Genomic DNA, 269059 nt, shown 5'->3' with positions numbered 1-269059 from the left:
CCATCTATTTCTGTAATTTATTGTGATGTTGCAATCTGAAAAGATTTATCTAATTATTTATTTCTACTAAATTTTAAGTTTTTAAATGGTTATTCTTGTTTTACTTTTTTCTATTTGACTTGAATATGAACTCCAAGTTATGGGTTATGATCACCTCCAGGCTTTTTTTTTACCACTTGGGCTGATTCTAAGTCTAAGATCTAAATTCGAATTTGACTTGTTCATTTACATGATCCATTTCTGGATTGAGATAGCGTCGGATCCAATATTATGAATAGAACTGTAATTTTGGGCTCTTATTTGTAAGGTTTAAATGGATTAGAACTGATTTTGTGAGATCCAATTTTATGGACTATATGCTCACTTATGTTGAAAATTTAAGTCTTGATCTAGGGTTATACCCAATACATTGAGAAATTTTGGATACAGATAGTATCTAGATTGCATCAACAGATTGACCATCCAAGTCCACTTTCACCATTGGTCACCTGAAGTTCTCTGATCATCTATCTCAACACAGGAAAGAGTTACGACATTATTTTATGTTATGTTATCAAATATCAACTAAATTCATGGCATCTAAATATTTTTTTCTCCTAATATTTGATTCATGTCCAATCATTTTTAATATCAGCATGGAACCTTAGAAGCTTTTGTAGCAACTAGCAGACATGTTAATCATTGCTTTTGAGCAATACAAATATCACTAGTTTGAACAATATAGTTTGCAATCTCCAAAATATCTAGAGGTAGAAGCATGGCATTGTAAATTTTAAATCAAAAACAAGTGGTGATTGGAATCTAACCATGTCACCAAGTTTAAAAGCAATTTTATTTGATGTAATATTGCTTTATTTATTAAACAACCATAATGCCAGTTTATCAATATAAAGGTGCAAATTGCAAATGGTGAGTTAGTTGCTTAGAGGAGAATATTCTAAGAGCAATAAGTTGGGAGAAGTATCTAGAGCAACACACACAATTTTATTAAAGGATCGGTTAATCTATAGGCAATTGTCATTATTATCTAATATATAAGCCAACTAAATTCTTTATGATGCAAAGAATTTATTTTTCTGAATACTTTTTCTGATATTTCTAAACAAATTATTTATTTTCTATTGTCTATGAAAATCATTAAAGCAATATTATGGCACCAGGTTTGTGGACATAAAAAGTTTATCTTGCCACATTGTTAGTGTCAAGTTGCAAGACTAGCATTAGTGGGCTTGAGGTCGCAAAGCATTTTCCAATATCATGGAGCTTATTACTATTTTATAAGATATTCTTATATGAACATCCCTCTCGAACATCTACTTTTCAAGAGATTTTTTGCAGATGTCTTGCAAAAGAAAGATGCCTTGGATACGTATTAAGTGCCCACTAAAATTTACTTAGGGAGACTGATACATTTAGCATTCAACCCACCTTTGTGCACCGTTGCTTGCAAGTTATCCCAATCTCGTAATACAATGTGCATGGTAAGAAAACCACATTCCTTACCATTTAGCTCTTTATTCTTCTTAACAACTTATCATTCAATGATTTAGAAAAATATTAAGAACGTAAATATTTGTTGTTTATCTTTGCAATGATTTTTATTATTGCATTTAGCTTGAGTACGTTTTCTTCTCTTAACTGTTTATATTTTTGAAAAGAGCACCCTTGGCATACCTCTTAGTGTACTCGGAATGAGCATCAGACCAGGAATTTGTGCACCATACATAGGGTAGGTGTTTCATGAAGGTTTTTATCATCCATTTTTCCCCTAGTGATTCATAAATAACCAGGTTGGGGTATGCTAAGGGGTATACAATGCATTCTCTCTTCTGAAAAAATAACATGCAACCATCTTTATAGATTGAGAGATAACCTGTTAGACCTTAATTAATGGGTTGAAAATAGGAAGTATGTGTAAATTTATCCAAGTTCAAAAGTATATCTAATAAAAACAAAATCTTGCCTAAATCCAAATCAAATCAGCATGGTCTCTCTTCCGAACATGTAAAGCTGATGATGGGCCGAGCTCGAGCACAGAAAATCTAAAAAGCTCAACTAAAAATAAATATAGTTTAGACTTAAGGCTCGACCGATGATCGGCTCTACCAATATGCTGCCCTGGTACATGGTCTCTCTCCTATGGGCTTACGTCCCACACCAATGCTCTCTCTCGCCTATCCTCTCTCTCTTTAAGTCGTTCCTGCATAGGTAGCAAAGATAGGAGCCCTCTCCTTGCTCTCTTCCTCTGGACAAAATAAATAGTTGCCATAAATAAAACATGTACTAAATTAAAAATCTATTATTTTGTTTTGCAACCAGCAAATACTACTGTTGTGGGATGGAGTTCCCAGTTTAGTCCCACATCGGCTAATCAGCGAAAAGGTCTGTGCCTTATAATGAGGAGGTGCAAACCTTTCCTCCAGAGGGCCCTTTTGTGGGACAAAAGCGTGCGGGCACAGAGATACTCATCGGGCGAGCCTCCGGAGCGGGGATACTCATTGGGCGAGCCCCCGGCACGGGGATACTCATCGGGCGAGCCCCCGGGACCCAGAGCGGGCAATACCTCTGGAAGGGACGCGGATGCTTTCCCTGCTCGGCCGGTGTGTGGGCTGGTGCCGGGGTGCAAACCCCGCATCAGATGGCGCTAGAGGAAGGGCCCCGCCCGCGCACAGACCTTCCCACTGGGGGGCTGTATTGTGGGATGGGGTTCCCAGTTTAGTCCCACATCGGCTAATCAGCGGAAAGGTCTGTGCCTTATAATGAGGAGGTGCAAACCTTTCCTCCAGAGGGCCCTTTTGTGGGACAAAACTGTGCGGGCACGGAGATACTCATCGGGCGAGCCTCCGGAGCGGGGATACTCATTGGGCGAGCCCCCGGCACGGGGATACTCATCGGGCGAGCCCCCGGGACCCAGAGCGGACAATACCTCTGGAAGGGACGCGGATGCTTTTCCTGCTCGGCCGGTGTGTGGGCTGGTGCCGGGGTGCAAACCCCGCATCAACTACAAAAGAACATGGCTTCACTCTGTAATGGATCATTTGCCAACACTATACATGAACAGGGAGCAAGAGATATCCAATTTCTAATCACTTTCAGCTAAAAGTTTTGAAGGAATGACAAACTCCATCAATCTTGTTCAAGAATTAAACCCAATTTGGGTTTCAAACCTCTAAACCCAATGGCATATTCAGATAAATACACTGAGATTATTCTTGGCATAAGATCAAAATTACGATTAACACCAACTTAAACATATAATTTACTTAAATTCATTACAATTTCCAGCTTTAGTAGCTTTAAAGGTTAAATCAAAACTAACTTGAGCCTCAATCCATTGAGTCAAAGGGCCACTTAAGTTGGAATGGAAAAATTGAAGCCTTTCCTCATCTTGTGTGCCTAGTGCGAGAGAAGCTCCATGATTTTTTTCGTGTTTGTGTCCCCTACCATTTTTGGTAGGGGGAGCCACCTTATTTTTGATAAATCGAGCTTGTCAAAAGATTGTTGGCCAACTGAGAACAGTAACAAAATAAAAGTTAGGAACTAAGAAAGTAGAGAATATTTAAGATTTTGTGAATATTAAAGGTATTTGCTAATATGTGAGAGTAAAAGGAGGTGCCTATTAGTTAAGAAATGCAAGTAACAGGAACAAACAAAATGAACCACGATAAAAACTATTTTTAAGACAAAGTCCAAAGCGAGAAGACAAGATGGGCATGGCAACCTCCCATGCCCCAATCACTTTTGATGGACCTTCTAGCCAGATTTGCAATTCTACCATTTTTTTCCTTGCTAATAAAGGAAGTTTGCTACCTATAATTTTGTACAACGTTGCAACAAAGGCTTTCCGGGAAAGGAAAGAAAACAAGAAGTTCCCAAGCTGCAGTTCTTTGACGTATGTCCATGCATAAGCCCAAAACATTCCAAACCAATGAGCCAAGATATACTTGGAAGATCTAAAATGAAGTAATCCCAAAATCATTGCTCGTGACCATGTATGATCTGATTTATCCAAAATTAATCATTGATAAAGAACATAAGGCCAGTCAATTAGCATTTGAAGCACTAGGACTAACATTTTGTAGTATTTGTATTACATTTAGTTTCTCAGTCGCAAGTGCAATATTTTTAGGAATAAAATTTTTAGTTATATAGCCGTTATGGTAAGACTTGACATGCAGAAACAAGGTTTATTAATGCTAGACAAATAGATTGGACCAAGGTCTCACCAATGTCATAGCTCCCTCAAAACATTCACCTAAAAAATTATCATTGCTGAGTACCATAACAGAACAGACAGCATTTTCTGGAATAAAGTAATCATCATTAAAATGGTCATTATTAGTTTTACAACAAAAGCATAAGAGTTAATAAAAGAAATACAAAAGATTGTTTCATAAAATCACTATTGACATATTTAATTAAGACCATCTACTGTTTGAAAACATTAGTATACGAAACAAATATTATATACTCCCATACCACAAGAACTCTGTATCTAGAACAGAATTGGTTAAAAAGTCCTTCTGGAATACTCTAATAAGCCCCAAAAAACCGTTACAATCGCTGTTACAATGTTAGAATTACCATTATTTTAAAATTATGATTTTGATTAACATATCTTCACAAACATAAAATAAAATAATAGATTATTCCTACAATTAAACAAGGTAGAAAAACAAATTATACAATAATCGTTGCATCACATTATTATAAATGTGCAACAAGAATTTTGGCTATTATTATAATATAATGTATCATAATCACTAGACTTTATGGAATATTAATAAACAATTAATTAAAGGAGTGCCCCAATAATTCGCAAAATACTTTGTGGACCAATCGAGGCCGGTCACGCCAATGATACCATAAAGTTAATTTCAACAGAAAAATGAAGAAATACCTCATGCATTGTTGAAGTTTTCAAATTAAAAAAAAAAGAAAATAGCTTTTCTATAAAAATAAATTTTCTACTTAATGAGAAAGAAAAACCTATGGAAAAGCCAAATTTCCACTAACTAGGAATAAAAATATTTTTTTTCAGAAATGGCAATAAAATTTTAGATAGAATGAGCTAAAAAATTTCTCTTTAAAATATAACAAGTTTTTTAATACAAATTTTCCAGTAAATCAACCAAACACAAATCATTCTGGAATATATGAACAACTAAACATGCAAAAAAAAATTACTTTTTCAGGCATTATATACCTACATAAGCTTTTAAAAAAATATTTTAGTGATAAAAAATTCTTCATTTTAAAAGCAAATAAAAGACCAAGGAAAAGGCATAATTAGCTGAAACCGATCTCGACTGCATTAAGAGAGAACAAGAAGATGAACTCCAATTTATGTACAATTAATTGATCCCATCAGTGATAGCTTCCTTTCTTCTCGACGGCCAGGCCAAGATCAGACGGTGATCAGAGACCAACACGACCCTCAACCCCAAACCCACATCAAGAAACCCACGAACCCAAATCCAAGAAACCCCAAATTAGCGCAAAAAAGGGATAAAAAAAAATCAAGAACGTGAAGAAAAAAGTGGTGAGAGAGAGAGGTGGAAGGAGGACGAAAAGAATTCCGAATCCAAACCCTAATCACTCGATCTTGTTGGCAAGTGGGAAGCCGGATCCATTGGCCATCATGAGCTTGAACTCCTCGAAGGAGATGAGGCCGTCGCCGTCGCGGTCGACACCCTCGATCATCCGCTTGCACTGCGCGACGGAGGCCCCTTCCCCTATGCTGCGGAGGACGCGGGCGAGCTCGTCGGGGGAGATGGAGCCGTTGCGGTCGAGGTCGAAGACGGAGAAGGCGTGGCGGAGGTCCTCGAGGGCAGTGGAGTCATCGACGGTGCTCACGTTGAGCTCGACAAACTCGTCCAGACTGATGAAGCCGTCGCCGTCGGCGTCCGCCTCGCCCATCATCCGCTGCAGCTCCTCCTCCGTGGGGGGGTGGCCCAGGCTCTGGAAGATCGCCGCCAGCTCCGCCGACGAGATCTTCCCGTCGCCGTTCAAGTCGAACTTCTTGAACACCCGCTCCACCTCGTCCGTCGCGGCAGCGGGGCCGGCCGCGCTGCCCGCGGTGGGGGAGGTAGGCGATGCGGCGGACGCCGGGGAGGACTTGGAGCGGCCGCGGCGGCGGCGGAAGAGGGACCGGATGCTGGCCATCGAGGACCACGAAGGGGAGGAGGAGAGCCGGGGTTTGGGGGCGCAAGAAAAAGAAGAGAAGAAAGAGTTGCTTGGGGAGGGATCGGATTCTTTGTTGGGGGAAAAAGGAAGGAAAAACTGGGGGGATTCGGTTTGCTTTTCCGTTGGGGGAGATCTAAATTCGGCGCGGATTTATAGGAACGGGAGTGGAGGAAGAGGACGGTGGATTCCGTTATGACCTGGGAGGAGGGGGGGATTTGGCGGTGAGGTTACCGCTTTGGCTTCTTGCCTTCTCGTGGAGGCAGAGGGAGTTCGAGAGGCGCGAGGGAGTCGGAGTGTGGGGGTGAGTCAATTTATGCGCACCGCAATGCGGGTGGTGACAGCTATAAGTGACTCGACTTTGATTAAACGTCGGTGAATCGACCGCCATAACGCAATTGAGTTGAACCCGACCTGGAGATCAAGAGTTGATGGGAATCGCGTTGGAAAATGCATGGTAATTTTGATTTTAAAAAAAAACTTGGGTGGATTATTTATCAAAATTTCACTTAATAATTGATTTTATAAAATAATATTACTTTCTTTTGCAAAATGATGAAAAGTCTATCGATGATTAAGCCCTTACATTTTTAAGTAAGAGACACGTGTGTGTGTGTCTATATATATAATAGACATATAAAAATACATATATTAAATGTAGATCAAGCATGCTGTGTTTCTGTATCAAAAAGACAAATATTATGCAAAAACAGCTAAATACTTATATTTTCTAAAAAAATATGTTTTCTTGCAAACAATAATCAAATGATTTTTATTGTTTGCAAATATCAGTTTCATCAAATTTTCCAATTACTTTTAAAGCTGCAAATGGGTTGGATTGACTCGTAACCCAAACTGCTTAGATCCGATCCAACCCATTTGCATCCGTAGCTACTTTGCTAATAAAAAAGAAGAAAAATTGTTGAACTACTTATAGCTAAGTTCATTAAGACATATATTGGCCCACTAAAATTAGACTTTAACTATTATTTTATTTTTTGGATAAACAATTAAAAATAAAAAATTACACTAAAAGAAAGAACAAAAAACTAAAAACTCTATATCAAAATGAAAAATGCCAACAACATCCATCTCAAGACAAATTTTATGAAACAGAAGACTCGACCTATAGATCAAAACCTGCTGCATGTGCATTAAAATAATCCATATTCAGTAAAAAAAAAAGAATGGACATTGCATCCATATGTAACTAAGAGTATACCACCATGCAACCATGATCATCCTATCAAAAACATAAGTTAGGGATATGGTGAGACAGATTTGGGACTTGGTTTCACAAAATAATTTTTTTTTTTCCCGAGAGCTAAATGGGAGATAAACCCCTTAATCCATCAACTCCCGTATGTGGCGCACTGAAGGGTTTGGCGGCTCCCTCTTTGCACGCTACACTTCTGGAGCCACAAACGCGCCACGCTGGGATTTAATGGTCCAGAGTAGCTGAGCCCACTAAACTAGCTCATTATGGTGGGCCCCAGCCACCGTCGCAGGTTCAGAGCCACAAGCTTTGAGGGCGAGCCAAGGCCCCGGCCTGGGTTTTTTCTGTATAGGAAAATAATTAGGTGCAATAAATGGGATGATAATAGAGGGGCTTTCTTGGACATGATGGGTCTCGTGACCTGTCGCCTCGTGTCATGGGAGACGCGTGAAGGAAGGGAAAGATTGCGACTCGTTTGCCTTTTTTCTTGGAAAGTCTGCTTTAGATTTGGATCCGTGAGAGAAGATATTAGTTCGGTGGACGTTCGCATTGTTGGATCCGAGAGAGTGGCATCAAGGAATCGGAATGCCCTCCGGAAATGGTTGATGGAAGGAGCGCAAGATTCGTTGGATTTTTCTGAAATCTATGAGGACAGTCCGTTGTCTCATGGTCGGATTGACGGAAAAGGGATTCAGACCTGCATGTGTGCAGCCAGAGGAAGTCCTCCATGCTCCAAGAGCCACATGCTTTTGTTGGATGGCCTGGAGCCCATTCTTACATCTCTTGCATGCATTAATTAGAGAGGTGAATGATTTGCACCAGAGATGGCAATCAGGTCGGATCAAATTGGATATATGATAGATATCAATTGGTCGGTTCAAACTTGACCGACTTATTAAATAGGTTAAAAATCTACATCCCAATTTTATTATTTTATTAAATAGTTAATTTAGCTCAACCTATAATAGGTTGAAAAAAGTTAACAGGGTTAAACGGTTAAATATTGCTATCAAAATGAGCTCATGATTAAAACTTAGGGCATATGTGGTTGAAGAAAGTTAGGCTTTGAAATAGAAATGAAAATGAGTGATTGCCATTCTAAATGTTTGGTTGGAGAGAACCTTATTTTTATTCCGATTTTAAGAAGGAATGGGAGTATTCTAATCCTCCAAAATCCAATACCTTCCAGTACCTTGTTTTGCCATTGTAAGAGATCATCTTATGCCATCATTATTCATTTTGGCAGGCTTTGAAAATTAAAAAGACATGATTGGTAAACAATCACTACTATTCCTTCAAACATATACATTCCTCAGTTCATATGTACTTACTCTTGACATCCTCAAGTCCCAAGCTTAAATTTATCGGCACCTCTGCCACAATCTGTGAGTACTACCACAACATGGTGGCACTTAAACTTTGTTTGATAAATCATTCAATCATAGCTTCAGGTAATCACACAATAGTAGCCTTCTTACACAGTCCCAAGTAAACTTGCTAGCAAATTAGATTTCAAAGTCTGAAATCTTTACTAGTCAATAGACCGAATTATCATGTAAGATCCAGAAGTCCAGAAACCACAAACATTTCCATGGGAATCCTCATATCACCTGTTCCTGTCTTATGGTTATCATAAATCTTAATGCCTTCATGACTATAAAACTTCCTTGACTTAAAGTCGTTTTTGGCTGTCGTTATACAATGAGACTAGCCCATGGAGATTAAACTGGTCTTGAGGGTTAGAAATCGTTCTGTTTGGACCCATCCAGCATTTAAAAGTTGCTAATTTTTGTCCCATCTTGATAATTTTAGTGGAGGAATCCTAACATGAAATTACCTCACAATTGTTGGTGAAGCTGACAAGAGTAAATGTATCACCAAAATTAGGAGAAGTCATATATAGATGAACGGTTGTGATTGAAAAGTAGACTTGCTCGGCATTTGGTAGACCCAGTGGTCTCCATCTAGAAGGGATTTTCTGGAGGGGAATTCACATTATCAAGCCTGATTGGGCATCATGCTTACATTGCTGTCACCCAAGCACTACATGTATGTGTAAAGCAGGGTTGCAAAAAAGCTTGGTTATATGACAAAATAAGAAGGATGAAGAGAGGTTTTGCAAAAATGTTTATGGTTTGTTTGGATATTCGTATAGAATTAGACTAAAAAGCTAGTAGGATCGAGCTTGTCAGCCTATTTAGCTTATACTTTTTAAGAGTTTGTCCATATCTAACCCAGATCCTAGCTTTTGGATCTCTATAGATCTTTTTTTTCTCATAAAATTTAGGCTATGGAGTTTGGTTAATATAGGGTCATGCTTAAATGGATGGCCTAATTTTCGAATTCTATAAGATTTTCAGTCCAATCCTATAAGAATAGCCAAACAGGCCTATGAGATTTAATAAGATCATTACATATGCTATAAAACTTTTGTATTATTTCTTACACTTGTTCCCATGAGATAAACTGCGTCCATTTCTTAGTCATGCAAAAATTCACACTAATATAAGAAATTAATAGACATATAAACAATTGGTTGCTCTTTCTTTGGATCACCTCTATTTCCCTGCAATGGCAGATAGATGAGACCAATTCATTTTGCTTGCAACCCTCTTGGGACTCCACTCCACCACTTGAACTTTCTTTGTTTTTATCTTCCACTCTTTTGATACGGGGTTTTATTGCCAATCAGTCCATGATTAATTTCTAATACTAATTGTTTAAAGAGCTAATCTCCTTTTCTAACATTAGTTGTTTAATTCATATCACAAATGAGTCATTAGGTATTGTAACGCTCCTCGGTATTTTGAGACCCCAGGGTGGGCACTGGGCGGATGCCCTCGCAAGGCCTGTTGGGGGGTACCGCTACTGCAGTGGGCTTGTCGCACCACAGCAGGACACCTATCGGCTCACGGCAGACAAGCTATGCTCTTCGGCCCTGAAGAAGCCAACCAGCACCTCGTGCACCCTTGGCCCGTTGCATCAAGTGAGTCGGCCCGTCCGCACGAGATGCACGACCTAGCTGACTAGGATGCGAGTCCCAAACAGACCAGAATGCAATAACCTCAGAGTTTTGGAGGGCCAAGGGCCACATATTACCTAATAGTTAGAGTAGATTCCAATGTTGATTACGTAGGATTAAGTGCAGCATAGCCATGGAAGACTCAAAAAAAAAAAAAAAAAATGCTGCAACATGGAGCCAAATGCCACATTTATCAAATAATACCTGCACAAAGCTTTCGAAAGACTGTCGATAAACTAGAAATTAGAAAGACGATCTTAGGTCCCTTGGCTAGTCAACATTTATATATGGACAAAGTACTAAAAAATCATCAATAATTGGTTTTCCCTTGCAATCTTGTAAAAAACTTAAATGCCTCTACATCGTGAAATTTTCAAGAATCTGTGTTGTTTATAAAAGACTTACATATCTGCATCAGTAGGGTATTTTCACCATACTTGAAGTAGAAATCTATGAACAAGGATCAAAGTCCTACTGTATGAGAATCTCATATGAGATATTGGTAGAAGTATGTAAATATTAAGTTGATGAAAAGGGCTTAACAGTTAGTTAATAATGAACCATCACCTAACTACACCTAGTTTCCAGGTGGTCCTGAAGATGTGAAAGCTTAGGATTCCTGTAAATCTTTTGGCTTCAAAAGATTTATGGATGCCAAGGTCATTGATCCTGGATGATCATCATGGCAACACTTTTTTTTTTCAGTTAGTAGTGCCTGCAAAAATTTGTTCAATGTCCAGGCATATTTAGTAGGTTGCTGGTGAAGATCGAAGAAGAATGAATTCTACTGCATTTTTTTTCCTGAAGATCTTCATCTTTAAACTATATCTTGTACCGATGCCACACTAACACAGTATCAATATGGTACAATATTGATTTTTTTTTGATATACCAAATATCGATATGTTATCTATATGGAATATCCAGTACCGAATAGATATAGTATGATATAATTTGAATTGGGTAGGTACAGTGCATTGCCTTTCTTTTCGGTTGTAAAATTTTTGTTGTGCATCACAAAAGCAAGGCAGAGCTATGTTGTTTGCCAGTCCCATCTGCCAGTTCAAAAGTAAAAGGAAAAGTCAGTAGACACATAAAAAAGGTACGTCATAGTATTGCCTGAACTTGTTCCCTTATTGAATGCAAATAAAAGGTACATCTTTTACCTTTTTTAGATTGTTAAAAACATATTGCCTCATGCCCCCCTTCGAGCCTATTGCCTCAATGTTGATAAGATCGGTGCAAGTAACCTATGGTGGACACTGAAATTGAATGTTTCATCCTTGACAAAAGGGGAGTTAAATTAGCTGGTATCAGAAAAAGGGAAAATACTAGAGGATCATTCGACCATTTGTAGCGCCATTTACAAGTCACGAATCAAGATGCAAACAAGATATAGATTTTTGATAATCATGTGCATATGCCGTATGGACAACATAAAATTGTGATGTAACTTTTTTTAATGATTGAGATTAACTCAGATGATTCGATGAGCTTATCGACCCAATCAGATTCACCAAGGAGCCTGTTTTGAGCTTCATAATGAGTGCATGAGATTGCAGCATCTCTAATTCATCATCTTTCTGGCGCCCCAATCTTTACAAAGTTTGAAATGAAGTCTAAATTTTGGTAGATCTGCATTGCTGAAAAAAGGGACCGGTATCAAATAGTTGGTACCGTTCGGTTGGAATAGAATGAACCTTTTGGATTGAAAAATGCACATTGTACCAAAAAAAAGAAAAAAAATGTAGGACCAAAGTCATGATCTAAACTTTGCCAAAGCGCCGATGCATTCAACTTGGAGCACTGGGCTGATAGGGGCAAGAAATGCAAAAGCCGGACCAAAGTACTCACAAGTTCGGCATTTGAGAATAATTTGGTGGGATTTCAAAAGTTCGGGATTCAAAACAATTCCGTAAATTTGAAATAAATTCAGAAAAAATGGAGAAATAAAAAATAAAAAAATAAATACAAATATTAACAGATATAATTATTTAAAAATTTTAATTTTGTTAATTTCCATCCTTGTCAAGAAAAAAAAAAGAGTTGAAAAGAAAATTATAAAAATTTAGGATTTTTTCTGTATTAAAAATTTAGAAAATTAACGCTCGATAGTTGTCATTAACAGATGGATAGCTGCCAAACTAGATATTATTGTGTCATACAGAATGCATCATTGTTGATAGTCGTTCATCTTCTAAAAACAGCTATCGAGCGTTATACAGTATTCTGCGATGCAAATCGCACACCATATAAGATTCTATAAAAATAATAGAAATTCTAATTGATGAGCTTTAAATGGGAGCCGTGCAATAACCTGTAGTCAGGGAAGTCAATTCAAACACAAACTAGCGAAGAATGAACTCTCTTTAGCTGATTAGGTGCGGTTGCATTGTTTTGCATGAAAATTTGAACTAACGATTTGCTGCTCATTGGTGCGTGAGGATATATGTTTTAAATATGCTTGTTACCATAAAGATTTATTATGTACATGAATGTTAGCTTAGCGGTGAATCACGAAGAGGATCCCTCTGATGTATTTCATATAATACTGCATATATAATGCTGCATGAAATGTTTACTTCTGTTTATAATATGGAAGTGGTTTGGATCACCATCCCTCTAGCAAAGGGAGTATGGTTTTTAGGAAAGCGGTTCAATGTGAAAAAGGATTTGGTTGCTTGAATTTTGCACGAGAGCCGAAGGAAAGTCGCTTCCAGCCAAGGAAACTTTGAGCCAAAGCTGTGGTCACTGATGGTCTCCCATCGGTGGCATTTGAGGCATCAAATGACGTCCAGTTTTGGCATTTTATACTTATGGGAACTATACTACTTGCTGCCTGCCTGGCTACCTTTTAGCCATTGTTACAAGTAATCATCTTAAAAGAAACCCATTAATTGATCCCAGAGTGTTCAAGATTGTTTGCAACGCAGGGCGTGGCTGACTGACCATATTAATTGGCAATGGATGGTGGATAGAGACTTTGCTTGCATAGAGTCATGGAGAAGGTGGGGTAGTTGGCTAAACATTTAATTTGAGATTAGAGCCCCAATTCCATCACCATTTGCTATCTCAGAGAAAGGAGAAATTATTAACTATTGCCAATAACTTCCTCATCAGTCACACCTTGTTACTTTTTAGAGGTGGAAAGAAATTCATGTGATACCGGAGGTTGGGTTTGGTTGTTTGGGTCCCTTTTTTGAAAAAAGCTTTAAAGAAACGGTAAGTCCTTGTCCATGAGACCATGACCCTTCGGTTTTGACATGCAACTGCAAGCTTCCATAAAGTCTTATGTCACCGAGGATGAGGATGAGGCTGAGGCTGATAACGATAAGCCAACGCCGAGCGTATCCATGTGCAGACATGGATACGTGTATGCACAAAGAGAATTTAGCCCTTATTATTTTTATCTTTAAATATTTTTCATTATAAAATATCTTTTATTTCACAAAAATTGTAATATATATATATATATATGTATATATATATATATGTATATATATATATATATATATATATATATATATATATATATATGTATATATATATATATATATATATATATATATATATATATATATATATATATATATATATATATATGTACGTATATGTATATGTATATGTATATGTATGTATATGTATATGTATATGTATATGCGCGCACGCGTGTATGTATATGTATGTGTGTGTGTGTGTATGTATGTGTGTGTGTGTATATATATGCACGCGCGTATATGTATATATATGTGTGTATGTATGTACATATAGTATGTATGTATGTAACATCTGTAGTTAGTTAAAAAATAATAAATAAATAAGAGAGAGAAGGCCCACCACATTAAACATATACATAATTTAGATGTCGTTTTTTTTTTTCGCTAAAAACTTAGATGCATTTTTAAAAAAAAAAAATTTCCCATACATCGTCGAACTAGAATGAAAGGTCCCCACCTTCTAAAACAATAATCACAAGGGTACAAACAATGGGACTCCCAGGTCGCAACCCACAGTAAGGAATGGAGGATCCAAAGCAGAAGCTAAAAGCTAAACACTTGAACCCCATCACCTCCATCAAAAGTGGCTGTTGATACCAATCTCTTATGCAAGCCAAATTGAACTTTGGCTAGCTCTATCAGATCCACCTTGTGAAAAAATCAAAGAAAATCAACCTCTGAATTCTCTTTAGGACTGCTGAGCTTTTTCCTTTGAACACCTTCATTCCCTACAACAAGACTTCCTTGCTTGCAGTCCTCCTGTTCCAAGGAAACCCTCAGATCAATCCAAACCTTGTCATACTAACTCCCTAAATCCCATCTAGGTCTCCTATTCCTTCCACCATGGTTAAAAGAAAAGCATCCAAGAAGCTTGGCTCTCAAACCAAATCAAAAGAGGAGCCTGTTAGACATGAGAGGAATCCATCTTCTTGTCAACAACAAGATTCAGGAAGCAAGGGAGGAGGTGATAGCAAGAAGAAGGTGAAGAAGGTGATATGCACCAAGATCTCAGACTTAGAAAGTGAGCAGGTCCAATTCAAGCAGCCTACCATGCACAAGAGGTCATCAGCTATCAGGGTATCATCAGATCAGTTGCCAAATTATATGAAGCCCACACGCAGTTCAGATGTAAGGAAGGAGAAATTCAAGGTAACAAACCATTCACCAACCATCAGTGATAGGATTAGAAGCCCAAGAAATTTGAGTAATCTAAATTGCTCAAAGACCTCCACTTCTTCTCCTGATGGCTCTGGCCTTAAACATGTGAAAATTCTGAAAAGGAAACCTACTCTGAAACAAGTAAGGCCTTGGATGAAGAAGAACAGCTTAGGAGTTGCTCCTTGTCCCAAGCTATATGCGAACAGGGCCACCTGCTCATCAACTCTTAAGGATTCGAAGTCTCTGAAGGCTTTGGAACTCAATCCAGGAGGGACCGAAGCCGAAGGGACTTCAGTCATGAAGGTCTGCCCTTACACATATTGCTCTCTGAATGGTCATAGACATGAGACCTCGCCGCCTCTGAAGTGCTTCTTGTCATCGAGGAGGAACCTGCTCAAAACCCAAAAGAGCATGAAGGTAAAGGGGGTGTCTCCATTCAGAAAGGTCGGTCTAGGGAAGGATGAAAAGGTGGTAGAGACAGGACAAGCAGTTCTCAGCAGGGCCCCGTCTGCATTGGAGATTCTTATGGAAGAAGTAGCCAATGATTTCTTTGTTGACATCTATGTTAAACCACATAAACAGATTGTAGAATCAGACAATTGTGATGAAAGAAGCCTTCAAGAGAAGGATGATGGGGAGGGTGCCAAGTGCAAAGAAGATGATGGAAGGAATCTCATGGATGGGATTCATGAATATAGTAGCTTTGAAGAATATCCAGACCAGAATAGTGACCTTTCAATTGAAGAAATGGATGTTATGATGAGTGTTCGGGAGTATGCAAATTGTGATCAGCAAGATGAAGATGTGGTTCGAAAAGATGATGCAGAATTGAGTTTACAATGCCTGGTCATGGATGGATCGATCAAAGAGACTGAAGGTTTTGCAGGCAGTGCAATCAAGGTACCTTTTGAGGCCAGTGAGATGAATTTGGAGGAGGATGTAGACACATTTTCTGGCAATAAGACTGATTGCTCTGAGTCCACTTATGATGGTTTAGGTCCATTATTCGTGCATTTGTTCGAAAATGATGATCCTGGCAATGGACTCACACTTAATGCAAATTTTACTCCAGTTGCATGTGAGATAGTTGAATCCGATGGAGAGCCGTCTTATGAAGCATACAAAGAAGTAGCCGAGCATGGTCATATGACAGCTTCCGAAGGCATTAGTTCTGAGAGAAATGATGTTTACTCTGATGAGGAAAAAGAAAGTTCTGCAATTAATTCTGTGAGCTGTGATGACAATGTTCAAGATCAGAGTACTCATTTTCTAATGTCCAAACCACTTAAAGCCGAAACATTGAAGGAAAATGATCTGGGCGACCCTCCGTTTAGCAAAGAGAGCAGCTCCAGTGTGAGTTTTCTGGGTCATTTAAAGGCCTCCAAGGGAACAGCAGGCAGCGCAGCAAAACATGATCTCTGCAAACAGAACGGTGAAGGAGAAGCATCCGAAGCAGTTAATCTGGAAGTGAACCGTATCTTAGACAATGGAAATGCAAAGCAAACAATCTTCCATGTCGGCATCAAAGAAGAGGACGCTGGGAATGAAGAGATTGAAGATGCCAGCTCCACATCCAGCATCCACCTTTCTGGTTCTAATAAAGGATCCACCGAGAAAGAAAATGGTGCAACAGAGCCTGATCACATCCAAACAGAAATGGAGATCAAATTCTACAAACATGATGATACAACTGAAGAAGCAAGCATTCTTCTTAATAACCACCTCTCTTTTAATGATCTATCAGATGAGGTTGATAAAGAAGACGGCTGGGAGAAGTCACAAAAAAAACATCAGGCAGAAGTTGATGAAACAGAAGGAATATCGCAGTCCACAGAACAAGACTGGTACGTAACAGACCATGCAGTGCAGATTAAGGATGATTTGGAGATTTGCCTCACAGGTAGCACAGAAGGCCCAGAAGAAGATAGAATCATCACTATTGCAGCAGCACTCTTGAAAGCTCCTACTGAAGCCAGTGGTAAGCAAAAGGCAAAAATAAGCACAGCGAGAAAGAGAAGAACTGACGAAGAGGATCAAATGAAAGGATTCAACCCACGAGCACCAAACTTTCTCCCAATCGAACCTGATCCAGAAGCAGAAAAGGTTGATCTCAGGCATTGGGAGATGGATGAAAGAAAGAATGCAGAGGAATGGATGATCGATCATGCACTCCAACAGGCAGTAACAAAACTGGCTCCAGCTCGGAAAAGGAAAGTAGCACTGCTTGTGGAAGCTTTCGAGACTGTAATTCTGATGCCTATGTGTGAGAAAGCAGAGAAACATACCAGTCAAGGCTTCGATCATGCAAGGCCTATACAAGCATGCAGTTGATGACTTTGGAGGTAAATACTGTTCGTGGCTTCATTATCTTTTTCATGAATCTTAACAGGACCTTCATATTCTTATTTTCTTCACTTGTTTATTGCAGGTACTGCTTGAAGCTGAACTTCGTTCTTAAAATGTACCAAAGGATCACTGCAATCTTAGCCCAACAGAATGGATACAATGATGGAGAATATTCTGTAGCAACCGTAGTTATTTATCATGCAGGCAGGATGAAGATAACAGAAGCAAGTAACAACAGATCAAAAGAAATGTAAATAAGTATCCTGTAACTTAATCATCATGCTGTCTGATATTGTAATTAAGTAGAACAACCAGAGGATGCATTGTTCAGAAGAAAACAATGTATTTGATTTCTTCAAGTAGATTATATCCTCAGTTCTTGTAAATATCAAAATTAACGACTACATGGAGATATTTAGAATCATATATACAAATGCTTTCCAGTTATTTTAGACAAACTACTCTTTAATACAACTTCATTCAGTTCTATATGATTTACGAACTACATATTCACGAAGCTCCTTGTTGGGATTATATGCAAATGGAGGGGGCAAACCTGCCAGCCATTCCATCAACCAATAGACAAAAAACAGTCATCAAAATGCTCTGAGGACTCTGCAAGCTAATAGATTATCAGAACACTTGTTTACCCTTGTTGATATAGATACTGCTTGCAAATGATAAAAAATATATTTGGTTATAGAAATTTTAAACTGAAATTCTGAAAATGTACAGCAGATTTAACAGAAACATGACATTTTTTTTTTGATTGAACAGAAACATGACATGCTATGCACACATACAGTGATACATCCTCTGCTGAACAAAATATTACAAAGTTTTTGGCAGCATGTGATATTTCCTAGTGCATCAAGTATGTGTTTTTAGACTCCAATGTCAACATAAATCATAGTATTTAAGCTCATACGATTCTTATCTTCAGCTCATACTGTATATTATGAGCGAACAGACACATCTGTAACATGACTTCTATGAAAGAATAATTAATTGAACTCTTGTCAACAGAAAATCAGCAATTACAATCTGAATTATGTTGGATAAAATTTCATATGAATGTTCCTTATTATATCAATAGAAAGAAAATCACAAGTATGAACAAAAGATAGCGATGACTCTTCCATAATAAGAACATATGTACAGAACTCTTTCTAATATTTTTGGACTTCGCCGTGATTTTCTCGTCAGGTAAATGGTCTGATTCAGAGTCTAAAAACAAAGCGACTTGGTAGACATAGGAATCAGATGTTTATGTGATAAAGGCATACCAGCTATTACCCTCTTGAGTTGATAGACAAAGAAGTGATAACATAAAAAAAAAGGAATTGGACTATCCAAAGAATGAGCACTAGTTGACAAATCTATCCCAATAGGCATATTTGGAAGATTTCTAAAAGTTGTTTCTGTGTAGCAAGAGTTTTGTTGACAAATGGAAAGCTACATTCGTTTGCAAGAAAGTACTGTTTCTATAGATAAATCAAAACAATAGAGTATGTTAGGTAATATACGCAAAAGCATTGGAACAATCTATTATTGGGTTTGACAACATTTGGAAATTCTTGAGAGATTTGAACAATCTTAGTTTTTTCAGGTAAGGGAAATTCTTGGATCAAACATAAATTAAATAAATATACTACCCACTAGATGAGAAACGAAAAAACAGAGAGAGAGTTCTAAACAGAATAGATTACTATATTATATTCACAGGAAACTATATTCTCAGGTTTCCAATCATTCTGTAAAATCTCAGAAGACATCAGCAGATTTCAAATGACAACTTGGAGATAAATGTTACTATGGTAAGAGCACTCGAAGCATCTGAGAACCTATAAGATTTTCCCTATTATAAGATTTTAAGAGTAATGCAGCTACTTAACTGGAAAATCATAGGATTCAAACCTGGAATCACATTGGAAAACTAGAAATTAATTATTCAGATGCTCACATGCCAACTGGAACTTCGCATGATTCGCACTCAAATATCAAATTAAATGCTTTCTAAATTAACAATGAATTTACATGATTCTCGCCAAAAAACATGTAATCTGTCAACTTGTATGCATATAGGCATATAAGATATCCATTTATTTCTTACTCATGACAGCTAGTTATTTATGTGAAGTAAACATTTGATTCCATCAAGTATTTGAAGTTTTGAACAGTCTGGTACTCCTATGGAATGAGGCAACTCTTTTCCCTTTTTTTTGCTAAACTAGACATGTGATAAAGTTTAAGGAGGTCTTGATCTAAAATGATGGTGAACATTGGTCAGGCACATTTACCCCATATAATAGCAGCAACATTAACTTTAGCAAATAGACAAACTGCAGTAAAATGATGAAAAAGAAAAGTATCAATGCTTGAACCAATTAAATTAAAGTATGTAAATCAATTACTATAATCTGTAATATTTAAAGTACCTAGAGAAAATCACATATTTTGGAGGTCACCTATCTATCAAGGCTACACATGAAATGAATGGTACCCATGAGTTTGTGTGTTAGTTAAAATGCATGGTAGGAACTTAAGATGGAAAATTCACATCATCAAACATAATCTTCAGATTGTAAAATGCTTGGGAACACAAAACCCGATAGACTTGAATGCTTGTAAAATTGAATGTGTGTACAATTGAATGCTTGTAAAACATAAACCAAAACATTTGATGCAAAAGAGACCCAAAAACATTATTGTTGTTTATAGGTATTTTTGAACGTTGTAAATTATGATCAACAATGTGGATGTCTAATTTGATATGTCATACAGACATTTACCAACCAGCTGATGATTAGCATAACCCAAACAAAATATGATGCTGTAGTAAGACCAAACATGGGCCGGAGCTGGCTTCTTCAGATTATAGAAGCATTTGAGTTTTTAAAAAACGGATATGAATCTCTTCCAATTATCAATGACTTGAAGGCAACAGCCCAAGATAGCCTTTCCATGCTAAAAAAAGAAACATAAGCTGAAGAAGTAGACTTTATAATATTTGCACTTAAATGGTTTGATGTCATAATTTAGCAGAGTCAGAAGTAAAACCTGTCCATCTAGACATTTCCTCTAAAAATAAAAATATAATATCTTTAACCAAAATCAATAACTATATAAAATATGGATTGCATATAATATAATAACAGGTAAAATATTGAAATAAACTAGTCTGGAATTGTTTCATCATAACATTTATTGTAATGACTTACAAGGAAGAAGAAGCTACAATAAACCAACAAAAAGCATATCTCTACAGATTACACAACTCCAGTCTATAACGCGCTAACACAGAATGGTATGGTGACAATTTTGCAGTGAAATGTAACTGATAGGCCACCATATAAGGAATACAAGCTATTTGTTCATTCATATAATACCAGAACATTCCTTCAACAGGACAATCATTCAACCAACTCATGTCTTAATTGCATTCACGTTAATTTCTGGAGCATCATTGAGAAGAGAAATAAGGTCCTTATAAATATTCTCTAACTTATTGGAACTTGAATCTTCATCTGTCAAGGATGCTGCTTGCAGATCTCCTTCTGAATGATCATGAGAATGCACTGATCCATTCTGTAAGATGCTATTATACATTTTGAGAGCATCATTTGCGGATATTGCTTGCACAGATTTATCCAAATTCAGGAACCTATCCCTGATCTCAAATTTCTTCACCAACTTTTCTTTAGAGGAATCTGAGAGGCCAGCGAGCACACTGTGTTTGTAATTACCAAAAAAATTTTAAAAGAAAGAAGGGCAATCAGTACAAATCAATAGATTTCAAAAATGACTTGACATATTCATGCATATAGATCAGGACTCATAGCAGGAACCTCTTTTTACCTAGTAATGCCCCTGACAAGGCCCCATCTATAACCAACATGCACAGATTGCCTAAAGCCAACATTAAAACCCTCTTGTGCAGAAGCTTCCTTGCCTGCCGTTATACCGTCTCGATATCCCATCCAAAATTTTGTCAAGTTATCCAAAGGGTCATGGTTCAAAAAGTTTTGAGAAGATCTTGTACAATATAGACATGAAAATCAGTAATGAATTAGAAAAAAAATCTGCACACATAAGCTAGTAGACGACGATAAGTGAATGATTTGGTACAGTCTGAAAGGATACTGTATGATTTTTGTTGTGCCTGCACCTCCCTTCTCTGTTCAATACAGATGCATGACTCGAGCCATCATCTACAATTTCATTTGAAAGATCATCTTCAAACCAAAAATTATCACTTCCATCATCTGAAACAAAATTGTGCTAAGTCAACAAATCTAGTTATTTCCTTATAAATCAACTATAATAGATGCTTTTAAAGATTCAAACTCCATGGAAACTCTTTAAAACCTATAGATAGCAAATGCGCAGAGAGGATATAACATTGCAGGGTAAAACAAATTCGAAATTACCGACTGGATGACCATGGGAAACTAGAACATACGTCATATAACCCACACAATAAACTCTCGTTCTCCCAAAAACATAGAATAAGTACATATATGTGTATATATATATATATTCTTTTTTCAACCATAGATATCATATAGTATAACTAGTCCTTCCAATAATACATGAAAAAATTGAAATATCCAATATACAATATTATATGTATATGTGTGTATGTATGCATGTATATATTGTGTGTGTGTATGTACTATCTATGTATTTATAAGCAGCCATTGAGTATATATGCCATTGATTTAACAAATGAGCAATAGTGATTACAAAGGTTTTCAGGAACTTAAAAAGTGGTTGAGCACCTAAAAATCACACATTCCTTTACCTCCTAAAATTGCATCTGGTTACTTATAATTAGCAATAACAACCACATTTTTTTAAAAAAAAATGATATAATTCAGATAATGGAACTAAAAGTAAAAGTCAAAGTCTAGTATTTATTTTCAATGGTGGTAAAATTAACTAAGGATAACCCCAATTCATTTGCCTAAACCATAATATCTCTACAAAAAGGAAATTCTAAGGCACAAGGTTGGCTCCCATAAACTTTGCAGGACCTGACATAAGAGACACATAACAGCACACAAGCTTTCCAGTGTAGTTAGTAAGTTGACTTCAAAACTGTTCTCACAGATGGGCTTTTTTGAGTTTGGAGGCCCTTGATTTTCTGTTGCTGGATTTGCCAAGTGTCAATTGGAGATAGTAATATCATGGCATAACTCAAATGAAGTGGCAAATGAAGCCTATCTGTGCCATATTTAATTAAAAAAGGAAAAGAAAATGGCATTTGTATATTAACAGAGCATATCATTATTTGAGACATTGTACGTGCTGTATAACATAGGGGACCATCCCACTCCATGTATTGATTAAACCTATTTAGCATATATAATATATGACAAAATCACTAATTTCAAGCAATCTATTATGTGTTAGAGAACAATGCTATCCATCGTGCATGGAAGTATCTTTGTCATCTCGAACATGCTTGCTTAGTGTAAATGTCTCAATTAGACATTTCCATGAAATTAACTCAGTAAGTTTTTTGGGGCCCCTCATCTAGGGTATACTTCCATGAATGTTAGGCTAACTTAAAGAATGTGCATCTAAAATTATGCAATATAAATCACCTGGTATGTTACTTAAAAAAAGGCATAAGCAGAACATCTGACAATAGCAACTCAAGTAACCCTCGAAAAATAAAGATGATTTGAACATCCCTTGACATGTGCAGCTACCTAATTTTCAGGATGTTAGAATATTCTAAAGCTAATATAGAGTATGATTATATTTTCTTAAATTTGAACAACACCTCATATCAACGCTAATATAGCTGGTGAATCTGTTGTCCCAACAAGAGCAGGACACTCAACTTTCAATGGTTTTTCATTCATTACAATAAAAGATCAATACTTTAGCAAATATATATAAACTAAAAAGTCACCAAAGGATTTCTTATATAGTTAGAAAAAGAAAAACTTGAAGGCCAAAGGTTAAGAAAATTATATCAATAAAGTGCCAAACGATTTTGGGTAATATACGTTATAACAAGTGGAAATGATCACTTGATAATGTGCTAAATCTGCACCTAGATTCACAAAGAACCAACTCTTGATGATAACTGTCCTTTACATGACAAGAACAAAAGTTCAAAAGGATGTCATTTTCAGGTCCATAGAGTACAACAATTAAAATTTTGAAAACTATCATGAGCCATTATAACATTCTATGTGATAATTACAGACCAAGAACAAGATCTAAAGCCAAAATACTCGACAAGATAACATATCAAGAAGAAAGTCAGGTATTTGATTTCACAAAGCATTAGCAGGAGCATGAACTCAAACCTTGTAGATCATTTTGATCTCCCCTAGCCGATGGCAATGAAGAATTTTCAATGTTTAGTTTCCCTATTGATGTAGTTAGACCTCCAAGGTCCTCAAGTTCATTATGTGCACCATCTGCCATTCCAATTCCTGCACCACGAAACCCAAATCCAAATATAAGACCAATTACATAATACCATAATGATTGTAATAAAATGTATATCTTTCAAGAATACTAGCAGATCTTCACGTGCATATGTCATTTATATAACTCGAAACTAAGAAAAACTAGAAGACAACCCATAAAAAATAAACGAGAAAAGAAAGGAAATTGTGCACTACATAACCAAGCTTTCTATCAACATGTTCAGTAAAAAAAATAAAGTCAGCACAGATTGTGCAACCAATGTGAATCCAAAAAGGATGAAAATATGGCCCATAGATTTAAACAACATCTACCTAAATTAATTATTTGCAATACGCACTACTTTGACAACTCCTTATTCAAATTTTCTAAAGACTTTCTGTCGACTTAGAACAGCAAATTCTCAAAATTTGCCTAGCCTTTTAAAAATAAAATAAAATGAAATGAAATACCTAAACCTTGACATCCCTTGGAAAATAAAGATTATCCATGAGGCTCAAATAAACTTGGAGGACGCTTCGGCTTACGAAGCTCCACCAGAAATTAAGAGCTAGAATGGAAAGGAATGCCAATTAAATTGATTTTTATCAAAACAATCTTTATGTTCATAAAATAAAATTAGTTAGAGAGAGAGACTTACCCGGCGAGCGCCAGCCGGTCGATGAACGGGTAGAGAGAAACTGGGTTGCAAAGTGGATGGAATTCTCAGATCGGTGAAGAAGAAAGAGATCCAAACAGGGATGGTATCTGGGTCGGATTGGGTTTGAGCGTCAACTCTCAAGTGGATATTTCAGTTCTTTTCTGAATTAGAAGCAACTCTTAGTTTCCTCCCATCAAAATGGACCGTTGGATATGAATCCACCGGTTCCAATATAAATTAGTAAATACAACATTTGAATCATTCAACTAAGATCCAGCGGCTGTGCTACTTCCTATAGATCCACAAAATAGTTGATAATAATGAAAAATTATTTTTATCTATAAATAATATATATATATATATATATGAGAAAATAAATTATGTAATATATCAATATATCCATCAAGAAGATGAGGTAGACACACCTCAAAAGCTTGCATGTTAATCACAAGTTGATATTGTCACGACCCAGACCCGGAGCATGATTTGTCACGCCCTAGATTCGGAGCATGACACGGCTGTGCTACTGAGGCATACAGCCCACGATAACACGAAGCCAACATTACGTTTAACTTTCAGATCTATCTCAAATATAATAGAATCAATAGAAATTTAATTTCATTATTCATTAAATAAAAACTAATATTGGTTCAGAGCGCCTAAATCCAGACATAAATACCAAATCCATAATTAGAGAATCAATAGAAATTCAATTTTATTACTACTCAGAAAATCACTAACTACAATTTCATAATCAACTGAAGAACTAAGGTTCTGCTCTACTATATAGATTGCCAAGTTTGCTAGCGCGAACTCTAAGCCTGGACCATCCTTCGTTCCTATCGATCCTATTCCCCTAAAGAAAGAAAAATAAAAATAGAGATATATAAGCGACAGCTCAGTAAGTAAACCTTTCACTACCTTACCGGATCAAGCATAAGTTTTTCCGTATCAATGCATCATTTAAGAAAAATAACAGATATTTCAAAATAAACATTTCATAATACAGTATAATAAAACAAGTTATAGCAAATCATGCGTGCATAAATCATACATATTTCATAAACATAACTCCAAATTTATTTTGCTAATAAATACATAAATCGTCTTTCAACCATTTAGCCATATCATAGTTCAAGATATTGCTCATAGATATTCGTGCTATGGTCACTTTATACCCGTGACAGGGCAGTGTTCATAATCGCTATAGATTTATGTTCATATGTCAACTTTATACCCGTTGGCGGGGTTAGTGTTCATATGGATGCTAGCTCCGGATGTTGATTTTCTCAATTCAAGAGATCATACATAGCTATCTGAGAACCTTTAGAAAGCATACATATTTTTCGTAAAACATACGTATAAATAGATGAAAAACACTAAACAACATGATTAGATTCAGATTTCATAACAAAGCTATTTTCCATCAAATCATTCATGAAACTATTTTTCATAATAAAACACGATTTTCATAACACATATGCTAATCCATAATTTTAAGAAAAGCAGGATATTTCCACAAGCAGATTTTATGCACGGAAGATGTGATCATTTAAAAGATAATAAAGAGTGCAAGAATCTAGTTACAAGTTTGATATTTAGTAAGGAGTATAAGCCTTATTTACAAGTTCAAAAAATAGTAAGGAATATAAGATTTACTTACCTCTTTCGTTTTAAGTCATTAAACTTCACTAGGCAATTGAGTTAACCCTATTAAAAATATTGAAAGCGAGATTAATTTCTATTCGAATTAAAATAAATAAGAAAGGAGACAGTTGGTCGGGTGACAGTGCTCGGCGATTCTGGATGGGTTAGGCTTGAGCGATTCAATCATTAACTCATAGAGCATAGACTTGATCAGGGCCAAAGTTAATCAACATAGTTCATCAATAAAGATTTTAAGAACATTCAACAGGGTTGGGGTGCTCGGCTTAGTAGGCAGCCTGGTACAAGGACGGAACCAGGGCCCCATTACAGGGTCAACACAGGTTCGTAGATCAGGCCGACAGGATCTGATACTAGATTCCATAGATGTTCAAGAGAGAGAAAGTAGAGAGAGAAAAAAAAGAGGAGAGAGAGAGAGGAAGAGGGATGGTTCTCTCTCCTCTTCTTCTTTCTTCCTTTCTTCTTTCTTGGTAAACAGGGGGGAGGCGGAGGGTGGACTGGTGGTTGGCCATGGTGATCCGGCGAGGCGACGGTGGCGGGCAGCAGAGGGCAGCCGGCGGCGGCGGCCGTCCGGCCGAATCCAACCCAAAACAGGGTCGAACAGGGGGGTTTTGGGCTCGGTTGTCCTCGGATTCCCAGCCCGCATGCCGGCGGCTGGGGTCTGGCTCCGGCCCGGGGCCGATGCAAAGAAGGGCCAAGGCGCTCGGCGACGAACGCCGGCGCCTGCGGTTGTCGGAAAGAGGAAGAAAGACAGGGGAAAACAGGGTCTTCTTTTGCCGGTCGATTTCCGGCCGATTTCTCGGCCGGCGGCCCCGATTCCTAGTCGTGGGAAGAAGAGGAAGAAGAGGAGAGAAAGGAGAGGGCGTTACCTCGGCTCCAGCGGCGTCCGACAGCCCCGATTTCCGGCGAGCACAATAACGGGCAGCCGTGAAGTCTATGCGAAAAAGGAAGAACCACGAGTCGGACGGATCAGTTTTACTCTTTTCTTCTTCTTTTTTTCTGATGTGAGCTTGGGCTGGGCCAAGCTCGGGTGAGGCCGGTCAAGCGGACCGGGCCTTGAGCGGTCCATCACAGATATATCCAGAGATAGATGAGACAATGATTGAACCACAACATTTAAACCCCCTTAGACCACTGAGTCACTCACATTCTTAGGATGAAATTGAAATAACAAGATCATGCAACAAATCCAAGAAAAAAGATGCAATAAATTCTTCTTGCAACTCTTTTATTGTGCAACCTAAGAAAAAGAAAAGTTTTGATGCAATCTATTCAGTGGCTTAAAAGGCAATAACTGAGGGAGAATGTTGTTAAAAAAAAAAATTATAATCAGGAGAAAATTGATCATTTGCTGAGGGACATTGAAGAGGTGATCTGCACCTGATGAGATCCCATAGGGTCCATCATTCATTGTTTAAGCCAACTCAGACATACAACCTCAGTTCATTTCTAATGAACATTTAGGGAAATTTAGTGCATATCCATTAGCAAATAAGCAAAACCATGGATTACAATATAACTATCCCATGTGTTTAAAATTGGATAATTAAATATTTTAACAAACTTTCTGATTGCAAGAAGAAAACACCAAAAAACTTAAACTTTCATCTATTTGTATTATTGTTCAGATCCTTGTCAATTATAACCATGTATGTCAGTTCAAATCTTCTTCCCCTTTCTAAGATAAATCGAAACGAATCCAATCTCTCCCACGAAGTTTTTTTTTTTTTTTTTTAATTCCTTTGAGCACATGCACATCTGTGCAGAAATTCCAACCACCTCATCTGGTATTTTTGCCTAATAGGCTGATAATTTTATGTCCATTGTCTTTGATTACTCTGTTTTGCTTCAACATCCTTTGCCATTGCCATCCTATGCATGTAAAATAAGCCTTTGAAAATGTTTTTTCTCTTGTTCCTGTTTGACATGTACATCATCCCTCTTCCTCTTCTCACATCAAATCTACTTAGTATTTTACAGTCAAATGATTGGCTAGAAGCACATATAAGATGTTACTAAATTGTTAAAAAAAATCAACCTATTAATCTGGATACTACCAATTTAAGCAGGACAGTATCCCATCTTTAGGTTAAAATCATATCCACCTAAATCCCAGTGAGCATATGGACAAGTTCTCCTACAGCTCAGATACTTCAAAGAAACCAAAGTGATCACATGAAACAGCTTGAAGATACAAAGAAGTAATTGACGCTACTCTTATTAAGCTATACATAGAAACCAAAGTGATATATAGACATATATATACACACACATACATACATACATATACATCACACATACACACATACATAAATACATACATACATAGTATGTATATGTATATGTGTGAGTGTGTGTATGTTGAAATCGATAATAAGTTGACTTGTTTTTAATGTAAGAAGGTATCAATCAGTTATAAGGTCACGTAGTTCTTGAACGTCCTATACATAGATAAAACTCAATCTGATTATTTTTTATTTAAATGTCGAATAAAATATATTGCATACCTAAATAAGAGCAAAGCCCCTCCTCTACAACATTCTCTTTTATAAGTGCAATCAAATAATGGAAACCACTACTTCTATTTTCTGTTTACTCTGTTTTCCATTGAAAATGATTATTTTATCACTCTCTGAGAAACCAAAGAGGTGAAGCACCTCATTTTCCTCGCATTGTTTATCAGAATGCACACAAGGTTTTAGTTCTTCTTGAGGGAATAAATGAGTTTTATTTTGAAGTTAAAATGCATAAAAATCAACATTTATCATGAATCACTCCTCAGAAAACCGAAACAGAGCTTCAGGCTAAGCCAAGTTCAGGAGAGAAAGTATTACTGCATACTTTTTAACCCATTTTATTTTGATCTGAATGTCCTCGATCCACTTTGAAATTTAGTTACACCGCATCCAACTTGACAAAGCCTAGGGAACGGCCAAGAAGCAGAACAGTCAAAGATATATACAACAAGAGAGTACCCTTTCAACCATCAATACAGCATTGTGGAACCTGGCTACAGTCCCAACCTTGTCCAAATATTTAGCTAAGGTGCCTGATGATTGGAACATAACTACAACTTGGCTCAACAAAAAACGTAGATAGCTACATTGTACTCCAAAGACAGGGAAAGCCCATAAAGAAAGATCAGATCATCCATCATGGGCACTTGGGTCCCCCTCTCTTGGTCTTCCAATTGTTGTAGCAAGGGCAGAACTCCTTGTTCCCATACGTGCCGGGAGGCACACAGAGGCACTTGGAGCAGCACTTCTGGCAGAAGAACATGCATGGCTTCTTGTAGGCAGTCGCCGAGCATCGAGACGCGCAATGGCCCGGGCATTCTGCAAGAGGTTCATGATCACATAATTCTTAGCGAAGGAGGTGAGATGTAGGAAGGAGTGAAGTTAAAATGGGGAAGAAAATGTTTCTTGCCTTGGGGTTGGAGGCTTCCTTGAGTTGTTCCATACTGCAATTCAAGCATGATAGAGTTTTAGTTGGCTAGGAAAATTTCAAGTGAATTATAAAGATGGCAAGAGAAGGGCTTAGTTGAGCCTCCTTACCAAGGGAAATTTGATGGGTTGAGGAGTTGGGGCTGGAGTGTTTCCTGGCTGGGCAGCTGGACTTGGAGAATGGTGATTAGCCTGCATTCACCATGCAGCTACTGTTATGCTTCTATAGTCTGTACATATACTGCTATTATTAGGGAGGCAATGTGTTTGAATTGGGTCAGAATTTATGCATGCGTTATGCATTATTAAATACTTGCAAGAACAAGGTCCCAATTGTATGGATAACTAGGATTTTAATTCTAGTTTTGAATAAATTAACCTGGCCTGGGCAAACATACTCGTCCAATTCTATGGATCATATGAAATATCAGATGTTCAACTGAAAAATCATGGTACTCTGAAACAAAACAATGCAATGCATGTAATTGACATGGATCTCCACTGACACCCTATGGATGGTTCATGAGCACAGCTTTTAGAGAGAGAGAGAGAGAGAGAGAGAGGGAGAGACCTGGCCTTCAATGGATAGGAGTAGCATGAAGACAAAGCTTAGAACCACCATGCGCATTTTGCTTGCCATGGCCGAGCTAAAGAAGGAAGAATACTGGGATTAGAAAGCCTTGTGTTCTCCTGGCTGAGGATTTGGTGAGGGAGCTGGGGTTGATATAGGCCGTTGGGGTTGGCTCTATGCACAAAAAGACAGTACACATCATGCAATCACAAAAAAAGAATGCAATAATGCTACAGTTGGGGAAGTTGAACACACACACACACACACAGAGACACACACAGGGAGAGGGCAGTTGGTAGTTTTTGGCCCGTGTCCCTGGTAGCTTTGCAGGGACAGAAGAAAAGCCACTTGTTTCATGTGCAATGTCAGATATGGGCTCCATGTTAATAATAAATCGTAACATGCTATGATTTAGAACCACAATAATACTATATTCAAATTTGAGAAATATACCTACATATTGAATACGTTCTTCAATCATCTGGAATAATAGCGGCTGAATCTTCTCTTTCTTGTTCCTCACAAAAGATAGTGGTCAATGGAGCAAGCTATGGACCATATGGAGAGGAGAGAAGGATCTAGCTTTTATATAGGAAACATAAGGGAGCCTTTCCATTAAAGGCTCCAAATCCTAATTGAATTTTCTGGCCTATATACTAAAATTACCATAATAAATAGGACTCAATTCTATACATTCAAGGCGCACCAAAGCACATAAAACAAAATGATCACACATCATATTAGGCTTAACCATAGTACCATTATGAGCCATACGTCTAATCCATTTTATAAAACAAAAATACGTAATTAATGGAAGCCCATATTTTAGAATTATTCTAACGAGTTATACTAGATATCCCATGATTAATAGCTTAATATATTCTTACCAAACATAAGTACGTTTGATGATGTTGTAGTTTAGTGGTAAGAGCTATTCTAGGGAGTCACAAGTTTTGTTCTCCAGGTTTGTACTATACGTTATTCTTTGACAAATTTTAATTTTTTAGGGTCTTATCATATTCGATTAAATTGCCCATCCAGATGGAGATGTTGACACACTGCCCGATGTATATCCCGTGAACAAGGCATGCATGGATACCGCGATGCACCACCAGGAGGTGACCATATCAGGATCCAGGCTTCAGAGGCTAAAGATAACCCGTGAGCCTCCATAAGAGAGGACAAGCTGATTAGATGTTGAGTTACAGGAGAAGAGAGCAGTCTGCATTGCAGTACGTGACCAACCAATAGTTCGGTCAGCCAATTCAATAAGCTCCATGCAAATCCAATACACTAATTATTTTTTGGGCTGTAGATGTCTTCACACGAGTATGATTTTTGGCATACAATCAAATATGAGCTGACAGTTATGAAGATTTTTGGATGATAGATGGTGCAAGTCTTTTGACCGGAACTATGGTTCAATTGGTACAATTATATATGATAATTTTGGATAGTAGATGGTGCTAATTGATCGAATTAACATTTAGCACATGCAATGTAGCAATCCAAGATCTTACCAGAAATGACTAGCTGGAAGGTATTTTTGGTTTTTTAGTCCTGTATATATATCCAAGTTCTCCTCGATGAATAAATCTATATTGTAGTGTCCTCATAGTTCACATAGATCATGGACCGAGTTTACTCTGATACTATTTGCAGCAATCTAGAACCTCATCCAAAATGGCTAGACGAAAAATATTTTTTGGATTTCTTAGTTCTGTATAAGTACCCAAAATCTCTTCAGCGATTAACCGATGTGGGACTAAATACATGCCCACCGGGTCCTTACATACAAGAGCTTCCTGACTATAAGCATCATTTCTTTGTTCAATCGAATATGAGCTTATCGTTAGACTGCAGCAAGCAAGAGGAGCAATGCATGCTAATGTTGGGATGTCATCCATGTGCAATGAGAGAGACAGTGGGGGGGGGGGGGGGGGGGGGGGAGGAGAGCCCTCGCACGCATGTGCTCTCACATGTTCCCTTCTGGCTTCTGCACTCCAAATTCATTTTTTGGCTAACTTGTGACCACCATGGGTGGAACCTAACAAATGACGCCCCAAAATGTGGCCCCAAGAGGAGGAGGCTCATGGAGGGATATGGCTCCCGTCGCTCTCTACCTTTGTCTTTGCGTGCGAGGCCATCAGTCTCCCGTGAACTCCAGGAATCCTCCTCAATCCAACCCCCTGTTTTCTATATATATCAACTGCGTCTGCAAGGCTCCAGGTGGATCGTGGATGGACTTTGCGGGTTAATTAGTGTTCGCGCAAGGCTAGACTTCTCCTGTAAAGAAACACGTTTCGGCCATGCAGAAAGGATAGGGGTCGTATCAAGCCACCGCGGCCTTGTTGTTGCTCGGGGCGTTGGGTACGGGCTTGTTTGTAGCGTCTCGTGATGCCCTCTTTGGAGTTTCGTGGTTCTCTCTCCCGTCAATTCCTCGCCCACCGAAAACCATGTAGAGCCGAGAACGAATAGATAGAGATTTTGATATATTTATATTTATATTTTTTAAGTCGAATACAAATATAAATGCAAATATTAAATATGAATATTAAAATTAATATTTATATTTATTTTAAATGAATATGGATATGGATATTGTTGGGGGGAATAAGATTTTTTTTCCAAATGACATAAATGCCCCTAAGAAGCCGTACAACTTCCGACCCCGGACGGCCGAAGTCGGCGTCCGACTTCGGAACGCCCGACCTCGAGACCTCCGACCTAAGAAAAACCCCGATGTTCGAGGTCTACTCTTGTCAGCCACCTACTACGGCCGTGCGCCTCAGAGGTCTGGCCGAGGACCATACCCTGACATTTATTGCGCATGGTCGCTGTAACCCTCCGGCTTACTCCACAATAAATGCGGATCTCCGGCTTACTCCACAATAAATGCGGATCTCCGGCTTACTCCATAATAAATGCGGATCTCCGGCTTACTCCACCATAAATGCGCATGGCTCCTGTCATCTACGGACTCTCAGCTCTCCACGGCAAATCAGCCCAGCAGAGTCTAGTCAACTATGATAAGTCTCCGATCTCGGCCATACCTCCGACACCAATGCAATAATTCGTCTGACAGCGTGCTAGTTCGGGTTATACGACGCCCTCACCGCCGACATCAGAGCAATGATTCGCCTGACCATGCGCCGACCTGAACAACATGCCGAGCTGTACTACGGCCTCGCCCTGTTACATCGCAGGTAAACCGACCCCCGCCTATAAAAGGGAGCCTTGGCCTCTCAGGAGGGGGTTGGAAGATTGATACACTCTACAGACATTATTTATCTCCCTTTCTACACTATTTGCCCCCTCCCTGACTTGAGCATCGGAGGGCCGGCGCCGGAAAACCCGGCCACCGGTTCGTGTGCAGGCACCCGGACGGAGGACGCCGCCAACTGACGGATCGCCGCTTCGCCACGAGGACCTGCCGCCCCTTCTCTCCGACCGCCCCAGACGGAGGACGCCGCTCGCCGACGGACCGCCGCCCCGCCGTGAGAACTCATCGCCGCTCCCTCTCCTCGACCGAAGACTGCCCCCGGGTCCAATTTCCAGCAACAGTTGGCGCTAGAGGAAGGGCCCGAGTAGCAGTCATGAAGTTGAGGAGTAAGGGAGCCTCTAACATCTCCCGGCGTCCCCCGCAAAGCCCTGGACACTCTGTCCAGAATTCTCCAACTCCGGCTGACCCAGTTCCTCTGGTCCAGCCGGAACAGTTCGACGCCTTGGTACAGCAAGTCCAGGCCCTGGCCGCCGCCGTTCAGAGTTTGCGGCGCGAGGAAGCTTTGCCTACGCTCCCCCCACGGGCTCAGGCCCCGCCGGAGTGTCTCCCCAACGGCCCGGTTTTCCCAAGCCAAAACTTGCATGGCTCTTCTAGAGCCAACAACGGAGAACGAGCTTCTCCCCGGAGGGAATTACCGGGAGAAGGTTTCGATCGGAGGCCCCAACTTTCTGAGGCAGAGTCAGCCCCAGATCACCGTGAGCCGGCGCAAACCACAGTGACAATCCCACGGGTGGGGGAGCTCGACCGGAAAGTTGAGCATCTGGAGCGTCAGATTGCGGCGCTTCACAGCAAGAAGGCAAGACAAGAGGGAGACTTTGAGTTCACCACCAAGTCCCCCTTCTCCCGCCAGATCGAGGATGGGCCGGTTCCCGCGAGGTTCAAAATGCCTCAGGTGGAACCCTACAACGGGACGACCGACCCTCTCGACCACCTGGAGAGCTATCGGGCCCTCAAGGCCCTACAAGGGTCCTCGGAGGCCATGCTCTGCAAGGCCTTCCCAGCGACCCTCCGAGGGACCGCTCGGCTTTGGTTTTCTGGACGGAAGCCGAATACGGTGTCCTCTTTTGAGCAGCTCGGCAGGCAGTTCGCCACCAACTTCGCTGCCAGCCGGCGCCAGCGACGGACGTCAGACTCCCTCCTCGACATCAAATAGAAAGAGGGGGAGCCCCTCAAGGAGTAGGCGAGGTCCGCGGAGACCAGCTGGTCGCCAAGCAATGCTACATGGCGGCCCACACAGTAAAGCAACCAGCCGAGGCGCCGGACCACCCGATGGGCCCTTCGCTGTCCATAGAAACCCTCGATGCGAGGGACACCCTCTGGAAGAAGCAAGTAGAGCCCGGTGAGCTCCTTATTCAAATCCCACTACAAGAAAATTTTCCCGAGCTAACTGTGCAGGTCGGCTCCGGCCTCGGCGCCCGCGAGAGGGATTGCCTCGTCAGCTTCCTGCGGGACAACGCTGACGTCTTCGCCTGGTCGCCCACGGACGTGCCAGGAATTGACCCTGAGGTCATGGTCCACCGACTCCAGGTGAGACCGACCAGCAGGCCTGTAAAGCAGAAGAAAAGAGGCTCCGCCCCGGAACGACAACGAGCTGCGGCTGAGGAGGTGGAAACTCCTCGGGGCCGGCTTCATCCGGGAGGTCTCCTACCCGGACTGGCTCGCCAACGTAGTCCTCGTAAAGAAGGCCAACGGGAAGTGGCGTATGTGCGTGGACTATACCGACCTGAACAAGGCCTGCCCGAAAGACAGCTTCCCCCTCCCGAGCATCGACCAACTCGTCGAGTCCACTTCAGGACACCAACTGCTAACCTTTATGGACGCCTTTTCAGGGTACAATCAAATCCGAATGGCGCCAGAAGACGAGGAGAAGACGGCCTTCATCACCGACAAGGGCACCTACTGCTACAAGGTGATGCCCTTTGGCCTGAAAAACGCTGGGGCCACATATCAGAGACTGGTCAGCCAAATTTTTAAAGACCAGATCGGCCGGAACATGGAAGTCTATGTGGACGACATGCTGGTAAAGAGCCGAGCGGCGGAGCACCACATAGCCGATCTCAACGAGACATTCGCCAAACTCAGAAGGTACCAAATGAAACTCAATCCGGCGAAGTGCGCGTTCGGGGTCACCTCGGGCAAGTTCCTGGGTTTCATAGTGACCCAGCGCGGAATTGAAGCCAACCCGGAGAAAATCCGGGCACTGCAAGAGATGTCGCCTCCAAAGACAGTTAAGGAGGTGCAACGGCTCGCGGGGCGGGTTGCCGCCCTGAGAAGGTTCGTCTCTCGGTCAGCCGAGCGATGCCTCCCCTTCTTCAAGAGCCTTAAACGGCCGAAAGACTTCCGGTGGACAGAAGAATGCCAGCAGGCCTTTGAAGAGCTTCGGAGCCTTCTGGCCTCTCCCCCGCTGCTCACCAAGCCCCAGAAAGGCGAGGTCCTTTACTTATATCTGGCTGTCTCCCCAGCTGCAGTAAGCTCAGTCCTCGTCCGGGAAGAGGACAAGCTCCAAAAGCCGGTCTATTACACCAGCCGGGTTCTCAGGGATCCTGAGACCCGATATTCTAAACTTGAGAAGACCATCTTCGCTCTCATCATCTCGGCTCGGAGACTCAGGCCTTACTTCCAAGCCCACACGATAGCTATATTGACCGACCAGCTTATGAAGCAAATACTGCAGAGGTCGGATCGTGCGGGGAGGATCGCCAAATGGGCGGTCGAGCTCGGGGAATTCGACCTCGAATATCGGCCCAGGCCGGCTATCAAAGCTCAGATACTCGCCGACTTCATCGTGGAGTGCACCCTTCCGGACGACCCCGAGAGGCCACCCAAATCCTTAGAGGAGGCCCCGAGGCAGCCATGGGTCCTGCACTCGGACGGGTCTTCGACCTCGGAGGGTAGCGGGGCCGGACTCATCCTCACCAGTCCAGACGGAGTGGTGGCAGAGCAAGCTTTGCACCTCGAATTTCCGGCCTCGAACAATGAGGCCGAGTATGAAGCTCTCATCGCCGGGCTCAAGCTGGCAAAAGAACTAAAAGTGGAAGACCTGACGGCCTTCAGCGACTCCCAGCTGGTAGTGAACCAGGTCCAAGGAGACTTCGAAGCTAAAGAGCCATCCATGCAAAAGTATCTCCAAAAGGTGCGGAAACTCATATCTGCCCTGAATTCTTTCAATATTCAATACATCCCCAGAGTGGAAAACCTCAGGGCAGACCAGCTATCCAAATTGGCAACCTCCCGCATGAGCGAGCTTCCCAAGGGAACAGCGCTCGAGTATCTTCGGATCCCCAGCACGGAGGAACCCGAGCCCACCATGTGCATCGACTCCGAGCCAAGCTGGATCGATGGGCTCGTCTGTTACCTTCAGGACGGAACCCTACCTCACGACGAGACGGAAGCTCGCCGAATCAAGCGCCAGGCCCCCCGGTATGTCTTATACGAGAATAGACTCTACCGGTGATCATTTACTTCTCCCCTTCTCAGATGCCTCCGCCCCTCCGAGGCGGACTATGCCCTCCGAGAGGTCCATGAAGGGATCTGCGGAAATCACCTGGGGGGTCGGGCATTAGCCCATAAGGTCCTGCGACAAGGATATTATTGGCCCACACTCCAGAAGGATGCAACGGATTTCGTCCGGAAGTGCGATCGGTGCCAGCGAAACGCCAATGTCCAGCGCCGACCTTCAGCTCTGCTGACCTCCATCATCGCCCCCTGGCCGTTTGCCCAATGGGGGATCGACATCCTGGGGCCCTTTCCTCTGGCCACCGGACAGAGAAAGTTCCTGGTCGTCTCCATCGACTACTTCACCAAATGGGTCGAGGCCGAACCCGTCGCCCGGATCACCGAGCAAAAGATGCGAGACTTCGTATGGAAGTCCATAATCTGCAGATTCGGACTACCCCGTATTCTTATATCTGACAATGGTCGACAATTTGACAATGTTTATTTCAGGGAATTTTGCTCTGAGCTCGGCATTGATCACCGTTTCACCTCAGTCGCTCACCCCCAGACAAACGGGGAAACTGAGGTAACTAACCGCACTATTTTGCAGGGGCTCAAGGCTAGGCTTGATCGGTCCAAAGGACAGTGGGTCGAGGACTTGTACAATGTCCTTTGGGCGTACCGGACCACGTTCCGACTGCCCACGGGAGAGACCCCCTTCAACCTAGCATACGGCACTGAGGCCGTCATCCCGTTGGAGATCGGCCTGCCTTCTCCAAGGGTGGAGCATTACGACCCCGACACCAATTCTTCCCAGCTCAGGAGCAACTTGGACCTCGTCGAAGAGACAAGAGAGGTTGCCCGGGTCCGCATGGCGAGATACCAACAGCGAACGGCCCAATACTACAACTCTAGAGTCAAGCCCAAGCTCTTCAAAGTGGGGGACCTCGTCCTCAGGAGAGCCGAGGCTTCTCAACCAACTGAGCAAGAAAAGCTCGCCCCAAATTGGGAGGGGCCGTATCAGATCGCCCAGGTACAACGACCAGGGGCGTATAAATTAAAGTCCCTAGAGGGGACCCTGATCCCGCGAAGCTGGAACTCCAAGAATCTACGAATGTACTACCAGTAAAACCCCTAGGGGTTCAAGACAATCAGGACAATGGACTCAGCTTCCTTTTCGCAAACAATTCTCTTATCTTGATGGCTGTAATTCTCTTCTAATATTGGGTCGTCTGTGATCCTCAGATTCCCCGGCCAAAATCGGGATGCCTCGAGGCTCAACCGTAGAGTCCCAAACTCCCTCGACCTCGGAAAGAATCGCAGGACGACGAAATATCGACTTGGCGCGAAATTTCCTCGACTAAGGTCAGAATGCCCCGGTTCGTCGGGATGCCCCGGCTATAGGGATGCTCGAGACGTCAAGATATGAGTACGGTCCTCTCTGACCAGACGAGCTCGGCTCGTTCTCCATCAACTTCCATCTATGAGCACGGTCCTCTCTGACCAGACGAGCTCGGCTCGTTCTCCATCAACTTCCATCTATGAGCACGGTCCTCTCTGACCAGACGAGCTCGGCTCGTTCTCCTACCTCGACTAAGGTCGGGATGCCCCGAGGGTCGACCGTAGAGAACCAGACTCCCTCGACCTCGGGAAGGCGCCGTGAGGGGTGGAAAGGGTGGCTCCACCCGAGGCGCCACGAAGTGGACCCCCGGGAGCGGTCGACGATCCCCGATCCCCGAAGCGAGCGATCCCTCGACTAAGGTCGGGATGCCCCGAGGGTCGACCGTAGAGAACCAGACTCCCTCGACCTCGGAAAGCGTCGCAGGTCGGTAGAGCGTGCCCAGACCCGCCGACTTGACGAACGATCCCTCGACTAAGGTCGGGATGCCCCGAGGGTCGACCGTAGAGAGCCAGACTCCCTCGACCTCGGGAAGAAGCCGTAAGGGGTGGAAAGGGTGGCTCCACCCGGGGCGCCACGAAGTGGACCCCCGGGAGCGGTCGACGATCCCCGATCCCCGAAGCGAGCTATTCCCCGACTAAGGTTGGGATGCCCCGAGGGTCGACCGTAGAGAACCAGACTCCCTCGACCTCGGGAAGCGTCGCAGGTCGGTAGAGCGTGCCCAGACCTGCCGACTTGACGAACGATTCCTCGACTAAGGTCGGGATGCCCCGAGGGTCGACCGTAGAGAACCAGACTCCCTCGACCTGGGGAAGAAGCCGTAAGGGGTGGAAAGGGTGGCTCCACCCGGGGCGCCACGAAGTGGACCCCCGGGAGCGGTCGACGATCCCCGATCCCCGAAGCGAGCTATTCCCCGACTAAGGTCGGGATGCCCCGAGGGTCGACCGTAGAGAACCAGACTCTCTCGACCTCGGAAAGCGTTGCAGGTCGGTAGAGCGTGCCCAGACCCGCCGACCTGAAGAACGATCCCTCGACTAAGGTCGGGATGCCCTGAGGGTCGACCGTAGAGTCCCAAACTCCCTCGACCACGGGAGGCACCACAGGTCAGCAAAGCGTCCACGGACTCGCCGACCTGACGCAAGATCCCTCGACCAAGGTTGAGGCGCCCGAGGTCCTACCATGGGGTCTGAAACTCCCTCGACCTCGCAGAGAGCTACAATTCAAATAAGCCTCGCCAAATTCTCTCAACCTCGGTGGGCGCTGTTGGGTCCGTGAGAAACCCGAGCCCCCCTTTAAGTCAAAATGACTCCGGAGGTCAACGAGGAAAGGAGGCAACCTACTCCACCATACGAAGCGTGACTCGGAGAATGCAAGAGGTACATCCAGCTAGACGCCCTCCTTGTTAAATTTTATCTACATATTGCTGAGCGGAATCCCAACGTTGGAGTCTTATCTCGCCCCAAAGTCGGGCCTCTCCAATGGGTCGGCTTAAGATCGACCCCCTAACTACATTATGCAGGCTCCGTTCGTCAAGTCTCCGCAATCTGTACGAAGGCTTCATAAATTAGGGCCCAACTCGGCTCTTCTACGTAAACTCCGACATCTAGCTGAGAAAGTGGTCCCGATCACGAGTGTATCAGCCAAACATGGATACCAAGGTAATTTTTGGAAATCCCAGCCTTGCTCACCGAGATCTCGGCAGAATCCGAGAACGATAACTACGAAAACCTTCGACGATGACTTACTTATTAGCCCGCGCTCCCTACGAGGGGTTCGGAGTTAAGTTCGGAAACCCGACTGAAATCTCCGAATAGCAGCAGGCATAGACCTAGTCCGGTCTTACTTGAAGGGCTAAGGCCCGACCTCGATGCCTTGGGATTTCCCTAAAGGCTAAACGTGATGACTTCCACGATTCTTAGATCCGAGCTATGGGACTTAGAGGAATTTTCTAAAAAACCTAAGACTCGGAGCTCCTTTTGGTCGGAATGACTAGAACCCGAGAAGGCTAAGACATAGCCCGGGAAAAGGGGACAACTTCGTTAAGCAAACCGAAAACTAAGATGTGAAGTTAGAGGTCGTCGAGGCAGTTAGCTAAGGCTCTAGCCTCGTTCGCAACAAAAAAGAAAGGCAAACACATAATGATGAAAGTGTTTTTCATTAACAGAAGGCCGAAGGCCGCTTACAAAATTGGAGGTCGACCATTTAAGAGCCGACCTCGGATACAATGAAAAAGAAAAGAAAAATACGCTAAGTCCTAAGCGGCGGGAGCAACGTCCGGGGGGTCGTCGGGCACATTGATGATCTCGAGGTTTTCAGCCGGCACAGGCTCGGGGTCGGGGGCAGGGGCCTCGGGTACCGCCTCCGGGACGGCGTCCGTCTCGGCCGCCGGAGCCGCCTCTATGGTGCCAACCGCCTCGGCCGCCCCCGTCGAAGGCTCGGCGGGGTCTTCTTCGTATATCCTCGCCTCGGATGTCAAAATGGTGGGGAGGGCTTCCACGTCGGACCCCAGGCCCAGGTCCTCCCTCGGACGGACCGTCGAGAGGTCGTACTGAGGGCAGTACCGGCGCATCTGAGCCCGGAAGTTCTCGAAACCTCGGAGGAACCCGTCCACTGTCTCCTCCTCCAACATGTCGCGGAACTCTTGCGACTCCTTGAAGAGCTCCACGGCATGTTCGGCTCGCTCGAGTGCCCTCCTCTCCCGGGCCTCAAGTTGCTCGATTCGGAGGCGGGAGACCCCGTCCTCATGCCTGAGGGCCGCGACCTCGGCCTGGACCTCCCCTAAGCGCGCCTCCGTGCCGCGCAAGGCCGACCTGGTTAGGGCGTGGGCGGCCTTCTCCTCCCCGAGCCCCTCCGCCATAGCGAGGCGCTCAGCCTCGGTGGCCGCCCACCGAGCCTCGGCCGCGGCCAACGCCGCCTCCAGCTCGGCGACTCTTTTCTTGGCCGGCTCCAGCTGTCGGCCGAGCTGTCGGACTTCTTCCCGACACCCGTGGGCGATGAACGCCAAGGTGTCGAGCTCGAGAATATGCTGAAAAAAAAGAAACGAGGGTATTGTGAGTTGAAAAGCACACAAGTACGCTAGTAACTCAAGGAAATTAAGAAGGAAGCTTACCCGGGCGGTGTTGCAGTAAGCGCTGCCAACGACCTCCTCCAGCGAAACATTCCGGAACACGGCCCGGTCCGCTGGAAGTACCGCACGCCGCAACATGGAGCGCGCGACCTCGACATCCTGAAAGGCCGAGCTCCTCTCGGGAATAGGGGAGTCCGGCTCGACCGACTCTTCTCGGAAAGCCCGGAAAGAGCTCGGCACGACCGGGCCCCAGGTCCCGGAGCCGCTCACTTCGGGGCCTCGAGCAAGCCCGGGTTCTGGCTGCTGCGGGGCCATGGACGACTCCCCCCGCTGGGCAAGGGGGGCAGGGCAAGGAGGGGCCGACGGGCCCGCATCACTAACGACCCACTCCCGCCTCGGGTCGGCTGCAGGGGCCCCCGCCTCGGGGCCACTCGTGCCGGCTGAACTGGAGGTGCCGTCCGACCTCGCCCTCTTCCGGGGCTGGGGCCTAGCTCCCCCGGCCTCGGCCTCTCGCCTCCTCAGGCGAGAGAAAAGTGATGTGTTGCTGGTCGGCAGGCGGGGAATATCTGAAATCAAAATTTCGTTAAGTGTCAGACCAGTGACAGTAAAAGCAAAGAACGAAGAAAAAATAAAATAATGTAACCACCCTTACCCTCGGGGCGCGCCGAGCTCAGACCTACGCTTGCTAGGGCATCCTCCCGCAGGAGCTCGGTCAGGTCGTTGCCCCTCCCGAGGGCTCGCACGGAGTCCAGGGTCCTCAGCTCCCTCCTCGAGGGCTCGGAGAGCTTATTGAGGGTCTTCAACCGAGGGTTCCCCCACCTCGGGTCGAACCCCCAAGGCGCCTCGGACGCCAGGAAGAAAAACTTCCCCTTCCACTCATGAATCGAGGAAGGGGCACCCTGGAAGAGTGACATACCGCCCCGAAAGGCGAAGTATAGCCACCCTGCATCCGCCGGGTTCTTCTTTAACAGAAAACACCGGCGGAAGAGGCCTACCGAGATCGGGATCCCGTGCCCGAGGCACAGGGACAAGAACCCGATTATGGTCCTCCACGAGTTCGGAGCCAACTGCGCCGGGACGAGCTGGTACTCGGCCAGCAGCTGGCTCACGAACTCGTGGGCGGGAAAACGCAGGCCAGCCCAAAGTGTCTCGCGGTAGACCGCGATCCGACCTGGGGGCGGCTGCGTCACCCTGTCCTCCGGCCCCGCAATTTCAAGACGAAACCCGGGCTGGAAGAAGAACCGGGAGCGGATCAGCTCCAACTCCTCCCCCGACAGGCTCGATCCCACCTCCTCAGGACCCAAACCCATTCCCACAGAAGAACGAAATAAAAGTTAAAAAAAGCGGAAAATGGAAGCTGGGGAGGAGAAGAAAAGAGGAAACCCTAGTGAAAACAGGGTGAAAACCTACTGGACATCGCCGGAAATCGCTCCGGGCACCGACGGCAAGGTTCGGTTGAGAAAGGAAGCAAGGGAGAAAGGCAACGAAAATAAGAAGCAGCCAAACAAGACCTTTAGGGCAACCTCGAGGGGTTTATATAGACCCCCTGACGGCCCAGATCGATGGGGTCGGTTCCCATCCCCCGATCGGGTTGCGCCACGTGTCGACCTCGGAAGCCGAGGCACCGTATTCACTCCGGATTAATAAATCGGGTATGAAATCGAAGCGTTGTCCCGTCGGATCTCGGGGCCTCATCATGGGTCTGCAAAATCAAATCGTCTTGAGGAACGAGCGGACGCCGCCCCGCTCCCCTCATTTAATAAGATCTGGGACACGTGGAGCCTCGATGTGGCCTCCACCTCTCCGGAATTGTGATCCAGTAACACGAAATCGGAAGCGTCCGACCTTGGGTCACGCCGCGTGTCCGTTTTAAACCCCGTAACGGCACACTCATTAATGAGCGAGAAGCCTCGATTATGGGATTGAGGCACCGCCTCGACGAGCTCGAGGACCCCCATCATTAATCCGCCGTAAGGCGATCCTGGCGATTCAAGAGACGCCACCTCCGCTTCAAGAAGCGTAATGATACGAGCTTCATCATAAGCTCACTGAATAAAGCAGCCTCGAGACGCCAAAGGGCGCAGGTTTCACCATGAAAGCTCCGAGAAGCGCAAGGGGGCGGACGAGACTCGCCCCCCAACCTCAGTGACAGACTTTACTTCCCACGTCCGAGCCCACAAGTCGCTCGAACTCGGAAGTCGGGGGGTAGTGTTGGGGGGAATAAGATTTTTTCCCAAATGACATAAATGCCCCTAAGAAGCCGTACAACTTCCGACCCCGGACGGCCGAAGTCGGCGTCCGACTTCGGAACGCCCGACCTTGAGACCTCCGACCTAAGAAAAACCCCGATGTTCGAGGTCTACTCTTGTCAGCCACCTACTACGGCCGTGCGCCTCAGAGGTCTGGCCGAGGATCATACCCTGACATTTATTGCGCATGGTCGCTGTAACCCTCCGGCTTACTCACCAATAAATGCGGATCTCCGGCTTACTCCACAATAAATGCGGATCTCCGGCTTACTCCACAATAAATGCGGATCTCCGGCTTACTCCACCATAAATGCGCATGGCTCCTGTCATCTACGGACTCTCAGCTCTCCACGGCAAATCAGCCCAGCAGAGTCTAGTCAACTATGATAAGTCTCCGATCTTGGCCATACCTCCGACACCAATGCAATAATTCGTCTGACAGCGTGCTAGTTCGGGTTATACGACGCCCTCACCGCCGACATTAGAGCAATGATTCGCCTGACCATGCGCCGACCTGAACAACATGCCGAGCCGTACTACGGCCTCGCCCTGTTACATCGCAGGTAAACCGACCCCCGCCTATAAAAGGGAGCCTTGGCCTCTCAGGAGGGGGTTGGAAGATTGATACACTCTACAGACATTATTTATCTCCCTTTCTACACTATTTGCCCCCTCCCTGACTTGAGCGTCGGAGGGCCGGCGCCGGAAAACCCGGCCACCGGTTCGTGTGCAGGCACCCGGACGGAGGACGCCGCCAACTGACGGATCGCCGCTTCGCCACGAGGACCTGCCGCCCCTTCTCTCCGACCGCCCCAGACGGAGGACGCCGCTCGCCGACGGACCGCCGCCCCGCCGTGAGAACTCATCGCCGCTCCCTCTCCTCGACCGAAGACTGCCCCCGGGTCCAATTTCCAGCAACAGATATGAATATGAATGTGAATCGGATATTGAATATATCTATGTTTTCTTATCTGAATTAGAATATAAATTGAATATTTTTTGGATATCAATCAAATTGGGGTAAAATGAAAACTAGCAATAAAAACATGATCATAAAAACAAAATTTAAAAATATAATTTTAACAAGTATTTATCAATAATAAAAGTTAATGATTTTATAAAAGATATACCGCTCAAGGTTGCTTGTCACCAAAGTAGATGGAATTTATAGCGCCTCCAAAGTATCAACTGGTTGCAATTCTCGGATGGAAACCTGGAAATGGACAGAACCTTCGAAATCCTAGTTATTTGAAGACGACGAAGAGGAAAGAGGGATGAAATAGACGAACGAGAGGGTTGAGCATTTCAGGCATGCGGGGTGATTCGAAAGATTTTATTTGAATCGGGTATTCCGTATTTAGGTTACTATCTTAAGTAACGGTCATCCGATATCTGAATTTTTTTTAGTTTAGGTTTGGTTAATTACTTAATTGATTTTCTAATTTAATTTAATTTATGCATTTTCTTTTCACTTACTTTTTGTTATACGGATATCTCAATCTGAATCTAAGAAAATTATGTGTATCCGTATCCACATCCATATCTAGGGGTGCAAATGGATTGGGTCGGATCCTGGGTGACCTCGATCTGATCCGATTTTTTGTTCGGGTCCTAATTTTGGACTCAGACCCGACCCGGTTGAAGATCAGGTCGGGTTGAGTCGGGTCCAAATCGGGTCCGAATCTGAATCGGGTCGGGTTTGGGTCCGAATCGAATCGGTCTTTTTTTTTTTTTTGTGCTTTTGGAAAAGAATTTAGACAAATCTAATTTGGTCATATAATAATTATGAGGTACTGGGTGATCCCATGAGTTGAAAGACTTACAATTGACCTCCAGTCAGAACCGATGACCCATAAGTTACTAACTAAGTCGGTCTACAAGCCAAATTTCATATCACACTATTTTTTGTCTATATGACTGATTGGACGGAAATGGTGTCTCCCAGCTCCCCTCCCACGAGGGCAAAAAAAATCCCAGACCTTCTTCCAAAATTCAAATCCATTGCAGAAAACCGACATATGACCCATATTCAGTTCAGTGTTTCCTCGCTTCCTCCCTGCAAAAATTAAAAAAAAATAAGGAAAAAAAAAAAGCCAGCTACCGAGACACCAGAGGTATCAACAGTGTAATAGATCGAGAGAGAATTCTGACGGACCAATAGTGCCACGACCCACATAAAAAAAAAAAAATCTCTTTTGCTTCCCCCCCCCCCTCTCTCTCTCTTCGGGTCCATTCACATCGGGTCGGCTCCGTTCGGTAAACCTAAACCCGACCCAAAAAATGATTCGGGTTCAGTTTTAGAACCCGACTCGGACCCGCGAATCCTAAAATTCGGGTCGGGTCGGATCGGGTCTATGCGGGTCGGGCTCGGATCGACCCGACCCATTTACAGTCTTATTCATATCTGAAATTTTTTGAACTAACTATCCGAATTCGTATCTGGATCCAATAGGACCAAAAACAGTATCCAAATTCGATTCAAATCGAATATGAAAATGGATATGGTCGGATATAATCCAACATGCTTTCAGCCCTAAGCTATTGCCATCTTAGGAAAAAAAATTAGGATAAAAGAGGAGGCTTCTTTTTCATATAAATTGGATGCATTAAATTAAAATAAATAGATATTAAAAAATTGCTTAGGAAGACCTATCAAGAAAATTTATAACATAGATCCTATGTGGTTCACCATGTAAGATGTCATTCAATCAGCAGCACTATGAGCTTCTCTATAAATATATATATATATATATATATATATATATATATATATATATATATATATATATATATATATATGAAACCTCAATAAAGAACAATAAATGCATCAATCTCCAGCAATCTTTAATAATAGATGCACATTACCATCAACAAGAGATGGATCAAAGAGCCATCATAGAGACACCCTTACAATAAATTTGTGAAACCCTCAATGAATATATAGCACAAGCCAGCCCTTCCTAGGCTGCATGCAATTTTGCCACCAAAACTATAGTATCAAAAAACCCAACACCACTGCTACTGGAAAAAACACCACTATTATTTCTGATGACAAAGGCTACTCCACCCGAAGCAACAAGTATGTTCTTGTGAAGATGCAAAAAGTATCAAAAAAAAAGAGCCACAAATTGCCCTTGCTGTCAAAGATCTCTCCCTAGCAGCCGCATCAAAAATTTCATTAGCCTAAGTAGAAGCTTTTAGGAACGTGTAGTGCCAAAACAACATTATTGCACTAAGAAAATGAATAATTTCTTAAACATTACCTTCGTGCAGATATTTGGATGATGACACCCGGTTCCTTCTGAAACCTGGTGTGAAGCCTACCCCTTAACCCAAAAAAAAAAAGATCCTCTTCATTCTTCCAACAAATCCTTGATGTACTGACCCTGATGCGAGAGGTTCCTTTCTCTTTTTGGTAAATTAGATGGATTAAATTAAATGAGAATAGATGCATTCATGGGAGTCTGAAAATAAAATATTAAAAAATGGAATAAAAAGATACATCGAGGAATCCCATAGAGAAGACCCGTATGGTTTAACACATATGACGCCATCCAGGTAGCAGCACTATTAGCTTTTCTATAAATATGTGAAACCTTAATAGATAGTAGTTATCATATTACTCTGTAGCAATTCTGTAAAAATGAATGAATCCTACCTTCAACATAAGACGAATCAAAGAGTCATCTGATAATTGTCATAGAATTACCCTCTAAATAAATCGGAAGCCTATAGTATATAAACAACATAATTTAATTCCTCCCATATCGTCCACAACTCAGCCATCAGAACCATGGTGTCAAATACCTTAACACCACCTGTTACTAGAAAAGCACCACTAGAATATTAGATAACAAAGCCTGCTCTACCTAAATCATCTCTCCAATGCATTGCTATCAAAATTAATCTTGAGGAAGTAGGAGGGGGTGGCTCCTAAAAGAAATATGTTATCTGAGAAGACACAAAGAATGCTAAGAAAAGCCATAGATTGCTCCGGCTGTCAAAGATCTTTCTGCAATGGCCGCCTAAAGATGTTCATAAGTTTGGGCGGAAGCTTTCAGAAGAATTAATCTAGCACTCCGCCACATATTGTGGAAGATGCGATCATTTCTTACCAACCAAATATTGTAAGCAACATAACAAGCCAAAATTGCTTCCTCCTTTCGATAATTACCGAAAAAACTCTCTAATAATGCATAGAAACCCCTCCACTAACAGAGATGAAAAAGCGGCCGAATTCTCTAATATACGAGGTTTCTTTAATACCCCACTCATTCTAACTTAGACGAAGCTAGATGACTTAAACGACCTGAGTTCCTAATTGGAGGGGATGCTTGTGCTTGGTCTGCCGAAGAAATCTCTCTATTTTCAATTGTTTCGTGAGACATGAAGAAACTTTTAGACATAACCAAATGTTACATAGGTCCCTGATATTTTCTCCAATGCTTGGTCTCTCTTGTCTTTGCTCATTGTTTCCAATATCGTTTATGATGCTCCGAGGACATGGATCATTCATTTATTCTTGTAGATTTTCCACTGTGGTGGAACCTCTTACCGCTATGTCTCCGTCTCACCGCAGCCTATGATGCATATGGCTTGCAAAGCCTAGGCAACATGGGAAGAAATGGGCCTTGAGTTGTTGTTGGGTTTACTGGCTGCTCTAAAGGACCGAAGATTTCTTTTTTTCTAATTTTGTTGGCTGTACTCATATTCATTTAGTGTGAGAAGCCGGTGTATTTAAAAAAGAAAAGAAAAGAAAAGAAAAGAAAAGAAAAGAAAAGAAAAGGGGACTGAAAGATATCATTTGGGGTTCAAAGTTCCCTGTACATTCTTGAGTGAGCATGGGTACCAATTGCCGCTGCCTTCCGGGCCTAGCGTTCCGTCCTGTTTCGTAGGGAATTTGCTCTGCTCGTCTTGGGTTGAGTCCTTTCCAAGGGTGTCAATGTTAGTCCAAAGGCGTGTTTAGCGTTGCTCTCTATACAAAGATAGTGTTGGCCTCTAGAAAGAGAAAAAGAGAAATTTTTATTTTTTTTAAATATATATATATAGGCAAAACTAGATATTTTATATTGTCCTTAAGCAAATACATTTATAAGAATCAACATATAAAATATTCAAAAGCTAAGTAGAAGTCCATAAACTTGGCCAACTACACTGTTCACCTTCCAATAAACATATACTGCCTCAAAAGAATATAGATTCGCCATCACATGCCAGCAATCTTGCACCAGAAGATGAGACCCAACATCTGGATATGAAGAAGCCGAAAGCCATATAATAGCTGCCCTGAAATCCTCCCCCAGTAGGATATGCGAAGCACCCAAAACGTGCATGGCATAATTTAAACCTTCACATATTTCTTAGAGTTCTTGTGCAAGCATTTTTCGCATAATGCTAGCAAACATTTATGCTTTCTAGGAAGAGTTTTTCTCTATAGAAGTCGAAAACCATTTCTTTTTTTTTTTCAAGGTAATCCCAAACATTCCCCAACTGTCACATTGGACGAAGGCAGTCTTGGGAACCCTTTAGCCTAGGCCGAGGTGAGAGGGCGGATATGCTCCAAAGAGGTCTCCAAAGAGAGAATATAATTTCTAGTGCCACACCCTTCATGAGACAATTCTTTGGAAACGTAGGTTTATCAATCCTGATGTTCACGTCCAGTGTCTTTAACCAACTGACCATGTTGAACAGCCATTAGGGCTTATTAAGGGGAGCATCTTTATGTTGGAAGAATATTCACATCAAACATAAAGGGTTTTTTCCCTTTTTTATTAAAAAAAAAAGGGAATTCCAACAACATATTATATGTATCTAATGGAGGATCATTCAGATGCTTGGCATATATAGCACCAATGTCCAATAATATCATTAAGGAGTTAGATTTATCCAACTCATACAATTGTTTCCTGAGATGCTGGAAAAATCTATGTTACCTGCAAAAAACCCAAAACAGCTCGACATTGTGTCCATAATATCCTCAGCTTAAAATACCATAATGGATAGACTACTTTTAGTGCAAATGCACTAAAATGCTATGAATAGATCAAGAAAAGAGTCTAATTCCGAGCTCAAAGTGAATTTTTAGGACAAAACAGCATGTTGAGAGTTTTAAGAAAGCAGACAGAGACCGAAGCAACACAGACAATGTCTCATTTTGCCTGAGGATGTGAAGCAATAAAGTCAACGGCTACGTTGATGGAATCAATCTTGTCTGCTTCGTTGTCTGGGATCTCAAACCCAAATTCTTCCTCTAGGGCCATGACAATCTCTACAGAGTCCAAACTGTCCAGACCAAGGTCCTTCTGGAAATGAGCATTTGGTGTGACCTGCACAAAGATCACAATATTAGACCACTCTTTCATTAGTAGTATATCAATTTACAGTGTCAAGTTTGGCCAATGATGTTACAAATTTTTGGCATTCATGAATTTGGAACCAACAATTTTCAGATGCATTTTATTACATTTTTCTACAATAATTCTCCATAGGCTAGTAACTCATCATTGTTACTCGCAATTGTTGAATAACAATAGTAGCGATGCTGACAATAATGATGAACATCTACCAACATGCCATTGCAGCCAGTCTTGCAAAATACCACAGGGCAATACTTGAGCTGGTCAAAACAGCAAGTTATACTCTTTGGTGGGCAATGTAATATTCCAAACAAGCATATTCTAAAAATTTTAATTATTTTATGACAAAAAACATACCACCTCAATATTTTATTCTTATAAAAATTACAGCTTACGTAGCAACATCTCAAAGATGCCGCAGCATTTTAAAATTTTTACATAATCCCCATCATGCAGAATAAGTATAATTTCTTGAAGAATATTGGCCGAACATCACTCTGAAGTAAATGTTGTCCCTCTTCTGCTCTGTTACGCAACTCTGGTTTAATACTTTTTAGCCGCATCCTTCTTGACATCACTACAACTCATCATGTTATGCTGTTTTATGTTCTATATTCTTTTTATTTCCACATATTCATATGGCCCACAATGTGGGCCTCATGTGACTCATAATATTTGTCCTCAAAAGTCCCCCAAGTTTGCAGGAACACTTCCTCTAGCCTCATCTATTACTGTTTAAAACATCTTTCGATCATGATTGAGGCATAAATTTTAAGTAGGTAGTATGTATAAACATTCCACCCTATTCACAAGCTACATAGCTTGTTTTAGTTCTAAATCTTTGACCCATTAACCTTGATAAATTAAATTTAGCATTAGACATTAAATTTCTCCTGTCAAGCAGCAATACATCATTTGAGAGTTAAATACTATATGGTCCCTCCAGAATCAATAATCCATTTATAATACTCTAATATGATGATGGTTTAAAAGTTGATTTCTCGTGCAGGCTCAGGTAAAAATTTCATTGTGGTGTCACAGCTACATGTATTACTGCTCCATGCATGTTTGTGACAATATGAAGATCGTCCTTTGGTATATGCTATCGATCAGTTACCTTCAATATGCCAATAAGGCAGATAAATCTTGCTCTTGTCTAGATTTTTTTCATCAATTGCCTATGCATGTCACATATCTAGTTTTTTTTTTTTCAATTGCATGATCGTGCATTATTTTTTTAAATTTTCAATATAATGATCTTCTATAAGCAACATCCTTGCAAGAAAACCAAAATTGGAACTCAAGCATCAACTCTTCCAAGGAGAGATTTGAATGCAGCCTTAAGAATGTAAAGAATAGCATTTCAAAATCTGAGGAAAAAGCTACGAATGAATGTGAAGAAACATCAAACCTGCAGAAGAAGGAGAAAAATAGCAAAGTGCACATAGATACAACCTCTTGTCAAGGCATTAGAATGCTAATCTTTAGTATAAAAATTCAAATAAGAAACAAAAAACCATTTTCCTTTGATTAAGTCAAATGAATGTGATCTATAATTGTATTAATGCAGGAATCAGATGATTTCATGTGACATTTCATTGTCTATTCTCTTCTCTATTATATTTAATTCAGATAAGTTCATGTTGTTTCCCGAAATTCTTGAGGCTAAGTGATGCAATGTTTCACCAAACGCATATAGAACCTTAATCATGCTACAGAAGAATACATGCATCCAGGGTGCAATTGAAGGAGTCACAATGGTAACAACTCAGAAAATCCTTCTAATATGGCTTATGCACTATTAAGTAATGCTGATAGGCTCCAGCTTGAAGAATGAAAGGGGAAAAATACAGAGGAATCTATGAGTTCTTTTTTTTGGGGGGGGAGGGGGCGGGGGGACGGAGGAGCGTAGGGGAGAAAGGTGATATGATAAAGATGGCAAGACCTTGAAACATTCACAAAATTTGAGGTTGCAGGATTTATCCAGCTTTTAGAAAAAGATACGGAAGATAATAATTGAACCTTTTTCATCATTAAATTAAGCACAACATGGTACCAGTCTTGTAATGGATCATAACATCACATGTTTATTTGGAATGTGATTAATTTAGTGAATAACTATAAAATAGAAAACCAAAAAAATATAGCAAATAACACAAATGTGAAAACAAGGAAGAGGAAACTGAGAAATTTGAGGTACTGCATCTATTATTATCCATAGGCCAATAAAAAATTAGTAATATATCAAGGATGAGAACAGGTACAGATTGAGATAATGAATAAAGAACTGGGGCAAAGATCTAAGAAATTTGGTTAGAAAAACATCAAGGCAACAAGACCTACTTCTGCACATGCTGAGTTATTATCTATTCTAGAAGTCACAGACAAATAGTGTTCTAGGAATGCCCATGGGATACTATCAAACCATATTCATAATCAGCATCAGCAGGAATTGTGAACAAAGCCATTCAAACATATTTCAAGCTATTTCAGTTTTCTAACCACTTTCTTTCAATTAAATGTTACTTCACCCTCTGCTGTCTATGCTTGGGAATAAGACCATGGTGCATGAAATTAGAACAGCAAGAACTCATGTATATTACTACGGATAGATGCATATAGACTAAAGTTTAAATGTTAGCTACGATGCTGCATTTATATAATTTTAATAACACTTCTCAAAATTATTAGTTGAACAACACCAAGAAAACAATAAAAAACATTTCTTTTTTTAATCAAGCGCAAAGAGAAGGAAAGCACAATACGATCGGCAAACTAACTCAATGGAAAGACGCCAACAGGATCATATAGTTTGGATTTGTGGATTCAAACCAAATTTATGCAGTAAAACAAATATATAGATAAAAATTAATGGGACGTATCATTAAAACACACGACATAAAATGCTAATCGTGTGACGAATTATGATAATTCGGAAAATTCCAAACGCCGAAACACGTGGAATATGACAATAAAACGGTTCCTTAAGATTTAAGAAGAGTTTCAGCAATGAAATAAACCGTAAATGAACCCTAATTTCCAAGCTAACACTCGAATCAGAGAAACCCTAGACTTAGGAGGAATGGGAGGATTTGGGGATTGAGATTACCTTGGAGGGATCGACTTTCTGGAAGTTCTTGACAACGGTGACGATCCGATCGGCAACCTCAGACTTGTCGAGGAAGGTGCCCCTGGCCTCATCGGAGAAGGCGCGGCGGTGGAGGAGCTGGGAGAAGGAGAGGGGGGCTGCCGGCCGAAGAGGCGCCGGAGATGTCACCATCACCCTGAGGTGCTTCAGGAGAGCGCTTCTTGCCGCCGCCGCCGCCATTGGAGAGAAGAGCAAGAAAAAGCTCGGAGCTTTATGAGCGATCTCTTCCTCGTGTTTTATCGCGAAGGGAAGAAACTACCCTTCGAGAACCCTTTCGAGTTCTGTTCTGGTGCTCCCGCGGAGCAGTGGGTTGCCCTTCCTCGCTCCCTCCCCCCTCCTTTCGGGGGATGGGCCGGAGAAAGCCCATTGGATTATATTAAAATCCGTGCACACTTGCGTTGGGACGTTGCCCATACCAAAATAAGTTCTTCTAAATGGATCGAACTCAACCAAGCCAAGCCTAGCTCGAGTTCAACTTAAGCCAATCTTAGGTTAGCTTTACTCTCTCTTTTTTTGAGCCAAATTCAAATTATTCACAAACAAGTCATTTAAATGATTTAATGACATTTTGAAGACTTTCAATATATACATGCATTCATATGTATGTATGTGGAATGTATGTATGTTGGGGGGGGGGGGGGGAGAGAGAGAGTTGATTTCTACAATTATATATGGGTTTTATAATGGAAAGCATTCTTTTTTTGATAAATTATGTTCATCTTCTAAAGAAAATAAAAGGTTGTACTTATAAAAAATTAACATGATACTAAAATATTTTATTATTTATTTCTTTATATTTCAAGCGTATTACAGCTAAAGATAAGATGGTCATAGAGGTCATTTTGTTAAAATATTTTAAGCTTATTATCTACTTTTATGACTATAAATATCTATGACCAAAGGACATATTTTTATAAGAAAAATGGCAATTAAGCTTATTACCTATGCTAATTTGCAAGTTGCCACTAGCCATTGGCTTCCCAATGAGGTAACAAATATAAGGTGAAGAAGCCTCATTCAAAGAAGGGTCGTAGCATTGTCAACCACATCTCAATTGTCCGCTCACTCTTGAAGAAAAGAAAATAATTTCTTAAATAATTTTTCTATCATATTTACATGAATAATTCTCTTACCATGTGATATAAAAGGACTCATGCAATGCCCAATAATGCCATATAGAGGATTGATTGATTACAAACTTTTGGCATTATCAACTGCTCTTCGAGACACAGGGAGAAAATGAAATATTATCAAATACTTTAAATTTTAGTTACCGAAGAAATGCCATGATGGCCTAATTCTATGACAACTTTTTAATTAAAAGCTCTGTTATTGAAAGCTTTAACCCCAAAACTCTACTTTCTAAAGAAATGCCATGATGGCCTAATTGAGAGATGCTTAGGACATTCACCTACTTCTATGATTGAGCAAGCCCAAGTTTCTAGCAAATAGGAGTATCAGCACAAAGGGATCCTCTATGAAAATGTCTCCACATGAGCTTGCTTGTGGATATTGAACTTGAATCTAGAATATTGTTTTATCAATTCTCTAAAGTAAAAAAGAAAGCCTCTCCATCAATCATCCCATTAGTTCTATTATTGAAATGGATCTCGAGTGAGCAATCTAATCCAGTATCCATCATATTTCCACCGCTAACTCTCGAATATATGGTTTAAATTCTTGTCAAGAGGCATGTGCTTAAAATTAGAGGGTTACCACCCATCGAAATATCAAATAGGGCATCAATTATGGAGTCATCATCACCCAATATGGTCCATCATGATGTTAACAACTTTGCTAACAATTTTGTGAAGGAGTATTACTCCATCAATCTGAAGTGAATCTATACTTCGCATATATGATCATACACCATAGATTTGTGGTGCAAAAATAACAAGCTTGCTAATTGCTTTCACAAGAAAGGCATACTGGTGCATTATATAAGGTATTGCCTATATATTATACAATGGGTATAAGATATTAGAATCTCAAAACTTCTTTGAATTTTTCAAAATTTTAATTAAAGTATGACTTACAGATGGTCCTAAGGTCCAATAAAACAATAAGATTGTCGGTATGATCGAAGAGTTTGTGATTAGCTTGTGCCCAGTGCAAAATCTGGCTCGCTTATTCACTAAACGAGCTAAGAAGAACTTCAAAACTAAGTTCGAATCACCTCGAGTTTTAGTTGAGCTCGAGAATTGTTCATGCAGCTCCACCCTCAATCCAAGGGTTAGTTGAACCTAGATAGTTGAAAACTTGCCCAAAGGTTTCCAATTTGGGCCCCGGAGGTAGGACCCAAAAAGTCGTTCCAGGCCCAAATAACCTTAGCCCATTATCATCCCTATCTCCATCCTTCTGCACCACATCCTCTCTACTTATCCATAACCTAAAAACTTTCCTTCAACCATTGGAATGCTATGAAATTACCTCTAGAAAGCTAAGCAAGAGCCGGCATCAAAGATCAGTAACAAGTTCACATCACAGTTTAGTCCAAGCAATTCTAACAAGCTTCCATTTGATGAGAGGCCCACCTTGGAATAAGTGGTGGGCCACTGCTTAAACTTTAAGAAAGGAGAAGAATAGGAAAGATGAGCGAACTCGTCTGATAACATCACAGAGAGGAAGACTTGGAAGGGAACCATGAGAATGATATTGACCAGACTAAAGGCATATTTCATTAGAATAAATAGCTTCCATTCTAACTGATTTGGTTGGAGAAAAATTTCATTTCAATTCCAATTTTAGGGGGAACGGGAATGAGAATGTCCCAGTCCTCCAAAACCCAATCTCGATTCTCCCCTAAAATTCAAATTCCATTTCGACTCTAATTCCGATTCCAATCACAAACCAAACTCATTGGAGAATATGGTAATATCGATTTCCATTCCAATGCATTTCAATTCTGGAACCAAATGCACCTTAAGTTCATTGGATAGGGAAGTGGTGTTCAGATTTCAATAACATGGATCATTCATCAGGGGGCTGTCATCTGCCAATCTCTGGCTATATTTGGGAATAAAATATCAGCTGCTATGGTACCTATTCATGCAAAATAATTGTTTGTCACGTAAAAAAAAATGCTGTTACTTGTTCAAGCTACTGCTGATTAATTCAAAGATTATTTTTTTTCAGATAACATAAAGATTCAAATGCAGCCATTGTTCAATTTAAATGAATGCTAAATCCACTTGCAACCTGCATGAACATAATCACTAAACACATGTCCCCCTTTTTTTGTGATGCGTATGCCCTAACTACTAATCGAAAGTTTTTTTTTAAAAAAAAAAGCTGTTAAAAGGCCTAAACATTGATTACAAGAAGTCCAATGAAAGAGTGTACAAGATACACACACTATATTATCATATATATTTACAAAATGGTTCCATCAAATACATAATCGACGACGTACATCGCGAACATACATGATACCGCATCTCTTGATCCTAAGACCTCATTCTTGGATGTCCAAGGGTTTGAAATGCTTGCCATCTATAAGATAGGTACCAATTGCTAAGCGAACTGCCCATACATCTTTAGGCTTCCTTGCTACAATTCTGCATTGATTATAATATGCTAAGATAATTATGTATTGAGTTGGCCATCCATTTACAAGCAATAACTTGAAAAGATCCTGAATCATGATAAAACTTAAAATCAATCATGCAACAATAGGTGCATTTGCTTATGGGAGATTTGCGATTGGACATAATAGGAGGTTCAGATAATAACATGGTAAGAGGTGTCAAAAGTTAGGATAACAAAATTAAAAAAAAAGAGAGAGGAAGAATAGGCACATAAACTAATTGATGTTATTATTCATATAAGTTCATCTAAAAAAATCATAGAAGAAGCCAAAATAACAATTTATGGACAAATACCACCATCTATAAACATTACTTAGATATGCCATGGATAATTCATGAAAAAAATAATAAAACCTATAATAATTCAACAATGCTCAACTTCTTTAGCTATAAGATAATAGTTAGGAGAATCATCTCGGCAAATGACTCGACGAGAATAATAGAATTACTACTATTCAAAAATTTTCTAATAGTTCAAGAATGATGTTGCTTTAGTTATATATGATTGCAATAACATTGACAGAAAAATTTGTGAGAGATGAGTCATGCTACCTTCCCACATCACCTGCCTTGACTAATCCGGAGTTGGCTCTCAACGTAGGTATCGGGCTGGCGGTCTTCAACATCGGCGGAGCCTCCACGACGATGATCGGCGACCCTACTCTTAGATCGGTATCGCCGTTGCCGATTGCAGCTTCTTTGGAGTCTGATGTGCAACGATTGACCGGAACAACCCTTCTGAATCGGTAGCTTAATTGGTTGGGCTGCTGCAATGGAGGAATTGGTGGTAGGAGTGTCCATGATAGAATGGTGTGAGAAGTAGACATACTAAAGAGAGATGGATTTTGTTGGGCCTATGGTGTTCAAATTGGGAGTGGGTCTTGGTGCCTAAACTAGTCCAATTCAATAAGAAAACTTGGCATCCAACTTTGGTTCAATCACCACTCAATAAGCTTCTTCTCTCCTTCATTGGGTTTGCTCTCCTTCCACTCCCACCTTTGAAAAGAAAAAACACAAAAAAAAAACACAAAAAACACATATTAAACATAGACAAGGGAGACTCAATTTATATTGAATTGGGAGGACTGGAGGGATTCATGGAGAGCTCAAACTAGAACTTTGAGCTTGACAAAACTATATTAAATGCTGGAAATCAGACAAAAGCTTCTTTAATATGCATACGTTCGGTAATATAATTATTATAGTGAATAGAAAACTACTCTTATCGAATTATTTCATATGCTGCGGTCTTACCAGGATCAGTGGGATGGTGAGGTTTTTGGCGACGGTTGGAGAGGCCGAAGTGTGCTCTGCTCTGGTGTGCCGTGGGGAAGGAGATGATGATGAGAAGAGTTGTGTCAGGGAAAATGGATGGTTGAGATAATTTTGATGAGTATTGTGGACGTCAGATCTGGTGCCACTTGGAAGCCCTTTGGCTCCCCGGAAAAATATCATTCATCTTCGTTGAGCTTGAGCCCCACAAAGCCAATTCGGAACCTTCCACCTTATCCCATGGTGGGATGACAGCATGGTCCTGGGAGTCGCACAATTAATATCTCCCATCATCATCATCACAAATTATTAGACGGATCAGATTCATCAGGGACTAAGATATAATCATCCTATATGGGTTTTTTTTTTTTAGAAAATGACATTCATATAGTTCTTATATCAGGTACAGCCTGCCAAGTCAGAAAAAATAAAATGATACGAGAGAGAGAATCTTAGTGGCAGTAGTCCAAAAAAACTCTCCGAACCCCGTCTGCAACTCTATTCGTCTCCCAATATACATGTGCTACCTGAAAGGAAGCCAACCCTCTGACCAGTCTGCGAGTCTCAAAAATCAGTGGATGACCATCTTCATATCGATCACCTTCCCGCATCCAATCGATCACCGTGGAGGAATTCCCTTGAGGTATATTCTGTCTCCATCAAGTATTTTTCTCGCATAGAAGATACCCTCCCATGCTGCCCGAAGTTCCGCCTCAATGGTAGTCAAGCCAGGGGAGCGCCGACCTCCTGCCTCAACGAAACTGCCATGGTGGTCTCTGATGGATTCATTTTACTCTCCTGGGGGATAAAATTTTAGGTGAATTCATTTCATTCTAGGTCCATAGTAGATCCGATCTATTTAATAATTTCTTCGTCAACTATGCCTCGCCATGTGGTGGACGGTATCATGCAGAAGCTTTGCTAATGCCATTGTAATCATGGATAGAAGAGATAAGATAAAGAATTCATAGCTTACCTTTGGAATGTATTCTTACCTTACTTTAATTTGGCTTTCTTTTTCTTGGAAAAACTAGCCAACATCAAGAGAGGAGGGAAATATTACGAGGGTTCTTTCTTGATAGCTTTGTACGTCCACGCTCTCTCTGATAAAATATTAATTCGGCGCTGTTCCTCCAGAAACATAAAAGAAGTGCATCTACAAAATATGAAGTAATTGTATCCGTCTTCTAATTTGATGAAAGAGAAACACAATAGTAACACTAACATCAGACATTTTGTAGTTGTTACGTGATTTTCTAATTGCAATACTTTACATATTGTTAATAGAGCTACGGATTAGGTTGCGTTCTTTGTGGTAGTACTCCAATAATGTGTGTTGTGGGCTAACGGTGCACCAGTACTATACTTTCTATGGGATATTTTATTTCCGATCTCCATTAGATATTTTCATTATGAGTTGTGTTGCTGGAAATTGGACCCGGGGGCCGCCGTGAAGCCGGGGAAGGAGGAGCTCCGCTGCTGCAGGGGGCGGACGGCGGTGCGCCGGCTGGCTGCGTCCTCCGCTGCGGGGGGGTGTGCAAGTCCTGCAAGGAAAACCGGTGGCCGGGCTCTCCGGCGCCGGCCCTCCGATGCCTAAGTCAGAGGGGGCAAGTATGTGGAGAGAGCAGGGAAGAGAGTATATGGAGAAGACAGAGAATATTGTGTTCCATTGTGTCTGTGCTGTTTTCTTCCTTTTTCCCCCGGTCTAGGAGGGTTCTCTCCAGCTCCGGGTTTTTCCTCTTGTTTTTTGGTCCTCCCTCCCTTTTCCCCCCAGGTTTCCTTTTATAGGAGGATTTTTGTTACCTGGGAGGTGACAGGAGGTTTGTCCTGTTTTGTAATAATTGGGCACGATTTGGCCCATTAATGGCGTAATGGAGAACGGGACCGGATCAGACCGAAATCAGGGAGTTGTCACGGTCGATCGGACCTGTTAGAGTGGTTGAACCGCCGGCTGTGGTGGGCCTGGGGTCTGTGGATGGTAAGTGCATTTATTACCGAATGAACCGGCGGTCAGGGAGAGCCATACGTTCTGATGGTTCAGTGATCCGGAGATCGTCTTGGGCCGTGTTCATTAAATGACTGAGTGCATCGGAGACTTGAGAGAGTCTCGTGCATTAATGGCAGGTCGTGCCGAATACCTGCGAAGATCTTATGCCTTGATGGCTTGGAGATAGTGGCAGGTTATAGTGGAGTTGTCAGGACCCTTAAAGGGTTAGGTGGAAATTGGATATTTGGCTAAGGCATGGGCTCGGCCTGCTGTGCTCGGCCTTCTGGTCTCGGCTCTCTGGTCTCGGCTCTCTGGTCTCGGCCTTCTGGTCTCGGCTCTCTGGTCTCGGCTCTCTGGTCTATGAGCTCGAGAGCGGAAGAGCTCGATCACTTAGGATGAGCTCGAGAGCGGAAGAGCCTGATCACTTAGGATGAGCTCGAGAGCGGAAGAGCCCGATCACTTAGGATGAGCTCGAGAGCGGAAGAGCCCGATCACTTAGGATGAGCTCGAGAGCGGAAGAGCCCGATCACTTAGGATGAACTCGAGAGCGGAAGAGCCCGATCACTTAGGATGAGCTCGAGAGCGGAAGAGCTCGATCACTTAGGATGAGCTCGAGCTTGCTGATGGATTTAGGTGCTATAATTACATTTGTGGGGTGGTCCATTTTTCCACCAACACTACCCCCCGACTTCCGAGTCCGAGCTGCTTTTTGGCTCGGGCGAAGGAAGTAGTTCAGTCGTCGATCGTCCTGGCGCTGTGAGCGTTCTTACACCAAGGCGACTGAAGACGCTTTTTCTGCTCGGAGTCCGTTCTTTGGGGACGTCGGCAGAGAAGAATCCAAGTAAAGATAAATGAGAATGTAAAGACATTAAATGAATGGGTACCTTGTACCGTGTGCGTCCTTGCGCCGAGGCGACTGAAGACGCTTCTCTGCTCAGACTCCGTTCTTTGGGGACGTCGGCAGAGAAATCCAAAAATAGACAATATGGAGACATTAATGTAGAAACATCAAGTAAATGGGTACCTTCTACCGTGTGCGTCCTGGCGCCGAGGCGACTGAAGACGCTTCTCTGCTCGGACTCCATTCTTCGAGGGTGTCGACAGAGAAATCCAATGATAAGTAATGTAAAGACATTAAATAAATAGGTACCTTGTACCGTGTGCGTCCTTGCGCCGAGGCGACTGAAGACGCTTCTCTGCTCAGACTCCGTTCTTTGGGGACGTCGGCAGAGAAATCCAAAAATAGACAATATGGAGACATTAATGTAGAAACATCAAGTAAATGGGTACCTTGTACCGTGTGCGTCCTGGCGCCGAGGCGACTGAAGACGCTTCTCTGCTCGGACTCCATTCTTGTACCGTGTGCGTCCTTGCCCCCACTCAGATCGGGGCGTGTTGTCGTAGAAGACGTCGAATGTCGTCGGATGTCGTCGAAATGGCGTTGAATGTCGTCGAATGGCGTCGAATGGTGTTGGATGTCGTCGAATGGCGTCGAATGGCGTCGAATGTCGTCGAAGTGTCGTCGAATGGCGTCGAATGTCGTCGAAGTGTCGTCGAATGGCGTTGGATGTCGTCGAATGGCGTCGAATGGCGTCGAAGTGTCGTCGAATGGCGTCGAATGGCGTTGGATGTCGTCGAAGTGTCGTCGAATGGCGTTGGATGTCGTCGAATGTCGTCGAATGGCGTCGAAGTGTCGTCGAATGGTGTCGAAGTGTCGTCGAATGGCGTCGAATGGCGTCGAAGTGTCGTCGAATGGCGTCGAATGGCGTTGGATGTCGTCGAAGTGTCGTCGAATGGCGTTGGAAGCCCCTTTGCTTCTTAGCTTCATGGCAGCGAACTCGGGCCCTTCCTCTAGCGCCAACTGTTGCTGGAAATTGGACCCGGGGGCCGCCGTGAAGCCGGGGAAGGAGGAGCTCCGCTGCTGCAGGGGGCGGACGGCGGTGCGCCGGCTGGCTGCGTCCTCCGCTGCGGGGGGGTGTGCAAGTCCTGCAAGGAAAACCGGTGGCCGGGCTCTCCGGCGCCGGCCCTCCGATGCCTAAGTCAGAGGGGGCAAGTATGTGGAGAGAGCAGGGAAGAGAGTATATGGAGAAGACAGAGAATATTGTGTTCCATTGTGTCTGTGCTGTTTTCTTCCTTTTTCCCCCGGTCTAGGAGGGTTCTCTCCAGCTCCGGGTTTTTCCTCTTGTTTTTTGGTCCTCCCTCCCTTTTCCCCCCAGGTTTCCTTTTATAGGAGGATTTTTGTTACCTGGGAGGTGACAGGAGGTTTGTCCTGTTTTGTAATAATTGGGCACGATTTGGCCCATTAATGGCGTAATGGAGAACGGGACCGGATCAGACCGGAATCAGGGAGTTGTCACGGTCGATCGGACCTGTTAGAGTGGTTGAACCGCCGGCTGTGGTGGGCCTGGGGTCTGTGGATGGTAAGTGCATTTATTACCGAATGAACCGGCGGTCAGGGAGAGCCATACGTTCTGATGGTTCAGTGATCCGAAGATCGTCTTGGGCCGTGTTCATTAAATGACTGAGTGCATCGGAGACTTGAGAGAGTCTCGTGCATTAATAGCAGGTCGTGCCGAATACCTGCGAAGATCTTATGCCTTGATGGCTTGGAGATAGTGGCAGGTTATAGTGGAGTTGTCAGGACCCTTAAAGGGTTAGGTGGAAATTGGATATTTGGCTAAGGCATGGTCTCGGCCTGCTGTGCTCGGCCTTCTGGTCTCGGCCTTCTGGTCTCGGCTCTCTGGTCTCGGCTCTCTGGTCTCGGCCTTCTGGTCTCGGCTCTCTGGTCTCGGCTCTCTGGTCTCGGCCTTCTGGTCTCGGCTCTCTGGTCTCGGCTCTCTGGTCTATGAGCTCGAGAGCGGAAGAGCTCGATCACTTAGGATGAGCTCGAGAGCGGAAGAGCCCGATCACTTAGGATGAGCTCGAGAGCGGAAGAGCCCGATCACTTAGGATGAACTCGAGAGCGGAAGAGCCCGATCACTCAGGATGAACTCGAGAGCGGAAGAGCCCGATCACTCATCCACTTAGGATGAGCTCGAGAGCGGAAGAGCCCGATCACTTAGGATGAGCTCGAGAGCGGAAGAGCTCGATCACTTAGGATGAGCTCGAGCTTGCTGATGGATTTAGGTGCTATAATTACATTTGTGGGGTGGTCCATTTTTCCACCAACAAGTTGCATAGGTTGTCTGACTTTTAAAAAAATGATTTATATGTCACATCATATTGCACTACTTTATAATTTTTGACTAATTATCTTTACAAAGATATTTTAAAGCATTCATTTATTGAATATAGAATGTTTAAACAAGTGTTTGTGGGTTGCCATAAAATTGAAGAATAATCTACATGATAAACAAATGTGTTCTATTGTAGAAAAAGTTTTTCTTTCGACTATATTATGATCTACAGCATGCATGGGAGATCTAGAGTACAAGCAATAAGTTTGATGAAAGCATGAAATCATGTGAATCATTGTTAGGTTGAAGAACATATGGTCTCATTATTAGGAATTACGGATAGAATGGCCGTTATGAGCATTATAATGGCCTTAATGGCTTGTGACTGATAAAGACCCTTGTAATAGTTGAACTAAGGCAATGGAGACGTTTCAGAATGGATGCCCTACATGGCTTGCCATGTAACCACTGCATGAGTGATTTATTTAAGTAATAAATGTTGCCCAAGAATCACATTAATAGCTTCACCTTGCATTAGAACCAAGATCATATGTAGTGCTTGTTTTGCATTGTAAAAAGCTGTACATCCTACACATGCATGCAACATGATTCTCTATTTTTCAGAAACATGATGGCGGTCTGCTTCCAAGATGGATTACATGACAGCTATCAAATAATGCGCAGCCTTCGATACTGCAAAATGTATACTGTAGAGGATCTAGACTCGCTGCGCCCAACCAATCTATGAAAGTAGAGCAGAAGCCATTCTCTAACAATCATGTAAAAATGAATGAGAATTATCGGAAATAGATGGGTTTGATAACCACCAAATCACTGTTAATGAGTATTAGGGTTTCTATAACCCATATCATTTCTGAGGAAGCTGTTACTTAATTGCCAAATTCAGTTCTGATTGGCTATACTTGGGAATAAAACATCAGCTGCTATAATACTCATTAAGGCACAAAATAATTGATGATAATGTAAAAAAGAAAGAAAGAAAGAAAGAATGCTGTCACTTATTTGGTCAATTTATTGTTTATGAAATACATCATTATTTTTTCCAGCTTAATTAGCATGAAGATTTGATTGCAGATGTATTATTGTATTAGAAGGAATAGTAAACATTTAAATAATTTTGATTATTTACGCAGTATCACATATACTATATATATTATAAAAAACTTCTAGGTAATGGTAGCTGTGATCTTTATAATGGCTGTTTTTTTATACCTTGAGGATGCTGGAGTCCTCTTATCATCTTCTCATTATGGCTTCATATACATGCACATTAAAAAATAGAAGATTTTGGATACCTACGATATGCGTTCCAGGGTACTTATAGAAGGTAACTAAGGCCACTTTAGACCACTATAATAGTGTGATAACTGTTTTGATTTCCATTAAGGACACAGCATTGGACGTATTTTAGTATGTACTTTAATTTGAATCTTTTTTCCCTGAAGAAAAGGCATCCCAGAATGGAAGATCCGGTGGAATTTGTATGGAAGAATATTGTGAGATTTCTCTCCTGATAAATCAAAATTGTTGATTAAATGGACCAAATTCAAGAATAAATTTAATAAATATAAAATTATTCATATGATTGATATCTTTTATTTTGTACAAACTTGATTCAAATGTCAGAGAATATCAAAATATATAAATTTTGGTTTCTAGATACGTTATAGTATAGATCGAGTCCAACAATTTACATATTTAGTTTGACCGGTCCATCATTGATTCTAAAATTATTAATATATATAGAAAAATAGTTTTAAGTCGAGATGGGCAAAAAAAAAAAAAAAATCAACTCATGCCCTACCCAATTTTAATCAGGTCAGAAAAATGACCAGACTCGAGTCACTGAAATCAAAGCTCGAGGCTAATAAAAATCAGACTGAGTTAGGTCATGCAAAATTTGCATAGATCTACCACCTACTCCGGCACCAATCTGGAACTGGGAACAAAAAAGTGCTGAAACTAGGTGTCGAGTAGTTATTTTGACAACAAAGTAAAAAAATTTGCTCAAAGATCCATTGCGGTCATGATGTACTCTTGTTACTCTTTTTTTTTTTTTTTTGTTCAAAACGGTATTTCATTCATATACCTTTAACGTGAGTACAGCCAGACATATCAAAGAAAAGCAAACAAAATAAGGCGTGTGGAACGCCATCTAAACTAGACCAAAAGACCTCCCCAGTGTGCCGGGCAACATAAGAGGCGACCCAATCTGCTGCACTGTTCGCCTCTCGGTAAGCATGGGCAACCTGACAGGAGATCAGCTCCTGCACCAAACTCCGAGTGTCCCGTATAAGAGGGTGATCATCACCATATATGTCCACACCACGCATCCAGTCAATCACCGTAGAACAGTCACCCTCGAGAACGAGTCTCTCGGCCCCCAGGACTCGTCTCGCAAACCAAACACCCTCCCAAGCAGCCTGCAGCTCTGCTCCCACCGCCGAAACACCGAAGGTACTCCGTCCCCCAGCAGCAATAAAAGTGCCCCGGTGGTCCCTGATAACGAAACCCACGCCCCCAGAGGCACCATCCTCCGCCATACCACCATCAAAGTTCACCTTAAGATAACCAGGGGGTGGGGGTACCCAAGAAAAGAAACTGAACCTGGACGCTGAAACAGCAGTACAGGTACCCCAGGTGTCCCTAGTCCTCCCAGGTGGAGCCGACGAGGTCATCATAGATATCTCTGCTGCCTGTCTCAGAGCTCTCTCCATCACAACCCGTGGGGTCGACCGCCCACCCTCGAAAAGACGGTCATTCCTGGCTAGCCATATGTGGTAGGCTAGATACGCCACAATAGAACCAGTCTCAGCATCACTCGGCCTCCGAATAGACTCACTCAGGAACCAGAGCATGTCCTCCACCGACTCCCATATAGGCGGCAGTAGCGCCGAGGCCTCTCTCCAACACTGCACAGCTGTAGGGCATCGAAGAAGGACATGGCCAACCGTCTCCTCGGCATCCAGACATACCTCGCAGAGTGAGCCCATCCTCATCCCCCGCCGGGCCAACACGCTCCTGGTCGGAAGGCATCCCCAGGCTACCTTCCAAAGAAAAAGCGCCACCCGGGGGTGCACCCTCATCCTCCAAATTCATCCACCATCAATCCGTCTCTCCGGCTCCCTCCTAGTCCACGCATGAATATCCCTGGCACGTACGCGCGATCGGCCTGTCGGTAACCAGATCAGTCTGTCCGGCTCCGCCCGGGACGGAATCAGTAATGCCAGAATCCGCTCCACCAGCTGCTCCCCAAAGGTCTCCCGAATAAAAACCTCATCCCAGCTCCCCTCCCCCGGTACTAGCAGATCACCAACACGACGTCCCAACAGCCTGCTCGTATCCACCAGTGCCGGTAGCCTGCTGATCGGTAGCTCAGTCACCCAGCTATCCTCAAGAACATCCACCGACATACCATCCCCGATGGCCCACCGGATGGCCGGGAGCACAGAAGAAGCCCTGGCACTGATCTCCCTCCAAATAGGGGACTGGAGCCGCCCCGCCCTGATACCAACCGTCAATGGCCCGTACTTAGCCCTCATCAGTGAGGACCATAAACTATCAGGCTCCAACATGAGCCTAGCTGCCAGCCGCATCGCCGATGCCTCCCGTCGCGAAACCAGTGACGGCACTCCCAATCCACCACAACTGACCGGCTGACAGACCACCTCCCAAGCAACTAGATGTACTCTGCCTCTATCACCACGCCTCCCCCATATAAAGTCCCTGATAAGCCGCTCAACTGATCTCAGAGAGGCTACGGGAGGGACAGTGTGGGAAACAAGATATATCGGGATGGCACTAAGAACTGACCGTGCCAATGTGACTCTGCCCATCATGGATAGTGAATGCATCTGCCACCCCTCCAGTCTGTGTCTGATACTATGCTCAAGAGAGATGGTATCTCCACTACGCATACGCCGCCCAAGAATCAGCACACCCAGGTATGTCAAGGTACCCACCTGTTCGCCCACTCCCAGGGTCTCCATGATTCCGGCCTTTATCTGAGCCTTGGTCTTCGGACTGAAAAGAATAGAAGATTTGTCCAAGTTGATCCGTTGACCAGAAGCCGAGCAGTAGGCTAAGAGGATCCTCCGAATCACATGGGCATTCTGCCTGGTCGCCCTAGCCAACAGCAAGCAATCATCAGCAAAGAGTAGGTGGGAAATCGGCGCAGCCCCCTGCACTGGCCTGTAAACCTCCAGAGTCTGTGTACCCACTGCAGCTCGAAGAGCTCTGGATAGTGCATCTGCACAGATAATGAAGAGCAAGGGAGACAACGGACACCCCTGGCGGAGTCCAACAGATGTCTGAAAGAAAGGAGAGGGTGTGCCATTTACCAGAATGGAGAAGGAGGGCCCCATCACACAGCCCATGACCCACCTGATCCACATCTCATGGAAGCCAAAACTCTGTAAAGAATGTCACAGAAACTCCCAGCACATCCTATCATATGCCCTCTCCATATCAAGCTTGACCCCTATAAGACAGCGCCGCACCGGAGCCTTCACCAGATCAAACATGAACTCTTGGGCAATTAGGACATTATCTGAAATGTTCCTCCCCCCTATGAAAGCACCCTGCTCAGGACAGATAATACTGGGTAAAATCCCTCTCAGTCTCAATGCCAAGATCTTTGCCGTAATCTTATATAAGGTAGAACATAGACTGATAGGCCTAAAGTGTCCAGGCTCAGTAGCATCCTGGCGCTTGGGGATCAATGCAATAAAGGTCCTCTGCCACTCCGGACTCATCACCGCCGTACTAAAAAACTGCTGAATGGCCTCAATAACGTCGAGTCCTACAATCGACCAATACCTCCGAAAGAACACAGGTGGGAAGCCATCCGGCCCGGGTGCCTTGTCCCCCTCTAGGGACCACAACGCCTCCTGAATCTCCTGCCCCGATCCGGCCCGGGTGCCTTGTCCCCCTCAGTCTTGTTACTCTTTCATTGTACACAACCAAGGTATATGGCAGCATGGAAGTAATGGTCACATAGTTTATCTTATAATTATAGTAATGTTACATAATTAGAATGATTTTGTATGATTTTTGACATTGCACTATTTTAAAATTTTAATTAACAATTTACAACAATAATTTTTAGAGTTTTGATTTTCTATAAAGAGTTTAAACAAGTAGTGATACACTGCCATAAAATTAAACAACAGTTATTATGCTAATTTGACATAGAATAATTTATTATAACTTGTTATGATAATATGTGAGATCTTGAGCTTAAATAAAACTATTACAGAAAGTATGAAGATAAAATTATATAAGTGATTATTAGGTGGCACGATAATTAACAAACATATGAGCTTAATTAGTATCCATAGTTATGACTATACGGTTGCTATAAACATTATAATGGCATTAAAGACTCATAAACCAGGTGAGCGTCCTCTAATATGTGTACCTTTTGTGAGAAGGGCAGTCATATTACAGGGAAGTTAAAGGTAGCTTTAAATGTATTAACAACTATACCTTCTACCCAATGCCAAGAAGGCACTAGTCTGTATTTTCTGGATAAAGAAACTCATAACTTGTTGCCCAATGCTGTGGATGAAAACTTCTTGATGGCCAAAAAGCTTGGTCAAGAGTTATGGGCATTTTGTTCATTGTGTAACATCTTAAGTGTTACGGGGGAACTTAGCCACCATGCCCCACGTGACCGGCACGCGCGCCCAGGAAGACCACGGCTGCCCCTTGATCCAGCACTCCGACCCCGAGTCGGATATCTTCGGCTCCGCAGCCCGACCCCGAGTCGGCTGCCCTCTGATCCAGCACTCCGACCCCGAGTCGGATATCTTCGGCTCCGCAGCCCGACCCCGAGTCGGCTGCCCCCTGATCCAGCACTCCGACCCCGAGTCGGATATCTTTCGACAATGACAGGCTATTCCCCAGAGGCACGCCGCGGCCTCCTGCTCCACTACTCCCTGCAACGGCTGTATCCGATGCTGCTCCACGATCTCCTGTATCAGCCGTACAAAACGGAACTCCACTACGCCCTGTCATGGCCGTACCCGGCGCTGCTCCACGACGCCCTGTAACGGCCATGTCAGTGGCCACTCCATCGTGCCCCACGATGACAAACCCCCCTGAGAGACCCCCCAGCCAGGTATATATGCGGCTGGGGGGAGAAGGGGGGGGTAAGTAACATCTCCCAGAGCATTCTCTTATTTGCGATTATCATCTTTCCTCCTCCTCCAATCTCCTCTGACTTGATCGTCGGAGGGCCCCCACTACCCCAGTGGTGGTGCGAGGCTTGTTTGCAGGTCTCCCGGTGGAAGGTGGAGCGCAACCAACACCAACCAAGGCAACTCAGACGGAACCCCGTTCACACCGTCGTGTCAATCGTTCTCGGTTTGGACCACCAGCAACAGTTGGCGCTAGAAGGAGGGCACTGAATCTCAGAACGATCGTAATGGCACGGCGAGGTGGTCGTGGAGCTTCCAATGCTTCTGGTCGCAGAACCTCTCGCGCTTCCGGCCGGGAGGCTGCTGCGTCCCCAACACATTCTCAGCAGCACTCCACCGCCCCACCTCCCATTCAGACGGTCGAAGCTGCTCAGTTCGACCAGCTAGCCCAGCAGGTTCGCACCCTCACAGAGGCAGTGCAGAATCTGCAGGGTGTGATCTCTCGGGTGCCGCAGCGGACTCAGGAGCCGCTGCTCCCCGAACGCTCGCCTGTCCCTCACCACCCGCGCTCCTTCCTCTCCCATGGAGAGGAGCGCCGGCGTGAGGAGGATTCTCGAGTACGGTCCGTTCTGCCAGGACCTTCTCATCGGAGCTGCGCGGGGTACGAGAGGCGGACCCGGGTGCGTTCCCAGACACCCCAGTCCTCAAGGAGTCCGCACTCCAGCCGGTCCCCCTCGCGCCGCTCCTTATCTCCCACCCACCGGTCGCGCTCCCTGGACCGGCGGGTGGACGACCTCCACAGACAACTCCAGGTCCTGAAGGGCCACTCCAAAGATCCCTTCGCTGACTTGGAGATCTCCTCCCAGCCGGCGCTTGCCTCGAGGATCCTGCGGACCCCAAACCCGCCGGGGTTCAAAATGCCGGCGATCGAACCCTACGACGGGGCGGCGGACCCGCGGGACCACGTGGAGAGTTTCAGGACTCTTATGCTCCTCCATGGAGCATCGGATTCTCTCCTCTGCAAGGCCTTCCCGGCGACCCTCCGTGGCCCGGCAAGGGCATGGTTCGCCGGCCTGGAGGCTAACTCCATCCAGTCCTTCGACCAGTTCACCCGCCTCTTCATCAGCCATTTCGCCGTCAGTAGCCGGCGACGGCTGGTCTCCGACTCCCTCTTCGATGTCCGGCAGAACGAGGGAGAAAGCTTGCGGGATTATCTCACCCGCTTCAACAAGGCTACACTGGAGGTTCGGAACCTGAGCCAGGAGGTGGCTCTCTCAGCCCTGAAGCGTGGCTTCCGGAAGGGCAGACTCACCTTCTCCCTGGACAAACGCCTGCCACGGAGCTTCCCGGAGTTGCTGTCTCGGGCGAACCAGTATGCGGACGCCGAGGAGGCGGCCGCCCACCGGAGCAAGGAGGCCGCCGAGACCCCTCTAAAGCTCGGGAAGAAAAGGCGAAAAGAGGCATCCTGGAGGAGAAGCCCGACGCCTCAGCGTCGGCGCAGAAGCCCATCACCAGCGAGGAACAACGGCGCCCCACGCCCTCGTTCTCCGCACCGACGCTTCAACCGGTACACCCCACTCCTGGCTCTCCGGGCCCAGATCCTTATGGAGGTCAAGGGACGAGAGGACCTCCCGGTCCCGAGGCAGATGAAGAAGATCCCTGGGAGGAGGCCCTCTCGGGCGTACTGTGAGTACCACCGGGACCACGGCCACGACACCGAAGACTGCTTCCAGCTTCGGGACGAGATCGAGGCTCTCATCCGCCGAGGGCGTCTCGGCCGATATGTAAACGACCGACGTCCCCCTGCAGACCCGCGTCCGGCCGACCCGGCCCCTCAGGAGCCTCGGGAGCAGAATCGGCCCGTCGCGGGCGTGATCCACACCATCACTGGGGGCTGCTCTCGGCCCGTGAGGAACGCAGGGGGCTCGGCGGAAGCATCAGGGGTGGCCGTCGCGAAGAGGCAGCGGGTCGGAAATGTAATCACTTTTTGTGATGAAGATGTAAAGGGGGTTCAGACTCCCCATGATGACGCCATGGTGATCTCCCTCACTATGGCGAATTATGATGTAAGGCGTGTTCTTGTGGATAGTGGAAGCTCAGCTGACATTTTGTTTTACGAGGCCTTCCAAAAGATGAGCTTGTCCCGACAACTGTTGCACAAAACATCCACCCCCCTCATAGGATTCACTGGAGACGCTATCTCGGCCGAAGGTGTCGTTGAGTTGCCTGTGACTGCGGGCGTCGCACCCGCAGAAGCCACGGTGCGGCTCGGGTTCTTGGTCGTCCGTGTTCCCTCGGCCTACAACGCAATCCTCGGACGACCCGGACTGAACGCCCTTCGCGCGGTAGTCTCTACATACCATTTGCTCATGCGGTTCCCCACGGCGGCCGGGATTGGAGAGGTCCGAGGTGACCAACCGACCGCACGACAATGTTTCCTAGCAACTCTCAAAGGAAAGAAGCCCGCGGAGGCCCTAAGCGTCGAGTCCCTTGACGCCAGAGACGAGGTGGCTTTGCGGCACGGGGAGCCGGCCGAGGGTGTAATCGAAGTTCCCCTTGAAGAGGGTCGCCCAGATCGTACGGTCCGGGTCGGTGCCAATCTCGACTCGGAAGCTCGGCTCCGGCTAGTGGAATTCCTCCAAGCCAATGCTGATGTATTTGCCTGGTCGGCGGCCGATGTACCTGGGATCGACCCGGAGGTCATTTCTCACGCCCTCAACGTCGACCCGACCCACCGACCCGTAAAGCAGAAGAAGAGACACTGTGCCCCGGATCGGATCCGGGTGGTCGACCAGGAGGTAGACAAACTCTTGGAAGCAGGCTTCATAAGGGAGGTGAGCTACCCCGAGTGGCTGGCAAACGTTGTACTTGTCCGGAAGGCGAGCGGAAAGTGGAGGATGTGCGTCGACTACACCGACCTGAACAAGGCGTGCCCCAAGGATAGCTTCCCGCTTCCACGAATAGACCAACTGGTCGACGCGACTTCCGGATATCAGCTGCTATCTTTCATGGACGCCTTCTCCGGCTGCAACCAAATAATGATGGCTCCGCAGGACGAGGAGAAAACGGCCTTTATAACAGACCGGGGGCTGTACTGTTACAAGGTAATGCCCTTCGGTCTGAAGAATGCTGGCGCTACTTACCAGCGCCTCGTCAACAAAATCTTCAAGGAGCAGATCGGCCGGAACATGGAGGTATACGTGGACGATATGCTGGTAAAGAGCCGCCATGCGGATCAGCACATTACGGATCTGGAGGAGACTTTCGCCACCTTGCGGAAGTTTCGTATGAAGCTAAACCCAGCGAAGTGCGCCTTTGGTGCTTCGGCCGGGAGGTTCCTCGGCTTCATTGTCAACCAGCGGGGAATCGAGGCCAACCCGGACAAAATCCAGGCCATCCAAGATATGTCCCCTCCGACCAAAGTGAAGGAGGTTCAGGAGCTCGCTGGAAGGGTCGCCGCGCTCGGACGATTTGTGGCAAAATCGGCCGAACGCTGCCAACCGTTCTTCAAGGTGTTGAAGCGCCCGAAAGACTTCCTCTGGACGGCCGAATGTCAAGTGGCGTTCGACCAGCTCAAGGAGTACTTGGCATCTCCTCCCCTGCTGTCCAAGCCGCAAGAGGGGGAGATGCTCTACCTTTATCTGGCGGTCTCCCCAACCGCAGTCAGCGCAGTATTGGTTCGGAAAGAGGCAAAGCTTCAGAAGCCTGTGTACTACATCAGCCGAGTCCTCCGGGATGCCGAGACGTGGTACACGAAGGCTGAAAAGATCGCCTTCGCGCTGCTGACTGCGACCAGGAGGCTTCGCCCCTATTTCCAGGCTCATTCTGTCACCCTTTTGACCGATCAACCACTGCGGCAGATCCTCAGCAATCCTGAGAATGCTGGACGGCTGGTGAAGTGGGCAGTAGAACTTGGTGAGTTCGACATTCGCTACCAGCCCCGACCCGCCATCAAGGCCCAGGTGCTCGCGGACTTCCTCGCTGAGTGCACTGTGCAGGAGGCGGAACCTAGGCCGCCGGAAACACCCAGCCTCGACCTCCCGATCTGGACGCTCCACATTGATGGGTCGTCGAACCCTGAAGGTGGAGGGGCTGGGCTGGTCCTTACCAGTCCCGATGGAGTGATAGCTGAGTATGCCTTGAGGTTCGGATTTCCAGTGACTAACAATGAGGCGGAGTACGAGGCCCTAGTCACGGGACTCAAACTCACCAAGGAGCTCGGCATCCGGCGTCTGAAGGTCTTCACCGACTCCCAGCTGGTGGTCGGGCAGGTCCGAGGGGAGTTCGAGGCACGAAGCCCGACCATGCAGAGCTATGTCCGGAAGGTGCAAGCACTCATTCCAGACCTCGGCAATGTTGACATTCAGCAGGTCCCAAGAAGCGAAAATGCCAGGGCCGACAGGCTGTCCCGCTTGGTGGGCGCAGACGCACACAACTTGTCAAGGGCGATATACCTGGAGACCCTAGACGCCCCGAGCATCGGCGAGGCTGGAGCGGTGATGGCGATCGATCCAGAGCCATCTTGGATGGACCCGCTTGTAGCCTACCTCGCCGAAGGGATCCTCCCTGAAGACGAAGACCAAGCTCGGCGACTTGTTATGAAGTCCGCCCACTACGTACTTTATGAAGGGAGGCTGTATCGGACCTCGTTTACCGCCCCCCTCTTAAGGTGCCTCCGCCCCTCGGAAGCGGCCTACGCCCTCAGCGAAGTCCACGAAGGCATCTGCGGATCGCACTTGGGGGCTAGGTCCTTGGCGCATAAGATCATGAGGCAAGGCTACTATTGGCCGACCTTGTTGGAGGACTCGAAGGATCACGTACGGAAATGCGACGCCTGCCAGCGCCACGCCAACGTCCAGAGAGTCTCCTCTGTTCCCTTGGCGCCAATCACCGCGCCCTGGCCCTTCGCACAGTGGGGAATGGATATCCTCGGACCATTCCCCATCGCTTCGGCCCAGCAGAAATTTTTGGTTGTCGCCATCGACTACTTCACCAAGTGGGTGGAGGCAGAGCCACTGGCCACTATCACGGAGGCGCAAGTCCGGAAGTTCGTAAAGAAGAACATCATTGTCCGATTTGGGGTACCTCGGGTCCTCATCTCGGATAATGGTCGACAGTTCGATAACAAGCATTTCCGGGACTTCTGCGAGGAGTTTGGGATCGAGCATCGGTTCACGTCCGTGTCGCATCCCCAAACCAACGGCGAGGCCGAGGTCACAAATCGGACAATCCTCCAAGGTATCAAAGCGCGGATCGGGCGGACGGGGCAAGCTTGAGTCGAGGAACTCGAGAATGTCCTTTGGGCGTATCGGACCACGCATCGGACTCCTACCGGGGAAACGCCTTTCAGCCTAACCTATGGCACGGAAGCCGTTGTCCCTGTAGAGCTCGGACTCCCCTCACCTCGGGTGGCCGCACACCGACCCGAGGCCAACTCGGAGCAACTCCGAGGGAACCTGGATCTCTTGGAAGAAGCAAGGAAAATGGCGCAGGTTCGGATGGCAATGTATCAGCGGAGGGTGGCCCGATATTACAACTCCAAAGTCCGACCGAAGCTTTTCAGAATCGGAGATCTGGTGCTAAGGCGAGCTAGAGCATCTCAACCTACGGAAGGTGGGAAGCTAGCGCCGAATTGGGAAGGCCCGTATAGGGTTCGCTGGGTAAACCGACCTGGCTCCTACCAGCTAGAGGCCCTAGATGGTCGAGAAATTCCGAGGAGCTGGAATTCCGCTAACCTGCGGGTATATTACCAGTAGAAAGAAGAAGCCGGAAAGACAGATCAAGAAAATGTATAACACTTTTCATTTCAATAATTTCTGGTTACAATGGCGTGCTCGTGTGATTACAAGGAATTCCCAGAGGGGAATTAGGGAGTAAAGAAAGCAAAGAAGAGGTGGGGACTCCGTGGAGCTGAGGATCGAGGATCCCGAACCCTCAACCCAAAGCGGCTGCAATCCCACCGGAAGTGGGTGCTTCTAACCGGAGGCGCCATCCACGCCTCACGAAGAAGACAAAGAGCCGCCGCAGAAGAAGCTCCCGCTGCCCCCAGGGGAACGCCGCCTCCAAAGGATATTCCGATCCTCCCCAGTGGTAGGAAAGAGAAGGGATACAAGGGGGAAGAGCATATGGAGGCGCGGTCCCGGATTGAGCGTCTGGCGCAGAGCTCAATCGGGAGGCTGAACTTCAAGGAGGGGAGATGTGATCCCGGATGAAACGCCTAGAGCGGAGTTCCGCCGGGGAGACCCTCCTTGTTGATCCCAGATGAAACGGCTAGTTGGCTGAAGTCGCAAGGGGAGCGCCTCCCCTTTCCTTCGACAGGAGTCTCTCAGTCATATGCCAAGGAGGAGGTCCACGATCCATGGCAACCTGAACAGCTCCGGCTTGGCAAACTCCGTCGTACCTACACCTGTATTTATAGCCAAACTGCGGCCCCCTGGTCGTTCCGATGCGGGCGGCTCCAATAAATGCGGACGCATTGGATCCGGAGCCGTTCCGGCTCCCGAGGCGTATCTCTCCGCGATTTCCTAAGCGTCATTCTCCTTAATCCCATTCTTTGTGCAGGACACGCCGGGTGGCATGTACCCCTAGGTCAACCTATCTCCGCTCGCGTCCAGGCCGCATCCGCCTCGAAGAACGCGCGTATCGCGGCCGCTTAACTGACACTCCTCACAAGCAGCAACTGGCGATCTGATTCCCCAGGTAACGCACTAATTAGCGTTTAATGCTCTTCTGGTGTTCCCCAGGCAACGCTTGGAGAAGAGGAGAAACACGATCGCAGCTGGCCACAGAGAAATCCCGTCGGGCAGCAAGCGACAGGCGCACGACCAGCGAACGAAATTCCCTGAGGCTTGATAACCCTCAGATGCCTGGCTAGCCCGATGATCATCCCGGGAGCAGACTAGCCAGAAGCCCCGACCGGTCGCCTCGGCTTGCGCTAGCCTTGGCCGACCAACGAGCGGAATTTCCCGAGGCTCGGCCCTCGGATGCCTGGCTAGCCCGATGATCATCCCGGGAGCAGACTAGCCAGAAGCCCCGACCGGTCGCCTCGGCTTGCGCCAGCCCTGGCCGACCAACGAGCGGAATCCCCTGAGGCTTGACAACCCTCAGATGCCTGGCTAGCCCGATGAACATCCCGGGAGCAGACTAGCCGGAAGCCCCGACCGGTCGCCTCGGCTTGCGCCAGCCTTGGCCGACCAACGAGCGGAATTTCCCGAGGCTCGGCCCTCGGATGCCTGGCTAACCCGATGAACATCCCGGGAGCAGACTAGCCAGAAGCCCCGACCGGTCGCCTCGGCTTGCGCCAGCCTTGGCCGACCAACGAACGGAATTTCCCGAGGCTCGGCCCTCGGATGCCTGGCTAACCCGATGACCATCCCGGGAGCAGACTAGCCTGAAGCCCCGACCGGTCGCCTCGGCTTGCGCCAGCCTTGGCCGACCAACGAGTGGAATGTCCCGAGGCTCGGCCCTCGGATGCCAGGCTAACCCGATGACCATCCCGGGAGCAGACTAGCCTGAAGCCCCGACCGGTCGCCTTGGCTTGCGCCAGCCTTGGTCGACCAACGAGTGGAGTTTCCTGAGGCCTAACCCTCGGATGCCTGGCTTAGCGCCGGAAGAATTTTCTGAGGCCTAACCCTCGGATGCCTGGCTTAGCGCCGGAAGAATTTCCTGAGGCCTAACCCTCGGATGCCTGGCTTAGCGCCGGAAGAGTTTCCTGAGGCCTAACCCTCGGATGCCTGGCTTAGCGCCGGAAGAATTTCCTGAGGCCTAACCCTCGGATGCCTGGCTTAGCGCCGGAAGAACTTCGGGAATCAGAAGTCGGCAAGACGCAACCAAGAGCTAAAAAGAGGAAGGATGAAAGCGGGATGAAGCGCCGGAAGAATTTCCTGAGGCCTAACCCTCGGATGCCTGGCTTAGCGCCGGAAGAGTTTCCTGAGGCCTAACCCTCGGATGCCTGGCTTAGCGCCGGAAGAATTTCCTGAGGCCTAACCCTTGGATGCCTGGCTTAGCGCCGGAAGAGTTTCCTGAGGCCTAACCCTCGGATGCCTGGCTTAGCGCCGGAAGAATTTCCTGAGGCCTAACCCTCGGATGCCTGGCTTAGCGCCGGAAGAGTTTCCTGAGGCCTAACCCTCGGATGCCTGGCTTAGCGCCGGAAGAGTTTCCTGAGGCCTAACCCTCGGATGCCTGGCTTAGCGCCGGAAGAGTTTCCTGAGGCATAACCCTCGGATGCCTGGCTTAGCGCCGGAAGAGTTTCCTGAGGCCTAACCCTCGGATGCCTGGCTTAGCGCCGGAAGAATATCCTGAGGCCTAACCCTCGGATGCCTGGCTTAGCGCCGGAAGAATTTCCTGAGGCCTAACCCTCGGATGCCTGGCTTAGCGCCGGAAGAATTTCCTGAGGCCTAACCCTCGGATGCCTGGCTTAGTGCCGGAAGAATTTCCTGAGGCCTAACCCTCGGATGCCTGGCTTAGCGCCGGAAGAGTTTCCTGAGGCCTAACCCTCGGATGCCTGGCTTAGCGCCGGAAGAATTTCCTGAGGCCTAACCCTCGGATGCCTGGCTTAGCGCCGGAAGAACTTCGGGAATCAGAAGTCGGCAAGACGCAACCAAGAGCTAAAAAGAGGAAGGATGAAAGCGGGATGAAGAAACATTCAACTTGCATTAATTTTCATTGTCTCAGGGCCGAGGCCCATACAATTTGGCAAAATGCCGACATACAAAAAAAAAAACAACGAAAAGTATAGAAGGTCAGCTTGGAGGGACCCCCGGGTCGGGAGCGTCGGGCTCGTCCGCAGGGGGTAGGGAGGCGGTTGGAGAATCAGCAGGCAATGGCGCCGGAGAGGAGTCGAGAAGGGAGATCCCACTCAGGTCAACTTCGGGGTACTTAGCCGACACCCTTGCGAGGCCTTCCTCGAAGCCTAAGATGAAGGATTCGGACCCCGCGTCCGACGCGTCACGGATGAACTCGTCAGACTGACGATAGGCCCGTACCGCCTCCGACATGTCACGGGTGAACTCGGCGGACTGACGATAAGCCTGCACCGCCTGACGCCCGATCTCCGCACTCTTCTCGGCCAGCGCCGCCTCCGCTCGCTCCGTAATCTGAGCTTTAGCCTCCAAGACCTTCGCCACAATCCGGTCGTCAGCCTCGGAGGAGACCCTCAGCAGATTGGCCTGAGCCTCCTTGTGCTTCGCCTCGGCAGCAGTGCGAGCGGCCTCAGCTTCCTCCAGGCGCGAACGAAGCTCTTGGTCGTTCGCGCGGAACTTCTCCAAGGCCGACTCCAATTCACCCAGTTTCGCCTCAAAAGACCGGGTTCGGTTGCGGGCGTTATCGGCAGACCGCTGGGCTTTCTCCCACCTCTCTCGATAGTCCGCGACCTTCCGGGACAGCTTTTCGGCTTGTTCCTCCGCCTTTTTGATCCCGCTTTCGAGGCCCGAGGCAACCTTGAGTTGCTCCTGAGCCTCCAACAGTTGCTTCTCGAGGGCGGCGAAGCTGAGTGCCCGCTCTTCGGCCTCCCGGAGCCTCGCCTCGAGGTCCCCGGTCGTCCTGCCCGCCGCAGCCGGGCCTCCCTCTTCCACTGCTTTCAGCCGGTCCTCGGCCTTCGCCAGAAGCCCCGCCTGTTCCTTGTAGCACTCCTCCAGACGGACCATGTACTGGGCGAGCTAAGAAATAGGAAAAATGAGGGCGTCAGGCGGAGAACAACAGAGCCGATAAATGGTGAAAAGCGGCCAGAAGAACACTCACCGACATGAGACAGACGCAGCTGGCAGCCCCAACGTCAGAGACCTCCAACTCCCGGACCCGCCGACGGTCCTTCTCCAGCAGCACTGTTTCGATGAGATTTCGGGCGCCGTCGGTAGTGAAGGCCGACCCCGATTTCTCCCCGGAGCCGGATGGTGGTTCTGCAGCCTTACCCTTATCCGTCGCCTGGAGAAGAGTCCTGCTGATTGTGCTCGGGGCGGGGGACACCCCAGGAATTGATAGGGTCCCGCTCGGCCGGGGCCTCGGCGCGTCCCTCCTTGAGTCATCAGGAGCCGACTGAGTCGAAGGCCGGGCCGGGGACCGATCACGTCCGACCCATTCGTCTCGAGCAGGCTCGGATGATACCTCCGGAATAGCGGCAATCTTACCACCGGAAGGCTGATACAGCGTCAGCTGCCGGTCCGTGCCCACGGCGTCTCCCTGATCGGCGGGCCCGGACTCGCCGGTCGGCGTCGGAGGCACCTCCTTGCGGGACTTCTTCGCCGGTGGGGCCCCGCTCGGAGGAGCTCGTTTCCTCCTCTGGACTGCTTCCAGTAGGGACGTCCTACCAACAGCCTTTGCCTTCACCGACCGCATGACGTCGTCGATCTCTGCAAAAAGGACGGGATAGTCGGAGGCGGAGAAACCAAAGGAAAGAACGGGACGAAAGAAGGGAAAGAAGTCAAGAAAGAATCGGTGGCGGACTCACGGTCGGTGGGGACCGAGCTCAGACCGACATTCACCAAAGTATCCTCGGAAATAAGGCGGGCCACCGGTGGGAGCTGGCCCTCGGCAACCAACCCCTTCAAGGCGGCCAAGCCATCGGATTCCTCCCTTGACAGTCTCGATAGGCCGATCGGAGACTTCATCGGCGTCTCCCAGGTCGCCCTGATTTCCCAAGAGGGATCTGCATCAACAAAAAAGAAGCGCTCCTTCCAGCCGTGAATGGAGGTAGGAGCCTCCTTGACGAGGCCGCACCCTCGCCGCGCTGCAAAGCACCACCACCCTTTGTCCTGGGGGTGGCCGCTCAGGCTGTAAAACTCCCAAAAAACATTCAGGGTGGCGGGAATCTCATGCATACGGCAGAGAACCTGGAAGACCGTCAGGGCACGCCACGAGTTCGGCACCAGTTGCGTCGGCGCCACTTTTAAACCCCGGAGCACCTGCACGACTAAGTCCGAAGGGGGAAAGCGGAACCCGGCCTGGAGAATGCCCTCATTGATGGCGATCTTCCCTGGAGGAGGATGGGACATCCTCTCCTCAGGCCCCGGGAGCGTGACGTTGCAGGCCTCGGGAAGGTGGTACCGAGCCACGAGTTTGTTTAAGTCTTCGGCGACCAGCTCCGACTTAATGTGGTCTGCTCTCACTTCGCCCATTCCTAATGGCCAATAAACCTACGGTCAGGACGGGGACAAGAAAGGGGGAAAGACCGGAACGACTGGAGTGCACTGGTATAAAAGGAGAAAGTATGGAGAGCCCTAAGTAGAAGAATGGGGTAACTCACCGGAAGAGAAGGAAGAACGGTTCCGAGAGCGACAAAGGAGAAGCAAGCGAACAGTCCGACGGCAACAACGGCAGCGCAAAGGAGAAACTCGAAAATATCTGTAAAGAGGAAGACGGACGGGGGAGGGCCCCCGATTAAATATGCGGAAAGGCGAGTGACGCCTCGATGACGCCAGAGGACGCCTGGCTGCCGAAGGGTCGCTCGCGCCCCAAAGGCGAATCGACACCATTAAGGAAGGATGTCCGCCGAAATCCTCAGCCTGCCAGATCAGCGACAACCGCCATACGCCATAAAGAAGGCGGGAAACTCAAAGAGCGCGCGCCTTTCTGAGGGATGGTGGCAATCTCGAAGCATCACTCCCTTCACCCGTTCCCCTTCTGGTTCCAGGCTCGGGAGTGGGGGGCTACTGTTACGGGGGAACTTAGCCACCATGCCCCACGTGACCGGCACGCGCGCCCAGGAAGACCACGGCTGCCCCTTGATTCAGCACTCCGACCCCGAGTCGGATATCTTCGGCTCCGCAGCCCGACCCCGAGTCGGCTGCCCCCTGATCCAGCACTCCGACCCCGAGTCGGATATCTTCGGCTCCGCAGCCCGACCCCGAGTCGGCTGCCCCCTGATCCAGCACTCCGACCCCGAGTCGGATATCTTTCGACAATGACAGGCTATTCCCCAGAGGCACGCCGCGGCCTCCTGCTCCACTACTCCCTGCAACGGCTGTATCCGATGCTGCTCCACGATCTCCTGTATCAGCCGTACAAAACGGAACTCCACTACGCCCTGTCATGGCCGTACCCGGCGCTGCTCCACGACGCCCTGTAACGGCCATGTCAGTGGCCACTCCATCGTGCCCCACGATGACAAACCCCCCTGAGAGACCCCCCAGCCAGGTATATATGCGGCTGGGGGGAGAAGGGGGGGTAAGCAACATCTCCCAGAGCATTCTCTTATTTGCGATTATCATCTTTCCTCCTCCTCCAATCTCCTCTGACTTGATCGTCGGAGGGCCCCCACTACCCCAGTGGTGGTGCGAGGCTTGTTTGCAGGTCTCCCGGTGGAAGGTGGAGCGCAACCAACACCAACCAAGGCAACTCAGACGGAACCCCGTTCACACCGTCGTGTCAATCGTTCTCGGTTTGGACCACCAGCAACATTAAGAAATTCTAATTTTTCTTGCCATCTATATTTTGGAATTAATTTATGCAAGTATTTTGGGTGGAGCAAATTTATGTAATTTATCTTTAATTATTGCATCCTCTCCCAAAAGAAAACCTCAATTATTGGATTGACCTCTATTACACCAATGTGTAGGCATAGCATGATCAAGCATGCATTGATATGATGTGATCGGAGAGATATGTTTTTTTTTTTTTCCAATTTGCTCAACTCGAATCTCTCAAAAAAAAATTTAGAAAAAAGTAGAAGCATTTTAAAAGTAGAGTTTATATCCCTTCTTTTATTAATGACAATAAAATCGAGGTACATAACCTCTATTTATAATGTTGAGGTCCATCCATGCATAATTTGTATTGAATTCTTAGTTCAATTCTAATACAGTTTATTTTCGTAGACATGATTAGTAGATATAAACTCAAAAAACCTAAAATTCTATGGAAGATAGATTTCTACTTTTACATCAATTTTGCCTATGTCACTCTGTTATATTCTTCTCGGATTAAGAGATACATTCGACGAAAGTCTTTTTCAAAAATAAAATTTTCGGTTTAACCGGCCTATTTTAGAATCCAAATGATGGAATTTAGGCACGATCGCTAAGAACACGGCTCTCCTTGGAGGGACATCATGTCATTGATCTTAAAAGGTTATATAATTTCAAAAAAAATAATATTTTAATCGGACGTCATATGACTCAGTTAAGACCTCTAGAAGTTTAGCTCACAACTCGGCTTTTCAATATGCAGGATCTTACTCCTAAATTCGGTCCGATCCTACTTATAATGACCAAAGTGCTTCATATCAGATTTGGTAATCCTCCTCAATCATGATAATCCAACCAAAAATATAGGAAGAAAAAAAGAAAAAAAAAGGCGAAAGCCCATTTGGTACCACCTTTGTTTTCAAAAATATAATAAAAATTAGATTAAATTAAACAAATACACATGATAAAATTTTCTTCCATATTATTTGAAAAATTATAAGAGTTTTTGATAGTAAAATATTTGCTACTTTTGTAAAATAGTAAAACTAAAAGCATCACACTAGTGTGCTACCCCAACAATAATTTTTATACGGTGTCCCACTCATTTGCAAGGAACATAAATACAAAAACAATACCAATACCAAACAGGCTGCGTGCATTGGGGGAGGGGAGAGAGGGAGAGGAACAACGAAGCAAATTTCAATTTTTTGATAAAATTAAATTTATTATACTAATTTAATAAAATTATATCCATATAAAAAAGAAACTAAAATATATAAAGAATCAAAAAAAAAAATCCCATGCAGTAATCTATGAGGTAATTTTTTTATCATACAAATCTCAAGCCCTCACTTCAAAACCCTACTGTTGCATGAGTTATCCGGACCATACAACAGTGGGACCCGCCAAACTGGCCACACCTGCTTCATTCCAAGCCTCAGGTCCGGACTGAAGCACATGCCACGAAGAAGAGCTAAAACCAAACCAATAGTTTAAAGTTTAAACTTTAAAATAAACCTGGTTTGTGACGTATATTTGTCACATCAGATAAGGAATTATTATAATACGATACATGTAATGGAGTACAGGTGGAGGCAACATGGGCCCCACCAATCAGAGCCATCACATGAAGATCGTGGGTTCAGCGGACGGGGTCAAGATTGTCGTCTCCCTTCCCACCCAAGCTTTCCGGCCTTATTTTCCATCGTGCCATCTACCATCATTTGCCCATCCAACGGCTGAGATCTGTCCGGTCTAGGCCGATGGTGACTTAACCTAGAAAGGTCCAAAATTAACTCACCATTTTCTAAGCCTTGATCGAGACGTTGAAGTTGATGGAGCTGAATCAGTACAGGAACCATATCAGTCGGCGTTCGGCGTTCGGCGTTCGATTTGGTTCGATATCGTACTGGATCGGTAGGGCACGCCGGTTCACGGACCAACATGCCTTTTTCTTTTTGGAGTTTTCAAAAAAAATTAATTGATAATCACTTTTTTTAAATTTTTAGATTTTTTAAAATTATATATAATCTAAAAATTAAAAATTTTTATGTCAGGATGGGCATTGTCCATAGGTCTACAATATATAAAAAAATCAAGCCCAAATCAAAAATTTTGACATGATCTTTTCTTATTTTACAATTTTTGAGAAAGAAAAGCGCTGCAAATTACGTTAAAAGGCCTTCTCGGGCCTTTCCAATGCCACATGATGCCTTTAAAAGGCATAAGATGGCAACGACAATAATGCAATATCCAACTCGATTCGAAACTGGTTTGACTCGGTGCGAACCGACAACAAATCGGTCAGTTCCGGTCGGTCCAACAAAGTTTCAGGCGGAACCAAATAAAAATAGCTGAACCAATCCGGTTTCGCACCAGATCAACACGGTACTACCTAAATCAGGCAGTTTGGCCTGGTTCGGCAAATCTTAATGGTGATAAAAATTGGAGACAAAGATCATAGTTCAGCAGACCCCGGTGGTGATGGTAATTTAAGAAAAAGGTCACAGTGAACAGATTTTTGCTGCTATCTTAGCTTCCATCACTATCAGCATAGCCCTTTTTCTTCTCCTTTATCTTTTTATCTATTCATCAGATCATGTTGGTAATTCTGGCCCATCCCTCCAAGACAAATAGTGAAATAGTTGATGAGTTAGATTTGTCATGTCTCAAGAAATCTCAAAACTTAGATCTCATTTGGTTCATAACAAAAATCATTTCTCATCAAAATATTTCTTTAAAAAATAAAATATCAGAATATCCAATGCCAAAAAATATTTTTTATTAATTTGATTGCTATTGAGCTTCTACTTTTCTGAAAAAATAATATATATCTGTTACATTCTTAATACGGAAAAAAATCTTACTCCATTTAATCTAGAGAAAAATAAATATTCCTATTCCGATCCGGTAGAAATTAAATTTTTCCATATCTCACATAAATTTTTTTATATAAAAAAAGCTAGTTTCTATTTTTTTAAAAAACCCTAACAAATATTAAGTATCTATTATTTATTATTTATTATTAATTTTTTCTCTCATCCTGGTGAATCAAAGAGTCCTTAGAGATGATTAGATTAAGCTATATGGAGGAACATTCCATGGCACAAACTGTGCATATATTGTACTGTAATTTTGTGGCAGATACTAGAGTAATGTTATGATTATGAGCTATTTTACTGTTTCTTTTGTCTCATGGGAGAGATTGTCGACACTTGAAAATAATTTATTATTGTTGCAATGCCAAGGAATAAAGCACCCCAAGGTGACTCATAAGCTCGAGGACTTTTCGACCCTTCTAGATTTTTTTATCCCACCGTCGGCGCTACGACTCCCAACGTGTTCAAGCCTTGCTGGCCTAACCAAGTTACGAACCTTCTAGTCTCGCGCTCGTCTTCTTTCCGAGCCTCTAGCCTCGGAACTCCGAACCACAAGGCTCGGAACTCGGTCACCCTTTCTCCGCCTATAAATACTACCCATGGTCTCTTTCCGCCCCGCGGGTCTCATCCTTTTCAGGTCCCTAAAATCGCAGATATTTAGTGGAAATTCCGGAAAGGTAAAAGTTTTTGTCTGGTTAATATAATCTCAGCAAATTTACCAGATTTGTTGTTCGATGTCCGATCTGATCTCCAAAAGCTATTCTACTACTGCTAGATCTGAACAATTTGATCCAGATCTTTATACGGGGAGAGGGGTTGAACTCGTTAGATCTCGGAAAATCTTAAAAGGATCTGGTCGCATGATGCTTTAGGATTTATTCTTAGATTTTTATATGGTTTAAAAGATCTGGAAGACTGGTTCTGAGGTGAGACTGTGTGTTTTAGGTCAGATCCGAGATTATGGATTAAATCTATGGATTTGCGAGTTGTGTATATGCTTTGATCTGCAAGCAGAAAGCTTATGGTTGTCAGATCAAGAATCACAGTCTTAGTCATAGTCATGTTCTCGGTTGCAGTTCCTGTGCTTGTGTTTATCTCGAAATAACCAAAATTTCGTAGATCTGCAAATAATGATTATGTTCTGCTTAGCCTCTTTCTGTTTTCGAAATTATTTGTCTGATTCATGCTGTTATTTGGGTTTTTGGGGGCTGTTTTCACAGTCTCTTTGGTTATCTAGTTTGATTTGTGGATAAGGATTATGTTCTGCTTAGCCTGTTCCTATTTTGAGGGATTAATAGACCGATTTATGCTGTTATTGCGTTTTTGGAGGCTGTTTACTGTTTATAATCTGTTTGGTTATTTAGTCTCATTTGAGTGAATTTTTATTTGGTTATCTGGTTGTTGAATTTTAGTTTACAATAGTTTCTCTGTTTTAAGTAGGCTAAAATAACTAAAATAGTTTCTGTGTTGGTTGGCTGGTTCGGAATAAGTAATTTCTATCATTAGATCTTGTAACAGTCACAACTTTTTAGAGTTGTAGTTCGAGATGGAAAGGGCTGTCTCGGGATCTTATATATGCTTTTGGGATCACTTGATGAGGCAGATCTCTTGGAAGTGTTAGAAGCACGAATATGGTTTGTTTCGATCTGTTATCATGGTGATGGGATTGGGGGCATGAATTTATTCTTATTTTCTTCGGCTAATTTCTTGTTCAAGAATTTGAATAGCTATCTTTTGATCAATGGTTTAAATTATCTGCATGTATAGATTGGTTTTCTTTCTTCTTGGATGTGCATATTTGATCAAAAACATAATTCATTGTCTTAGATCTGTTCTACATTCAATTTGTTTGTTCCCCTCAGCACGACAGGGCAATTGGTTGGTTATAGGCATATCCGAACAATATTTGTTTATGATTTGGTCTGTCTGGCTTTTTGCATGCTGAATCTAAACCTTCCATCATCAATTATGTGTTCCCCGTTTGGTAAAAGCAGTCTGCAGTTTTATTGTTTATTGCTTGTTAGCTGCAGTTATGGGTAATCTAAAATTAAGGCATCTTATCAAATTTCTCTTTGGAGTTGTCTTACACATGATTGGTGCATGGATATATCTTTGATTTTTTTTTTGATTGAAATATTCTTATATCTTTGAAGGCGCCATAGTATGTTCCTTCACTTGATCAAATTAAACATTGTAATTTGCAAGCAGATTCATCATAAGTCAGTTCTTTACTTGTGCACTTTAAAAACTCCTCGAAGTTATTGCCGACATGGGTGTTTTACTTGCATTGCATATAGAATTGAAAAAGAGAAAAAAGAAACATGAAGTTTAGGTGCAAGTCATGTGTTATTCATGAAGCTTTGAGGAACTGTGTTATTTCACATGATTATACTTTGGGTGAGACATCAAGGTGTTGTGGAGCTTTTAACTGTTTCAAAATTATGCATCTAGAATAACTCTTCCAGCATTCCATTTTCTTTTGAGCTTTTGTTTGTATCACCTGCTAAATTATTCTCTCTCTCTCTCTCTCTCTCTCTCTCTCTCTTTTTCTTTGTTTCATTTTGTAGAAAAAGTTACTGCTGAAATGAGCACCATGGCAATGCCTTCTGGGGCAGCAGCAAAGTCTACACTCAACCCGAATGCCCCACTTTTTATCCCGGCAGCATTTCAGCAGGTAGAGGATTTCTCCCCCAAGTGGTGGGAGCTGGTGAAGACAACCACATGGTTCCGTGATCACTGGTTCCATCAGCACCAGGAGCAAGAAACTTTTGATGGCGATGATGATGAGGATGTCACAAATCTGCTTCCAGAATCTTTCGATCTTGGCATCGCAGATGAGTTGTCGATTCTCGAGGCGGAGTTTGAAGCTGCAGCTTACCACCAAGCTCTGGGTGCTGAAGAACTAGTTTCTGGTATGCAGAAGAAAGAGAACCCAAAGCCTGGTAGGCATTTCTGTTTCACAAAATGCACTGTAACATCTTCAAGTCTGTATGCAGCCAGCCATATGTAATTACCAGTCTTATCCATTTTTACAATTTTAATAGTTGTGATAATGTTCTGGATACAGGCTTCGAGAATGATGCAGAGGCAGTGATCAGGAGCCTGAACTTGAAATCTCCTAAGAATGGCTGGGTGAGACCTGCTGTGGAACCAGCCAGGATTCGAGCGAAGCCATCGCAATGCATGAGCCTGAAGCGCAGCCCTCACCGCATCATTCAGCAGCCCCGTTGAGAACCTGTGGTTGTTGCCGTTGCGGCGGTGGGAAGCAGTTCATGTCCATTGTTCCTATGCACAACTTAAATGTACTTCTGTATAGAACTAAAATGTAGCTCTAGTGTTCTCCAGTTCTTGTTCAGGCACTGTGTTCATCTGATCAGCTATGAGTAACAAAAAAAAGAGGAGAGTGACGTAACGAAGTTAAAAAAAAAAAAATGCTCTACTTCCAGTTCAGAAAAAAAGAAGCTCCATCAAATGCGGTGTTTGCTGAATGGCTTTCCATTGCTGGGAATGTTAATGAAACTTTCTGTGCCCCTTCTTCCATTCTTTGTGCGATAGGAAGGTAATAATATCTACATTAACCATTAGACATATCTAGATTTCCTCGAGGAAATGTACCGTTTGTTATCTATTTTTCTGAAAAATGCTTATGATAGATTTTTAAATGTTAAAATCAACTGAGATTATTTGTTTTTCCCCCTTTTCTTTTTGTAAGATCACATTATGTTATTAAGATGTTTTTGGATTGCTTTGCCTCAGAAAAGAACAGTAGGGCAGATAAATGGGGCTGGCCTTCCCTTCCCTTCATTGTACAAGGGAGAAAAAAAAAAAAAAAAAAAAGGAAACACGTCTCCAGTGAGGACTAGGGAGAAAAATTGTGGGGTTTCATACGAGCGTGTGTTTAGTTTCATATTGGTTATTTGCTGAGTAAATATGGGGTACATCAAAAAATTCAAATAATATCTTTCGGCTAGTCATTTTGGATGAGATTTTAAGTTGTTATAAATAGTATCGGAGCATACCTGATTTATAATCTATGTGGATTAGGAGGCACTGCAGCATGGATCTATTGGAACTGACCACGGACTGATCGTGGTGCTTGTGATTAGATTTATATAGATTTGAACCCTTAACCTGACAAGAACGTCGGGTTTAAACGAGAAGAGTATATGTGAATCCATGCAAACGTGTATTTAGTCCTATATCAGTTGTTCGTTAGGTAGATCTTGGGTGTTTATATAGGATCAAAGAATTCAAATAATACTTTTCGACTAGTTTTTTTGGATGAGGTTCTGAATTGTTACAAATGGTATCAGAGCGGATCCAGCCTATAACCTATGTGGACTAAAGAGCACTGCAATATTGTTATATTAAGGCTGACCACGGGCCGATCGTGATGCTTGTAATTAGATTTGAATAGATTTGAACTCTTAGTCTGACGAGAACGTCAACGCTTAAACAGAAAGAGTATGTGAAAATCCGTGCGGGTATGTGTTTAGTCTCATATCGGTTATTCGCTGGGTAGATTTGGGGCATTTATACAGGATCAAAAAATCCAAATAATACCTTCTAGCTAGCCAATCCTAAGTTGTTACAAAAATAGAGAACAACTATGTACCAATTCTTCTCTTCGTTTCATCCCTGTTTATTCCTCTTTTTAATCGAAATCAAGGTAGCCAAGACAAAGCCTAAATTACCACCAGGTATGAAGAGCAAGCAAAGCACTACTGCAGTATACTTCAGATGTGGAGCAATATCTCTCTATGTTAATTGCTCTATAAAGCACTACTAGCAAAAGAGCCTCATGCAACCTGTCCTTCCAAGAACCTTCTACTAAACTGGTTCTTAGATGACCATTTTGCATAGCATTGCTCTTCTTGCATGGAAAAGAAGCAACTCGTGCCCCACAGGCCAAAACTGGTTGAGATGTCATAGCTCGCAGGCATCGCTTTCCACCTACCACCAGTCATGATGTTGGTTTTCATAGCATTGTTGAAGCTTGCATTCTCAGGTCAGCTACCACAAGTTCTCAAGGAAATAATCCCCATAGATTTGATCAGAATCTGAAGCAAACAACCACCTTCTTCACAAACTGTGGATCATCCGACTTTAGGTATGGGACAGAGACCGACAGCCTTCGCAGATCACATCTAACTTCAGATACTCAGCTAAATATGAAAATGATGTGATGCACTTCAAAAGGAGACCATCCAATGATGTATGAACCCACATCTACTTTACCTCCAAAGGAACATGCTAAGAGCTTTTTTACAATATGTTTTGTGACATCTAAAGCAAATGAAAAAAGGGTAACCATAATGTATGCCTCAAAAGAATAAGCTTATCTGCCTGGATCATGAAGGGCCATCTGTGCCATCACTTTCTTCACAAGGCTTTTGACAATATATCTGTCATTGGCAAGAGAATGGCGTAGAAGGGGATCAAGTTGCATTCAACTTGCCATGAACTTGAGTCCTTAGGTTGCCACCCCTCTTTTATTATTCAACTCCAGCACTGGTACATTTTTTTTTTTTTGCAAACCCGTCTATGATATCTGGTGTTGGTGATCAATCCTCCAACAAAGGGGATGATCAATCTCCAACTTTAATTTAGCACAACTAACTTGCTGTGGACTATTGTGGCTACTTTGTGTTTTTGAATAGGGTTTGTAAGCAAGATTTGTGATATCCAGGACTCAATCACAATCGAAAAATTCTAGAAGTCATAACTTCCAATCTAGGGGAATTTAGCAACGTGATAAAAGACGAGTCGATGTAAAAGATGAGATTTAGCTTTTTTTTTCCAAATTTTAAAATTTTTATCTTATTTTTTATTTTAAAAAGATTATATTTCAACTAGGAGAGTAATCTGATCAATAATCTAAAAGGTGGACATTTCTAGTACAAACAGATGCTTTATACCATACTTTTATAAATATTAATTGAAAGAAAGTAAAAAAAATAACCCTGCTTTCTATCTAATTTCTCTTTCAAGTAAAAGAAGTATCCAACCTGAATTTGGGGACCCGAACCTCACTAGTATAACAAAAAACTTATCTATCTATCTTCAATGAAAGCAAAGGTCTTAGAACATTGCTTTACCAACTTAATATTCTCTATTAATTTTATTTTAATATTCAAGTCTAGCTAGTTGAAAAATTCTTTGTTCTCCCTAATCAAATCATTTTCTTCATCTCCTACTATAATTTTTTTCATTCTTGTGCCCTTATTTGTTCCTCGCTACGGGTCATTGAAATCCTTTGACAGTCAAAGATAGAATGCTATGCGTATTTGTCAAGCAAGTTTTGAGGCTGGTCCTCATTTATTCTTATAAACTCATGGTCATATTTGTTATAGAATTATGCTTATGGCAATCATGTAAGATGGTCAAAGAATCAGAGGTGGAAATTGGGCGAGTCAACCAAACCTAGCTCGAAATTGGATCAGGAGGGGGCAGCTTGGGCTTGGGCTGAGATATGAGGCAACCCAATCCAGCTCAAACCTAAACTATATATATATATATATATATATATATATAATATGCATATATTAGGTGCGTGCGCCTCTATTCTCTGAAATTTTAGTAGTATTCATTTAACTATTTGAAATTAGGATCTACAGAATATTCACAAGTTACCAACTCTAGTTCATTTTATTTTATTTCTAAATGTTATTCATATGGTATGACTTGGTTAAACTGATCCAATTAACCCAGTCCAACCTGACCTAACCTAACCTAACTTGAACCAACTCGATTTTGAACCCGAGCTCAAAAATTAAGGGTGATTGGATTTGGATCGAAGAGATTGGGTTAAAGATCGAATCTCTAGTTCGAAGAGCTTGGGTTGCTACCACAAAAAGATCGGATCTGGTTCGGTGCTGGGCAGGGTCTCAGGATCTCTAGTTGGGCTTGGTTTGACCTCTAACTTGATCTGACCTATCCGAATTTCTACCTAATTAGTCAGACTCGATCATGCTTCCAAAGAATAGAAAAGTTTTGTCCCGGAAAAAAATTTTCTACCATAATTTCCTTCCACTCACATATGCACACAAACAAAAGACCAAACTAGTAACAATAACAACAACATACAAAAGGAGAAAAAAAAAGGGGACAAAAATAGTAGAGCTCCCGCCCCCATTGTACTATTTACTTTCTTCTGACTTGGAAGGATGTACTCACGTTAGAGCTATATAAATTGCTGTTTTTCAAAAAAAAAAAAAACTTGATTTTGTCTAACCTGACCCTAACTTGAACCAACTCGATTTTGAACCCAAGCTCAAAAGATTAAGGTTGATTGGATTTGGATCAAAAAGATTGTGTTAAAGATTGGATCCGATTCGGTGTTGGGTAGGGTCTCGGAATCTCTAGTTGGCAGGTCTGGCCTCCAACCTGACCCAAGCTATCCAAATTTTCACTTAATTAGTTATACTCTTGATCATGCTTGCAAACAACAGGAAGGTTTCGTTGAGAGAAAAATTTATATCATAATTTCCTTCCACTCACATAAGCACACAAACAAAAGGCAAAATCGGTAGTAATTAATAACAGCAATATACAAAGGGAGGAAAAACAAGGGAACAACAACTCAATTTTGCCCAACTTGACCTAACCTAACCTAACTTAAACCAACTCGATTTTGAACCCGAGCTAAAAAATTAAGGCTGATCAGATTTGGATCAAAGATATTAGGTTAAGAATTGGATCTCCGGTTCAAAGAGCTTGGGTTACTACCACAAAAAAAATCGGATCTAGTTCGATGCTGGGCAAGGTCTCAAGATCTCTAGTTGGGCTTAGTCTGACCTCCAACCTGGCCCAACCTGCCCAAATTTCCACCTAATTAGTTAGGCTCTTGATAATGCTGCCAAAGAACATGAAGGTTTTGTTCATGGAAAGATTTGTATGATAATTTTCTACCACTTGCATAAGTACACAAACAAAAGGTAAAACTAGTAAAAGTAATAATAATATGCAAAGGGAGGAAAAAAGAGGAGAACAAAAACTCGATTTTGTCCAATCTAATCTAACCTAACCTAACTTGAACCAACTCGATTTTGAACCCAAGCTCAAAAAATTAAGGCTGATCGGATTTGGATTGAAGTGGGTTAAAGATCGGATCTCTGGTTCGAAGAGCTTGGTTACCCCAAAAAAGATCGGATTTGGTTTGGTGCTAAGCAGGCTCTCACGATCTCTAGTCGAGCTTGGTCTGACCTCCAACATGACCCAACCTATTTCCACCCAATTACTTAGACTCTTGATCGTGCTTCCAAAGAACAAGAAGGTTTTGCTCAAGAAAAGATTTGTACCATAATTTTCTTCCACTAACATAAGCACACAAAAAAGGCAAAACCAGTAACAATAACGACAATATGCAAAGAGGGAAAAAAGGAGGGGACAAAAACTAGCTTCTCAAACTACTAATGTTATACTTCGATCACCAACAGCTATTAGCTCAGCTGGTTAGGACCCTTTCTATCTGACAACAAGATCTGAGCAATAAAACAAGTCTTTTCCTTCTACATCTGTTACGAATTTCAGATGAAGCACAGAACAAGATGTGCAAGGTCGTTATTGGACAATATTGAGAGATCTTAGTCAATTCAATTGCTTTTTAGCAAAAGGTTTATTATGAGTGAGTCTAGTCAGACCCATGAGACAGACACTCCATGCCAGAAGGAATTCATACGATTCATTTTGACAAAATCCATATAGGCGATTCATGTCATAGGATTCATTTCAATTTACAACAATAACAAATGAAAAAAAAAATCAGCAATGGTTATTTAAGCTATAAATCTTAATATGAAGTTTACTAGTTTGAGCTTAAAAAAAAGCTCCATGGGAAAATGGGAAAAAAAGAAAGAAGATTAACAACAGAAAATTGAAGAACACAACAATGCGCATCTCTCCTTCCTTTATAGGTGATGATGTCTGTGATACCAATTCACAGAACCATTCGAGCTAGGCAGGCTTGTAAGTCTTCTCCACAATTTTCCTGAACTCTGCATGAAAGAAATAGGGAAGCATTAGAAATTTGTTTTTCAGACATTTTGCTTTCTAAGATCACATCATACACACCCTCTTGATTGTTCCAAAGTGCTGCAGCTTGAGGGTTGAGAGGAGACTCATTGTTTGGTTCTGAAATCATTGTCACCACATAAGCATCATAAAACCACATAGCTTTTAAGCCTATTAACAGATGCTTGAAGAGAAATTAATCGCTTAAGAAATCAATATTACCTCCCAAAAGACTCTGAATTGAGAGCAGTATGGTTCTCACATCATATGCAGATGACCATTTATCCTGAAAGGCCCATGAATATCAGAGCTCAAGTTAGTAACTTCTTGGCAGATATAAAAAAATGAGTAGTAGATCATGTTCCAAGTAAAGAATCATTGAAGATAAGAGTGATGAAATGCAAGAAGATTCTATATATACCTGAAGAATATCCAAACAGATGCCTCCATTGAGATCGACATTGGGGTGGAAGCAGACATTTTCAAACTTCACCTTTGGAGGCTTGAAAGGATAATCATTAGGGAAGGAGAGGGAGAGCTTGTAGACCATTCCCTCATAGACAGTGTCTTTGCCCCCAGTGATGGTTCCTTTCCAGCAGAAGATGTTATCTCCCTCTGGAAAAGCTGATATCCCAGGATCTCCACACATCTGAAGACCAAGGAGGCAATGGGATCATTATTATATAAGACATCAAATATACCAGGTTGAAGAGATCGACAAGTAACGCAAGAGAATTCTGAGCAGAGCACTAACTAAACTATAATCTGTTTGGATATTCTTACCATTAAAGCCATCAGTTCTGACTGCAGCCTGTTTGCACAAATTAAACAGCAGAAAAATGTAAGTGTAAAATAGATAGAAGATAACAGAACGGGAAGGAGTAGATGAAACATGAAAACTTATTTTCTCTCGAGAAAGATACATGAAAAAACTTATTTAAGTGCAGTGAAAAAATAACACATGATCATCTCAATTTAAAAGAGTGGAAACAAGTGTACCAGAGAGAGAGAGAGAGAGAGAGAGAGAGGAGACAAAATCATTAACAGACCCAAGACTAGAGTGTTTCAGAAAAGTTCGATAGAATTAACTATTTTAAACAGGATTAGATTAGTTGGGATAAAAAGTATAAAAGATCTAATCAAGAAGAACCATATCAGATTTCCAGCAAGAATTGGTCTAGAAACCCTTCCATCCACGACCTCAAGACTGAGAGGGGTCCTAGGATAAATTCTTCTTCAGGAACCATAAACAAGAAAGAATTACCGATGGATCTAATAAAATTCTTCTTGAGGGAATCAGTTCATGAAATTTTCTAAAAGATAAAGATACAAAACCAGATATCCATGCAAGATTAAGCAAAGAAAATGAAAAGAAAAAAAAAAACTAAAAGGGCCTGTAAAAATTCAGCAAGCATCCAAAATCCATACATACATATATATAAAAAAACTTCGTTTCCTTCAAATAAAGGGACAGAAAGCCCCTACATCCATTAAAACAAAAGAAAACCATAATGAAAAAAAAGAAAGAACGAAAGAAAAGTCCCTTCAAGAGTTCTGGACAGAAAAGAACTATATTATAAAAAAGAAACAAGAAGAAAGATCAAAAACATTTTAGACGGGACAAGGAGAAGAGATGAAGACCTCCTCAAGACAGACTGGCCATCAGGGCCCTTTGCAACGGGCAGAGGCTGTTTGGCAGCGGCAGCGGCTGTTGGAGGAGCCATTGCAGCAGGAGTGTTGGGGATGTTATCTTGGTTCTCCCTCGGCATCTTTGCTCGCCTCCGCCTGTTTCAGAGCTGAGATACCTCCTATCCACAAGAGGAAGAATTACCGCGAGAGAGAGAGAGGCTGGGTTTTGGTTGTCTTAAGGAAGAAGAAGAGACCAATTTGGGGCCTATCTCTTCTTCTTCTTCTACTTTCTCCAGAGGACCGCAAAAGAGAGAATGAGAGAGCCGATAGAAGAGAAGAAACGAGTCAGAATGGAGAAGGGGCTCCTCTAAGAGGCCTCTTAAAAGCGTCTCGGCCATAGGATGCAATGAACCTTCCGTCGTTTTTCCGGAGATTTGAAATTTTTCGACCGTTGGTGGGAGCCACGCTGCGTTCCCTAACGGCTAGTTTATGCATTGCAAGCCGGGGTCGTACAGATGCGAGGTTTCGACTGTTGATTTCAAAAAATAAAAATTAAAATTTTAGTGACTGGAAAATGCAGTACTTTGTTTGGTTGGAAAAAATTGGGATTACATGATATAGGTGATAAGTGGAGATATTTGAAAAATTAGTCTTTGAGATTTCATAAAAAGATTAATGTGCAAAATTTCTCTATTTCTACTCTATGCAACCCATGAATGGGACTCGTACAGGGCATTTGGGCTTCCTTTTGCTACCTTAAAAGCCCACGATTTATCTATTAATCTCATCAGAGCATATGCACTCTGACTTCTGAGTGATGTCTTGGATCAAAGAAATCAACGGAACAACATTGTAACACAAATTCGGACAGCTACATATTATATAAATCCAACGATAGAAGAAAATTATATAAGAAATTCAAAGAGGATGGCTTTTTTTTTTTAACTGAATTGGACTTTTCAGATGTCTGTTTCAGATCTGGGTTTCCATAGGATATCAATTATGCCTTTTGACAAAAAAAAAAAAAAAAAAAAAAAAAACTATGCAGCTTTTATGGGTCCGAAGCACACCTCCAATCCATCCAAAAACTCAGCTGAGAATTGGATCGATGAGATTTTTTCATGGATCATTCCCTCAAATTAAGTGATTTCAAAAGCAATCCAACTAGGAATTTTGTCAAATCGAATACTCTTTAAGTGATATTGCCTAGTTTCAAACAATGCTTGGGTTTCTCCATGAGCTTATCTCTCTTTCATGCTCTCTCTCTACTCTTGCTTAAGTTCAAATTTTTATAATTTATTATGTTTTACAGTTTACATGAACTGACCAAATGCCTATACAGGAGCGGAGACAGGATTACATGCAAATAGGAGGTGAAAAAGAATAGACCAACCATTAAACAAATGTTTCCATACATTTATAACAATTGTGTTTCAAAACCTATTATCTTTTAAAATAAATACTCAACAATAAAACTAAATAAATCTGGCCACCGAAACCTACACCCAAAATTTTCCTCTCAAATTAGGTTTGTTACAGTTGACTTGGAGCAACATTTTACTTGGCTTGATTGTGAGCATTGATTTCTCAATGAAAGGGTTATATTAAATTTGCTCGGCTTAATACGCCGGCAAAGAATATGGGTTAGGCTCTGATTGGCTCCAGTCTGCAAATAGACTTTCTCTGGCTGTCAATAATTTGGAGACAACGTCGAGCAAGCAAAGCAAAAAAGAAGCAACAAGTATAGAAATAGTGCAAGCAACGCTTAAAATCAAAGCATGAGACATCAGATTCGCTACAGTATTTTGGAGTAACAAGTTTCACAGTAATCATGGCTCACAGAGGCAACGATGGATTAAACTTCAATCAATGTTGACCGATGACTCTTGATATTCTTTCAAAGAAGATAGGAAACATGGTCATGCTGAAAATCATATCTTCCTTCATCCAATCTAGAGCTATTCCCTTTAGCGTCCCCAGTGAAGAAACATGGTACATCAGCTCACCTTCTCGATCTTCATGTCTTATCCATGTTAGGCTGAAAGCATAGCCTGCGAGTAAATCATTCCAATTAATAAGATGAACACAATACTGGCATAATTACCCATATTTAGACAGGCATAATTAAGTCAAATTTAAGAATGAAATCAAATAAACCAGCTAACCAACATGTTCTATAGCTATTCCATTTTTGTTTTTATTTTTTTTCTAATTATAAAAATTAATGTACATAAAGATCACTAAAACATTGAGACAAGGCAACTAGCATGGTCATCCAAGTCTGGTAGCACAAGTGGGTAAAACACTGGTTATAGCTACTCAATATGTCATGTAAGGGTAAGATAACATATTCAGTCCAGGCTCCTTCCTGATGGTATCAGGATACTCTGTTTACTTTCAGTTCATTTTGACAACTAATAAGACAAAGCACGGTAGATGAGCGTACCAATAAATGCAACAGAATTTGCTGAACTTATGCTCCACATTCTAGTAGCCATGATTGGCGAGCTTAAATATGTTGCATAGGCAACCTGTGAAAAGATAAAAACCTCAATGCATATAGAACTCTCTATTTAGCATCTCTGGCTTAACCTTTTCCCTGGACTAGAGCTTCTCTACCCCTCAATCTACCACAAAGAAAGGTTGGTAAAATAATAAATTGTCTGTGCAAGGTCTGGTTCAACATAAATTGAAGATTAAAATAGGTCAATAGGGAGAGAACTAGTTATACAATTCCTATAGGTCATCTTTACAGTCAGAAAACAATAATGAGCTCTTACACATGCCAAAACGAGTGCTAACCATAGTTCATGGTCCAATAGGATTTGAGGGTAACAAAGGTAAGCTCTCACACAGTACTGAAGCATGTCACATGAAGAAAATAGCGAATGGCAGTAAATTCAATTAGTTTTCCTCTGTTGAGAAAGTCCATGATTTCAGGCCATAGCAATAAAAAGAAGCTGAACAGCTCAGATGAAATCACAACTCGCAACATTTAGCCCCTTAATGAAGCTATAAGGGATAAAAGCTAGGATATGCCATCTCTGCCTACCTTAGTTATTATGAATGTGAATTTTGCAGCAAGATATGAAGTTATACAATTCCTATAAGTCATCTTTACAGTCAGAAAACAATAATGAGCTCTTACACAAGCCAAAACAAGTGCCAACCAGAGTTCATGGTCCAATAGCATTTGAGGATAACAAAGGTAAGCTCTCACACACTATAAATTCAATTAGTCTGCCTTACTTGAGAAAGTCCATGATTTTGTGCCATAACAATTAAAGGAAGCTGAACAGCTCAGATGAAATCACAACTTGAAAACATTTAGTCCCCTAATGAAGCTACAAGGGACAAAAGTTGGGACATGCCATCTCTGCCTGCTATAGTATTATGAAAGTGAATTTTGCAGCAAGATTTGAGAACATGGTTTCAATACAAGCCTGGACTGAGATGTTTCAGTAGTTTCTTCAGTTTTGGTTTCCACTTCTGAGTTTCGGTAGTTTCATCAGTTCTGGTTCCCAATTCTGTTGGTTCCTTTCTAGTCTTGGTGTCCACTTCTGTTGGTTCCTTTCTAAAGCTAACAAATGGATGCATCTTCAGTTTTGGTTTCCACTTCTGGGTAGTTTCTTCAGTTTTGGACACTTCTGTTGGTTCCTTTCTAGAACTAACAGATGGACATCCGCATTCTGATGACATATCAGACACATTCTAAAGTAAATGTGTTGTTCAGACACAGTTAATTGTTTTTATCTGAACTGTGAAATGCCAAAACAGACCATAGAAAATCAAAAGAAACATTTAAATGAAAAAAAGCAAGAAATTATATTAGAGTAATGCATATCTCTCAATTACAAATAAAATAGTCAAAAGATCCAGGTCATACACATGTATTATCTCAAGTGATAGTCATGAATATCAATCAAACAGAACGATAATACAATAAGGTCTTAAGTATCAAATATCAACTCACAAAATCACTAAGATATAGATAATTAACAGTGTTGCTGTAGAAATTGCTTCACTAGTAGGCAGAACTTGTTTCGTAGCAAAAACAAATAGTCATTTTCAAGAACTTGTTTGGTCTCAAAAACGAAAAGTCATCTTCAAACCTAACCCTAGTTTTCTTATCATCCTCAAAAACTAGAAATAGCTTTAAGACAAGTATTTTTTTTTTAAATATTTATTCAAAAAATTGGGGATTTCAAGCGACACATTAACATCATACTTTTGTACAATCTCGAAACATAAGAACTTCGTGTTTGAATTCTTTTTCATAATAAAAAAATAAAATAACAATAAACTTCGATTTTCTATTTTCTGAACAATAGCTTATTCTCCAGATTTGGTAACTCCAAGAAATTTAGGACAGCTTTACACACTTGACTGCTGAAGAAATGGAATGGTTGTAAACTTCTCTTTCTTAGACTAATGAATTTAATTATGCAAAAATGCTAATGAATTTAATTATGCAAAAATGCTTCAATATCCTCTCAGAACTCATAAGACTAATGAATTTAATTATGCAAAAATGCTTCCCAAATGCTCCTCTATCACCCAGAAGCAAATCTCTTCCTCTTGATATTAAAAGATAAAAGGCCTTGTGTACATCACTTTGGCCTAATTTGATTGAAATCAGCCAAAAATACGCAAAAGTCCCAAGATTGGATTTGGTTTCATTTTAGCGTTACTCAAAACTAACCAGTCATAAGTTTCTCTTGCATCTTCCAAAACACTGCAGGAAAGGCATTTGTAATTACAACCCTGTTCAAACTAAATGACTTATTTGGTCCTTTTGTATCACCAGCGCACCCTCTCAGGGTCATTCACCACAATTAGATGTTCAAACAGGTTGTTTCAGGTTAGCACAGCAAATGATACAAACCTAATCTACTTTAATGTTTAACTGTTGAATTCAACCTGTGAGATCAAATATACTAAGGTATAAAGACTGAGCTGAATTAAGGAAATTCACACGTCCATTCAATATAGGTTTTTTTTGGTTGGAAGAAGCTCAGAAGTGCAGGAGTCCACTTCCTTCAGCTGTCTCTAGGTAGGGGTACTTTGGCCCACCCCCAGCCAAAGTAAGTTCAGCAACTTTTTGGAATCGGCAATTCATGCTGAAACCAAGTTGAGAGCAATTTAAATCGAACCTTGTCATGTCTTAGTAGGGAGGAAAAATGAGGTCGGTGCTTCTGTCATATTAGAGATAAAGCAAATGATGAAAATAACCTCTCCGGTTGGAATGCAAGGTTTTGATTAGACATTTGTGATAAAAAATTTGAGAAATTTCAGGATGAATTCATACTATTACATAGAAAAGAGAGTGAATGGATGTTGAACTTTCATGAAAGAGGGGGTTCACACAGCACACTATATATATTCAACTTACATCCTCCTTATGGGGTATTCTTTTCATATTTACTCTTCTCAAGTTAAATATGGTCTCCTATGGGCGGGGGAAGGGAATAGACAGTTGTTATCTAAATTCTAACATGACAAAGTGTGGAACATGGGTTCAAGTGAGGAGAATTACTTCCTGATGGAGATATATTAAACAAGAAAAGATGTGTAATCATGTATGTTGAGAATGGTTTTGTGCAATGAAGATAGATGAATATGGGTCTCAATTAAAATGCAAAACATGCATCTTTGCAACAGAGGCTAGAAAAGAACTTTAATGGTGTAAAGCAAACACAACTATAACCAACAAGTATGAATGAGCAAAATCAAGCAGCATATAAAATTAGAACTTCAGTTATTTGTAGATACCAAAATAACTCGTTATTACAAAACACACACCTTTGCAATTGCAACAGAGGCTAGAACAGAGGTGATGGCATAAAGCAAATGCATCTGATTAGCAGATAATGAACAGGAAGAATGGATGAACTAATAACAACAACAACTAGCAAAATCAAGCAGTACATAGAATTAGCAGTTTAGTTATTTGCAGGTACCAAAAGAACTCATTATTATACCGTTACACAATTACCATACATTTGGTGAACAACTAAAAGACATAGCCTTTCAATTGACTATGCATGGAAAAGCTTATGCCAACTGAAAATCAAAAACAGTTTGGAACTGACAGCTAGTAGCCTAGTATGATATTTCCCTGTTGCCTTCCATTAAATCTACATACTTAACTACATAAAGAGATACACAGATATATAACAAATTGCCAGTGGGAACATGTAAATACAAGCATGCATACATAGAAACAGTGTGTGTCTGCGCACGAGCGTGTGTAGAACACACTCATGTGGGGCAATACCCCAATTATATTATATTTTGCATGTGTAGTTCTCAGGTTATAGTTATTGTACATTATAATCTGACTTAAGAAACTGGAAGTGGGGAATCAAATCAAGAAAATTACTTTTAATGGAGAAATAGTAATGCGAACGGATAGTTATTGAGGTGCTACTCTAGAACAGATATAGATGAGGTTCCACGCAAGTGCCTCACCCCATGATGCTTGTGTTGGGGAAAGGGTTCAGGTTCAACCCCAGTAGGTGGCACTTCCACTATTATTGTTCGAAAAATTTGGAGCACATGTCAAAACAAAATGTAAATCATTCATCTTTGAAGCATAAATTAGTAGAGATAAGCAAAACAATAAAGCAAGCATATCTTTTGAAGCATATAGAAACAATGATGGATGAATTGAAATCACAATGCAATGGCAAAAACCAATGTTATGTAAAATTAATAAATCTGTGATTTACAGGGAGCAAAAAAAATTGATTATACGACTCAGTATTGAACCATTACCAGTAATTTGGTGAACAACTGAACATGTTAGCCCTTTGGTTTGACTGTCTATGGAAAATTCCATGCCAACTAAGAACTCAACAAGAGTCTGAAACACACAATCGTTCTGACCTTTTTCCTGCTGCATCTCCTAGATATAATAGAATACAAAAGTTCAAATTTTGCAGAAGGCCATAGAGGACTACTACGAGTTTCAGTAAATCAGACATACCTGAGCAGGCCAAGTATCTTCTGCAGCACTCTGGCTGAAAACCTCCATGACCAGGGTCAAAATCAAAACCAAGATGCCAGCAATTTTGATGATTAATTTAAACGTGTCTGCAGTATATTTCAAAAACATTACCAGATAATATGCTGTTGCATGAACACTGCTCTCTTACCACAATCTGCTCCTCTTGACAACTACCATAAGGAACAATAGCTGCCTCTTCATCTTGGATTCTGCTTTCCTTGGTGCATGAGTTTTGTTTCTTTTTTGGTGGAGTTCTGAATTTCTCTCTTGATCGGACTCTATGATTTGTTTTAGGAGACCTCAGCAGTGCAATGTCATTAACATCATTCTTCTGCGACAAAAGATTCTGAAGCCTCCCAACTTCATTAGAGAGCTCTTTTGCTGTCAAGAAAAATAAATACTTAACTAGAGAAGCACGGAAATGAGATTCTATGAACAAGACATACGCACATCCTGGGCTATAACTATATTTCACTAGATATCTTGCCCATAAAGAAAGAAAATATCTGGATAAGTATTGAACATGGGTCCTGTTATAGATGAAGAATCTCTTTTTTGCATTTTGATTCACTAGAAACCTGCATCATTCCTAGGAACATGGTAAGAAAAAAAGATTCATTCACCTTATAAACACTAATTCAAGTACAATCTAAAATGCAAGCAAAAAATCACAAACACAGAAAAGGGCACTTGTTCCTCACCAAGGTTCGCCGTACCGGTACCGAACCCCGTACCGGTGCCGCATTAGTATAGACGTACCGAATGTCGGTACGATACCGTACGTTCGGTACCGACCGTACCGACATTGGTGTACCGATACCGGTACTCATCGGTACGGGTACGGTACGCTCGGTACCGACTGGTACCGACCGGTACAGCGAACCTTATTCCTCACTCTTCTGGCCCTCTTCAAGAAGCAGCTTTTCGCACTCAGCAAATTGCTCATGCATAGAAGATCTGCAACAGAGTACACATACTTTAGTATTTCAAGAATACATCCACAGTTAACATTCAGCTAAGCATATAGAAGCTGTCAATCCATCAAGTCATACATTTCTGCATGCAGTTGGTCATTTTGATTCTTCAATACTTCTATCAAATCCTCCGTAGCTGCAATAGATTTCAGTATCAGGCATTGAACTAGTATGTAACGTTTTGCTATTTAGAAATCGAGTGTATTTTTTTAATTAAAAAAAGGAGATAAAACGTTCTTACAAGCCACAAAATATCATAGGTAAAAACGAAATCTTTCAGCAAGGTCTATATCCGAATTAGTGGAATTGTGGGGTTAGGGAGGGAAAAATACCTGATTGATAGTTCCTTATATCGGAATCTCTTTTACGGCTGCACTCCTCATCAAATAACTTCCTCTTCTGAACACATCGAGATCAAATCATAAACACAACAACCAAATCACAATATTCTCCAGCAACTCAAGAATGGGATCAGTGATGAACAGCAAAATACCTTCAAATTCTTGTACTTTTCATATATATCGGAGTTGAGCCGCTCCATCTGCACCAGAAATCAAAGATTAACTCCAAACCAGTCCATTGCTAGCTAGATCATCCGCTGAAACGAAAACACGACTAGGATAAATAGAGCAAGAGGAAATCCAGTAAAAGTTATTAGATTAGAAATTCGGTGCCAAATTTGTTAGCAGATCTGAGCTACTGAGCCTCGTTTGGGGAAAACCCCTAGAGCTCACAAAGCATCGATGCGAGGAAACGATATTAGATTGCAGAAATAGAAGGGTGCAAAAGGGTACGAGAGAGAGAGAGAGAGAGAGAGAGAGAGAGAGAGAGAGAGAGGCCTGGGAGACATGAGAGGATACCGAGTGATGGGGGAAGGAGTGAGAGAGCGGCGGGACTAGAGATTTCGAAACGGACGGGAAAGAAATTTGAAAAGGCGAATGAGGAGTTGAGAAGTGATCGAGAAAAAAAAAAAAAAAAGCTCCTTTTTGGAATAATTTTGTTTTACTTCGGTTTGGAAAAAAGAAAATAAAAATAAGAAGCTCCAGTTAGGTGTTTCGCCCAAAAGACCATTTGATGGTCTTGTCGCATGCGAAACCGTCCGATTCACTGAGCCATGTGAAGATTCGCGCGTGGCCGAGGGATCCCGGTTGTATCCTTCGCACACGTTCCGTCGTACCGTCCGGCCCGTCCCCATTTCACTTTAAGATCTGTGCAGCAGTTCGGAATGCTTCGAGATCTGCGCAGTGATGATCCAACGTCGACGGGCGCGGCAGATTGGCGTTGCATTGGCAAATTAGTTTGGTCAGAACTTGGAAAAAACGTTGCCAAATATTCTTAGAGCCTTCCACCAGCAACGCAGTAAGAAAATTCCAAACAATTTTAATATGAATCCTGTCTCAAAGTTTTTAGCTGAATTGCTTCAAAAATTATTACAAGTCCTAAAGCAACTTCTTCTTCTTCTTCTTCTTCTTCTTCTTCTTCTTCTCTCTCTCTCTCTCTCTCTCTCTCTCTCTCTCTATATATATATATATATATATATATATGGGCATGGGATATGTCCCCATCTCTACACAATAGATAAGATAATCAATTCATCCTTAACAGGAAGGGAAGAAAGTAGAATATGTAAAAAAGACACTATGAAATGCTAGAAAACGATATGGAATACTAATAATTTTCATAAGAAACTAAAGAACATCAATCAAATACTTTAGTTACCTGTAACTAATGATAGGGATCCTGATTTATAACATGGCTTAAAAAACTTCTTGGAGTGCAAAGGCCAACTCAAGGGATACTTCCAGGATTAAAAATCAACAAGATTTTTAGCTTGTAATTGTGATTTTTCTTCAGAAACAGCATACAATTGTCATTAGTCTGATAGATGTTATCAGTATGATTACTATAGACATTATCAAAATTGGAGAACAAACTGCTGGCCGACGCATGCCCATGGATACAACAATAACATATCTACAACAATGAGAATTAAAAGGAAATTTTACAAAATCTATAATGAATAAAATGGACAATGGGCTTCTTGCTTACATGATACAAGCATTACGAAGCAAAATAGCTACTGACCCATCTACTTTCCCTGTCTGAGGCTAATATGAGCTCTTATCAGTGGTTCGATGTTACCATCCAATACAGAATTTATGTCAGGCAGTTGGATGCCAGTTCTCATATCTTGGACCAATTTCTGTGGATGAAATATGTACCTCCTGGTTTCAAGGTTCCACTCGTTCACAACTGCATCCCTCTTAATTCTGTTCGGTTCTAACACGCCCTGATCCATTGCAAGAACGAGAAGTTTGGCTTTCAAGCGGTTCATAGCTTTAATCCTATTTGCAAAGTAACTCCTTTCACCTGCACAGAAAGAGGGTACCTTACAGGAGTAGTAACTAAATTTTGCAGCCACTGAAAAGAATAATGGTCCAACAGTAGCAATTCAACTAATGGAAGTCAATATGAACCCACAGATACTGTCTTTGGGGGTGATCTGGAGTTTGCATGACTGCTAGCATTTAATTATGTCAATGGCTAAAAAATTTACAGAAGTAGAAATCATGGCGATTAAATTTTTTGGTACAGGACTTGACATTACTCCATGCTGAAAATAGCATTCTTCTTATTGGGAATGTCACATTTTTTAAATTCAATTAACTTTGATCTTCGGCCAAAATCAGCTACAAATTCCTCACTCCCAACTTGCCGCTATTCTTGAACCTTTTCGAGCTTCTCAACTTCAATGGTTAACCATAACTCTTGCATATATATAGATCATAACCTTTGCAATACAATTATATCATTTATGAGATGGTTTAAAATTCATTTAATGGCTGCATTCCTCTGCAAGATTAATCCCTTTATAAGCTCCTGAATTCAAGAAAAGGTCCAGCTATGCTACCACCTCCAAATAAATTCCTAATCACAGTTCCATCCAGGTTAAAATCTGTGCACAAACATCTGATCCATTAAACAGGTCTAAACCTGTTTTTCATTGTCACAATCTCGCAATTAACACTGGATTACATGAGCTGGAAGCTGTGCAGATACTTTCCATCTTATATTTTCACTACAAGCCTCATCACCAACTCAGTTTATACATATTTTGCCATCATCATCCTTTTTTAAGAAGCCAGACGTGCCCCATGGGTGAAGGCTTCCACCAATTTTTTGTCTTAGAAGCCTTCATCAATATAGTAGTATGCTGTTTGGCAGGCATGACGAGTAAAGAGAGTCGAAGAGCAGAGAGGTGAGGTGGCAGCCTGGTCATCATCATGAATGTCTTAGAATGATGGGATTCAAGCCATGGGATTCCATCGTAAACGCAAGCATGAGGCTGAGGCTTAGTTGCAGACTAGGGAGGAGCAAGTTAGAGTGCAAGTGCTTAGGAAGTGGGATCGGGTTCAAGATTCAGGGTGTTTCCAAAGCAGATTTGGTAGAAGGTTCCTGCTAGTAAGGGCGGAGGTTTTTGGTTTGCCTTTAGAAGACCTATCTCCTTGTCCTCACAAGCTTCCACCCCAATTTGAAATCCTCATATTTTTCATGGCAAAGTATATTAAATGTTTATATAAACAGAAGAGGACAAGAGAGGAAATAGCATTCCCTTCTTGGGAAAGAAAAGGAATTGGAGGATTTTAAGAGAAGGGATAGGGGTCAGAAAAGAACATGGTTAAATGGGAGAGAAGCATAGTCCAATAGCAAAGATGGGATATTGGGCATAAAGAGAGAAAATGAGAAAGGTAAGGAGCTTCTTCCCTTTGTTCCTAGATCAATACACTTTTTTTTCTATAATATGCTTTCTATCTACGTTATGGTCCATATTTTTATTGTGTGAAAGACTGGACTATCTACGAAAGAAGAGGGGGAAGAGGGTTGTTATAGGAAGAACAATTGTAAGGGACGAGTGATATTTACATAGCATCTAGGAACGTGCAGAGCGAGGCTTATAATTCCGATCCCACCAGTCGACCCAGAATGGTTAAAAATTGACTTTCAGATTCTGACAAAAGTCATCTCTAAATAAAGAGGATATTGAGATTTTCTATTTCCTTGAAGGATGAGAGTTATACCACTCAAATTCCATCCATGTGGGGAGATCAAACTATTGAAAGTGTGCGTACTACACATGGAGGCCAAAATCTCAAAACGAACTCTTTCTCAACTCATTTTGTCCGCATGGTGCATATGCAAACTAAATGAAAATGCACCAGAAGTCCAACTAAAAATTTAATTTTCCACCTTCAGGAATATAACTTTAATTTTGCTCAAAGCATTTAAAAGAGCTTTCATGACATTTCTATGAGAGAACAATTAGCATAAACTCTAGTTCTAATGAATAATGAAAACTTTTTAAGGTCACAAGCTTTTTTTTTCCAGTTAAATTCCCATGTTAGCACAAGGCATGGCATCTAGCAGCCAGTGCGGCACATGCCATATTGTGCATACCAAAACAAACAAAAAAAAGAAAAAGAAAGGATTTTTGGTCCCAACATTAAGTCATATTACAGGCACAAATCAACATAGGCTAGAATGTGCAATGCCCGGAACCGTTCCAATTTTAGGTGCCAATACTGGACTGCCATTGTGAGGACCCATGCGGGCGTGTGTTTAGTCCCACATCGGTTATTCGCTGAGTAGATCTTGAGTACTTGTACAGGATCAAGGAACCTAAATAATACTTTCCGGCTAGCCATTTTGGGTGAGGTCCTGGGTTGTTACAAATGGTATCAGAGCGGACCCGGCCCATAACCTATGCGGATTAGAGGACACTGCAGCACGGATCCATTGGGGCTAACCACGGGCCAATTGTGGTGTTTGTAATTAAATTTGAATAGATTTAAACCCTTAGCCTAACGAGGACGTCAGGGCTTGAACGGGGGGAGTATGTGAAGAGCCGTGTGGGCGTGTGTTTAGTCCCACATCGATTATTCGCTGAGTAGATCTTGGGTACTTGTACAGGATCAAGAAACCCAAATAATACCTTCCGGCTAGCCATTTTGGGTGAGGTTCTGGATTGTTACAGCCATAGATTGACACTTGAAACCATTTTAACGTCTACAAGATGCCATATATCTTACATCTATCAAGTCCATATTTTAGTTTCTTGAGATCTTCCATAATGGTGGTGACAGTGAGCTACTTTTTCTTACCAAGACATCTTAGTCTGAGCATATCTACAATATAACACAATCCTCGTGCACTAAATTTAGTAATAAAGGCCTCTTTCTAAATAGTTTTCATATATCTCAATTAGGTGAAAAGTTTGGCTTTTCACTTCCTGAAATATGTTAGAACTTAGAAAATTCTAATAATTGAGAAGCATTAAAAGCAAAACTAATCTAGAGAAGCTCAGCATTATTACGTAAGCAGTTAAGTTTGTTCTGGTAAGAGAAATGTAAACAAACAGATATTTTGTGCACCGGACTAATAATATGTACATGGTGTTTCATCTAGATGGCTAGTACCTGAGCTTTGGACAGTTATGCCACTTGGGAGATGATGAATGCAGACTGCATGCTCTGCTTGGTAACCAGACTTGATTTTTAAATCACGGTCATCAATATGCATATCAATAGCTCTTTCGAGGCAAAGAGGGATCACATCCACCACAGCTGAGCATGTCTGCAAACTTTTGGCTCAGAAGATCTGTTGTAACTTGAATGAAACAAATCTAATCTACACATCAGTTTTCATTTTCAAGTACTTGCAGTTTATTTAGACTCTTAGGCTATTCACTGGAAAAAAAGCTTCAGAACAATAGCAATAAAAAATTAAGAGGTAACCAAATGGTACAATCATGTTTACCAACAATGTGATATATGATTAAGAATACTAGTAAAGATGGAATACAAGGCTACTACGTGTGTAGCAGAGGATGCATAGGCTCTAGGCATAATATAACCTTACAAGAGCAGTATAACTAGGTTAAATAATTAAATCAGTGTCAGACAATGGTTGTATAACATGTATGGCATGCATGTACATTGTTTTCTCAAATATCAAATGTCAATTCATTGCATGCGAAGGGCATCTGTTGCTTCAATGAAAGTTCTCCCATTTAAGTTTCCCTTGAATGTAACTAATCTGATAACTTCAAGTGTGCATAATGGCATAGGTTCAAACAAAAACAAAAAACCAAAAATTCTTGGTACATCCCACAATCTATCCTTTAAGGCTTGCAACAATTCCTAGGAACTCCTCAATAGTTACAGCCCCAAACTAAGAGCAAATGGTGTTGCTATAACAAATTATTTAACCACATCGGGGATTCGCCCCCCCCCCCCCCCCTCTCTCTCCACGCCACCCCCCCCAAAAAAAAAATCTTGATGCTTAAATCTTTCTTACTCTATTTTATCTGTCTGTGCTTCTTCCTATGTTATTCTAAGTTGTTTGGCCTATTAAATATTCCTACAGTTGCCACCCAGTAATGATCACCTTCAGAGGCTGGGATCACAATCACATGCTTCATTTTGTTCCTTGCAAAACCTAATCTTCTCACTCCACAAAGTATGCTTTCTTGAGTACATGGTAAGCATAAGACTTTATTTGTCGCAGTCCCTTAAGTGTTTGTATATTTCTTGGTATCAGATAGGAGTCTACTGCTACTTCACCTCTGTCCTCACCAAAATCTTTTACTTCTTGCTCCCAAAAATCTTTTGCTTCATATTTGAGATCCAACCATGCCTTTATTTTCTACGTTACCAGAGTCAAAATATCCACAACTTCGATCATTAAGTATGATTCATCCCTTATTATTGCACAATTTCCTTCTAGAACATGGCTTAATTGGGTCTTCTAATCCAATAAACTTACTGAGGATGTATTCAACTTCCATGTTGCTAACAAATCACCAAGCTGATTGTCTTGTTCATTCTGATGGTCATGCTAAAACATTTGCTCTATCCTGCCTCACATACAAGTCATGCTCCTATCATTATGAATTCTTTCTTGACAAATTCTGGTCTCTTGAACCTTTTCTACTTTTCTTTTCAATCATTCTTACTGAGTAGTTACTGACTAGTCAGTCATCTCTTTTAAACAATGCTTCAAACTCTTCAGCAAAGCCCACTTATTTACAAGAAGACTTGGTTTCCTACTATAAATTGCAAGTGGATTTACAAGAAGACTTGCTTTGACAATTTGAGCATTACAAAGCCCACTTATTTAACAATTATGGACTCACTCAAGTGCACATCACCAGTTGTCTTAAGATTTCCACACTTGTGAGTGAGATAGAAACTGCGTACAGTATCATTGCAGTTGATGACTAAATACTGATTACAAGACTCTTTTGATGAATCCCAAGTTGAGTGTGCACCAAGGTTCCCTGTACTGGTAGCGGTAGGCGTACTGGTCGCCTACCGGAATGGTACAGTTCTGGTTCGTACTGAAATCGGCCGGTATGAACCATTTTTTCCCCGCATCCGCGCGCATCCCATGAAATACCACACGAGCGGAGGAACTGTGCGCAGGGCGATTCCCAGCACAGAGAACCGCACGCAGGCTCTCTTCCCCGCGCGCGGAACCGTGCGGGCGTTCTTCCCCATGCGCGGGGCTCTCTGCCCCTTGCGTGGGGCGCTCTTCCCCGAGGAAGCACGTGGCCTTTTCGCCACGCACTTTGACACCACAACGCCGCATTGTGGTTTAAAGATCCACAACGCGCGGCGCTGTAGATAAAAAAAATACCGTACCGGTGCGAACAGGCCGGTTGGCATCGGTACCAGTCGGTTCCGGCCCGAGATGCCTCTAGAATCGGTTTCCACGCTGATCCGGTATCGGTTCCAGGCCAGACCGGTCCGATACGGCCCGAACGGGCCGGTACGGACCGGTTCGGCGAACTTTGGTGTGCACTATCTGATTAGCATTGAGAATCTCTCTTCATTGCATGCCATCTTTGTCATACCATATTTAGAACTATCGTTGTTATTCATGTTTGTTCTTTTTAGTCTTTCTTGTGTGTATTTGTGAATCTTTTATCGGGTTTTTTAAGTTTGTGTTGGAGTAACTTAAGGGAGACAATTACCTCACGAACAATTGATCCATCAACAGATGTACAGATCATTCTATGCATACCTTTCTCTCCAGAAAGGTAGCCAAAAATATATTCTGATTCAAACTCAATTGTTGCCAATCTGACACCATCACTGCAGCAAGAACACTTCTCAACGATCCTTCCCTCACAACCATGCTTTTCAGCCCATCTAGTGTACATGCTCAAAAGCTTCTTTGCCCATACCTGGAATCAAAAGTTCATGAGACATTTCAGGTAACCAAGCATAACAAATTAACAATAACTTCATCACAAACAGAAAACTACTCAACCAGGCAAACAAAATGCTTCAATGGCTATCAAAGGAAAACAAAGAAAAATGCAAACTTGCATTACAAATACTTAGATATGAAAATAACTTTTAATAACCATAATAATTTACCTCTCTATGCAACAAATTTTATCTTTTGGTTCTAGGTGCTGCATGTCATTATATCACCTTTTTATATATGATTCAATATTTTGGAATTTTGTGGACTCCTTAAATTCCAAACCCAGGTTTGAATCTCTAGGATATCAAGCCTTAACCATGAGCACTACTTTCTCCATGGATCTGTCAAACTTACCTATTTCCATTCTAATTTTCTTAAGTAACATAGATATTAATAAACCTAAAGTCTAGACTTTTGTATTTTATCATCAAGTAGATTGAACACTTATAAATGCATAATAGAGCCTATTACCTCACTCAATCAGTTTAAAAGGTGAATTCGATATTTTAGTGTGCATTAGTTGTTGACCATCTAGGCTAGTCTCTCCTTTTAAGTTTGAGCTCTGAATTCTACATGGCATTCAGGCAACTTACAAGCATGCAAAATAAAGCATAGATTAGGAATTGGGAGGATTTGGGAATCACCCTACAAAACATTGTTGTCTTAGTTTTAATGGCATAAGGCAATCACCCTACACATTCCATCCATACACTCATTGAATATTTCATCATCAAACTCTTCATTTCCCATACAACAAATTCTGATAAGAAACATATGAATTTGTGTTTGTATTCCAGGAAATTTAACAAACAGTATGACAAGTAGACAAATAATTGCAAACGATGTAGAATGACTAATTCAGGTATCTGTCAGCATTTTTCTATTTCCCCCTGTACATGTTACTAACATGCCTTGGAGATTCCATTGTTATCCATAACGAATAATTTGGCTGATTGGCTGATCCTAAGATATAAAATCTCTAATCTTGAAAGCACCTATTTAAGTGATTAAAGACACAATACGATGCTCTGATGTCTAAGATCCAGCAACATCTTTATCAACTTGGATCTTGAACCCTATTATCACAACCCCACAGTCAATCAAAAAAAGCACCTCAAAAAACATATCTTGGCTTTTGAATAATCTCCCCATCAAATTCTGTATTCGTATCAATGCAAATTCATATTTGACAGGTCATAACCAGGTTTTGCCCTTCTATTTTTTACTTCAACAGCCCTCTCCATAATACCTATGTAACATTTGCACTTTGCATCACTTTCATGGCTCAGTCCGGAAAAAGATTGATATCCCAGAAAAAGATAGGCAGTGGTGATCAGATATATAGAGTTTAGAAGATATTAGGGAAAAAAACTAGGGTAGCACTACTGATTAGAATCTCAAATCCTCTAAATGCCTCTACCTTGCTTTTCAAAATGAACAATTACTGAGAAGGGAAAGAGAGATAACCCAGTGCAGAGTTCAACTAGTACAAAATTCTTGATGTATTATGTACAGGTAAAACTGAAGAATTAGGAAATTGTTATATTCAAGTTGGTCAATGGACCAACCTGCCTTTCATTATGCAATATAATTGAAACATTTTTTTAGAGTTGGCATGTAAAGACAAAAGAAAATTCTGCTCTTGCTTACAACTAAATGTTTCACTGTGTAAGAGGGAAAAATAAGGAAAATCTGGATTCTGTGAATCGGATAATGTTTTATATTGAAAGAGAAAAGGTCAAAGAAATCAAGACTTGGAAGACATTCATAGACTAAGACATTAAATCAATGTATTTTAACAAGATAAAGCTGAAACCTTATGAACAAAATCTAGCTTCTAAATTTACATTGAAGGAAAAAACAATATTTAAACCTCAGATGTAACGCCTTCTGGTCCAGCTTTGATGATCACACAAGCTCCCTCCTTGTCATACGGACCACTGAGAAGCTTTGAAATCTCATAATGATCCAGGAACTTGCTGACATCTACAGAGGCTTTGTAAGCCTGTTGAAAAAGCTGGTGGTTTATGGCATCCATTTCTGCCAGCTGGGTGATCAATTTTGCGTCTTCAATCTGTGCACAGTAGAATTATTCAATGGAGGAACTAATATGGCAACTGCTTTTACCACAGAAAAAAAATATACTAAAGAACTTGTAGAAGGAGAAAAAAGATGCCAATGAACAACAAATAGAATTCTCTAAATGAAATGAGCTGAAACATCATCAATTACAATACGAATATGAATAGCATGGTGTGTGATAGATAAACAACAGCTGGGTTTGTCCAAGTCTTTAGAAAGAAAACTGAGCATAATATAAACACATATATAAATGGCCTGAAACATAGTTTCGCTCATACTATTAAAAGTTTCCATGTTGACCAATTCTATGTTCATTTGTTCAATTAGAAGGTTGTAATTAACCAAGTTGTAAGCCCTGAAAAGCAAAGTCATAAGCTGAAAATTTTGCACACTTAATTACTAATCCAGCAGAGATAATGTCCCACAAATCCTGTATTTATGGACAAGCCAATAAATTCTTATGCATTTGCATTATTCTAGTCTTTCTAGCACAGGACCTTGTATCGTAGATCTTTGAGATCATTAACCACTTTGATGGCATCAGCTAAGGCTGCAAGAGATTCATTAGATCTAGCCAGGTCATCCCACAAATCATAATCCCGAAGCACTTGCTCCTGCTTGATTCGTCTTGCTTCTTCAAATTCTAAAGCAGTTGGTGCTATCATCTCAGCACGACTAACTACATCTTCAATTTTCTTTTTTAAAGAGTACAAACCTGCGCAAAATTTAAAAAGGGTAACATTTGTCATTTTAATAAGATATAACAATAATTAACTAATCAGGAAATTGGGTACAAATAATAATTTCATATACAAGGTAAACCAACTAATAAACATTGCTTTTCAAATTACTAAATATTTGTAAAAAATTTAATAAATTTTGTTGCCTTGATCACCTCTCAGAAGTTATCCAACCATTTTCTTTGCCATCTCTTTCACTTTTCCAACCCCTTAATTTGAATCCAAGATACATCCTCTTTAACCTGTCTATAGCACATTGTATGCAGAGCAGAACCATCTAAAACAATTGTCTTATCATACTACCCATTGGTGATGTTGTGCAAGTCTCGTTAATGTACCAACTTCTAAATATATTCTTCTTGGCTTTAACATACATAAACCAAAGCTCCCTCATCATTTTGCACTTACAATATAGTCATCTGCCTGTTAATTACCAAGCCTTCTAATTTCAACACATGTATCTCAAATTTTGTTATTTTGCCATGGTTATTAGTGACAATCATGGATTTTCTATGAAATGCATGGGGAAGCTATTACTCGTAATAAGTTTGAAATATAAGCAACTTTAAATTTATTGGTATAGAAAGAACATATGAACGACTAGGTTTGAAATGGTAATGTTGCTCCATTATGACCAGGATGTCACGGGTTCGAGACCTGAAAACAGCCTCTCCACACGCAGAAATAATGGTAAATTTTATCTTACATCGAGATACCGGAAGCCATACTTTCTTCCTTCTCTCTCTATTACTCCATTGTTTGTTCATCCACCAAAATAACTTGAACATAATGTGATCATGATGGATAACCAACTTGTGATCTACAAAAGATTCAATTTACTAGTTTTACTCTCATGGTGAATTTGTATACTCTACTCCACACATAATTTTAAATGTTTCTATGAAGTATATATGTGCAATTGATGATAAGCACCACATAAAGTAATTGCCACACAACACAAATCACATTTTGAGCAGGTGTGCTTCTGAAGACTAATAAAACCATATTATTATTGCTTTCTTTGGACCTTTGGACTTTTTCTGGTTTATCTGACTAGCACCAGGAGTGCATAAAAGTAATCTAACTAAATAAACTGTTCCATAGCATTGGCCAAAAGGGTCGACTATCCTTCAATGGCTGTGATGGATTAGTAGAGTTTGTTAGATTAAAGACATCAGCATTGTACTTTACATCATTATAAATTTATATGAGCGACAAACCATGTTACTCTTCAGTACATCCATGGAAATTTAGGTATACATCAGAGAAAACGCATTCTTCTTCTTGAGATAGATTCGACAAGCCAATTTATCAGCATTGTTTCATGATTCTCCATCATGTATCTCAGATTGTCCATCTTTAACAATTCAGCCCCCTATAATCGTTGCATAAGTCAGCCAACTTCCAGAAGGGCTCACATTATCCCAGATTCTTGCCTTGAGTTCAGCTGCTTTCTCTCCAATGCTTTTATTTGAAACAAAGAAATTGCACTGGCTCCCTGTCGAAATTCAGTTCCAGATGCAACAACACATTTCTTTCCCTGGTAGTGGGAAATGGACAGACAAACAGAAGGGGGACTCACAAAGACATCGGAATCACCAGAACCATTAGTTTCCCGTTAACTTTCAAAAATAACTACGATGTATATCTATTTTTTTTTTCATTTCATCGCATAGAATTGATTAAAAAAAAATCAAATTTTGCACCGAAAGAAGACATTTGCCGAGCGATAACAAAAGCGACAATTTAATGTTGCCGCAACCATTTCCACTCATTGCGCGCATGAATTCAAAAGCCCGTTAAAAACAACGATTTTTCGGCTTATAGACAAAATTTCAGGTCAGAAGCCACATAATTCACTTGGAATGAAACTTCGTATAGGAGTTATAAGCAGCAAGAAAGAAAAGATAATACAAAGAAAGGGAGACATGAAAGGGAAAGGATAAAGAACGGACGAACCGATCTCTTTGTAGACCTTGCCGTTCCTGCTCTCCATCGAATGGGAAGCCCTGATGGCCGAGAAGAAGAGATGGGAACGCCCCGAGACTAACCATCTCGGCCAAAAGGCGGCGGCTTCTCCGACCAAGACGGAGCCCACCGGCGTCATCGTCATGAGATGGTGGCGATTAGAGCGCCGGAGAGGTAAAAGAGCGAGCTTTGGTCCGTCGGAGGGAGAGATTTTAGTCCCATATCACAACGTGAGGTACCAATTTGGGAAGCTTGGCCACGCGCCCACACGGGTCTCGTCCGCGAACGTGCGGCTGGCAAGATGGAGCGCAGTAGTTTAAGCTCGCTACTCCCGTACCGGCCCCAACTTTTTAAATAATAATAAAATAATAAATAGAAGGAGAAATTCACTAGAGATCTAATTATTCAGGCCAAATATCCAAGCACGCTGCTTGAGTTGACACTCTGCACTCAGAGCCTCTCCCTTGCACACGAGTGCCACCACGAGACCACAATACCACACTCGCGGTGGTCGGGGTCAGCAGGTTTACATTTGTTATTGGAGTTAGAACTTAAAGCTGCGTAGGAGGACATCTTTTATGTAAAGACATATTCTGGATGCGGCCTATATTCATCTTGAAGAAACTTGACTATAGTGATCAAGCGGCTTCAAGGTCGGCATAGAGAAATAGATGGGCAGTCATTGCTTCATGATATACTGAGACTAGCGAGAGTGTGTGGCTCTTTTTGAAGCATCCATATATACCAGGAGGCAAACAATATGGCCGATTGGGTGACTTCCTTTACAGCTCATCATGCAGGAAGATTTTCGCGGAAGAACCAAATGTATCCATTATGGACAATCCGAAAGCTAAGAGATACGCGTCCATTATGGACACATCTCATTTAAATCATTTTATTTTAAAATATATATAATTGTGGGAATAGTGATATGATGGTACTATCCTAGTTTAACCTAAGCTTCACCTAATGCGAACTCATCACCCAACTTGATCATCAAAATATATCCATGTACATAATTGATAAGCAGTTAACCTAATGATAAGCTTATTCCCGAGGAGGTTATCAACAATTGGTAATTATATAATTTGGTGATGCAGCCTTTATAAATTTGAATACCCTTGCCCTTTCATTGCTTTGTTCCTTAGTGCATCATTGCAGTTATCACTCTACCATTTGAAATACACCCCCAAGCTATATTTAATAAAAATTAATTTTAAATGTTATTATATTAATAATGACAATCATACTCACTCACCATATGATAGCCACCATGGCTGGATGATGGCTAACAAATACGCGTTACTTTATTAATATTTTTTTTTGGTATATTGGTAGCTCATATTAATTTCATATAGGCACGAAAAGAAAATACACTCAAAGGTGATGGAATATATATATCTATATATATATATATATATATATATAATTTGTACAGAATTTTTTTTTGAAATGATGAGTTGCAAAAGGGGCAACTCAATCCATAGGTCTATTGGACTCCGCTACCGGCTATTTTTGAGGGTCAACGCAGCGGGGCATCTCTTGTTTTATTGCATCATCAGCAGTCCCAGGGTACGGGAACGCCTACCGCAACGCCCGCCAAGTCCAAGTCCAAGTCCGTCTCCCGTATATTCCCCGTTCTTTTAGCCTTAATTATAAGCCTATCAACTCCCTCTCCAGTCTTCATTTGCTGCCGCCCTAGATAACGTTAGTCATTTCCAGTGCCCGAATTCGTCGCAAATTCATTCCTGGTGCGTATCTATTTCAGGATTTTTTTCCCCTCCTTGTAATTACATACAAGATTTGCTGCGGGATCAGATTTAAATTTTTATTTATTTATTTGTTTGTTGTCTGGCTCATGATTTATCGCGAGGAATGTTAATATCTTCTTGTTCCTTTTCTTTTCTTGGGGAAAGAAACCCATCGAGGAATTGGGAAGTTTGGTTAATCCAGTAATAGCAAGGGATCAAAGAGATGTTGATGGGCGCGTTAGATGTTTGACCCTTGGAGCTGTTAGCTGTTTGTTATCGGCTTTTATAGAATGGGATTGGATTAGGTTATGATGCCGAGGCTTGCAATGGGAAACTTCATTCCATTATAATGGATTCATACTAGCAATATATATGCCTTCTGTGTATAGAGATGTCGGGAAGACACGATGTTGGTCTTATTGGTATCTAATTTGGGATTTGCATTCGATTCTAATGGATTCTTTTTTTCCCCTGTTTCTTTGGACAGAATAATTGATCATTTTTTTTATAAGAATGGCGAGCAATGGAGTTGTTCATGGGCACTCACAGGAATCGGCCCTTTGTTCTTCATATGAAACTGCGATGGAAGCTCTTTCCTCCCTCATTAGCCGTCGCAAAAGGGGTGATGGATCAAAGAGGGGTGAAAAGTTCGATTGGATGTTTAGGTATCTTAAGGTAACGTGATTTTGAATTTGTAGAATGATGTAACATATGTATTTGCTGATGATTTCATTTTTGGTAGTTCATTTAATTCCTCCATTTTTTTTTCATTTGAGTTACCAATTGGTGAACGTTCTAGGTGGCCCATCCCTTGACTTCAGAATTTTTGCTAAGTAGGTACCAAATAAGATGATTGTTCCCACATTAGTTAGATGTTATGAAGTTCTTAATGGACTTTGAAAATCAACTCCTCTAGTGCATGATAAAATTTTAACAAAAGAAGCACCTTTTGCAGAAATTGTCAATGGAATTAGATTTTACCAGTAAGCAAAAGGTCTTGATCTAATTTGTTTAGAAGATTAGCTTTGTTGGCAAGCTCCATCTCAGTTCTTTAATGGGTGCATCTTTGACATTATCATTATCAAGGGTTGAAGTTTTGGTACCGCTATGGTATAGTAGCATAATGACACATGGACACAATATGCCTATTTGTCGCAACTCAGGGCCTCACCCAAAATGGCTAGCTGGAAAGTATTTTTTTAAGTTTCTTAGTTCCGTATAAGTACCCAAGATCTTCTCGGCGAATAACTAATATGGGACCAAACACATGCACGCATTGTTCCTTACATACTTCCCCCATTTAAGTCTTGACGTTCTCGTTACGTTAAAGGTCCAAATCCATTCAAATCTAATCAGAAGCACCACGATCGGCCTGTGGTCAGCCTCAATGATCCCGTGCTATAGTGTCCTCTGGTCCACGTGGGCTATCGGCCGGGTCCGCTCTGATACCATTTGTCATAACTTATGACCTTATCCAAAAAGACTAATCGGAAAGTATTTTTTGGGTTCCTTAGTCCTGTATAAGTACTCAAGATCTTTTCGGCAAATAACCAACGTGGGACTAAACATACGCCCACACGGGTCCTCGCACCATTGGTGTTGGCACAGCACAAAAGAGGTGGGTACCATGTGTCAACACGATACCATACCAAGGGGTGTGGAGATACCAATATCTACGGGTTTAACAGTATGATATGGCCGATATGCACTGGTACACGATGATAGTTAGATTCTTCATTGTCATTACCGTTGCTGCTCTGTTTCATGCTTATGCTTGAATTCCATAAGTGTCATCTCTTACCTAAAAGTTCCCTTTGTACATCCCCGCTAAGAGGAACTTTTCTAAAAGCACCCATATTATCCCCTATTTATAATCATTCATATCAGCAAGGCCTTACACATAGTTCAAATTACTAGCGCGCAGCTATTAATACATACAGACAATGCGCTAAACTTCCCACACACACATATGCATGTATATGTACAAAATTCTTATTCAAAAAATTCCAGCTCAGAAAGGAAGCCTACTAATCATGATGTCAGTTATGTATTCCAATGGTGCTTCTAAAGTGACCTGCACCAGGCAGTAAATTTGACACATAAGCCTTTTTAGATGATATATGATTCATAGTCAAAACTAGTTGGAAAATACAGAAGATATCATTTCCCTCAAATTCTTATTCACAAGTCAATCGACATGCTTTGGTGTAGGTGCCATCAATTTCCTGTGTCATTCGTGTGAACTCTACCAATTCGTTATATCTGACAACACTGTGATAACAACCAGAATACTTGGTACATTTATGAACAATCATGCATATGTTTGTCTATAAGGATATATTTGCATAGTATGGACCATCTGCATATGCATGCATGAAGTTAGGATGACATTACCTAGACTCTTAGAAGATGTCGACATTAATCTATCAAAAATGTATCTGTTTCATCGAATTATATATCCACTGATAATCTAAACACTACTATAAGGAGAAAGCTATATGATTCACATCTGGGATGTTATTTGTAATGTAGATAATTACTATCAAATCTTGTTTGTTTTTTCGATTAGCTATTACTTTCACATATTGGTCATAAAGTTGCAACTTAGATCAGATGTCATTGTTACATTGCTTTCTTTTTGTATGAATTATTATCTTATTAAGCGCTGTTTTGATTGTTTGGGTGCCAACTGCCTTGTTCTGGTTTTTCCTAGACTAGAATCTAGCTGTCATAGTCTTATCTGATCTGAAAAATTTTGGTGTTAAAACTTCCTTTTTCTTTATATATCAATGTTCAAAAATATAATTTACCTATTTCTATACAGAAATTAGATTTGGAGAAACGCATAGCTGGACTTAAGATTATCCATGTTGCTGGAACTAAAGGAAAGGTAGTACCCTTGTTATGTTAAAATTTCATGTATCTGTATATAAAACATTTTTCATTGGCACCTATCCTTAATGCTGTCTAATAATTCAATTAAGTACATATTTATCTGGCTTAATCAACACAAGTAAAGGCTAGTCAATCTTTTTAGTCCATCAATCCTTGTTTGTTTATTCTTTTAATATGTTAACCTTTGCTTGTTTATATAATGTTGATCACTTGATCCTATATAAGTTGAATGACTTGTATTCTTTAAGGATCCATATGGTTACATGACAAACTTGGGTATCAATTTTTCAGAAAACTTCAGACATACAAGATTGATATCGGGGCACATTGATCTTGTAGAATCAAATATAGAGGTCTTGAATCAATAGGTTGTTAAGGTCTTCTGCTTTCATGCTTTCTGACTGCAAAAAAAAGAAGAAAAAAGAAAAAAACTGATGAAGATTATAGCTGATAAGACAGAGAATCATAAATTTGCAATTTCATTTTATTCTCTGTTTGCTTATCTGCTTCTTATTATCATAAATGGTTCTTGCATGGTGTTAGCACAATTAACTTTGAAGAGGTTATATTGTTTTGGGAACTTGCATCTTTTTAAGCATTGATTTATAATGCATTTTTTGTTTTGTTATTCTCTCCCTTTTTTGTCAATTTTTTTTTTAATATAAATATTCTAATTGGTTTCAATTTCTTACTTTTTTTGCTTTTCTTATTTGTTTATTCTCTCTTTTTTCTTTCTGACATCTATGTTAGGCTCACTTAAAAACATGATACCTGAAGCTTTATTTGATCAAATATATAAAGTTTCTTGATTCTAAAACGCTACCATTTTACCAATGGGCTTTCAACCAAAAAATGGAAAACAAAATAACAAAAGATACTACCATGTATAACTGTAAAATTGATCTGCTATTATTAACTCTACTTGGAAAAATTGGGTTGGAACAGAAACAAGTCAGATAAATAAACGCAACTCATCACAACTCATTTTGATCTTATATCAGCATCCAAATGAAGAGGTCACCAAGCTGAGTTTCTGTGAGGCTTTTCTTTATCACAATTTTAATACACCTGGAGAGATGTTGGCTTGTTAACTTTTAGCCCAAGGCCAGTTCCTAGCATGCACGGATCAGTTATCTTGTTTTTAATACCATCTCTATTTCATGTTAAATATATTTCAGATTGAACTTGCCATTGAGGATTTTACATGCATCAGTGCATCCCTTGTAATTTAGAGTAAAGTCAGTGCTCATTATTTCTATATCTGTTACTCATCTAGTATGTACATATTTTATAACATCAATAGCTATCTAAATTTAAACTATCTTTTACTAAAATTGATGCATGTGTGCTCAACTGGCTCTTTTCTCATAGAGTAATATTTCAGGGTTCAACATGCACATTTTCTGAGGCTATTTTAAGGGAGTGTGGTTTTCGAACAGGACTTTTCACTTCCCCTCACCTGATGGACGTCAGAGAACGTTATCGTATAAATGGGTAAGTATTAAAAAGCTATAACATGCATAATTGTAGGGAATTAGTTTGTTTTAAAGATGTGGCTCCGACATTTCCATCATCTAGATAGTATCTCTGCTGCTGATTCATGCAATACTATAATGTGATGCACAAGCTTGAATTTTTTTACCTAATGAATGCGTTGGAACAGTTTAGAGTCACTTTCAAATTTCTACAAGTGTGCAAGCTTTCATTGTGTTGCAATTATCACCTGCATGCCACAATTTTCAGAGGAGCCACTCCCATTCACATAATACTAAGTGCTCCTTTTGGAGACTGATATGCAATTCTAGCCACGTGATACCATAAAGTTTATGCTAGGGGATTGAAGTTATCTAGGATTTTCGCAATTTATTATAATACTTGCTAAAAGTAATACATGTATATGCTATTGTTATGTTAAAACCAAATGACATTAGATATGGCACACCATTGTTCTACTTTGGTTTCCAAAGAGAAGTATTTCTAAAACTTATTATGATTTGACTTTTTGATCATAAAATCTTAGGATTTGTGATAATGATGCAAATTCATATAAATCATATTGAGGTTTATGTGCACTATTAGGGGGTCACTTTTTTTTAGTTTGTCTTTGTCTGCCGGCAACATGAAATATATAGTACAAGAAATAAATGGAGTACTTTTAAAGTGTGCCCAACAAGGTTTTCAATACCACACCTCCCCGTACGCCGAGCATATGGTACCATACCTTTACCAAACATATATTCGATAAGGGGGACATATTGAGTGTCAAGATGCTGAACTGACCCTGTACTGAGCATACTGACATTGTACCACCATGATACCGGTACAGGGTCCAATGTGTCTGCATTGTAAATATGTTGTACAATGCTCTGTAAATGGGAAGCTGATCTTTGCCATTCAATGATTGATTATTGAAGAAACCAAACACACTTGCCTTTTAATATTCTGTTAACAGAACGAATAGTGCTTTCAGAGTTCTGATTAGGTTGGTTTAAAATTTTAGTGAATCAAGATATTTTTCAGAGATGCAGACTTAAAAATATTTCCCAGAATCACCATTAGTGGATAACATCATGAATAACTTATTCAGATGTTACAAACACATACTATGAATCCCATTGTAGGCACTTCCAAGGAGAAAGGCTCAGGTTTATGTTGGAGACTTATTAAGAGGACAAGAAGGATTAACAAATCCTCTGTGGGAAGTTGTTGGGTGAGCATTTTATTTGTTTGGAGCTTGCAGTGACAACAAATGTAACCATTGATGGAGCTGATCAATGAATATAGGTTTTAAACTGTATTCCGAATAGATGAGATAGTGCTTGTTAACATTGGTTGTGGCTTTGATGCAAGTTTATAATTAGTTAGGACATTTGTGGATATGATTAGAGTAGTACAGCAAGGCGTCCAGGTGGATATGTGGTAAAACTGCGAAAGATAGAACTAATAGTTAATTAAGTGTTCTGTGGTGTGGTGCAGGTCATAAAAGGCTCCATATTTAGGACAAAGGCAATTGGAGGAGAGGAAGGCTAAGGAAGAGCTAGATTATATCAGACAAATATATTTTAAACCATTATTATAGTAAGGATGTGAAGCTGACCATCTGCTACTGTGTTCCTATTTCTACTTTTCGATGAACAAGAAGGCCAATCATTTTTCTCTAACAAATGGTATTTCTTGGTAAATTAACAACCTCTATTTTTTTGTTGGATGGAAGGACACCAGTGCTTCCTTCGACAAATCATAACATAAAATACACTATAATCAAGTATATGTAACAGATCAGATTCATTTAGTTGAAATATTTTAATACTTTATTCATGAGTCATTGCAAACCTTCATGATATTGGTATGTGATGACCGAGACAAAGATGTGATTAGTAGTGGAAATGCCCCAAGACATAAATTTTGGTCGAGGCTTATGTTAATCATCTAAGTATGACCTAATCTATTAACTTTTAACTGTTCTCGTTTGACATTTTCTCCTTAGTATCTGCCACTTCTTTTTGCTTCATGATGATTAGTGAACTTATCTTGCAGGTCAGATATATCCAGAGAAAATTTTCTACATTACTTTTGGGATTGTTGGAACCAACTGAAGGTGACCTTTTTGTTATTGTTTTTTTTTGGCTCTGATGTGCCTAGAAACTTCAGTCTACCATAGGCTGAGAAAAACAAACTCTTTTCTTTTGTTTTCTTTCTTTCTTTTTTTTGGAACATTTGGCACTCAATACATGGCAATCAAAGGTAGAAAAGATAAATTTGATACTCTGAATTATTTGCTATACACGTTCCAGAATCGTTATAGAGAGGAATCATGCTTATTTTGTCATTTGTTCTTAGGAGTTGACTATTAATTATGTAGTGAAGATAGATTTGATATATGTTAAATTTTAAGTAATCTTTTGGCAGATCTTGTGGTTGTCTATGTGAAATTAATGTGGATTTGATATATTTTAGTAATAATCTTTTGATATATGTTAACTTTATATAGATTTGATATGTGCTAAATTTTACATGATCTTTTGGCAGATCTTGTGGTTGTCTATGTGAAATTAATATTACCATCTTTTGATTCATTACTGACCAGTATCATATATTATGTTTTTGCTAACTATTTTTTCTAATATTAGATCCTATGTTGACTGATAATTGTGCTTGTTCTTTAAGATCATTACCATATGAAGATGTAGGTACTTGATAACTTCACCTAAAATTTTTACAATAACAATGTAATTGTGCCCCAATTTTAATTATGAAGTCACCTGAAAAAATGCAAGATGCATCTTGATTTTGGTACAGCAATCCTTGCCTTTTGTGGTCCTTAGTTACTAGAAAAGAGAGTGGAGATTCAGCTGTGGGCATGAGAAAGCATTTCTCTCAAAGAAAAGGAAAAAAAAAAAGAATAAGGAAACACTAATAAGGTGGGTGCGGGGACAAGATCCAAAGTGGGTGCAGCACTCTGATTAGAGGTTTATCAAGTTTATTCAAACTGAATGGTGGCTATCAAGTTTATTCAAACTGGACGTTACCAAGGTATGGTCATAGTCTATCAAGTTTATTTGAACTGACATGTGGAAGATTGAGCAGACCAGATGGTCTAACCAGGTTTACATGAATGGTGGCTTTGGTTTGATTATCAAATTAATCAACCTATAACTGCTCAACCTGGACGGTTTGGTTCCAGGACCATTCGAACCATCCAGTTGAAATGAATGGCTGAGGTGAAGGCACATACTAATTTGAATTTGATTAAAAAATAAAGCAGAAACTGGTTACTCTTTGCTGACATAAACGGACATTGACTTCATGGATTCCATTTATGGTGAGAAGTCTATGTGGCTTATGGATGTTGTTGAGCCAAAAAGACATTCTGAATTTGTCTAAGAGTCAGAGATATTGCAGCAGTCTGGGATCATGGCTTTTTTCTCCAATGTGGTCATATGATCTATCAGAATCAATATCGCCATGTGATGCAGATTCCAAGATGTTAGGATCGTGTATGTCATAGGTGAGATTAAGGGCTTTCTGTCTGGAATGTAATAACAGCAGAGAACTGGACAAAATTTGGTTTTCCAAGAATTAAGGCGCCACTCTGGTTTAATTTATGGGGATATTGGAAAGAGGGTTATAAATCTTATAGGTCTAATGGAAATATTTCTATAAGTGAACTACATCTATGCAAAAGTTGATAATATATTTTTAGGTTTGATGATACTAATGGGTACAAGAGGTCTAAGACGAGGGTTTCCTAAGGTCGCTACTTGAATATAAGGCTTGTAGGCAAGATTCACAATCTCCATATCAAATCCTATACTGGTACCATCTTGGAACAATGTTGGTATTGCCGGGTATGGAGGGTTGGATTGGCATACCGATACTCGATAGTCCCTCCGTACCGCATACCAGTTTGGTATGCTTGGTGTACACTAGTATGGACCAATATGCCATGCCATGCTTTGAGGCAAGGTTCACTGCACTGGTATCGGAGGGCATATCGGCCGGCGATCAATTTGGCACAATATGGATTCCTGCCATGCCATTCCGGGACGTACTGACACATGCAGAGCTGGAGAGGGAGAGGGAGAGGGAGAAGGAGAGAGAGAGGAAGGGAGGGAGAGGGAGAGGGAGGAAGGGAGGGAGAGAGGGAGAGGGGGGAGAGGAAGAGAGCGAGGGCTTGAAAGCCCTCATTGGAACAGGAAATCCCTTGTTTTGCTTCGAAACAGGGGATCCCTATTTTTTTGCCGATTTTGAATCGAAATTGGCAAAAAAAAGAAAAAAAAATGAATCGAAGGACGGAACTGTTCTGCTTTGCCCTTGATATGGTTTGGTATGCCCTGAACTGGGTGATTTGAAGCGGTGTGGCGAATCTTGCTTCTAGGATTTCTTTTTTAGTCAAATGTGAGCAAAGAAATTGGTTTCTATGTCAGATATGACTTAATTATGCATAGATTTCACTTGCTTTGCAGTAAAAATGTGATTATAAGAGTTACAACAAAAATTATTAAATGAATGAGGAAGAATAGGCACCAATTTTACCTCAGAAATAAATCATATGCAAGATCTGATGTTCACATCAGATATGAAGGAAATAGATGCGGTAGCATAAATAAAACAGAGCAAGTAGGTAGGAAAGTAAAATGAAGAAGAAGAAATCAGAGAGGTAGAGGGAACAAGTATGGCCGTAGGTGCTGAAACTGGCCTGCCTCTTTTCTCTTTCCCATGTCAGAAACAATTCTATGAGTTTCTCTAGAGCTGCCCCCCTTTTTCCATTTCTTATTTTATCCCTACCTAAACTCTTTGTGAGGAGGAAATGAGGACACATTTCATCAACAGGTTTTACCCTTCTATAAACAAACCAGCTGGCTACCCCAATCACCTTCCAGTTTGACTCTAAGCTGTACTTCTGAATCAGAGAAAACTACAAATACATGGAACACCCTTATTTAAATTGAAAATGGAACTGCTTTCGATTTAAATGTAATTTGTTCTACTATTCTTCATTTGAAGATGGTTCGACTGTCTGCTGGATGACATGCAATGATCACAGCTTTGAATTTATATCTCTGTTTTCTGAAGTGTAAAACTTTTAAATTTAGATGAACAATTTAAGAAACATACAAGGAAATGAAACACTTATCTTGGATGTTTTTTTTTTTTTGCAGGAGAAAGCTGGGGATGACTTGCCGATGCCTCCACTATTTCACTTTCTCACTTTGTTAGCATTTAAGATATTCTTGTCTGAAAAGGTTAACTGTACAAAAATTTGTTTGGGGTAGAGAGGAATATGCATGATGAACTGCACTTACAAAATCTAAGTGAAAGTTTTAAGTGTAAATATTACTTATGATTTTTGGGCTGATTCACTAGTAGTTGCAAATTTGGACAAATGATAAGTTTGCCAAATGCTATAGTTTTTTTGAATCACTATAAAGTAGTGGAACTTTTTCTTTGCTTGGATCAAATTAATTATATTAGTGAATTTAAATTTATCCTGATAATAGTGGCTTTTTTTAATCTTTTGTTCCGTACCGGTCCATACCGGTGCGTACCGGGCAATACCGTACCATATAGGTACCGAACTGGTATGCAATATGGGGGATGTACCAAGTTTTGGTACACCAAACCGACCTCTGTACCGTGCGTACCGACACTATACCAAGATGATATGGGTTTGGGGTCTTGTACCAAGATTGTGAACCTTGATATCACTATTGTTTCTTTTAATACTTTGCATTTCTGACCATTATTTCCCTAGTGCAGTTTATAGAGATACTAAGCTTGTTCCTTTTTGCTTTGCCTAAATGGACAAATATAAGTCAACTCTTTATTTAGCCTGCAATGTGGAAATTGAACCTTCCTAAACCCTCCAGGGTCCTAGCCAATGTCATTATCGTCATCCATAATTGCAATGATTGGTGTATTTGGCACATTCAGTATTCAGAAGATAGCATCTTGAAATAGGTAAACCACAAACCAGAACAGTGTTTTGTTTAGAAAATTTTTTGGACAAATTGGTCAGAAGACACTTAAGCAAGAATCCTCCCGGTGGAAGTGTAAGGCCTCTAGAACTAGGATGCTAATTATTGTCATGTTAGGATCAGAATGGTTTTGATCTGAATCTAATCTGAAATCTAGAAAGCCCGAACTGGTTACTCGATGGATCGGCAAAAAATGATTGAAACCTGATGAGGTTACAAATTGGATTTCTGATCTGAAAATATGGCCTGATCTGACAGTCCACTATATACTTTGGGAGAGAGAACACGTGATCTCTTCTTCCTATCTTTTCAAATCTTGTAAGGTTTCACCATGGGACCTTAAACGGATGTATGAATATAATGCCAATATAGTGCTTATTAGATTATATGAAATATAAATAACTATCGGTCATTTCGAGCCCAGCCCAAGTCTGTTCCAATTATTGGATTGGTTATTAGATTGAGTTTCCATTGGCTTGTTTGATTAGAAATTTTGACCAGACCTTCCAAGGTGGGTGGAATTTGGAATGGATTGGGTCAGGATCCAGTCGATTGATAGTCCTGTTTAAGATTATTTGAAGCAGTTTTTCTAAGTATTTATTGAAAGATTTGACATTTATCATTTTAGTCTGCATTATCTTCTTGACTCCTGAAATATCTTTAGATTGTGAAGGATATTGAAGAACATGTGAAAGAAATCTGACTTGCGGATCATTCAAAGAAGTTTATGAAGTAAATTGTTTGATATGGCTGGAAGAGAAAAGATGAATGATATGTTACAGCACCATTGTTAGAAAGTAGCAAAGATTTCTTTTCTTCTTGAACCTATCTGCCTGAACTAGTGTTATGAACTTCTGTCTTTGGGGATTAACATTTTTCTGTTTCAAGCTAAAGTAAGTCAATGGTGCTCTTGAAGTATCAATATTACCATGGTAAGAAAAGTGCACAAAATAACAACTTGGAATTAATACTTTTTAAAATAAATTATTTTCTTTATAATGTTGTAATTGTTACTCATGGTTTAGAGTTTCTTACATGTGTTAGTACATGAATTTCCAGTGATGCATAAACAGAAAGAAGTAAAGAATGATGTATATTAGAAAAAGACTTCATGTTTGTAAAATTCTAGGATATGGTATACAGTACTGGAACATGCATATTTATCATTTTCACATCGGGAAAGATGGTTTAAAACTTTAAATTATATAACAAAGTTGTTTCTGTAGCATATCTTTAGGTTATTCACAGATGAGGTGATCTGTGTCTCTTCGTTGTTTGGTTGGTGCATGTGTCATGTAAATTCTAATATGCTACAGTTGTTTTTAAGCAAAGATGCGAGACTAATATCTGTTTATCTATTCATAGTCAAATTACTAGGTAATGTTGCTAGGTAGTGCAGACAACTGTATAACACTGCATTACATGCAGGAAGTGAAAAGTTGATTTGTTTCATTTGAGAACCATGTAGAATGAAGAATTCAGTTCAAAATTTTGGGACTTTGCATCAATGTAATGTTAGTTTGTAAAAGTAAAAAGGTAATCATGATCATTTTTGTAACAATTGATATAACTATTTTCAGGAAGTAAATGAGATCTAATTTGTTAAAAATATAATTTTCTGACTTCTCATTTTTTTCAAGAAAAGCTTCTCTCTCTCTATATATGTGTGTGTGTGTGTACACATATATCATAACATATTACAATAAGTGATGATTTCGTGAAATTAAGCTGAGTGACCATCTTGAGGTCTTTGCATAATTAACTGGGTCCCTTTTCTCATTCTACTGCTGGTTATCATTTTCTGTGAGATTTTACTAAAGCCTGCTTCTTATTATATTTGAGAGCTAGTATGACAGCTTTTAATAAATGATCTTGATCTGACCAAATTAAGTGTAATATTAGCTTTAAATTACCCATTGTGTTGTTCAGTTGTTAAGGTGAATTATTGTTGCTTGTAGGTTGATGTTGGAATTATTGAAGTTGGTCTTGGGGGAAGATTTGACTCAACAAATGTGGTATTTATTTGTCTTTCTTGTTTCTTTATTAATTGAAGACAAATTTCCTGCAACATTGCTTTATTATTTCTTTTCTAAACACTAGGATTACCAAGGCTTGTCCCAGTTAGGTAACAAGTCATTCATGTTGGGCTACAACCCAAATTAAATGGGAGAAGGAATAGGTTGAGGAAGTCAAATTTAGATTTTCTAGGGGTTGAGTGATGTTAATACTCAATAGCAAGGTTTGCCATTGCATACTGCTTCATACTGGGTGGACCGTACTATACTAGTATCGAACCGAGACTTGATATGGGTGGCATATGGAGTCTCGGTATACTGAACTGCCCCCCATACTGGGCTTCCTGATACTGTACTAGCATGCTACCAGTATGGAGTCCATTTATAAGATTGTGAACCTTGCTCAATAGGGTTCTACCTTTTCTATATTGTATAAAGATCATACTAGATTTCATTAAGTAGGGTTAGTCAATATCCAATTCTATGCAATCCAGACCTGTTTTGCTTAGATAAATAGTAAACAAATTCACTTTTACACCCAGGCTGAACTCTTCCGTCATGTTTTTGTCAGGCTTTCACTGGACTTGATTTGCTTGCAGCCTTATGCATAACTCTGTTATTTTCCTTCACCTACAGCATGAAGATCTTCTTTGAATTGTAATTTTCAGGTTAAGGAACCTGTTGTCTGTGGCATAACTTCGCTTGGGATGGATCATATGGAGATACTAGGTAAATCCTTCCTTCCAAGTGGAGCCCCTTTTTTTTGCAACAAATTTACCTTATTGCTTCATTTTTTCATGAACGAACTTTCTTCTGATGCCTCAGTATCGGTGTCATTGGGGCCTAAAAAATTAAGTTTTCTGCTGTACTGTGATCTTTTAGTTTATAATATTAAGGGCATTAATGCTTCAAGCCAGCCAAATCAGCGTTAAGGCCTCATCCAACAAAAAATTTAGGCTTATGCTTGAGTTTTAGATTAAAAACCATTTTAGGCCAAATCTGCACCTGAATTTTAAAATATTTCAAGCTCTTAAATGCACAACTTTGAAATATTTCAAGCTCTTAAAGGCACAACTTTGAAATATTTCAAGCTTTTAAATGCGCACATGCATCTATATGTGTGCGAGCATGAGGGTAGAGCTATAACACACATAGGTGGAAAAACAAGGAGTTTACACGCATTAGTAAATTCAAAGCTGAACAAACAAATATTGAGTTATCCTATTAAAACTATAGATTTGGGACAACTTGATGGAGAGGCAAGCTTCTCTCAAACAAAGGATTTTTCATTTATTGGCATATTAGACCTTGTAGATCATATCCAGTGACTTGGATTTCCACTTTGTAACCCCCCAGCTTTGAATTTGACATTTTTATAAGCTCTTATCTTTCAACCCTATGTGTGTTATTCTCAAACCTTACATACATACATGCATGCTCACATGCATATGCAACTTCATGCAGAATGAGTAGATGTCTACTCAGAATGCTCACAGCACTCCATACTTCTCACCCAAGCGATGCCAAATGGGTCTACGTCTTCATACAAACAGCCATCAATATCAGGATTAAGAGCTCTTTCATTGGAGCTGGCCTCCATCTAGGCTTATGGACTTCAGAATATGTGAAAACGTTTACTGTTGTCCATGTTATCCGAGTGATAAGAGCTCCTTCCTCCATTGAAGAAAGCTTCCATCTATGCCTGGAGACATTATGACACTTGTAAAAGTTCTAAATGATGCTCCGTCTTCTGTCAAAGTATATTTTTTTTCATTTGAGAAGGAACCATAAACCTAAATTCCTCTTAATACACAACCATAAGAACTGTTGAGATCAAGGTTCAAAAAATAGCACGCTTACCTTGTATCAACCAAGGTTGGGTACAATACGCATCATACCATGTGCTGCAACAAAAAGGATATTGATATGTACCCTTGAGATGACCAGTAAGCTCCTGGTATTGTCTATTTTGGCCTCCAAAATTCACTTTTTTTGCATTTTCTCTTGTCTTCTGTTTTTTTTTCTTATTGATATGTTTCTGTAAGCAATATGATAAGAGTATCACTTTAAGTGGCCTAGGCATGGTTTTGATGCATTGAAGTTTTTTGCTTTGTTAGTTTATTACATAAAGTCACATAACTCAACTTAAAATATGTTGAAAACATATATGTACTAAATTAACAATTGAAATGCAATTAGGTTACTGAAAATCATTTAAAACAATTGACAATTTGATGAACCATACTGCTTTATGTTTCCTAGAAGACATGGAATTAAAATTAACAAAGGGATTTTGCTTCTCACTATGCTTGTTCCCACTTTGAAATGGTGAACAACAAACATTAAAACCCTCAAATACCCCTCCCCAAGTGGGAGTATTCAGTGCATTGCTGGATTGGGTTAGCTACAAGTCAAGCTCAATGCACCTTGAGTCAGATTGCCCTGCTACTGGTTCACCTGCATTACTGGCTCCTGATTGTATCAGGATATGAACTCACTGATACAGGGCTGGTATGGGCAGTATTTTAAACTTTGGTTGGGGAACATATCCCCCAGTAGTCTCTTATCTTTATTCATATTTCTTTGACATGCTGGATCAACTTCATGTTTCTTTTTGCAAAGTTCTTGCAAAAGGTGAATTGCACTTTATTATGCAGGATGCTAATTAGGAGGCCAAGATGTCAAGTTATGAACGTGGTTCAGTGTCAAAATCTTCTCCATTACCTTTGTCCAACAAAAAAATTTGCCCTAATTGTATCCGTCCCATACCAAAACCAAGCACTAGTACACCAGTTAGTGCCATCACTAGGAATAACATCTTTGGGCGTAAATATTGCAGTGCCTCTGTTAAGATCTCATAGGAAAGATCAAAACAACAGAACCACAACACCCCCACCCCCCACCCTCACCCTCAAAAAAGTAAAAAGTGAAAAAAAGAAGAAGAAAATACCCTACCCGATGACTGGAGAATTGGTGGTAAGAGATTTGTTAAAGGTGCATCACTCCCTTATTCTTTAGTCATCACTTGAAGAGAATTTTGTATTATGATACTAACTGTGTTCCTTCTCTGTAGTGGTAAAAGTGGAATTTGATCCTAAATTTTGTTATCGCTCTAATGTGTTTCTTGATAGTTCCTTTCTCTTTTTTTTTTTCTTGTTTTTGTTTTTCTATTTGGCTAGATTTGGGCTTGATCATGATACCTGGTGCTAGTGGAAGCTTTTGATCAAGTCTTCTGCTGTAATTGTGTAATTAGACCTTTAGGATTTCTTGTGCTGATTCTTTGTTTGTCTTCAGCCATATCCATTCTATTTTCAGAAAGTTACTGTATTAAGACTTTAAGTTACTGTATTAAGACTTTAATGTGAATCAAAAGCATGGACAATTAATTTACATGCAGGAGATACCATTGAGAAAATTGCTTCAGAAAAGGCTGGGATTTTTAAGGTAAGCTCTTGTCAGCATAGTGCCTAACACTGGCAAGAAGCTGGTACCTCAAGATGGATTATCTACTACCTTTTTTCCTATTTTTACTATCCAATTATGTAGTCTTCATTTCAAGAATTTTCTGAAAAACATTGATGTCTTCCCTGCACATGAAGTCCAATGTTCCTGCATATACGGCCCCCCAACTTCCAGAGGCAATGTTTGCTCTTCAGGAGAGCGCATCCACATTAAAGGTAATTACATTTGCCTCTACATGGATTATATAGTTTGGTTCGTTGTACCATACCGAATTGAATGGTGTGGAACGTATCGTACCGAATCGAACAATATGGGACGTACTGTACTGTACTAATTTAGTACCGATATGCGGTACGGAAGGTGTACCGACACTTTGTACGCCGAAGGGGACCCCATACCAGGCGTACTGACATGGTGATAGGTTGTTACCGGTACGGGCCCGGTACCAAGATGACGTATCTTAGTTCGGTTACTAGACCATTTTTTCTTCTTTTGGAGATTATTAATTACTATAGAACTTTGGAATTAAGGTGCAATACTGATTTACTTCATAAAATATAGTACTTCCTAGGAGATCACATGCTCAAAGTATATTGTTACAAATACTTGGATCTTGTTATTCATGAAATTTATTTCCTCAAGTTTAATCTTGCCAAGTTTATTTTCAATTTGAAGCGAAAATAAGGCCATACATAATGCGTCCATTCTCACTAAGTGCAGATTCCTCTGAGAGTAGCATCGCCACTTGATTCCAAGATGCTGCATGGATTAAAGCTTGGCTCAGCTGGAGACCACCAGTTCATTAATGCTGGTCTTGCTGTTGCTCTTTGCAAATGTTGGCTTCAAAGAACTGGGCATCCAGAGCTTCTTTCAAATGTAACTGTAAGAAACCTGAGTCCTTATTGACCTTTTTGTGGACATTGTATTTATTTATGACTAACTTCCATAATATAGAAAACTTATAGCTCATTGATAATAAAATCTTGACGGAAATCTGTTGGAAAATAGGATAACTTGCTACTATGTGGTAATTGAAAATAAAGAACATAATACTGAAGTTTAGAAGATCAATACCTTCCAGGTTAAATATGATACCTAGAATAAAACAGAGTGCTTTCTTCTTAGTTTGAAATTTGGAGTGCAGAAGTTAAAAGCTAGCCTTATCATTTGCTGCATTAAAGGCCACTAGTTTAGTTATTTTTCATGCACCACAATAAAGAGGTCTCATCTAGATCATGGTTACCTGCAAAGTATGATTTATTAAGTAGTTAATGCAGAATGTTAACAACAAGCATCAACTTAGAATCACAATCCTATTGCATGATCTGCTGAGTGGATTAGAACGCTATTAAATGAAGAAAGTCACCCTCCAGATTATTCATAATGAGGTGGTAATTAGTTTTGGTTGCTTATTTCCACTTTAATGATACAGAAACTTGAGATTTTCTCTGTGCACTTGGCAGATGTGTCTGAGCTCCTTTTTCCTGACTCTTAATGACATTTACCTGATGGATGGGTCTCTTTTTTATGCAACTATATGTCGATATTATTTAACTTTCATTTTATGAATATCCAACAGAGGAAATTGTTTCTAATATATCAAACTGGCAGAGATTTGATAATTTCCAAAATAGTCTTAGGATGTTACAAATTATGATCCAGATATCATGTCAATAATTGCATCACCTAATGACAACATGGTAATGGTTGCCGCCAAAATCTGAGCTGAATTGCTGAGGTCGGGTGAAGACCGTGGTGAAGCAGTGAGGTCGGCTCCGAGCTAAAGAGTTCAGCTGGAGGAACTCTCTTGGTGTTCTGTGTCTAACCTGAAATTAAAAAAGAAAGTCCACTTGCCGAAGTATGTCTTGTGGGGGGACTCCCCGATGCTTAAGTCGGTCGATTTTGGTAGAATAGGGAGAAATTTGAGAGTCGTAGGGTGGAGAGAGTGTGAGAGCTTTGAAAAGACGTGCCTGGAGGTCCTCCTGTGGCCCCCGATATAGAAAGAGAGCTGACATTTGTTACCGAATAAGGTGGAAGTGAGCCTTAATTGCTCAGTAACAATCCTTACGTTGTGCACGTGGAGAATAATAACTACATTGATCATGGATTCATGATCAGTCTGCTTGGGACGAGCCGTAACCACCCCTCAATTGGCGGAGTCACAATTTCATGGCGGTTAAATACGCTTGAATTGGAGACATCGCATATTACCGCTGGTCGGCCAGCTCGCTCTAATTGGCTTGACGGTTCAAGTTGACACCTTGGTAAACATTGAGGTCAACCCTTTGGTTGACTACCGTGGCTGGTGACTCATTGGCTGCTAAGATTGGCTGGTTGACTACCGCAGGTGGAAGACAAAACCGGGGAAGGGTGAAGGACGCTTGCGTGAAGCCCTGGAACCGGACAATATCTGGCAGGAAAGTCCCGTGTTCCCTCCTCATGTGGCTCCCATGTGGGCACTGGGTGCCTCACGTGCCCCGCGCAAGCGGGGGCGTGACAGTTTATGCCAAGGTCATCACTTCGTCCTATTACCAAGGTCAGATTGACGAATATACGCCACATCAGTAATCATGGATCCCTTAGTAAGGTTCTGCAAATACCAAAAATTCTGCATCAGGTAAAACTGTAGATGTCTATTTTAATTATTAAATTTTAACTGGGTATCCAAGGTTTTGATATCATGATAGGAATACAAAATGAACGATTTTGGTCAATGTTGCTTAAGATGACAAAAAAAGTATGGTACGTGTGGGAAATTGCTTCAGAACATTCTGCCACTTTAGTATGATCAGTTATAAATATTAAGTACTTCTGTAATTTAACTTTTTTTATAGCTGATTTCTATCTAATGATCATATCAGGAAGACTTAGAGGCAGCGTTACCAGAAGCATTTCTAAGAGGCCTTTCTAGTGCCAGTCTTCCTGGTCGAGCTCAAATCATTACTGACAAGCCAGAGAAATCTGATCTAAAGTCAGAATGGGACAGAAATTCTGGTGATTTGATATTTTACTTGGATGGTGCTCATAGTCCTGAAAGCATGGAAGTCTGTGCAAGATGGTTCTCCAATGCCATAAGAGATGACCAGCATTCTATAAAAAATGACCTTGTCAAAGAATGTTATGGGCACTATAATTCTCAAAATGATAGTAGGCATTGTAATGGATCGGACAAAATATCACAGAAGGTGTCGTATTCGTCTATTCTACAGCACACTTCAAGATCCTTCTTCATATTATGTCAATAATTTATTTTATTTCATTCTGTTTCAAAGTATGAATTTCTAATCTGCATTGTTGAACTACTTTTGTAGATTCTTTTGTTTAATTGCATGGAAATGAGGGACCCTCAGCTTCTGCTTCCTAGGCTTATCAGTACTTGTGCTTCAAGTGGTATCAACTCTCAGAAAAGTGACCTGCAATATTTCAAATGTTTTTTTTAACTATGTCGAATACATATAGCATGTTTTGACCTTCTAAATTCGGGGCCAATATTTTTCTTTCTCAGACCATGTTTAGGATTGAGAAAACTTGTGTGCTGTTGGGACATGTAATTGAAATATTTTGAGTACATCAGCACAAACTGAGAACAAGATATTGGATATTTATGCTATATCACTAGAACTATTGTCAAAGTATGCTCTGAAGTTGGACGTCAACCCAAAAAAACTGAAGATTGTAAATGGGCTCTGTAGTGGCCTTTATCAACCCACATATATATTTGAATTTTTTTTTCATTAGTTGGAAACAGATAATAAAGGAACCCTGCATAGGACTATTCCATGAATCCAACAAAGGCACAAGTTTTTCATTGTAATATATGGCCATTTCCTAGACAAAGTAAAACAGAATTAGATATTTCTGGTTGTCTTAAATCTGTAGAACTTGAAAGTTGAAATTGAACTTTCTACCCTGCCTTTGATTAATTCAGAAAGAATGGAAGCAAACATGACATGGTTCCTTTTTTCAGATTGGAAACATGGCATGGTTCATTACCTCAACCAACTAATAGATTTGATCATTTTCTTCATAATGTTTAGCCCTCTTAATCTGGATTTTAAAACTCACAACTGTTCCTTTCAAGGAATCAAATGCCATCAGAATGGGACAATACAACCGGCGTACTGTCCCAATGGAAACTTGGTACTAGTACAACCCTCAGGATGCCGAAACTGATTGGACCATACTGGTCTATTCCGGCCAGTATTGACAGTCTGTACCGATACCCTACCAGTTGCTTTTCATTTTTATTGATTTTAAGAGTCTTGGTATGTACTGACTATATTGATACTGTACCAGTACTGTACCATTCCAAGACAAAACCGATATATGGGGTTCAGGACTGATATTTAAAACCTGGTTCCTTCCCTTTGCCTCTTCTCAATGCTTCAGAAAAAAAACAGTCATAAGGACCCCCCCCCCCCTCCTCTTTTTTGATGAAAACGTTATGAGCGGGAGATAAGGAGGGGAAGGTTCCTATAACCTACACATAAGAACCTTTGCAGAAACTTTTAGAAATATTCGAGTCAGTACTAGCATGATGGTATCACCATCACTGAATTTTGGAGAAAAGGATAGCAAGCTTGAAAAATCCCACACTTGTCCACTTATTCATTATCAAAGATTCAAAATTACTAAAATAAATTCATTTTGAACCAAATAGGACAATGTACCCCTTATCTCTTAAAAGTTTTACCCAGTCTCGTTTTTTTTTTTAGGACTTCATCTACCATTGTTATGTGGCAAAGGATGCAATTGGAAGAGAAAACATTACAGTTCAACTGGTCTAAGCAATCAATAACAATGTTAATGTATAGATTTACCAGCTTTCATCATCAATAATATTTATTTTTGTTGGCTATTATTTGAAGAATGGCATGTTATTATTTGTGTAACTCACAGAAGTTCAGAAGTTCCTATCATTGTTAAAATTGCCCAGTCTCCTGTTGACATGATGAAATAAGATGTTCCATAATATCCAAATTGCAGAAACAAGCATCTACTGCCAAATTCTGTATATGTAGATTTTGATACTTTTTTTTACAAGAAAATATCATATTTTGTATTTGAATAAAATATACTAGTGACTAGATACTTTAACTAATGTTTTTATTTTGAATGGCATATAAAAAGAAAAATTGCATATTGAAAGTTCCTCCAAACTCCAGAAATGTGCAACTCTGGTTTATGTTTGGTTGTTGTAATTTATACATGAACCTCAGGCTTTTTTTTCCTGCTGAAGCCATTGTATTATTGACATTTGTGTTATCTCCCGCAGGTGTCCGTTTCTCAAAAGCTCTCTTTGTGCCCAGCTTGTCGACATATCATAGGGTTGATTCTGGTGCATCAGTAGTGACACCTGATACTTCAACAGATGTGTCGTGGCAGTCAACCCTCCAAAGAACTTGGGACAAGCTAATGGATGGAATAGGTGTTATATTTTTCTGTGTTGATTTTATAGTCCGAGATGCAGGCTGTTTTACATTTTAATGCATGTTGGTGTGCAATATAAGTAGTCAAACTTATGGCTATTCATTTTTTAACCTCATATATGCTGGCACAAGTGCACAACCAATTATGTCAAATCCTGGAACTGTAGAATCCCTGCCTATATTCCCACATATCTGCTTTACTCTCAAACCATCCTATGAGCCACGATGCAATACTCAAAATGCTTACTTTTTGGTAACTTGAATCTTTTTTTTCATGATTAGTTGAAAATGAAGATAAAATCCATTTGCTATTTTTTCATTTCCAAATTAATTTGGAGAGTATTGTTTATGATAATAAGATGGGGGATCAACTCATTGCAATAGTTTGGGGCAGGGTCAGCGGAACCGTCTCGAAACGGACGGTTCAGGCCGTTCCGAGCCGTATCGAAGGCTCACCGGTACGGTTTCGGCAATGGAAACGAAAACTGTTGCCGGAGGCGGAGAAGGAGAAGGAAAGAGAGAAAAAGAGAGAGTGAGCGGGGGAGGGAGGGAGAAGGAGGAAAACCAGCGGAGGGCCGGTGGAGGCCGACGCCTAGGAGGGAGGGGAGGCCGCGTCCGGTTTTCTTGTTTCGAACGAAATAGGGGTTTGACCACCAAAAAACTTGTGATTTTTAAGTGAAGTCTGCAACCTTCCGCCCAGGCGTCGGCGTCCTTCTCACTCCCTCCCTCTCTCTCCCTTCTCTCTCTCTCTCTCTTTTTCTTTCTCCCACGGTCTGTGTCTCTCTCACTTTTGTCGGTACAGGTTCGGCACGGCACGATGCAGGCTCGTACCGACTCGTGCTGCCAGAGAACTGGTATGGTGCCTGATACCGGTTCTGTTGACCCTGGTTTGGGGCTTCTTGTACAGATTGTGGCATATTTAGTCTCTTTTTGTTCTTTTTTTTTTTCTTGTATAGTGATCTCCATATTGCTTGTTAGGACTCAAGACTGGCTATACGAGTGAAATTGATCTTATCAGAAATAAAGTGGTTATAAGTGATCAGAAAATAAACCTTCACAATCCATGATACTCAAGTCACTTGCAGAACTCTTGTAACTGTATCACTATTTTTCTGCTTTATGTCTTTTCAGATGTAACTAGTGGCAATGCCTGCAAGTTTCAGAACTTTGAGAATTCACCATCTTCTGAATTTCTTAATGGTGATCCTTTAGAAAAGTGGGATCCTCCTGGTAGACATTTTGCTCCCAGTGCAGTCATTCCGTCGTTGCCACTGGCGATAAAATGGTTAAGAGACTGTGCAAAAGAAAACCCTTCGCTCCGACTTCAGGTAAAGCTACTCAACCTATGGTCAATGACAGACACACTTAAGACGAGATCATGGCTATTATTTAATAGTCTATAGCAAGGGCAAGAATCTTTCCCCCTTCTTTAGGTCAGCAAAATTTTCACATAAAAATTGTGGGATAATGAAGAAAATAATGATGGCATGATCTCTTCCCCTTAAAATTTCAAAATAGTTGTTGATGCACATAAAACGGGACAAAATTAAAAAGGTGTAAAAAGAATGTGACTCAGCTAAAATATTTTTGTATGGTAAGAGGGCCAGCCGTAATTTGAGCTAGGAACCTGTATATCATGGTTTTGATTATATTTGTCTATAGGAGGAGGGGGGGGGGGGGGGGGGGGTGCGCTGGGCTGCACGCCGCAACAAATCTACACATCATGCTTTCTGAGATGCAGCTAAGATTTAGCTGAACAAATTGAATATCTCTAATTTGAAATTTAATCCGTATTCTGAAAGTGGTTTGTTATGTTGGACTGCCGCAGGTTCTTGTGACGGGATCCTTCCATCTGGTAGGCGACATCATGAAGCTTTTGAGGAGATGATTGTAACAATTGAAGTTCTGTTATTTTCATTCTTAATGTGCTCTCATGTTTGATGGAGGGGTATTTAGGATGATCCAGTAAACTGTCCCTTTAGCAGTATCTTTTCATTGCATGACTAATACAAAGTGGCAGTGCCATGCTATAATCTAAATGATTTTCCCCCACCTTTAATCATCATTTATTATAATTGTTCCTCCATTATTTCATATAAACGGAAGGCTCTCTTATTTGTCCAAGAATTTTCTGTGATGGTTTAGTACCAATTTTACGTAGAATTAATAGTATCTGAAAGGAGTCAATATTGGGTTGTGTGAACTCAAATCTATGTGATGTTTAGTTTTGGAAATCAGTTATTCTTCTGTTTTTTCCCTCCTTGTTTTCTGGTTGTTGGTTATTCTTCTGTTTTGTATTGTATTGTATTCATTAGCGACATTGGTAGAATGTTTTCAGGAAAGGCTGGGCTGGACTGACTTTGCCTATTTTGCCTTCTGCTTGAACTCTTGAACTCCTTCTATGGGTCTTCGGGCAATGCAAACATTGGGCTGTATGGTTTTTATTCGTGTTATGGTTGATTGCAGGGAACCTAAAGGCTACAGTTAGCCAACTAGTTGGTGAAATTCGAACAAGAAAAAGATCATTTGAAACAGGGAGCATGGAGAAGATTATTATGCTATCAGCACATATATGTTTTTTGTTCTGTTTTGTTTTGTTTTTGTTGTTGTGGAAGAGAGAGATCTTTATTACCTAGCAGTATTAATTAATTATGGTGTTGCATATGGTAAGGTTTTTTTCTTAGTTTTAGAGTACTACAGAAACCTGACCTCAATTCCCCTCGGATTGTTCAAATCTTGTACTGAGTTCTAGATCTTGCTGATTTTTAGCATTATCACATAAGAGGGTTGTACATGACGTTGTGTCTTTGGCCTTATTGTGCAAGTCCCCTCACCATCCTTAGAGCATTATAGTTAATTAAACAAGCTTCAATGTTCCATGTACTTGATTCGCTCGATATTTTCATTTATATTCCACTTGTAGTGTCATGAAAAAGCACCACATGTAGTAAAATAATAGATGGAGAGAAGGAAGAACTTATCAGTTGAGGCGTGATTTCACTGTCCTTAAGAATAGATCGCGCCCCTCGGAGAATGAATTTCGGTGTAGCAGGTAATGGCGGCCTATCCTCCAGGATACAACAACTGGATCACTCCAAGCGCACACTCGCAGATGCAGTGATCTTGTCGAATAGCCCAGAAGCGCTCAGAAAAACAAAACAGAGAAGAGTATCCTCTCGGGAACACAGAAAACAGAGGGAGAGAAGCTTTCGGGAATCAGAGAGAGGATTTTTTGATTTGATATCTCTATCGGATCTGATAAGATTTAAAAAGAAAGGAAGAGGCGTATTTAAAAGACACGTCGTTTTACCAAAGAGGTGTTTTTAAAAGACGCGACGTTTTATCTCAAAAATAAAACGGCAAAAAGAAACCTGACTCAAGCCCACACCCGCGCGTGATAATCGAGCGCGACGCGCCCGGTTAAACGTTTCCTGATCGGATTCGCCAATTTTGGCTTGGACCTCCATTGGGCTCATGCGCGCGTGGGCTACTTTCTTTTTTTTGCTTCACCAAGTTAAAAGATTGAATACTATATAAAGATCTTTTGAGTTTTATTCCTTTCCAATGTGGGACTAAAGAAAGTACACTAGACAAAAAGACAAAAGACAAAGAAGGGCAGACTCGAAATTTTGAAATATTTCAACACCGCACACACACTACTATGTTCTATGTCCCTTCCAAAATGCATGCACAAATATAGCCAACTATGACGGGTCTACGTGCTTGCAATTTCTGCATGTTTTCCAAAAAGGTTAGTGGTTTGCTCCAAATCACATTATTCATCACATATCTATAGCAAGCACCTCATGATTTTTTGATAAATTTAATGCAGTATAAATTATAAATGAAATATTTGCATTTAAGCCCCATGTATTTGCACATAATTTCCCTGCTAACATTGTACCTTTAACCTTATTTTCATGAATACATGTGTGGAGCACGTGCCAAAAGCTAACTTGATTAACTTGTGCCTTTATCCATATACAGAAATTATATCCTGCACGGTGGTGTGTACAACATAGTTATATATATATATATATATATATATATATATATATATATATATATATATATATATATATATATATATATATATATATATATATATATATATATATATATATATATATATATATATATATATATATATATATATAACTATCAATCACAACTACTTGTTTCTATTACAATGCACCGAAATGAGTGCTTTGAATGAGGCTCACAAGAATGAGCGGCTGTTATCAGCGGCATGCATGACCACATGGTGTATGCTGTGTAGGATATAATTTCTCTAATATATATGATACTAGTGAACAACAATCAGATATATATGTATACACACACACACACACACACATATATATATATATATATACACACACATATATATATACACACACATATATACATACATATACATACACACACATATACATACATATACATATACATACATACATACATGTATGTATTCAGATGAAACTATATGTAAACTGGGGTAGCCTTACTCCAATGCGAAATCTATAAACCAAAAGAATAGTGGTATCCCTCCCTTCCCTTTGATGCTTTTCCGAAAGGTTCTTGCCAACTTAATTTATTAGATTTTCGAGTTCTCTGTTATTATTTTTAAGTTAGCTTGTTCAATGACTTTATAAACACTTGTAATATATTATTATCCCTTGGTTCCCCTCGTTTAGGAAACTCATTCCTTAGTTGGCTTTCTTGAGCAGTCCACCAAACCAATGGGAAGATTTTTGTGCGAAAGCTTTGGCCATAATCATCTTAGAACCCTTCAAAGGTGGTGTGAAAGTGATTCTTTAGTGTCCATGCCTGACGCACGGCCTATAAAAAATGGTCTTGCTTAAAAACTTGAGATCAGCGTGCCCTAAATTGTGGAATCAATTAGTAGGACCAGTGGTCCTGTGACAAACCAAAGGGAAGCTGCAAAAAGCCTAGTCCAAGGACCCTTCGGTGCCCCAAAGTGCACTACTTCAAGCAATATACAGTTGTTGAGCTCCTTCCATATTATTCAAATGCATACTTTGGAGAAGTGAGAAACTTAAGAAGGGATTGGTGTTTGTCTCTTTATAGTTTGAATAAGGATCGGCGTTGTTCTCTTTATAATTTCGATGTGACTTTCGAAAATGTTTCAAGGCACCAGTTATACGCACATGAAAAGTTCATCAGGCCGACAACTGCTGATTTCAGTAAGATAAATGAACATCGAATAATCTTTTCTCTAGTAAGATTTTAGAACCAAAAAACACTTCTTAAATGGATTATTGTAACCTATACTTGGATGCATCTGAAACCTAAATTAGCAGTAATCTTGGCTGTTCTCCCTTCACCATTCTTTGAAGGTGCTCACGATTTATGCAAGTATTATTATATTCGTGTTCTCTCGTATATCATTAATGTAAGTTACTTTTAAAAGTTTAGCACAAAATTTCATATATATTAAATTCTTGAAAAGTTCACCAATTCATGGAAACTTCATCCCTCCTTGCGGGAGGGCATGAAACCTGCATCATGAGTACATTGGAGGATGGTCTAAAGGGCAGAAATGAATACAAAATATAAAGACAACTTACATCCCTTTTAAACATGATATTATATGAACAAAAGCATACCCTTGGAGGCAAGTTCTGTGTAGGTCAGGTGGCCTCCAATTGAATACAGAAGCTGGCATGCCTTTACTGCCATAAATAAAAGAAAAATTATTGGTTGGATCGGACCAGTCCAACCATGAACCAACACGTAGAAAGGTGGACAAAGAAGAAACAAAAGAAGAAAAAAAAAAGAGAGCAATATGCATGCGTGTTTGCACGTATTGGTTCGTAGTTGGATCGGTCCAACTAAAAATTCCACTAAATAGACAGGGATTGCAGATCCGACCAAAAAATAAACTAAAATGAAGGCTTTGTGGTCCTCCACCAAACCGAAAGACCTAACTCAGAGTTCCTTTGAGATTACTAAAGTAAGAACATAAAAGAGTCATTCAAGAGGGTGCTGCAGAAAGTGGTTCCTTAGCATGGTGGTCATTCTCGGGGCTTTTGTATGGCCTATACATCCTCTCCATTCTTTCTTCTTTTTAATAGAACTTTAGGTGAGGTCAGGGAGGGCCTTCCCCTCCTATTTCTCTGAAAAAGAATGAGATCGGTTAGGTTTTTATCACATCCTAAAGTTTCTCTTGATTTCTAGATTCAAGCACAATTTAATTGTCGCAAATTAGCCTTCTGTGCTGCCAAGTAAAGCCGCATTACAAAGCATGAGCTGGAGGGCACATGGCCACCAGGAAGACATGATTATGTGATCCTCCTCCTCCTCCTCCTCCTCCTCCTCCTTCTTCTTTTTTATTTTTATTTATTTATTTATTTATATTTTTTGCTAGCCAAAAAGAAAAGAAGGGGTGAGGCGAACCTCACCTACGTAGCAACCCCCACTGGCCCCCTCCCCACTGGAGAGTGTTCGATACAGGCAAACAAGTTTTACTCATACCCTTTCCGCCCGCGGGGAGCCCCACCAACGTGGCAGCCCCTTCTACGTGTGAGTACGTCACACTACCACCATCTAAGTACCGGTAGATCATATGGAGACTCTACCGGGCAAACCAGATGAAGGACATCCGGTCTCTGCATTTAATTGACGCCCGCACGTTTCGAACCTGCGCCACCCTGATGGAATTTTAGCCCCACTTTGGATGTCACCAGATTGCTTTGAAAGGTGGCAAGGACAAAGCAAATAAATCTTGCCCATTGGATTAGCAGGGTACAGCCATTTCATCAAACAATAGTACCATCTCTTTTAATAAATGTAGCTCTTTTTCTCAAAAAAAGTATTTTTTATATTCGACTCCACGGACTTAAAAGAGACTAACCACATGATTCAATCTACAATTTTTATCCTCCATACTTGTTGCTAGCTCTTCAAAACCTTTTTCCAACGTAAGGTTTTTTTTAAGAGGATTTTGTAAACAACAGTTGGATATTGTAAGAGGATTTTGTTAACAACACAAGCCTGTTAAACGATGGGATGTACGTCAGCATGAAAACACTAATATTTGTGAAATCCTCATAATTTGTTTGTTAGATTGTGTTAGACTTGCGACTCATTACCCTGGCTGCCATGGTTTTTCGTCCGCCCTCCCGTTGGCCATTTTAACGAACAAAAATTATATAGGGTGGGTGCTGGAGAAAAAAAATATATGATAAGCTTTCTATTTTACTATGTTTTTAATGCTCATCTTCAAGAAGAAATCCAAGGGTTAAAGTCTTTTTCTATTTATTTGTCAATTCCATAATTAAAAAAATCAAAAAAGAAAGGGAATCACGTGTGACATCCTCTTTCTTTTTTATTTTCAAAATATACGTTTTTTTCGGTATATACGACATAGCCAACTAATACATAACAAGCAAATTAGTTATCTAGGATATAGTTTCCAAAACATAATGTTCATTTAGCAAATTAGTCACCTAGTAATGCAATACACACATCAAAGCAAGTCGATAAGTGCGTATCACCTGGCCATGTAGTATATACTGGTGATCCAATATATACTTTCAAACAAATTGATACACAGTTTCCACAACATGCTTTTTACTGCCATACACTACATAGCCAAGTAATATACACTAAGCAAATTAGTTATTTAGCAAAGAAATATATATCTCTAGGTATACATATCATTCCTTAGATGCCATGACTCTTAAGTGCAAATATTCTAAAAAAAAGAGAAATTTGGAGGAGAAGAAAGAGACTGAAAAGAAGAAGAAAGGTCTCATGAATGAGAGAGACGGCTTGATGAGGAAGAGGATAAATGGAGAGGCTCAAAGAAAAAGAAAAATAATGGAGATGGTCTATTTTTATGGGCGAACTCTTTTGGCACATTATTTTTTTTTTTTTTTTTTTTTTTTTTAAGTTACAGGACTGACAGCCCGCTCATGTTTGCCTTTTAGATTTTCTATTGGCACTAGAGAAATAGTGTATAATAGAAATCCCGTCTTATATGATATCCTATAGGCTGCCTCCGTATGATTTTTGTTCCTTTCCAAGTAATCAGAATCTAAGGAAGATCTATCTGATCAGTACAGGTTCATGCCGTCCTAGCTGGTACATAGGCATCGTATCTTCTTCAGCTTTTTCCCTTTTAGCCAAACTCATAAGTCACTACACTTTGTGCAAACATGCAAGTGGAACACACTCTGATTGCAAATGGGAGCCAAACAAGTTATTACCAATGAAAGCATGGCATTTTCCTTTTAGCCTAACTCGTATGTCACTTCCTATAAATTATTGGGAACACACCTGACGTAACAAATCTTCAAGGCAAATATTTTTTTGTAGCCAATCCAAATATGACAGCAGAGAATTGCTCCTCAATATAATAGCACAAAATAGGAAGGCCCGAGCATCTTGGTGCGTCCACAGGTGACACGAGTCCAAGTCTCATTCACCCCAAAAGCAGGAGGAGGAGCGTGTGGGTCCCACCTCAAAAGGGTGCTTGCTTCCAAAGTAGCCGTTGAACCGCTTCCGACCGTTTTAAATATGGAAAACCATCACCCACCCAACAAGCTCACCTCTGAAACCTCTATACCTTGATGCCGAGAAGTCCAACACCACGCTCTCTCCTCAGTATACTCACTCCAACGGCTCTCTCCTTCCCCTCTATCTTCCATTCCCATTCCCCCTTCATCCCATCTCCATGCAATCCGTAGCTAAAAGAATTGCAAACAATTTTGCTCAAAAAGAACTACAAGCAATGGCCGATTCAGAGCCCACCATATCAACTCCACTGCTCGCAAAATCTGCGAGCGGTGGGGACTCCGAAGGCAGCCAGACATCAAACCAATCGCCACCAAAAGAGCTTCAATGCTGCGCTCCGGACGCGCTTACCAGCGGCTCGCGGCACAGGTCATTAGCTGTTCTTTCGGGCCATATTGGTTCCGTCTCCTGCCTGGCCCTCTGTGGCGAGTTTGTGCTCAGCGCCTCCCGCGGCAAGGACATCATCGCATGGCAGCAGCCCGACCTCCGCCGGTTCGCGAAGTTCGGCCATGGAGACGGCTCGGTCAAGGCCCTCGTAACGGTCGGGAACCGAGTCTTCTCCGCTCATCAGGACAGCAGGATCAGAGTGTGGAAGGTGTCTCGGAGCTCGGAGAACGTGTTTCGGCTCGCAGCCACCCTGCCGACGACGAAGGACTACTTCTGCAAGTTCATGAGGCAGAGCAACTATGTTCAAACCCGGCGGAACCATCGGAAGCTATGGATCGAGCATGCTGATAGCATCTCATGTCTCGCAGTCTACGGCGGTGTCATCTACTCAGGGTCATGGGATAAGACCTTGAAGGTGTGGAGGGTGGCGGACCTCAGGTGCATGGAGTCGATAAGAGCGCATGACGATGCCATCAATGGCCTTGTCGCGCACAAGGGTCTTGTTTATTCGGCGTCGGCCGACGGAAAGATCAAGGTTTGGGAGAAGGCGAGGAGCATGCATTGCTTGAAGGGAGTCATGGAGGGCCACAGGGACGTGTCGTGGAATGCGGTGATCGTCTGCGACGATGGGAGATTGGTATATGGCGGAGGGTCCGACGGGCGGGTGATGGGATGGGAAAGAGACGTTGGGAGGGAAGGTTGGAGGTTGGTTTGCGATGTGAGGGCGCATGAGATGGCTGTGCTGTGCTTGTGCTCCATGGGGGAGTTTGTGTGCAGTGGTTCAGCTGATAAGAGTATTGGGGTGTGGGGAAGGGAGGGTGGGGGTGGGCTTTGGAGGGTGGGGGTTATAAGAGGTCATGAAGGGCCAGTGAAGTGCTTGCAGGCCTCTTGCTATAGTGTGGGAGAGGGGTTCATGCTCTATAGTGGGGGGCTTGATAAGAGCTTGAGGGTTTGGTGGGTGCCAAGGATAAGGCAAGGCCTAGAGTAATAGAGAGGGTGTTTCATATGAACTTCATAGATTTAAGAGAGGGTGTTTTGGTGTGCTGCCTTGTTCTGGTTATTTGAGAGTATCAAGGCACTTTGTTGATTTGGAGATTGGTTTCTCAAAACTTATGGTTTGGTATAGCAGAGTTTAAGGGTTTAGTTATGTTTTGAGAAAAATGGTACTCTTTCTCAATTTTCAGGAAAGAAAGTGTTCCTCCCCCCTTTATTTTTTGGCCAATATTGTGATTTAATTGCTGAGAACTACAAAAGAGTGATTCAGGTTCCTAAAGAACACAGTTTGTATGATTGCTGAGTTTGTAATTTGTATGATTAATCTTGTCCTCCACATTATTTTGGAAGATGATTTGCAATCATGTTTCCCCTAAAATTTATGTAGGTCATTTTGTAGTCAATTTGCAATAAAAAAAATTCTCAACAAATCTAATGTAACATTTATTGTGCACTTCCTTCTCTCTCAATATGTATATATATATATATATATTCTGTACTGCTCCTGGATGGAAGATGGTCAAATTTTTGATCCTTCAGAAGTCTCTTGGAAATGGAATGGTGATGTAAGCATTTTTCTATCAATTTCAGAAAAGAAAATTTGCTTTCAAATGCTATGCACAATTTGAGGAAAAACCATTGTGTAAAAGTTGGAATATAGACCAACAAAGGAGCCTTAAGATGTAAAGGTAGCTTTTTATCTTCATGCAACCCTCCCTTAGCTTCCCTTTCTTCTGTCCTTGACACAGTTTATTCAGAAAGGAAAGAAAAAAATGTAGTAGCTTGTATGATTGAAGAGTTGATAATATGATTTAACTCACAACCTCCATGTTATTTTGAAAAATAAATGAAAAAGGAATTTTTTTCATGTGATTTTGGTGTTCAAATCATAGATCCATGCGTAAAGAAAGGACTCTCCAGCCAGTTTAATCAATTATGTGCTTCAATGGGGAAGGTGATGAAACTTTGATCCTTCAGGAATCTTTTGTAAGCTCTTTTTTTTTTGTCTTAAGCATTTTACTATCAATTTAGTATTTTCCTTGGATGCATAAGACATAGACTTAAGAAAAATCCACTGACTTAAAAGTAACAGGATTTGTGGGACTTACAAGAAATACTGTTCAAAAAGGGCCCTGGACACTTCATTCCAGTATAATTTGGCTTTGTCCTTGTCATCTTCATTGTCTCTCTGTCTCCCTTTATCTGTCCTCAGCAGAGTATACTCTCCAGATTGGTCCTTCCAAATGGGTTTCTCTTTTAAGGATAAAAGAGAAAATTTATTTGTATAACACATCTTTTTTTTTTTTTTTGTCATAAGCTTTTTTTCCCCATTTCTATTCTTTTCCCCTTTTTTTTCAGAAAAATGGTGATGGGTTAAGTGGAAAGACACTCAAAAGGACACAAGAGTGGGGTCACAAGCAAAATCACCATATCATGACTTCTTCCCCTACTATTATCTATATTCCATCAGCATCACATTCACAATACCTTGGATTGAATTTTCTCAACCACTGAAGAATTTTGAGCAAGGAAAATGTCCCCCCAGCTTCGGATTGATTGTATTTTCCTCTCGAAGGGATCGAATTGGTTGTACAGCTCCAAACTTGAAATTATTCATGATTTTTTTTTTTTATTTTTCTCCAATATACTAGTGGATCATCAATATGATGCTGCCTTACTTTCAGTACTTTCGAAACTTCGGTCTCTTTACCATCTCAAAACCTGTACATTTACCAATCTGGCCTATCTTTCATCCTGTAACTCCTTGGATGAACTTGGATGAGGAAACTATATTATGATTCCACTGAATAGGTGAAGGAAATGATGATTTCTACAACAAAGAAGAAAGGATGAAATTGCTACTCCGCAATAGGTGACACAATGTGCCATAAGCACCTTCTATACAAGTGTGACAGCCGTATTAAGAAATCCATCCAAACTATGTACACCAAATGGGAGTTAAGAAGATCAATTTCCACAGTTCCCCACAAACTCAGGGTAGCCTCAAAGGATATCAACTCAAAACAGAGCCATCCTTGCAGACTTATTCACAAATAAGAGCTGGCGTATCCACAACTCATGTAAAACGTCTTTCTTGAAGAGTAAGGAGGGTCTTAGGCTGCCAATTTGTTAGAAGGTAGAAAGAAGGTATATACAGTCTAAGTTCAAAAAAAAAAAATATCATTAACGTATTGCAATTAAGGGTGAAGAAAATCTTATCATGTGCTTATAACTCGGCGGTGCACCCTCTAACATTATAAGAGGAGAGAGGTGGGGTAATGTCATCCCTCAAGCATCTCGACCACCATTTATATGAAAAACGTCAAGAAAATCTCATATCATTCTTACCCAACTCCAGCCTCTTTTTTTTTCTTTTTTGGTACAACAGGGACTGTTGTTTAAAAACTAACTCAAATCATGCATAGAAGCTAAACAAATCATGCCATCATACTGAACCTAGAAATGCAACACGTAAGAATTAGAAGAAAGAATGAGAGAGAGAAAGAAAGGAAATCTGTAAGGGAAAAGCCATCCGTAAGGATTAAGAAATGAGAGAACATGAGGAGTAATAAAAGGGAAATGAGAAGGGAACAATTCTTAATGTTCCAGTGGCACCACTAATAACTTGATTGTGCTCCATCTGAGCATACAAACGTATGTCAACTAAGCAGTGGATAACCTGAATATATTAGTTGTCCAATCTGATATGATGAGTATTTCATCAACCGCGAGAGTAACATACTTTCCAGTTATGACCCATTAAAGGCAATATCATATCATAGGATGCCTCCAAAAGCGGAAAAAGTATATGCATCAGCTATACAACCAATTCTACAAGTCAAATTTGCATGAATCAAACTTTTTTTGTCTGGTAAACAAGACAGCAATGTCCCTGTTGAGCAGTCCTCTAGTCTAACCTTTTCCACTTTCAACAACCGCAAGGCAGCAGGTCTTATCCCTTCTCAAGCTATTCTTGATAGTTATGAAGTTACAGGGGGGGCATAAAATTAGCCCGCGACAGAACACAAAGTATAATTTCCCACAAGTCAGATGCATACTAAATTTCCAACATTTACATCAGTTAGTCCAGGAGGAAACAAGAACAGTGCTGATAGATCAAGGCAAGATCCACTTACAGGTCAATAGTTTCTATTGATTATAAATTTAGAAAATTTAAAACCAAACCAGCTTCTGACAAGCATGTGGATTATTTTTCTACATGTAAATTAGCAAATCATAATTAAACCAGATAACCTACATACTTTCTGGAAATATTAGATCATAAGCTTTCGATTAGAAAATGAGAGGTCTCATCCAGCTGTAGCTATTTCCAAGAAATGCATTATCCTCATGAATTTCAGGCGTATGGTTTGCCCAGATGGGTTCTTCGACACTCTCCTCAGGCCTAAATTTTCTCAACAATATCTTGGCCATGAAGCATGCAAGAAATCAACTTCTTCTACCAGTTCTTCCAGGATCATCACAAGACTATTGTTGTGGCGATGTCAGTTGCCTTAGGTTGTACTTGGAAAGCTCCTTATACCTTTCAACCACCCCAACCAAGCAAATAGTCTGCATACATTTTGCAACGTATAAGATTATTCATGATCCCAGGAAAAAAAAGATATATAAATGATAATATATGATTGTCAAGTATTAGAGAATTTCAATTTAATCTGTTCTAAATATGAAGGGAATAATCAAAACCAGCTTGCCATGCAGTTGATCAAGGCTTATCTGCTGATGTTTACACCTGACAATATGAAACGCCCCCATGGAGAAGCACCACAGGATAGTCTCATACACGATTTATGAACTATGAAACCCACTTTGCAGTATCACATTTCTTTATGGTATGCAAATGTTTATACTTAATATATAGGTTCCAAGATACATTTGGTGGCTTCCTTATAGACATTTTTTAGGTTACATTTTAACTCATCAGTGGAAGTGCAGCACATATTTAAGCTACCAATAACCAATTATTTGTGATTCAAGAAGTATAGAAATTTTCCTTCATCTAATGTTAATATTGTTAGCAACATTGGAATACGATATTCTTGCAAAAACATGTAAATTTCATTAATTGATATACTTAGAAGGGTGAATAAAATCATTGAAATCAATGACAAAATATTTCTACTTTATGGGACGGAATTAGCTGGGCAAAGAGGCATCTCGGAATTTTTAACTAATAAAGATTCTTTCAAGCTATAGTCAAGCTTCCATATTAATAATATGCACATTCCGCTGTATAATGCCACCTACATCCAACCACTTCCAAGCACAATGTGGTGACCTTGATTTCTTTATAAGAAAAGAATGGCAAATCAAATATTCCTTCATTAAAGTTTCATCTTCATAATTTCAGCCAAAACTTTGGTAAGACAAGCACAAGGAATTCATTGATAAAGATTTGGAGTGCAAATAGAAGACACCTTTATAGGTACCCTCTTCTCCAGTAATAATACACCCTCTTGATTCTCTCCCTACATAAAATGTTTTGCAGAAGGAAACAAGCACATCAACTGAAAGTGGAAGTATATTTGACAAATCACATCAACAAAAAAACTCATGGCCAAAAAACATCTAAATTTTTCCTGGGGTGCTTGTGTAGCTGTATTTTTTGATAGACACCTTACTCATTTAAGGCTCACATTTTGCCTATACCAAAACAATAGTACAGAACTGTCCCCAGATCCAAAAGCATATTAAGGAAACAACTCCTATCCAAGAATGCAGTTCTCTGATTAGTATAGAAAAAGGTTTTCTGAAACATAAATTTCTAGTGAGTTGGCCAACCAGAAATTCTGATTAGTATGCAACTCCAGTGAAAATTTTGAAAGTTCAAAGGGAAAGTTCCTTGAGGTAATAAAACATGCAGAACAAATTAAATATAGACAGTTGAGGAGGGTTATTCTGGACTGCAGACTCATTGGAAATTGCAGCTGCTTTCTGATTAAACAACAATATCTGCTTTTTTTCTTTTACAATTACAATGGAAAGAAATAAGATATTCACGCATAATCGAAGGCAATGTCCTATTTACCTTGACAATCTGGACAATGATGGTCTTATCTGGATTGCTGAGATCCACCTTATGTGGCTGGGGAACTGACTTTGCTACTGCATTTATGATGGCCATCCTCTCAATACCTGTATTAGCACGTGCTTCATACAATACTGCAAACTGCATGCATGAAAGGATTAGAGGAGTTTTCCCTAACAACTTGCATTCTATGATCTCTAGCAACAAAAATGGAGGAATGCATAAAATGTTCCCTAGAGATAAAGAGTTCAAAGATACCACAGTACTCATCATTTGCAACATAAGGAAAACTAAAAAAGAACTTGAAGCTAAAAATTAAGGTTGCAGCCTCTGCCCAACAACACTATGGTTGGACAAAGTATGACCGCTTAATGGCATCAGAAGTGGAGGAGAAACCAAGCACTTGTATTAGCATTTGAAATCGACATAAATCTGCACTTATGTATGGAGTGCTTTTACTATTTCAAATTTTTTTTGTTCACCTGATCATCCTTAACTAATTAGTGGTTGTGATCGAACAAATTAACCCCTGGGAGATCAAATGAGACAGAGACTATTTTAAAAGTTCATCTCTTGCTCATCTTCGTTCAACATTTATATGCCTGATTCAAGGAGTTTCCCTTGGGGACTAAGTTCATCACTAAGGCGGACTGTCACCAGTTCAGTTTATTATTTTCCATTCAACACTAAGGCCACCTGAACATTGTCACAATCAAGAAACAAATGGAGGCCAAGATACATTAAAACATCCATAATGGATAATTAAGCAACCCTACCTCCAGTCCCTCACCCCAAAACACATGATGGGGGTTTAAGTGACCAAGAGAACCTCAAGGCACTTTGAGAAATTAAACTAGTTATTGCCTAAGTTCCACAACAAACTTGAAGATAAAAACAAGTTTTACCAACACATCACTCATATAGCAATTTCTTTATGCTTTCAAGAAAGTACTGCATACATAAAGTTTAATTAGGTCTGAAGAAACATCTTGATGTTTTTTTCCTTTTCCTGCTAATCAGCAAGGCACAAGTCATAGTTCATTAAGTCAGAAACGAATGTAGAAATAGAAAATACTAATTCTATTAAAGACTAGAGAGCAAATGATATTATGATCCAAAAAATAAATCCCCTCTTAACCCCCTCTTTGCATCAACAGTCTGCAAATTATTGTTGTGAAACAGAGAGCCGACTATTATAAATGCAAGAAGCAATATCTCTGATTTTTGCCAACAAATTACACAGTTCCCAAGGGACATTACATCAACAGTCCAATCAATTATGCTCTTCAGATTTCCTTTTAGTGTGCATTCTCCTTATCAAACCAAGCCTGTAACTTTTCTAAGGCAGGTTTCTTGACTTTATCTGAAGCCAAGCTGCCAATAGTTCCAGAAAAGTCAAGCAAGCAATCCCAAAAGCTTCGCTAAACAATGAAAAATATGCTCCAATGAAGACACTGGTTAAGTAAGGATTTGACTTTCTTGGAGGAGCAGAGAAGACAAGATTAAATTTGTTTATTGTCCTTTTTATAATCCTCTCAGCTGCACAGATTGGTATCTATCTTTAATCAGCCAAGAAAGTAATTTGGGAACAAGATCCAAAATTCCAATCCCGCAGCATGCAATGCAATCCAACAACAACTTCCAAAACAGGAAATATTATAGCTCCAACAGATGAGTTTTCTAAAAGCATACAACTTTTGAAGGCACAGTCTGCTTCATGCCTTAGCAAAATGAGGGCCAAAAACACTTCATTTATGTGCTCAGAGGTAGAAAAAACATTTGGGAAAATTCCTCAGAGCATGAGGAACCCTAAATTGTCACCCTCCACCAAGGGTGATAAGAATCACAAAGAGTAGAATGGTCTCAAATAATGCTCCAGCTCATCGTCTATTAAACATTATAAGTTGTAATTTTTATACTATGTCCAAGGAATCTAGCATATGTGATTGGGCACTTTCGTCATTCTTCAAACCTAGAAAGAGTGTTCTTTATCTTACTTCATGTCAACCAATAAAATTTATCATAAATTCTCTCCAAGCTAAGAATCAACCTCCCTAAAATAACTGATTCTGACATCGATGCCACTCTAGATGCTATTATAAAAGGTATCTTCCAGATCTTAAAGTAGCATAACTACTCTTGTGACTCAAAATATCCGTTAGTATGTTCCTCAAGAGACCTTGGTTATCTGGCATAGGCTGCGAGGCCTAGCATGAAAGTGGAAGACTAAACTATTCTAAGCAAGAAATGAAACTAATCCTAGAAGTAAGAAAGCATATATGAATTTAAAATCTCAAATCGAACGATATTTAAGTAAACTAAAGGCTACACAGGGATGACTAGTAGCTTCTTTACTATTGAAGGCACTTGTCATCGCCCGGAATCCATGAAGGCTCCTTTGAAGAAGACCACCACCTGCCAGAATCCACCAATATGCCACTGCCAATCTCTGGAATCCACCAACGCTTGCGCAGAATGCCCAATGCAAAAAAAAAAGAAAAAAAACTTAAGAGCAACCATGAGTTCACGCGTACTCAAGAGGGAAGCTTTCTTCGATGCAAAAAAAACCGAGTACATGGGGGTATTTATGGGCTCTAGGATCCCTTACATTAACAAAGACAAGTACTCATAGAGTTCAATTAGGACTTGAATAGCTTGTAAATTTGGGAATCTAGAACAATTCCTCGTCCTTAGAAGCATTCTGGACGCCAAAAATAATTTGATGGCAGGGTTTCTGCCTCTCGATTCAGTCTGACAACGCATTAACCGCCATAGATCCTTCTAGTTTGACACAGACCCAAACTGTGATGACTTTAGGGATTTTGGGGCTAATTTTGGATCTGACAGCAAGGTTACTGCTGTCAAAAATAGGTTGGACAGCATGGATACTGCTGTCGGATATCTGACAGCGTAGACCTTGCCATCGGATTTCTAGTTCTAGATTGCACTGACACTGCTTCAGTATTTTGACCATATCTTCATCATTTGAGCTACAATCAAGTTGATTCAAGTGGTGCCGCAAAGAGTACTTGATGCTCGACATTATGGACATGGTTTGAGCTTCAAATTCAATCTGTGCTGATTAGGGCGACTTTCTGGACTGGTATGCACTGGACAGCACCTAACACTGGAACTTGACCTAATTTTATAAAATGTTAAAACCTTTGGACACTTTTGAGTTAAGTGTCTCATTGTATTCTCCCTTTAGCTGGGCTAAGGATGATCTGGAGGTCTCCCAAGGGTCTTATGACTGCAAGAGATGCGGTTTCAGCCTACATTATCCTTAGCATCATTAATTTCAACATCCTCTATGACCAAATGTATTATTGGAATTCTGATTTGAAGGTACTGACAATATTTTATAGTAGCATCTTGGAACTAGAATAAGTTGTAAATAGTTGAGCCACACAAGACAAATAAACCTTACTCTAATATCTTAGAAACAACTCATCTAGAACAGAAGGTCAGATTTTTAAAAAAGAATGGACTCCTTGCGGTTTTGGTGATCTTTTGGGAAAAAGTGTCATCTTACTCAAAAATATCCACACAAAATTGATAAGAGTTAGCTCTTCTCCTTGGGTCAAAGACTACAAGAATGAGAATTTCAGGATTTAAGTGTACCTTGCTTGGAGTGGAAGCTTCACTTGGAAAATATTGTTCGATAAGTGGTTTAATTGCATTTTTTATTTCCTCTTCTGATGCATAACATGTCACCTCAGCTGGTAAAACTCTTAATATAAACCTACATGACAAAATTGAACTCAGAGAAATCATGAGCTATGAATCTCTCTCGACTTTGGGAGCAAGTAAAATAAATGTATAAGATTTCTTCTTATTTGGATAGAGAAAAGAGTGGCACAGATTTGAACCTTGACATATGTTTCCTTGTTGAAGCAGCTGAACTCATCATGTGATGTACTATGTCCACAGGACCAGGGTCTCCACCTCGTTTATGCATTTGAATGAACACAACACCATTACAACCTGACTCAAGACTCACAAAATGCCTCTGTTTTGATGGAAAAGTCTTAGTTCAATGATGATTATTAAACCGTAAAATATTTAAGTAAATAAAAATAAAAAAAGAATGACTAAGCAAGAATCATGTAACTGATGCTAAATAAGAAGTTTAACTAATTTTTATGAGAAATTCAGAAGTGAAATAGGCATAGAAACCCATTAAATAGCTAGAACACTAGTAGCTTTAATGGTTGGAGATGAAGCAGGGTCTGATCAAGCAGGGTTCGTCTCAATTGTTATCTGATTATCAAACCACCCCTATCAAAAGCTTTTAAGACGCTACCAAGGAAAATTCCCCATGAGACAACACATGAAACAGTTTTATTTTTCAGCCCTTCATCAAGCATTTTCAGTGTATCACGAAGAGCCTATCCCATGAAAAATAGTTGCACTGCAATAGCGGATTCTGGAGCAAATCCTCCCTAATAAGATACTTGAGCAACAACGTGTATCTTTTTTTGGTTTAGCTTTTTTCCTCGAGGATTTAGAAGCTCAATTGATAGATTAATCATAGTAAAAATCAGTTCTACATGAAATAAAAGATAAGAAAATGGTAGCTCAAGTTCCCTGCAATCTAGGTGAATATAAGCTTCCCACAATATTAGCAAAGTGTACAGCACCTAACGTGTTAACATGTCAAGATGGATCCATGCCCCATGCAGATTATAACATTATTTTTCAGGTTATTTACGCTGTTAATTCTAAATACAGTAATGTAGCCTCAATTATGTAATATATGATTAGAAACTATGCAATCAACATGTTTAACAAAAATCAGCATAAATACGTAGGGTAATTTATCCCTCTAGGTTACTATATGCAAATTAAAATTTTATTTTATAAGGCAACACTAGCATTAAGTGGTTAAAATTCGCTCATGCTTTCACAATGAAAATGAGCTAAGTAGCAAATTGCAATGCTTTCACTGGACAGTCGCAAGTAGCTATCTACAGATGACCAAGAAAAAATGGCCTCTAGCATAATCATAACTATAAGCAAAAAGTGTTTGTTAATATTTCCAGTCAGAAATAAAAAAGAATTTTTTTTATTAATTGATCGTTCCAATGTATCAGTTTCTTAAAAAGTCATCCACTCGACAAATACATAATTTAGAGTTGGCACATAAGACATACCTTTTAATAAAGCTTATTCATATGTACATTAAAGAAAAAGCATAAAATAAAGTCCATTCTTTTTATAGGTCTGTTCAATTTGTAATCAGTAAACACATGAACTATAGTGTTTTTTTTGTGAAGAGATGAAACCGATCTTTTTATCAGTGGTTTTATAGGAGCAAAGCAGCAGCCACTCTGCATTATCCAAGCAAGTGTCAAGGCAACTGTTCACAGACAGTGAGTAGGAATCTAGGCTTGACTGACTGTTCTCAAACCAGCTAATAATTGGCCATATTGCACATGCTCCAGAATGTTTTCAAGAAGCTTCAGTTCAAATTTTAGAATCAGTTACAGATCAAGACATGGAGCTTGTTAATCTGATGCATATAAAATTTATACTAGTCCTAGAAATGAGACGGATGATGTCGTATGGTGATGGGAAACTGTTAGTAATTTCTCAGTCAATTCTTTTTACAGATTTCTTAATTTTGGCAGAACCATCATTGCTGTTTTTCCTTGCATATGGAGATCTGCTGCTCCTGAGAAAGTCAAAATCCTCTCTTGGCAGGCCACTTAAGCGAGCTTGTTGACTGCGGATAATCTAACTAAAAGAAATGGACCTCTCCAAAATATTTGTCCTCTAGCTAGAACAGGCCAAGAGAATGGTCTTTATTTATTCATTAACAGCAGATTTGCTAGTGTCAGTAACAATTTCTTTCAAAAAAAAAAGAAAGGATTGGACATAGGCCAGGAACACCTGCATCTTGCTGGAGTAAATGCAGAAAGCTGCAAGCCGTTGGAGACCCATACTCATTGCTATCTGGTGAAGAATCAAGAAAGAGAGAAATACGAAAGTTTTCCAGGAATCAGACGCAAATCTGACCGAAATCATCAAAATTTTGAATTTTTCTGGTTAAGCTGTGATCATTTTGCTTCACCTAAGTTGGAAAAATAAATTAGTTTCTTTAAATCACTTTGTTTCCAGTAATTCTGATGATTTTTTGTTTCGAGATCCTTTCATGTTCTGCTCGCTTGGACCTTGTTTATCATCTCATGAAACGAATCAATGGCCAAACCACCATCTTTCTTCTCAGAGAAAGAGAGAGAGAGAGAGAGAGAGAGAGAGAGAGAGAGAGAGAGAGAGAGAAAGAGAGAGAGCAGATATGACTGAAGAAGGGAAATATAAACCAAATAATGCAACCGGCACGTAGCAAACAATAAAAAGGGATGCTATTTAGCTAATTATGGAAGAGAAGAGGATAAATATCAAAAGACCACAAAAATTCTATCATCCAGCAACCACACAGAGCCTGTGCTTTTGCTTATGTCTGCAGCCATATGGCTAACTCTATAGACTAGCTGGGAAAGAAAACAACGTAATCTCAGCAATGTAATGATTAATGAGGATATTCAACAATTCAAGTAATGACCAAAATAATTGAATTATTCTGGCAACAAAGTCCAGAAAATGACAATTTGCAAAACTTGGGGGCATTGAACTTGGATGGGATTCAAAAGGCTGCAATGATATTTCTATTAAGGGGAAAACACCTTACAAATGTGATTACAGCAGAGACAAGCTTCTAGAAAGAGCATGTGATGACAACAAAAGCAAATACAGTATAATTCAATGCAGTATATGTACCACCAAGTATCTCTAATAAGGATAACATTTCTATAATAATGATGCATAAGCCTATAGTGCCGTTCGATAGCCATGCACGGCCTTGGACACCATCTGCAGAACAAGCACATGCACCACAAGTGCTAAGATCTAGTGAAGTATAATTAGACCAAAAAAGCCCTGAAACTTGGAAGACTGCAATTCCACTATGCAAGGTTGGTTAGTATAGCAAATATGAAAGCTGTTGCAGTTAGGGTCCAATGATTCCATTATGTCCATGTCTAAGAAATTAGTAAAACTGATATTCGACATCTTCAATTAAAAACATTCCAACAGTTATCTTTGTAATTAATACGGCAGAACTATGCAATGCACAAGTAGTTGGCTCTTCTGATTGGTGTCCCTAAGAATGAGAAGTGCAATGCATAATTAAAAAAAGACCAGTAGGCGGAGGAAAACACATTTGCCATCAAACTCAAGTCAGCTATCGTATATGTGAAGTGTACAATATCATAAGTCATGCAGCAACAAAACAAGTGCAGGAGGAAAGGCAAAGACTATACAGCATTATGGTAACAAAATGACAATAATTTAATATTTGCTTGAAATGATTATTACCCCATGATGCTATAAACGAAAATTGCATATGCTAATCAGCATACAACGGAGCATAATAAAAAAATCAAAAAGAAATCAACATAATTAATATGCATATTACTGGTGCAGTTATAACAATAATTCGCAAGCTAGAAAAAATTAAAAAAAAAACTAAATTAGGCCATCACGATTTCTGTTTGATCTTCCCAAGTAATATAGCAAATTAGTTCATAGCATTACAATTCTAAATTTTCCATAATTAAGCCAACCTTGTTTCTATCTCCCAACTCTTGGAGCTCATCTTCAATTAACTCGTCAATTGGTTTATCATTAGATTTGTCAGATTCTGTATGGGCACATTTTAATGTATCAGTTTCTAGGCGCTGTTTCTTTGATGGTAATTCCTCATTTTCTGCATGTTTCTCAGTATCCAATTCCTCCTTGCAAGGAGCCACATCTTCTTGCTGCTCCTTTGAAGGTGTGTCCTCACTTTCTACTGCATTTTTCACAGTATCAGACTCCTCCCCATGAGGAGAAGCCTCATCTTCATCACTGGAAGAATCAGAGTCCTTAAATTTAATTATTTTATTCAATGGTTTGCTGGAAACAGTCCTACATTTTGCACTTGAATCTTTCCCATTCACGAGCTCTTCATAAAACTGCACATCAAAAAAAAGGAGGGGCTTACACAAGAATGAAAATATTTGCTTGTCACAGCCATTTTGTATGTTTAATTAACACAATTTATAAAAAGTAAAGCAAAGACAAACAAATAAAAAAGAGTGAAGAAAAGGAGTAGAATCCACTCATAAATGAATTTTTTCATTACAAAGTTAGTATGAAGACAAAGAACATTCTCTAGAGACAGTAATGGCAGGGGCTGCTAGCAAAGCAAATCACCTCAGGCTTCAAATGATGGAACTGGGGGGTGATTTAAAATTACTTCTTCTCTTACAAAGCATGTAATGTAAGATATTACTAATAAAACCAAATATTTGTCTAAGCTTAGATTAAAAGGGACAGCGCTCACATTAGCGCCCAAAACTTATATTGATGTGGTGCCATAGCAGCTAATTCACAGCATAAATTAATCCCACTAGGGATTCCCAAACACAACTCTCAGAGTTTCAAATGTGCTGATGCAACCATCTTATCTTGACACATGGACAAAGATGCAGTTATCCTATATGAAATGATTGCCAAGATATGATAGGAAAGGTTAGATGAATATGCTCAGAGTATTTTAATAAACTTACAAATATTGATAATTACTGACTGAAGAACAGCCAAATTAGAACAAATGAAGATTCTGTTTACTATACACAAAGGATCTACCTGTATGCTGCTGACCATGTGTTTTACCTTCTCAAATAAGTGCCTAGCTGTGTCCCAAAAAAAAGTTGCTACAAATCCTATAAATTACAGAATATTTTTTGAACATTCTGTTTTATTAAAATTTTCCAATATTAATTTTTGAATAATCTTTTTTATTTAATTTTTCCAATACTATTAAAAGCACTCCAACTGCTTGACTACTTTTACAGATTAGTTCATGGATTTTCTATTAGTATACATGGACTTTATGAGAGTATGTAAATTCCTGTTTTTTTCAATGCACATGCTTCCACAAATTTTCCGATCGGTGCCTCTCATCTTGAATTTTCTAATGCCTGACATGTTTTTAAGAAACCTCCAACTTTTTAAGAAGCATGCTATTTTTGCCCACGTAAATTCATTCAAACTCCAACATGTGACTGTGAAGGAGCAGAACTGATTAAGTCAATAAGAACTCAAAAATGACCAGACTACCTGTGCAGCCTCTCATGTCTGTATTTAAGAAGCAATGAGTAGGATGAAGACGCCAAGTTTGTAGAACAATCCAGGTACCACAGGTCACAAGCCACAGGTGAATATAGATTGTAAATTAATTATAATCATGTATCTAGAAATATAAAGGCAGAGAATGACTCAACAACACCACATCAAATAAGTGGGACTAGGCTTGTTCTTTTGGTTATGGATACATGGAGAATGAGTGACTAGCTGCAATGAATGAATTGGCAAATATAATTCTCATTGTGGTAGATTGTACATGATCATATAGCCAAGATGCTATGACTTTCTCCATGCTAGATTTCCTTCCTGCCTCTACTAAGTAGTAGGTGAAGTTCCAAAATATAATTGTAAAGCTCAATTCAGGCCAGTCTTCCATCATCCCACTGTAGCCATCTTGCATCATATAGATGCAAATTCACAGGCTCCCAGCCCTTTTGCTTCAAAAGCATTATTACATAATGGATAAGTTAAAAATTTGTTAGCGAAGGAGCTCTTTAAAGCAGAAGATTAGTATGTTATCAATTAAGAGGAATGTCAAAGTCACTTAAAGAAGCTTTAAAAAGTGTGACAGAAAATTATTTTTGACAATTAAATGGGTTAAAAATTGACTCATTTTCCAGAATAAGAAAGAGATCAGAACTAGAAGAATTTATTCTTCAGGAATGAAAAAACCAGAATGTTATCTCTCAAAGGTAAACAAGAAAAAAAAAATCATGTATAAAAAGACAAAACCCATGGTGCAGGACAGCAGCAGCTTAAAAACAAAATCGAAAGATAAAACCCACAAGCAATGCATAAGAACAGAACAGCTGCAGCACAGTGGGATGTGAAGACAGAATCAAGACAGCATGAATAAAGCAAACCTTTCGGAATTCAAACCAAATCATGCAGTACGAAACATTCCAAAAAAAAAAAGTCCAAGAACAAATAGATAGACGATAAAGATTGGATTTTGAGCTTATAAATACAAACAAGAGAATCATTCCAAAAGGAGATCGCCTCATCAGGACCAGTAACTAACAAGGGTTCGAGCACACAAACCCAATCCAAAAGCATACAAATAAGAAAGAAAGATGGAGACTTGAAGCCTATCTTGAGCAACTTTAGAAAGAACGAAGGGAAAGAAAGTAAGTACAAAGGACATACGGTCTCGAGAAGATTGAGGGCTTCATTGGTGGCCTGGCGCTCCCTTCCCCCGTCGCAGGTAAGGAAGAAACCCAGCACTCCGGGACGCAATGGATACGACCCCTTCCTCACAGGTTTCTATCACACCATCCAACCAAACCAACAGAAGTAACACTGAATCAGCTTCAAATAGATAGATAAAAACATCTAATTTCTAACATTGCATGGAAAGACGGAGAAGAAGAGAGCTTTACGCCGTGGGGCAGATATTTCCTCTTCCTGCCCTTGCTGTTGTTGAAGATGGAGTTGGGTTTGTTCTCGGCGGCCATCGAGGGCTTGCCTTGGTTCTTTCGCTGGGAGCTTGGAGGACGATGGAAAGAAGCGAAGCGAGCCGCAAGGACGGAGGATGGAGAGGAGAGAGTGGGCGAGTCGGAGGGCTTTGGGGGGTTTCCGGTGTTCTGCGACCCAGGAGGCGTGGCTTGATGCCGCTAGGGCTGCAAGAGGTGCGAGTCAGATCCATTATTTGGGTCAAGTTTGGACTGGGCTCATGCTCAGATTTTGAGCTCATTAACATCAGGTTTAATTTAATAAATTAGGGTATGGTTTGGTCACAATTGTTTCTGTTCTTGGACTAACAACCAAATGGGTTAGATTTCCGTTCTGCAATTTAGGATTCATGCCCAGATTTTGAGCTCATTAACATCGGTTTTAATTTGATAGATTAGGATATGGTTTGGTCACAATTATTTCTGTTCTTGGGCTAACAACCAAATGGGTTAGATTTTCGGTTTGCGATTTAGGATTCATGCCCAGATTTTGAGCTCATTAACATCGGGTTTAATTTGATAGATAAGGGAAGGCCTAACCCTTATTGGACTTGCTCGTGGCAAGATATTGAAATCAGATCTCTTTTTGGTTTGACAGTAATTTACATAGCCCTAAAATAAATACAATCAGCAAATCTGAATGAAAAGGATCATGGAAGTGTAAAGGGATGGTTGCCAAGGAGTATCGGATCACATATCTTGCATGCTGAGCAATATATAAGACCATTTAGTCCGCAGCATTGTTAGCCTCTTAAAAGATGTATGTATCTCAAAGTTTTAATGCCAAAGATGAAACAATCCTCCAGACATCGAATAGAAGAAAATGGGCATCCTCAATCTGGATCATGTGCTATGATATCCAACTAACTACAGTCTTGAAGTCTCCTTCCAGCACAATTTTTTCTGTCCATCAACATAGAGCTTAGATAGACCGATCCTTCTTATGCCCCTCTCAACTCAGCCAACAACACAGAAATATTATATAGATGGGTGTCATCTATCGCAATGAAGGAAAAATTGTATCCTCAAATTACAAATCCGACATCATCACCGATATAGTCATCCATCACAATACTATCAAAGTTGATTTTAACGTGTTAAGGAGCTCCCATGTGAAATGAATCACATAAGACAGTGCAATTGTGGAGTAGGGGCCTTCAATTTTTCTTGCTATCCGATAAGGATCAAATTCAAAATCCTCCAAATTTGGATTCAATTAAGGCATCCTTGGTCAAGACACAATCTCCTCTATAAGGATCAAATTCAAAATTTAAAATCCTCCAGATTTGGATTCAATTAAGGCATCCTCAGTCAAGGCACGATCTCCTCCATGAGGATCAAATTCAAAATTCAAAAGTCTCTAGATTTAGATTCAATTAAGGCATCCTCGGACAAGGCATGATCTCCTCCATGATGATCAAATTCAAAATTCAAAATTCAAAATTCTTCAAATTTGGATTCAGTTAAAGCATCCTCGGTCAAGGCACAATCTTCTCCCTCTTACCCATGATTGTAGGATATCAAACCAAATCACATTCACCCATGATTATAGGAATTCTGGTATACATTCCTTATAAACAATAGTTTTTCCATTTTCAAATGTAATCAACAGATGTACATTCAGACTATATAAAATCGAATCTCTCTACTAAGTTAGTACGAGAATTTTACAATATCTTCTTTATCGCTTTGCTATCAAACATCCCTAAACAATGCAGCAATGAACAAATTTAGCTCCTTGGGTAGATGCCTTTATGAGAATCACCCAGGGAGCTTGAATTAATATTCTCAAATATTCAACCGTTCCTAGTCCTCCATTCATGAGAATCACCTAGGTAGCTTGAATTAATATTCTCAAAGCTTCAACCATTCCTGGTCCTCCATATGTAATACGCAATATAGCAAATAAGAATTGTGTGCTTAGAGTAATAAGCTCGTTGCATCCCTTGCTTGAGCCCATGCAAGGTGGTGTCCGGAAAGAGGTTACGAAAATATGCTGCATTGAAGATAGATAGATACAATCTGCCCCACCTTTGCTTCTTTTGGGCATTGAAGAAAGACATTGTCCACTTTCTCCAAGACTCCCAGGCAACTGTTGAAATAGGATGAAGTCTGAACATCTTAGCAGAGAAGAACACTAAACAGGGAAGTCGAAATAGGGTGAAGTCTGAACACTTTTGACGACGTAGAATACTGAACAGGGGAGGTGGCACCATGCCAACTTCCATTGGAAATTTGGAATAAAGCCACTCTCGAAGCATCCTCACTCTCCACACGCATGCCACATCCCTGCTCCAAGAAGGACCATGCCCATAAAGCTTGTACAGATCCTAAGACTCTGACCTTGGAAGATGGTATCAGAGCGGGAATCCAAATCCGGGAATCTGTGAGCGTCAAGCCTCTCTCTCTCTGCAACAGTTTATGACATCTGAATCCATTGATCTAGAAGTCGTTCTTCCACCTCTCCACAACGAAGACATGGCGTCTCCAAGATCTATAAACAGATCTAATGAAGCGGCTCAAAGCTTCTCCAACCCTGCCATCTCCCCAAATCTTAAATTTCTTATCACTCGGATTCAATCCTTGGTTCCAACTCAGCTTGCAGCTGATAACTACCTCACATGGCGCTCTCAAATTACTCGAGTCTTCAAGGCAAGTGGCTTCCTTGGTTTCCTTGATGGAACATCAACTCTTATCTTCTTCCTCCGGCTCGGCAGAATATGACGTCTGGTTATTCACAGACCAGTTCTTATCTACTGCCCTAAACTCCACCATTTCTTCATCATTATTACCTTTCGTGATCAACCTCGATCATTGTCATCAGATCTGGTCCACTCTTGACAACCGACTGAACTCAGCTACTAGAACACATATCATTTAACTAAAAAATGAGCTTCATAACATCAAGAAGAACAATCTGTCGATGCAGCAATTTCTTAATGAAGTCCGCTCTAAAGTTGATGCACTGGCAGCTGCTGGCTCAAATCTGCAAGAGGAAGACATTATCCTTCATATTCTTAAAGGCTTACCCACTTCATATGACTCATTTGCCACTAACATTCAAGTTCGCTCCTCAACCATATCTTTGGATGAGCTATATGCCCTCCTCTGCAGTGAAGAACTCATCTTGACATCAAAAGAGAAGCAATCTTCTGCTGCTGATTCCTCTTTTGCCTCAATGGCTGTCTGAGGAAGGGATCGTGGACGCTTCTCTCCTACATCTCGTGGGCGATCTCGCTAAGGCAGATGGCTCAATTCTGGTCTAGATCGAGACTACAAACCTCCAGTTGAATGTCAGATCTGTCATAAGAAGGGACATACAGCGGTTCGCTGCTGGTTTCGATTGGACACCAGTTAGCAAGGCTCCTCTCAGCCAAATCCTCGTCCTCAGGCTCATCTCGCCCAATCCTCCACCAGATCCTCTTCTGGTGACTGGATTATGGACAGTGGTGCCTCCATGCACATGACACCGGACTCCTCCCTAGTTCATCAATCAACCTCCTACTCCGGCTCGGAGACAGTTACTCTAGGTGATGGCTCCTCCACCTCTATCAGTCACACAGGTTCTGGTATACTACATTCTCCCTCTCACACCTTTTATCTCTCCACATTACTGCACACTTCCTATATTTCTCATAATCTTCTTTCTGTTCACAAACTAGCTTCTGATAACAATTGCATCCTTATCTTTGATTTCTTTGGTTGTGTTATTGAGGACAAGACAACCAACCAGACTCTGTTTCAAGGGCGTTGTTCTGAAGGCTTATACAAAATCTCCTTCACATTCATTCAGCTGTCTTCTACTTCTTCATCTCCACAAGTCTTCACAGCATCAACTACCTCCTCCTGCTCGCTATGGCATCATCGTTTGGGTCACCCAGCTGACGCCGCGCTGTCATACATGTCACAACATCTTCGTCTTTCCAAGATATCCACTTCTTCCTCTCTCTGTGCGTCTTGCTGTCTGGCCAAAAGCCATCATCTTCCTTTCAGCTCCTGCTCCGTATCTACTCAACAACCGCTCGAGCTCATTCATGCCGATGTCTGGGGACCCTCTCCTCATTGCACCGAAAACAGCCTTCGTTTTTTATGTTCTATTTGTAGATGATTTCACACGTTTTTCTTGGGTTTACCCTCTTATTCATAAGTCTGATGTATATCCCACTTTTCTTAACTTCAAATCTCTTGTTGAAAAGCAATTTCCTCATTCAATTAAGTGTTTTCGTTCTGATGGAGGGGGTGAATTTGCCAACAATAGATTTCGGTCCCTCTTCTCCTCCCTTGGAATTGTTCATCAATTTTCTGCTCCATACACTCCAGAGCAAAACGGGATTGCTGAAAGAAAACATAGGCATCTTCTTGAAGTTTTCGTTGCCTTCTTCTTCACTCATCTTTGCCCATCCGTTTCTAGGTAGACGCTTTACTTACTGCCACTTTTCTCATTAACAGGCTTCCCACACCCGTTCTTCGTAATAAATCTCCATTTGAGGCTCTCTACCATCGTCCTTCCGACTACAATTTTCTTCGAACCTTCGGATGCCGCTGTTTTTCTTGGCTTTGTCCTCAAGCTCCCAACAAATTCTCTCCTCGTTCCGCTTCCCGTGTATTTGTAGGCTATTCCTCTCAATATAAAGCCACAGGTGCTACAACCCAGCAACAGACACCATCATCATCTCTAGACATGTGCGCTTTAATGAATCCTATTTTTCCTATTCCTCGGCTCAATCTGTCACCTCCTCCCAACCTCCTTTACTGCCTATTCCCTGTCTAGTTCCTCCCTCCCTGCTTCCTAGCTCCTCCTCTCATAATTCTGTCTCTCCTTCTTCTGGCAATTCAGACAATCCAACACTCCCACCCTCTATTCTTTCTCCATAATTACCATCTCCTACATCCTCCTCTCATCATCCCACCACTTCACCAGTTATTCGTCACCCCATGGTAACCAGACGACAAACAGGTTCTTTAAAGCCAAAACAAATCTTCTCCCTCGTCAGCACCTCGTCTGACTTCTCTGAACCCACCTACTACACCAAAGCTGTTACTGATCTAGAGTGGAAGAAGGCCATGTCCACGGAGTTCGATGCATTGATACATCAACACACATGGGACCTTGTACCAAGACCATCATCTCAGCAGGTTCTGGGTTGTCGTTGGACATACCGAATCAAATGGAATTCTGATGGTTCCCTAGCTAGGTACAAAACCCGAATGTGGCTCAGGGATTCAAGCAACAGTATGGGATTGATTACACCGAGACATTCAGTCCCGTTGCCAAATTTCAAACTATTAGGCTTCTTCTTGCAATAGCCACTACAAAGCATTGGCCTATACAACAACTTGACGTTTCCAATGCTTTTCTACATGGGAGTTTGAAGGAATCTATTTACATGGAACAACCACAGGGGTTCATCGATCCCCTTCATCCCACACATGTTTGTCGTCTTCGCAAGGCCATCTATGGCCTCAAGCAGGCACCCAGGCAATGGTTTGCCACCTTCACCGGCTTCCTGCTGAATCAAGGCTTTAAATCAAGAGTCGCAGATCCATCTTTATTCCTATTGCATCAGAAAAATATCTCCCTCTACATCCTCATCTATGTTGATGACATTCTACTCACTGGAAATTGTCCTGAGACTATGTCACAACTCTTTCTACAACTGCAAGGCAACTTTCAAATGAAGAACCTGGGTACTCTGTTTCATTTCCTTGGCATTCAAGCTTCCTTCTCTGCCTCTGGAGTCACACTCAGTCAGCACTCATATGCTCTCAAGCTTCTTCACAAGGCAGGGATGAAGGACTGCAAACCGGTCGCCTCCCCTCTCTCTGAAAAGCTCGATCTCCTCGCATGATTCAGCTCCATATTCTGACCTTGAAAACTACCGGAGTCTTGCTGGATCTCTTCAATACTTAACTATTACTAGGCCGGACCTCTCTTTTGCAGTCAACTCCCTTTGTCAGTTCATGCACAATCCTCTTGAGCTCCATTTTCAATTACTCAAGAGGGTTCTTCGATACATCAAGGGGACAGCTGCTCAGTCTCTACTATTTCAGCCTGGTTCCCTTCAACTCTCAGCATTTTCAGATTCTGATTGGGCAGGGGATTCAACTGACCAACGATCAACCACAGGCTACTGCATCTACCTTGGTCCTAACCTCATCTCGTGGTATGCCAAGAAGCAACCAACGGTTGCACGGTCATCCACCGAGGCTGAATATAGAGCTTTAGCTGTGACAGCTTCGGAGGTCATTTAGCTACGCCGTTTGCTCTTTGAATTACAACTCCCTTCTTCTCTACCAACTCCACTTCATTGCGACAACATCTCTGCCCTCGCCCTTGCCTCGAATCCTATATTTCATGCCAAAACAAAGCACATCAAGGTCGATTATCATTTCATTTGGGAGAAGGTCCACTCCGGCGAGCTTCGAATGGCTCACATTGCCTCCGACGATCAGCCGGCCGACATCTTCACGAAGCCGCTCTCACTTCAGCGTCACCGGACACTTTGCTCCAAGCTGAAGCTGCTCACACATCCTTCAGCCTGCAGGGGGATGTTACAACCCTCTGAACCGTCTCCAGCTCAGCTTCAGTCATCTGGCACTCCAGCACCTTCAGCACATGGCCACTCAGCAAATCAGTATCTTCAACACCAGAATTCAGTTCCTCTACAACAACCTGTAACAAACCTTACTTCCAGAAGCATCCCTCAATGACCTAGATAAACATCACCACTGTAATCCTCTCGTGGTATTAAAAAAATAAGATTGAATTCCATCTTCCTCTCAATCCCTTTCTTTATCTCTTTTCAAATGATGTATCAGTAACTGGCACCGAGCCGTGCCAGTTACTGTTTATCAAATGTGCCTTAAGTGAAACGGGCACAGTTTACTATCTTTCAGATGTCGGGTCTTTCCAGTTAAGCTTATCATGCACTTCAATAATCGGTAAGGCAAGAGACAGGATTATATACGTCAACTCTTTCCCCAGCAGCCTGCTTAATAAATGCTACATCCCACCTCCTTTCGCCATCAACGAGGAGGTCTTTCGCCTTCAGGTCCTCGAAAACTTCAGTCCAAAGAGGCCAAGGAGTGAGAACATATGGCCTTCCATGTGAATGAATTATATTATGTGTAGGAATTGGAGTAGAGAGTACCTCTAAGTGCAATGTTTAGCCCACATCACAATGCACTTGTAACTCTCAAGTCCAGCAGCCGAAGAAGGAAAACCAAGGCGCTCTTTGCCTCTTAAGAGTTGTCTGTGGAACCCCGTGAGCAGTTCTCCATCACTTGCTCCAATCTGTGGATGAAAGTCCTTAGAACAACAGCACTTGCCATTAAGTAGATAGGCGAGTGCACATAACACTGACTTGATTAGAGCTAGACTGCCCATCATCGAGAGAGACCTCCACTTCCAACCCTTTTAACCTGTCCTACACCTTCTGAATTAGGAATGGCATGTACTAACACATTTAACAATGCCCATATAGCTCTTATTCCCTGCCTCTAAATTGTCTTGATTTTCCGGCTAAATTTCATCGTAAACTTCTACAAGTTAACCCTCTCAAAGTCATACAATATCTCTCAAAGTCATTGTATTGGTCATTGTGGTACAAGCAACCAACATAGAATCATCCATAAAAAGTAAATGAGGGATCGGAAGAGCTAATGGGCTAGGTTGATAGATCGTTAGGGTGTGATTGCAGATCTCCTCTATCAGCAAATGGAATAAAGCATCTGCACAAATAATGAAGAGACAGAGAGAAAGAGGACACCCTTGACATAATCCCATGATGGATTGGAAATATTCAGTTGGGGGGGGGGGGGGGGGGGAGTCATTGATCTGTATAGCAAAGAAAGATTGCTTGATATACCAGAATTTCTGCCACAATTTTATGTGTACATATACGCTAATCGGTCAAGTATGATGGCTCTGCCGCCGCATCCGCTCTTTGGGGCAATAAATAATGCAAGTCTCTTTCCAAATTTGTGGCGTAACTTTGGTGGAGAAGAATTACTTTACAATAAGTCAATTTTCTTTCTAAATAGTAAACTAAAACTCTTTGAAGAAGAATGGAGGAAAGCCATGGGGTCCCAATGCTTCATTCTCCAGCATAGCTTGAAAGGCCTCTTCTATCTCCATATCCGAGACAATCTCACAAGCTCCTCATTCTCCTGTGCTGATAATCTCCTGTACCAATTCCAACACCTGAGGAACTGAAAGATCTCCTGCCTCACGATGTCCAAGTTCTCTGTTAAGGACAAGCGGATGCCAATTAGGCCTCTGGAGATCCAAATAGTCGGCCATCATTTCTATCCACAAGGCAGCAGGAAAAAAAGTAGGATAATTCTGCAAGGTTTATGGGATTTTAGGTTTTTGTCTGCGGATGTACCTGAAGAGGCCAGGGCCCTGAAGATTGACCTGCTTGCGTAGCCAGAATCCACTCCTCTGGCAGAAACTGGGTTTCAAGCTCTTCTAAAAGCTAGTGCTGAATGGTTAATGTATTCCTTTATCGCCAATAGAATCACAAAAATAAACAAAAAAGGGGGATGATATAGGCCCCACCATGTTCCCAAGAACGAAAACGTACAGCCAAAACTGCAGCAAACGTGCCTTTCACCAACCTAGCAGTAATGTTCGATTCCCAATTCCCAGGGCTTGTTGAGCTTTTGACTTGGACGCCCACATTACATCAGGCTCTCGCTAACCTGACCTCAAAAGTAGGCCATCTCAGATGGGAGTGGGCCTTGACGTCACAAAGCAAAATGCACAAACGTAAAGTCAGCCCACAGCCATGCAGAAAGCTACAAGAGGCCAGGAGATACTGCACAATACTGCACAACACCAACTTTATATAATATGAAGCTTTTTTTTCTTTTTTTTTTTCTTTTTTTTTTCTTTTTTTTTACATTTGCACAGTAGGATACAATTCACATTTGTGAAAATCTTTATCGATTTGATGAATAAGCCGCTGCAAGGAGAGCAGCTCCTATTCCTGATCCATCCTCTGTAACCCTGAGAACGACATTTTGGGCAACCTCCTCACCCAAGATCTCAGCAACAGCTTCATTTAGATACTCCCTGAACATTGAGTAATTAGCATAAAGACCTCCCTCAATCGCAACGACTGTTCTCCTTGGTCTGCCTTTAGTTCTTCCACTTGCAACTCCACCACTCCCATCTCGTCCTATTTTCTTCAATATTCCAACAATACCTGCAGCAGCTAATCGTGCAGCCCTTCGAGTAACTACATCGCACACTCTTACTACAAGCCTTCGTGCCTTCAATGAGACATCAGGCATCTGAAATAACAACCATCAGTGAAAAAGATACGAACCACATAATTATTGGCATGCATGCAAGCGAATACAATTGACTATTTAACTGATAAAAATACCTGCAGATTTTCTGTCAGTATTCTTCCTACTTCTCTCAAGTCAGGAGAATCATCCTCATGCATGGCAGCCATCAAGGGTGTCCTAGATTGTTGAGATGGGAAATTGAGGAGGATTAAAAACTTTTTAATTTATTGAAATTGGATGAGAAATAAACTAAAAAAATCTTATTATCTTTATAACTTGCTTGCATCATGCTGACGATGCATTAATTATTAGTTTACATTATCAGTAAAATCCAGATTCTTGAAAAAAAAAAAACATGACTTCTAAAAAGCTTTTGTTGGATAGTCTAAACATAAGCATTAGCTTCATTTATGTCAACACTAATTGTTGTGAAGGGGTCTGACATTGCACTTGCAATGCACTGCAAGATGGGGTTGGACTAGAGAGAAATTGCTACAGGACCATGGTTGTTGCATTCACATTTTACACTTGCACAGCAGCTTCAAGACTGAAGAACATAATAGTAGCTGTCTGCTTATCTGCATAATTTTCAATCTGATACAAAGAACACCATACTGCCCACTGATCCAATGTAGTGAAAAAAAATTTCAAGGTTCAGTTATACTTTTTCTTTCTCAAGGTTTGAGAGTTCAGTTTCAGAACTCATATTTGCCTTGCCTTTAGCCAAAATATTTTTCATTTTCCAAGTTATCCATTTATGTTTCAAGCCAAAAACAATAGATGCTTGAAAATGATTTACAAAGTTTAGTCAAATAAATCATCAAAAGCATGAAAAATGAGGAGAACAAATTTTTGTTTCGAAAAGTAATTTTTCATTGCTATGCATTACAAATTGTCTATGTAATGCTTCTTTAATTTAGGCCAAAAACAGTTCCATAAAATAATGTTATAAATATGTCAAAGCACAAACATAATAATCAAACAAATAGAACTTCATTGTCAATAAGATAAAGACAGGAATTACAGTTTACAGATATAATTATACAAGTATAATTCTAACACTATTTTGTATATCTGATAATCCCCGACTGTTTTCACCCAAAATAGGCTGCAATACAACTTAAAGAAACTATATACCCATTTCTACAGAACTTCAAATCATCTCACTCTATGTTGTTTCTTCCTGAGGTAGTCTTCCATGTTAAGGACAAAATGTTATAATCCTTCTCAACAAAGACAATTTTTTAAAACCTTACATTCCCATTACATGTACAAATTCTCTCTCGCTGCACCTCTTCTGACCTTCATGAATCATTTTTTTTCATCATTACCATGCACATACCATGCCTTGGACCACAACTAGAAGAAAAAAGGGTTTTTTTTTCGCGGGGGGGGGGGGGGGGGGGGGGGGGGGGGGGGGGGTGGGGGTGGGGGTGGGGTTGCGGGTGCACATGTTTTTACCTCTTGTAAGGTATGGTTAGCATTGTCCTGACAGCATCATCATTGCACCATTACCATGCACATATCATGCATTTACCCTCATACTAGCAAATGATGCACATTGCATCTTCCAGATCATTGTACCTCAAGTTTCAAAGTTTCAAACTCATACCACGAATCATAAACAACAAACTCCAGAAATGACTGAAATAGAAATAGCACTTACAGCATGAATCATAAGAATTCATCTCCATTACTGCCACAACTTCAGAACTTCTCAAGTAACAATATGGCATTTCCTTAATTAGTGCTTATGGACCAATCATTAAGACAAAATTCTGCCTCCCATTGGAAGAAATATCAGCTATGAGGCAGGTCTCAAGCATCAAAAGAAGGTAGTCTTTGCAATCACCAGGGAAGGCATAAAGTGAAGATGAGAAACAAGGCCTAACTATTCGACCTAGACAAATAACTGCTCTATTAAATACTAATGACTGAAGGTCATGTACCAGATTGAGAGAATGTCTTGTATATGTAATAGAGACCGTACAGCTAGACATCATAACAGCTGCTTAGATTTGACATCCTTGCAAGTGACGAACATAACCTGATACCTATGTTACAGGCTTCAAAAGAAGATGGTGTAAGGGTCCTCAAAAAGAAAACTACAACACCACATAAAACAAAATATGCATTAAATGGAAGCATGTAAGCAAAGAGTAGTGCCAAAGAGATCACAGAGAAAGGGAGAATAATAATAGGGATGATTAGGTGGGGTTTCTTAATAACAGTGAGCTGAACTAGTTCAAGGAATTCTATGTTAAGTTTTTAAGGATGCAACCAAAAAATATGCAAGAATATAGTGGCAGGTAAACATAAAATGACTTTAGCAATGCTGACAAACAATTTTCTTCTTGGAATGACCAAATAAATATTTAGCACAGAAACCCAAAAAAAAAAACAAAAGAGCAATACAATTAGTCTGAAAGTGTAGTCATAGATGAGTAATAAGCTGCAAGCATGATCTTGTGCAGCACGAAGTCAATGATATGTAACATCACACCACCAGTTACATACCTTAAGATAAAGCGTATAGATAAATTATATGCGCCATTTCCAAATATATCCGACTCCTGTGCCATCCTATAAAGCACCCTTCTTGCAATGTCACCCAAATACATTCCAGAAATCATTTTTTCAAAACCCTGTAGCAAGGAAGGTGTGTCATAATATTTCTCAGCTGAAAAATGTGCAACTGCAAAATTATAAAACATTAGCAGGATCTTGCCTGATCATTACAGTTCGGGCTCTCATCATCTAGAGCAATATCATAAGAAGTTCTGGGTAAATGTGACGACCAGAAATTTCCCCATTCCATGTTCACAACCTAGTCAGCATAGCAATGTAATAGACACATATAAGCAGATATTCTGAACCATCACAGGGACAGGCATTCTGCCAATGCAGTAATTTTATATCAGGTTACAAACAAAAGATACCATGCCTCCAGAATTTGTAAGCAGGCCTTGACACTTGATAATTGCATCAGTACGTTCCACATAGCAGGCATTGGTGCCTGTTCCAAAAATCACTGCAGCCACAGTGTCCTCATCATAATAGTGAGCAAGAGCTAATGTGCCCACAGTATCATTCACCTGCTTACAGACATAAAGCTTATAAAACTAATTGCTTTAGCCACATATTGCATTACTATTCTTAATTTACTATGCACTACAATTCTTAATTTACTATGCACTACAATTCTTAATTTACTATGCATTACACTCAATCTTAACGGAGTCGGACAACATTAACAGCATAGGTAGAAGGATGGCCAGAAATGTCCATAAATATTCCACATGATATCCTAGTAATTGACAGACCACTATTGAAGAATATCCAAGTAATCTCCCACCAAAAGCGATAATTCTAATTTTCATTGATCCAAACTCCAAGGTTTGGCAGCATATCAAGACTTGGCATTCAGCTGCCCAATGGTCTAGTATGGTATGGTATGCAGTGGTGTTAGTCTACACCCCTCTCACCATTTTAGGAACAGTTGAGGACAGATAACAGATATCATCTCTATTTTTTCCTTACTATACATGAAACACCACATGACATTTGAATTCTTCCCATCTATTCTAAGATATTGAATTGTGCCTCCCCTGCACCCCCCCCCCCCCCCCCCCCCCCCCGCGCCCCCAAAAGAAAATCGATCTAACCTTTTTTCTCTCATATATAGGTCCCCTATTATTTATACCAGCCATCATAAAGTAGGCAACATTGCTGTGATCAGAACATTCACACAAACACAAGCCTCCATTGGACAGGTCAAAGTTACTATTATAGTAACATGCACAAGGAGATCACCAACATTTTGATATTCTTACAGTCAAAGCAATAGGTCAGCCATAGAGAGGGACTGATTGTTGCTCACATTAGTTCCAGGCGGCTCCATCCGACAGTTTTTAAAGTTCTATTGCCTATTATTTTCTAATTCAAGAAGCAAGACAACAATTATCCATGGCCTGCATAGATACAATCAAGAAGAACTGCCAATCAATAATTCTTTCCCAGAAAAATCACAAAAAATTCCCTGCCATAAGTTCTTAGTAGCAGAATAACAAGCCTATAAAATAAACTTCAGATCACCAATCTTATTGTCAGCAGATGCACTATTCTAGTATATAAGAGATTGTGCATTCCTATGGAAAAGATCCAGATATAAGTACACATCATCTCTTTGCCCCATATAACCTAAGACGCATGTCCACACCTTTGGAAAGCCAAGTACTACTTCACCATCACAAACAGATCCAATGTAAAGGATGAAGCCGACAAACTTTATTTTCAATAAAACAGGAAAACCAGATCTGCAGCTTTGAACCTGAAAGAAAGTTTCCAGTCATAACAGAGACTTCAATGTCAGAGAGTATTAGATGGAAGCATGCATGCAATGAGATCCTTGAAGAAACTGAAACTTCTTATGTGAAGAAAATGGGAAGAGCAGGTACCAAAACCCCTCCCCCTCTCTACTCTCCCCACAAGCCTCCTTTCACAAGCTCAAAACTTTTTTATGACACAGTAATATTGGAGTCCTGCCTCAATACCAACAATTTCAGAATCTTAGAACTTTCACCAACAATCATTATTAGTTGTACTGGATCTTAGTATCCTAATTACTTTGGTTGCTTGCTTTCTCCAGCAATGTCTTCAAATTCATTGTGAGAAGCAGCTTTAACGTCATCTATGTTTCAAGACAATGTCCATAGTTTCTTAAGGCCTCAGATTCTGTAAGTTCCACAAGAGATAAGGAGTAGATCCCTGAAGTTAAGGTGTGATTTCTGGTCAATGATGTCATGAGAAATCTGCGAGTCCTTACGTTTCACACCCTCGCTAGATACTGATGTCCAAAACTACCCCTACATCATCATCATTCTAGTTCCCATGAACTATAGCATTAGATAAAGGGTCTAATCCATGAATGAGGAAGAAAATGGTAAGGCTTTTCCTAACTACATACTATGAAAGCAAATCAATATAACAGCACTAATTTGCTAGGGTTACTACTCTAAGGCATGCAAGTGTCATGTCCCTCATTCACTTCTTATGACTATACAATAACATTTTTGCAGCATTCCATCCCCTTTTGAGAATATAAATGCTTTCTATAACCTCATGTAAATGTTCATTTCCCTCTTGCCATCATAGCACCGAAAAAACTAAAAAACCGCAATGACCCTGGTAAGATGAATGTTATTTTAAAATTTACTATTACAAAATAAAAGCTAAGGACTTGAAAGGACATTTTTAACTCCAAAACCTCAAAACATCTAGCCTGAGATGTTTCTTACACGTTGAACAAACTACCAGCCATAAAAATAGGATACTGATGTTTACACAAAAAACAAAAGAAAAAAAACATGGTAATATCAAATGCCACAAAAAACCCCACACTAATTGAAGAATAATTGCAGTTAAAGCATAATTGCAATTAAATTCCATGTTTTTGAGCAATTTAGTACAAAATTAACAGAGAAATAAGTTAGAAGCCCAACAACTAAGTCGATATCAGTAGTGATATGTTTCAAAAATAAAAGTAACCAAAACAACTAAGTTGATATCAGTAGCAATTGCTTTATATAAAATCTTTTAAACAGCTAACAGCTTAAAACAATATGTTCTTTGATATTTAAAAACTTGATGGCTCTTCTACAGGAAGCATATGATTGTATATTAGTTTATAAAGCTAGAAATACTTACATGGCTTTATACATGTATTTTCATTACATGTGAATATATGTAACTATTGTACATGTGTTTTTTGAGCAGGTACATGCATTTGTCATTTTTTGCAAAAGGAAGTGGAAGCAATTACTTTAGCAATGATGAAGATAATCCCCACAATTTAGCGTAACTTTTTAAGCTAGAACAACCAGAGGACTCTCAAATCATACCAATGCTGTCACCCGCACATTTAGTCCTGCTTTGGTCATCGCTTCTTCTAAACACCGGGCTACATCCTTTCCAACCTAGATTACAAAATTTGGCATTATTAATTTATACATATGTGAATTTTAACTCAAATCAATGAACCGGACCAATAGATGACATTTTAGAAATTGTACCTAAGCAAATATACAGAAGATGTACCTAAGCATGCACATAAGTTCCTGAAACTATATGTAAAACATAAATTACAATCCTACAACCAAGCAATTTTAAATAATATAACTGAATAAAAATCCTAATAAAGTTAAAAGACTCGCTATAATATAAAAGGTAATTACATAATAATCATCAAAACAACAGCTGCACACAGGTGATTGGTGAAATCTTTTTAAAACAAGCAATGGGAATAAATTAGCAACATCAGATGACAACTTATACAGAAAGATTGCAAGTTTCACTGAATAATCAAAATAGTCAGAACTAAGTAAAAAAAAAAGTTAACAAAAAAAATATATATAAGTTATTATTTCATGAACTCATATGTATTAACTCCAAGGACTGCAGTGATAATACTGGATTCCGGACCGGTTGCCTGGTGGCACGGGTCAATACGGCCCCATGTCGTGCCGTGCTGGGCCTATACCGACACAGTAGAAGAGGCGGGGGAGAGAAAGAACAGAAGAGAGAAAAAGAAAGAGAAAGAGAGGGGAGGCCGGCGGAGGGCTGAGGAGCCATCAAACAGATGAGGGGCTCCCTGGCCTCCACCTCCTTTGCGCGACGGCTCTCCAGCCTTCGCCTTCCTCTCTCTTCTTCCTTTCCCTCTCCCCCATTCTCTCTCTATTTTTCTCTTTTTTCCTTCTCCCCCTCCGTCGCCGATTCCCATTTTCGTTACCGGATCTATCCCGGTCCGCCGCTGGTACAGCTTAGGACGCCCCGAACCAGACAATTCGGGACGGTTCCACCGACCATGATTAACACCAGACAATTCGGGACGGTTCCACCGACCATGATTAACACCCAAAACTGTGTCATGTACATGAGATTCTAAAGAAGTGTAAGATGCAACAAAAATACCAAATGTAACACTAATGCAGACCTCAAATTAAGCTTATTATAATGAAATAGATTTGCAGTCATGGTGGAACTTCTTGTAGCTTGCTGTAAGTTCTCACTGAAGCAAATGGAGGAACTCTAAATATTCATAATAAAGTCGTACTTGCCCAAAACATGTACAATAAAATGGAATTAAGTGCATGTGGGACAGAAAAAAGTCTAAAATAAGGTTTCCTCTAATATATATCATAACTGATGCACACATATGGATTAACAAAATGCTGAAAAGGTTAGCATATTAACATATGTAAATTTTTACCCAAAATTAAAACATACATGTATATGTGTTTGTGATCATGGAAATAAACAGTCCATCACCCGTGTTAATTTATTTAGTAATTCATGCAAAAAATAATAGCACATCTTAATGATGCATATCTTTTTTTGCCAGAAGAACCTTCAGTTTGATAAATAATATATCAAAAAAGTTTGAAACTTTCAATTTACTATTAAAGATTAGTTTAATTTCTATTTTTAAAAATATTATATGACGAATTTACCCAACAAAAAATACCTCTATATTTGTATATTGCACTACAATTAATTAATAAAAAATAAAAGAACATATCTAATTTCACTCCATGAGCAAGATCATTCATGTTCATGAATATAGTACAACTGTCTGAAAAAGGAAAAGAAAAGAGCCATGAACACACTATACAAACTGTTACCAAAGAAATATGATCAACAAAATACAAGGTAGACCTATAACCTAAGCAACTATTACACCAGCAACAAGTTGCAATTTAAATAAATAAATGATTCAGAAAAAACAACTTACAGCATCTTCGACTGAAAATCCTTTAGTCCACTTGATAAGAATGCCTGAAGATACAGACATCTGTCTAATTGGAAAAGAAAACGTAAATCCAAGCACCTTTTCCTCATCAGGTTTTTTCTCAGAAGCATCATCTTCTTGTTCAACAAATTGTTTTAGCTTCATTGCAATAAAATCAAACAGATCCTGCATAAAAGACAGTGAAATTAACTAGGATATAACAAATATAATATAACAATAAAAAAATAAAACTGAGAAGGCCCAAAGTTTGAAAATCTAGTAAGTCCAAATTACCTCACTTGTACCGCTCATGAGTTCCCGAGGAATTGCTTGGCGTTCAACTTGGGGACTCGAGATCATGGACCCTTTTCCTCCAAGCCGAACCCGCAATACTCTAAAATTAGTTCCTCCAAGATCAAGAGCATAGTAAGTGCCAATCTCATTCCTGTTTACAAAAAGTCAAATGTAAGAACAAGGACTTTTTATTATCAATATAAGGTAATCTTATGAGAAAGAAAAGAAAAGACATTATTTTAAAAATAAAAAGGAAAAGCAGCATCTTGAATAACACCAGAAAGAACCCATATTGAACAGCATTGCATGGAACGTAGTTTGTTGATAAGTGATCCATCCAGTGAATCCAAACAATCAACTCCCCTCTCCCTCCCCTCCCACAAAAACTCTATGGCTAAATAAAGAATCAAAATAATCCACATTCAACATCGCATGAAAATTAGAGTCTTGGCAAGAGGCCCATCCTGTGACCGCAAACAACCAACTCCCCCCTCCCTCCCCTCCCACAATAACTCTATGACTAACTAGAGAATCAAGCATCCTTCCACAATTTGCTCCCTTTTCTTTCAGTGGAATATCACAAGATATCAAAAGATGCATGTCTGTAGAGTCATCCAGGAACAATCCACTTAAAATCATCGGCCATTAAAAGAGCTGAAACAGAAAGGTCGAAGTACACAAAAACTAACAGTTCTATTTTATTTTCTACAAAAATATATTCAGAGCACCAAGGTATCTTATATGAATATCCATGGTTGGGTCTTCTTTTTTATCGAATGTAAAAATTATCCACATCAAAAGAAGATTTGTGTTAATCTAATATGAATAATCCCCCATAAATTGCAACATTTTACTTTAGTTTTTATTAATTATAGAGAATAATACCTTCAACATATTAAGCATATAGAGTAGACTAATAGGTTTAGATTTCTTCCTGACCAAGTTAGCACAGTGGCATGATGTAACAAAAATGCAACACTGAACCAGCATACTGGTTTCTTTCCTTCTGAATGTAAAGTCATCTGTGACCTTATTACCTTCAACATTACATAAAAGTCAAATTTAGAAACCCAAACGTTGTACTAATGCTGGGTAGGAAACCTCAGCTTTAGCCTTAAAAATTACATAAACATTCAGTATTCATGGTTTTCACATTGTAGTGGCGCCAATTGATGGCGCAGATATTAGTCGAAGTTGTAATTTGAAAATTAAGAAAAATATATATTCCACATGTTGAACAAGATCTACAGAATACTAGATTATGTTATTCAAATGAAAACCATCACTATCCAGGCTGCCTTGTGCAACAATGTTGTTAACCTAATGATGCAAACAAGTGGCAATTCTTTGCCAGAAAAATTTTAGAAAAGAAATGGCCTTGAATGAAACCTAAAAGGTTAGTTGGTGAGTAAGGAAACATACAAAATTGATCACAGTTCAAGTAAAGGAAGATGACAAGATCCATAAGTAAGGATGCTCATTTAAGTCCTTAATGCACAAATTGTAAGTTAATGAGTCAAATTTAAATATAGACATTGGCATAAAAAATGATTTTTAAAAAACTTCCACTTCTTAGGAATAATAATGAATCAATAGCCTATCTATGAAGGCTCAAGTAAAAAAAAAAATGCAAGACAAGCTATCCTACAAAAAACACTCCTTTTCTTCCCCTTTGTTGACATCTCTATTCGCATCACCACGATTGCAACTTCCACCAATGATTTTCTAACTATCCATGTCAACTGAAAACTTTGTCAACTACAGGCTACAGCCCAAAATAAACATCTACCAAGTTGATTAATATGTTGTTCACAAACAGCTCAATATGATGAAGACCATGAACCACAATAAGACAAAATTACCTAGAATAGATGTGGTTAGCCAATGAGTGGCGTTTCAAAACCATTCATTTCTGTTATTTTACCCTCGAGCATATTTTTATAGTTGCTGGGCTTTATAGGGTAAACCTGTGGCTGACCATATTGCAAATGTAGAATGGTAAATCAGCAAGAAAAATAATAATTTTACTAATGAGCACACAGAATAAGCCAACATGAATCACTCCACGCCAAAACCCTGATGAGTCAAACAGCTCGTGCATCAAGTTCCAGCTTTCTTCTAAATCAAGACAACATTTAGGACAATCGAAACTAGTAAACTAATTTTGAAACTGCTAACCGCATATGCAGCAAAGCAAAAGCAAACCATCTGAAATATTTTAAAAAATAATGTCCGCAAGTGCAGTGCATCGAAAAGTAGAAAAATACTATTCATCACCATTATATTTGCCGTCCAACATGGCACAAACAGAGAGCCTGCTGATTCGCCCAACCCCCAGGAATCCCTCCAATCCCCTTCTACCATGTTGGATGGTGAACAGAGTAGCGCCGCATAGCATTACTCTTAAACTTTGTCTTTTCCAGAAATATGGTACATGACACAAACCGTCTATTGTTAATCGCTCCAAAGTTCAGCATAACAACATAAACCCTAAACGATACAAGCAGACAGAATATAATGTAACAGATCACGGAACCCATACACCTCGACCCCTCATCGAAAGCCATACAAATCAATTAGAACACCTTTTTCAACTTCAGAAATAAAATGAACCACGCCCAAATCAGTTCTGTTGACATCCCCAGACCAGCGCGATACAAAAGAGAAATAACAGAGAACTCCAAACCAGTTCCCAACCTCATAAATGAATACTTCAGGATCTTTCTTCATCCAGAAAGGAAAAGAAATATCAAGAAAATATTCAAAAAAGTATCAAGAAAAGGCAGGGATACCCATTGGGGAGGCTATCGATGAAGGAAAGGAGCATCTTGAGCTTGCTTCCCCCGTCGGACGCGAGCCCGGCGTGCATCTCAACCGCCATGGCATCTACCACCTGCTTTAGCCTCCCGATCGACGTCGCGCACCCGTCCTCAAACTCCCGCAACACCTCCACCGCCCGCCGCCACTTCCGCTGGCTACGAGCCCGCCGCCCCACCAGCACCGCCGCGATCGCGCACGTCACCACCGCGCAACCCAACGCCACCCCAAACACCACCCTCCCCATCCCCCACCGCCACCCTCTCCTCCCACCACTCGATCACACCATCAACCGGAACCCACCGCCACTCCCTCTCCCGCTCCCCCTTCCACCGGCAGGAAACCGGAAAAACCCGCGACCTCCGGAATCGGAGAAGACGCGCGGCGCTCGTCGGCGACGGCGAGGTATTCGACGAAGTGCCGAGGCGAATGGAACAGAGCAAGGAGAGAACAGAGAGGAGAGAAGGTAGAGAATAGGAGAGGGGAAGAAATAAAGGGTGTGGGAGGGGTGGCTTTATTTCTTTAAATTTTTTAATTATTCTTATTATTTTATTTTATTTTTTTTTTTTTTTTTTTTTGCTTTAGAGTAGCGTTGTCCAGCTGAGTGGTGTGCGTGCCTGGAGGCCTCGTTGCTGAAAAGAAATTGAATGACGGATTTGCCCCTGCGATGGAGAATTAATGGCGTATGGGGACTCGGCGTTTGACTTGTGTCGGTTGGGGCCGAAAGCGACGGCCGCGCTTTTTAACGGCGGACGTTTTGGCATCGGCGGTGAGGGTATTCGCCCCTGGAGATGGACCTTATTTACGTTTCTGCCACGTCATTCATTGCTTCCCTGACATGGCCGTCAGCGCTTTGACTGGATCTGGGATTGCATGAATTCTTTTTTGAAAAGCTTCCTTCATTCATCAAATGGGTTGGTATTAGATTAACAAAAGAAAAACTATACTACAGTAACTTAGAAAAATCACTGAAAAAATCCCAAATATCTTCTACCATTCACTTTGCCTTGCATGGCACAGTTGAGAATGCTAGTTCAATTAGACATTTTGAGTGACATATTTGAGTTACTAAAGTATTTTGAAATTTTAAATATTTGATAAATAGATGGGTCCGAGACCTGATGTTCGAATTGGCGTTATTGATGTGGTAAGTAGATGATGATATAATTTGCACTGCTTTTAAAAATTTATATTCATTAGTCGATAGCATGCAGATACTTGATTTCTAAATTTATTCCTTTCTATAATTTTTTTGCATTTTACTTTTGGCCTGTTGCACTATTTATTGTTCATGTTGCTGTCATTTGGTTATTACCTGCTCAATATAACAATAACTTATTACAATAGATGGCATGTATCAATAATGAAATAAAACATTAGAAAATATGATCAAAAATTATTGAACAATAATAATTTGGATAATTGTCATTATAATAGATTCAAATAATATCCACAACACCATATACTTAAAAAATATTAAATAATAATTGTTATAAGAACATTATTCTGTCATAACAATTGTGTTATAAGAGAGAGACAACGGTATTAGATTATCAAAATCCAGATTTTTTATATATGGCATCTAATAATCAAATTCAGAATCTAAGATTATTGAGGGGATAGGTGCGACGCTACGAAGTTAACCCTAATTTTATTTCTTTTAAAAAAAATACTTTCTTGCTCTATGTAACAAAATAATATTATAATATAAAAGTTTTATGTCAATCGGAAAAAGTAGCATCATGTATTTTGCATAAATGAGCCACTATTTTAAATGTAATAGCCCAAGATCTCACCTAAAAATACTAATCAAAACATGCTATTTGTGTTGTATAAATATCCAAGATTTTATTCTATTTAAGATCTAGCATCATCGCCAAGCCAAGGGTCTAAATTCATTTAAATTCATTCACAAACATTACGATCAACTTGTAGTTAGTCCAAATGAACTCGTGCTACAGTATCTCCTAGTCCACATATGCAGTATCTCACCTATAAAGATTAATCAAAAGATTTTATTTAAGTTTCGTGGCCTTATATAAATATCCAAAATTTATCCAATACATAGCAAATATGAGACTAAACACACATCCATATATATATATATATATATATATATATATATATATTATCCTCATATTAAAGATTGATTTTTTCTTTACCTACATCATTTTAAAGCAAAACAAGGCCAACAGATTAGGGACCGAGCCAGCAAGCAATGGCCTTTGCTTTCATTATGTTATTCTAAACAAGCATTCAAAAGTGGACCATCGCTTTACAAATTCAGCACCGAATCTAGTGGATGGTGGCATGTAATATATAATTTTGCAAGCCCGGTGAACATTCAATCACATACCCTTCTGTTAATTGGTTGGACAATGAATGACAAAACGACGGTAGTGGGAGTCGCAGGGCATTCTCAGGAATGATTGGGAGCACGAGGGCAACCAAGGTTCCCCTGGCCCATGGGAGGAAGAGAGAGAGAGAGAGAGCGAGCGAGCGAGATGGGGAATGGGGAGGGGGTTGTACCAAAAAAAAGAAAAGGGGGAGGGGGTTTATAGAATTAGAACTGAGAAATGAGAAAAGGTGGTGGGGGAGGGGGAGGGGGAGGGGGAGGACCAAGGGAGGGCGGGGACAGCGCGGCTACAGTTCTCGACAGACGAACGGCGACGGGAGCAGCGTATCGCCGGCCGTACGAGCCAGCTGTCCTCCGCTAATTCCAGCTAAGCTCCGCTCAGAACCGTACGATCTAAAGTCAGTTCCCCGAACAAAAAAACGTTTCAATATTTTTTAAAAAAAACGCACGTCAGAGAAATCCAAAAAAAAAAAAGAGAAAAGTTATTGGCATTTAATAACAATTCCTGGCATCGTGCCCTCGTGATTGCTGAGCGCGAGCACACTCATCACGCCCCGAGCTCATCAAATCCCGGGGCTCGAGTCCAGTTCATTCCAGCCTGGTCCAAAACATTGGCCACCTTGGTTAGAATAAACAAATACATACCTGCATCACGTTTTATATATTCGATGGATGTGATAAACTAGTGTTTTTTTTATTACTATTCATATGCATATGCAGGAGTGGCAATCGGGTTGGGTCGGATCATAAACGGGTCGGATCACATGCAGGTCGAGTCAAAAAATCATAAACCTGAACCCGACCTGTTTATTAAACAGGTCAGAAATTACAATCTGAATCTGACCTGTTTATTAAACAGGTAACCCGACCCGACCTGTTTAACTTGTTTGCCTAATCTGATCCGTTTAACCTGTTTAGACATGTCTAACCTGTCCAACCCAACCTGTTTAACCTGCCCAATCCGACCTGTTTAGACCTGTTTAGACCCGTTTAACCTGTTTAGACCTGTTTAACATGTTTAACTCGTTTAACCTGTTTAGACCTGTTTAACCTGCCCAACAGTTAAACGGCTTAAACGGTTTAAACGGGTCAGACATCTAAAACCCGTATCCGACCCAATTAATAAACAGGTTAAACGGGTCGACCTGTTTACGACCTGAACCTATTTAGGCTAAATCCAAACCTGTTTATGGCGGGTCGAACACAGGTCGGGTTGGCGGGTCGGGTCATATTTTGCCACCCCTAATGATTATGTGGAGGCATTGATACAATGCATAATTGTCTTGAATAATGTCATTAAAGAGACCGCGTCGCCAGACTGATGGCAGTAAGAGGACGACAGATTTTTGACATATTTGTTGTTTGCGCCAAACTCAAAGTTGCATGAGAGGGTGTTATTTATGCGAGACGGGTGCTGGGCGTAGACAGTATCCTCCTCGAAAGGAACTCGACCACAGTTATCGAGTAGGTCTGGAGTTGGAGAGGCGTTGCTGAGGAGAGGCCGCTACTCTATGACATCCGTAACCTACTAGGAGAGTGTGACTCCTACCAGGCCACGCATGTTTACGAGGAGGCAAACGATGCCGCTGACTGGGTTGTCTCCTTTGCTGCTCATCACTCTGGAGGTTTTATCTGGACGGATCACGTGTCTGTGTCGGAGCCCCTATGTAGCCTTCTGTTTTCTGACGTTCTAGGCCGCATTCACATCCGTAGGGTGTGAGCTGCCATTGTACAAATAATAATAATAATAATAATAATGTCATTACATTTTATTTCTATGGCTTCTTGCTTTGGCAACTTATGGTAGCGCTTGTGATAATGTTTGTTTCGGTTGCAAGAAGAATGGTGCAAGGGCCGATGATCATGCTAGCCCTAACCGAAAGCCTTTATGTTAAGCCAATCCGTATTATGTTACTTGCTCTATTGTTTGATGAGAGGCCTTGTGGTGTTTTGGATATGGCTTCTATGATGTTGTTGACTTCTTATCAATTTCACTTGAATAATGAAAGGGTGAATCGATAACAATGATTTTATCGTAGTAATGATAAAGAACAATAACATATGAGGAGTGTTATAATGGAATGGCAAGAACATCAAAATCAAGGTTTTAGTAATGTTGATATCACAATACAAGGTGCCTGCTTTTGAATTCCTTATCATCATTGACAAAAAATGACCATAACTTATTGATCAAACTATTTGTGGTGGGTTAAGACTTCTAACATTGATATCGCAATATAAGGTGCTTACTGTCGAATTCCTTATCATCATTGACAAAAAAATGACTATTACTGCAGGAGGGCGGCACATTTGTGGCACAACAGTCATAGGAGCGGAGTTCAGAGTGGCATGGGAGGGCATCACCTATGCGATGATTGTTCTAGGGACCGGTGAAATTAGTCTAAAAGGAGACTCTGTTATGGTGATCGGCTGAATTCGGAATGCTGTATGACAGGTTGACGATCATCCTCTCATTAGCGATACACAACGGATGGTGCGAGACTGTGACTCCTTTCAAGCTGTTTATGTATATCAGAAGGCGAACAGGGCGGCTGACTGGGACGGCCTCTTTTGCTGCTTATCACTTCGGAGAGGTCTCATGAACATGAATTAATGTTGTAACCCCTTTTTTAGGCCACATTTTATATCTTGACTTAGTTGATTGTACTCACGCCGGCTTACCAAAAGTAGCTATTTTACCAAAAAAAAAAACCCTCTAGCATCAAAATGGAAGGATGGTTTGTATTATTGAAAAAAAGGGAGCTTGCATAACTGTTATAATATTGTAAGAATTTTAGTTCCCTGGTAAAGTGATCATCCTAATGCGAGGCCATTGCAGAAACTTGGATGAAATTATACACATAAATAATGCCATTTTATTTTTAATCTAGCATTACATCTTGATTATTTGCATAGATGTTTCTATGAAGCAGCTCGTATAGAAGAATAGCAAGGTTATTTTTATAATATTAATTATAACCGGTAGGCGCGTTACATGTACGATGATTGGTGGGAGCAGGACAAGGACTCCTACGGAATTGGAGCAATCAGGGCTGTCCAATTTAAGGCCATGCACGGAGATCGTACGGCGGCGATCGCATGGAGAGGAGGGGGCACACGCTAAGGTGGGGGGCCCACACGCTATTTGTCTGTACTCATTTTAGCGATTTCGGGATGAAGTACAGGCTAGCAATTTGTCCCATGTGCAACAAAAGTCTTCTGTCTGTATTGGCGTCACACCGGATCAGAGGAGAGGAAGGAGATTGGAGGACTTATTTATGGCACTATTCTTTACATTATTGAAGGGGAGGGGACCAAATAAAAGAGTATTGAGTGGTATAAAGATGGTTAAGCCACCAATCAATTGACAACCATGGTGGTCACAAGGAATGTGGAGGCATCCTCTATGGATTATAAAAAAAATCATAAGAGGAAGCCCACACATAAAGGTAGGGCTGTTACATCTGACGACTCATTTGGTTAGTCGAAAAACAAGAAAAAAAGTGTGGTCAATAAAAAAATAAAAAAATTCTTCTTATTTGATTACAGTTTTCAAAAGAGAGAGATGAAAAAACAGCGTTCTTATATATGGAAAAGAAAGACCCATAGAGGACATGGAAAATAAGTTTCTCTTTATTAAGGATATAGTAGGTATTTCATATAACTTTTCTAATAAAATAGATGCTCAACCAAACATAAGCCACTTTGAAATGTGCTAGTTCTCAAGAATCGTCTACTAAAAAAAAAGGATTTTTTGCATGAATATCCTTCTAAATATCGAATTTTGCATGAATATCCTTCCAAAATTGATATTTGCATGTATACCCTCGTAAAACTCTGTTATTGTACAAATGCTTCTAATATAACGATTGTTCTAACTGTGTTAAGAAAAATCATATTTATATTAATAAAAAAATAAAATTTTGAAATTGTGCTATTGTCTCTGTCTTTTTTCTCTGCCATCGGGGTCGTGATCGCGATCCTTTATAAATGTTTCTGTTTGCACGTCTACCTATTTAGGATATTTTAGTTATTTTAATTTAAAACCGTTAATTTTTTAATTACGTTAGATAGCATGGGTACATATCCAAAAATAAGAATAAAAAAGGGTAGAATCAATTTTGGAAAGGTATTCATGCAAAATTCGATATTTAGGAGAGTATTCATGCACCCCCCCCCCCCCCCCCCCCCCCCAAAAAAAAAAATTCAGTGAGAAAAAGATTCTTCCCGCAAACCAAACAAGTTCTAAGTTAGAGGTAGTAAGGTGCAGCTTGATGGCTAATATTTAGTCTATCTGCATTTTAGCCATGGTTCATCTCCTGCAATTTTGGGTTCATAGCATTTAGGTTATGGGAATGAGTTAATTTTGCCAGCCAGAAACAATAATGGGTTTTCATTGGCTTTAAATACTGTTCAATTTGCTTCTTAAATTTTGTATCGGCCGCATTAAGATTGTTTAATAGCTACACATAAAGATTGATGTACATAGGTTTGGACTTTTCAACAACAAACTTGTCTATAGGGGTGGAAATTGGGGCTGATTGCTTGCTAAATTGACCTAAAGTTTATCAAATTATAGAGTTTGGATTTCTTAAGCAAGTCCAATCAATTATTGGATTGGGTATGGATTGCAAAATTATATTAGAAATCGTGATGGTTGAAGTTTCTGCATGAAACCAGACATCCACTTGATCGTATGGTATATTTATATCTTCACATGGAATCTGTTGAATATTCTCATGCCTTACCATATTCTCATGTCCTTTTTTTGAGTAGATCACCTTTTGGATACTTCTTCCTTCTTTAGTGCTATAATTAGTGATAGCTTTACTCGTGACAACAACCGACAATGAGCTCTTGCCTTCCTGTCCTTGCTTGCTGATCTACCCCTAGTCTGGTCCTTTCATCTCACCTCTTCTTAAATTAAAGCAAAATCCAAAATAATCCAATAAATAACTCATAATAATCCCCAAAACCAATATGTATAAATTTTTTTTAATTTTTTAAAATTTGTTAATTTTCTAAGAGAACAAAACAAAGAAAAAGTAATTTTTTTAAGAAAAAAAGTTCTCCAAGTGATTTTCCAAGCAACCAAATTACATACCTTTCTCTTACCACAAAATCTTTTATTTAATGCTTAGAACATTAGGCAATTGTTTAAAAATATAAATTGTAATACACTTAAAATGGTCATGTTATTTTATACCTTATATCTAGAGAATATGCAAACACAAAGATTTTCTCAAAATTTCTTCTCATCTTTGTACTTCTACACAGCTAGCTGGGGTAGCTTTCTTTAATCGTCTATAGCTGTGAACATAGACTGTAGAACAAACTATCTATTTACTTAATTTAAAATCACAATCTAGATTCTTGATGTAACAAATTTTATTAGAGAAATAATTATTTTTATCATGGTTTATTAACATGTTTCAACCATCCATTAAGCACATCGCATGATAAATTTGCATTACCATATGAACCAACTCAAATCTTGGTCTGATGTCACACAAGAAAAAGTGGGGAGAGAGAGAGAGAGAGAGGTGCCAATCTCACTTGGATGGGAGTTAATTATTGTTGCCTCAGTTTTATACTGTATAAGTACCATATTTGTGGTTGTCTTAATGGCAAGCAGCACTGTTGGAGAACTTAATTTACTTTTATGAGCCTGATCAGTAGGCAATTAATCCAAGTTACCTAACCATGAGGTTACATTGACTCATTAGCATTACCATATCAACCAACTCAAGATCGTTGTCTGATGTAACACAAGGGAAAGCAGACAGAAAATGAGATGCGAATCCTTCTTTGACAAAGACTAATTTATACAAACTCACAGGAAACTATTCCAGCTTCAGTTTCTTAATTGAGTACTAGATTTCTTCTTGTTATAATGTTCCCCGTGTCTCATTTATAACTAATGCAGTGGAAGTCCTCTCCTTTCCTCAGAAACAGGTAGTTCCTAATAGCAAATTTGTATTCTTGTTATAACGTATATGAAGAAAAAACCCAGCTCTAAAGCATTCATGGATGACCTTTTCTTGATCATCCAAGTAAGCAAAGGTGGGGACTGCTTCATTCCATGATACACTCAGTGATGATCAAGTGCAACCCCAAAAGGCAATTATATATATTTGCTAGTCTCTCTAGACTCTCAACAAATCTATCCTTAATCTTCACCAAATGTTCCTCATCATGTTGCTTAATTTGCAGAGTCAAAACTCTTCACATTGAAGGCATTTGCCACAAGCATGAGGGTGGTTCTGCAAGTAGCATCAGAATAGGCAGCAACAAGCAGGTGGATAACCCCAGCCATGGGATGGATGCATGGGTAGCTTGGTTTTTGCTACCATGACTCAGGAGGGAAGTAGGTCTAAGTTTCAGTTTTCATGGGGGCATTCCTAATATTTCCAACATGAATGTTAATTTCATCATGGATTTGTGTTCCTTCAAGTCTGTGCAACCTATTGGTTGGTATTACTTGGGTTTCTTGATCTTGTATATAAGTACCTAAGTACCCAAAATCTACCCAGCGAATAACCGATGTGGGACTAAACATACGCTCATACGGTCTTCACATGCTCTCTTGGTTTAAGCCTTGACGTCCTTATCAACCTAAACGTTCAAATCCATTCAAATCTAATCACAAGTACCACGATTGACCCGTGGTTAGCTTCAATGGATCCGTGCTGCGGTGTCTCCTATTCCACATAGGTTATGGGCCGGGTCCGCTCTGATATCATTTATAACAATATAGGGCCTCACTCAAAATGTCCAGCTGGAAAGTATTATTTTGATTTTTTTTTATTCTATATAAGTACCTAAGTACCCAAGATCTACCCAGTGAATAATCGATGTAGAACTAAATACACGTCCACACAAGTCCTCACACAGATGCTTGCTCAAATTGCCCCCTTGAACATATTTCACTCTTCAAATACCATTTTTTTTCTTGGTTTAGGTGTAAATGTTGTGCACATGTTAATAGGTTGGAATTAATAAAAGTCTCTATCTTCTAGATTTGCGAATAAGTTCCCCACCTGCCTTCCACTCAGTCCTCCAAACACATCCTTTTTTTTCTACGCATGGTTTCATGCAAATCGTCATTTCTGCAAGCATGACGTAGTAAGCAAAACGTATGCCATGGTTTTCCTGAGCTAAGATAGGGATAAATTTGGAGCCCACATAAAATTTCTGGCTTTAGCATCTTCAACAAGAGCCAATCACTTGATTACAACGCTAATTGGTATACAAGTCATCCAATTACAACGCTAATTACGAATTAGCATTACTCCATTAACCAACCGATTGGATACTACAAAGGGAGAGGTGAATCTTACTTTAATAAAGACTTATTGCATCATTCTATAAGTCAATCCATCTTTCCCTCATTGCAAGCGTTCACATGAATAATCCATTCTAGTTATGTTCTTTCTTTAAAAGAGAGAGAGAGAGAGAGAGAGAGAGAGAGAGAGAGAGAGAGAGAGAGAGAGTTTTAGCATTAAAAAAGGAAATCTTAAAAGATACGAGATGGGTTCACTTTTGTGGGTTTCAATCTTTTGGTGCATGCAAATAGTCGCTCTCAATGGGATTGGTGCTTGCAATCTCTAGGAAGATCTCAACAGATACACCCTAACTTAGGCATATCTGTCCTCTTTCGAGCTGATTTAAACTTCTCTCTTGTCTTTTCCATTACAATAACAGGAACATTTCAATTATGACACCTACTTATGTACACCCAAAATCACACTCATCTATTTTTTTTTTTTTTGTTGCTCCTTTTTTTAATTTTCATTGGTTCATACATGATTGGAGAACCACAGGAGCAGTGCATGATGAGAGACATGGGTTACGTATCTTTTCTTACATCAGAAAAGAACCCTTGCCCCCACCCCAAAACAAAAAAAAAGAAAAAAAAGAAGAGAGAGAGAGAGAGAGAGGAGCACAATCGTAGTGTTGGTTTGACTATGAAGGATTGCCATCACCTCACGGCAACTTCCTCTTCCTACTACCCCCTTCACAAAAATTCTCACATGATTTCTAATATTTCATTATTTTAAATGGGAAATTATATATAGCCATCAGATAAAACATTTTGAGCAAGTGTGCTTTGTACACACATGCTAGTTGGATAGATGCAGAGCATATAAAAGAAAATAGCTATAAAATATAGTTTATTATACCTTAGAGTAAATAAAGTTGCACCTTAGTGTGTGTATATATATATATATATATATATATATATATATATATATATATACATACTTCATAAGATACTAGTTATTATTAAAGTGTTATGCATGTGATAAATATAAGATAGAGAAATCTACATGGTTGCGCATCTGTTCTCATGAATATTATTAAGAAAGTTGAAAATAGTTTCATATCAAATCTATATGTGCACGCGTGAGTAATTATTTACATCGTGTGCACCACCATGCACACAGACAACGACGATCACTAATTTTTGTGGGCTTCATTCATCAAATTAACCTGTATCTCAATGCACCACCATGGGATCTGGTGGTCGTGATTGGCTACATGCATGATTATGCTGATGCATACGGTGTGGGCAATAATTTTTTACTTACATATCAAGAGCATGTGGGGCTCTCACACGAGATTCTGGCGTGTTCGCTCTATGTGGAGACAGGGTTCACCTTCACACACGTGTAATTTGGCACGGCCCAATCATTGAAGTCTTGAATAGGGATTGCTTGGATAGCCGCCAGCACCTTTACAAGGCACTATTGGATATTCCCCTCCCACTCCCTCTCTCTCTCTCTCTCTCTCTCTCTCTCTCTCTCTCTCGCTTACGACAATAGTGATTTGGATCCAATATCAACCAAAGAAGTAGCACTTTGTTTCTTTTGACAAGTCTTACGTGGCCTCTTGAAATGGTCTTCAGCACCAATCAAATATGTGGACCTACATACATTTTAGGGGCCATGATGTGTCTAACCTTTCCTCACCACCAATGCCGTCTTTCGCATGAACTTATGTATATATGCATGTATGTATGTTGTATCTAGGTACGTATGTATGCATGTATGTATGCATGCATGTATTTATGTAGGGAGAAAGATAGTTAGGCCATCACTATTGAAGTTCATCAGAGAGAACTTACCCGTATATATATATCATCACAAGTCATTGAGATTTTGATGGTAGGTGTCATCTCCAATCTAAATTGAGACCATATGATTATGACATATGCCTTAAGAGATTCTTGAATTTATATGTTAGCTTTAATCTAAAACATTAGACATATCAAATGTATCCCACTATGGGCCCCATTTTAGCTGAGTTCATGTGCGGCTCAAGAAGAAAGAAGTTCAGTTAGAGCAAAAGGCCTGGAAATATGTTCCAAGTTTTGGCTGTTGACTGCCTAAAAAAGAAAAAAAAAAATGCAGGTCTTGAAGCAATTGCAATTGGAAAGTATAAATACTTTGAAATCAAAAACAAAGAAAAAGCATCCATTATTTTGCTTCACTCAAAAGAACCAATTGGTGCATGATGCCAGTTTGTGGCAAAGTGCTGGCCATGATGGTTTAAATAATGGCCATCAAATTGGGGTGGAAATAAAGTATTCAAGTTTTCACCATCAGTTCATTGCTTAGCTCTTCCAAAACAGACTTATGAGGTAGGAAGCATCCGAGCAAGTGCACTGATAATATATTCTCCCACTTTTAACTTTCAATGAAAGATTTTATGTCCCCTTCCTTGTAGTGGCAATGACATGGGATAGGCATGAGTAGATCTCTCAAGTAATCTCACGAAACCTGTGACGAATGATGTCGATTCGTCTACATTTCTAAACTTATTAGTGCTAATGATTAGTCCATACTACCTAAATGCATGATTAAAAGGCCAACAAAGAACCTGAGTTCGACTACAACACCCGAAGGTAGCCGCACGAGATATCGTGGGGCTGGCTCCTTAATTATTTTAGCATAAGTTCCTGCAGCTCGAACCAGCTTTGCGCGTTATGATTGGCGTCAAATAGGGTAACTATTGGGTAACCCACTCCCACACAATAACAAACACACATCCAGTTTATATGCTGGAGATACCTATATTTAATTCGGCAAATTTAGTTTCACATACATTCAAGGAAAAGAGGTAGAGCAAGTAGGAATTACATAATATGTTCCGAGAAAATGGTAAATATGCGAAGCAATACATCATTTTTTTTTTTTTTAATTTTTTTGAGAAAGAGAGAGATCCACTTGCACTTTAATAATCCAAGATCAATATTTGGATATAGTTTATCCAAGATGTAAACAAGATCTTCTGATTGCTAAGCATGATCATAGAAACAGGCCTCAAGTCAGGTGCAAAGATGATGCCTTGGGTTGCTTACTGCCCCATTTTCTGGTCACCTAGGCATAACTTGAGAACCATAGCAAATAATTTTTATCAACTTTGCGACAGCCAAACAAGAAAAAAGAAATTAGGGTACAAGACCAAGAGGTGCAAATGAACTGAGTCGCAAGAGTATCAGGCTCTGCTCCAAGCTTGGCTCGATATAAACTGGTGTTTCTTGAGCTCGCTTCTGCACAAACCAGTGTTGCTCGAGCTTGAGTGAAGCTTGACTTCCATTGTTCAAAACTCAGCTCATATAGTTTTTATCAAGCTGAGCTTCTGCAAAATTTTGTAAACTGGCTTATTTACCAAGCAGAGCCCAAGCAGCTTAATTCATTTCGCAGCCATTGAGACCAAGAAAAACAAACATAGTCATCTAAATACTAAACAAATAATTCAGACATGGTTGATTACAGGCTTTGCAGGGACAAAAAGATGCACTCCCGTATATATCAGCACAATAAATAAGCAACTTAAAAATGTTACAAAAGGTCTACTTTTCCACCATGTTAGTAAGAAACAGGAAGGTATACCCGGAAAATCCAGCTTAGCTTTACATACATTCTCAGCATTTGTTTCTTTCAGCCCGCAAATTCAACAATTGTATTAACATGGAGATCAGCTAAACCAACAAGACCAAAAGAATACATCATCCACCTATACTTGTCTGTAAAAGAGAACATATGCCTGGTCGTGCAGAACTTTCTTTGTACCGACAGCTGCGACAGATGCATCATCAAACCGAAGCCAGTGACCATCGGAATACCGGGCATCAGCAGTATAATGACCTTTAGAGGGTTCTCTACCATGGTGAGTGATGGTGGCCACCAGCTCATACTTCCGGCTCTGCATAAAAAAAAATGGAACATGTGAAAATGTCAATGACTTGGCAATTCAGGCATTTGGAACAGTCATTAAGGAAAAAACAGTTCATATTTAATTTCCTGACATAGGACTTTTCTTGCTTTCCCTATTTTTTCTATTTCCTCCCATATGAAAGTGTCACATCGAAGGGATTCAAGTGATCTGTTGGTATTTAAAAATTGCAGGTATTTAAAAATTGTACAAAGGAAACAAGGAGAAGAAGATTTAAGAGGCATGGATTTAGCATGATAATCATGGAACATCAAGGAAAAAGAAGTTGACAATAGCACAAACAGAAATACATGGAAGAAAACCTCACCTCGGATGATGGAGAGACAAGTAACTCACGGCCAAGTACCAGCTCAAGGGGGAACCGGACAGGCTTGTGCAATTTTGTGCTTCCTGTGCTTCCATAGCTAAATCTCATCAAATGAAGTATCAATATCTTGGAAAGTGTCCGAATTTTTATAGACTTGCTAGCACTAACCACCCCTGCCTACATTCAAAATAGTGTTCTTATCCATCAGCACCAGACATTAATTTGATATTGGCAGGGATGCAATGATTAACGACTTTTTCAATCCTTTCTTTATATCAAGAGATCAATAACAAGATAAATAAAAGAGAATATAAGAAGAATTTGCAAATGGATAGACCATCATAAAAGATACTTCGATGATGAATTTCAATTCTTCAATGATGTTTATGCTGTAGTATGTAAAAATACATTTGATGGCATTATGACCAACAGCCATAATGTTATGGACTTTTAACTCAGCATGACATAAGGTACAGTACTTTGACATGGTTCAAGACAAAAGTTTATGTTATTGCATGGACTGGTATTCTGAAAGAAATGCATGAATAATAACTGATGTGATTCACATTACTTTTGCGGGAAAAGAGGTTTGTTTTGCTGTTTTCTGCACTGAATACTACTATCCTAAGCACAGTACTTTTCATTCCTGGTCTTCAAAAAAAGGCACAAGGTAATTCAACATTTGAAAATATTTCAACCATAAAGGAAACTCCAAAAAATGACTTTCATGACAAACAACTAATGCTCACCTGTGAATAAACATTAATCTCGTACAATGGGAAAAAAAACTGACGTCGAAATTAATTGTAATATCCTGTTGATGATTTTTTTAAAAAAAAATATCATTCCCCTCAAGCAATTCATAGAAAGATTTGCAGGGGATGAGCTTGGAGCATAAGAGGCTAAAACAAAAAGGTTGCAATAGTTTTACGGAAAACAACTTTTATGGGATTAACCAGATAGAAATCCTGATAATTAACCAGATGCAAATCTTGGTAACAAGCAATGAATGACAACAACCCATAAGTGAATACCTGAATACTTTTGTTACATTATTCTAACAAGGACATCAATTAAGATGTTTCTATTAGTATGAGAACAGAATGGTTGTCATGAGGAAGTGCTATTGTAATGGTGTTGTAAATGTATGCCAAAAAAGTGTCATGTACCTTAAAGCCCGTATATTATTGACAGAAATGTTAGGCAGAAAACAAAGTGCTCAGATAAGGGTTCAATGCAAGAGCAGTAAGGATGCTGAAGTGGATGTATGGAAAAAGCATGATGGAAAATGTATGAAAGAACGAAATTAAATTGAAGCTCTGAAGATGCACTCGTAGCAAGAATATTGAAATAAGTTGGTCAAATATAGAATGATGGAAAACGCTGAGGGGCACGCAGAATCTGATGGAAGAGAAGTTAACGAGGAAAGGTTTGCCTAAGAAGACTTGAATGAAGGTAAGATGGAAGAATATTAAGATCTTTGCCAATAGCAGTGCACTTATCTGTTCACTGAAATGCAAAAGCCGGAACTAGAGTGGCAATGTGAACTATAATGTGGGATCAAGAGACAGTAAGTTTCATGCCTTCTGCTTTTTTGAATTCTACTGGTCTATGCTCTAGAGATCCACTAGCATCCCGCACCTTTCAAACAATGTGTGAGCATGTGGAACTTCCTGTTGCAACAAAAGGTACATCTTCCTAATAACCAAGTTCAGCCAAGAACCAAGTACTTTGCATACTCTGAAGTAGCTGTGCATCTCCCACGAGCCTTGAGGCACAAGCCAGAAACATAAACTAATTTGTGGGAGATCTTAGTGGCATAAACCAAACAAGTTGGCACAATATGCGGAAGAGTTTGATCTACAGTGGCAATTGATTGTAAAGATCTGCTTGATCTTACTATGGAACCTTCTTGGCTAAAGACTGGTGCACCATGACAAAACCTGACTTGTTGGGAGGAAACTCAATATGAGGGATGCATCAGATTTTGATACTGTATATTAAAAAAACAATTTTGCAACGAAAAATTATGGCAATAATAGGAAAACCTGTCATCAGACTGTTGTCTGAATTGTCCATAATTCTCAACTATGCTGGCCAAACACAATAATTTTTAGAATTTCAGAATACGAACACTTTCGGACACTTAAGAGAGGTCCTGCCACTCTACATATAATGAATAAACCTTCCTACTTACATTAGCCTTAACTGTCAGCATTTGCCATACGTGTTTGACACTTCAATGCAAGTAACTACAAACATACTTCACACTCAACCATCTAAAATGTAAAACTATATTAATATAGCGTGTTTGAACACTTTTTATTATCATACCTCTTCTTCTTTTCTTGAAAGATACACATAGCATAAACAATATTTCAACAAGAAGAACCTTTAAGTCACCAACCCAATTAAAATTAACATAATTTTATACACTTTACATATTTGTATTCTACTAAAATGTCCTTGTTTCAGTTTCTTTTGAGATTTTAAAGCGCCGCATCACTTTGTGACAATTAACATGAGGCGACAACAACGGATGTTTAGGTAGCACTAACTACCAAAAATTTATTTTTGTCCTTCAAGCACACCAATCAATGTTTTTGAGGCTACTCAAATGCATATTGTTGCAAGAGAAAAGTCAGTTGTAAACCATAATGTTGTGATTATCAAAAATGTTCCTCAAACAACAAGATAAAGGACATCTCAGTGCACAAGGCTCTCACTACTGCAGGGTCTGGAGCTGTACAAAGCCTTACGCTAGCATGCAGAGAGGCAGTTTCCACATTTTGAAACTGTGATACCCAAGTTAAAATGGAGTAACCTTACCACTACACTAGGCCCACCCTCTCTCTCCTCAAGCATGAAGAACATTATACCAGTAGTAACTTCATGAGATAACTGACATTTAAAATATAAAAGCTCGGGTGATCCTTTATTTCATAAAGAAAGAAATAAGGAAGTGTAGTTTAATTGGTTCACATATTGAATGCTTACATGCAATATTGTTAAGATCAGGACCGAGTTACTAATCATAGAGGAGGTTATATCCCATTGATTAGATAGCAGATTCTAATATTTTTTTTGATTTCTTTCAAAATTTTTAAAATATAAAACAAATGTACAGATTAAAAGATGAGCCATGAATGAAATAGATGAATGGAGAATAAAGTCCATACATATAAATTAGTTTCCACCAATAAGTCCATATTGAGCGTATTCAATGAATCAAAAATCGTCTGGTTATTTATGATATTTATATACAACCTATCAATTTGATTATCCTCTTATGTAGAATGGTTTAGGAGGAAAAAGGGACAAGATTTTATCCTGCAGTTGTAAAAATATAAAAAATTGCACCACATGTTTAACTTAACGAACTCCAATGACAGGCTTGCTGATTTTAAACTTGAGACTTATTAGTGATAAGCAAGTTTAACGCTAATATAGTCGAGTAAATCATAGAAAATAGAGTCACATTATTTAATAAGTAAATATTATAGTCAAATTGGATCTTATGATTCAAGGGACTGCATAATTCATAATACAGATCTATATCCTATGTTCCTGACCAATCCTCATCCAAGTATGAAATTCAGATTGTCAAGGACCTTTTTGATCCACATTATAAGATCCGAATTGTGAATCATCATATTTTTTAACAATTACGCTTAGATGATCCTCGCTAAAAAGTTCATATTTAGATAGACATTCTAAAACATACACCATTCATAGGCTTCCCCAAAGGATTGAACTACCAGCGCCATTCATGAGCTGGCAAGGTACAATATCCCACACTACCAGCCATGTGCCTTTGTGCCATTCCTGGACCTGTTTGGTATAGGACATATCATACGGTATACCAAGTGTGGTACATAAATCCTTGGTTTCCCCAACTCTACTCAAAGGTAACAGAATATGAATTTGAAAAAAAAACGTATGCAAAATCGTTCTTCATGATGAATCATACCAGACAATAAAGCAACGGGTGGATACCTTGCCAGCTGAAGTTCTGTATCCTTCGACAGTTTCTGGAGCAGAAAACAAATGAAGTGCATCTTCAATAGTATGAACAGCTTCAGAAAAAATATCAAGATGGAGCAGAAGGAAGGGCTGAACTGTAGCTGAAGCCTTGTTGCCTGCATCACAAAACATGATAATAAATCCAACTACATAAGTTGCAATGGAGATGCAAGCATCATCTGGAATTATTCATCGCATGACTGTTGCATTGAATTAGAGTCTGTGTCAGTTTTTAAGGTTTGAATAAACTATGTCATCCATTGCTGGACAAAACAAAGTATCAACTTGCAGTATCTCAATAAATGGAGGAATTCAAGGCACAGCTACACACAAGCGCGCCAATAAAAGGTATCAAGTCCCTGATTCTCAAACTGAAGCATTTGAAGACATGGCTGCAAAGCCACTAAACTACATAACCAATTGTACTGAAGGAATGAAATTTCAAATAGCAGATATAAAGCAAATGTAACAGAATACAAAAGCCGTGTGAAGAAATTAATACAACCAGGACCTGACATTTCAAACAGAGACAACTCATAGTATTTTGAATTTAACAAAAAGTGGCTGCAGTTAGTGTTCGTGGACATGCAGACACTTCAGTGACAAAACGAACCTGTGAGCTGATAGCAGAATAAAAGAAACATGGTAAAGAAAAATTGTCACACAAGTGGTTCCAAATAACTGGGATAAGGTTTGTTTGCTAAGCCACATTTCACAAGGTGGCATATATGGGATATATAATATAGATGGGCATTTGTTAGTTTCAACTTAAGGTTATAAAATTAGCATTTCAGTGTCAACATCGAGATTAAATATATAAAATTAGCCAATATTAATTATCTGTTTACATAACAAACAATGTAAGATGCTCTGATGCTTTATTTTGAAGGCAAACCTGGCCATGGAAGATAAGATGAATGCTTAGCATGTTCTCGATAGGGAAAGGGGTAAAGGTTTAGTCAAAAATCAATCCAAATAATGAGGTGTGACTTCTTATCATAGCTATCAGTACTAACCACCATCTTACTCAGAGATACTGATACAAATCCTTACAGTATTATTCACGGGAGAAGGGCATCAACAGTACAAGATATCCAGCTAATACATAAATTTGATCATAAGGGATAGAAGACCTGATTTTAAATTATTACATCACTTGTACATATACAAGGTTCACCATCTCGGTATCGGACCCTACATCGGTACTATCCTGTTACTATGTCTGTATGTAGGGTACGGAGCAAGGTCCGCCGTACCGGTACGCGTACCGGTGGCCGGCCGGACCGGTACGGTACCGGTCCGGTACGTACCGGCTGGTACCGGTCCCGTACCGGCCGGTACGCGGTGGTTTCAAAAACCACAGCGCGCGGCGCTGTGGTTCTTAAAAAAAAAAAAAATTGTACCGGTGCGAACCGGCCCGAACCGGCCGGTTCGCACCGGTACGAGGCCGGTACCGGCCGGTACGGGCTCCGAACCGGCCGGTACGGGCCCGAACCGGCCGGTACGCACCCGTACCGGCCGGTTCGGATAAAAAACCGAGAAATACCGGTTTTTTATCCGTTCCGATACCGGTCCTCAGCCGAACCGGTACGTACCGGCCCGTACGGGCCGGTACGGCATTCCATGGTATGGAGACTGGTTCAATGTACTGACACTTGGTACATCCTCCGTACCGCATACCTATACGGTATGATCTGTATGATATCGACCAGTACAACAAACCATGTTTACACTAACTTCAATGTTAAATTCCAAAATTTTCTATAGGCATCTAAATAGGGTAACAGGAATGATTATTCACATTTCCAAGTCAGATATAAACTTAACATGACTCAGGCTCTTCCAAATAATGCTTTTTAACTAGCATCATTCAACTAGAGAGAAGTAATATTGTGAAAAACCAATTTTCATGTTTTTGGTGAATCCGCCATGGACCCAATCGATGTTATTCTATCAGTCACTGAAAATTCCCGCAATCCATATGAGCCCCATGTGCACTTCCTTTAGCTGACAAAGATCAAGCAGAAGAAAAGCACAATAAGCTCATTAGCATGCTTCATCAAGGACCCTGAATGCTAATAGTCATTTTAAAGGACCAACAAATATTGCCGCCATATCACAGATTTTGTTATTATAACTAAAGCAATGAGGCACTATAAGTATAGCAAGCAATAGCAACATTAAGACGATTCAAATTAGCTTGTCAAGGTGTTAAAGAAAACCATCACAAGGCTTGTAGGAAAGCTAGCCAAGATTGAGTTCATTGCGCTAACAGGTGTCTATGGTCAGAACAAATAATACTCTCCACCAAATAGAAAGCCATGTCATTTGGGATCATCTTAATGGATACACATGCAAGAACCTACAATAGCACCACTATGGAAATTGTAAAAACAGCTGGCAAAGTAGGAAAAAGGAGTTCAATATCCATGCTCACAATCAGAGGAACCTATAATAAAGAAAATTGTTAGATTCAAGATGTTATTGTACAGGTCAAGAAGAATATATACAAAGACTTAGCACTATTTGCACTCTAATATCTATAATGCAACAAAATCAAGCTACCTGTGGCCTTCACAACACTTCTTAATTGACCCCCAAAAATTGCACTTAACTCAGATGGCACAAAGCTCTGAGTTCTGGTCACTGCAGACTTGTTTTTTGGTCCAACAGTTTCCCAACCATCATCTTCAGCATAGGAAACCAGAGGCAATTTTCCTCCATCTGAACTAGAAAAATGGTCATCAAGCTTCAGCAGTTCATTGTGCATTTGATCCATGACAAAACTCAAAAACTCCTGGGCATCTTCTTGTCTGTAAAAAAATTGATGTTTAGGTAATAGATAGCAGCCTAAGAAAATACTCCATCTTAATCACTAAAACAAAGCATTGAAGGCATTTGTCAATTGTTTGTCTTTCGATAGAGAGAAAAATGTTACTACAATCTGAAGATAAAATACCCCTAAAAGCTTAAGTTGGTGGTAGGGATAAGGAAAACAATGTATATCAGGCTCAACACACCCTCTCATGTGCGGGCCAACCATGCACGTGGAGGGACCATATCAAAAGAAATAAGTCAAGATATTAAATGCCATGACTGAAATGAGTCCAGATAATAACCGGGGCAATTAAATAACTAATTATCATGGAGGGGATCCAAACTCATGGCATCGAACCAACCTGAGCTATGATAAATGTTAACTAACCATTTGACCCCAGAAGCCTAACAGGGAAAGGGTCAATAATGTATATCAAGATGAACAATACTTAAGAAATATTCTATCAAATGAGATAAATTGCTCTTTAAATTTGCATGCATTGGATTACTATTTAGAATTCACCAAGAGTTACGATATAGCATCATCTGCCTAGATAGTTTCGAACAAATTCATATTTTTTTGGGATACACAAAGAATATATCAAAAACCTTGAGGAAGAATTAACTGGCTTTGAACAAAAATTTTACCCTTCACCATTATCTTAAGATTTTTTTTAAAAAAAAAAAATTAAAGTTCTGTATTATAAAGAAGGCACAATGCAGATAAAAATCTAATTGCAGGCTCTCATAATTGCAAAAGTTTTTTAAGCTTAATGGTGTTTTACAGAAAAAAGAGAGGTAAAGTTCACTTTCCACAGCATCCACATGATATGTTAGAAGATTGAACTTTTAGTTGGTTCAGCATAAATCAGTGGTCTTCAGATACACCATACAATTCCACATGCATGTTTAAGAACACAGTAGATTGACAAATAACTGGGCTCATTATGATGACATGTGAGATCGAAGCAACATAAAATCTATTAGTGATAATAGCACAATGTTACTTTACCGTTGAAACAGTGCATGTGTTAGCAATTGCATGAAGCTATATACTGCACGACAAAGAAATCTTAACTATTAAATTGTAGTGTTGAAACATATCTCTCTCCAATTAATAGCAAGTGACAACTAAAGAAAACCATGTTTTCTACCAACCTAAATTGTAAATTATGAACATATCATAAGACCGTTTGGAACTAACTACTTCAGATTTTCTGTAGTGCTACACATTGCAGCACAACAACCATGTAGTGTAAAAAATGACTTCAACACCACAGACACCTAAGTAGGTACACTTGCACTTGGTATTCACAAATGAACCTTTAGAACCTGAAAAAACCATTACATTTCTAGATAACCGATATAAATGAGTCACCTAGCTTTAACATAATGTACAGCTATGTCATTTAACACCCCTTGCCCATGCACACATAGATGTCATAATAGCAAATTCCACATGGCAAATATAGCTAGAAGACTAGAATAAAGTTCCTATTAATCAGGCTTGACTTCCTCATCTGTCACTTATTTATTTGACTAAAAGAATCATAAGATCCAATGTTTCTTTCTACCTATTATGAGAACTATTAATTCTAGACCTTTAAGTGACAAAACCAAAAATAAGAAAGAACAAAGATAGAGGATCAAGAAGTTAAATTCATAAAGTATCAAGATTTATTATACTTCATCAATTTTCAGGAAGCCTCTAAAATTTTATGGACTCCACCAGGCTATATAATCCATAAACACAATTCAAGTAAATTACTATACTATGGAAGGAAACCACGACAAGAGCACTGTACAAGCACACACCTTGGCCTGCCTAATGTTCCAGTTGGCAAGTCTGGTGTAAACTTTTTCAGAACAGGATCAAACATAATGGGACTGAAAGGCTTCCCAGTTTCAAGAACTCCTCTCTCATTATTCTTTGGGCTTGAATCATTAGGCACGTCGAAGTCAGAGATAAACTCCACAAATGCATTTAATGTTGGACAGCCAATCTAAAATAGAAACAAGTAATCTAAACGAGGATCAAAGAGAAAACACAAAAAAAATAAAATGTAAGTAGCATTATGAATTATCAAAACCTTAGGAATATTTCGATTTCTTAGGTCCTGCAAAAGCTGGACAAATGGTGAACAGGAGAGAAGCGCCTGCAGTGTTGCATTAAGGAAGCATAGATTTCCTGAATTTATTAAGCCTCGTGGAAGTATTCTTTCAGATGATGGTGCTTTCTCACTTGATATTTTTGGAACATCCACCACAGAATTCACAACTGCTGAGGAACCAACTAACATGCTCTTGTATTTAGGTGTTTGAATTCCATTCTGATGCACCTTTGGGCTTGATAACAACTCTGTATTGGCAGCTTCACTATCCGATATTTGCAAAGAAGCTAAATCTAAAGTGTCGCTCCCATTTTCAGTAATCCCATCATCATGGGAAATACAAGAGTTAGGGCTTCCATTTGCTTGGGCCCCTGTATCCTGTTTGAAATTATTACTTATTTTGGCCTTTTCATTCTTGGTCCTTTTGTCCTTTGAAACCAGCTTTGAACCTTGGATATCATTTGAGCTTACAGATGAATCAGTTTGTTTGGGTTCAGCATTCGAACCATTAGATGGATTTAGAGAAGCAGAGTCTAAAGATCCGAACTGCGATCCTGCCTTTTCCAAAGGACACACATTGTTTTCAACTAACTGTCTTTGAAAGAACCTAGTCTCATCCTCAGTGAATGACCCAAATATTAGGACCTGCTAAAGCAAATGCAGCCAAGATTAAAGTGGAAAAAAGACATACTAAAATGTAGAAGTCAAGATTTTTGAAGATTTGAAATTTCCAGTGAGATAGAAGTATGGTCTCTAGCAGACAGGCAAGAGCTGTAATCAGTTGAAAAATAAAGGGTGGAAACAATAATGTAACATCACATATTAAAATAAACATATTAAAAGTTGCCAGCATGCAGTACCATGATCTACACTAATTACATGAAAGAACAATATCTAGAGAGTTTAAAAATTTTGCTGCAATTAATTTAATGGAGATCTGATCTACTAGAAGCTTTAATTTACACAGCACATCTCCCGAGTCTGCAAACATTGGCAAATATTTCCTAAATTTGATCCCCAGCATACCAAATATATTTAGGCCCAAACAATGCATGAAATAGCACTGAAAATTGTCTAGTGTACAATTGGACCTCATAAATCAGCCTAACCAAATCCCATCACACCTACCCCAACTTCTCCATACCAATGTCATAATCTGCACCTAGCTTATACCTGACCTCTTCATGCCTATAGTTGAAGAAAGTGCATCAGTTACCATCAATATGGGTATATGCAAATACAGATATCATCAATGTGGAACACATGGGACTGGTACCTAGCCAATTAACAAGAAGAATAGGTTGGTAATGTGATCAGTAACAGAGTGAACCAACCTATGATAACGAATAACCACATTTAATCTATATATCCATACCAACTGTCAACATGATTATGCTATGCCGTAGTCACTAAAATTAGTGAAAGAAGACACCGCAACACCCCATCTGAACTTAAGAAAAATAGCCTAGATCTGTTCAATATCCCATAGGCAAATTCCAATCATAATAGTGCTCAATATGGAAAAAATGATTGTTGTATTACATTCTGCTGTCATAAACAAGACTTGATGCACTGCATTCGTTAACAAATATTGCATTTCCATACACAGAAGAGAAATAACTAACTTTATTAGGAATCTAGTCGATTCCTACGCATCCACCAAAATAGGCACGACAAATCACTGGAGCAGTTCCGAAAGTGACAAGTTTACCTCTTGCATATAAAATAAAGCACAATACATAGCCGCATCGCTATCAGGCAACATAAAGCCAAATTTTTGCATGCGTAATTTTTCAAAATGCAATGAAACCTCCATAAATCAATACATCAAGCCCCAATATTCACGATAACGTAATCAAAATCCTTGCTTTATCAACCAACCAATGGATACCCAAATCTTAAGATCAAACACCAAAACCGTAGACGGTTCAAAGATGGAAACTTTATCATTCCCAGCAATCCATAGACATTATAAAGCAAGATTACAAAAACTAGGGTTTCGCAAAAAATACCTTGTGATCACTCATTCTGACCGCAGAGCCAAAGAACCACCTCTAAATAACGAAAAAATATCAAAAATAGCTTCTTTCTTCGGTCGATCAGAGCAGGAAGCGAGCCGTATAGGGGAAGAAGGGTAAGTAGCGGAAATCAGTGCTTGGAACCCGGTCCAGAGGAGGCCAGCAGAGAAGGGGAAGCCGAGGGGAGACATGAAAGGAGGCGAGGCGAGGAGAGGGCGAGATGGGAGGAGGGCGAATAGCGTTTAAGAGGGAGCTCTTCCTCTCTCCGGCCCGCCTGGATCAGGTCACCGCCGCCCGAGCGGAGCATCGACCGCCAAAGAGCTGAGGCGGAGCGCACCAATGTTAGGTATTGAGGCTTCCGTAAATAGGAGAGGGTGGGGAGAGATAAAATAAGTAGGGTTTGCGAGGCGTGTGCAAGCTGAGCCCGAGCCCGGTTCGCCCCTGGTCCGGCCTTCGACCAGTTCGGTCCGTCCCAGCCCAAAAGGGGTCAACTCACAAACGTCCAAAACAAGTTAGATTTTTAAGCAAATATCCGAAGAATTTTGGTTTCCAGATGACATCCAGAGGTGTCCGACCATTCGCTTCCAAATAACATTCAGAGGCCGCTGAAAGAGTGCTTCCAAATAACATTCAGAGGCCGCTGAAAGAGTGTGATGTCTTTCACTTATGCATGTGTTCCAGAAGGTAAATAGAATTGCTGATTCGATCGCCATATTTGCTGCTCACCATTTTGGAGAGATTTTCTAAACCAGTTTTGTATCTGTTTCTCCACCTCTATAGAGCTCGTTTGGTTCGAAGGAGAGAGACGGAAAAGTTGTATTCCCATTGAAATATGATTCCCACATTTCATGGAAAAGTCTTTCCTATGAGAAACATGGGAAAGTTACTTTCCCATGAGACGAAAATCACTCCATTTTTACTTTTTCTCAAAAAGACCCTTCAACATTAAAGAAACATTAAAGAGGTATTAAAGACCTAATTTTTATTAAGGGCATAATAGGAATTATACATAACTTTCTCAGAAAAGTGGATGACCAACCAAACATAAGCACTTTGAAAATTTGTCACTTTTCCATGATCAACCAAATATGCGAAAAATACTTTCTTAGGCATCCTCTTCCTAGAAATTTGTTTTTCAGGAATCATATTTTTAGGAGGAAAAATGCTTCCCGCAAACCAAACGAGCCTATAAAGTATTCTGTCGCTTGACTCCGATGGCAGTGCTCATGCGAAACTTGTATGAGAAAAAAAAAAGAAAAGAATTTTGATTTCCAATTCGGCCTATCAAGACCAAATCACAATTTGGTTGGACAGAGGGTTGCACCTCCACGGAGCATTGGGTTCAGACTCGAGCCCAATCCGACCGAGAAAAATATCCCACGGCGATCCCTCGTAACCTTTAAAAAAAGCACTGCGACGACGAGGCCTCTCAGATTCGCTCCCTCCCCCACGACTGTATCCGGCGACACCTCCAAATGGCTCGAAGCATTCTCGCTCTCAGTCCCCCGTCGCATTTCAACAAATACCCTGCTGCTGCTGCGACCTTCTTCCCCTCGCGCCCCTCTTCCTCCCGTACTCGTGCTCTTGCTCTCGCTGGAAGCCTTCGCGGCGGTAGTAGAAGGCGGGAGAGAGAGCTGGTGGTGAGGGCTGGGCCTCCGAGCACCAACAGCCTCATCCTCGCCTTCGTCCTCCCTTTCTCCCTCATCGCCGGCACCATCTTCACCTCCATCAGGATCGCCGATAGGCTTGATGAGAAGTACCTTGAGGAGGTACCTAAAACACGCACTGCTATGCTGTATGGCACATTATATGTTCGCTATATATCCTCAGAGAACCCATTTCTAACAAACACCTTGAAAAAAAAAAAGCATTGGAAATAACTGTTTCTGTTACTTGTCTTTTTGCGTGTTTTTGTTTCTTCATTAGCTTGCAAAGAACCAAGCAATAGTGGAAGAGAACGAAGCAGCAGCTGCAGCTGCTGCAGAAGATGATGGAAAGGAAGCACAAGTAGTGGAAAGGGCAATACCAGCAGCAGCAGGGGTTGATGGCGATGGCAAAATCTTGCTACAAAAAGAGGAGGAAGTGGCTGCTGTTCCACGAGCTCGCAACCGTCCCAGACGGGGAGCGTAAACAGAGGCTAAATCTTTCCGCGTCTCCGTGCTTGCTGTAATATGTTTGGAAATAGTACCATATACCTTTATGCTGTTTCAGAAGAATCATGTTTGCTGTATGGGTAAAATTTGTCAAACTTGATTCTGTATAAATAACATGACACATCTGAAGAGAAAAATCGATACTATATCATTTAAAACAATCAAAGCCAGCATTTATAATGATAAATGCCATCTTTTGAATAAACAATGCTTACATTAGTTAGTAGTTACAATGGATCCATTATCATATGAGCAATAGCTCAGGCTATGCATCAGTTGCTAGGATTTGTATAAAGAATGTCAGTCTCCAGAGATAATCTTAGTCAACAATGTAAGATGAAATGGGCAGCTGAGGCAGTTCATGGCCTAATGACTTGCACCATGATAGTCCCATTTCAGCCAATCCGAACCAGGCCTCCACATACCTCCAATCTTCCTGTTCTCGATGAGATGCTACTGAAGACTGAGCGCCCGAAGCATTTGAAAAATTGAGTGATTAACTTATTCTACAAGCAAAAGGATACAGCTTAGTGTCTAAAAGCATACACAGATTCCTTTAAGCAAGATCAAACTCGCACTCGACGCTTCTCATGTAAGAAATGATGCAGCAACATGCACAGCTTTGGCGATTCTTCTGTTGCTGTAATCAGAAGAATGCAAATTCAGGCAAGTCAGGCAGAACACAGATCATGGATAACATAACAAAGAATTTTTACAACAAAGCAACCTTGACAAACTTTTTGGCACTGCTTGACATACAATTTAGGCAGATCTTGATTATGAAGGTCGCATAACCTACAGGGAAATGATGAACTGTTGTGTCAAGCTTCTGTAATATAAATTGACGAAAATTCTGATTTGCAAAGTAGAAAGATCACCATGCTCTCTTCTTGAAGTACACAGATTTACCTCAAAAACTAGTTGCATTGCAGCAACTCTGGCTATGTATAGAAGATAATTCTGATTACAAAGAAGAGTGACTTGCGCTCATTATTTTCCCCCTCATTTAGCAATTACTCTGAGGTGTGCAAACTCCTCCGGAGTTATGGGTTCCCATCACGACTTGAAAAACATTCATCGAGCTTGTAGAACATTCAAGCTGCAACTAGCAAAATGGAAACTCAAGATGAACTTCAACGGGAGAAAAGCATTCCTAAGTGATGGAAGGATGTAAAAAAAACGAGAAGCAAAACAACCCTAGAAATGTTAAATGAAAGGGTACTTCATATTCACTTCCTGCATCAGCAACACAAACAAGATTATATTCTAGTTTATTTGATAAATATATTTATTCTCTCACACTAAAGCTTCACCATGTTTACAAGGATTGAAGTAGTATCAGTACAAACCGTACCAGCCCCATTCCAGTCCAAAATAATACAGCGTATAAAGCACTGTTGAACTGTAATTCAGGCCCCATACCAGCCAGCGGTTGGTAGTAGCCACAGTCTATTCACAAACTTCCTGTATTTTATTCCTTATTTTTGTGACCTCCAGACTCCTGCATGCTCACCATATATTTCACTCTTGGTTAATTCTTGGTTCTCAAGACTGAATTGATCTAATCAAAGTTAGGTTAAGCATTCCTATTGATATTAGACTGATGTGAAACTGATACGCACATCTACAATTAACTAATCGAACAACATAAGATATATTTAACCAATCATTCACCAGAAAAAGAAAGACGATATTTGGTGTAATATGATTATCAAAAGCTCAGCATGATGAATATTTAATACTCAAAGATACTGCATTAACATGTAGTGCATTAGTGGATTTCATGCATTCTCAGAAGCTATATGAAGCCTGTCTTAAGAATGTTCTTTCAGCCATTTTTAGAACATTTTGGAAATGTACTGCTATATTTCTACACCAGAAAAAAAACTTGAACGTATCGTGAATAGCATGTCAAGTTACATTATGAATCAAATAGATTTTGGTATGACACAGGGAATCATTTTTTTCTCAAACATTTCAAATGTTGACACTAAGTTCTCATTCATTCCAGCATCCATCTTCAGTCTTCACCGCACTCCTCCTCCCTCTCTCCCTCCCCCTTCATGATGTTTCTCTAATGTTTCTGATGTTGATGTCCATGCTCATTGTTACTCGATTCATGTACAGTCTAATTGTAAATCTAGCAAAGCTTTCAAAAACGAAATAACAATACTCAAATTTTAAAGGTGGAAGTTCTGAACCAAGGTAAAGAAGGGGGAGGAATTACCACAGAAATGACATTTAAATGTACAAGATCAGCTCATAATGATTGCATGTATAAAAGTCAAAGATACGGCACAAGAGAAAATTTTGCACAATTAGTTAAGCTCCTCAAGGTTTATGCATGTCCCTTAAGAAGATATGGCACCTTTTGCTTTGAATTGTTCCCTTAAGTTGACACTTGATTGTATAAACCCAAAAAGATCCAACAGTATGTTTTCCACTTCACAACTTAGTCCACTTCTACATGCTATTTAGAACATGTGCAACCATCTTTGCATCCACTATTATTTTTTAACCAGCACAAGAATCATACAAGGAATTAGGTATAGGGTGTAAGTAGGCTAGATAGAATCATAACAGGAATTAAATATAGGGCGTAAGTAGGCTACATAGATCTTGGGCCCACCGAATTCACTCAAATTTGCTTTTATCCAAACCATAAAGCAAGACACATGGATTGAGACTGAGATAGGATCTCAAATCTAAACATGACTCTCCAAACCAGCTGGGAGTATGTCTTGCATAACTGGGCCAGCATGATGAGATAAAAGACCAAAAAGTTTAATACGTTGAATCCAAATGAAAATGGGACATATTACATCATGAATCATTGAGTATAAGGGTTGCCTTTGGGGTCTGGAACTAAGACCCAACACCACACAACACACTCACACACCCAATTGGTATTGAAATATCAAAAAGAAAAGAAGCAGTATGTTTGTTTACGAACCAAAGATGCTACAAAAAGAAGATAATTATTTGGATAATTATGAGGGGGGATGTTGCAGGGAAACAAACTTGCATGTGGTCAAAGCAATAACAAGATCATTAATGAAATTCAGCTAGCCGGATGCTAGCAATGTCCGACAAGATTTGCTGATATACTTGAGCCAATGCCCATAAATGCTTCTTCCATTTTCCTTTATTTAAACCTTAAGTCGCCCTTAATTTATTCTTATAATAGATAGGGACATTCAACTCAATTATAGGTAATATGTTATAAATGGTGCGAGATTAGATGTAGCAAGATCATAAAACTGTAGTTTTAACTTGTCCCTATTGGAAAAATATCGAGTATCAAATCAACGACGGCTAAAGTTGCATGATTTCAATGGTTTCTTCTCTAAGCTACACTAATTTGTTGAGACATGTTGTATAGTTTCATGTCATTAATATAGTCTCTAGACTTATCACAATAACATTCCCAGCATTTTCAGATTTTTTAAAAAAACATTTTCTTGATTAGTTGTTGGATTACTTTTGAAGTAATGATATCATATGGATAAACATGACAATCAACAAAGATCATAGGGAAAGAGAAGTACATAGAGTAAGAACAATTTGAGTCAAGTATGCATTATGTAAAACCTTGACCTGGCATATACATTTACACCAGGAGTTCAGTTAGAAATAGAGAGCACAGAAATAAAAGTATCATAGGAGAAGATAAAATATTCCTTTAAAAAAAATATGGTGACTCTTGAAAAAATAAATTCAAGTCTTGACAGAGTAGTAAGAAGATCTAACACCCTCAACTATCATTTGGATCATAGCGAACCTTAACATGGTTCATTCTGATGATGATTACATGTGATTTCTCATAAAAAAGTACATGCCCATGCAGATTTCGAGTCAAAAAAGATATAAATGGTTTGGAATGTAACACTTATATATCACACCATGGCAAAAGGGTGATGATGCCTACAAGTGGTAAGGGTTATATTCATATAGCTACGTTTGATAATGTGTTGCAACTTACAAAATGTAGAAGTGCAGGAAGTACCTGGCATTTTCTTCAACATAGTCAATCCTCATTGCTTGTTAGCTTCAATTTTGACTCAAGACCGAAAAACTTCAAACCAGAGACCACCAAGCCAGCAGTGATCTTCTTCAAATGCTCATTAAGTAATTCCTCATAAACAATAAAATTAACCTCCGAAAGAATCTTGCGATCTCTCATAACTGCAAACACCTTTCTTGCTTCTCCTGAACTTGCGTACTTGCAGAAACCATGGATGATAGCACAATATACAATATCCTCCAGAGGATAACCTTGTTCCATCATCTCGTCCAAGATTTCTACAACTTTCTCTGGATTCTTTGATCTGCAGGCGTTAAGAACAGTCAAAGCATACTTGAATTCCATAGGCCCGCTTGTCACATTTCCCAGACAATCCTTAACAAGTGAAAGAGCCGCATTGATTTCCCCAATCCTACAGAGCCCTTCCACAAGCGAGCAATAAGCTGCCACATTAGGTGTCCAGGACATTTCCTTCATCAAATTAAAACAGGAGCATGCCTCTCTAACATTTCCTTCCTCTACTAAACAAGGAATTATATGACTATAAGAACAAGAATCTGGACTAAAGTCTTTTGAATTCTTCATTTCCTCAAACAACAATAATGCCCTCTTTCTCTCCTTAATCTTGTGAAGGCATGCAATAAGAATATTGTAAATTTCAATACTGCAAAACCCTTTTCCTTTCAAAGCCTCGAACATCTCCAAAGCCTTGAATTCCGTTCCTCCCTTCTCTATAAAGAATGTGAAAAAGTTAGAGAGATGATCCATAACCGGCAAACCTAATTTGCCCAGCATATCAACCAGGTGAAAATACTTATCCATGTCATTAGCGTCAGCATAAGAAGCCAGTAATGGAGTAACACTCTCAAAGCCTGGGACGAGCCCCTCCTGAACTGCAATTCTGAAGAGCTTATAAGCCTTATCCACCCTCCCAATGCCACAAAAACCCTCAATCAATGAATTGTATATCCCCAAATCAGCCCGGTACCCATCCGCCACCATCTCCTTCAACAGCTGACAACCATCCCCAACCTTCCCCTCTGCCACACACCCATCGACCAACGACCCATACACTGCCTGGTCAATCAAGAACCCCTTCATCTTCATCTCCTGAAATAATTCACGAGCTTTCTCCACCTTCCCTGCCTTGCACAGCCCTGAAACAAGCGTCTTATACGCCATCACATCGGCCTCCACCCTATCCTTTTTCATCTCCTCCCATACCCTCAAGCATCCAGCCAGATTCCCCTCCAAAGCCAGCGCCTTTACCATCGCCGTGTATACAAAAACATCTGGCCGGCACAGCTCCTGCCGCATTCGGTCCAAAATCTCAAGAAGCTGATCAATTCTCCCTGCCCTGCACAGTCCCTTGGCAAGAATGGTGAAGGTGATAGCCTCCTCCTTGAGACCGTCAGCCCGGAGGTCGTCATAGACCAAGAGGGCAAGGTCGAGGTGGCCGGTGCGGATAAGTGCGTCCAAAATTCGATTGTACAAGAAAATTCGGGGCTTGACGCCGAATTTACTTCTCATTTTTTGATAGATGTGGAAGATCCGGAGGCCGCGGCCGGCATCGGCGTGCAACCGGACGAGGATCTCGAGCTGCTTCTCGGAGGGGGGCTGCCCCTGGGAGTCCATGAGCTCCGGGATCTGGTCGGCGACGCGGAAGAGGCGGGCGGCATTGAGGGCGTAGGCAAGGGCGTTGTAGGAGGCGAAGGTATGGCGGAAGCCCTTCTGGCTGCCGGCCCAGTGGAAGAATCGGGTGGAAATGGCGGGGTCGAGCAGGGGGCGTGCGCGGAGGACCTCGGCTACGAGGTCGGGGGGGACGCGGCGGAGCTTGCGGAGATCGGAGAGTATTGGGGGGCACCAGCGGCGGTGTCGGCGGAGGGAGTCGAGGATGTAGCGGGCCAGCGGGCAGAGGCGGCGGTCGGTGGCGGCGAGGGAGGGGGGAGTCGCCACCGCGGGGGAGGAGGGGCGGTCGGGATCCCAGTCGCGGAAGTCGACGGCGGCGGGTGGCGGGGCGGGGACAGGGGCGGTGGCGGTGGCGGAGGAGGGGGGGAGGGTTTTGCGGTTGGAGAAGAAGCCGCCGCGGACAACGGGGCGGTTCTGGGAGGGCTTGCGGTGGCCGTAGAAAAAGTAGTACTTCCGTGGGGCGGCCGCGGGGGGGCCAGGGGTTGCGGGCGGCATCTCGGGGTTTTGGTCGCTGCCGCCGCCTGTTCTCTGGTCTTCCCCGGTTTCGGCTTTGGGCGTTTTAAAAGTTTAATTTTGATGCGGCTTCAGAAGAAAGCAATCCATTAAGGAGAGTTCTTTAGCCGGGACCTAGTTTTGCGGTGGGGGACTTGGTGGGGGGACTTTCTACGGCATGTGAGATTGTTATACGATCGCTGAGTACCGTATAATAAGGCATTGTTGTTGTCTATCTGGCTGGATAGAAACCTCAGAGTCTTTAAGAATAAGAGAGCTTTCTTGAGATTTGTTATTAAGCGGGCTCTCCATTAGGCAGTAGAGGTCATTGATTCTGTGAAGTCTGATTCATCTGTGATGGCTAGGAATATCTGGAACCTTCTCTTTGCTACCATAGCGCCCAGGTTTGTTCTTGTTTCTTGCAAGCCCCCACCCGAGACCATCTAAAGGTGAATTTCGATGGGAGCTTGCCCGCCGGTGGCGGTTGGGCGGAAGCGACTTTTGTGATCAAAAATCGTGAAGCCAGGCTGATTGCTGTGGGAGGGTGTTAGTCCTTCGAAGCCTCGGCTTTTGTGGAGAGCTCGGGGCAGGATGTGATGGGCTTTTCTATACGAAATATATTCAGCAGGCTGGTTGCATCATTCTGCAGAGGGACTCAGCCTCGTTGATTGTGCACATTCGGAAGAAGGGGCGGGAGGAAGTAGAGCAGTCGCTTCTGAGTGACATTCGACGGATGTTACGAAAGTGCCGGGCTTTTCAGGTCAGGCATGTCCTCCAGAAGGCGAACCAGGCTGCTGACTGGGTCACCTCATTTGTTGCTCACCATTTGGGAGAGTTCCTCTGGACCCAGCAGTCTTTATTTTCTTCTGTTTTATGTAGTCTTCTTGCTTATGATGTAGCCAGTTGTGCTTATGCTAGAGCAGTATGAGCAGCCGATGCGAAAAAAAAAGAAGAGAAAAAGAACAAGAGAGGAGAGTCCATTCCATTTGAAATTCATGACATGGCATGCTATACTTCTTATAATTTTTATTTGAGCAACATAAGTACTATTATAACTTGGAATTTTTCCAATACATGTAGTATAAAATAGGGGGACAAAATGTCCATTCCTTCTAATGGTTTATTTCAGATGACAATCTTCAATATATAGATAATATGTCTGTTGCCCCTCTATTATCTTTTTAACTGAAATTGATTGGATAGACAGGTTGCTTATTTGGGTAGAATAGACCCCAGTTCTGCTCTATCCCTGGTGGTTGCTTTTGGTCCTCATTGAACATGGCAAATATATAAGTCTCTATAGCCTTTCCAGATCTCTTAGGTGTTCCTTGACCAACATGATTAATCAAATTCTGGTTATATGTCCGTGCATTATCCACCGATGTTGCAGCACCGCCACCATCCGAAGGCCAACCACTCTCTGATACCACAACTTCCACATTAGAACCTCCTGCCTTCTCTAATGCCGAGTAGACCGCATCGACTATTGCATCGAAGAGGTTCTGATAGCCGAATTGGCCATCCGGCACAACGATTCCTGAAGAAGTAAACAAGGCATATTCGATCGTGATATCTTGCATGTCGCCGACGTAGCTGAGGTAGGGATACACATTTACTAGGAGTGGTGATCCATTGCTAGCCAAAAAGTTGATAATTGGTCCTAAGTACTGTGATGCATCAGAAGAGAATGCACCAGCAGATGGAGGATATGGTGTCACAAGGACACTTTGAGCAACTGAAGTTGAGACTTTAATTTTGTCTTGCAGACCGCTGGCCGATAGAGCAGACTGGATGTTGTTCATGGCTTGGAGCACATATCCAGCTGAATCTTCAGCAGGTATCACTTCATTGCCGACTGCGATGTATCGAAATGAAACATCTGGATAGGCCTTTATGTTATTCTGGACCCAATCGCTTGCTGCTGAAGGATTAGAGGCCAGATTTTGGAGATCTTCATTAGCGACATCGACGATGAGTTGAATGTTGGATCCTCCAAGTGCTTCAAGAGTAGGTTGATATGGATCATAGATTCTCATCCCTCCAATGTTGTTAGATTTGTACAGATCCACTACCTCGCTAGGTTGGGGCAGGTTGTCTCCACGTCTTCCATAACAAACACCAATGGAATGCACACCTGAAAACAAAGCAAGCAACTGCTTTGAGTAATAGATGCTTTCAACTATTAAGTTGCATAAGTTAATCCAACGTAACAAAGATTGGCTGCAAGAGGCTTGGATTAGGTCAAAGGCATGATCCAAGTCCTGTTCATGCTGGAATCAAGTCAGGCAGTGAAATTGGAGATAATCAAATTCAAGTTCCTGACCCAACCACACATGTGATCACAGGGGAGATGGCTGCACCAGCTTTTACTAATATGATCTACTACCCAATGTAAATTTCAAGATTTCTAACATCCAGTAATTTCAGTTGAGATCAGAAAGGTGGATCGAATCCAAGTCGTCGGTGATCGAACATCCAGTGATTTTTACCAACTCGACCGGCTATAATTGCTAAGGTTGCAAGCAAGGATAGTTATCATATTTATGTGAATCTATCAAGAAATTAAAAAGAATGGCAGGGTCACTAAAGAAAAATAAGGACCATGCATGCATAAATTCTTATATCATTTTTAATAAGGCATCGTTTATAAGATAAAATTTATACTGCAAGACGTGAAAAGCCGGAACCATACCGGTTGAGGAGTGGATCATAAACCGTGAACTTGAACAGTTGAAGCCAAACAAAGTAAACACTGATAAATTAGGTAAAACTAATAATCCCCAGCTGAACCTAAACTTGTTGCTAATTTTTTAACCCATCTGGATTAAGTACGGCTACTAAATGGGTGGGCTCGAGTAGTATTTAACTTGCGAGAATAATTACAAACTCCAGCACAGCAATAGTTCTCAAATCAAGTCAAAAACATAGGAATAGCCAAGATCAAGCTAAACTAGAACACCTCTCTTGGCTTGAGAAGATGAAGCCAAACTGAAACAGTCTAGGCTTGGCTAGTGCTAAACTCATGCCATGCGCTTGCATGCACATATACATATACATATACGTACAAATCTATATATACATATATATATACATATCTATATGTACATATATATATATATATATACATACACATATACATACGTACATATATCCACACACACATGCATACATACATACATACATATACATACATGCATGCATGCATCCACACACACATACACACACACACATACACACACACACACACACACACACACACACATATATATATATATATTGCACGTGCATGTATTGTGTGTATGAATGAATATATGGATGTGGATGTTTGTATATTGAAAAACACGTATAAACACACATACACACACAAATACGCATGCGCGCATGCACATATATACAGGATGAATATATATATATATATATATAATTGAAAAACACATAAACACATGATAAGCAGACTGATAGATGTGCGTGGGCATATATATATATATATATATATATATATATATATATATATATATATATATATATATATATATATATATATATATATATATAGAGAGAGAGAGAGAGAGAGAGAGAGAGAGAGAGAGAGAGAGAGAGAGAGAGAGAGAGAGAGAGAACTTGTTGGGATTGCTATTAGGACACCAAGGAATAATGCTGTCACAGCCATGGAAACAATACTTTGGTTTGCCATGAATATAGCTCTAGCAGACAATGTTTCACTAGAACTATAACTCCTTAGATCCGTCATGGATGTACAGATACCTCCTTATATAGAGGCTTCGGGACTATTAATTGCTCCGTTCTTTTGGTACATTTTCCGTGGAAATTTCAGCTCCACCATTGTAATGGCAAACTGGACCAAGTCTAAGTCGTCCGACGACCAATCAATCAGTCCGTCTATCATGGTTGGTCCCATGTTAGCTTTAAATTTTTCCATGGAATAGTAGACCTTTTTCTTTGTATTTGTCCATATCTTCTTGTCTTGAAGGTTTCTACGGATGATGGCTAGATCATCTTCTCCTACAAAATTAAATATATGCATTACTAGATCCAAAACTAAAAGTATGTTCTATATAGGAGGGTTGGTTATAAAGAGACGGCAATGTGGACTCTCCATGAAATGCTCACTCAGTATAACTCTTTAGAAAATCATTCCACACTAAATATTCTTCAACAATTTTTTGAGTGAGAGAAAAAAAATTTATACATTTTCGATATGGACATAAAATCTTTCCGTTCATCTTAGCTTTCTTAAAATGAAAATTAATAAAAGTTATGAACTCCACTCAAATATTCTTTGTTGGATCTAGACTTATTTATCCAACTTTTGTCCATTCTATTATAATACTGATTGAATTGCAACTTATCTAAAAAAAAGCTAAACAAAAATAAATATTTAATATTATATTCTAATGAATACATTCTATTAGAATACAAAGATTTGATAAAATCACAAGTTTCATAACAGTCTACAAAATTTAAAAGGTCCCATGTTGTTACATTGTGATGCAATTTCTCAACAATTAGCAGTACTAACATGCTTTATAATCCTAGAATTTGGGATATACAATTGATATACGGAACAGAACAACAAAATAATATCCAAGAAAACAAGAATAATCAAGAACATTAATAATGCTTGAGGGAAAAGTTGAAAAAGGTTATATAGCTTTGACTAATGACGGCACATGTTCACAAGCACCTATATAGAGAGATAAAAATAGTATATGAATGTGCCCCAAGAATTAAATGCACATTTTTCCTTTTTCCTTTTTTTTTTTTGGCCAATTTGAACTAGTCCTCTGCCCACCCCATGCTTTATCTGACTCCAAAATCCTTGTGTTTGCTCCCTTTTTTTCAACCATGGATCTTGAAACCTATGCTACCCTTTAGCTTGAATCAGTTTTGCACCAAAAAATCCTGGCTTGACATTTTCTATTTGCTTCCTGCTGGGTTGTCACTGTGGTATGTAATTGTCATCAAAAATTCTCAATAATCTGTTTCCGAATTTAGCTTCTTTTGTGAATAAATTAAATATGACCTGTGGTATGGTATGGACTTTGAATCATGAAAGAAGCATGTCTCTCGAGTTTGATTCTTTCTCTATTCACAGAATCCTGGTCCTGAACTATTATAATGTCAAAGGAAAACTTCTTGATCTTTTGTTCCATACCGGATTGTTATTTTGTTATCTCACCTCATTGGTTCTCCATGCACTAGACGTTAGAAGGCATTTTTTTTTTTTAATAATCTTTGAGAATACGGTTATAGAAGGAATTGACCAAATGATACCTGGCATCACCCATCTAGGTTCATTCCACCTTTGCTTTCACCAAAAAACCAACTTATATGAATGATGAATCCACACTATGGCATTAGGAAGTAAAAAAAACCAGCACATCCTCAAGATTATTAATTAATTTCTTTTGAGAAGGAATATTATCATTTAGTTATAAATAGATACCAAAGTAAATATTTGGACAAGAATTTCTAATATCAAAATAAAGTTCAAAAAAAAAAAAAAAACATTCAGGGCCACTAGAATTATATGCATATGTACACAGTGTAAACCACGAACAACCCTTAATGTAAACATGGAGGAAGAAGGACTTGGTGTTATAATTCTTAAAAAGTTAAACTTAGCTTTTTATTTATTTTTTGGTAAATCGAAAATTAAACTATTAAACCATTCAAGAATAAATACATGTGCAGGAATCAAATAATAATATAGTCAAAAATTAAGCTGAAAGATCTAAGTTGGAATTTAATAGTATAGTCCTAGTGCGGTTGGCCATAAGGCACATTTAAACTTAGCATCACTTTCAAAATAGCAAAATGGCCTTGGAAATTTTTCACTAAAGAGGAAGCCATGATGAGGAGACCGGTGAATTCAACATATTATTCCATAAGGGAACTTGCTATTAGAAGCTCTAGAACAACTAACCCCAGTACTCTCTCTCATCTCTAAGGATAAACAAAAACCTCAAAAAACTTTCAGGCCATGTTTAGGCTTCAAATTGAGAAATGGCAAGAAGATGGACATTTGTCAAGCGAAATGCATAGGATTGGAAAGGAGGACAGGCCAGCCATGGCCATTTTACGACTCAAAGTAGCCTACGCAGTGGATCGACCATCCCTGGTAAGAGTCGAGAGACACGAATTGGTCTATTTTGAGGCCTTCAATTTTCAGCTAAATCTACTGACCGAGACAAACTTAGGAGATCAGAGTTATGATATTGAGAACAGATTTCTACACAAAAGAGGCCTTTCCAAAAGGGCTTAAATAAATGCCCTTCCGTCAGAGTTCCACACAAGGCACTGCAAATTTCCTTGGCAATTCATGAACAGTTCGACCTGGCTCGCTGAGTGGCTCATTTAACGTGTTCACATGAGGAACAAGTCACCAAATCAAATTCAGCTAATGCATTCAAACTTCTACTTTGTTTTGGTGGTCCACAATCAAAACCTAACATGAATAGCCAAGCCAACCCCTAGATTAAGCCAAACTGGATCCCCTTCTTGAAATAACTGGGCAAAACCTAATTAAGACCTTGTTCACTAATCAAAATAATATCCTATAACTTCAATATTAAAATTTGAGAGGAAGAATTAAATTACATAAACTTAGCTGGTAGTGATGTGCTTTAGGTGTGCAAGTGCATTGGGATACAGCTGGGGAAGAATAACCATGCAGCGTTGAGAAATTTACGTGCATGCGTTTATGCATGCGCACGCGTGTCCCCATGCACGCGAGTTGAATCCTTGAATGCCCTGGGATTGGCTGTGGAGCATCAGGGAATATGGTGCAAATTCAACTACACCAGAAAACGAATACTACCTAACACCAATAAAGAAGCCCCAGAAGACTCGCTAGAACGTGGAAGTTGGAATTCCTTGGGGCCGTGCTCGAGCTGACCGTAACGTATACGAAAAGGACGACCTTTGGCTCCAAAGGGGCCACTAGATAGATATTTATGTTGGATAGCCAATTCCACCAACAAGAGTTATCCTTCCAGTGGAGCATCATGTAAATAAAAATGATAGAAACCAAACTTTAACCATTCTTGCTATGAACTAATAGGGCTGGTGTTTTTATAGGAAATCTCTAGCCAACCTTCCCAGAAGTTTTATTTTCTGACTCCTAATTCACTGGTGACTGATGGAAATGATAAGAAATTCTTTTTGCCCCGAATGCCACCTACTTCTGGGAATTGCTCGGTTTAACAAGTGTTCGTGGTTATATGGGTTTTCGAAGTACAAATTATGACAGATAAAACTACTGCTAACTGCAAAAATAAACCTTGTTATTTAACAACAAGGTTCTGTGAGCTGACATATGAGAAAAGAAAAAGATTTTAAGGAACTTAAACGATGCCATTCACATTCGGGCAGAATAGGATGCCTGCCTGAAAAGAAAAAATGGCGAACCCAATTCAAAAATCTTGGGGAAGTTCCAGACATAACCTTGTAACCAGTTGTTTCAGAAGACTCAGACAAGCGGATAAATAAAAGGTGTATACGTACAATGTTCAGCAGCATTGTTACAAGTTGGAGCAACAGATTTTCAAATACTTGAATACTCCAAGCAAGTCAGCTTAAATGTACTCAAGTTTTAGATACAGGAAATACATAGAAAAAGGTATTAGCATAACGAACTCTAAAGGTAGTGTGCATACAAAACTCAGCAGCATTGTTATAAGCTGGAAACAGAAGATCGTCAAGTAACTGAATACTCCGAGCATGTCAGCATTAATACACTCAATTTATAGGTAGATAAAATACATGCATGAAAGCATCAGCATAAATAAAACATGAAGGTCAGATGTCAGAAGGAAATCCTACAGTATATCCACGCACGACCTCACTAATCAATTTCTGGCCATATGACAGAACCTAAAACATGGCAGGCATCTTAATTTCTCACGTCTTTGGATCTTAGGGTGAATCAACCCTTAACAGATTCTGAAACTTTGTGAATGTCTGCTTGTAGCAACTGCCACTTTCTATGGGCGCCTGGGATGGATTCAGGCTAGCTTCTGGTTGAAACTTGTGACCATTTGCCAGTTTTACCCTCAAATTTTTCCTCGTGACATTGAATAGTCATTTTGTTCAAGATTGAGGGTACATTGTTTCTTTTGTATAGAACTTTAAAATCATCTCCTGATCCCAGCTTTTGTGCATCAGGCAATTCATGCAGCTATCCGAAACAATCGGCTTCTCAATGTATGAACAAACTCATCTACTACAGCATTATTTTTCTCTAGAAATAGTTCAGCTTCTTGCCGGTCCTTGAGAAACTCTCCTTCTATCCAGTATCCATTTCCTTCTCTCAAAACAAGTCCATGCTTAGAAGCCATCTCCAAGACCTCGGCTTCATAACAAATGCCTCTGCCAAATCCTAAATCCAGACTAGCTTGCTTCATTGCAGGTGCTAGTTTATTTTTCATGACTTGCACTAATATGCCAATGCCGGTGATCTAAAACAGAGAAAGTTGTTTTAAGATAAAAAGAGAACTTGTAAGCTAGATAAGCATGAACTACATTTATTAATTTAGTGAAACACACTAAAAGAAGGAAACAATTACACTGCCGCTGCTATATGTCACGGATTCTAAAGGGATGTTATAAACTCAAGTCCTTTTGATTGAATGGAAACATACAATGTGTAATAGCATGCTTTACTAGGCCGTCTTGTTTTAATAATTGTACTTAATCTGACTACACACAAATTAAGCTGCTTTATAAAATCATACAATTCTCTTAAAATGGATGAATTGCAATGTCTTAATTTTGACTAGTCAAACAACTGGTAGTCGTTGTTCATGATTTATAACAACATTAAATGATTACGATAGGAGATCATAGTGGGGCTTTAGAAAACAAAGCTAGAGAAAACTATTTTTCCCCTTTCAATACATAACCTCATTTATCCTATTTTTTTTCCACTTCACAGTGAAAATATCTTAGATCTACCATAAAATTAAATCCGATCTGACACTTATGGTTCCAAAAATATTCTACTATTAAATTATAGAAGGTTGAAGTTTTTTCAGCAGAGGTAGGAAGATAAATTGAGTTTGAGACATGCAAGTTTGTAGAGGATACCTTATCTTCAGTGTGGAGTAAGCCATGTCTTGCAATTCTCAAACGTACTGCTGCATAGAATTTTAAGGCATTTCCACCACAAGTTACCTCGTTCCTCTCTCCAAAGCTATGATTTGATCTTAAATTTGTTCTAACCTGGACATATATACATGTCATCTGAGCTTATGAGAACAAAAAAGGACCGGGAGGGGGGGGGGGGGGGGGGGGGGGGGGGGGAATAAATTACCCATAATACAGTTTACATATCTGGAGAAAGAATAGTAATCCAAATAATACAGTAAAAGGAATCAGGTGCCACAATAACCAACAAAAATTAATTTTAGTTTCATTTTTGTTATCTCATAAATCATGTTATAGGAAATTGAAAGTCCTAAAATACTTTCATGAGTAAATTATCCAGAGATGTTATATGGTCCTGATTGAAGTTGATTCACAATTGCATGCTCGACCAAGAAACTACGAACTATAGATATGATCCTTTCCTGGATACATTTTGCTCATAAAGTAGTACTATATTATATCGTGTCGCTCGCTAAGAAATACAAGATTGGATCAATTTCTTATAACATGAAAACCATCATCATGAAATAAACTAAGGTAAGTTCTAAGGACCAACAATAAAGCTTGAATTCGAAGGACAGTCTTGCATGGAGTGATGTGGAGACACCATAGGCAAACCAGCAGCTCAGGGTACACCACCCACGTAGTCCCATAAACCAATCAGAATTAGCAATTCTAATAAATGGACTGGATTTCATGTACTGTCTAAAGGTGGCATTGAGAAGTACGGTTATGTTGGGCTAGGTTCGGATCAAGATTTAAACAACTTTAAGGAATAAGAGCTATAGATAATACCCAGAATAACCAGAAAGCAGTAAATTAGAATTTCAATCTTGCCACAATTGGGTAAATCCGGGCAAAAGTATCAAATCAATTCTCATCAACATAAGAAAGAAGTGAATAGTCATTTTGTAAAGTACAAATAAATATCACACTAGAGAAAGTTTAAAAGCTCCAATATGTTATGATGCATCAGATACCTGAAAATGTGAATTTGGAGATCTGAGAAAGCGTAAAGGAGTTTGAGAAAGGATTAAAGGAAAAACACATTAAGTAAATATCAACCTTGTTAGGAATAAAATACTTATTAGTCTCCACGTAGATAGAAGTTCCATCAGTTATAGCAATGTTATATGCAAAACTGCTGCGTAAGCAATAACAAGGCTCATCTCAAATTGCTCATATTGTAACTTTTTGACAATTGGACTTGACCAACATGCAACACCATGCAAACTCTTGAGTAAGATATGCATGCAGTCCAAATGATAATCACTTTAAGGGATGCCTTTGGGTTTCTGTTCCTTTGTTATGCACCTTGTCTGTGCAAACAACTCTTTGTTTCAGAGTATTCACCAAACTGCTCAAATCTATTAAATAGCAGTTGACTGCTCAAGACTAAATGACAATGTGCTTGTACCATTTTCGGCAGAAGGATATCATTGTATTTCTGTTTTACACAAATTGACATTGTTTTTAACAACTCAAATTGACATGTAGAACCATATGAAATAATGAGTAAAGGTTGTCATATTTGATTGATGCTATGAAGTAGTAACCTTTGCGTTATAACAGATTGGAGCACCTTACGTTTTCTTGGAGAGCATGGTTAGACCATATATGAACTAATATTGTAATTAAACACCTAGGTTTCTAGTCAATATATGCTCTCTCTCTCTGTGTAGTATAATTGTCATTTGGTAAATATTTTTTTCTGAGAATATTGTGGTTATTCACCATCAGTCAGGATTGCACCTGAGGGCTACCAACCAACTGAGCTAACAGCCATTCAAAGATCAGACTATCAATTTTCAAAAAATAGTCCCAAGTCTTATAGATGTAGATGTTAAAATAGGCCAAGCTCTTTCCAAAGATAGTGAAGACTCTAATTGATATAAATATCAAAGTAGACCAAGGTGCTTTAAACTGTCTACCATCATCACAGCTAGTAGATTTGCCAATCTTTTCAAAAGGAGAGTCTCCATCGTATCAATGAATTTAAAAAAAAACTGTCAAAAGAATAGAATCTACCTGATTAATAAAAACAACAAGAGTTTGGGACCGGCTTAGTGAGTACTGAATTTTTCTAAGTGCTTGGGTCATGAATCGTGCTTGGGTCATGAATCGTGATTGTACTTCTTGAGAATTGATATCCATCAAGCCATCAAGTTCACATTTGGGAACAAGGGCTGCCACCTATCATAATACAAGGCAATTTGAGTAAGAAGTATATGAATTTGAATACAAAATAAAGAAACCGATCATTCTACACTGCTAAACAAGGATAAATAATGTATATCATATCCATATCTTTTAGCCACAAAGTCTGTAGTAGTGTTTCGATGACATGATATTTCAAATTTACACACCCGTCGACAAATGATTAGTATTGTAATATGGAGCAGAATACGGCATCTAGTTACATGCTCGCACATGCGAACATGCAAAAATAAGGATATATACAAGTAACTATGGAACTCCCAAACCAAACCATCTTTTGCTCAGGTTTTAAAACCGCAAACTCAAACAAATCAGATAGCAACTGATATGAAAACAGGATGAAGCTAACACAGATGCAATTTAAGATGCAGAGGGACTATGGCTCAATATCAGATACTGAAATCTTGAATATCCATTCACAACTTGCAAAAAATCATAGGCATGCGGAGATTGCAGGAAGGCATCCTTTTAGCTTCAATTAAGTGGATTATTTCAAGGTTCTGCAAACAGTTTCTTTGTAGCAAATAAATCTTATTCTATTAAAATAGGTTCCACAAATTAAGTGTATCATTTCAGTCCAGAATTAGTTGATGTCTGAGTTCGGACTTTGTGAATTTGAATGGTAAAGGAACTTCCAAAAGAGAGGAAAGAGAGAAACAGAACATCAAGGAAAAATCAAAACTTGATCAACTGATGCAAATAAATCTTATTCTATTAAATAAGTTAAACGAATATTAAATAGCCATCCAGAGGGGCCATTTTGAGCAAGATGAAATATCCCCGTACTCCCCTTTTTCTTGTTTGATGAACCCCAAGATGCTAATTTTTCACATCAGAATAATACTGAAGAGATAAAATCAAAGAAAAACACTTATACTTATACCTTCATGCAAGGATATTAAAAATGCTCATAGCTCTTTACATTCGCAAAATTTTATGATCTTTATGAACTTTTTTGATCAATTTGTTTCCTGGTTACCTAAGCTATATCAAAATCATAGTCACAATTAATACAGCAATACAATTTTGTATCTTAAAAAGTTTGCCACATAATCAAGCTGTCAAGTCTGATAAGAAAATATATATTTAATTATTCCATGATAGAAATTCAGGCAAAGATTATTTTCAATAAATATCAAAAATTTTACTGCTCACAAACATAACCAGATAACGTGGTGCAACAGATATAAGGAAAAAGAACTGTAAGATAAATGGATCTCACTATCTGTAGAAAAGCAGAATGTTATGCTTACGTACACTATCCACAACCACCACATCAACTGATCCACTATTAACTAAAGTATTCACTATGCTCAAGGAATCTTCAGCACAACTAGGATGTGAAATAAGAAGATTTTCTGTGTTTACACCCATTGCTTCTGCAAGAGACGGATCCAAAGCATTCTCTACATCAAGATAAGCACAATATCCTGCAAATGAGACAATTTTATAATTACGCATAGAATAAAAGCAACCATCGTTATAAGTGATGTCATGGCAGAATGCAGTGCACAACACAGTTTCAAGAGGAAAGCAATGCAGGTGCAAAGCCCAAAAGAAGTCACAGAAAAATAATATGGATAAGGAAACTATAGAAATGAGGAATCAAAATATTGTATCAATGCAAGTGTAAGAGTTAAATGTGATGAACAATTTTGAGGATTTAGTCACATTGACAGATGATACTGAAAATACAGTTCTAGCTAAACAATTCTAAGCATTTTAAATATTTGGCCCAGGGCAGAAGTTTTCATACATGTTCCAACAGAATCCTCAGCATAAAAATTGTAATTAACTATTATTAATTAAAGCATTCCTATTGGAACCATTTATGAAATTTAAATATATAGATAAAGCTAAAACACGTCATGACACTTGAATATAGCATGTTACACAAAACAAGTTCATCAACACATGCGAGGATGTAAAATATTTGGATTTAACAATTAGACACTTTATAAGCCAATTTACAGCCAAGGAAGACCATGATGGAATACAACAATTACTTGTGGACAAGTCTATTCCTCAAGGGATTGGCCTTGGCATCATTGGCAAATTAGGATGCGTAATGCTGAAGCTGCTGGACATTAGACCAATGGAAAAGGCCTACTGCTTATGATTATTTGTATGTTTGGTGAAAATTTCAGCTACAATGATGTTGCAAGATTATCAGAATCAGCTTCTTTCCTTTGAGTATGACTTATAAGAAAGACGGCTTGTGCATGACATAACATATACCAATTGACCATGCAAATTAAGAGATTTTTCTTTTGTATGGCATTCTCTTGCCACAGCTAATACTGTCAATTTTAGGAAAAGGAAAAACAAATACAAGCATGAAGTTCACATTAAATGGTAGAAGGTAGAACATTCAATGGATCTAAATCAGCAAAACATGAGATTTTGAGCTTCCTGAACAATACCATTCCCATTAAAGGCCTTAAATACAACCCATAAATCAACAATCTCAATTATTCATGGGATGATCCACAAGGACACTGACAATTCACAGCAGAGTAGCCTTAACTCATTAATTCAATAATAAGAAAATTAGCATAGAGAAAGAAGAACCTCCAAGCTTTTGAGCTTCCTTCACAATATGAAGTGCAAGTGTTGTTTTCCCAGATGCCTCTCTTCCATAAATTTCAATCATTCTCCCCTGCACAACAAATTTAAATTCATAAATTTAGAATCTATGGAGTTTGTTATACAAGATTAACGCAAATTCAAGAGTGACAGCTCCATAAATTTAAGAACTGATTCCATATATTACAAGGACATAAAGTAAGAAGCAGCAGATGAAATTAATAACATCTAATCATCAGATACAATAAAAAATCAACCTGATATCGTAATCAAAATATTTGACACTTGATGCAAGCAGTAAAAAAGAAAAATTACAAGTACTGAAAAACAAAGGAAGCTAATTGACAGAACTTCTCTTTAAGTTTAAAATATTTGGAGCACCTAAAATATTTACTTGGATCAATTTCAGCATTCTTTAAATCTTTGAAAACTCCAAAATACCATCAACAGCCTACCTCAAATTGGCATTGTATATGCTACTAGTTACTCATACCCAAATACCCAATGTATGATTCACAATGATGAGAAATAAACCAATTTCATACATGATTAAAGATTATATGCATATTCAACTGAATTCAACTCATCTAAGCCTTAATCCCAGACTAGTTGGGGTTGCCTCCACTCGGTTAAGAACCATTCTTTCTGAAAGATGTTGAGATATCTAGTCCTTCCTTACTAGTTCATCCCTTGTGATTTTCGTTCTATCTCTACACAAATCACTCCTTCCTACTAGTACATCTCTCGACCTACATTGCTTATGTCCCAACAATCTATGCCGTCCTCTCACTTTGTTCTCCATTGATGCTACCTCCACCTTTCTTCAAATGACTTCATTTTTATTCTATATTTTCTTGTATTACAAATGACTAAATTTTATAGACATAATAAATCAAAATCATACTCTGAACTTTCACAAAAAGAAGGATAGCCAACATTGTCTAAATTTGAATTTTTTCAACTTTCAAGAACATCATATAGAAGCCATATCTGCCATACAGTATTAGTACCTTTTTAAGGATACAACATGTGAACAATGCAAAGTCTGGAATGATATTTAATTAGTATAAAAAGCAGAGCTGCAATTTCAATAATCTTGTTTCTTTGTTTCTTTCAAATGATAATTGATTGAATGACTTGCACAAGTAGAGTAAAAGAGCCTTGTCTTATTGATTCTATAAAAACTATCATTTAAAAATATGCATATCAGCTGTAATCATTTAATAGATTGACAGAAAAACATGTTAAGTTAAGCTTATAAAAAAAATCAGGAAGGACATGGATAAGAAATGTCCACACAACATCCCAAGTGTATAATAAACACATACAAAATAAAGCTATGGAAGACCATTCAATATAGAATGGCTGTTCCCAATCTGTTTCATCCGGTAACATGGTATGTACCTAGATTATAAAAAAAATCTAGGTAGACATTAGAGAAGGAGATGAGTAAATTATCATTAAAATCACACAGACTTCTAAATCCAAAAGAAATCAATAAGATTCTGCGGCATGTCTACTGACAGAAACAAAATAGGATATATTAAATAAAAAGATGCTTAATCAAGAATAAGTTTTCTTTTGGAACAAGACATATACAAGTAGACAGAAAATGTCTACTTCTTGCTTAAAATGAAATAATAACTCTTTATATTATTTCACATGATGAGAAAGTTCTCACAACTCATTCAAAATATATGCGCCATGAATCGACAAAAGAAAGATACTATTTTCATGCACATACTGTCAAACATTTTCACCTTTGGCAGCCCTCCAATCCCAAGAGCCAGATCAAGCTTCAGAGAGCCTGTAGAGATCACATGTGTGTACCTTGTACGAAAGAACCGACTCAAAGATAAATTGGATTCTACATCAAAATCCGCTGCAAGCTGAGAGAGAGCAAGATTAAGTGTTGAGTCTTTCTCAATCACTTTTCGATCATCAAAAGGTTGATCTCTTTCATACTCCAACAGTGTCTCAACTGAAAATTAGAATATTTTATTTCATCAAAAAAGTGCTAAAGAAATTATGCATTAGAACTGCACCTTGTATTATATTTATGATAAATAGACACATGTATAATAAAAAGACACATATATTGAAGGTAACTTACATGAAAAATAGCCTCTTGTACAATTAAAATGAACAGTTGTGATGAAGAATGGAAATAAGTGTTAAGTTTTCATTGCAACAATAGCTACAATGTTATTACCTAACCGGTCACACACCTACAGTTAGTATCATCACGATAAAAAGTGAGAGAAACTAGCATTATATGTTCTAGTCAATAGAAAGAAATAAAGTAATTTTTTCCATCAACCCCAATCATGTTGTAAAATATAGGTAATACTTTAAAAAAAAATTTAATTGAAAACATGCTCTTGCAACCAGGACACACCTTTTAAGTGATTACCATGCATTAGTGCAGCAAGATCAACAATGATAATATCTCAATTCATAGCGTCTCATTACACTTTTTACATTTGGTGTTCATTTTGCGTCATGATAACTTCTTCCATTACAAATGTGGTGTCTAACAATCTTCTCACAAACAACATTCAGTTCATAGATGCAAGCAACCAAGTCATGTGGTGTGTCGCCATTTGCAGACACCTAAAGAGATGATAAAGGTATTTCAACAGTTCTTTCCAGTTCTGTTATGTCTCCTTTGCTTCCTAACCATCACTTTGAATCGATCCAATGATACAGACAGAGCACTCATACAACAACTTTTTTAAAACAAAATAATTTTTGCAGGAGAATTGCAGCCAAGATGGAATCAATAATATTCCTTCCACCTATAGCATCAGGACTAGCATACATTTGAACCACTAATAATCAAATTAGCAAGTGAAAATAAGGATTCTAACATCTCCAAATGACAGACTAGTTTAAACCAATCTATATAGTTTGCTACATGTAAGAATCCCAAACAAGTTTCAAACAAAGAAGTGTTTAGAACAACAGCCTAATTAATCAAATACTACAATGGACTAAAGGAAAAAGAGATGTAAGCTGTGCGGAGCATAAAACAGGCAAAGAACAAAGGTTTCAAGCTCACTAAAACACTAGAACTAGAAGTAGAAGGAGATGGAACAAGGTATAAACATAACTACATAACAGTGGAAGATGAGGTGGATATGAGGATAATTAAGAAAAATCAAGAATAAATTAAAATGGAATGGAGGATATTATCATTCCAGGGAAAGAATGCACATCTACCAATGTACAATTGCACCCTGTGAAGAAAAGAAAACTGTAAGGAAGGTGATGAACAACAAATCAAGGATTTTAATGATCAAATATTTAGCTTGCTATCTAGTTCAGAAACAAAACAAAAGAGGAATTTTTAACTTTCAAAATGAAACAGGAAATTAAATAAAGCTGCCCTAGTGTTCACATAATGGGGAGTGAAACTAAGATATACATCCTATGGGTTCTAGAGGTTAAAGAGTCTTAGCAGAAGATAAAGAAAGAAAAATCAGATAGCCATAATATGAAATCAAAATTTAACCACTACAGAATATCAAAAAGATCAAATAAGGCCGATTTTCAGAAAGAACTGAAAGTGAGATATGAGATATGATTGCAGCAATATGTTTTGCACTACACCAGAAACAGTGAAAAATGATTGTAGGTTGAGTAGGAAAAGATAAAAAAGAAGAGAACAGAAGTTCGAGAGAGAGTAAAAGGAGTAAGAAGGGCTGGACCTGGTCTAAACTTCTTTGATCTTATTCTCAAAAGTAAACTGCAAATGTTGATCTTCAACCAGCTACTTAGGTTCTTTAGAGACTTCACTTCCTAATTTGGGTCACACAAGGTCTTTTCATGGCTAAGCAATAGATTTCCTACAAGAGGTGCATTAAATCTCCTTCCTGAACCCTACAATCAGAATTCAGAAGGCCCATATCACAGTCCTTTTTAACATAATAAGAAGGCCCATATCAATCAGCAAGTTTAGGTTTTATTTTAAAAGAATTATTGTGTAACTCTTAGGTATCTGAAATATCATGCATTGAGAATAGGCTGTATTACACATATTTAACATACATGTGAGACCATACTGTCCATACGAACTGTAAGAAAAATTCTAGAAGTCAGTTCCGTGACACAAAACCTAAGTCCTACTTCCAAGTCATTAGAAAGAAAAAAGTATCCTTCTTCTAGAAGTGTAGTAAATAATGTCGACGTAGTCATGGACCAAACATGGAAAGAAAAAGCATGAACATGGTTGCTTCAAACTTTCCAAAAATAACTTTGCAGTTCTTTTGACGATTGTCACTTCCCAAAAGTAGGAGGAAAACATGTAACTGAGATAGTGCACACTCAAGCTACACAATACTCAGTTGTCTAGAAGTGAACCACTAACATGACCTCAGTTTCATATCCATGTTCCAAGTGCATAATTAGCTTACATGATGTTCAGCTATTTATAAACGTAACAAACAAGTGATGGAAGCAAGTCTAGCTCAAGTTAAATCGCAGTCCATGTATAAGTTCCTTATCCCTGGTTTTTGACTTATGGGGTCTTTTCAGGGCCTAAGAAAACCCTTAGAAAGATCTCTCCAAGCATCTAAGCTAAACAGGCTTCAACTTTGCATTCATGATGGCTAATTGTTCAGCACTTACTCCATCTGCCAAAACGACCTATATATAACTTGGAATTTGATACTTCTTGAAATAGCCATGTTTTTCTTTTTGTTTTGTCCTAGTGGCTTATTTTTTTGAACGATCAGAATAAGGCGAGGAAACATTGGCCTAAATGGACCAGCATATACAATTTACAGTCTACACCTTACATCAAGTAAATAATACTGTATAATTACACATTACACAACATGATAATGTAATACAAGCATCGACTAAAGAATGGAAACAAGTATTACCATCATTTGCTACCATATCTAATTTAAAATTTCCAAAAAAGAAGCAGCCACATTTCATAAAACAAGGAATGGCATGAGGCAGGTACTAGATCACAGAATTGTTAGAAAAAAGGTACAGTCCATAATACAGGTGTCCAGTAAAAGAGTTCTACATGTAATTATTAACAGTGTTTTACAAAACAAAAGATGATATAGAGATCTAGAGAGAAAGAGAGGCTAACAATAATACCTGTTGATGATAGGAAACGACCCTTTATCCTCGAAAAAGATAAAACCTGGCCTCCTCCATTCTAGCAGGAAAAAGAAAATTCAATAAAATTCAAAGTTTAAAAGCATTTGGAAGTGATTTTTTTTTTTTTTTTACATTCCAGTCCACGTATGCATATAAATGTACCAAGCCTTCACAAGGCAATCGATAAAAATGCCTCGCATAGGCCAAGACGTCTACAATCGCATCCAGCTATGCAAATATAACCGACCTCCAAATCATGACAAGAATCAATCTAAAGGCGAAAAATAAATTTATGTGGCATAAATGATGAGCAAAATCACAGCGTGGGACCTTTTGTTATAACCCAAAATAACGAACCAAAAAAAGGGGAAACAACTCGAGCACAAATGTCCCAATCTCCGTCAAGACGAAACCTTTTCTATCGAATCTGAAAGTACCATTCAAAATGGAGAAAAAAAGAAGGTACCTTTTCAGCTAAATATGGAAGATTGTTACTACGCCATAATATAAAACTCGAAGTGGAGAAGATTAATGCTCGAGTTCAAAAATCCGATCAAGAAGCAAAGTAAATCACCTGGAAAAGAGCGCGGAGAGAAGAGGGACCACCCGAAGGCCGTCCTCCGGCGCCGGCAGAGCAAACCGCTCGCAGAAGCGAGGAGGAGAGCGAGAGAGGCCTCAGGGCTCTCATGGCCAAGGGTTTTTGATTTCCCTCCTTCTGGGGCTGCGAGGTAGCGTTTCGGGCATTTATTCACGCAATGGCCCGGGCCTGGGCCGAGCAATACGAACATCCAGGGTTCGACAATGTACAAATTGGCTCCCTGCTCAAGCCAGGCTTCAAATTCCAAAAGCAACCTCCATCTGGGAGGTTGAAAGACCAATGACAAAATTTGATAAGTGAGAAATTTGTCATTTAATCATGATGTATCTATGATTAGAATTAACATTGAACTTAATTAACATTTATACTTGTATAGATGCAATGTTGTTCTTTTATGTGCTGCTATCCATTAAATTCTAGAACATTGAACTTAATTCACATCTTTTGGCCATTGTGATTCTCATGTTAAATTCTATTTCGCTAAACTTGAGCATTATATCTCTTTGGATGGCTGATTGCCTTATTCCGAGTGGCAAATGTTGCAAGGTGAGTTGGTGAATAGAGAAATTGGAATAGGATGAATTGCCTGCCACAAAGAATTTATAAGCAATAGTAATTAGGAATAGTAGAAAGGGCTCATGGTCAGATTTGGTTTTTAGGAATGAATTAATAGGATAACAATTCTTACTTGATTTATTTCTTGTAATATGTGCTTCTTGTTAATTTCAACTTCATTTCTTCTTCATTTTTTGTTAAAAAATCTAGACCTGATAAATAACATGCACACCTTCTTTTTATGTCTCTTATTTGTTGGAATGAACTCTTTCTTAAAGAGAGAGAGAGAAACAAGTATGACAACAAAAGAAAAATGAAAAAAAAGCTAGTGATCCATGAGAACCATGAATTACTTCTTCCTCTTGGATTAGTTCTATACCTCAAACATGAGGAATGCAACTAAAAGATAACACTACCACCCTCGTAATCCATGGACAAGCCAAGCTAGGTAGGGATTAAATTTTAATAATAAAGGTATGCAAATGTGACATGTTTAGAGTATCGAGCAGACCGTGGATTTTTAATTTGCGATGGCATCATAAAGCTTGATGTAAGCTTCTCCAAGAACAATGGCAACATTTTTAAGACCTTTATGCTTTTGCATGCATCATATACTCATGTACGAAACATCAAACTTTATAATCAATGGTTGATGATCTGAGCAGTCTCTGAAGCATCAAGGCAACAATCCAATATGCAAATAAAAATGCAACATATATCATGAAGGCAAGAGGCCAAGTACGTGGCTCACGCGGATATTAAAATAAACCAAAGCAGTCTGCTTTGGAGGCAGGGCATACTTAAGCCAACAATAAATAATGGCATGATTAGGAATGGCAAAAGATTATTAGAAAAGTTCCTTTCTACGACCAAGAAGCTGAAATTCCAAGAAGCCTAGATCAAAGAATTTTACCAACTGCAACAAACTGACCGTAGTCCACTAGTTTGTACAGTTTTAATCAATATTAATTGTGCTAAAAACGGAACGTTAATTTGTTTCTGCGCGCCATCTAGAAAGACGACCATTTTACACGAATACTACCATGTGAGAACTTATCACTATGCTTATAATGCTTATTTACACAGCAGCCTCACCATGCCATTTTCTATAATCTGAAGATATTGATGGCCTTGGGTGCAAGAAAACCAAAACTGTGAATTTAACACCAAATAAATATTAAGATATAACCAACAATACGCTAGATATCTTCTCGTCTGAGCGTCCACTAATTCTGAAGATTCCACTCTGCGCATAACCATTTGCTGTGCCAATGCCAACCACATACTGATTGTTTCTTGAATCTAGATGACCACAGGCAACCTCATACAGCTCCAAAGCTCGTGATGCTTATTCCCCGGGATGGAGGGCATGCACTCCTCGCCTATAGAGCCTCGGGCCCAGACATACAAATAGGAACGCATGATAACTTCTAGGTCTCCATCTCAATCCTTAGGGCTAGCCAAAGACTGATTCATGCTTTGAATCTTCCATCAAAAACTTCTGTGCAGTTGGAGAAAGAGCATGAGATGCCATTCCTTCCTGTACACCCCTAACGTCACCACGGCAAGTCATATAATGACGGCTGATGCTTTGGTAGAGCTTGTGGTCAACATGTTGGTGGTGGAGTTGAATGCAGGTTCAAGGTTCTCGTTGACGCTCTTCGTTGGCCTCTTCAGTCTTTTTGGCCTCTGTTGCGTGGTCTGATCTTCCTCATATCCACCTGGGCTAGGTTCGTCCAACTCCACAGGCAGATCTGCATTCTTGGCAGTTTTCTGAGGATTCTGTGGGTTTGGAGGATTTTTCTTTTGAGAATCTGATTTCCTCTGAGCAAAAGTCACATAAAGTGTCACTAAATCAAACATATGCAGTTACATCAATAACTTACTATATTTTTATATTGGGTGTGTGCAAGCATTTTGTTTGTGCTGTGATAGCATTAATGGTAACAACTGAGCGTGGTTAGTGCATATCAAAATTCACGCTTCAATTCTTAATCAGCATCTTGATGAAGGATCAACAGAAAAAGAGCATAATCACTATCAGATACTGGAATGCCCACCTAGATGTGGTGGACCCGTACATAAATGACAAAAACATCATTAAGAATACTCATCAGTTTTCCATGCAATGGGTTTGGAGTTCAAATCCTTCAAGAGGCATAATTACCCAATTAACCATTGCTGATCCCAGTTGAAGATCGGGAAACATGGGAAAACTTCAGAAGTAAATATTAAATTAAAAATACCTTTTTGTTAGTTGCATTCTCTGGTTCATATTCTGCATCCTGCATCACGTCTTCCATAGACACATTTCCTTCTGCATCTACATGTATACCCTTTGTTACTCGTTTTTTCTTCTGCCGATCCTTGGCCTGATAGAGGATAATTAGGATCAGTCATATGCAGTGCTCAAACTCTACAGTGTGCAGTAACAGGTATCTCGATGCATGGAATCTTTAATATGAAACCCAACAGAGAGGAACTGCATGAACTTTTCAACCATGCTACCAAACCCAATTTTAAGATCATTATGTAAAATGTAGAGAGATTGATCTATTTCAGAAAATGAGGGACCGCCTCTGATCAAGAAAAAAAAAAACATTATTTGTAGCACTTTTCAGCAGATTTTCTCTGATACATGAGGGTGATCAAAACCATATCTAAATATTATGAATTATAGCCTCAAAAGGAAAGATTGAAAACAAAGAAAATCAACAGAAGAACAAATAATCACCTGCAGGGGTATTTCTCTCAGTTTCTGATCTAACTGTGCATCATCAAGAAGTAGAGAAACAACATCCTCAGCCATCAAATCACCCCGCACATGGCCACCTGTCATCACCAGCTGTTGAACGGTATTCTTCTGGCTTGCTCTTTGCAAGATCTTTTCCTCAATTGTCTCCTTGCATATTAGCCTATATACAGTAACCTAAACAAAAAAAAAAAAAGAGAAAACACGTCAAATGCAGGTATTTAATTACATGGTTAACATTGCAAAAGATTAAGAAACAAAGTCCCGTATAGCAGAGTCGAGCTTTAAAGATGTTGTATGCACTATATGCCTGATGAATGACAAGCTAATGAAACCATAAAGCAATGATTTTCATATTTTGAGTTGCCTTTCATATCTAGCCAAATTACTATGAGGTAAATTCAAAAGAGATGCAACATAAGCTCGTATATGCAACATATGCAAGTGTAAGAGATGCCTAGACATTACAATAACAGAATCTCCCACACAAATTTATACTAAATGAACGCATTAAACTTCTGATCTGTATGTCATATCCATCCAATTCAAAGGAAGAAAACAATTGACACAGCACTACAAACACATGAAGGAAAATCTAGACACGCTTATAAATGTAAGATTCTGACTTTTTCTGTACATAACATTCCGTTCTTGAAGACAATTAAGCTACAAAGATTTTGAGCTTGTTTGGATGCCAGGAAACTTATCCTGTGCATGACCACCCGAGAGGAGTTGCTGAATTTAAGGAAGAGTGATAGGAAGGCAGGGAGTCTTCAAATAAATTAATCTAAAAACTTCTGGATAAAATAAGCCAATTAAAAGTGATTCATGTTATGCCCAAATTTTCAGGATTCAGGAATTCATAGATTCTGCCCCTACCATAAATCTCTCCATCTTACTGCTTTATTTCTTCAGCCCTCTGAAGCTCTGCAGGCAATGTCTGACAGATAAGATGTCGTGTTACATCCCAGTAAACCAAAGTTATAAGCACCTGATATTTGCACTCTCTATCTTATTGTCCAACATAGAAAAATCAGGCATTGCTCAAACAACCTCTTTATGAGGCAAAAGGCTGGGGATGATGAATATGAATACATAAAAGGCATCATCTATAAGGGAGATCAAAATTAGAAATTAACCATGTAGAAAAAGGTCATGCTGGCCCATGAGCCAGCAGAGTCGAAATGCTTTCTTTCATATGATAGAAAACTTTATTATTTAGTTGATTTCTACACAGTTCAAGCCCCAAACCCACTTGTGACATATAGAAACCATAGCATAGTGGGCTTCAATTCTTTTATCATTTGTATCAAACAAATTCTGACTGGAACATCTTCTTGCATTTACATAAAAGCTGTATACATAAGTATGATTTACTCAACATGTGAACTGAAAACAGTAAAGGGACATGGAGAACACCTCTCTCTCACTCATGCTTCTATCTCCATTCACTTTGTAATTTAGTAATATTTGCATGATATATTTAAATTATACACATATTTACATATTTTATGTGAATCTCAGAAATGGTGTAGGGAAATATCATGGGTTCTGGGTTTTATATCACAAAATAACCATCTGAAATCCAAAAATATCTACAAGACATTGTCTTGCACTTCCCTCTAGTTTCTCTAAATTAGAAATAAATGTGAAGGATGGAACTCATGTTTGCTTCCAAGGTAAGTACATGAGGTCATAAACATAGTTGAGTTTTAAGTGGAAAATAAAAAATATGGACATGCCAACCAGCCAGTATTATGGGCAAGCAGCAATTTTATATTAATATACTTAGGCATGCCAATGGGCCAGAACAGGCCTGGTCTGGCCCAAGCCTGAGACGGCCTGGCCCATAGCTAGCCCAAGGATGACAGGCCAAGACCTGACTGGAGTCCGGGTTTCTTGTCAAGCTGAGCCTGGATTATGCCCTATTCATATTTTACAAAAACTTATAAGCCCAGATCCAGCTAGCTGGGCGTCAAGGTTTCTGGCCCAGGTCAGGATAAAGGGCATGAGATCTGAATCAGCACTTGATTTTTATTGGCTGGGCCTTCACCGATTATAAGGAACATTGACAGCCCTAAACATACCAAGCATAAAAGAGAAAAGGCCTCATGCATATAGTGGAAGGTAGAAATTGCTGTATAAGTTATAACAAATCATAATATTTAAGATTTTGATAGATAGCCCATTTGAATAAAACCCTTGATCGCACAAAAATCAAGAGTTCCAGTATGGATCAAAATCTAAATAGGAGGATATCGGTTTCACTGACCTCCCTTGTCTGACCCAGCCGATGTGCCCTATCCATTGCCTGTAGATCTAATGTAGGATTCCAGTCACTTTCATAGAAGATTACAGTGTCAGCAGCTGTCAGATTGATTCCAAGTCCTCCAGCTCTAGTGCTCAGCAAGAAAACAAAAATGTCATTCCTGCAAAAAGAAAGAGAATCTTAAGTCAGTCTGATCCACAGTGTTCAATGGCTCTCTGCTCATCAACAAAAATACATAAACATAAATTGTGACAGTGAAAAAAACTAAATGCTTACCGACGCTGGAAGTCCCTAACCATGTCACGACGATCCATCAGATTGGATGATCCATCAAATCTTAAATATCTGTATTTTCTGTAATTCATGTAGTCCTGCAAAATAATTACATTTAAGTGTTTTTTTGGGGGGATGGGGAGAAGTTAATTATTAGCATCAGCTTGTAATTCATTTAATTAGTTGACAGTTAAGATATACAAGTTATAAGTGTTGTAATAGAAAGGGCAGTCGGAGGCTTTAGTTTTTTGAAAGCAAGCCAAACACCACAAAGAAGCCAAAATCAAAATCGGGAACGAGTGCAAGGTGCAAAGAAGCAGATATTCTAGAAATACTTCAACTAAGAAAGCAGTCAGGAGGCAGGTGCAGTTCAAGATTCCAGGAAGATTCAGAAGTGGTTGCATTATTCTAGGTAGTATATTCCAGATACTAAGCAATCGACTCCCAGATAGCTGGCTCGAGAATCTGCTGATACTTTATTGTATAAAAGTAAATGACTCTCAACTGATGGTCTACAACTGTTAAATCCTTTTCTTTAATACCAACACCATGATATATTAAGTTCCTCCTTTCAATTTCCACCCTCATACAAGAAAACATTTGAGCCTTTAACAGCCAAGTTGCCGAACCACAATAAATATGCAGTCTTTTCTCATCCAAACATTGGAATTTCATTTTAAAAATAAAGAAGTCCATGACAAAGGTACTTGCACAGGATAGATAACTAATTGCCATGAAGATAAGGGACAAGAAATACCTCAAGAATATTCAACATTTTTGTCATTTGTGCAAACAAAAGCACACGATGGTTTTCAGCTCGTAGACGTTTCAATAGTATATCCAGTGTCTGAAGCTTTCCAGAATCCTATGAATGAGAGAATTTACTTTAGTAGCGAATAATAATCCTCAGAGTATATGCATGATGCTAGATGACTACCACAATAATGGCTAGATATAACAACTCAGTAGGGAAATAAAAAAGGTGAGGCCTTTACCAACATGAATACATACATTTTGAACATAATTTGGAGAGAATATATCATTTCAATTTCTAACGAAAAAAAGGGGAGCTCTTATATACCGTGAGCATTTTTGCAGGATCAAAGCTTTGCATCGGTGGACAGGAACCAAATATGCTGTATGGGAGCTCAAGCAAGGGATGAACATGTGATTCTGAGGGCATCTCTTGTATCAAATGATGAGGATCAATAGGCTTTCTGGGACCATTAAACTCAGACGTACGAGCAAACCCAACAAACAGTTTTTTTGTCCAAGGATGTTGCAATTCCTCAACCATTTGGTAAGCAAAGCTCCTGTCAGGGCACCAAGCGTTAATCTGTGGAGAAGAAAGCAACTGTCAATAGAGAAAATAGGAACATGCCATATACATAAATATAAGAAAAACTTGAGACAGCAGAGATTAAGTTTCAAGACCTGAAGAAACAGAACAGGGCAACAAAGTAGATTTCACTATAATGTCAATTTATTATATAGTGAAAAGAAAATTTATGAGATGTGGGATGTTTAAGAAACTGAAAGAAACAAATGAAACTTACAGGTGGGGCTCTGGCTTGTGGAATGAAAACATATATTGCATGCAGAAGTCTGGTATTGGATATGAACCGATCCTGATGAGAGGAGATTAATGCCTCATACGGGTCATCACCTGGGCCAGTCGCAAGCCTTCTTCTAAGTAAACTTGCCTCAGATTTTGTTGGCAGCAGCAACATCCGTGCGACAGCCCTAACCGCCCCTTTATTAAGGTGATTGTATTGAAGATCACCACCTTCTGAATCCATGAACAGGTCTACAGTTTCATCAATAAACTGTCTATCCCACCTCATTACAGAAAATACCAACCTTTCAAGTACAGAACAATTAGCTAAAAAAGAAACTTCTGCCGGGGATAAATCTATCAAACGAGTAAATCCAAATGCTCCATCACTCATGCAATAATCATTTGAGCATCTGTATTGTGACACTGTGGACTGATAAATATTGTCTGTTGAAAATATATTAAAAAGTCTCTTGAAAGATTCGCACTGAATGTGACATCCAGAAACTGAAGAAGGCATTTCAGCATTTTGGATGATCTCTTTATGGACCAGCTTTGGCACCTGAAATAAGAAAGTAAATCCAGTAATGGATATGAATGAGAAAAGGGAGGGAAAAGAAAAGAAGTGTATAGCCAGAAAGCTCATAAGATGATAGAGTAAGAAAATGATATAGAAAAGAACCTTGTATGTTATAGGATTCCAGTCTCCAGCATAGTGTATGTCTTCCAGTTCCCCGAATGGAGGAGGAAGAAGAGAATTTGGGATATCCGCAAAGTAAAAATATGAACTTCCCTCATTACGCTCAAATAACTCTGGATGGTTGCAGACCTGTCATTAGATAACAAATGAAACATGACTACTTGAAACTAACAATATTTTTTTCCATCAAAAATGACTACTAGAGACTAACAAAACAACATATAGAAAGCCTTTTCTAATTATTGTCTTACAATGACAATTACCTACATCCTGCCTAACTTTAGATGCACTACAGGAAATCAAAATCTAAACAGACAACAAATAGCATACGAAATGCAGGAGTTCAAAAAAATGTGGATGAAATCAGAAGAATACCTTTCGTAATTGAATAACTATGTTCATCAAATTAACTATTTTCTTCTCATTTAGATGGCCGCGACTACCATCGGACAGCTCAGCAAGGGATATCTTGTTCTTTATAGCACGATAAAAAGCCTGCTGCCGGGAGCTCAATTTACAGTGAACTGTGACTTCTGTCTTCCCAGACAACTCTGTTATGACATCTTTCTTAACCCGACGCAACATAAAAGGCTTTAAAACTGCATGCTGTTAAAAGAAGAAGTCAGGTTGATATCCCATGAAGCTTTAGCAACTAAAAATAAACAAAATTGGTCATAAGCTTAAACATGCCTAATTAATGAGAACGAAACAAAACAAATTACAAGATATTTTTCTAACTATTCCAAGAGCTCTAGCAATTGTGCTTAAAAATTCCTTGTATTTTTAATAATATAAGGTAACAGGATCAATTTGAATTGTGTTTAGATTCCCAAAGTTTCTCAAGTAACATCATAGCTCACTAGCTAATAATTCATTTTTTTTCAATCTAAATGATTATTCAATTTGACTCCCAATAAAGAAAACTAGGCACTTACGTGCAAGCCCATCAGTCTCATCATCTATAATTAGTTTCAAATTGAGGACAATTATTAAGGTCTGCAAAGTTCCATTTTTCAATTAATTATGTTTGCAGACTGATTTTAATTCACACACAAGGTTTTCAGTTTAAATTACAAAACTTATTATGTTAGCAACATTGCTTACCAGTCTATTAAGCTGATGCTCATTCAGAGTGCCTCCATGTTCTGCATGGTTCTCAATGCTAACATAAACAACAGGATATATAAGCAAGAGAGATAATGAAATTAAAATGCTCAAAGACTGAAAAGGAACATCTGGTGAAGAAATACCCTTTTGAAAACCATTCATTGAACTGCTCATGGCTGTCAAATAAAGTCGGCATAATGAAATGAAGAAGGGCCCACAGTTCAGCCATGTTATTCTGTACGGGTGTTCCAGTCAGAAGCAAGCGATTTCTACAGTTAAAGCTGAGTAATGTCTTCCATCGAATGCTACAAGAAAAAATAAAACAGGAGAAAATGTGTAAGTATATAAGTTAAGGCAAGATTGCAAGTCAAGTTGAAAAGAGATGGCAAATTACCTGTTTGAACTCTTTATTGCCTGGGCTTCATCTAATACCATATACTGCCATTTCACACGCCGTAAGTACTTCTCGTCAGTCACAAGTAACTGGTAGCTAGTGATTAGTATGTGGAATCGAGCCTCCCTAGAAAACAACAAAACAAGTCCTTAATGATCAATACAATGAGAATATGAGGGAAAAATAAACTTAGAAAAATGTTAGGATGTGATGAAAATGAATCACAGTTATACACAGCTTACCTTCGATATAGTCGCTTAGGGTTGATATTTTTTCTAAGTACCATTCTTTCTTGGAGCCCACCCCAATAAGGAAGTATTTTCAGATCAGAACAGAATCTATGAACTTCATCAGCCCAATTGTTCAAGACAGATGATGGTGCAACCACCAGAAAAGGGCCCCATATATTCTTCTCCTGCTCAAAACAATTATTTGCAGCAATTTGAAAAGCATGTAAGAGAAGCACCTTTAGACAACTGTAAAAAAATCTTTGACAACTTTGCATTCTAATCAAAATTCATAAAATACTGAAGCTGAATATTCATCCTAGTGACAATATTGGAATGACAAATTAAATGTGAACCTACTTTCATAACAGCAGAAACAATTATGACTCATCCAAGTAAAACATAGAACTCTAGCGACTAACTTCAATGTTAAGAATTATTAATCTAACAATCACTTCCACAAACAAGAGGTGGATTGACCAACCTCAGCTAAATGAGCCAAGAATGCTATTGCTTGGATGGTCTTTCCAAGGCCCATTTCATCAGCAAGGATACCGTTCAAACCCTGTAAGGAAAGACGATAAAATTAAAGAATGAATAATGGGGGAAAATCCCTACAGTGGCGTGTATAAACATCTGATAAAACCCATTATCATTGAAGAAGTTTCACATGGTGATTCCTCCAATAATTACCTGCTCATAACAACTAACTAGCCACTGCAATCCCCTCAACTGATATTCTTTAAGACTGCCTTTGAACAAATCTGGTGTCCGCACAGTCGATTTTACAGGCATTGTCGAGCTGAAGATAAAATAAAATAAAAACAGGAGTTCAATCAATTAAAATATGTAATCAAGCATCACCAGTTAATTCAACTAATAAATAAGAGACACTATGGTTGCTACAAAAGCATCCAGAATTCTATTTCCTCTTTCCCCCTTTTCTTCCCTTCTGACGGTAGGGTGGAGGGCTCTTACATATGCCTGCTGATGTGGCATTAATGAGTAGGATTTAACTTACGGGTTCAGTAGGTCTATGTTACTAGACCCTGCAATAGATGAATCATCTGCTGGAACATTCACTTCAGCAGCTTGGCGCAGCTTCAAACATTCATTGTCAAATGCATTTGTTATCTTCTTTTGCTGGGAGACAGCTTGTTGAGCTGCCCTCAAAGCTTCCCTTTTTAATTCAGCTTCCTCAGGATCTTCTTCCTCTCCTGGTTCGACATCCCCAAGGATTAATTCCTCTTCTGGAGCTTTAGATTCACCTTCTGCCAGGGATAAGGTTTCAGCCGGTTGTGTAGTAGACTTATTCTGCATAAAATGACTGTACAGCTCTGTTTGTGACAAGAGAAAGTTGAGCCTCTGCTGCTGTCTCTTTGCTTCACGGAGCTCTTCTTCACGCTTCAAAGCTTCAGCTGCATCCCTTTCTTCTTTCTTCCTCAGTTCCGCCTGCCAAGTGAGAGAACAGAGCTTTGTGTTACAAAAGTTCTCAAGTAGATCTCAACAGCCAATACAAAAAAATATAAGCCTCAAAATCCTTGCATGACATGTAGACCCCATTTTGACGCTTCAGAAGAAAATAACAGTGAAAACAAAATTGTAGCAACTTCAAGTTATTCAAGAAGTGCACAGCATACCTCACATTTATTCCTAATAGAGATATATCCAAGCTCTCACAAAAGTCAATCTATATGATTGAACAGTTTTACAATTAGTACCAAATTGGAAAAATTCCAAATCATTTATGAGTAGACATAGTAAACCTCATTTTCATGCCACATGGTCTAATCCAGGAAGCTTGTTCACTGATATAGCTTCTCACATGAAAGGGAAGAAGTCTAAAATCAGCATCAATATCTGCTAATTGCTTGTCTAAATGATTTTCCTGTTTTTTTCCCTACTACCTAATTCCATTTTAATAGTTTAGCCAAGAGAAAATCTGATAATGATGATATTTTGGGTTCATAGAATACACTCCTTTGGGTAACAAACTTCATCCACAGAATTTTAATGCCCAGCAAAATGACTTCAAAATAGTCAGTTGAAGGTGTATAGTCTAATAAGAGGGGAGAAAGTGTCTGCATGTTGCAAGGGTGGAGAAAATAATTTCACCAAGCTAGTTGGAAAGTTACTAATGATGATAAATTGAAATTAATAGATGATATTGTCATCAAACAAAAACAGTAACAAAAAAATATGAAATTGAAATAATGGCAAGACATCCAACCTTAGATTTACTAACTTGATGACTTTTAGTTCATACAAAACATTAGTCATTTTGTTTATTGAACAGTCTGGATTATCTTAAAGTTGGAGTGATGACCTCACACACTAATGATGAGGTCACAACATCCTTCTTTACATTACATGACTTCATACATCCACTAGATTAGATGGATATTGAACTAAATCTTTCAAACAAAATTCTAAAAAAACAAAAATTACTACTTTTTTTAATCATCCATAGACCTAAACCCTTTAAAACCAAATCCTACTCCCTAAATCATATCATAGTCATCCAAAAATATATATTTTACTTAGAAACATCACCTAGATAGTTCATTTTTGTTCAAGGTTAAGGTCCGAACCAGAAATTGAAGCAAGCTATAGGTTGACTCATACCATCCTAAACCCCATGGACTCTAACTTTTCAACATTCCTCTAAGTTGTCTTGCAAATTAATTGTCAAGGTGCATGTCACATAAAATTCCCATTTTAGTTGTTTGCCTTAACAATCTAAAGATTCTAAACCTAGTCCTGGTTATCCAAAGATCACCTTTTGGGCATTTCTAAATATAAAACCTTACAAACTAGGGGTGCATAGCATGGTTTCCATCTCTATATGTATACACAAAGAAAAATACATGGAATCATGATAGCACTATAAATAGGAACTTGCAAATAGTTAGGGCAGTGGTGCAACAGATGTCGAGGGATCTGAGCTTACCTACAAATGCAATCAATGAGATAGTGAACTAAATAATGCATTATATTTCATATCTAACATTGATGTGAAGTGTACACTATCTGATCAGGGAAAAATATTCCATGACAGGTGTGAAGGTTTTGGAAAATGGGAGCTCAACAATCAATTTCAAGGATGTCTCTAGGTATCATGAGGAAATTGTTCCAGTGAGTCATTCTTTTAGTGATTGTAGGGATTTAATGTATCCAAGTCTTATGCGACCCTAAATTATCTAGATGTATGGGAGTAGTGGTCCAGTAGGTCATCGATGCACTCAATTTGAGGAAGATTGCCATCTTAGTCCTCTCACAAACTATGTCATCCAGCGAATGTGAGAAGAAATAAAGTACTTTTGCACCTCGATTCACAACAAAATATGAAACTGCTTAACGACCAAGAGGCTGCACAACTTGGACTTGACACCCAACAATATGAAGCCATGATCGAAATACTTGAATCAAGGCAAGAGGAATAGACAGGAAGACCTGTTGGGCGATGACTTTGTTCGTGATGATAATGGAGGTTGAATAGGTTGCAGATCAGTGAGCTCAAGATGATTCCATGCTAGATGAGCCTGAGGATCCTCCACAACTAGACAGAACCATCATGAAGGGGGCAGATGTGTGTGATGGGGATGGATGGATAGAGGAGAATATATTGCCCACGACGAGTGAGACCAACAAGAGACCCTTGGGCACCAAAGACTCTGGTTAGCGATTCGATCAAAAGATGTTCAGGTCAAGGCGTGGTGAACAAATCTCCCGAGCCATTTAGGGCAATTCGCAAGGCAAGTCCAAGGGGAAGTGTAAGTCATCAATCCGATTGAGGTAGATTGTGATAGACTAGCTCAAAAGATGACAGCAAGCTACAAGAGCCATTAGATCCTAACTTGCCCAGATGGATAGATCCTCTCACTAGAGTTGATGATAATGACAATCATAATGATGGGTTTGGATGTCAAGGTGGACAATCTAGAGGTGGCGGTGGTTATTCTCAGGGGCTCAGTCTGATCATCGATAAGGTATAGTATAGCATGACGTGCAGGATCAGAACCATGGGAGCTAAACAAAATCTAAACATGATAGGGAGATTTCCTACAAAAGAAGAGGATTCAAAGATGGTGCAGCTCACAACTCACATGATCAAGGTTTTAGGGATAAGTACATAGAGAACTTGAAAGTCAGTTGAGAGAAGCTATTTTCAGAGGTAGGAGATTTATATGCACACATAGCACATTAGAAGCCAAGTTGATGGCAAAAATTAGATGGGAGGTGAAAGGAGATGAGAAGTATTAGAGTAGGCGAAAGCTGTTACATTGAATGAAATGGAGATTAGTAATAGATTTGACAGTGTATCAAATAGCTATAAAGCGTAGATCTCATCTTATGCTGGAGGTGAATCTTCTACTGCATCAGAAAGTTAGAATGAATGGTATGCGCCATCCAATGTACAATCTTTATGCATTCTTCCACTCATCTTATCTGGAATCAAACTATGCATATTATCCCTCATATGGATATAGGTACAGCCAAAGGCGAAGTATGGTGCTACCTCCCACTATCTTGTGCAGGGACGGCTAGTCTCCTACGACCACACACACGATCACAATATTAGGAGCCACAACTAAGTAATTATCAAACATCATATGACCAGCAAGGATGGGGCAATATCCAGGCCAGTATAATATCTAAGGTCCTGACTACAAATAAGGCCCAGATGTCTCCATGAAGTATAAACGCTCTACTTGGGATTAAATTTATAAATTGATTTATTATACATTTTCTTTTACAAGGCCCGCTTTATTTATCATTTTAATTATAAATGTTGCTAATTTATTGATCCATGTTGACTCAATTAGTGCCGGCACTGTTATCGAACTCTGATGTCACATAGCTATTGAAAATGCATCTAAAACACAAATCACCGCAACATACAACAAGCTTTGGAAACAAAAAAAGAAAAAATAATAATAAAAGTGGGATTTTTGGTGTCCTAATATGATATCTAGATAGAGCCCCATATCATGTGTCAGTACAGGATGGATTGGTACCATATCGATCCGGCCAAAAACTGGTACCAACATTGACACCAATTTTTTAAACCTTGGGATCAAACTTCTTGAAGGTTGGCCATCTTAAGACATGATCTATGCGCAAGTTCTCCCACCTAATCAAGTTTGAGGACAAATAGATAAATACCATTTCGCAAAAATTGGCATTTATTATATTGAACTTGTGCACTACAATGGTTCTTTCGACCATCCCAAAGACATGAACAGGACAGAGTCTACACATCAATTATAGCCATGATCATTGCATAGAAACAAAAACTTCAACTAAAAGTATATATAGATATCCGACTATCAATATGTGACCCCGGAAAAAATAAATAGAATATTAGATTGGTAGTCTTATATTACTGGCTTAGATGACTAAACTATGAAGTTATACACATATAAAATATATTTACATATCTAAACTAAAGAATCTCCATTAACACCACTATGGGATTACAACCAAAATTTAAAATGATAATATTGTTTATTACTTGGATAAAAATGTATACCTGCTCCTTATCTATTCTTTTCTGGAATATCAACATGTCTCTAGCAAGCTTTCTAGTACGAATTGCAGCACCTCTCATCAATTTGAGTGACCTGCTCACCTTGAATTTTACCTGGATGTTGTTATGTGGAACTTGTTAAAGCAAAAAATGATTAAAGATTCCAGAAAATGAAAGATTTAATAAGAGAGCAGAGAAAATCAGAAAAGATCTCAGTAAAATGTAAAGCTGCAAAACTTAAAACAAAAAATAACCTCTCTTTGGCAAGCCTCTGAGAGGCGCTTGGCATCCGCAAGCTGTTTCTTATGAAAATTAGTAAAAATCCTGTGATGCTTTGGAATATCTCTTCTCGCGATATTCACCCACAATTTCCCAATCTTCTCTGCCTGCTCTTTCTCAATTACTGAAGGCTCTTTCTTCACTATTTGCTTCTTAGGCAAGCTGCGCTCAATAATCTGTAATTAAAATATCAAAGATTTTTTTTAAAAAAAAGGTTTGTTATAATACTAAAAAGGAACATCCTCCCAATAAAAGTTCTAATGATCAGAACTGACCTCATATGTATCCCCTTTTTCCAAGACTTTAACATAGCAGACCTGTAAGGTACCAGTTTCAGACATAATTGACCGCCGTATCCTCCCAGCTGCTCCTTCCGGAATTGAAAAGGGATCCAGACCAACATCACACACTTGGAGAGTGAACTTCTGATTTGAATTTCCAGATGGAAATGCCTTCAATCTGGCCTGAAGTGATTCATACTGTGGCTGAGGCTCACCCAACCCACTTTGATTCCAAGCCTCGAATCTTCGATCTGTAGCCACCATAGCTGCCAGAGACGGTAAGTTCAATGTGCCCTTTAGGAAATACTCCTCTACCCGAATGTCTGAAAAACTTGGCAACTTCAGGGTAGTCACGAGCTTATCATAAGTTGGAGGTATCCTATATGTGATACCCTCCCCGATATCCAGATGAACGGAATCAGTAGAGGAAGAAAGCCTGCTGCTCCCACCATATTCGAAATCAAAATCAGCCTCGTAATACTCTGGTGATCTTTCAATCTCCCGTAATGCTACCTCTTCCTTAGCAGAAAGTATAGGCTCACTACTGAACTTCCCCACCTTTGTACCGTTACTGCGTTTCAGACCTGGCATTGCCATCCTAGCAGAAGCCAACCCCGATGAGGAATCTCTAGACCTCACCCTCCTATACTTTTGTACATGCTCTCCGAGCATTGCACGGTACTGCTCCTCAGTGATTTGTGATTCATAGTCTTCATCATCCTGACTGTTACTATCAGCATCTTTCCATAACGAAGAGTTCAATGCAGCCTCGGACTCAACTAAACGCTTCTTCCGCCTCCTACTCAAGTCTGAAGACCTAACAGTGATAGCTCCAGTACTACGGTCCAGCATGGCTCCGTGGTCTGATCATCAATCAACCAAACAAGAATATATACGCATCATATACTGGCACCTAAGGGAAACTAGCAAAATTCTAATATCTACCATCATAGTAAGGCAGCATTACTTTATGAGAAAATATATAATTAAATCATAATTGAAACTAGAACTTGAAATGCAGGCATAGGTTCCACTAAATCATGAATAACAGAACGGTGAATGAAAACAAACTGATAACAAAAATAAAAACAATAGCCTACCTTGGCTGCTACTGCTCTCATCCTGACTATCATTGCCATAGTTATCAAAATCATCTTCCAGCCGGGGGACTTGAAAAGTCATCAAAGACTACACAAAACCCAAGAAGAACACCAACATGCATAATAAATAACCAATAAAGTTAACAAATATATCCAAACTTAAGACCATATATCAGCTCCTGCAGAACAACCAAAAAAAAGACAAAAGAAAAGAAAAGAAAATCCACAAGTGCAAACGAAAAATCGTCAAGCAACACAATCTGTGCGAAAAGCGTATTATCCTCCTAATCCATCAATAAACACAGCAATAGAGAAAGACAGCAGGAAAAACGAATAACTGAATTTCTGACCAAAAATACAACGACCGGCACCCCGAAATTTATACTCATGAAATCGCAAGAACCCTAAATTCCCCACGAAACCTTACATTACGTACAACAAGCAAGCAGATATCAAGACCAGAACACGAACACAAACGCAGGCCCCGAGCAATGTTCAAGCAAAAGGCTCCAATTCTTATTTTCTCCAGAAAGACCGGATCATTGAGCCCGAAAACGCAGCAAGATCCCAGAAGCAACACAGAATTGGGGGCGAAAAGCAAGAACAATCACCTCGAGATCGAAGAGATTGGAGTACGAAAGGCCGTTGCCGGCGTTCTTGTGGCGGCGCCGCGGGTCCATGGGGTGGGAGGCTCGCTAGGTTTTTCAGACCGTCGTCGCCCGCACGCGAAGGAGACCCTGGAGAGAAGCCCAAGGGGGGCGGTGTATAAAGGGGGGGGGAGAGAAGCCGAGGCGGGGACGACTTCGCACGTGCGGGCGACACGTGAGACGAGGAAGAGAAGGGGGCAGGGGAGGAGGAGGGGGAGTCCGAGAGCGAGAGGGATTGGGAGAGGTGGCAAAAGGCATGGCGAGCGCGTGACGGTAAAGAAGAGACCGCGAGGCGATTGGAGAGAGAGAAAGGAGGGGGGGGGGAGAGGCGGTAAGCAGGAAAGCGAAGGGTGGGCACTAACGTGCGCCGGGGGAGGGTGAGTAGTTCGGGAGTTGTGCGGTCGTAGCTAGGGCTTGGAATTTTTGGGCGGGGGGTCGGCTTTCCCAGTCGGGAGAGGATTCTTCGTCGCCCATCGCAACGCGGCGAGGAGAAGAGCATGAAATTACATAAATGCCCTTAGCTCATTCTGCATATAAATTTGGGTTTTTTTTAATGAATACTTTTCTTTAAAAATATAAATTTACGTGAATACCCCCTTCGAATTTATATTTATTTCTGTACCCCGTAAAACATTGTTTTCGCACATATACCCCTAATGTGACGGCTCTTCTACCCCCGTTAATAAAAATCATATTTATTATTAATTAAAAATAAAATAAAATTTTAAAATTATTTTTTCGTTCTCCATCGCGATCGTCTTATAAATATATTTTTTTGCACATATATCCATTAAGTGTACGTTGGTCGTTTTAATTTAAAATCGTTATTTTTTTAATGGCATTAATATTGTAGGTGTTACGGGGGAACTAAGCCGCCATGCCCCACGTGACCGGCACGCGCGCCCAGGAAGACTACGGCTGCCCTTTTGATCCAGCAATCCGACCCCGAGTCGGACATCCTCGGCTCCGCAGCCCGACCCCGAGTCGGCTGCCCTTTTGATCCAGCAATCCGACCCCGAGTCGGACATCCTCGGCTCCGCAGCCCGACCCCGAGTCGGCTGCCCCTTGATCCAGCAATCCGACCCCGAGTCGGACATCCTCGGCTCCGCAGCCCGACCCCGAGTCGGCTGCCCCTTGATCCAGCGCTCCGACCCCGAGTCGGAGATCTCTTGATAACGACAGGCTATTCCCCAGAGGCACGCCGCGGCCTCCTGCTCCACTACTCCCTGCAACGGCTGTATCCGATGCTGCTCCACGATCTCCTGCATCAGCCGTACAAAGCGGAGCCCCACTATGCCCTGACGTGGCCGTACCCGGTGCTGCTCCACGACGCCCTGTAACGGCCATGTCAGTGGCCACACTATCGTGCCCCACGATAACGAACCCCCCTGAGAGACCCCCCAGCCAGGTATATATGCGGCTGGGGGGAAAAAGGGGGGGTGAGCAATATCTCCCAGAGCACTCTCTTACTTGCGATTATCACCTCTCCTCCTCCTCCAATCTCCTCTGACTTGACCGTCGGAGGGCCATCACCACCCTGGTGGTGGTGCAAGGCTTGTTTGCAGGTTTCTTGGCGGAAGGTGGAGCGCAACCAACACCAACCAAGACAACTCAGACGGAACCCCGTTCACACCGCAGTGCCAATCGTTCTCGGTTTGGACCACCAGCAATAGTTGGCGCTAGAGGAAGGGCCCGAATCTTAGAACGATCGTAATGGCACGGCGAGGTGGTCGTGGAGCTTCCAATGCTTCCGGTCGCGGAGCCTCTCGCGCCTCCGGCCGGGAGGCTGCTGCGTCCCCAACGCACTCTCAGCAGCACTCCACCGCCCCTTCTCCCATTCAGACGGTCGAAGCTGCTCAGTTCGACCAGCTAGCCCAGCAGGTTCGCACCCTCGCGGAGGCAGTGCAGAATCTGCAGGGTGTGATCTCTCGGGTGCCGCAACGGGCTCAGGAGCCGCTGCCCCCCGAGCACTCGCCTCTTCCTCACAACCCGCGCTCCTTCCTCTCCCATGGAGAGGAGCGCCGGCGCGAGGAGGATTCTCGAGTGCGGTCCATTCTGCCAGGACCTTCTCATCGGAGCTGTGCGGGGTACGAGAGGCGGACCCGGGCGCGTTCTCAGACACCCCAGTCCTCGAGGGGCCCGCACTCCAGTCGGTCCCCCTCGCGCCGCTCCTTGTCCCCCACCCACCGGTCGCGCTCCCTGGACCGGCGGGTGGACGATCTCCACAGACAGCTCCAGGTCCTGAAGGGCCACTCCAAAGATCCCTTCGCTGACTTGGAGATCTCCTCCCAGCCGGCGCTTGCCTCGAGGATCCTGCGGACCCCGAACCCGCCGGGGTTCAAAATGCCGGCGATCGAACCCTACGACGGGGCGGCGGACCCGCGGGACCACGTGGAGAGTTTCAGGACTCTTATGCTCCTCCATGGAGCATCGGATCCGCTCCTCTGCAAGGCCTTCCCGGCGACCCTCCGTGGCCCGGCAAGGGCATGGTTCGCCGGCCTGGAGGCTAACTCCATCCAGTCCTTCGACCAGTTCACCCGCTTCTTCATCAGCCATTTCGCCGTCAGTAGCAGGCGGCGACTGGTCTCCGACTCCCTCTTTGATGTCCGGCAAAACGAGGGAGAAAGCCTGCGGGATTATCTCACTCGCTTCAACAAGGCTACACTGGAGGTCCGGAACCTGAGCCAGGAAGTGGCTCTCTCAGCCCTGAAGCGTGGCTTCCGGAAGGGCAGACTCACCTTCTCCCTGGACAAACGCCTGCCGCGGAGCTTCCCGGAGCTGTTATCTCGGGCAAACCAGTATGCAGACGCCGAGGAGGCAGCCTCCCACCGGAACAAGGAGGCCGCCGAGGCCCCTCTAAAGCCCGGGAAGAAAAGGCGAAAAGAGGCACCCCAGAGGAGGAGCCCGACGCCTCAACGCCGGCGCAGAAGCCCGTCACCAGCAAGGAACCACGGCGCCACACGCCCTCGTTCTCCGCACCGACGCTTCAACCGGTACACCCCACTCCTGGCCCCCCGGGCCCAGATCCTCATGGAGGTCAAGGGGCGGGAGGACCTCCCGGTCCCGAGGCAGATGAAGAAGATCCCTGGGAGGAGGCCTTCTCGGGCATACTGTGAGTACCACCGAGACCACGGCCACGATACCGAAGACTGCTTCCAGCTTCGGGACGAGATCGAGGCTCTCATTCGCCGAGGGCGTCTCGGTCGATATGTAAACGACCGACGTCCTCCGGCAGACCCGCGTCCGGCCGACCCGGCCCCTCAGGAGCCTCGGGAGCAGAATCGACCCGTTGCGGGAGTGATCCACACCATCACTGGGGGCTGCTCTCGGCCCGTGAGGAACGCAGGGGGCTCGGCGGAAGCATCAGGAGTGGCCGTCGCGAAGAGGCAGCGGGTCGGAAATGTAATCGCTTTTTGTGATGAAGATGTAAAGGGGGTTCAGACTCCCCACGATGACGCCATGGTGATCTCTCTCACTATGGCGAACTATGATGTAAGGCGTGTTCTTGTGGATAGTGGAAGCTCAGCTGATATTTTGTATTACGAGGCCTTCCAAAAGATGAGCTTGTCCCGACAATTGTTGCACAAAACATCCACCCCCCTCATAGGATTCACTGGAGACGCTATCTCGGCCGAAGGTGTCATTGAGCTGCCTGTGACTGCGGGCGTTGCACCCGCAGAAGCCACGGTGCGACTCGGGTTCTTGGTCGTCCGTGTCCCCTCGGCCTACAACGCTATCCTCGGACGACCCGGACTGAACGCCCTTCGCGCGGTGGTTTCTACCTACCATTTGCTCATGCGGTTCCCCACGGCGGCCGGGATTGGAGAGGTCCGAGGTGACCAACCAACCGCACGGCAGTGTTTCCTAGCAACTCTCAAAGGGAAGAAGCCCATGGAGGCCCTAAGCGTCGAGTCCCTTGACGCCAGAGACGAAGTGGCCTTGCGGCACGGGGAGCCGGCCGAGGGCGTAATCGAAGTTCCCCTCGAAGAAGGCCGCCCGGACCGCACGGTCCGGGTCGGTGCCAACCTCGACTTGGAAGCTCGGCTCCGGTTAGTGGAATTCCTCCGAGCCAATGCTGATGTGTTTGCCTGGTCGGCGGCCGATGTACCTGGGATCGACCCGGAGGTCATTTCTCACGCCCTCAACGTCGACCCGACCCACCGACCAGTAAAGCAAAAGAAGAGACACTGTGCCCCGGATCGGATCCGGGTGGTCGACCAGGAGGTAGACAAACTCTTGGAGGCAGGTTTCATAAGGGAAGTGAGCTACCCCGAGTGGCTGGCAAACGTCGTACTTGTCCGGAAGGCGAGCGGGAAGTGGAGGATGTGCGTCGACTACACCGACCTGAACAAGGCGTGCCCCAAGGATAGCTTTCCGCTTCCGCGAATAGACCAACTGGTCGACGCGACTTCCGGATATCAGCTGCTGTCTTTCATGGACGCCTTCTCCGGCTACAACCAAATAATGATGGCTCCACAGGACGAGGAGAAAACGGCCTTCATAACAGACAGGGGGCTGTACTGTTACAAGGTAATGCCCTTCGGTCTGAAGAACGCTGGCGCTACTTACCAGCGCCTCGTCAATAAAATCTTCAAGGAGCAGATCGGCCGGAACATGGAGGTGTACGTGGACGATATGCTGGTAAAGAGCCGCCATGCGGATCAGCACATTGCGGATCTGGAGGAGACCTTCGCCACCTTGCGGAAGTTTCGTATGAAGCTAAACCCAGCGAAGTGCGCCTTTGGTGCTTCGGCCGGGAGGTTCCTCGGCTTCATTGTCAACCAGCGGGGGATCGAGGCCAACCCGGACAAAATCAAGGCCATCCAAGATATGTCCCCTCCGACCAAAGTGAAGGAGGTTCAGGAGCTCGCTGGAAGGGTCGCCGCGCTCGGACGATTTGTGGCAAAATCGGCCGAACGCTGCCAACCATTCTTCAAGGTGTTGAAGCGCCCGAAAGACTTCCTCTGGACGGCTGAATGTCAAGTGGCGTTCGACCAGCTCAAGGAGTACATGGCGTCTCCTCCCCTGCTGTCCAAGCCGCAAGAGGGGGAGATGCTCTACCTTTACCTGGCGGTCTCCCCAACCGCAGTCAGCACAGTACTGGTTCGGGAAGAGGCAAAACTTCAGAAGCCCGTGTACTACACCAGCCGAGTCCTCCGGGATGCCGAGACGCGGTACACGAAGGCTGAAAAGATCGCCTTCGCGCTGCTGACTGCGACCAGGAGGCTTCGCCCCTATTTCCAGGCTCATTCTGTCACCCTTTTGACCGATCAACCACTGCGGCAGATCCTCAGCAATCCTGAGAATGCGGGACGGCTGGTGAAGTGGGCAGTAGAACTTGGTGAGTTCGACATCCGCTACCAGCCCCGGCCCGCCATCAAGGCCCAGGTGCTCGCGGACTTTCTCGCTGAGTGCACTGTGCAGGAGGCGGAACCTAGGCCGCCGGAAACACCCAGCCTCGATCTCCCGATCTGGACGCTCCACATTGACGGGTCGTCGAACCCTGAAGGTGGAGGGGCTGGGCTGGTCCTTACCAATCCCGATGGAGTGATAGCCGAGTATGCCTTGAGGTTCGGATTTCCAGTGACCAACAATGAGGCGGAGTACGAGGCCCTAGTCACGGGACTCAAACTCGCCAAGGAGCTCGGCATCCGGCGTCTGAAGGTCTTCACCGACTCCCAGCTGGTGGTCGGGCAGGTTCGAGGGGAGTTCGAGGCACGGAGCCCGACCATGCAGAGCTACGTCCGGAAGGTGCAAGCACTCATTCCCGACCTCGGCAGTATTGACATTCAGCAGGTCCCAAGGAGCGAAAATGCTAGGGCCGACAGGTTGTCCCGCTTGGTGGGCGCTGAGGCACACAACTTGTCAAGGGCGATATACCTGGAGACCCTAGATGCCCCGAGCATCGGCGAGGCTGAAGCGGTAATGGCAATTGATCCGGAACCATCTTGGATGGACCCGCTTGTAGCTTACCTCGCCGAAGGGATCCTCCCCGAAGATGAAGATCAAGCTCGGCGACTTGTTATGAAGTCCGCCCACTACGTACTCTACGAAGGGAGGCTGTATCGGACCTCGTTCACCGCCCCCCTCTTAAGGTGCCTCCGCCCTTCGGAAGCGGCTTACGCCCTCAGCGAAGTCCACGAAGGCATCTGCGGATCGCACCTGGGGGCTAGGTCCCTGGCACATAAGATCATGAGGCAAGGCTACTATTGGCCGACCTTATTGGAAGACTCAAAGGATCACGTACGGAAATGCGACGCCTGCCAGCGCCACGCCAACATCCAGAGAGTCCCCTCTGTTCCCTTGGCGCCAATCACCGCCCCCTGGCCCTTTGCACAGTGGGGAATGGATATCCTCGGACCATTCCCCATCGCTTCGGCCCAGCGGAAATTTTTGATTGTCGCCATCGACTACTTCACCAAGTGGGTGGAGGCAGAGCCACTGGCCACCATCACGGAGGCGCAAGTCCGGAAGTTCGTAAAGAAGAACATCATTGTCCGATTTGGGGTACCTCGGGTCCTCATCTCGGATAACGGTCGACAGTTTGATAACAAGCATTTCCGAGACTTCTGCGAGGAGTTCGGGATCGAACATCGGTTCACGTCCGTGTCGCATCTCCAAACCAACGGCGAGGCCGAGGTCACAAATCGGACAATCCTCCAAGGTATCAAAGCGCGGATCGGACGGACGGGGCAAGCTTGGGTCGAGGAACTCGAGAATGTCCTTTGGGCGTATCGGACCACGCATCGGACTCCTACCGGGGAGACGCCTTTCAGCCTAACCTATGGCACGGAAGCCGTTGTCCCCGTAGAGCTCGGACTTCCCTCACCTCGGGTAGCCGCACACCGACCCGAGGCCAACTCGGAGCAACTCCGAGGGAACCTGGATCTCTTGGAAGAAGCAAGGGAAATGGCGCAGGTTCGGATGGCAATGTATCAGCGGAGGGTGGCCCGATATTACAACTCCAAAGTCCGACCGAAGCTTTTCAGAATTGGAGATCTGGTGCTGAGGCGAGCTAAGGCATCTCAACCTACGGAAGGTGGGAAGCTAGCGCCGAATTGGGAAGGCCCGTATAAAGTTCGTTGGGTAAACCGACCTGGCTCCTACCAGTTGGAAGCCCTAGATGGCCGAGAAATTCCAAGGGGCTGGAATTCCGCTAACCTGCGGATGTATTACCAGTAGAACAACAAGGCCAGAAAGACAATTTGAAAAGGTGCAACACTTTTCATTTCAATAATTTCTGGTTACAATGGCGTGCTCGTGTGATTACAAGGAATTCCCAGAGGGGAATTAGGGAGTAAAGAAAGCAAAGAAGAGGTGGAGAATCCGTGGAGCTGAGGACCGAGGATCCCAAACCCTCAACCCAAAGCAGCTGCAATCCCACCAGAAGTGGGTGCTTCTAACCGGAGGCGCCATCCAGCACCTCACCAAAAAGACGAGGAGCCGCCGCAGAAGAAGCTCCCGCTGCCCCCAGGGGAACGCCGCCTCCAAAGGATATTCCCATCCTCCCCAGTGGTAGGAAAGAGAAGGAATTCGAGGGGGAAGAGCATATGGAGGCGCGGTCCCGGACTGAGCGTCTGGTGCAGAGCTCAATCGGGAGGCTGAACTTCAAGGAGGGGAGATGTGATCCCGGATGAAACGCCTAGAGCGGAGTTCCGCCGGGAAGACCCTCCTTGTTGATCCCAGATGAAACGGCTAGTTGGCTGAAGTCGCAAGGGGAGCGCCTCCCCTTTCCTTCAACAGGAGTCTCTCAGTCATATGCCAAGGAGGAGGTCCGCGATCCATGGCAACCTGAACAGCTCCGGCTTGGCAAACTCCATCGTACCTGCACCTGTATTTATAGCCAAACTGCGGCCCCCTGGTCGTTCCGATGCGGGTGGCTCCAATAAATGCAGGCGCATTGAAACCGGAGCCGTTCCGGCTTCCGAGGCGTATCTCTCCGCGATTTCCTAAGCGTCATTCTCCTTAAACCGCATTCTTTGTGCAGGACAATCCGGGTGTCATGTACCCCTAGGTCCACATATCTCCGCTCGCGCCCAGGCCGTATCCTCCTCGAAGAACCCGCGTATCGCGGCCGCTCAACTAACACTCCTCGCAAGCAGCAGCTGGCGATCCGATTTCCCAGGTAACGCATTAATTAGCGTTTAATGCCCTTCTCGTGTTCCCCCAGGCAACGCTTAGAGAAAAGGAGAAACATGATCGCGGCTGGCCACGGAGAAACCCCGTCGGGCAGCGAGCGACAAGCGCACGACCAGCGAGCGGAATTTCCCGAGGCTCGGCCCTCGGATGCCTGGCTAGCCCGATGATCATCCCGGGAGCAGACTAGCCGGAAGCCCCGACCGGTCGCCTCGGCTTGCGCCAGCCTTGGCCGACCAACGAGTGGAATGTCCCGAGGCTCGGCCCTCGGATGCCAGGCTAACCCGATGATCATCCCGGGAGCAGACTAGCCTGAAGCCCCGACCGGTCGCCTCGGCTTGCGCCAGCCTTGGCCGACCAACGAGCGGAATTTCCTGAGGCTTGACGGCCCTCGGATGCCTGGCTAGCCCGATGATCATCCCGGGAGCAGACTAGCCGGAAGCCCCGACCGGTCGCCTTGGCTTGCGCCAGCCTTGGCCGACCAACGAGTGGAATGTCTCGAGGCTCGGCCCTCGGATGGCAGGCTAACCCGATGATCATCCCGGGAGCAGACTAGCCGGAAGCCCCGACCGGTCGCCTCGGCTTGCGCCAGCCTTGGCCGACCAACGAGCGGAATTTCCTGAGGCTTGACGGCCCTCGGATGCCTGGCTAGCCCGATGATCATCCCGGGAGTAGACTAGCCGGAAGCCCCGACCGGTCGCCTCGGCTTGCGCCAGCCTTGGCCGACCAACGAGTGGAATGTCCCGAGGCTCGGCCCTCGGATGCCAGGCTAACCCGATGATCATCCCGGGAGCAGACTAGCCTGAAGCCCCGACCGGTCGCCTCGGCTTGCGCCAGCCTTGGCCGACCAACGAGCGGAATGTCCCGAGGCTCGGCCCTCGGATGCCAGGCTAACCCGATGATCATCCCGGGAGCAGACTAGCCTGAAGCCCCGACCGGTCGCCTCGGCTTGCGCCAGCCTTGGCCGACCAACGAGCGGAATGTCCCGAGGCTCGGCCCTCGGATGCCAGGCTAACCCGATGATCATCCCGGGAGCAGACTAGCCTGAAGCCCCGACCGGTCGCCTCGGCTCGCGCCAGCCTTGGCCGACCAACGAGCGGAATTTCCTGAGGCTTGACGGCCCTCGGATGCCTGGCTAGCCCGATGATCATCCCGGGAGCAGACTAGCCGGAAGCCCCGACCGGTCGCCTCGGCTTGCGCCAGCCTTGGCCGACCAACGAGCGGAATTTCCTGAGGCTTGACGGCCCTCGGATGCCTGGCTAGCCCGATGATCATCCCGGGAGCAGACTAGCCGGAAGCCCCGACCGGTCGCCTCGGCTTGCGCCAGCCTTGGCCGACCAACGAGCGGAATTTCCTGAGGCTTGACGGCCCTCGGATGCCTGGCTAGCCCGATGATCATCCCGGGAGCAGACTAGCCAGAAGCCCCGACCGGTCGCCTCGGCTTGCGCCAGCCTTGGCCGACCAACGAGTGGAAGGTCCCGAGGCTCGGCCCTCGGATGCCAGGCTAACCCGATGACCATCCCGGGAGCAGACTAGCCTGAAGCCCCGACCAGTTGCCTCGGCATGCGCCAGCCTTGGTCGACCAACGAGTGGAATTTCCTGAGGCCTAACCCTCGGATGCCTGGCTAGCCCGATGATCATCCCGGGAGCAGACTAGCCGGAAGCCCCGACCGGTCGCCTCGGCTTGCGCCAGCCTTGGCCGACCAACGAGTGGAATGTCCCGAGGCTCGGCCCTCGGATGCCAGGCTAACCCGATGATCATCCCGGGAGCAGACTAGCCGGAAGCCCCGACCGGTCGCCTCGGCTTGCGCCAGCCTTGGCCGACCAACGAGCGGAATTTCCTGAGGCTTGACGGCCCTCGGATGCCTGGCTAGCCCGATGATCATCCCGGGAGCAGACTAGCCGGAAGCCCCGACCGGTCGCCTCGGCTTGCGCCAGCCTTGGCCGACCAACGAGTGGAATGTCCCGAGGCTCGGCCCTCGGATGCCAGGCTAACCCGATGATCATCCCGGGAGCAGACTAGCCTGAAGCCCCGACCGGTCGCCTCGGCTTGCGCCAGCCTTGGCCGACCAACGAGCGGAATGTCCCGAGGCTCGGCCCTCGGATGCCAGGCTAACCCGATGATCATCCCGGGAGCAGACTAGCCTGAAGCCCCGACCGGTCGCCTCGGCTTGCGCCAGCCTTGGCCGACCAACGAGCGGAATGTCCCGAGGCTCGGCCCTCGGATGCCAGGCTAACCCGATGATCATCCCGGGAGCAGACTAGCCTGAAGCCCCGGCCGGTCGCCTCGGCTCGCGCCAGCCTTGGCCGACCAACGAGCGGAATTTCCTGAGGCTTGACGGCCCTCGGATGCCTGGCTAGCCCGATGATCATCCCGGGAGCAGACTAGCCGGAAGCCCCGACCGGTCGCCTCGGCTTGCGCCAGCCTTGGCCGACCAACGAGCGGAATTTCCTGAGGCTTGACGGCCCTCGGATGCCTGGCTAGCCCGATGATCATCCCGGGAGCAGACTAGCCGGAAGCCCCGACCGGTCGCCTCGGCTTGCGCCAGCCTTGGCCGACCAACGAGTGGAAGGTCCCGAGGCTCGGCCCTCGGATGCCAGGCTAACCCGATGACCATCCCGGGAGCAGACTAGCCTGAAGCCCCGACCAGTTGCCTCGGCATGCGCCAGCCTTGGTCGACCAACGAGTGGAATTTCCTGAGGCCTAACCCTCGGATGCCTGGCTTAGCGCCGGAAGAATTTCCTGGGCCTAACCCTCGGATGCCTGGCTTAGCGCCGGAAGAATTTCCTGAGGCCTAACCCTCGGATGCCTGGCTTAGCGCCGGAAGAGTTTCCTGGGGCCTAACCCTCGGATGCCTGGCTTAGCGCCGGAAGAATTTCCTGAGGCCTAACCCTCGGATGCCTGGCTTAGCGCCGGAAGAATTTTCTGAGGCCTAACCCTCGGATGCCTGGCTTAGCGCCGGAAGAATTTTCCGAGGCCTAACCCTCGGATGCCTGGCTTAGCGCCGGAAAAATTTCCTGAGGCCCAACCCTCGGATGCCTGGCTTAGCGCCGGAAGAGTTTCCTGAGGCCTAACCCTCGGATGCCTGGCCTAGCGCCGGAAGAATTTCGGGAGCCAGGAGTCAGCAAGACGCTACCGAGAGTTAAAAGAAAAAGAAGGACGAAGGCGAGATGAAGAAACATTCAACTTGCATTAATTTTCATTGTTTCAGGGCCGAGGCCCATACAATTTGGCAAAACGCCGGTATGCAAAAAAAAAAAAAAGAAGACGGACGAGGAAAGGCCCCCGATTAAATAGGCGGAAAGGCAAGTGACGCCTCGATGACGCCAGAGGACGCCTGGCTGCCGAAGGGTCGCTCGCGCCCCAAAGGCGAATCGACACCATTAAGGAAGGATGTCCGCCGAAATCCTCAAACTGCCAGGTCAGCAATAACCGCCATACGCCATAAAAAGGGCGGGGAGCTCGAAGCGCGCGCGCCTCTCCGAGGAACGGCGGCAATCCCGAAACATCACTCCCTTCACCTGTTCCCCTTCTGGTTCCAGGCTCGGAAGTGGGGGGCTACTGTTACGGGGGAACTAAGCCGCCATGCCCCACGTGACCGGCACGCGCGCCCAGGAAGACTACGGCTGCCCTTTTGATCCAGCAATCCGACCCCGAGTCGGACATCCTCGGCTCCGCAGCCCGACCCCGAGTCGGCTGCCCTTTTGATCCAGCAATCCGACCCCGAGTCGGATATCCTCGGCTCCGCAGCCCGACCCCGAGTCGGCTGCCCTTTTGATCCAGCAATCCGACCCCGAGTCGGACATCCTCGGCTCCGCAGCCCGACCCCGAGTCGGCTGCCCCTTGATCCAGCGCTCCGACCCCGAGTCGGAGATCTCTTGATAACGATAGGCTATTCCCCAGAGGCACGCCGGGCCGTCCTGCTCCACTACTCCCTGCAACGGCTGTATCCGATGCTGCTCCACGATCTCCTGCATCAGCCGTACAAAGCGGAGCCCCACTATGCCCTGACGTGGCCGTACCCGGTGTGCTCCACGACGCCCTGTAACGGCCATGTCAGTGGCCACACCATCGTGCCCCACGATAACGAACCCCCCTGAGAGACCCCCAGCCAGGTATATATGCGGCTGGAGGGAAAAAAGGGGGGGGGGGTGAGCAATATCTCCCAGAGCACTCTCTTACTTGCGATTATCACTCTCCTCCTCCTCCAATCTCCTCTGACTTGACCGTCGGAAGGGCCATCACACCCTGGTGGTGGTGCAAGGCTTGTTTGCAGGTTTCTTGGCGGAAGGTGGAGCGCAACCAAACACCAACCAAGACAACTCAGACGGAACCCCGTTCACACCGCAGTGCCAATCGTTCTCGGTTTGGACCACCAGCAACAGTAGGTATATATATAAAAATAAGGATTAAAAAAAAGATAGAATAGCAAAATAAGTGTTTTATAAGGGTATACATACAAATATCAATTTAGGAGGATATTTATGCGAAATTCGATATATAGGAGAGTATTCATGGGTAAAAAAATTCTATTAATTTATATAAATGCTAATGTAAACCATTGATCATTAGCTCAAAGAAACATCATCTTTCATCTCTTAAAGAGAGGTTGGCAATTCAATTCCAGGTAATCTCAACTTTTCTTCTTTTTTTTTTTTTTGTACCACTTTAATAGGCTCGTTCTACAAGATTAGACTTATGGAAGATGAAGAAATAAAAAATTATCTAGTAAATATGCAAAAAGATTAAAATTAATTAACTAAAGATTGGTTTAAAAATCTTACTTTCGAGGATATTTAACAAATCTATTTTTTTGATGGCATCCCAGTTACCAAATACTTTTGTAAGTCAAAAGAAGATCTTCAAAAAAGTACCTCACGCCACTGAGGTGATAGCTCAGTGGAACTAGGTCTTTACTTTCCATCTGCGCAGTCCGAGTTCAAAATGCGTGGCGTCGATTAAATGTGGAGACTAGATGCTCTTCGCTCGGGACACGTGGGATGAGAGGGCTTATTGGTTTTCTGATAGCCTCGGTAGTGCCAAGTGTGACGTACTCACATGGAGGAGTCGTGCCGGAGCCCATAGGAGTAACCGAGCCGGGCCCATGGGTGGGGAGGGTATGAGTAAAACTGGCTGGGGTACTCAACACATGGTCATTTATGCCCGCATCGACATTCTCCTGGCGGGTAGGGGCCCAGTGGAGGCTGCTACGCGGGGGTGGGCT

At 41.0% G+C, this 269059-nt stretch overlaps 20 protein-coding genes across 36 annotated transcripts; 5 read left to right on the top strand and 15 right to left on the bottom strand.

Annotated features, from left to right (window-relative positions):
• Positions 1-3116: 3116 nt before the first annotated feature.
• LOC103714667 (probable calcium-binding protein CML10) lies at positions 3117-6301 on the bottom strand. The gene is made up of 2 exons (XM_008802003.4): positions 5591-6301; positions 3117-3509 (listed from the first exon to the last, which is right to left on the bottom strand). Exon 1 carries the CDS (start codon positions 6163-6165, stop codon positions 5596-5598), a length of 570 nt encoding a protein of 189 aa, XP_008800225.2. The 5' UTR covers positions 6166-6301; the 3' UTR covers positions 3117-3509; positions 5591-5595.
• Positions 6302-14319: 8018 nt separating this feature from the next.
• Positions 14320-20234, top strand: LOC103714668. The gene is made up of 2 exons (XM_008802004.4): positions 14320-17418; positions 17505-20234. The coding sequence occupies exon 1, from the start codon at positions 14762-14764 to the stop codon at positions 17405-17407; it is 2646 nt and encodes an 881-aa protein (XP_008800226.2). The 5' UTR covers positions 14320-14761; the 3' UTR covers positions 17408-17418; positions 17505-20234.
• A 335-nt stretch (positions 20235-20569) lies between these two features.
• Positions 20570-27169, bottom strand: LOC103714669 (protein yae1-like). 4 transcript variants are annotated; one of them, XM_026807496.2, is made up of 7 exons: positions 27047-27156; positions 26176-26222; positions 24513-24673; positions 23749-23877; positions 21566-21687; positions 21281-21402; positions 20570-21152 (listed from the first exon to the last, which is right to left on the bottom strand). In XM_026807496.2, the coding sequence occupies exons 4-7, from the start codon at positions 23867-23869 to the stop codon at positions 20849-20851; spliced, it is 669 nt and encodes a 222-aa protein (XP_026663297.2). In that variant the 5' UTR covers positions 23870-23877; positions 24513-24673; positions 26176-26222; positions 27047-27156; the 3' UTR covers positions 20570-20848. The 4 variants fall into 4 exon arrangements, with proteins under 4 accessions (XP_026663297.2, XP_026663299.2, XP_026663298.2 ...); XM_026807498.2 differs by lacking the exon at positions 26176-26222 and having other exon boundaries at positions 27047-27169; XM_026807497.2 differs by lacking the exon at positions 24513-24673.
• A 1822-nt stretch (positions 27170-28991) lies between these two features.
• On the bottom strand, positions 28992-30334 carry LOC120112857 (gibberellin-regulated protein 5). The gene is made up of 4 exons (XM_039132804.1): positions 30192-30334; positions 29732-29812; positions 29604-29637; positions 28992-29512 (listed from the first exon to the last, which is right to left on the bottom strand). The coding sequence occupies exons 1-4, from the start codon at positions 30258-30260 to the stop codon at positions 29331-29333; spliced, it is 366 nt and encodes a 121-aa protein (XP_038988732.1). The 5' UTR covers positions 30261-30334; the 3' UTR covers positions 28992-29330.
• A 19121-nt stretch (positions 30335-49455) lies between these two features.
• LOC103714672 (acyl carrier protein 2, mitochondrial-like) lies at positions 49456-53485 on the bottom strand. The gene is made up of 2 exons (XM_008802013.3): positions 53090-53485; positions 49456-49950 (listed from the first exon to the last, which is right to left on the bottom strand). Exons 1-2 carry the CDS (start codon positions 53306-53308, stop codon positions 49774-49776), a joined length of 396 nt encoding a protein of 131 aa, XP_008800235.2. The 5' UTR covers positions 53309-53485; the 3' UTR covers positions 49456-49773.
• A 2935-nt stretch (positions 53486-56420) lies between these two features.
• On the bottom strand, positions 56421-58080 carry LOC103714673. Its single transcript, XM_008802014.3, has 3 exons — positions 57970-58080; positions 57268-57711; positions 56421-56685 (listed from the first exon to the last, which is right to left on the bottom strand). Exons 2-3 carry the CDS (start codon positions 57540-57542, stop codon positions 56583-56585), a joined length of 378 nt encoding a protein of 125 aa, XP_008800236.1. The 5' UTR covers positions 57543-57711; positions 57970-58080; the 3' UTR covers positions 56421-56582.
• A 27051-nt stretch (positions 58081-85131) lies between these two features.
• On the top strand, positions 85132-88128 carry LOC103714674 (protein EARLY RESPONSIVE TO DEHYDRATION 15-like). The gene is made up of 3 exons (XM_008802015.2): positions 85132-85265; positions 87156-87530; positions 87656-88128. The coding sequence occupies exons 2-3, from the start codon at positions 87173-87175 to the stop codon at positions 87817-87819; spliced, it is 522 nt and encodes a 173-aa protein (XP_008800237.1). The 5' UTR covers positions 85132-85265; positions 87156-87172; the 3' UTR covers positions 87820-88128.
• Positions 88129-93249: 5121 nt separating this feature from the next.
• On the bottom strand, positions 93250-95581 carry LOC103714675 (ubiquitin-conjugating enzyme E2 20-like). Its single transcript, XM_008802016.4, has 6 exons — positions 95242-95581; positions 94384-94411; positions 94022-94249; positions 93823-93886; positions 93661-93720; positions 93250-93584 (listed from the first exon to the last, which is right to left on the bottom strand). Exons 1-6 carry the CDS (start codon positions 95367-95369, stop codon positions 93544-93546), a joined length of 549 nt encoding a protein of 182 aa, XP_008800238.1. The 5' UTR covers positions 95370-95581; the 3' UTR covers positions 93250-93543.
• Positions 95582-95655: 74 nt separating this feature from the next.
• LOC103714676 lies at positions 95656-104952 on the bottom strand. 6 transcript variants are annotated; one of them, XM_039132803.1, is made up of 10 exons: positions 104073-104691; positions 103706-103810; positions 103545-103611; positions 103291-103348; positions 103134-103195; positions 102387-102619; positions 102218-102259; positions 102007-102136; positions 97070-97280; positions 95656-95758 (listed from the first exon to the last, which is right to left on the bottom strand). In XM_039132803.1, exons 2-9 carry the CDS (start codon positions 103751-103753, stop codon positions 97096-97098), a joined length of 825 nt encoding a protein of 274 aa, XP_038988731.1. In that variant the 5' UTR covers positions 103754-103810; positions 104073-104691; the 3' UTR covers positions 95656-95758; positions 97070-97095. The 6 variants fall into 6 exon arrangements, 2 of the variants coding, with proteins under 2 accessions (XP_038988731.1, XP_038988730.1); XR_005514492.1 differs by lacking the exon at positions 95656-95758 and having other exon boundaries at positions 96972-97280; positions 102218-102251; positions 104073-104699; XR_005514490.1 differs by lacking the exon at positions 95656-95758 and having other exon boundaries at positions 96972-97280; positions 102350-102619; positions 104073-104697.
• Positions 104953-105146: 194 nt separating this feature from the next.
• LOC113460898 (peptide chain release factor PrfB3, chloroplastic) lies at positions 105147-116552 on the bottom strand. Its single transcript, XM_008802017.3, has 6 exons — positions 116265-116552; positions 114063-114280; positions 113357-113557; positions 111245-111457; positions 108687-108843; positions 105147-105582 (listed from the first exon to the last, which is right to left on the bottom strand). Exons 1-6 carry the CDS (start codon positions 116416-116418, stop codon positions 105302-105304), a joined length of 1224 nt encoding a protein of 407 aa, XP_008800239.1. The 5' UTR covers positions 116419-116552; the 3' UTR covers positions 105147-105301.
• Positions 116553-117785: 1233 nt separating this feature from the next.
• LOC103714678 (folylpolyglutamate synthase) lies at positions 117786-141427 on the top strand. 3 transcript variants are annotated; one of them, XM_008802031.3, is made up of 16 exons: positions 117786-118024; positions 118512-118699; positions 120849-120914; positions 122304-122413; positions 124457-124517; positions 127582-127665; positions 130356-130412; positions 131081-131141; positions 133810-133856; positions 134012-134089; positions 134595-134756; positions 136736-137059; positions 137186-137264; positions 139150-139302; positions 140435-140631; positions 141132-141427. In XM_008802031.3, exons 2-16 carry the CDS (start codon positions 118538-118540, stop codon positions 141189-141191), a joined length of 1701 nt encoding a protein of 566 aa, XP_008800253.2. In that variant the 5' UTR covers positions 117786-118024; positions 118512-118537; the 3' UTR covers positions 141192-141427. The 3 variants fall into 3 exon arrangements, with proteins under 3 accessions (XP_008800253.2, XP_038988729.1, XP_026663306.2); XM_039132801.1 differs by lacking the exon at positions 118512-118699 and having other exon boundaries at positions 117787-118024; positions 122291-122413; XM_026807505.2 differs by lacking the exon at positions 117786-118024 and having other exon boundaries at positions 118560-118699; positions 122291-122413.
• A 6460-nt stretch (positions 141428-147887) lies between these two features.
• Positions 147888-149655, top strand: LOC103714691 (protein JINGUBANG). The gene has a single exon (XM_008802047.4). The coding sequence runs from the start codon at positions 148005-148007 to the stop codon at positions 149217-149219; it is 1215 nt and encodes a 404-aa protein (XP_008800269.3). The 5' UTR covers positions 147888-148004; the 3' UTR covers positions 149220-149655.
• Positions 149656-152260: 2605 nt separating this feature from the next.
• On the bottom strand, positions 152261-165064 carry LOC103714681 (THUMP domain-containing protein 1 homolog). Of its 2 annotated transcripts, XM_039132800.1 has the most exons (8): positions 164846-165064; positions 164613-164729; positions 161900-162289; positions 158144-158283; positions 157896-158016; positions 154275-154415; positions 153664-153714; positions 152261-152797 (listed from the first exon to the last, which is right to left on the bottom strand). In XM_039132800.1, exons 1-8 carry the CDS (start codon positions 164918-164920, stop codon positions 152714-152716), a joined length of 1119 nt encoding a protein of 372 aa, XP_038988728.1. In that variant the 5' UTR covers positions 164921-165064; the 3' UTR covers positions 152261-152713. The 2 variants fall into 2 exon arrangements, with proteins under 2 accessions (XP_038988728.1, XP_008800257.1); XM_008802035.3 differs by lacking the exon at positions 153664-153714 and having other exon boundaries at positions 164846-165062.
• An 8381-nt stretch (positions 165065-173445) lies between these two features.
• On the bottom strand, positions 173446-185596 carry LOC103714679 (hexokinase-3-like). Its single transcript, XM_039132799.1, has 9 exons — positions 185087-185596; positions 182295-182445; positions 182004-182186; positions 180115-180189; positions 177154-177309; positions 176943-177041; positions 176732-176859; positions 174310-174391; positions 173446-174214 (listed from the first exon to the last, which is right to left on the bottom strand). The coding sequence occupies exons 1-9, from the start codon at positions 185356-185358 to the stop codon at positions 173861-173863; spliced, it is 1500 nt and encodes a 499-aa protein (XP_038988727.1). The 5' UTR covers positions 185359-185596; the 3' UTR covers positions 173446-173860.
• Positions 185597-198192: 12596 nt separating this feature from the next.
• On the bottom strand, positions 198193-210354 carry LOC103714682 (ubiquitin carboxyl-terminal hydrolase 24-like). Of its 3 annotated transcripts, none has more exons than XR_005514488.1 (7): positions 209979-210351; positions 207946-208614; positions 207671-207858; positions 205604-205851; positions 202986-203154; positions 199016-199192; positions 198193-198678 (listed from the first exon to the last, which is right to left on the bottom strand). XR_005514488.1 is itself a non-coding variant. In XM_008802037.4 (7 exons), exons 1-7 carry the CDS (start codon positions 209991-209993, stop codon positions 198490-198492), a joined length of 1626 nt encoding a protein of 541 aa, XP_008800259.2. In that variant the 5' UTR covers positions 209994-210354; the 3' UTR covers positions 198205-198489. The 3 variants fall into 3 exon arrangements, 2 of the variants coding, with proteins under 2 accessions (XP_008800259.2, XP_038988726.1); XM_008802037.4 differs by having other exon boundaries at positions 198205-198678; positions 203012-203154; positions 207946-208611; positions 209979-210354; XM_039132798.1 differs by having other exon boundaries at positions 198205-198678; positions 203012-203154; positions 209979-210350.
• A 1024-nt stretch (positions 210355-211378) lies between these two features.
• LOC103714683 lies at positions 211379-212342 on the top strand. Its single transcript, XM_008802039.3, has 2 exons — positions 211379-211753; positions 211911-212342. The coding sequence occupies exons 1-2, from the start codon at positions 211460-211462 to the stop codon at positions 212112-212114; spliced, it is 498 nt and encodes a 165-aa protein (XP_008800261.1). The 5' UTR covers positions 211379-211459; the 3' UTR covers positions 212115-212342.
• Positions 212263-218490, bottom strand: LOC103714692 (pentatricopeptide repeat-containing protein At4g20740). 4 transcript variants are annotated; one of them, XM_039132796.1, is made up of 5 exons: positions 216144-218490; positions 213492-213638; positions 213047-213236; positions 212865-212932; positions 212263-212777 (listed from the first exon to the last, which is right to left on the bottom strand). In XM_039132796.1, exon 1 carries the CDS (start codon positions 218343-218345, stop codon positions 216165-216167), a length of 2181 nt encoding a protein of 726 aa, XP_038988724.1. In that variant the 5' UTR covers positions 218346-218490; the 3' UTR covers positions 212263-212777; positions 212865-212932; positions 213047-213236; positions 213492-213638; positions 216144-216164. The 4 variants fall into 4 exon arrangements, with proteins under 4 accessions (XP_038988724.1, XP_038988722.1, XP_038988725.1 ...); XM_039132794.1 differs by lacking the exon at positions 213492-213638 and having other exon boundaries at positions 213047-213242; positions 216144-218489; XM_039132797.1 differs by lacking the exon at positions 213492-213638 and having other exon boundaries at positions 212897-212932; positions 213047-213242; positions 216144-218489.
• Positions 218491-219322: 832 nt separating this feature from the next.
• LOC103714684 (glucan endo-1,3-beta-glucosidase) lies at positions 219323-222121 on the bottom strand. The gene is made up of 2 exons (XM_008802040.3): positions 221964-222121; positions 219323-220476 (listed from the first exon to the last, which is right to left on the bottom strand). Exons 1-2 carry the CDS (start codon positions 222091-222093, stop codon positions 219524-219526), a joined length of 1083 nt encoding a protein of 360 aa, XP_008800262.2. The 5' UTR covers positions 222094-222121; the 3' UTR covers positions 219323-219523.
• A 3785-nt stretch (positions 222122-225906) lies between these two features.
• On the bottom strand, positions 225907-238184 carry LOC103714685 (DNA repair protein recA homolog 2, mitochondrial). Its single transcript, XM_008802041.3, has 8 exons — positions 238006-238184; positions 237429-237489; positions 234074-234294; positions 232299-232386; positions 230985-231157; positions 229539-229703; positions 227451-227585; positions 225907-226822 (listed from the first exon to the last, which is right to left on the bottom strand). The coding sequence occupies exons 1-8, from the start codon at positions 238117-238119 to the stop codon at positions 226535-226537; spliced, it is 1245 nt and encodes a 414-aa protein (XP_008800263.1). The 5' UTR covers positions 238120-238184; the 3' UTR covers positions 225907-226534.
• A 1299-nt stretch (positions 238185-239483) lies between these two features.
• On the bottom strand, positions 239484-256105 carry LOC103714686 (chromatin-remodeling ATPase INO80-like). Its single transcript, XM_008802043.4, has 22 exons — positions 255663-256105; positions 255052-255139; positions 253946-254814; positions 253646-253846; positions 253395-253505; positions 248883-249313; positions 248555-248663; positions 248346-248426; positions 247877-248049; positions 247635-247760; positions 247384-247545; positions 247238-247295; positions 246509-246739; positions 246116-246262; positions 245435-245995; positions 244960-245214; positions 244636-244743; positions 243882-243976; positions 243609-243765; positions 241319-241513; positions 240831-240956; positions 239484-240408 (listed from the first exon to the last, which is right to left on the bottom strand). Exons 1-22 carry the CDS (start codon positions 255729-255731, stop codon positions 240154-240156), a joined length of 4608 nt encoding a protein of 1535 aa, XP_008800265.1. The 5' UTR covers positions 255732-256105; the 3' UTR covers positions 239484-240153.
• Positions 256106-269059: the final 12954 nt, after the last annotated feature.

This window comes from Phoenix dactylifera, chromosome 13 (genome assembly GCF_009389715.1).
Source record: "Phoenix dactylifera cultivar Barhee BC4 chromosome 13, palm_55x_up_171113_PBpolish2nd_filt_p, whole genome shotgun sequence".
In the NCBI taxonomy this organism is placed as follows: Eukaryota; Viridiplantae; Streptophyta; class Magnoliopsida; order Arecales; family Arecaceae; genus Phoenix; species Phoenix dactylifera.
This window is presented reverse-complemented; position numbering and strand designations above follow the sequence as displayed.

What these genes read in the sequence shown, in the direction of transcription:
- LOC120112857 (XM_039132804.1), bottom strand. Translation starts at nt 30,260, where the DNA reads ATGGCAAGCAAAATGCGCATGGTGGTTCTAAGCTTTGTCTTCATGCTA. An exon ending in AACCCATCAAATTTCCCTTG is followed by an intron (nt 29,638 to 29,731) that starts GTAAGGAGGCTC and finishes CTTGAATTGCAG; the next exon opens with TATGGAACAACTCAAGGAAG. An exon ending in AGGAAGCCTCCAACCCCAAG is followed by an intron (nt 29,513 to 29,603) that starts GCAAGAAACATT and finishes AACCTCTTGCAG; the next exon opens with AATGCCCGGGCCATTGCGCG.
- LOC103714681 (XM_039132800.1), bottom strand. Translation starts at nt 164,920, where the DNA reads ATGGCCGCCGAGAACAAACCCAACTCCATCTTCAACAACAGCAAGGGC. An exon ending in CCCTCAATCTTCTCGAGACC is followed by an intron (nt 162,290 to 164,612) that starts GTATGTCCTTTG and finishes TTTGATGTGCAG; the next exon opens with TTTTATGAAGAGCTCGTGAA. An exon ending in AAGCTTCCACTCCAAGCAAG is followed by an intron (nt 154,416 to 157,895) that starts GTACACTTAAAT and finishes TCATGCATGCAG; the next exon opens with TTTGCAGTATTGTATGAAGC.
- LOC103714682 (XM_039132798.1), bottom strand. An exon ending in AAGTGTTGTGAAGGCCACAG is followed by an intron (nt 203,155 to 205,603) that starts GTAGCTTGATTT and finishes TTTGTGATGCAG; the next exon opens with GCAACAAGGCTTCAGCTACA. An exon ending in TTGTCTCTCCATCATCCGAG is followed by an intron (nt 198,679 to 199,015) that starts GTGAGGTTTTCT and finishes TTTTTTATGCAG; the next exon opens with AGCCGGAAGTATGAGCTGGT.
- LOC103714692 (XM_039132796.1), bottom strand. Translation starts at nt 218,345, where the DNA reads ATGCCGCCCGCAACCCCTGGCCCCCCCGCGGCCGCCCCACGGAAGTAC.
- LOC103714673 (XM_008802014.3), bottom strand. Translation starts at nt 57,542, where the DNA reads ATGTCTACTTCTCACACCATTCTATCATGGACACTCCTACCACCAATT. An exon ending in AAGGCAGGTGATGTGGGAAG is followed by an intron (nt 56,686 to 57,267) that starts GTAGCATGACTC and finishes TAATCAATGCAG; the next exon opens with AATTGTAGCAAGGAAGCCTA.
- LOC103714679 (XM_039132799.1), bottom strand. Translation starts at nt 185,358, where the DNA reads ATGGGGAGGGTGGTGTTTGGGGTGGCGTTGGGTTGCGCGGTGGTGACG. An exon ending in GATTTTCAGTCGAAGATGCT is followed by an intron (nt 180,190 to 182,003) that starts GTAAGTTGTTTT and finishes TTTGTAATCTAG; the next exon opens with GTTGGAAAGGATGTAGCCCG. An exon ending in GCCCGAACTGTAATGATCAG is followed by an intron (nt 176,860 to 176,942) that starts GCAAGATCCTGC and finishes TCCTTGCTACAG; the next exon opens with GGTTTTGAAAAAATGATTTC.
- LOC103714672 (XM_008802013.3), bottom strand. Translation starts at nt 53,308, where the DNA reads ATGGCGGCGGCGGCGGCAAGAAGCGCTCTCCTGAAGCACCTCAGGGTG. An exon ending in AGAAAGTCGATCCCTCCAAG is followed by an intron (nt 49,951 to 53,089) that starts GTAATCTCAATC and finishes ATCTTTGTGCAG; the next exon opens with GTCACACCAAATGCTCATTT.
- LOC103714676 (XM_039132803.1), bottom strand. Translation starts at nt 103,753, where the DNA reads ATGGAGCGGCTCAACTCCGATATATATGAAAAGTACAAGAATTTGAAG. An exon ending in TCTTGAAGAGGGCCAGAAGA is followed by an intron (nt 102,620 to 103,133) that starts GTGAGGAATAAG and finishes TTTTCTTGACAG; the next exon opens with CAAAAGAGCTCTCTAATGAA. An exon ending in GTCAAGAGGAGCAGATTGTG is followed by an intron (nt 102,260 to 102,386) that starts GTAAGAGAGCAG and finishes CTGGTCATGGAG; the next exon opens with GTTTTCAGCCAGAGTGCTGC.
- LOC113460898 (XM_008802017.3), bottom strand. Translation starts at nt 116,418, where the DNA reads ATGACGATGACGCCGGTGGGCTCCGTCTTGGTCGGAGAAGCCGCCGCC. An exon ending in CAGAAGGCGTTACATCTGAG is followed by an intron (nt 111,458 to 113,356) that starts GTTTAAATATTG and finishes TTTTGATTCCAG; the next exon opens with GTATGGGCAAAGAAGCTTTT. An exon ending in CATAACTGTCCAAAGCTCAG is followed by an intron (nt 105,583 to 108,686) that starts GTACTAGCCATC and finishes CTTTCTGTGCAG; the next exon opens with GTGAAAGGAGTTACTTTGCA.
- LOC103714684 (XM_008802040.3), bottom strand. Translation starts at nt 222,093, where the DNA reads ATGACGGATCTAAGGAGTTATAGTTCTAGTGAAACATTGTCTGCTAGA. An exon ending in CCTAATAGCAATCCCAACAA is followed by an intron (nt 220,477 to 221,963) that starts GTTCTCTCTCTC and finishes CTTTGTTTTCAG; the next exon opens with GTGTGCATTCCATTGGTGTT.
- LOC103714678 (XM_008802031.3), top strand. Translation starts at nt 118,538, where the DNA reads ATGGCGAGCAATGGAGTTGTTCATGGGCACTCACAGGAATCGGCCCTT. An exon ending in AGATATTCTTGTCTGAAAAG is followed by an intron (nt 127,666 to 130,355) that starts GTTAACTGTACA and finishes TGTTGCTTGTAG; the next exon opens with GTTGATGTTGGAATTATTGA. An exon ending in CGGACAAAATATCACAGAAG is followed by an intron (nt 137,060 to 137,185) that starts GTGTCGTATTCG and finishes CTACTTTTGTAG; the next exon opens with ATTCTTTTGTTTAATTGCAT.
- LOC103714674 (XM_008802015.2), top strand. Translation starts at nt 87,173, where the DNA reads ATGAGCACCATGGCAATGCCTTCTGGGGCAGCAGCAAAGTCTACACTC. An exon ending in GAAAGAGAACCCAAAGCCTG is followed by an intron (nt 87,531 to 87,655) that starts GTAGGCATTTCT and finishes TTCTGGATACAG; the next exon opens with GCTTCGAGAATGATGCAGAG.
- LOC103714669 (XM_026807498.2), bottom strand. Translation starts at nt 23,869, where the DNA reads ATGGCAGATGGTGCACATAATGAACTTGAGGACCTTGGAGGTCTAACT. An exon ending in GGCACAACAAAAATCATACA is followed by an intron (nt 21,403 to 21,565) that starts GTATCCTTTCAG and finishes ACAAAATTTTGG; the next exon opens with ATGGGATATCGAGACGGTAT. An exon ending in CTTGTCAGGGGCATTACTAG is followed by an intron (nt 21,153 to 21,280) that starts GTAAAAAGAGGT and finishes TTACAAACACAG; the next exon opens with TGTGCTCGCTGGCCTCTCAG.
- LOC103714686 (XM_008802043.4), bottom strand. Translation starts at nt 255,731, where the DNA reads ATGGACCCGCGGCGCCGCCACAAGAACGCCGGCAACGGCCTTTCGTAC. An exon ending in CAGAGGCTTGCCAAAGAGAG is followed by an intron (nt 253,506 to 253,645) that starts GTTATTTTTTGT and finishes AACAACATCCAG; the next exon opens with GTAAAATTCAAGGTGAGCAG. An exon ending in CCTAAGCGACTATATCGAAG is followed by an intron (nt 247,761 to 247,876) that starts GTAAGCTGTGTA and finishes GTTGTTTTCTAG; the next exon opens with GGAGGCTCGATTCCACATAC.
- LOC103714683 (XM_008802039.3), top strand. Translation starts at nt 211,460, where the DNA reads ATGGCTCGAAGCATTCTCGCTCTCAGTCCCCCGTCGCATTTCAACAAA. An exon ending in ATGAGAAGTACCTTGAGGAG is followed by an intron (nt 211,754 to 211,910) that starts GTACCTAAAACA and finishes TTTCTTCATTAG; the next exon opens with CTTGCAAAGAACCAAGCAAT.
- LOC103714685 (XM_008802041.3), bottom strand. Translation starts at nt 238,119, where the DNA reads ATGAGAGCCCTGAGGCCTCTCTCGCTCTCCTCCTCGCTTCTGCGAGCG. An exon ending in CTCTCCGCGCTCTTTTCCAG is followed by an intron (nt 237,490 to 238,005) that starts GTGATTTACTTT and finishes TTTTCCTGCTAG; the next exon opens with AATGGAGGAGGCCAGGTTTT. An exon ending in ATGTGGTGGTTGTGGATAGT is followed by an intron (nt 229,704 to 230,984) that starts GTACGTAAGCAT and finishes GTATTATGATAG; the next exon opens with GTGGCAGCCCTTGTTCCCAA.
- LOC103714668 (XM_008802004.4), top strand. Translation starts at nt 14,762, where the DNA reads ATGGTTAAAAGAAAAGCATCCAAGAAGCTTGGCTCTCAAACCAAATCA.
- LOC103714675 (XM_008802016.4), bottom strand. Translation starts at nt 95,369, where the DNA reads ATGCCGAGGGAGAACCAAGATAACATCCCCAACACTCCTGCTGCAATG. An exon ending in TCTGTTTGGATATTCTTCAG is followed by an intron (nt 93,887 to 94,021) that starts GTATATATAGAA and finishes TGGGCCTTTCAG; the next exon opens with GATAAATGGTCATCTGCATA. An exon ending in ACTTTGGAACAATCAAGAGG is followed by an intron (nt 93,585 to 93,660) that starts GTGTGTATGATG and finishes TCTTTCATGCAG; the next exon opens with AGTTCAGGAAAATTGTGGAG.
- LOC103714667 (XM_008802003.4), bottom strand. Translation starts at nt 6,165, where the DNA reads ATGGCCAGCATCCGGTCCCTCTTCCGCCGCCGCCGCGGCCGCTCCAAG.
- LOC103714691 (XM_008802047.4), top strand. Translation starts at nt 148,005, where the DNA reads ATGCAATCCGTAGCTAAAAGAATTGCAAACAATTTTGCTCAAAAAGAA.